Raw genomic sequence first — 282,114 nt, 5'->3', positions numbered from 1 at the left:
TAAACTCAGTAATTCTTTAAGTGACTTCAAACGCAGCGGAACAGGTTCATCTCTAATATCTCCCACAGCTTTTCAGAAGCGTGACTGACAACTAGAAGGCTAAATGCTGTAACGAAACACCAGCTGATTGAACTCTTGGTGCCATATTTAGCCACAGGAACATCTGCTGCAACACCAGCTGAGATCCTTGGGTGTATAGGTATGTAGGTGAAAAAGAAGACAGAGACAGCAGTAAAACCTAACTTGAAAGGTGATTAGTAAGAACTGAAAGAGATGGTCTTGTTTCTGTTATCCTGTAGTTTCACACATTGCATGCTGATGAAACTGTTAAACAGCAGCTCATCCTCGTTAATGTAGGAAACAAATAATAAATGAATTCTAATGAATTATCTCTGCCTGTTATTTAAGCACGTCACTTAGGATCCTCTAGTTATTGGCTTAGCGCAATCCATTGAAAGACACATCTACTTGAGTATTGCTTAATGGATTCAATCCAACATGGTGTGTATAATCCAGTCACACCTGGCACCTCAAGCTCCTGTACAGTAACTTCTTAATGTATAGGCTTCTGTTTGGATAAATAGAGTAAATCAAAGCAGAGTTGAATGGTAGTACAGCATGCAGTGTAAAATTAGGCATAGTTATTTGGCATTTTTGGAGTAAATTAAAACAACAGTAGTTGGCATTTTTGTTGCGGATGGATACTTGTTGGCATGGTGAAGTTGAGCAGTATGTATGTTTACTTGAAGAAGCAGTGGAAGAACAGAGGCAGAAACAGCAGCAGATAGTTAGGTCCTGGCAGCAGTGAGGCAAAGCTGGTCACATTGCAGTCATCACCGTAGCAGCAGTAAACTCTGACACCTGGTGCTCTGTAGCCCTGGCTGTTGGCCTGACTACAGAAAGACTTGTAGGAGCACGACTTCATCACCCCACCTGACAAAACAGACAGCAATAGAAGTCAGTTGCACTGGTGTGGCAGCTATCTAAAATGGACCAATATACATTTGATTGAACTTGCTGTTGATTCAGCCAGGCTATAAAGCTTTAGTATTTCACAATCTAGTTATTTTTTTTATTTTCCCTTTATTGTACACTAACAGTGGATAAACAGGAAAGGGAGAGAGAGATGGGTGACGACATGTAGCAAACGGCAGCAGGTCAGATTTGAACCCGCGCCACTGCAGGACTCAGCCAACATTGGGGGAGAAACCCCTCCTCCTGCCCTTTGGGCTCTGACCCACATACAGATGTGCACGAGCACCGCTGCGTCGCTGCTTCAGAGCAGAGAGGAGAAAGGGCCGCAATGTTACTTTATGTCTCATGTAAGCAAACAACCTAATATCGTACCCAATGTTTAAAACAAACATGACTATTGTTAGCAATGCGGCGACGACGTGCATTGAGCTCAAGCTCGTACACGGGAGGGGTAGAGTACACGTTGCAGGGCAAGGAGGCATTTCATTGTTTACAGCATTACAGCTGCTGCATATGACGGATCTTTTTCGCTCCTTTTTCAGAGCCCATACATTATTTATTGCTTTTGGGGTGTAAAGACCATTTTAAACAATATATAAAAAAGTGTATGTATAATAGTTACCAACCCTGCCTTTAATTTGGGAAGACATCTCCAATGTGTCATTTATAGACAGGATGATTGTCTCTCCTGTTGCACCACTTTTTGATGATATTATGTAAAATTCTAGCCTTGTGCAGGGTTATTGGTAAACTGAGTTAAATATGTGAAGAGGAATTGTCTGTGTGTCATGAACACATGGTGTCCTAATTAAGGATATTGATTAAGTAGAAGCGGCAAAGCTCTTCATTTCCTTAAAAGCCTCGGACCCCCTGCTGACTGGGATGTGTCTCCAGACAGCAGCCTGTCCTCTGTTAAACACACACGCACACATCCTCACATATAGATACAAATAGAGCTTTATTGATGGTAGAAAGAGAACTAGTAAAAGAAAGGCTACTACACTGTCACTGTTGGACTCACTGTCATGGCCCACCACCACAGCGCAGGCATCAGAGTAGCTGGGACAAGATTTGGAGCCTTGCCGGTTGCAGTCAGCGTTATTGGAGCCCATACAGGTATAACATCGCAGAGCTTTACCTAAAGGAAACAAGAGAAGAAATATGGCTACAGTGCACACTTACTAAAGCAATACAATCAAAACATCATGGCGTGTTCACAGTTTAGTGATCCAAAAAGCTTTGTTTTTTCTAAAGCATTGACTATGTCACTACTTGAAAAAGGTGTGCAAATACACATATACTTTATATAATGGAAAGTTAATGGCAGAGAAGCCATCTAGAAACATTATTAAACCAGAACAGGCTGCTCTGGAGCACATTTAAAAGGGAAATACAGCACCACATGTTTTAAATGCCAGCCCTATGTTATTCTTAGACTGACCTGGTGTTATGGGAACTGTTTATGATGCAAATGTAGGAATTTCACCCAAATATCTCAACCTAATGATTAAAAAAAATGCTTTGCGTCAGATGTATTGACTACTTTCAATGCTCAAATAGTCTACTTTAATGCTGCTAATGTTACTGCTGCTGTTTTTAGACATTGGTAAAAGGGGTCCTTAAGCTGCTCTGCTCTGGCATGGTAAAGACTGCATTACATTGTTGCCCACTCAAACTAATGCAGTCCCATTTATCATAAATTCTGATCCGTTGTTAGTTAAGCTCATGCAGTGTCTATAAGGGCCTCAACTCTGGATATGTTTACCCTTTATCAACACTGGATCTATGGGTTTGATGAGCGTGTACACACAGGCATGGTAAATTCACTTCTGGGTGACTTTGAGGTATGACGTTGTCCCACAGGCACAGTGGGAGTTAAGTGAAGATAGAGCACTCACTAATCACTTCCTTTACGCAAGTCTTCCCTAAATCAAGCAAATAATTAAACTCTGATTTAAAACCACATCTTTTTAACCTTCAGTTGAAGCTACAGGGGCCCACTTCAGCATATAAAACACTTAAATGCCCTTGTAAAGCTCTCCAGAGGAAGGAGCGCTTATTTGAGAACTAGCTGACCTTTGAAATACCACTTCAACGCTTCCTTTTGAAAACCTACATCCGTCTCCTAAATTTAGAAAAATGGCTCTTCAGAAACAGCCTTTAATGCTGCTTCCTAAGAGGATCAAATTGAGCTGGACTTATAGGAATCACTGAAAGCTTCAAACATTCTTTGTAGCAGCACATCACTTGTCTTGGCCATCAAAATAACATCATTCAACACTGGATTTATCATCCGGTTATGATGTGGACAGAAAAGTTGATCAGACACACAGTGTCGTGTCCATTCAGGTATAGACCAGAGATGTGAAATGGTAATGGTGAATAAATCAATAAGAAGAAGAGTTTAATTAGAGTAATACATGACTGAAATGTCAGATGTTCAGCCCCCTGATAAAAGCACATATTTAACAGTAAAACAATGAAATGAAACAGCAAACCAACCTTTTTTTGTATGAATTTGAGTTAGTCTTATTCTTTGCTTCTTGTGTGCCCCTCTGTATGTTGACATGACATATAAATACCCCCTGCCGTTTACAGTTGACCCCAATCTATCACCACAGCACAGCCGCTCTACACACATGCTGTAAGTATTAGCCTCCAGGCCTATTAAGAGATTAGCTGCTGGGATTGCATGCTAGTCACAGAGGAGGATGACACACTGAAGAAATGCAAAACTCAGGAGAATTACCTGAGAAATTAGAAAAGTTGACATAATATAAAGTGTCATTAGAAGGTGTGAATGTAAAAAAAAATGTTTATGCAAGGAATTTTCTGTGTCGTTATGTCCAACATGTCCTGTCCTGGTGTGTGTACGCAAAGCGTATTCGTTCAACAGGTTCCTGCCTCTTAGGAAAAGACTGACATACAGAAAAACAACAAATGCTAACTATTCCTGAAAATTCAAAAATGGCAAGAGAGAAGAGTACCTGAAGGAAGACACAGACCAAGTCCAAAGGACAGGTGGGCAGAGGGTAGAGCAGAGCAGATATCTGAAGGGGTGAAAGGATGAGGTTAAGATAGGAACTTACTGTTGGTTGCTAGCAGGACTAGGGAAAACAGGAGCAGCGGACAGTACTGGACAGCTCTCATGGTGCTTGTGGTCCTCGGTCGACCTGATCACACAATGTAAAGCAGTTTGTTTGCGCTTAAAGCCCCCTGAGCTTAATCTGAGCTATCAGATGAACTAATATCCCCTCCTGCACGGACCAGGAGATTAGCACCCCTCCACTGGGGCCCACAGCTCTGTGTTCAGTCTCAATAGCTCTTCTGCGTGGATAGGCAAAAGGATCCGTCCCGTGGCTCTCATCTCACCACGGTGCTCGAGCCACACCCATCCTCTTCCCTTTCTTGTCCCTGTCCCCAGCTGGCCCAGTCTTAACTTCACCCTGCTGCACTACGAAGCTGATCTCTGAACTTCAGCTGGCATTGAGACCCTACAGGTGTCCATTTAGTTTTGTCAGTGCCAGGTTCATTTGCCTCAGGATGCTTGATGTCCTGTGATGTACGTTTGCCTGTGTGAGATTAGTATTCAGCAACATTTTGTTGCCGTTTATGCAGACATGCCCTAATTCCATAGGGACGTAGTTGATATAAATGTGGCCATTTCTTCAGTTGGACTTTCAGAATGATTACCTCTGTATTTAGAATTACAAATAATATATTCTACATTACATTTCCACGAATTGCATTAAATCACCTCAGGTTGACTGTCATTTGTCTCAATAGCATGGCTATCCTAAATATGTTATACATGTTATTGAACATTACACAGCCCTGTCAGATGAAGTACTCTTTCAGTGACTCCCCTCGTCATGTTCTTTCAAATAGATTTTAAACTGGATGTTATTTAACACGTTTTATTATATACAAGGGGTATAGTTTTCTTTTCATACATGGTCTGGAAGTTTGCATTCATACTAATGCCACTTTGAGTGGCAGAAGCTTGATTCTCAACCATTTATGCCTTACTTTCAATAATCTCTTTTAACCTTTCTCAACTCAATCATTGCAACACTTGGTGGGAAGGCATGTCCTGTGCAGTTGGGTTAGTGTAGCTGCTAGTTCATTAGTTATTGAGGCAATAAATATGCTAAAGATCAGCCTCACAGTAATTTCTAATTCTATTTGTGTATATTTTACTATTAAACAAAATATGTGGATAAATAGGTGTATTTTACCAAATCATTATTTCTGTTATTTCTTTCAAATTATCATCTTTCCACATGCCCCTGATTGGGAATCAATGATCTAAATTAAGAGAAAAGGAAAAAATACACCCCAAAACAAAAAGTAAAAAAATAAACCTAAAAACAAACAAACAATCTATATCATTGCATCACAATGTCAAATAATCACACTTCACATCTTAATCCTGATTTATCATTGGTCATGCCAGGTCAACTCAGCTCATGAGAAAACATATCGTCAGTGAACCCAGTGTGCTGTATTGCCATCCTTTATTGCACTTTGTAAGCAGATGCTGTACAGCAGCTGTGCAGAGAAGTTATTCCTCAGTGTGACACGACCACAGCAAGACATATCCATCCAAAATGAAATCACTCCTGGTCACAACTGAATAAGGTCACAATTAGCTTCATATCAAAATAAAATCCCAAAAAATAGTCGCACAATTTTCTCGAGAAAGCTATGACAAGTATGACAAATATCTACAAGGTTACATGAGGGAAGCGGGCCGAGGATGACAGAATACCTATCAAAAATGCAGAGGAATCTTTTACATACTTGGAATTTCCTACAGTATATACAAACATACGTATAACATGACCAGTTCTCCTTTATTTCCTAACATGCAGTAAGCTACTGTGATAGTTTGTGTTCTCTTAGTGGTGTATCAACATTTTATGAATATATCCAAATCTCTGTTACTCTTTTTCGAAGTCTATCTTTTTCTCGTATCAAGAGCAGACAACAACAGGAACGGGTCTTCTCCTTCAGTGGCTGTCATGGCAACATCATTATAGATCATTTAACCCACAAACGCTGCTCTGGCTTTCTCGTTAACACACACACACACACACACACACACACACACACTAGTGATATGATACATTTTCTAAAACTTTAAAACAGACCCCCGATACAGTACAATACACATAAAAAATGTACAGAGTGATTAGGAGAAAAAGCCATTCCTGTGGATCCTGTATACACAAAGTCAATAGGTAATTTAACCCCAAGACCATTTTGGCCTTAAATGTCCATCAGTCTTTGGAAGAGGTGGTGAATATTACCGATCTGCTATATTTTCCAAGTAGTTTTCTTTTTCCACAACCGCTCCTCTTCTGTGAGATTTGGTGTGTTCGCTAACTCTTTCCCATCTTGGCAATCAGCTCATCACAGATCTTTGTCAACTCCTCGATCTCTTTGTTCTGTTAAACAATGGTTGAAATAACATTAAATACTTGTTCGCATGGATACTTTCATAGGATTTCACATCTGAATTAAAGGAATTCGGACTGACCTTTTGCTCCAAAGTGCGCTCCAGAGAGTCCACCTTCATCTGCTCCTTCCTCAGACTGGCCTGGTGGGCGGCCTGCTCCTGCATGGCCTTGGCACGCACATGAGCTATGTCTGCATTGGCCCTGGAAACACACGCGTGATACAACAATGAGAATCAAGTCACCTCTCTGTAATCCCCATAAGCCCAGAAAGCATGGTTGCAAAGCCAATACAAAATGAATCTTTAGAAATGTCATATAGATGGAATATAAATAATCTATAGGAACAGCTCATTACATTGGCCTACATCCAAACATAGTTCAGCTGGGCATTGCGTTATTGTGTAGTAAGTGCATTGTGCCGTTTTCTCTTTGAGGAAAATGCAGTCATGATGGAATAAACTGCAGAGAATGAGACTCACCTGTCAAGTTTCTCCTCTGCATGAATCTTCAGGGCTTGATAGCGCTGTTCCTCTTTACGGACCCTTGACAAATACTCCTGAGCACATTTCTTCAAAACTTCTTCATTCTGAATGGAGTAAGAAATGTTTTAAATGGTTGCACTAAGGATTGTCATGCCAAATCTTAGGTCCTTCTCAAGGCCGGTTATTTTAACTGTTTTTATTGAATTTTGCATTATAACAGCAACAATGGCAGAAATAGGACAGATAGACAATTAAAATGAACACGAAATAAAAATTGACAACTACAAACAAAACTGAAAAAAGGGGTAAAAAAAAAAGAAAAAGGAAGGGATGATGGAGGGTGTGTAGGAACCTCAATCAGTCACACTGGTAAATGGTAGGCTGTTAAAGTAATCCAGGAAGGGTTGCCATGTCATGCAGTATTTTGCACTAGAGCCCTGACTACGATATCTTAACTCCTCTTATTTTAAATATACAAGGCCGCTCATGCTGAAAACGCTCATTAGTTGTGAAATAGTCACCTTGCGGAAGCCCTCCAGGACATCTTTCATTTTCTCGTAACGTCGGAAGAGGTCAGCCAGAGACTTTTCCACGGAGTTGAGGTCGGACAAGGCCTGATCCTTCTCCATGATCAGCTGCTGGATGGTGTGGTGGGAGAGAGACTTCTCCTTCTGGTCATCCTCTGATGGACACACACACACACACACATATATACTGTAGATCAGATCATCAGTCTATGTACTGAAGAGTCTGCTCTCACTCACACTCAGACGTACAAACAAACAATTTCGACAATATATCAAAAAATGAATTTGTGGGTTTGTACGACTTAACAGCATTTTATATTACATTATATGGGTATTTCTGTAGCATGCAAACAAAAACACTTAACAATGGGACAATCAAAGAGACCTGTAAACCATAGAAACAGAGCTGGCAGCTGGTTTGCTTTGAGTGGCTTCCAGACCCTTCAGTATTTAATGACAAAGCTTACGAAGTATTTCAGCCCCCTCCCAAAACTTCCTTTTCTGTCAAAAGCTAAGATGACCAACCTGCTTAACTCACTAAGTCTGAATGAATGACTTTCGCATCCATCGACAGTACAGAAGTGCAGATGTGCGTCTTAAGGTAGACCTATATGTACATCTAAAAGGTTTCTATAATGTACTTAATATCAGCAACTGAAGAATTACATAAAGTAAATGCCAAATGATTAGTTTTATCCATTCAAAAAAAACACAGTGTCTCAACATACAGGATGAAACGCAACAAAATGGACAAACAAACGTCACTGGATGAGGTGAAGAAAGTGAGCACATCTGCTCCCCTCTCTGACGGACAGGTGGAGAGATGTAAGCTGACACAAACAAGTGAAGGACAGTTCTGCGTTACTCACCTGGCATGCCTGTCAGGGTTATCAAATAGTAAGGGGAGCAAAGATGGGAGCAGAACAGAAAAGAAGGGACTGTGTTAAGTCAAGCTGGGAGGGCAAGACACGTGAGAGAGCCGAGTGTTAGACACGAGCAGAGAAAGATTGTTGCTTTTTGTGACAGTGCTTTAATGAGAGTAAGAAATGAAATTAGACAGCGGCGAAACATCATATCTTCAGGTGGCGAAGAAGATGTAGGTGAGAGCAGGAATAATGTCAAGTGAATTTAAAATTGAACGAGCCCAGAGAAGCTGGACACGCGTGGGCAAATGGTGAGCGCCTCCCCCTCCAATGACGTCAGGATTCATTTCATATCAATCAAACATGAAAGCAAGCACGTAGCAACACTAGCTTGTGTCAGAAGATAAAAAGACTACTGAATTCTGAAATCAGTGGCAATGGAGTAGGGCACACAAATACAGTATATGTTGCTCAGTTTGCAAATAAACAAGTGCAGCCAAAAGTATTGGTAAAGGTTGGGGATCAAAAGTAATTGGGTTGAAATAAAATTCACACGTGCAGAAAAGACAGAGGGTCCAATAACCTCGGGCCAATGCTCGTGTTTTGTGAGAAACTGAATAACATTTAACTCACCTATCATCTGTGCAATGGTCCTCTCATACTCAGCAACAATCCTCCTATGAATGAGAAATTGTAGATCATCAGTGGATGGGGGTTATATCAGTATGACAATTTGTCTCCACCAATGAAAATAGAGGTTTTGTCTGTTATGCCTGTTTGTTTGTTATCAAGATGTTTAAATAAAAAAACATAGCTGTAACTGGGTGGAGATTAGTCAGACTGCTGTGGATCTGGCCCTTCTGATTTGTGCTTTCAGTCATAACTTTGATACTGCGTTTATGCTGCTGGGAATATCTGATGAGTCCAAGTTGAGTGAAAAATGTGCTATTTTGAGATATTTTCTTAGAATTTAGGTAAACGACAAACACACAGAAACTGTTACCCAGCCTACAACATAGGATAATAGAGTTAGAGAGTTTTAAAACCACCCTTAGCTTTTTATCTCTTATTTATCTGCACTGTGTCCAGTTTCCATCTGAGTGTTGTTGCTAGAAGTTTCCCCACACTCCAAGCCAAAGAGCAGCAGGGCCCAATAGGAAGCCTTGTTTTGGGAAAAGCAGGATGCAAGAGGTAAGAGGATTGATTAGCCATGCCTCCCCTTAGCCTCTTAGCCCCTCCTTATCCTGAGGCCAATCAGTCAAATGAACTAAGCTCTGTCTTATCCACACTAACTGAGCTGTGGCCAGCTGGACCCACACCTACCACCTGCTGACAGAGAACAAGGTCTCAGTACTACGTATCTCTATCTCCTTGAACCCACATTTGTTGGACATAGATTGTTCATCTGTAGACATAAATATGAGTGTAGTTAATCCCAGTTCTGAGATGTTGTCAGACAGTTGGTGGTGTTTAATCCAAATGACACCTTAAGCCCTTAACACATTTTTTTCCCATGGATAATTTACATATCTCATATCAAATGCATCTATTCTCCACCACTAACACTGATGCTGATAGTAAGACTCCGACGGACTTCTTTAACTGGCTCTCCACTCTGCAGTTAACCATGGCTTTGTTTTACACTTAAAGCGAGATTAAACCAATTGACAGGTTAAACGGTGATGGGTGGGGTCTGAAAATAAGACATTAAGCATGGTGACACCATACCATTTAACAGAAACACGGGGAGGTGTTAAATCCATGCTGTAGCGTATGGGTGGGAGGTCACTGTGATGTAAGCAATGACAACCGAAGGTGCAACTTCTTACCTCATCTCCACCACTTCCTGTCGGCTGTCTTCATACTTCCTCTGCCACTCCAACACTTCTTTCTCCTTGGTCACGATCTGAGTAGGGTGACAAAACCGTTAAGTGTGAGATGCTGAATTGAAGTATTGACAGTATATATGACTTATAGCATAAAAAGAAACGTTTTTGGGGGGCACCTCCTCTCGTGCAATGCCCAGAGAGTGGTCCAATTCTCTGGGCAGGTGGGGACTCTCCCCTTCGATGTAGCTGGTGGTGGTCCTGGCGTACAGCGAGTTCATGGACACGCCACTTTCTACTGGAGATGACACGTCTCTGTGCTGCTTCCAGGAAGCAGAGGAGAGGCGGGAGAGGAAAGGAAACATAACCAGTTACAAACCAGACTGAGCTACAGATGGGACACCCTCACCCTCGGGCCCAAACACATTCCTGAACCAAACCACAATGCAGCATCAAACTACATCAAAATGTACCACACAGCAAAATCAATATGTTAATGAGGCAGGCTGGTGATGTTCCTGAAGACTTGATCAGCTGCCACATGATTGGATGAAACAGTCTTCATTGCCACAGTATTAGCCAAGTGATTTGGCTGATGCTGCCCCCAGCTGAGCGGTCATGATCACCTGCTCATCGCAGTAGCTTGAATGTGATTGGGTCCAGACAAGGCACACAGGAAGGAGAGCAGCAGTTGATACAGCAAGGGCTGCATCATATACAGGAGAGGGAGGATAGGGTAGCGGACTGGGCAGCATGGGGAATAGATGTTAGTCTGATGTTTACGCATATTACAACATAGTGGGCTTACCTGTTGTGGCTAGAATCATACTTGTAACCTATTACAGCATTTGCCCAATTATTTTACAATTACATTACATTATGTTATATGTTACATTATGTGGTGTGAACCAGGAAATGTACAGAATGTATCATTAAAAATACTTATAATCTAGTGTTGATGTGTACTGAGAGACACTATAAACCAAAGTATATTATGCATGTGTTCATGTGACCATTGCAACCTATGACAATACTCCAACAAACGTCACATCAAAATGCAAAAACAATCCTCATTCTAGTACTATGTTGGTCCCCTCAAACTCTGCTCTGAAAGGGATTTAGTCATCCTTGGGAGAGCCAGATTTTGGGAGGATTTGATGAAATGGTGGGGGCTTACAGGGGACAAGGAGACGGAGATCCACTAATAGGCAGAAAAGAGAGTGAAGTGTTTGGTCTGGCTGGAGCAGTAATTCCATTTTTCCACTGAAGGTAAAGACCAGTCAAATTTAGGTAATCATGATGCTCTTTTGCTTTTAATCAGGTACTGATTGAGATTACCCTCCCACTTAGTGAGGTTTAAACAAAAAAAATTAAGAAAAGCAGTCCAAACCTGTCCTGTGGTGGTCTGACTCATGCCATAGTAACTTCTCTGTCTTACAGAGACAATCCCAAAAGAATCCCCATGGAAAGCCAGTAGCATAAATTGGAATGAAGTATAATAAAATGCTATGCTCAATAAATGTGTGTCCTTATGAATATATGCTTGCTGCTGCTTTAGGGGGCTAGGGGCAAACATGAGCTGGAAGCTCCTATTGACATTCAATTCAATTGTATTTTATTTACAGTGGCAAATCACAACAGGAGTTAGCTCAGGACACTTTACAGATAGAGTAGGTCTAGACCACACTATAATTTACAAAGACCCAACAATTTCCCACGAGCATGCATTCCCCCAATCCATTTTTGCCCTGAAACCAACCACCAATTATTAATTGTGCTTTGGCGGTGCATATTATCAAACACATTTGTAATGTACAAAATTACCACAAAGTAAGTGCCACACAAACAAACTGGGGCCTTTGTGGCCCCTGAGAGTCTTAGTCACCCGCTTTGCCCAGCTGGTAATTCAAAAAGCACCTTTACCAGATGATCCTGGATCACATGTCAAGTAAACTGCAAACATTTTAGTGTCTCTTTCAGGATTGCTATAGGCATAAATCACACACTGTCAACTTGAGGAAAACTACTTAATGTGGACAAAAAAGGGACAACTGAAGACACCAGTTGAAGCCACACACACTACGTCAAACACAAAAGCAACCCAGTAGTAGATGTCTAAAGACTACAAGAGAGATACTAGATGTAACTGCCAAAAACACAACTCGGACTAATTTGCTCACAGGGCAGTACAGCTGCAGCTATGGTCGGCTAAAACGTAGGGAGACCTTAAAAAAGTCTTAAGACTTCTGGGGTTTACAGGAGTTAGAGTATACAGTGCAGTCTGTAGGTATTTAGACAATTGTTTTGGCTCGGTTCTGCAGCACTAGGAGAGTAAAGTGCTGAGCTTTAATTAGATGGCATTTACATCCACATTGGGTAAACAGCATAGAAATTATAGCCCTTATTTGCTGCACTATCCAAAATTTGAGGTACTATGCATTAAATGGCTGTGATTCCTACACTCTTAAACAATGTAGATGTGAATGCCTTCATTTACCTTCAATCTCACAGTTACTTCAAATCCATAGTACTGCTGCACTGAGCTAAAAACAATGAAAAATGTGTTTAGGACCAAATACCTGGACTGCACTATAGTCGGATTAAGACAAGGACAGATCACAGGGGTATAATGTTACTCTTACTTTGAGTAAGGGTGACCCGTTGATATTCCACCGCCGAGTGCTGGGTTTCTTGAGTCGAGACTGTAAAATGTGTGGGACAACAGTATGAGACATGGAGGGAAAGAGGACCGGGAAGCACCTGCCCTGCTCCAACTCTTATGCGAGTTTTTCCACTGACAATAAAATGTAGATTCACCACTGATCATCGAGCCGAGTGAAAAATCGCACTATTCTTATATGCGATTTATTTGCTGTTTCAGCACAAGCCGTCAACCAGCAAAATTCCCAAGTTCTACCTAAAATTCCAGCCAAACTGAAGACTAATAACCTACCTGATGTACCCGTTTGTTATTTCTGTTAGTCTGGGACAAGGACCAAATCACAAAACAAGAATGGGACTGGGATTTGGGGTAATGATAGCAAAGCATCAACAAATACATCTAGGAGAGTTATATCCATGTAACTCCTCTGCTGCTGATATTAAGTCTAGTGTGATACATTCCCAGTCACATTCATGCTCATGTAAGCCCTTCATGAACAGGCAACATGCATGTTGCCCAACATGCATAATAAAGGCGAGGGACTAAGAGGGTACAGCACTCTGTCACTGAGGAGACAACCTGGAAGAGCTTGCTGCTAGTCAGGGTGGGAGCTGGACGCTTTAAGCCATGTTAGATATTTCAGATGTGGAGACTGAAGAGGACTGTGGATGTAGTGGTGCAGCCACCAATGTTGATAAGGCCATGAGTTCACAGTCACACTCAAATGGTGTGTTGGGGGGGGGGCTAGGCAAGCTGAGACACATGCACGCACACTACAGCTATTTTACACACACAAACCTGCTTTTCCAAAATCACTCATTCATGATGCATCTTTCTTCTTTCCTCGCACACACACTAGGGTGCATGACATTGACAAAATGTGATAATGCGATAATGCGATATTCATTATGAATGTTGCGATATCGATCGATTAATTTCGATATTTCTTCAACATATGGTGTCCTCGAGTGCCGAGAAAGGCGCCTTTAAATAAAATGCATTATTATCATCATCATCATCATCATTATTATTATTATTATATGTAAAATTACAAAAGTTATGGGAAAACGCATCAAAATGGATTCATAACAAATAAATCAAGGTTTATTTCAACTGACTCATATTGGACTGGTAAAACATGAATAAATAAATAAAGAGCATGTCTACAGAACAGGACATATTAGAAACAATAAAAGTAAATATAAAAAAATATTGCATACTTATTGCGACACTTTCGATATAATATTGCGCAACGGGATATCGCGATAACAATATCCAGTTGATATATCATGCACCCCTAAAACACACACACACACACACGACTCAGCGCAGTACCTGGGGGTTTACAGTGGAGAGGGAGGGGCACTGAGAGATGTTTTTGGCTACCTGCAGAGCCTCTATCCTCAGGGCAGCAAGCACCAGCTCCTCCTGGGCCGCACACATGGGGGGTGTTGGGGGATTGATGAATTTCAGGGGTGAGGGAGGGGGTTTGCGGCCCAAGGATGAGAGCGCAAAGGGAAAACATTTAGAAACTTGAGTTGAGAGCACACACTTGCTGCTGTCTACATTTCAATCAATCTACAGTATTTCACACAGTAGAAGCTACTGCAAAAACTGCAACTGAGGTGGTGGAGGAGGTGGTGAAAAATGGGAAAATGAAAAAGGCAGGATGTAGGTAACACAATAGGATTAACATAAAAACACACACAGTCACACGGGTCACAATTCGGCCACCAGAGGCAAGGCCTGTAAGGTTTATCAAGAGGGGTCATGTTTGGTCTGTCAACACACCTGTAGTTTTTGGGCGAATGCGGTGGGGTTGGTCTCAGCCAGGTCAGGCTCCAGGTACTGCAGGAGGTCGTCACACTCAGACAGCCTGTCTAAAAGGGGCATGGCCAAGACTGGAGCAGGGGCCTCCACGGGGCCCTGGCTAGGGGGCTACAGGGGTACCAGGAGGAGTAGGCAGAGGGCAGGGAGGAGGGCAGGGGTCAGCATGGCAAAGCAAGCGCTGAGTGTTTGAGTGGCTGCATTGGGAGCTGAGTCACTGAGTTTAAAGCTGGGAAGCTAGTGTGGCAGCATGTGTTATCAGTGACGGCCTACAATAAAGCATGAGCGGTGTGGCACTCTCCCCCTTGTGACTAAACAATGACATGGTGTAAATGTGACAAAATCAAAACTGACAGGTTCTCCTTACATGATGGTGACTGACAAGACACAGAAATAACAGTGATTTTTTTTCTATAACTGCTCAGTTTGAATCTTTACAAAAAGGCTTTCGGCTCACCTGCTCATCCCTCTCTGTGCTCTGTGTTCGGCTGAGTGCCTCGCTTTCTCTCTTCCTGCCCTTGTCCCCAGCAGAGCCCTCAGGACCAGGCCGAGAGCTCAGCACGGGTGTCTTTATACCTGCTGTTATCTGGGCCTCCATCTCCTCAAAGCTCCTGCACACAGTGAGAGAGTGGGACATGGCATGTAATGTACTATATATGATAGATGAGATTGTTACCGAAAAACGTTGCAGGAGCAGCTGGCCTGCATGCATTATGCAATCCAAATCATTATGGTTTATGATTAGCAAACTAGATCTACCAGTAAAGCACTACAAATTGCAATGTAATACCTACAGTGAAACACTGCAAAGTAACTACATAAATTAAAGACAAAACATATAGTAAAGTAGTAGTAGAACGTGTCGTACCCTGTGCAGGGGGAGCTGGGCTCAGATCCATGTGCACACGTATTCTTGGTTAAGTTGTCAGATACTGAGTCCAACTTCAGGTACAAAGATGGCTTCTTCACAGACAGTGGCTACAAGACACACAAAAGAAGACGAAAAATACACTTTCTAAGTCTGAATTCTAATTTCAAATAACATATAATATATAAAAAGGTACCAACATAGATTAGTTTAGTTTAGTTTATTATAGGATCCCCATTAGCTGTGCCCTTAAGCACAGCTACTCTTCTTGGGGTCCACAGCAAACATTTGATCAATTCTTAAAATAACACCAAATACTCACAGTTCACCATTCACAATTCTTTAATACTCACAGGTGAAGCGGGGCCAAGCTTCTCCATGTACTCAATTTCATAGTCTTGCACTGACACAGAAAGACAAAACAAAACTTTAGACGCAGAAGAAGAAATGGAGAGACATTTCTAGCCAGTGCTGAGCTCTGGACTGATGGGATCAGAAGGCGAGGCAGGGCTGTCTGTTCGTTATTTCATCTCTGACCCAGATGGGTTGAGCCACACAGCCTCTGGGAAGAGGAGGCTCTCTGGAGGTCAGAGTGCAATTGAGAACTGGGCCAGCAGGCTTACTTCACTGCCACAACAAAAATCAATGCTGTTGCTGGATGAATGAAGAGTAAAGTGACTGGTTACTGTACATGACAGTTAATCCAAACATAAGCTTTGAATTTTCGTTTGGGCACCGCCTGTCTGCGCTATGCTTTGATCTCTATCGGCATTTATTTGGACAAAGGTGGCTGGAGGTAGGAATCCAAGAGAGTCAGACAGCTAAAGCCTCACCTGGATGAGGAAGACTGTTCTCGTTAACAAAGGAAGTGAGGTCGCATGGCTGAGGGAAGTCTTGCTGGTCAGAGTTTAAATCTGGATCCATGTCGGGCAGGGCTGCCCACTTGTGACTGGTGGAGGAGGCCAGCTTCTCCTCGTCTGTGGCGTGGTCGTCCTGTGGGTGGAGGGAGGGAGCTTCATCTGCCGGCGTAAGATCCTGCAACACAGACGGGGTGGTAGTGACATTTAGAGAGTCAAAGGGAAGAGGGAAAAATACAGGCAGACAACAGTGAGAGAGCCAAGTGTACATAGAGATGTACAGATATGGAGAATTAGGTACGCACCTGGGAGGGGTCAGACATTGGAGATTTCTTTGGCGACCTCTTCACTCTGAAAGTATTACTGTGAAAAAGAAAAACGATCGATCATCAAGACCCAGAGTCATTCATGGCCTTCAGTACACAACTCTTATTTGGTTCCAACAGTCACTGTCACAGACCAAGTATTGTGTATTTGCTACATATCTCTGTGTATAGATTCACAAATGCTAAAATGTAAACATTTGCATAGAGCAGCATTACCATATGTGTAACAGTACCACTTACTGTAGTCTATGTGTGGCTAAAATGAACAGAACAGGGAAATGTTTGTGAAGAGGGTTGAATCTATAGTTAGTAACTGCACAGTGAAGAGCAGTTGTAAATGAATGAATAGTTTACTTTTCACACAAAACCACAAATAACACAGATCCTAGACCGGAATGTATTTGGTAATGTAGCAGGTTAGTTAGGACATTGACGCAAACATAATCTATTACTGTAAAATAACTGTAAGTGGAAGAACAGTTTTTAATTTATAGATCCCATAAAACACAGATTCTTAGAGAGTAGTAAAGAGCTTTATATATATATCTATAAAGTATAATCGTTATATAAATTTAGTATAATAATTATATAATAGCAGCATTTTCAACAATAGCCAACTATGAACACAAGAGGGAGCACAAGCACCTCCTTTGTTACACACTTTCAGATTGGACACAGTGGCATGTCAGTAAACACATCTATAACAAAGAAAGATATTATGTCAACTTCAGTAGAAAACGGAACATTATACAATACAACAGAATTTGTTCCAATATTTACAGTTTTGGAGAAAGTGCTGATAGAAAACTATTAGAATCTGTTCTAAATGTTTTAAAGAGTGAATGCTAAAGACAACTCATTAATACATTTTCATTTGTTAAGTGTGTCATTCAACAGCACCTCAATGAACACTGTTGCACTGACCTCGATTGGATGAATGTTTCAAGCACGTGCGTGAGTGTGCTCGCGCTTGGAAACTCCTTAAAATTATGTTTCGATGTACACTTTTTACAGCTATTTCAGCATTCAGCTGAATTATATTAAGATAATATATCAAGTTTGGCTATACTAATTGTACTTTGATGTTTTTCAATTGGCACATTCATAGACGGGAGTGTACCATTATAATGCAAAAGTTACCACAAAACTGAAAACAGATATGTCTTTTTAAAATGAGCCGGATGAAAAGAAAGTTGAAATAGAATTATATTTGATAGTGGGCACAAGGCATTGTTATGATTCTGTTATTAGGGAAAAGGACAACAAGGCATCATGCTGCTTTAAGAGGAACCACATGGAATGAAGGGTCAAGAAGGGATGGAGGGTTGTGTTGTCCCTGTACTTACAACAGACAACATAGAGAAGACACACCCCTGGACTTCCTGTGACATATGAGAATACACAGACACAGGTGACAGAGAGACAGACAGAAGACACTGGCATAATAGACAAGAGAACCACGTACAAACACAGACTAACCTCACCCACAGAGATGTAAACATTCCCAGACATGAATACAATGTTCTGTAAGTGAGTGTGGACTCTCCCATAAATGTACGGTCCTGTGATAATAAACTGTGAACTTACGATTTGATAGGAGTTTTCTTCTTCTTGGAAGGTTTGTTCTGATTTTGGTCCTCCAGTTCTCCAATGTTGTCAGTGTCATTTTCATTGTCATAGTCATTGGATGACAGTTCAAAGGAGGCAGAGGCCTTAGGAGGGGAGTTGGCCATCTTATTGGAGGATTTGAAAGGGTCTACACTGTCGTTAAAGTTATTGGTGTCAAAGGAATAAGACGGCCTGGATAGTTTGGGGGAGTTGGAGATGCTTTTCTTAGAAGTAAATGGATTGAAGTTCGGATCATCCCACTTGTCAGGTTCAAACTTGTAAGAGACTGCAGGAGCAGGGACTTCCTCCTCGTTGCCATTGTGGGTTGCAGGAGGATCGTTGTCCAGCTGCTCCGTCCGCGCTGGAGGGGCCTTCTTCAGCCCCAGCCTGGGTTTCCTCAGAGGCATCTTACCGGGCTTCTTGCCCACTTTCTTGGTAGGGGGAGAGGCCTGGTGTGACGCCTCACTGCCCTCTTCAGAGTAGTCAAACTCCAGCCTTACTGACTGACGCTTGGGGATGATGGGTTGCTCTTCAGGGTTGGTGATTGGCTCTTCAAGAGGAGCTGGGGCGCAAGGCTCCACAGCAGAGAAAGAGGGACTCTCTGGAGGGGTGGCAATGGGGGCACACACAGGACCTTTACGACCCAGAACAGGTGAATTGGCAATTTTACTACCTCCTGTCTTGAAAGGGTTGATGTTCTCAAAATTATCTGGATCCCATTTGTAGGAGGTACTAGGGGGAATGGGGGATTCGTCTAAGCCCGTTGGACTAACAGGGAGAGGGGTCTCTTCCTGGCACAAAGGTAAGGCAGGGATGACAGGGCTCTCGTCTTGGCTAGTATGATTGGTCTCCTCTGGCAGAGGAGGAGGAGTCTCCACACGGCTCTTCCTGGGCCTGCGGAGGGTTCCTCCAGGGCTCGGGGTTGCAGATCCCCCCTCTGCTTCCTCCTGAGGCTGGGGAGGGCTGGCAGTTTGAGGCTTTGCCCGCTTCTTGATCTCCGGGGAGCTGCTGGATGAGGCTGGCTTTGGACTGTCTGGGTTAGAATTCTGTCTGAGAAGAGGCTTCTTCTTCACAGACCCAGGACGGACTTTCTTGGGCCTGTGGAGCGTCCCTGGGGCACTCCCGGTCCCTACGCTGAAGGATTCCGAATGTGGACGGAAGCCCCCCACTGTTGATCCTTCCAACAGACCAGCGCTGTCTAGTTCTCCTCCCTGGAAGCTGAGTGAACGGGTCAGAGTGTGATTTGTTGAATCTCCAACAACCTCAATGTTGTATTGGCCACTGGCTGCAATGGGCTTGTTCTCATCAAAAACAATGGACGGGGAACGGCATGGTGCATCAGCTGAAGTCAATTCAGAGGCAGGATCACTGACAGAGGTGTCTGCTACTGCAAAAGATGGAGAGTAGAGTAGATACAATCTAAATAAAATGAAATTGGGATCATTATATATTTTAACTGGTCTGTGGGTGAGACGCAGGTGTGAACAAGGAAGCCTGCATGAAGCTAAAAGTTGCAGCTGGCTTCTGACACATCCAATTTTTGAGATGAATGGGTTATAAATAATTCAATAAGAGTCTCTCAGTTGGACAGAAAGTCGTGAAAAAGAACCACATGAGACTGAACTGATTGATCAGCTTTTCCTAGATATCCCAGAAGCCCCTGTTTTGTGCAGTAGCGATGCTTGTCTCAGCAAACAAAGCCAGATAGGGCATACGGTTTTATTCCACTAGATGGTGCAACAAGACTTTCTTACACCTGTTTTTTTTTTTTTTTATATATATTTCGGTGTAACAAGAGCACCAAACTGTATAAGAGCTACGCACATCATGGCATCATTTTCTTACTCTACCTTTTTCATCGGACGTTAGTTGCTGGGTTGGGGGATCTATGGGAGAAAATGTCTTCACTGGAGTTGTGGATTCAGGGGTCTCAAACCCTCCATCAGAGTCTGAACTCCTACAACAAAAGATGAGCATACATCAGACTGCTATCACTTGAACTGTAATGACTGTAGTGACTGTATCATGATCAGTGACGTCATGCGAGGGAGAACATAACTTATCTTCTTCATCACAAAGTTCCGATGTTAATCTTTAGTGCAATATATGGTGTGAATATTTTATAGAGATTCACTGAGGACAGTATTTTGTGTATCCAGAAGGAAGGCCAGCAAGTACTATTTCTGTTTATTCTGGGTTGTTGTTTTTTTAGACTTTTATGGCTACAAACACTGAATCTGCGGTGAGGTGACAGATAATGACACATCTGAGACACAGGATTACCCTACCTCAACACACACACATGCAACACCCACACACACACACACACACAAGACCGCCTCAAGATCTATATCACAGATATGAAATAGATAGGGAGGGACTGAGGGGAACACTGAGCTGAAAACAGAGAAATTACCAATTTTTGCATGACAATATGCTGCAAATAAAAATTACAATGTTACCATCCTAAGCAAAATCCATATTGATTGGTTTTCCTCAGGACCACACACACACACACACACACACACACACACACACACACACACACACAGAAGCTCATTAGACAACCTCACTACCACGTCCCATGCTCTGTTGATCAATGTCTAATCCGACGGTATGTAGCCTCAGCCTCCCGTCCTGTCTCACCTCTGTCTGATCGGCTTCACGGCAGCACTGATCATGTTGTCATGGCGTGAGCCCCAGGAGAGACTCCGGAGGAGCCCCAGAGCCGGATCAGAGCCCGGGCTGTCCCCGTCTCCTGCCCCTCCCAGCAGTGTGTCCCAGCCCCAGCGCGCCCACTGCAGAGGAGACAGAGCCTGCCACGTACTCACTGCCATGGCTGCTGGCGGGCTACACCTCTCCACTCCACGATGCTACTGCCTGACACACAGGTAGATACCCACCGCCTCTTTCTCAGATGAGGACTAAGACCATCGGATCCAACCTTCCCTCTGCCTTCTCTCCTTTTCTCTATAGTCTAATATCTCTTGGTTTCCAATTTACAACCTCAGTCCTTTAACGCTGCTCCTCTTTGTCATCTGTAGCCATATCTGTCTCCACTCCTCCCCAGTAGGAAATGATGCCTCCAAATCTAACGGAGACTGGCTGCAGAAGCCCACCGCCTGCATACTGTATATTCATGCACACTCTCCGTCTCTCGCTCTCCCTTAGCCTTCCTCTCTCTACTTTCCTCCCTCCCTCTACCTCTCTTGCTCCTGAACTACATTGCTACATCCACACAGAAAAAAAGGCTGCCCATTGCCCACCAGCCAAACCTGCTCTGATAAAGCTTGCTCATTACACATACAACCACTGCATCGGATATATTTGTATATTTCCTGTCCTTTGATCTCAATTATAGTGTCCTTTTCTGCCTAAATTACTGATGAAAATGTACACCTTCTTTGGTCATTCCAAAAACCCACCCAGATTGTGCTCTACAAACCCAAACAGTATAATAAAAGGAGTCTTTTACGATGAACAATATTAAACGTTAACCGTAATGAAAAATGCAATGGCTAGTGGAAACTGTGCCAAATATTTTGGACCCCCATTCCTCTTTAAGAAACACACAAATACAAGAGCATAATAACCTCAAGGCACTGCTGAAGCCATTCAGGATCCTGTAGGGGTCCTGTCACACACACACACACACACACACACACACACAAATATGGATTAAAAAAAAGCCTGTAGTATTAGAGACATGGGGGGCCTGAAAAACCATCTAGCCATCAATATGGCCAAAGCAAAAAAGAAATTCAGAGCAGAGACATAGAGGAGGCTGGTAATAAATGTATTTTGCTGTCATGGTCAATATATCCACTATCCCAGGGGTCACAATACAGCAGAGATGGAGGTTCCTCTACACAAACAATATGGCAGAGATAACATATTTCACTTGGGCTGCAATGTGCTCCACTAACAAATTGAAACAATTCATCAAGCTACACAAGCTCCAACAGGGTATTACATGATATGGGGTGCCTGTTTTTTTTATATATTAAGTCTGATACCTCCTCAGATCAAAAACCTTAAATACACCTCCATTACTTTGGAGGGTGGTGTGATGAAGAAACGAAACAGCACATGGCAAAGAACGGAGCCAGAACTGTAATCCCTATATTGGCCCAGTGTGTCCCAGCAGGATAAGATTGGTCTGCCTGGAGATCCATCTGGATCAGTTACTGTGAACCAGGATCAGCTCCAAGGACAGGACCCACTTACAGAGGGTAATATGCAAAGACCAAATAAGCATACACCAAACAAATTCATCTATGAAGACCTGTAAGAGATTTAGCTTTAGGTTTTGTTTTGATAAGCGCATACAAGCTGCTTCTTTGAGGATGGATGAAAATAAAACTGAAAACAGCAAAACAATGAGGACATTAGGACTTATTTCAGTGCTCCAGTTAAGTCCTTGCAGAGGACATTTTTCATGTGACTGCAAACACTGTGTTGCTATGGCAACAGGAGGTTGTTTCCGCCATATGTTCCACGTTGGAAGAAACAGCGTGGCTGGATGCACACAGTCCAACACGATCACACACAACTGAGGATTGCCTAACCAACGAGGTCCAGTGAATTATAGGACATGGAAGACAAGTAAAGGCACATTGCAGATTTATGAGGCGAGCAGCTGCTGCATCAGCATTGTTCTGTTCATAGCCCATGAATTGGTTTAACTAAAAAAATAATAATAAAAAAAAAAATAGCATAATTTTTTGTTTATTCTACCCTTCTCTTCTGTTAATATTGACCATCTTTATTCAAATGTAAAGAAATGGCATCTAATAGACATGAAATCATTTACTGATAGGAGTGCTGTAATTAAAAAAAGGAAAAGCAGCGTGTGGGTGAGCAGTCAGGCTATGGGGGTGAATAGAGACAAAGAGAGCGGGCGTTAATAGCAGCCTATCACAGGCGGAGACGACTGCCTGGAGACGGAAACTCTGCAGAGTGAGGCAGGAAGACGCTGCATTTCAGACGTGTCTCTCTGCTTCCAGCCACACCAACTGGGCCTGTCTAAACAGCTTTCACAGTGCTGGAGGGAGAGCCATCACCAGCCCCGGGGAAGAGAGGGAAACTGGGCCACAGTGACACATAAACCTAACACCACATGTCAGTCCTATATACAGATATAGATGTTGGCATTGCAAATGAAGCACTTTTCTGCTCTTTGCTAAAAAAAATCTAAATTTGAATGATCACAACTGATAAGGAGGCAACTGTGATTAAATGAAAGCTGATGGAAACAGAAAGAAGAACAAAGGGATGAATGGAGGCAGGCTGCTGGTCTCCAAGCAGCTGTGCGATCAGCCTCAGTGTACTAGCTGCCGCATACTCCCTCCATCGACCCTCGGCTGTCAAACACCTCCAAACCTCTATGTCTGGACTCGACTATCATCCATCGCTTTCCATTCCACTCCTCCTTCACGTTTAATACCCTTGCTTTCCCTCACCTCCAGCTCATCTACATCTCTGCAATTCATTATCCCTTTGTTATCTTCTTATTTAGCGAACCCTTCCCTCTCAGCTGTTTTGATTGTACGATAACATTAAATGTTTGTTCTGTATTGTGAAAAGAAGGAAAAGATCAAATATGCAGTTATACTATGAGTCTGTCCCTAATTATACTGTTTACAGTCTCTCCTATAGGTCAAAATAAAAAAAAACAACAGAGGGAGCTCCTGTGCTTTTATCCCCCAGATAGACAGTGTCTGGATATAAAGTATGACATCATAGGCACTGAACACCCTGAAACACCGCAACAACCTTTTTTTTCATTTTCCAAGAGCCTCTCCAGTTTCAACACAGGTGTGATGTGGTGAGCAGGGAGCAACTAATAGATGGTTTGTAATGGGAAAAGAGAACAAAGCAGCTCTTGTCTTCTGCAAAGGGTTCTTCAACTTCAGGAAATGATATCTTATGGAAAATCACTCTGTACCTTCTGCAGGTCATATAAACGGAGCAGATGTATCTCATCTCCATGCGGACTCGTGTCAACTCTCAAGTCTGGTATCCTTTTATCCAAGAAATCCACTGAGTCTCAAAACAAAGAAGCCACTGAGAAACAAAAAAGTGTCAGACTAGGATTATCTCTCTGTGTAATACCTCATCTAGCCTAATCTGAGACTTTGACTGCAAGCAGATGGCACATTAAACAACAACAGGCCAGGTCTGTGGGTCAGAGCAAATATCGCTCCATTTTGTTCATGAGATCAGATGCTGTTGTTGCAATGTTCATTCAGTAGTATCCCAACCCCCCATCAGTGCAGACAAACAAAACCGACTCATGTTATATTTCAGAATAAAATGAATAAAAATTCCCTTGAGCATTGCCATAATTTGGTCCATTACCTAACACTCAACACTTCCACATCAGAGCCCTACAGTGCTTTGATGTGTGAATGCTTTATATACTGCAAGTGCTTTTGACAGTGTTAAACAACTCATGGAGTGAGCTCGGCAAAAGCTGTATTATTAATGGTAGGGATGGTGGACACAGTGCTTATGTTCTGCCCACCTGTAGGAAAACAGCTACTAATGTAACCTTCCTGCAAGAAGAGCCTGTACTTTGTTTCAGATATTCTTATAAAAATATTCAGTCCTCTGAGGTCTGAATTTAGCAGAGCTTTGAGATGAAAAATAACGTATGTATTATGCTATAAATCATTAATTTCTCCATTACAGACAGAGCACATACACACACACACACACACACACACAATTTCTCTTATCCCTCTCCTCTGTTTCTCCCGTTTCTCCCCTGTGCAGTAATGTGTCTGATATAAATAAAACAAAGTGGAGCACACTCCACGCTCCGTCTCTCTCCCTCTCTAACTCTGTCATCCACTGATATTCCTGAGTTATCTTTTTCAACCCCCACACAGCGTGTTCTATTTCAACACTGTTACCAGCTCCTGCTCCCAGTGCAGCAGTCACGTCCTCCTTTGCACAGAACAAAACATCACCCCACCAGCCTCCCAGCGGTACCTACTGTACTCATTGCCTAATTCTGGTTCCCACAGGCTCTCCTGAAGCACTATTATGTTTCATCCCTACATACAGTACTGTAGTGGAGGCGCACTGATGTGTCTGTGCACGTGCTCCAATTCTCTCATCCTTATTTACATCACAAAAGCAAACAACAACAATGATGACATGCTCTGTTGGTTGCATTGGATTTTACACTCTGAGAAGGATTTATGGCAGTGCGCATGAAAAGACTGAGTAAGGGAAAGCTAAAATGCATCAAAAACTGAGGGTGGTAACAGAACACAACGTCTCAAAGAGATGTTTGGCTTCAGCCTGCAACAGTAAATAACACCAAAAATGGCAACACATAACCATAATATTACTCACTGGTGATTGCATTCTGCATCATAAATCACCCGGCATCCACAGTGAACATTTATGTCACATGGAGAGCCATGGTTTAAAGACATGAATAAATAAAAACAACATGGCAAAGCAGAAGCAGTTGGAGCTGCTCTCCAGACCTTCAGCTTTTAAATAAAGGGGTGTTCTTGATTTTGATCACACCTGTGAACATTTCCAGACAGAACACGTGTGTGTGTGGTCAAACTCACATGCGTTCTTGAGAGGGACAGGGTGTCTCTCCTTGCTCCAGGGACTCGTTGGCTCCCATCCTCAGCTAGCTCTGACCCCCCTGCCTGCTCCTGCTCTCCAGCCACCCTCCACATCCACCTGCTCCCCCCCCCCCACCCCTCCAAACTCCCTCTCCTTTCAGTCTGATCCTTGCAGAGGAGGCACGCAGCCTGTGTCAGAGGAGGTGAGCACCGGCTGGGCTTACTGTGCTGCAGTGCAGAGGATGAGCGCCTCCCGCTCGCATCAGGAGCAAAACAGTGGATGATTAAGGGCTCCTCACTGTGTGCACAGCATCCCCGAGCCTCTGCTGCTTACAGACTGGGAATATTCCTGTTTCTCATCTGGTGGTAAAATGATGCAACACCAAGACGAACACAATCTCCAAGAGCAAAAATGTCAACAAGAGAATATTCCAAAACAAATACGATGATATAACAATCCTGCTTTCTTGCCGTCTTGCATGAGTGTCTGAGGTGGCGCTTCTCTGTTTGGCTGCTGATATCGCTGAGCTGTGTTGCTGCTCGCGATGCCTCCTCCCCCCTCTCTCCTCCACTCTCTCCCCTGACTCCAGCCTCCTGTGCCTTTAAAAAGACAGGCAGCTTTTTCTTGTCCGCTACCGTGACTATGCAGGGGCGCTAACCCCACTGATTAACAGGCGCTTTCTCTTTCACTCTGTCCATCCCTGTCTTCCTCCCTCCCACAGCAACTGTACCTCTCGACTCTGTCTTTCTCCTGCCAGGGTCCCCCTCTCTCACTCAATGACTTGCACAAGGAAAACGTCATTTTTGTGCCTCCTTTTCACACAATGGATGTTCCCAGCACTCAGAGTCACCAACCAGAGGGATGCCTGAAGTAAACAAAAGACTAGTATGTGTGTGTAGTATTCACGTCTGACCCTATTATGTTCTCCGTACCGGCACACATTAACAAAACAGGCATTATGAGACCAAAAATTTGACCAAAATCAAACCTAAATATAATATTAACTGAAATATTATATTCAATGCTAAGAGAGGTAAGAGAAGTAACATCGACAACCCATTATCAGACTGAAAATGTTAAAGATATTTATAGAAGCTTAAATCAGAGTTCTTTGCTCAAGATGCTACATTTCTAAATGAATACAGTCTCTGTGTTTAAATCCCTGGGCAGCAGGCTGGGCTGGTGATCTAATTTACTGGCACTCTCATCAAACCTTGAATTGCATCAAAGACTGGAAGAGCAATGATGATATTCTGACTAGTCCAATTTCTTTTTTCTTTTAGACATCTGTGTGTGAGTGACAGACAAAGAGAATGTGTCCTGTGGGATGGAAATAAGAGCGGGAACAGATTTTGCAAATTTCCCATCGATTGTCAAAAAGAAATGGGAAAGAAAGGCGTTGGAAATATGAGACAAATAAATCTCTTGTACACTCATGGGAAAGTGAGGAAATGAGGGCCTTGCTACAATAGGAACTTCAGCCTGAAGCACTCGTCGTCACACAAACCTGCTGTACGCAGGTTTCAGGTGTCGTACCTCTGCCTGTGTGGACTAAAAAGACAAAATCTCCAGTTCCACGTAGAACACTAAAACCCAGTGTTCACAACCAACCTGACACCGCAGTTGAAAAGGAGAGTGTTTGCATGTAAACATGAAGTCCATTAATTTATGTTCACAAAGAATATCGATGTGATTCTAGTCACGGATGGGCCTGTGGGTCGATGTTTCACAGCCCGAGGGGACAAGTAAAAACACTGCCCACTCACAGCTCCTAACATCGACCCCTGCTAAAGCAAAACTATTGATTGCTACTGCCATCCCTACCCCCTATACCAGCACAAAGATGTATCTAGGGCAGCAAAGCATGTATGTGTGAAGTACAAGTTCATATTCTATCGAATGGCTGACATTAACCTCTTCTCTGTGTTGCTACTTTAAGAGCTTGGCCTTGCACTGCTGTTCCAAATGTAGACTAAGGAAAATTAAGAAATAAAAAATTCAACAAACTCAGGCACTGGAAGATATGGCTGTGGCAGTTTTTTCTGAAAGATTCATAACGGTGCTCAAGAGGAATCAGGGTCACTACGATCCACATACAGTAAGTGTAGCCTGCAAGAGGGTTTGAATGTAATAGTGTCTGCTTCTAAGCAGACTGTGATGGTACAGAACAATTTGTGGTTTCATAAGCGTGGCTGGAAGCTTTGAGGAAAGATTGGAAAAGCCTTATTTAGTTAATAACATGGCAGTAGAGAAAAAATAGGTAGCCTCTACTCTACTGGATTTTATTTGTTAGTAAAAATCTGAAACATTCCATGTTATATAAGAATCTTTAGAAGTACTGTAGAAGTGAAATTTGGGTTGTGGTTATGTAGCCAATTCAAGTTGAAGTGTGTACCTTCACGGGTAGAGTCTCAAAGATTGCTGCCACACAAGAAAAAGAAAAGAAAGAAAAACAAACAATGTGGACCATAATTTGGCACAGAAAAGAAAATAGAGACCCAAGATTATTCAAACAACCCTATGCAAGAAAATAATGCAACAAACCTCAGAAAAGGACCATAAAAGAAGGGACCCCCCCCCCCCCCCTTCTACAGCAAATTATAGGTGCTGTCTGAGTGGGTGATAACAAAAAAGCAGGATGCTGGTTGCTGATCTGCCCCTATGATCCTCCTGCTGAACAGCTGCTGATCGGGCTGAGTCCGAGCCTGGAGCTTTGTTTCTCATATGCCAAGAAAAGGCTGCATTGTTCCCATAAACAATCACTCGTGTCTACAAAACGTCCACACTCAAGTCTTCATCTGAGATACTTTGTCTGCATTTACAGAATATCTTCTTACAATATACTTTGAGATTCTGTGGCATTCCTTCTCTTTGTATCATTAAAGTAAATGCTAAAAGCAATCAGTGGAGTAATCAGGGCACTTAAATTGGAAACCTCAAAAAGATAACAATCAACCCATTATCTCAATCACAGACATGTGTTGTGGGCGTATAAGATAATGGGGAGTGTACATTTGTCACAAATACAAGTAAATGAGGACGTTTGGCTGTTACAATATTTTAAAATGCAGTGCTTTACATCTGTCTGTCTCTACAGCCTCAAATAGAAGAAAGAGAGTGCTATTACAATAATCACATATTAAGTAGACAGGAGGAGCTGATTGGTTTGGGGGATATTCAGAGGAATCCAGAAAAACAAAAGAACCAAGGTGCTCCTCACTTTTTAGCTGTCACGACAGAAAGCAGAAGTAAAAATGTGTAGGAGTAACGGACAGCTTCATTATTTTGAATAATTAATTAAACTAATTAATTATTTTTTATTATTACTCATGCAACTCTCAATTAATCATTCAGGAAAAAGCTCAAATTTTTTTGTTTTGACTATCACATGGTGAAGGAGTAGGCAGGTTCACTGGCAATCATTTGCCCAGCTGAAGTAAGGTGGGCGATATGACGATATACATCAGAACAAACAATATTGTATATATTGTTTTATGTAATTTCTATCGTAATGTCAAAAATACAGAGGCCGAACTGTGTTACTGCAATATTTACGTCATTCGGACGTTTTATGTTCTGATCCTTGCACATTATGTTAATTTTGCACTAAAGTTCATAATAAAATGAGAAAAAAACTCAGTACTTTTTGTGTCTTTGTCATTTATACAAGTATACAAAAATAGGCTTTACAATGTGATTATTTCATAATACACTATTTATTTATTGAATTACTAGAAAACTCTTATCGAGATATGAATGACTTATATGGAGATAGAAGATTTTGGACATATCGACCAGCCCTAAGCTAAAGTGCCTTTGGGCAAGATAAAATAATCAATGTCTAGCAGCTCCCCGGGAGTTGCTTGATATATCATAATCACTTTATTAGCAGTAGAGATTGTACATTTTAGTGCTCCTTGCATTTCATATGACCTTCATACTCAAACAAATGTACTAGAATAAAAGTATAGTTTATGGTATAGCTGCACATAGGGTGGCATCGCGTCTCTGTGTCTGCAGGCAAACAAGAAAATCTGTGATATCCAATCAGAATACTCCCTCCATGTGTTGGTACTCCTCTGTACTGGTACCTCTCAGATATCATAAATAATATAACAACACTATGCTAGCCTCGCCTTCTCACAATTCTGGTCTTCTCTGAGAAATGGAGGCATTTAGAAAGCCAAATAGAATCACGTCATAAGCAAATATGTATAATTCTACACAGAAAACAATATGTTGTCTTTTCCAATTCAACACTGACGCATACTGAGATACATGAGAGCTGGTGTGTGTCTCTGTGTTACCATTATATATAGGTGCAGCATTCAGACAGCAGAGTGCAGACACAGGCTGGCAGTACAACATGAACCCTGTGAAGGGAAAACACCCTCTGCTGGTTGTAAATGACAATTCACTGTGAAAGTGGCTGAGTCATTCCCTTATAAAAGTAAGTATGAAATCAATTGCAAAGCCAAGATGGATTGCAAAGGAATGTTAAGTATTATCAGGGGAAGCTGTGCTGTTGGCAAAATAATGAGGAGCATTTATATGTAATCAGCATCAGTGTTATGAATGAAAACCACTCTGTTTGATAGCTTTCGTGCCATGACTAGGGTGATACACAAACAGCTTTAATGGCAAGAAATCAGCCAGGTCAAATGGTTATTATAGGGCTTATTGTGAAAAGGTGTGGTGTGTACGTGCTCTACGTTGTCCTGTAATGTTTAAAAAAATCCCCATATAAACATTTCACCCTGATGCTTTTGCTATATGCTACTTAACAAGCCACAATTATACAGTATACATTTGAGTTTCCATGACCACTAAATTCATACATTAGCAAATCCTGTTTCCAATGAGTTCATGTGGTAGACATGCATAGCAATGCTAATCTGTAATTTTAGGAGATGGCAACACGGCTTGCTGAAACAGACTCTGGATTTCACTTAGAATATGGCAATATTGTTGTATGTGATGCATCTGTAAATAGTGAACATTGTATTGTACTATTTTTGTCAATTCCTTATAGTTAATCATTTATTGAAATATGCTTATTCACCTAGAAATAACTATTCCTTTAAGTTATAAAAAGGAAACAGCATGGATGACTACCTTTCCACCAGTTTCTATCGCAGCTCAGGAGCTCTGAGAATCAACATCTACAAGGTAATTCAGTGTGCCAGATGTCGATGTAATGCTGTAATTGGACCTGAACTATGGTTGAAAGGATAAGGGCATGGCTACGTCTCGTTTAGCAGGCTAAAGGGACTAGTGTCAGCACTGGACAAATCTACTGTGAGGTCTTACAAATGAAGCAATGCAGAGGCACAAAATCAAAGTGACATATTCCCGTCACATTTGTTAACACGACATGGGAAATGGGAAATGACCTAATGAACCGGTTTAGGAACAGTGACAGTCAGGCAGAGTTCATGTTCATACCTTAAAGGAGGGTGGCAGGGTGCAGAAGCAGGGCAGTGGTCCTCACCCTGGTAAGTAGGAGGTACAGGAGGGGAGGCAGGGGCTGGAGGAGGAGGGGGAGGAAAGCAGGGAGATACAGGTGGGGTTGGTAGAGCTTCAGAAGTGTGCCTCTCCGGTGGTGTGGGAGGAGGAGTGGGAAATTCAGTGGTGTCTTGGAGATGAGGTGGGAGGGCAGGCAGAAAGTGGTATTCGGAGGTAGGAGGTGGTGAAGAGGCAGGAGCACGGTCACCTCTTTCTGCCTGCTCAGCGAGGGAGGACCTGCAGGGGAGAGAGCACAAAACATCTAAAGACGGACCGAAACAAGAAGGCCAAGTACGGCGATTTGGAAAGCCATCTGAGGACACGCTCCACTTTACTCTACACAAATGAACCATGACCGAAACTTACCTCAAAGTAGAGAAAGACGGAGCACTCTGCTCTGTGTCCTCAGTCAACCCTAGTAGTGACTTGAAATATGAAATGCTCACTCTAACCATCCTAAGAACGCTTTGTCATTTAAATGAACTAAAACCGAAACTCCTCCCACCAGTCCCCTTACATGATAGCCCATGTTTCCCTTGCTTGCTCTACTTGCCCTCTGCAGTGAAGTAGCCTGCTTTAGGTTGTCTGGCTCTGTCATCATTGGCCACCTGGTGGAGTGGATTTGGCCCTGAGCCAGGCCAGTCTTATCGGGACTGGTAGGCTGTCTAATCTGACAGGCAATGCGATGGACGCCCATGCAGCTGTTCCCCACTTGGGGCATGCCTCCTGTTTAGCTCTAAAAATACCCCAGTAGCCTCTTCTGCAGACGTGAGCTTCACAATACCTCCATCAACTAAAGCACATTTACCATACTCAAGCATCAAGTCAACTGTCTGCTGAGCTGAACTTTCCAAACGTCCCTTCCAGCTCATTTCAGACTGAAACTGAGCTCTGTTATTCTCCATCTCTCTCTCTCCAGTAAAGTCAGAATTTAATAATATTTTCATGAGGGTGTGTGCTTTTCTCAAGGGCGTAGCAAGTTATAGTTTACATTAAAAGGAACACGCCGACTTATTGGGACTTTAGCTTATTCACCGTAACCCCCAGAGTTAGATAAGTCCATACATACTCTTCTCATCTCCGTGCGACGACGTGACAAAATAACGCCAACATGTTCCTATTTACATGTTGTGTAGTTTGTATATTTGTATAGTCACAGAATATAGTTCCCAGTTTGTATACGGTTAGAAGATGGCTGTGTCTCATGTGACCTTGTTATTTGTACATGCTGTGACTATACAAATCACAACATGTAAATAGGAACATGTTGGCGTTATGTTGTCACTTATTCGGAGCAGTAGGCTAGTTGGAACCGGTTACCTCCAGGATATGTGCTAGGCTACCGTGGAACCGTCGGACAGAGTTACAACACGCACGGAGATGAGAAGGGTATGGACTTGTCTAACTCTGGGGGTTACAGTGAATAAGCTAAAGTCCCGATAAGTTGGCGTGTTCCTTTAAACATAAGTCTGGTTGCTATCATGGTTGCTCTCATTCCATTATCTAAAAGTACAGAATCTTCTAATTGATGCAGGATGGTTGCATGAAGAGGAAATGTCCTACAAATCCATACATTAATTTTTATTTGGTCCCATTCTTCTCGTTACAAATCCGCAGTCGGCGACTTACACCAGCAGGCCAAAGCTATACATATGTTGGCATCTGTGGCTAACTAAGCACATGCAGCCTGGAAATAGAAACAACCAAGTCACAACACAGTCTGAGCAAACTATCATAAGACTCACTGCGGTCTCCAAAGACGAACAAAAACTGCTATGGAGCATATAGAGAAAAAAAACAAAAATCAAGCGTATAGAGAAGAGACAATTGGCCGAAAATAAGATTACCCTGGACACAAGTGTAAAGTATACTGGTTCAGTGGCTTTAAAGTGAAGATAATGGCAGCTGACCCAGTCAGGTTAACAGCTAGAGCTTTCAAACTTTTTCCAGATATGATGTCATGTGTATGAACTAGCAAATGATTTATAACCATAACAAAATGAATGCCACAAGTCACAGAGAGCACATGTGCTCTTTTTCAGCAACACACTTCTTCACGTCAGTATAGTTTTACGTTGGCATTAACACCTGGACAGCGTCCAATACAGTTTTGTACTGTTGGTAATTCAGCAGTGTGCAGGGCGTTACTCTAGAACACCTCATAAGCAATTCCAGATACAAGGCTAGTCCAAGGATACATGCCTTGACTCTCTAACCTCTTGTTTCATGACTGAGCATTAAGTAAACAAAAGTTACTTTGACCATACTGTCTTTAAGCCACACACACACACACACACACACACACACGGCAGGGTGTTTAATGATAAATAGAGAGTTGTAAATAAAACCAGCTGAAGGTAGTTAGTGCTGCAATGATGAGGACCATTTCTGTCCTACAGCCAGCCGCTAGCTCATACTGTCCTGACACACACAAACACACAGCACATTCAAGAACACATTGTATATACTGCAAACGCATACTTTACCAATTCTCTTCTTCAACAATAAAGATTAAAATTTTACTCAAAGTCAGTCACGTGTGGTTGAATGAATGGCGGATATGAGATTATCTACTTCACTTATGCCAACAAAGGCACATGAACCTACAATTGCCATGGTAACTAGTCTATTTACAGTACAGTACAATGTGGGCTATAGCACATCCCACTTCCTTTGTACTCCAAAAACATGGATGAGAAATATCCTACATACCAAGCTGAGTAGTCACAGCCATTTCCATAGTGTTGAGTAAAAATGGCTTTACAAAAGATTTTATTACATTTTATTAAAACTAGTTGTATACATTTTTTTTAAAACAACTATGGGAGACTTTTATGCCACATGTCACACAGCATACATTTCCTGCTAGGCCATTTCAAAAGTCTACCATGCCAGCAATATATTTGGAGAGCTCACAGACAGTAGCTAAACATTTGATGTACTAATACTGAGGTGTCTCGCCAACCCAGCCTCCACATCAAGTAGGCCAGGGGCGCACAACATGCTCTAACCTGTAACATTTTTTTTTTTACACCATTAATTTCGCAACTTTGCTCCTTCTTTACTGCCTTCTGTCCCTTCATCTTTCTATTTGTCCCTCCCCTCCTCCCATCTGGTGAGGTCAGCAGAGACAGAGCATAATTAGCACGTGTTACCTACAGACCATCTGTTGCATCCACCTGGAGGGACTTAAACACAAACGCCTACTGTAGACACACAAACACAGAAAGAAATAAGGTACCCACTTATTGTCAACTCACCCAGCTTTCAGCCATGGAGGAATCCATCAAACAACCTCAGAGCTAACTACAAGTAAGTGATGGAAATGACTTCTGCGGAGTGCCTGCTGAACTCACCAGAGCCAATAAGTGTATGTCCCAGTCCTTCTCTCCTCTGTCTGTGACTCTGACTGACTCTGTCATACACACTCACGCCGCAGCACATGCTCAAGTGTTTCTCGAAACTCAGGCTTTTGTTCCACTCTGTCTGGTCTGTGAAAATGACTTCAGTGGGGCTGAGTGCCTGCCCAAATTCCTCCCACTACAGGGTTCAGTTCACAAAGCTGCGCAGACTGACAGCTAGGACAGCCTCTGGGGGCGGGGGGAAACACACACACACACACACACACACACACACACACACACACACACACACACACACACACACACACACACACACACACACACACACACACACACACACACACACACACACACACACACACACACATTTCTGTCTCTGGCACACGTACACAAGTGTAACTTCATCTATTGATGAAACCTATAGTAGAAATAGCACTGTCACTCCTCCTCCCTCCGACTCTGAATAAACGTTTGTCTCCAACAGCAGTGATGGGACAAGTGTTGTGACTGACAGGCAACAAGTGCTACTCTGGCATGTGGGATGGTTCCTTTAAATGCAGCAGGAGAGAAGAGATAACTGAGGAAGCTGAGAAAAGCTTCAGTTAAGTAAAAAGAAATCAGCAGCACAGATTTAACTGAATTAGCATATCATGTGTCATTTATACAGACATTCCTTACATAATAAATAAACTGGAAAAAGACTACTTTCACAGCACATCCTTAGATGCGCAATGAACACTCTAGTGACATGTGAAGTTTTTAAGTAGAAGAATGACATACATGGAAAGTTAGTCTAGCCAGAGCTGTAAAATGCTTAAATAAATAATAAATGCCCACATGGAGGTTGAACAGAACGACTCACTGGTTTATTATGTGTATTGAACTTAGTCAGCAGATTTAACAACATAAAGGGTTCACTTCTGTTTCACCAATCCGGTACAAATCTGTGAGACTCCGTCTCATTCGTCCGATCAGACTGTTAAACCGCTGCAGACAGCAACAACCTACCAGACGCCCTCGAGGTGTCTGAAAGCCAAACAAAGCCGCCGAGGGGACTCTCCAAGCGCATGGAAATCCATTTTAAATGTGTGACAGGCAGAGCTGCTGAGCTGTGAAGCACAATTCCCCCTGAGAGCCCCCTTTTCACAAATAAATTAACTGCAATAAAATGTCTCGGACACATCACTGTAATGGAAATGTTATGATAAGTTTTAGGAAAACTATCAGGACTAAAAGGTCATATACAAATCATTCTGATGTCTGGTTTCCTGTTGGAAACCCAGTCCACCACAAAATTACTAGTCTCTATGTAAACCTGTTGTTCTTAATGGTAAAAGGCTATAATCCTGAGATTTTAGTCAATTGAGGATTATAAAGACATGTTTTTTTTTTTATCCAGACTCTGACTGAGCTCTGAAAGAAAACCGTCCCTTGGCAGCATCCTTACAGGGAAACGTTACTCCTCAAACTGGTAAAGTAGGCTTTCACTGGAATCTCCAGTGGGACAATTGTAATTGAATATTTATTAATCTTATGATGTTACGAGGGCACTCACCCGCTGTCCTGAAGCTCCTCAGCAGGGTCCTGGACTGTTTCTGTCGCTGCAGTTTCCTCAGCTGGCACTTTCAATGGCTCCTCAGCTGGGATCTCTACAGGTTTTTCCACTAGCTCCTCTGGAAGCTCACTGATCAGCTTCTTCTCTGGTTCTTCTGTTGTTGTCTTCGTTGGTTCTGGGAGCTCCACTTCATTGTTTGTTGGTTCAGGGAGCTCTTTTGTGCTTTTCGTTGGTTCCTGTAGCTCAGCTAGCCCCTTCACTATTTCTAAAGAAGTTACTGGCTCCCTTTTTGGTTCTGGGAGCTCTTCTTCTTTCTTGGTTGGTTCTAAGAGCTCTACTTTCTTTGTTTCTTCTGGGAGCTCTACTGTCTGCTGTGTTGGTTCTGGGAGCTCTACTGTCTGCTGTGTTGGCTCTGGGAGCTCTACTGTCTTTTTTAAAGGTTCAGGAAGATCCACTGGCTTCTTCACAAGATTCAGAGGTGGGATCTCTGTTGTCTTCTCTGCTGCTTGCTCCGGTGGTGGGATCTCCTCCTGTCTCAGAGGAGCAGCTATCTCCTCAGTTGGAGTAAGAAACTCTAGTTGAGGAGACTCCAGAGATGGGAGGGGTCTGGCAAAACAATGCAAGAGAAGAGAGGGTTGGGGGATTTGTTGTTTACTTTATAGCACATGCACAAGGAATGACTGACACATGACAAATGTGTGTGCTTGTGTGGTTATGGGGCACTTCCTACAAGGTGTGTGTGTGTGTGTGTGTGTGTGTGTGTGTGTGTGTGTGTGTGTGTGTGTGTGCTGTTGTTGCATTGTGTTTAGCAGTGTGAGAAAAGGCTCATTCTTGCCCTGGAGAGCAGGGACGATGTCACAGCTGATGTCATCCTTTGAATATAAAAGGCTGCATTACTTCCACAAGACTTCAACCGGCAGTCATCTGACCCAAGCTCGAGTCACAAACAAAGTGCAGCTCTGTGTTTACCTCCTCATTCATATTCATTGTCCCGCTGCTCTGTGCTATATCACTCCAAACAAGTCCTGTACATGGTGTTACTGGAATGCCAAGTTGTAAAAAAAAAAATAACTGCAGCAATCTGTGAATACTAAACAACTGATAAATAGGCTGAACATCACAGTTTTACAACAAAATAATTATTGACATTTGTCCACCTAATTAATTATCAATTATTCAGGTGTAGTTCTGATTGTTGTGGCTGGTGACACAAACTACACATATGCCTCTCTCTCTGGGTACTTGAGCAGATATATAATGCTCACATGCTACTTTGTGTAACAGATTAAGGGGAAGCCCTTTTTAGACATGTGTAGTTACATGGCATTTATTTTTCATTGACATAGTTTTATCAGCGTGAAGTCTCATGTGTACTTCTCTAATCTGGTTTCATAAAGGGATATTTTAGATTTTTTTGAAGGCATTTTTCTCATCTGAAAACACACACACACACACACACACACATTTACCTTGATGTCTCTTGTTTACTCTGAGATTGGGATGCGGCTTCTTTTAGAGCTTGTATCCAGTTTGTATCTGGTTCTCGAGCTGGAGGTCCAGGAGCCGGACTCTCTGACACATCGGCAGCCTCTGTGTTCACAGACACTTCACAGACAGGAGCTTTTTCAGGAGATATTCCTTCATGGTGGGAATCGGCAACAATGAGGTTCACCGCAGTATCGTCTTGGGGCTTTGACAAAGACACCTGATCATGTGGCTTCTCTGACTGGGTAGGGGCTGCAGGAGGGGTTGATGCAAAATGTCCCGGGCACTTTGACGAAACAACAGATGGGCCTGCGATAACATCAAGACTTGTTTTATCTTTTATATCATTGTCATTTTCTGTTGCCTTAGAAAGACCAGTTGAGCCACTGTATTTAGCACTCACGGTTGGATTTTTGACCTCCTGTTTATTCACTGCTTCATTGTTTAATGCTTTGATCTCACTTGGTCCTTTCCCCTGGCTGCTAGCTTTCTCTTCTTCCAAAGGTGCTTTATCTTCCTTTGTGATCTCCTCTACATCAGGGCCTTTTATGGATGTTTGTACTACTGGGCTGCTTTGTGTGGCAGAGGTTTTACTGAAGCTTTGTAGCTTGAGAGGCCTGCACACTGTATCCTGAATTTCACACTCCTCAGTTTGACTAACGTTGCTTTTTACAGCCGTGGCAGCACTGAAATCCTTTTCCACAGTTTCGGGGTGCCCGACCAGAGTACTGAATATCTTTGTGTGAATTTCTTCAGCCTGGTTTGCACTTGGAATAACTACTGTATGAATGCCATGACTATCTGTGCTGACCTTTGATGAAACAGAGATCTGGAAAGGTGAAGTCTCATGTTCCTGTGGTGCAGACTCAACACATACAGCAGTCTTCTTCGAGGTCTCGGGTTTTCCATGTTGGTCTTGACAGGCAGCTGATAGAATGCCTTTTTGCTGGCCTTTACCAACCAGATCACTCACAAACTCAGTGTCTGTATCTGACCCAACTACCCATAATGCAGGGCTTTCATTCTCATCTATCCCCTGTCTTGTCTCATCTACATAAGAGCCAGTTGTTACACTCCCTATTTCAGCCGAGGCATTTCTCTCAGCAGCGCTTCTACTCTTATTTAAATCACTGGCAAGGTGAAACGGCACATCAACCCCTGCTTGTGCTCCCTCTCCGTCACCCATCACTCGTTCATTGCCATCATCCCCTGTCAACTCATCGCTGCTTCCTGACTGACACAAACTCCCAACAGAGCCGTCTCCTCCCTCTGCTACCCCTTTCACACTTGGAACCAGTGCTTGGTTCTGCCTGACCTGACTGTTAGTCTTTTCTCCCCCCTCTAGACAGCCACCTGACAATTCCTGTGTGGGATGTCTGGATCCCAGACACTGTAGGTAGTACAAACACCGCTGCTGTTGCTCCTGTTGCTCCTGTTGCTGAGCAAAACAGTTGGGCTCTGGTGTGGACTGTGACTGGCCAAGAGCTGCATTCAAATCTGGTGCCGTGTCCCTGTCGGAGCTGCTTTCCAGCGTTGCTGTCAGAGTTTGGCGCAAAATCGGTTCATGAACAGTTTGAGGTTCACTAACAGAATCTACCTTAGCATTTAGCATGTCCTCAGATGACCCAGCAGGTCTGTCAGAAGATAAAGAAGTAGTCTTGGTTTGTCTTTCAGATACAATGCCACTCTTCCTTTCTACTTCCTCCTTTATATCACTTATTATTGGTGATTCAGTCTTATGCACTTTATGTTTATGATGTGGCTGCAGGTCTCCAATTTCCTCTACAGCCTCTTTATCTTGCCCGTTACTCTGTTGTGGTGCTGTGTCTGTCTTTCCTGTCTGTATCTTACTGCTGTCTGCCGTTTCCCTTTGATAAACCATTGTTGCTTCTTCAACTTTTTTCTTTTCCTCTGCAAACAGCGTGGATGTCTGAGCTCCCATTTTCTCTGTCATATTGTCTTGTTTAATTCCATCATAATCCTTAATGGATGCTTCACAAATAACAGGTTTAATGTCAACAGGGCCTGGCTCAGAGTGGGATAGAGAAATTACATTATCAGACCCACCCTTTGCCAGTACACCCACTGCACCAGGGGGATGAGGAGGAGACAGATTTTCCTCTTGTGAAAATGGAATATTTACATTGTTAATCACAGAAAACTCAAATTCAATGACAGTCTCCTTAGCGTCATTTCTATTCTCCAGTTTTGGACAAGTCTCATCTGCTTTAACGTTGACATCACCGTACTCCAGATCGTGTGCTAAAGAGATTTGTGTCATTTCCCTGCTCTTGTTGCCATCCACCTCTCCAGAGACTTTGGTGCGGTCACTATCAGCGCTGCTGTTATCGGTCTGCTCAGGAAGAGAGATATCACAGTCTGAAATTAACTCCAAGTGACTCAACATTGGACCAGGAGGCCGCAGGACAAAAGAAGAATTACCGGCAAATTGCTCAATAACAGGAATTGACTGGTCAGAGGCTGTCACTTCTGACGTCGCCGATTCATCCTTTGTCAGATTAGCAGAGCAAATGATGGGCTTCGACTCCTCACTAGCTTTCATGGGATCTGTAGTAACCAGTTCACGAGGAGATGTTTGATCTAATTGGGTGGGAGGCTGATAACTGGGGTGACTAGGCTTTGTCTGAAGAGAGGCGGTGCAGATCACAGTTTCGGCTTTTGAACTGGGGTCAAGGTCCGTAGAGAGCTGACCAACAGGTAACTCAGTGGAGACATCACTTAAAGGTTTGCAGGTAACATCGTCAGCTGGAAGCACAGAACATGAGGAGAGAGGATGTAGGCTACCTTCAGTAGCATCCCATATTAAATGGGACACCTGGGGCTGGCTAGCCTTGACTGAGCCTTTAGACGCAGCATGTAACTTATCTATCTCTTTCTCAGTTGACAAACACAGACTTACACCCTCCTTCTCCGTTTCTGCCTCTAATTGCTTCGTCACCTTTGCTGTCACCTGTTCAACTGTTGGATGATCAGCTTCAGAGACGGCACTTTCTGCGGATTGTATTACGTCACCAGTCCGATTCTTCTCGGTAGGACATGGAAGCTGTTTTGAGCAGGCCTCAGTCGCTGACTGTAAATCCACTGCGTTTGTCTTTAAGTTGTTGGTACCTGACTGATCTATGTTAATGTTCTCCTTGGTATCTTTGGTCCCCATATCTCCTTTATTCAACTGGACATCTTTCTGTGGCTTAGGAGAGTCGGCTGAGCTCCGTATTGCTAATTCATCCTTGGCAGGAGTTGCATCTGCAGGGATTTCTGGTTTCTTCAAGCTGAGAAATTCTGGGAAGGTGTAGCTGGCCTCAACCACGGCATGGTGCAAACTCTCATGTACAGTCAGTGGAGGCAAAGAGGCGCAGTCCATAGCTGGTACCGACATGTTCCTGTGATCCACAGAGGAACTGCTTTCTTGTTTCACAGTGTCCGCAAAGTGAACTCTGTTGTTGCCTCGACTTCTGTTACATACGTACACACCCACTCCAGACATAGCACCACTATTGCTCTGTGTCTGGACTTGGAACTTTGCTGCTGCACTTACGGCTGTGCTGGTTTCTGTTGTGCTACTTTCAGGCTGGACCTGTTGAATGTTACTCGCTTGTCGCTCGACTGAGATTTGTTGTGAAGTAGTCAGAGGCTGAGGTGAGATTAGAGACAGCAAGACTTGGCCGTTGTTTCTCTTTGTCTCTGTGATGGATGATTCCTTACAAATGTGTCCCAAAGACAATGCTTCTTCTGAAATTAAATTCTGTTTGAGATCAGCCCTTACCCCTCTGTTTGTATTGCTGGAGCTCTGTTCAGGGTTAGTGGGGAGAGGTGAGATGGCTGCTCCATGCTGTTCTTGGCAGGGTTGAGAAAGACGGTCCTGTTCAGTGCAGATGCTCTCAGGGATGGTAGCAATCGGCTCACTCCAGCTCTGTGACTTCAGCTGTGACTCGGCAACATCGGTGGGCGGACGTCTCTCTGTATCGGCTGATGACACCCCACTAGCAGAGCCTTCTGGCTGGCTGAATGAACTGTGCTCTGCAGCCAACCGCCCTCTCTCTCCCACCTCCCCTCCCCCTCTTCCTGCTTCCTCCAATCCCACAGCACTGTAATCCTGACAATCAGGACCAGTGAGTAGCCCAAAGGGAGAAGTATTGATATAGGCTTCTAACCGGAGTGGCTCCTTTTCTCTGTCTCCCTCTTCAGCTGGTGAGATCCCGGTGTCTGCACTGTGAACGCTTGTTTCTCCCGGTCCCTTCATTTCTGTCTCAGCCGAGTTGTGTGGCATTTTGCTGCTGCAGCTTTCCTCAGATGCAGCCTGTCCCTCTTTGGCTGAAAATGCAAGAGAGCATTTTCCCTGTGAACAGATTAATGCGAGCTGAGGAAGGCTGTCCAGGAGTCCTTCTTTCTCTTCGTCTGCAGAGCTGAGGCACTTTTCTATTCCCCCTAAATCTTTCTCTCCTACTGCTTTCTCACTCTCTGCGACTGCTACAGCAACTACTCTCTCCAATGAATCACGCCGCATGCTTTCTCCCTCTCCCTTGCTTTCTATCACTTCTGGCATCATGGGTGTTGCCAGTGGCAACGCAGCAACCACCACTAAAGGCTCTTCAAGGGCACTCTCCACGGTGCTCTCTCCCACACAAGTCCGGATGTTGGAGAGTGGGCTGTGATTCTCCTGTGTGAGTATCACTGCTTCTGAGGTAACTATAGTTAACTCCTGTGTTTGTGCATCTGATCTATTATCAGCAGAAGCAGCTGGATTGATAACTGTAGTTTGGACATGTGTCATGGTTGTATTTTGGTTGTCTGTGACACCTCCGGTTGCATGTTGCTTCGGCTGTGGGCTTTCATCCGAGCTGTGATTCATGCCACATGGGGCGTCTGTATGGTTGTGGTTATCTGACTGATGAGGCCTCTGTGAAAGAGCCTGGTTGGACGCAGGTGAACAGGCAGTAAGATGATCCTGCCTGCTATGAGAGGATGATAGTGGGGGGCTGGGGCTGGGCTTTCCCCCGGGACTCAGCTGTTGCTTGGAGGCAAACCCATTATCAGGCTGTTCCCCACAAATCACAGTCAGAGCTGCCTGTGACACAGATTCTGTATTTGCTGTTGAATCTCGGTGATTTCCGGCATTCATGAGAGACACAGCCTGTAATTCATCGTCAGGTTGTACTAATGCTTTTGCTTTCTGTCCAGTCTCTGTGTTCTTCTCTTCTATCTTTTTATTTTTCCTTTGTTTCCTTTTGTCTTTCTTCTTTGCCTTTTTGTCCTGCCCAGCCTGTTTGTCACATGGAGAACTCTGCATCTCTGACAATGCATCTTTATCCTTTAAAGGAAGATTATTGCACTCTGATGTTTCATCAACTGATTGACCTTTCTTTCCCGTTTGAACTATACAAACGGTAGTACTGGACTCATCACACTTTTCTTTCTTTATGTCTACAATCTCCGTTATTGCCACTGTGTCTTTCTCCCTAATTACTGCATTACAATCTAGAGTGCCATTTTCCTCGATGCCTGCTTTAGAATCAACATGTTCCTCTCTATAACTGTCTCTCTGCTCAGAAAACGCAACTTCTTCTTGAGTTTCCTTAAATACATCTGTTGTTGTTTCTAATTGTGTATGTGTGAGTGTTTCTTTCTGCTCATTTATCTCCGTTTCTTTTTCTGTCTTAATCTCTGGACATTTATCAAAGCTCTGTGTTGCCTTTTTTTCACTCTCCGTCCCTGCTGCACCGGCACTATTCTCAACGCCCAGTATGTAATTCCTGAAACTAAACACAACTGTATCTTTCTGACTGCTTGCTGTCTCACTGTTTCCATGTGTACCCTTGTTTCCATGGCCCCCGTTGCTATGTCCTGGCTGGACTATGATTGGAGGCAGTGACGATGACTCATTGAATTTATTAACCATCACTTCTCCAGTTTTCTTCCCTACATCATTAACCTTCCCAGGCGTGGTGCTGGGGGGGCCTGTAGGATTAAGTATGCCCAGTGAGGCCATTTGTTCTTCACATTCCTGGATGGCCTGTTTGAGTTCCCGATCTAGGAGCACAGATAGGGAAGGCGTCGAGGGTCGGACACCCGTGTCAGATGCGGCAGCGGGCCGAGGTGAAGGCTGAGCATCTGTGAGAACTGGGTTGCTGTCATGAGGCCTGAGACGAGGGTAAGGTGACACAGTTAAAAGCCTGGCAGGCAGACAGCTGGTCATTCCACAATGCCACAAAGTGCTGCTATTGGCAGAGCAGAAGCCCATGCTCAGACACTGCACTCGATAAGCACACACACACACACACAAAACTGTACTCATAATGCCTAGTCTGAGATGTACATTCTCTTACAAGAAATAATACCAGCTGTTTGTAAGCATATGGTTGTTAATAAACATGCAGGACTGTTCATACACACCAAAACATGATTTAACATTACACTAGGTAGCTACTATACAATTTTCCTAAGCCTAGCCTGATTTTATAATTGCGCCAAAAGCTTAACAATGAATTTTCATTCAATAATTGAATTGGTTAATTATGTATTGGAACATTGCCTATATTTTTAATGCTAACCTTTAAAGTATGAACCTAGTACTAGCAGCATGAATGTAACAATCCTACTAGTAGCAACTACTAAGAATTGTAGTAGCATCCATATACTGTACAATAGAAACCACTATGAAATGTCTTAGGCTGCTTATTATGTATACAAAGCAATACTGTCTATTCAATCATCCTGACCGGTGCAATGAATACTATTTCAATCAATTCAAAAACAAAAAATGTATGTAAAGTATAGTAATGAGTGATTGTAATAAACCATGTCACCAGATAAACAACCTTACATATACATGCTCATGCACCAAAAATCCTGCCTCATAATGTACTATATCAGAAGATATCAAAGCAGTGGCATTGCCCTGCAAAGCACTCCATGAAGTACACAGCTAGGTTCATAATGTGAGTGCTTGCTATAATGCCTTTAACTAACAGGCTAGCTTTGTGCCATTCAGTTGTAATTGCTGAGTCACTGCTAAACTATTAGCCAGCAGTACAGGCTAATGCTGTGGGACCCTAATCTTAATGCCTCACTGAGTGTATAGATCCACCATCATTAATTAATTATGTATTACTTGTGTCATCAGCTGGTATCTTGAAATCTGCTCATCATTTTCAGATGTAAATACATCAAGTGAGAAATATCTTCACTACGCGTCAATGCATGTGATTGGTTAATAAAGTCTCACCATACAGTCTCACCATAAAGACGCAACCTCTGCACTGACAACATGTTACTCACTCACCTCACCAACCTGCACTCAAGCCTGCATCTAATTCACTTGGCACTCCCTACTAAAGGGCGGAGCAGCAAAATAGATTAAACTGTTTGCAGCTGGAAGGTTTTGCTATGCAACAAGCTGCTGCCTGCCATATCTACAGTACCTGAGGTGGAATGGAGGTGCTTCTCGCAGTATTGCATTTTAAGATTGCGCATGTCCTCTTACTCTGCAGTGTTTGGCTTAAAAAGCAGGAACTTTATCTTCTCTATTTCTGCAGTTTGAGAATTTGATATATACAATGAAAGTTTGCACAGTACTTACTTTGGTAACACTTTACAATACGGTACACACAAATGTGAGTAGTTTACAAATACTGATAATTAATAAATCGTTAATGAGTAGTTCCTGAATAACTTTGATTTGAGGACTATAAAGTATATACTGTTTAGTTACTGGAGAACAGACAGGGATATACTGTATTGATTATTATAATTAGTTAGAGCACAAACTAGTAACAATTCATTCATTACTTATTACTTAATCATTAGTTACTCTTGTTGTGCACCCCCCAAGTGGTACATCATACGGAGTGGTTACTAAGTAGTCCCTCATTACTTCATGGTTTTCTTTTTTACTTCGTTTTTGTGTTCCCCTTAGTTTTACACATTCACATCGAGCTGGAAATTCTGGCATTTTTAGCCCATGTATAATAATGCGTTTTATTCATTGTCCCTGTCCCCCTTCTTAAATAACCCAAATTGAATTAAAACAATAATAAGTATACTACTGTAATGAGTCAGGTTGTCAGAATACATTGAAACCTCAAACAGATTAGTGCAATCAACTTCAGCTCTCAGACAAAAGCAGAATGCCAGGCAACACTTGAAACAGAACATTAAGCCAGTCTGCACATAATTCACCAAAGCATAAATAAAAACGACCACAACTCAAGCCAAGTCTGCTAAGACAGGCAACACCCAAACAGGCGATATCCATCACACTCCAATATAAGTTAGAAACATTTGAAAACCCGGTTATCTTTTTGTTCCACTCCATGCTCCCTGGTGTTACTCTTAATCATTCCTGCTGACCACACTCCCACAGCAGACTCGCTATCCCCCATCATGCTGAGTCTATGTGGTACCTTGCATCTAGGACCACCGGGGGTCGACTGACTTCCGTGTGATGCTGCGGGCCCGCCAGCAGGGGGTCCACCTGCTTACATTTCCTCTTACCTGAGCTAGTCTGAGCTCTGCTAACACAAACCCACACCACACACGCACACACACATTCACAACAAATCAATATCAGATTAACTTTCACCTTGACTGAATAATTGGTACAAATCTGTTCCCTCAAGGCCACAAATCAAGCAAAATGAATATCCAATACATTATTCTACAGTAATGCAATATAATAATACAAACATGAATGCATCTTCCAGTGAAGGCTGGTGTATCTAATCAATATATTATATTTTTTACTTGGGGAAATAACCTTGGTAATATAAACATTAAGTGATAGACTGCTCATTGGTCAAAAGTTTGATCAAAGCAAAGTTAAGACTTTTGAATTCAATAGGAGGGGGGGAATAATTAATTCATATGTATTATAAGAGTTTAGCACAAATATCAGCTTGCTTCTTTAGGACTATGCAGATGTGGTTTGACAAGAACAACTCTTCAACTGTCATCACATTGTGATTTGAATGTTGCTAAACTGTGATTGGTGCACAAATATAGAAATCACAACTGTTCTAACTGCAGTAAAAACTTGGAGGTGTATGTAGGTCCCCATTGCTTATAATAAGATGCCGATTTAGAAAATGCTTTTCTTAGGCCTTAATAAAAAACCTTATGTTACACAGTGTTTATTTGGTATTTTATGGGGCCAAGTTATTGCGCATCGAACACTGTAATTTCCCTTGTGGGATTAATAAAGTATAAATTATTATTATTATCTAACGTAGAGAATTCAAGAATAGCAACCAAAGTAGACATTCACATGATTCACATTTCCTCAGAAATGTAGCAGCCATTAAAAGCCAAGCAAGAACATGTCTATATACTCTCTGTGATATCAAGTCACAGTTTTATTATAACATTTAGATATAAACTGGTATAGTTTTTACCTCATAATTGTGTGTGTATGTATGTATGTGTGCGTGTGTGTGTGTGTGTGTGTGTGTGTGTGTGTGTGTGTGTGTGTGTGTGTGTGTGTGTGTGTTTGACCCCTCAACTTACCCCAGCGAGGACTCCCAGATGTTGAGCTCACTGCTGAAGTCTAGACTGGGCAGCAGGTCATGAGGAAACTCAAGCTCCTCCTGATCTCGAGCTGCACCTCCGCTCTCCTCTCCAGTGATGTCTGGGAGCACTGGTTGAGACAGCAGACTCTGCTGGCTGGTCGAGGCTTCAGTCCGAAGCGCTCCGTTGTCCCTCTGGGTCAAACTCTCAGCGTGAGCTTCAGCCTACGTGAGAAAGCAAAACATAATCGTAGTGAGCTACATGCTGGAGTCTCTGCTGCACTATACATGATAGTGTGTAGTTAAACAAGTGTGAGCATGTCGCGGACTAACATGGGAACACCTACAGATTCAATGCTCAAAGCCAAACATCAATAACAAGTAACTCCCCCCATGTGTTAAACTATTAAGTGTTGTTTGTGTAGAAATGCATAGGTCATGTTGACTGGAGTCTCTATCGTTGTCTCTCAACTTGCTTTTCTTATACCATTACTGAGATTAAAGGATTATTTCCATCATTCAAGCCTAGAATTTATTCCAGGCTCAGTGCAACTGCCAAATATCTGCAGCTTTGTTTACACTGAGCACACAATTACTATTCTGAAAATTAAAAAATAAATAAAAATGTATAAAAACTGTATGTTTGGTGTTTTCCACCTTAGAAACACCTCACAAGGAAGTCTGTTACGATAAAACATTTCAACCCAGCGACTAAAAATAATTGTTAAAGTCAAACCAGTTCTGCAGGACTGTGACAAGTAGACATGTGGTTTAGGCTAATCATTTAATCAGTATATCATTTAGATCAGATATCTTTAACAGTGGCCTGGGGCCCCTAGGGGTCCTCAGAGGTACTGCAGGGGGGCCACAAAATTGTTGTTTTTTCAAAGATTAAAATGTCTTAACATGATTCCAATATATTATTAGCAAATATAAATCAGCCTCTTTGTGAAAAAACAACACATTGATGATAAGCTTACTGGCCTATAGGTAAGGTAGTCACTAAGGTAGCCATCCACAGACACAGTCTACATGTGTGCCACATGTATTTTTAAAAGGTGCACTATGAGTTCCTGCATGACGTCACTTCTGTTGACGTTCCAAGTAAATACCAAACAAAACAGAGCATGCATGTATGTATGTATGTATGTATAAAGGCTTTAGGCCACCCTACACGTTATTGTCCGAGTTTAATATGCAACTTAATTTCATAAAATATGTAGTAGGGGGTCCCTGATCCGTCTCTCTCTCAGTTAAAGCTATAGTGTGTAGTTTCTGTCACCCCCATGAGGAATTCTAAGTAATGACTACAACACTGTCGGCGCGTCCACATGATACAAGCCTTACGTGATCGTGCACGCGCCCCCACCCCTCCTCGATGCAGTTGCTAGTAGCCAAGGAGGACATGGAGGGTTTTTGCGCAGGAAAGTCACCGGACGACACAATCTTCTGAACATAGCCATACTGAGAAATACAGAGAGAGTTGTGTCGAGCAGATAGTCTTAATTAGCTTTGTAGCAACTCATTTGGCAATGGCTTGAACGTAACAGACGATTATTAATATATAAAAGTTACGCACTAAAGCTTTAAGGGGTCCTTGGCTTAAAAAACGTTGAAGACCCCTGATTTAGATGACACTTTCAGTCGTTAATTCTTTCCTTTATCATGAGTAAATAATTAAAATGTAGAAAAGAATGCATTTAAAATGTGACTTAATCTGGTTAACATGGAGCACTTGGCCTTAGATGTTTTTCCTTTCTGTCTGTCCCACTGGTTGACAAACCACAGACAGAATCCAACCACAGCCACACACCACAACACTTGGCTGTGGCATCATGTTGCAGCAATATTGCCCTCACAACAAACAACACTCAACTGTGGACCCACTATGTGATGGAATTTCTCCCACATTGCCCTCATCAGTTTACAGAGGGGAAAGTTTCCATTAGTTCATCCACTCAGATATAAACTGAGGTGTACAGGTGTAAACAAATCTGCACTTGCTCAGACACATATAAACATGTGCAGATATAACGCAGCCCTTTAACATTCAGTATGTCTGGAATAGCGAGCGGTTTTTAGCAAATTAGGACTTGAGGGGATTTAACGGTGTGAGTACAGAAGAATAAAATGTGACTGTGGTAATGCTGTCCATTACTGAGATTCAGAATTGAATCTGATCATTATTTATTAACCAGTTTAGTTTGCCACCTCTGACCTCAGTGGTGACCATACTGGATGTAAATACTGGGGACAGGTTAACAAGTGAAGCTGTGTGTGTGGTGGGGAGGCTCTGAGTGACTGGCTACCTGTGTCACCACTACAAAGAGCCTCCTTTGTGTGAAACGTTCAGCACAGATGGAGGATCACAAACATGAATGTTACTCACACAAACACGAGAATAAAAACTGTTAAATCATGACTGTGCTAGGCCATTACAACTCATTTTAGAAGAATGTTGGCCAATTATAGAGCCTCTCTCTCTTCACATCTGCCTATGCAAAGTTCAAGCCATATTGGGTTATTTTTAAATGTTCTAATTTAGACTACTCCTGCCAGCAACATTTTGGTTGCAAAAAAAAAAGAACAAAAAGGAAAACATAAAACATTAAAGAACAACAGAGAGAAACTGAACCCAAAAAAGCACTGCTGCAGGTAAATGTCACTCTAAGTGCCTGTGAGCTCCATACTGCTATTATTTTCTGCATTAATGTCACATTATAGTATTTATTAAAAAAAATATTCTTCCACGTGCGTGCAGACAGAACACAGTTTTATCATGAGATGGCTGTATGTTGACGTGTCTTGGGTTTCCTGTTTCCTGCCTGAACTTTCTCACCTTTGTCATCAAGACCAGATAATGTCACAGTGGAAACAGCCTCCATTGATATCAACTCAGAACAGCTAAAACAGAACAATAAGGACCAGCACTAGGTGGCATACCCTGTCCAAGTTACCATCATTGGCCATATGAGGTGGAAAAGCACAGTCCTTGTTTCAGTTAGTTTGACCCCTATGCAGAAAGCACTGTCTGTTATTAATTAACCCGCAGGAACAAAACAGAAAGCAAGCTGAGGTTGCCTGGAAACTGCTACTTGTCCAACAGTCATTGAGTACTACTTACTGTTAATTCAATCTGGCAGTGCCCATACATGTGCTAACACAACTTTAATGCTTTACACATGCCTGTTGTAAACAGAGAGAAGGCCCTCACTTGGCCACAAACAGCAACATATTACACAGATTTAACACATCCACTCTTTCTATCAAGTTTCATCCCACCATCCCTGTGTGGCACTTACCCAGCAGTGTGCTCCACTGTGCTGAAGGTGACTGTGCAGTGCAGTGCAGCTACTCTACTACCCTTCTACATTGCTCACTGTACAGGCAGCCTCTGCAGGGCTCTGTGTTTTGAAGGGGGCAGAAGACGACACAAACATGCTGCAACACGTGCTGCTGACGCTCCCTCTCTTCTCTTGTACTGACTCAGCTAACGTCCTCCTCCTCTACAGTCCTGTCCTGTCTTCTGCTGTTGTCGCTCCACTGTTAAATTTCCATGAGCTTCCTCAGGATCTTGATGTGTGCGTGGAGTCTAGAAACACTACACTACCACGCACTGACAAACACAACGCTTGCTGCTGAGACAGACTGACTGACTTGACTGGACTGGCCACAAGGAAGTAGCCTAACGTTGCCGAGAATTCTCCTCCCCCTCTACTGTATACTCTTTCCACTCAGCTCTCTTCCTATTCCCTCCTCCTCGTCCTCCCTTCCCTCTTTTCTTCCTTCCTTCCTTCCCTATCCACCTCTGTTCCCGGCATCCTCCCCCCTTCTCTCGCTGCTGTATCTTCTGGCTGGTTGCACTAACTGACTGACAGTGCCTCTGCAGGTGAATGCTGGGAATTTAGGCCAAGGACCGGACCTGCAGTGACCCCCTGAGAGCGGATCGGGTTACACTCCAAGAAGCTTTGGTTACATGTAGGCTACATATAGGCCTACACAGAGACACACACAACATCCCCCTGCATTATAAAAGCTCCCACTTCATCCAGTTTTGACGTCTGAGTGTTGTTAAAGTGTGATATCAACATGGACGTGACAGCACCTTCTCCTTGACACTTAATTAACACATTCCCCATGGCCAATTAAACACACAGTGTTCCTCTTGAATGGCTGTTGGGTAAGAAACACTAAAACACAAACAGCTGTTTTCAGTCGGTTAGTATAAGTGTCTCCTGTGGCTGATTTTCACACGATATTAAGTCGACCACAATGTAAGTATTATCTTCTGTGTAATTTTGGGAGCAGTCTTCCTTATAAACCATCATCCGAATATACAAAACATACAACCAGGTCACAAAATCAAAAATGTGTCAAAAAAGGGTAGTAAAGAGCGATGCAGTCACAAGGAATCACAAGCCTTCGGAGTACGCATTTTTCAAAGTGGTACACATTTGACTATAATGTCAAAAGGAATAGAAAAAAGCCACATCTAATTACAGCACACCTGTATAGCCAAACAAATGTGTGGATTGAAGTGATACTGACATTTAATGTGGAACACATAAGAGGTTTATTATTTGCTTTTCATGATGAAATATATATTAAATATAGATCAACAGGCACAGTTGCACTATGTCTGTGCCCTTTTTAAGGTAAGATTAAGAACACGCTTTCTGGTTTTGAGTTTCAAATTATCAACAACAAACAGGAAAGGAAGTTTGGGTAGGCATATTATAGGGGCACTATTGAGCACTATAACATTTACTGTTAAAAGATGCACCCAGCAGTTGATATTCTCTTAGGCTTTCACCCCCACACACACAATTATTGTACCTGTAGTAGGGAGTCATTTTGATTTTCCTGAGGTGGAAACAGAACAACACTTTCTGGATCGCCCTCTTCTGGCTGTAACGGCAAATGAAATAGTTCAACAAGAGAGAAAAGCTACTGTATAGTTAAGCAGTAGTGGTAAACACTGAAAACAAATAACCATTGTTGGTTTTTTTAGGCAAAACCAACAATGTTAAGCCTCACTCTGCAATCACTTTCAATGAGGTCCAGTGCGCATGGTTTGTAGAGTCTATAGCTCATAAAACACATGTGTACGTTAATCCTATTAAAATAATCCTGAATTCCGCGGCTGAAGTCCTCCAGTCATGTGGAAATTCCTGGTTCCTGGTATAGCTTTCTTTTTACAATTACGGCAAAAATGTATTCTTAAAAGAACAATAACAATCACTCTAGTCTACATGCACATTGGAGGCATACATACTGTAATGACCTTCCAACCATCATAGGGATGATGGATTGTAAGAAAGCAAGCTTGGAAGAATCAGGGTGTGTAGCAGTAAAACCCGATCATGGCACATTTTGAGAGTCATGGCATAAAAATGTAATATTTATCTTTACCTCTGCTTTACACCACTTAACCACAAAATAGACCAAGGCATGTTCCTAAATGCTTTTTAGACAAGCCTCATTTAAGCATGGGAATGTACACAAAGCTCCATGCACATTGCATGTGTTTTACTGAAGCCAACAGTTAGTAATCATGTCAGAAAGTGTTAGTTTTGTTAGTCCTCCGTGCATGAAAGAGTTTGAGGTGTGTACAGCAGCACCGGGGCAGCAAGTAGCAATCCCAGCATTCCAATGCCAGAGAGCTTTCCCTTACCAACGCCTCAGTTGTGCTGCTCTCGTTCCCCATGGCTCAGCCAGCTGCAGGGCCACAACTGCCAAACCAACAGCCTCTCCACATCAGCTGGCTGAAAGACACCGGCACAGAAGGACCATCAGCGTACTGTTGTAACTATTCCCTGAGAGACACAGAGTGAACAGGGGATCTGTGGTCCCTCAGTAGTCACAGTCTCCTGCTCCACAGGATTAAAGGTCTCTGGTATGAGGTTGAACTAGCAGGGAGGGAGAATGGTTAAGTGTGTGTGTGTGTGTGTGTGTGTGTGTGTGTGTGTGTGTGTGTGTGTGTGTGTGTGTGTGTGTTGTTTTAGAGATTAGGGACCTTGTGATGCAAGACCTCCCTCCTAGACCAAAGTGTAGGCTTTACCTCCACCGATGTGGGCTTAAAAGCAGGAACAGCATCCTCACAGAATCTTGTAATCATACAAGTTGATTCTAGAGATTACTTTAAAGGGACATTACTGTAGATAAATTCAACTCCTGCTGCAGTAAGTTACTGTGACCAGCAGGCCCCCTCTGACCTCAAACAAATGGCCTCCTAGAATAAACAACATCTTCACATGCAGTCTGTCGCTTTTGTGCTTGTGCGTGTGACGCGACTGAGTGTAGCATACTGACACAGTGACTGAGGCTCAGTAAGGTAATCCTCATGTGGTAAATAACAGATTGTGGTGTTTCTTGGCTTCCAGCAGTGTTCAGTCTGTTAACGAACACGAGGAAGAGTTCAGGCTATTAAAATTCATCCAGGAGCATCTCCATAATCCAGTTTGTCATTGTAAGGACAACAGCTTTGAAACATGGACTGATTTTAGATCAAATACAGGTAGAATCACTTTCATAACGCTATTAAATATTCTCTGGCAATCATCTTTCTTTCTCATTTCCGTGTTGTATGACTTGCAGCCATTGGCGATTTTAGATCCTTTTTAGAGGGTCTGATCTTAGAATCACCCCTGCTTGCAGCTGAGCAGTAAACAGTCGTGCTAACAGAAATGTTGTTTGTGCATTCCTCATATGACTGCAGGGACTGTACGGTAACTCTGCTATAGTCAGAATGCACTGACCTGAATATGCAAGACTTTATAAATAGAGATCTGCGTTGTCCACTGCTGTTAGACTTTATTCCAGTCTTGTGCAGAATTTGTCATGCACACTTCATTTCCAATCCGATGACACAAGGCTGTATATTCCAGTTATGAGTATGTGAATAATTATATTCCCTGTGATTATCCCATGGTGATATTTAATATCTGGATTTCCTCTCACATCTTAGTTGTCATTTATTCTGTTGTGTGGCAACTTTACTTCCATCCCTGTCTGCTTGCTATTTGTGTGAATGGGGTGTAATTTCAGCTCATTAAGCTGTGGACTTTAGCTGGCCGCAGTGTTTCAGGGCTTTTTGGCAGTACAGAGAGCACTAGGGCAAATAATATGATTAGACTCTTGCCAGGTCTCGTCTCACCTCATCTTGGCCTGTCAATCACTTAACATGAGCCATCGTTTAAGCTCTTGAGGTTTGGATGAGCAGCATGACACCTGCAGTATGACCCCTCCACTGGCAAAAGAAACCTAGCAGGAACACAACCACCAAACTAAACAGAATGCTGTATTTCTTTTTTTCCTTTTTCTTTTTTGAAACAATCCAACATAGTATTTCTCAGGTAATACCCGTGATATGATTCAGCAAGGTAAAAAGACAATGGTGACTATACTGATGAAGTTTTGGTTTAAACCATGTTCATCCACTTGGCAAAGGCAACTATAGTAAATACATTAAAATCATCATACATCGAACAAGATGATAATAAAAGCAAAACAAAGTCACACAAATTTCAATACAAGCTTTCACAATCCCCACCCTTTACCCTGTGTTCAATTTTCATATGTTGACCCTCCTCCGTCTGAAAGACCACCATAAAATGAACACATAATCCACAATCTGTACCAATGCTGCAACTCATGAACTACTCACCACTGCAAACAAGAGACTTTTCCACACAGTGTCAAGCTTTTGACAAACCCAAATCCAATTTGTCTTTACTGTCGGACTCAAGGCCAATGTTTGTTTCTGCCCTCTCCTTTGAGGAGCCCCGGTCTTTCTGTTGCTATTTTTGTATTGCACGCTGAGTGGGAGGAGAGGACAGAGGGTGGACAGTGACAGAAGAGGGGACAGGACCGAGGGGAGGAGACCGAACTGGAGCTGGGGAAGCCATGTCTGCTTAGGATGGTAGTGTGTGTGTGTGTGTGTGTGTGTGTGTGTGTGTGTGTGTGTGTGTGTGTGTGTGGGGGAGGGGGTCACCTGCTCTGAGGCCTGGCAGTCAGCTGGAGGGGACGCTAGTTCTAAGGCAACACTGTAAACAAACAGGCATGCTACATGGACAGGAGGATGAGGTGTCAGACCTCTTGGCTCTCTGACTGATCATGTAAAAGCCTACGGATGCTGTTATAATATTCATCCCACCTGTAGCTTTCCTTTAGATCTCTCCAAATCTTTAACATTTATTCATTTTCTTAATGAAGTATGGTGATGCTTTTCCAATGCCTCCCTGCTGTCCATTTGGCAGTGATTGACATGTACGGGCAGGAGTTAAGACCTGCTCTAACAAAACAACCAATGGCAAGAATAACAAAGCAACCATGAGAGCAGGAGCCAAATGTACATATTTGAACTACAGAGGGGTTTTAAATGTATTTTAGATGCTTTTTTATCTGCCATCATCAGCTGAGTGCCCAGTCTGTGGGCACAGCAGGCATATTATCATCCCTATAAATAACACTAATTTGATCAGCTCTCTTTCTGACAGACATCACAGCACACTTTAAACACACTTCTTCCTTTGCAGGTTTATCTCAACTGTCATTCAGTCTTTCGTCTAAATGAGTCTAACACATGCACACTTTATTTTACATTATTTTGTCATCTTCCTTTACTACAATCAGCATTCCCCTCTCAGCTCCTCCCTTCCTCGCCATCTCCACAGCTCCTTTTCCCTGCTGACGTCGCCCCTCCTCCAACACTAGAGTACACCTTCTCTCTCTGCCTGAGTAAGACTCAGCTCTTGACTAGTAAAACATAACGTCTCCCCTTCCACGCTCTCTCTGCTCAGTCACACAGCCATTGATGCTACACTGCAGACAGCCTCTGCTCAGCATCCTCCCTCTCCTCTGTTTACCTGTCTGTGTGAGATTCCGATGCAGCTCCCCATCTTGTATTCCATGTCCTCCTCTGGTGAAGTGACTCTGGCACTACACGGCTTGCAGAGCACCTTTCTGCAGAACTGCATTGTTATCAGTCAGACTGAGCATTGCCAGTGCAGGCAGATCTCTGCTGGAGCTAGAGTGAGCGTGTGCACGCCTCTGTGTCTGAATGAGTGTCCCAGTGACTAATAAACGCTCCGCACTGCATTGCCCGTGGTACGCCTGTGACATATATACTCAAGCCATTGCCATATTAAACCTACATTACATCATGTATCCAACCTAGTCTAATGAGTGTGAAAAATGGAGCTTCTGTTTCCAGCTTCATACTGTATGCAGCTTAGCCTTACATCACTGCACGGGTGTGACTGAAGCACTGCTTTGGAGGGGAAAAAATGCTCAGAGAGGGAGAAAGAGATGGGAGAGGAAGAGATGGGAGGCAGCATAAATAATGCCTGTCCCTTTAAGAGACCCAGGAGATGGCAAGGACGATGGTGGTTAATCATCATGAGAACACACACGATGATCTGAATCTGATCGGTGAAATTTAGTCAGTCAAAATGGAGCAGGAGGAAGAATTACAGCAAAAACCAAGTTCCACACTCTTTTGTTCCTTATGTATTTGTACAATGAGATGTGAAACATGGATCCTGACAAGATATTTTCCCAACGTACCTCAAGTTTAACCACCTACAGTGTTTTCTTGGAAATACAAATTACACAATGACTACATAAATAAAGGTATCATTTTTGAACATTGAACATTTGAACATTTCTTGCACAATGGCACTGCACCATCCACATATAGGAAGCCTGGACAGAAAGAGCTGATTGAGGGAAAAGTAGCATACAGTAGCTAGGGTAGTTTCGCTTCAGCAGGCAAAGACACACAACCAGGTCAGAGCTAGTTTTTGTTTATTTTTATTCTCAAATTAAACATATGTTTAAAGTGACCCATTGTCACCAGTTGCATTTGTCTTTTGACTCAACTAGGCCATGGGTCATGGACTTAATATGCATGCACATGACGTTTGTTCCCCGTCTTTCAGGGAACTGCACAGCACTTTTAAAATATTTGACCTTTTAACCCAGGTTTTACCAACCCACATATCAAACCAATCAAATTACAGCATTCCCTCATAATCCATATAAATAAATTACAACAGTAGCAGATTTCTATTCGATTTCTTTTATTATTTTAACTTCTAAAAACAGTAAAAAGTAAATATAAAAACAAAATGTGCAACTGAGTACTCAGGATCTCACAGTAACTATGCTATGTGTTTACAAGAGTGGTATATACTGGAATTTGGCATTTGAAAATTTCTAACAATTTGTTTTTATTATTTAGAAAAGTTTAAAAATAAAAAAAAAAACAGCACACCTAAAAACAATGTTGGGTTTCAGCTAGCAAAAAGTAGCAGGGTCCATCACTCATTCTGTGTGTTTGGAGGCTGAATCATTGTGTCTCTGATATCGAAGGCTTCTATGAGCTCCTGGAGAAAGAAAAACAGTTGGAACAATAAACCATGATCAAAGACACAAAACAAGATTAAAGATTCTAGATTAAAGCGTGATTTATGGTTCTGCGGAGGCTCCATGCATAGCTTTCGCCGTAGCCTACGTAAGTGGCCTGAAGTTTATACTCGTGCGTTAGTGTGTGCATCGATCTCTTTAAGAGAATAGCAGGGCCGGCATGTGTGTGTGTGCGTGTGCGTGGGGAGTGTGTGGTAGAGCGAGTGAGAGAGTGACAGAGATTAGTTTCGGAGCGAGTACCGACTCTAGAGGCATAGTGGGAGAAACAAAGTGTCTCCCCTGTGCTGTCTGACCACAATGGGAAATCTGTAGCAGGAAAAGTTAACCCTCTCCTTGATTTCATGTTGTTTATGGAGAAGGAGAACCAGGAAATGAGTAGGGGGAAATGCAACGCTACCAAGCAACGGCAAGCTACGTGCGCCGCTGCGACGTGTAGTTACATTTTTCGAGAGGTGCATGTCAGGCTATGGCGTGGGGTCCCTGTCTCCACGTACCTACGTACGTAGCCACGGCGTCGATTTAAAGCGATAGTGCGTAGTTTCTGTCGTCCCCATGACGAATTCTAAGTAATGACAAAACTGTCGGCGTGTCCACATGATACAAGCCTTCCGTGATTGCGCACCGCCCCCACCGCCTTCACGCAGTTGCAAGTAGCCAAGGAGGACACGGAGGATAAAAAAAAAACATGGGACTCTTCAGAAGCGGTCATTATCTTCTATCGAGTTTCTGCGTGGGAAAGTCACCGGACGCCACAATCTTCTGAACATAGCCATACTGAGAAATACAGAGAGAGCTATATGGAGCTGATAGTCTTAATTAGCTTTGTAGCAACGATCATTAATATCAAAAAGTTACGCACTGAAGCTTTAACGCAGAAGCATAAATCACGCTTCAGTCCTCTATGTTCCGGCCAGACTTGCTAACCTTCCATATTTTTGGGCTGATAGAGACAATGCACTGTTTACGGCTGTACGATCCTCCAGCATCCACCTCTCCCTCCTCTACGGGCGCTGAGACACAAAAACACACAACACTGGTAAAATAACTGACCTAAGACATTTTCTTTATTATTGTTAAGTCTGAATAATACAACAAAATGTTACATCTTCTCACCTATGCAAGGCAATTTGTCATTATCCAAATACATCCGTGCCAACCCATCCTAAAAACACAAATAACATTGTTTATACCTGTTAACAGTCACTAGAGGACAAGCAACAAACACACAACAGCAAAGGCAGCTCACCCTGATGAGAAAAGACATGTGGAAAATGTTCTCCACTGTCCGGGAAAATGAGGTAGGGTCGATGACAAACTCATAATACGATATCGGTGATGTCGCTGCAGTAGGAACACAGACACGTGAGCAAATAATAATTACACAATGGTGAAATAGGTAATGTCCGTGAGGTCGGCTTTAAACTCACGATCATCTTGGTAATAACTCTTCAGGTATCCCAGGATCCTTTCCACCTCTTTCTCCGTCGCTTCTTGATGGGAGTCTTCCATTTTCTTCAGCTGACGGACAACATTAACATGATGCAGTAATTATCTGGGACATCAAAACCCTCTCAGACAAGATACCTTTCGAAAGATAATCGATTTTTTCGTAGGGTGATGGGAGGCTGCTAACATTTATATTTAAGGCCGTAGGGCTGCACGATATTTTGTTTCATCGTCTACATCGCGATGTGCGCATGCGCGATAGTCACATTGCAAGACGTTGCGATGTTGGCGCTACAACTTCTTTGCTGCTTGATAAAAAAGTAAACTTTAACCGTTCTTTTACATGATTGTTACCGGCCGACCCTTCTCCTTTAAGACAGGTAGCCATGTGGGCAACGTGTGTATGTGATGTAACGTTAGTCCGATGGGGTTTGTTATGGGAAGTGAGGCTCTCCGTGTGTAGAAAAGTACCGTAAGTGGAGCGGACACAGTAATGCACATCCTTTCCATGGGTAGTGAAGCTACAGTAGTTGTTTTTTTATGTCCACTGCAAAGACAAACTAAATCACCTGATTAATGCAACATAATCACGACATCTCCTGGCCATTTTTCAACGCAGAAAGCTGCTACCAGCCAGGCTAAAGCTAACATAGTTAGCCTAAAGAAACAAGGCGTCTGTCCCAAGCCAACTAACATTACGGTTCGGAGCCGCGACACCAATCTACAACAGCAGTCTGTGTATGATATAACGTCATTTACACTGATTTAAGTGTTTTTGGATACACAGTTTGCTGCTAGTGCGTGACATGCAGGCTCTGCATGCACAGCAAACCACCAATCACAATCTATGTTGATCAATTTATCAAACAACCAAAGCAGGCCCTGCTAGTCGACCATAACCTGAAATTTAGAGGAAGCAACGTGCATTCATTATTAATATCATTCACTTTAGCCTGGATTGATAGTATTATATGAATACAATGGTGTCATGTCAGTTAATCAGTGTATTTCTACCTAAATTCCACATCCAAAATCTCTTCAGAAGAGTAGTCACAGCGCTTACTTGCTTTGGTGTTTGTAAAGCATTAAAGTTCAAAAAACAATGGTTCACATTAGAAAAGTTCCTTTTTCATTTTTATTTTCTATGTAGATGCACTCCCCTACAAAATCACCCCAGTAGTCGAGAATGATTTATTATTTCCAAATAGAGCTATTTATGTCATCTTGTAAAAATGACTTTTACTGACTGTTTAATGACTGTCTTTTTTCATATCGCAATATATATTGCAGGAAAAAAAAATATCGCAATGTCAGTTTTTTCCAATATCGTGCAGCCCTAATTGAGGGTATCATGGACTATTTATTATCTGACACATTACTCACACTCGTAACTTCACATGCATGTAGATAACTGAAGCCTTGGAAGTGGAAGTTTAGGTACCTGAGTAGGCATTATCCTTTTGGCTTCCTTGCTAGGTGCCTTCCGTTGCCGTTCTATCCTTTGCTTTGGAGGAGGCGGCTCTGCATGGAATGAACCCATCCTGATGAAAAACAAAATCACAGGAATGAAAAAGTCAGACACAGATCTGTAATAGTGCTGAGGGACAGTAAAATACAAAAAAACTAGGAAAAATATGATAATGAACCTATAAATAATTAATAAACCGCGGCCCGCCACGGTAAAATTTCTGCCGCCATGGTATCAGAAATAGGGCAGACGCACAACAGGGTTTCCACTATGTACACCACGCACCGCCGCTCCTTCAGCTGTTTATGAAAAGTCATAAAGTCGTAATTACACGACTCTGCAGAGCTGTCTGCTCTACTGAACTCAAGCGAACTGTCATCCGCTCTCTCTCTCTCTCCCCTTTAGGGTGAGCAACTGGAACAGTGACATGACGTCATCACTCGCAAAGTCATGGCAACCAAATACAACAGGGCGAGTACTACTTGTCACTCAATCTTAGGCAAAGTGATAAACAGCGACGAAAGCCGCGACATGAAATCCTCACTCACGCGGGTCCCGTGAAATATGACCACTACAGTTTATTGGAAAATAGCATTGTGGACACTGAATTTGATGAATTTACTGTTTATCAGACCCCAGATGAGACAAGAAGCTAACGTTAGCGAACGCTGCGGTAACTGTTCCTCTGCCTTTGACTCCCCACTGCAGGAGACGCTGTATTCCTCCGACACGCTGTATTAACGTTACTGTTTTAAAACTGTTTTCCAGGTTAGTGGGGGTGCATACCACTCAAAACCAACATGAAAAACGTAGCTAATAACGTTCACTCTGCGTTTTGTTTTGTTGTTAAACTGTGTGTAAAATGAGTGGTGACGTTAAATCACCCTACAGTACCGTCTATTTGCTGGATGGTTTCCAGGTAACGGTCGGTAGCTAACATTAGCAGATAAGCACGTACTTTTTGAGGTAAGTTCATAATTGTATTTTGAGGTTGTACCAGAATAGGTTTACATGGTTTAATTTTCAAAAAACACCATATTTGTGTTGTATTGCACATTGCTGCAGCTCCTCTTTTCACCCTGTGTGTTGAGCTCTCTGTTTTAGCTACAGAGTGAGGCATCTCACTTCTGTTCCACCTTTGTTGGGAGTCGCACATGCGCAATACCCAGGTAAGGACTACCAGCCAGTCAGTAGCAGAGTATGAGGGCGAACCACACTAGCAGCTAGGTGAGCATTATAACGTGTGTTACAAAGTGACGCACGTTCGTCTCTGAAGTAAAGGCTGGACTGGAGCAGTTTGTGAACAGTGTTTTCTGTTGGAGATGGTAAGTCCCTTTGGGGTGGACTTTGGGCTTTTTCACTTTGTAAACCTATTGCATGCACAAAAAAGATATATGACACAAGACAGAAGTTGAATACACCTGTGCTTTTCCTACTATGACATGTCAACATGTCTGCAGTGAAAAAGGTCTATGTGTACTCCCTCCTGTGATTTCTTATTGTGGAATTCGATTAACGACAACATGTTGTTTTGTCATCATAAGCGGTTGTTCCAATAAGCAGGCAAACGCCCTGGCACCGACGACAACATGACAACGATAACATGCCGAGGCACTCACATGTAATGGAACGAGGGTGCCGTCCTGAAACAGCACTCTGCTCTCCTGGCCACTCGGTGCCAAGCATCCTGGGGCAAGTAGCCATCAACTGCACCGCCGTTCTGCTGCTCGTCCTCATCGTCTTCTAGTCGGTTGAGACCCATGAAGGACAGCTGTCAGCGAGAAGAAGAGAGATCCCCACATGACCACTGCCATGTGTGCTGCCTTGGTACTTGCATTACAAACATATTCAGTTTTTCTACATTGTTGTTACAAGTTTATCCTGGTGCTTTTTATGTCCTAGTTATGCTTTTTTTCTCCTTCCTTTTGTTAAGTCTCTTTCTGTGTTCTACAGTAAAGCACTGTGCATCAACTGTGTTGTGTTAAAAGGTAAAGCTGCGAGTGTCCTGTCTTTGTCCAAAACAGGACAGGAAATTGGCATTTAAGTGAGTTTTGTATAACAGCAGCAGCTGTCCCTAGTTAGAGTTAAGAGGTGCATAACACTGACACAAGATCTAAGACTGCAAACCATCTGCGAATGTTGTTATAACAATATAGCTGAGGCCTGTACTATAAAGCAAGATTTGGCGTTAACAAGGTAACTTCAGGTTCAACCCAGGGTTTTGTGTATCACGACGGTGGATCAGTTGTCACCGGGTTCAATCACCGTGGTAACTTATGCTGAACACCTAACCTGGTCGGAAGCAGGTTATGTTGGAGATTAGAGATCAACCGGTGTAAAAGCACCGCCTACTGCCCAATCAATACTCAATTGATAACGGCGTCACCGTTCTTAGAAGATCAGGTGGAGCTCGGTGCACACACAGACAGAGAGAGAGAGAGAGAGAGAGAGAGAGAGAGAGAGAGAGATGCGCTCAGAAAAGTTAAAACGTTTAGAGACCGACAACCCCGTTAACATTCCCTGATGGGTATCTTTATGAAATATACAGATTTTCAGCGGAGGGAATTACATATCTTTGTCAGCTTCCTGAGCCGTGTGTTGCCAATGCGACGCATCGGTTTGAATTATGTTTTCATATTTTTTTATTTGCTCTCCCGATGGCTTACCACTGCCAGGGTTGCAACTGAAATAATAGGCTACAGGAACGAAAGTTTATGGAAAGCACAAGTGTAATTACGGTCAGATTTTTGACAGCTTTCCTTTTTCGTTTTAGGAAGCAGTGACTGTATTGCGTTTTGCCTGTAAAACCGTGTCTGTGTTCTTCATATTTCTGTAGTATTATCGTTTGCTCTTCTTAAGTAAAATATGCGGCTCTGGTAGATGTTTGTGATTGGTCATGTAGAGCAAACACCGCCTCTTTTATGTGAACGCGCGCGTCACTGGATTGGGAAACCCTGGGTTGATTGAACTAGTTGTTAACCACCGTCGTGACACAGCTTATGCGGGACTGCGGTGGTTAGGTTAGGTGAAGCCGGGTAACTGAAATAAATCCAGGACATGTTGATCTTGATTCGTAGTACAGGCCTCTGGTGCATTAAATTTAGGTTGCACAGTTCAATATATTGATTTGACTGCTCTTTATTGACGTATCAGACTAATACAGGAGAAAAACCCTTCTGCCCAGTTTTAAATGAAATCATGACATGACAGCAAGTGTGATGCGCTTTTAAACCAAAGGAAGGGACATATTGTAACTGAAGTGTGAAATGCTGTAAAAAAGGAAAGTGGGCCATTTATTGGTTTACTTCATAAACCACTTCATACAAGGAACAGCACACTCGGCCACCTCACACACATTTTATGTATGCAGTTATGATGTGTATAAACAATAAACTCACTCACAAGATGCTCAGAAAAAGCAGTGGGATCGAAAGTAGTGCCCTCAGTGAACAGCTGGCTGGCTTTCTCATTTCCCAGGTCTGTGGCGACAACAAGGAGGTGGGCATCCAGAGCTGCTTCTCTCGGCTGCCGGACTGCCAGGGAACACAGTGAAAGCAAACTGACCAAAATATGTGGGGCTGCGTGAAGTCTATGATATGTGATTAAGGTATGACTTGTTACTCTGGATACTACAAATATACCATTCCACTGTATGTAAATGAGAAATTTAAAACAGGCAATTTAGAGTCACAAATTAACTAGTCTCGCTTTGCCAGACCATCGTCCACACGCTGCAGAGGAGGGTCTGGCTAGTCCACACAGGCGAAGCACTGCAACTTCTGCTACTTGGGCGGAGTGATTTGCTCGCAGCACCTGAGAAGCCCCGTGGTGAGGAGCAGAGAGTAACAACGGTGATTTTCAGGTGTTGCGCTAATCACTCTGCCCAAGTAGCAGCGCTTCGCCTTCCGAGAATATAGTTCCCAGTTTGTATACGGTTAGAAGATTGCTGTGTCTCATGTGACCTTGTTATTTGTACATACATATACACTATACAAATCACAACATGTAAATAGGAAAATGTTGGCGTTCTTTTGTCACTTATTGGGAGCAGTAGGCTAGTTGGAGCCGGTTACCTCCAGGATCTGTGCTAAGCTAGGCTAGCGGTGAGTGCGTCAGACAGAGTTACGACACGCACGGAGATGAGAAGGGTATGTATGGACTTATCTAACTCTGGGGGATACGGTGAATAAGCTAAAGTCCCAATAAGTTGGCGTGTTCCTTTAAACCAATCACAATCGTCTCACGGAGCCGCTGCAAAATAGCTTTGGGAAGGAACTTGTTTTGGTGTAACGTGTACGTTCAAAAGTTGGTTTAGTCGTGCGAGAGAAAACTCAGATTGGACAGATAGTCTAGCTAGCTGTCTGGATTTTAAAAGAGTTTAAAATTCCAACACAAAGAAAGTGGAAGGAAACGGACATTGGTGAAAAGACATGCATCTGGGGCACCGGAGCAATCCCGGAAGTGGAACATTGTGGATATAGACCCACAAAATTAACCTAACCTGCATGTGTTTGGACTATGGGATGAAACCAGAAACCCGAAACACAATCAGGCACTGGGAGAACATGCAACTTTGGATGCATATTTTTTTTAATGCAGACGCTAGTATTAAGATTTTGCTCTGCTTAAGAAAATGTATTTATTGTGTAATGCAACACTGTGGCTCCACACTTTCAGTTTGTGTCTGTGTGTCACATGTCTGTGGTTGTATCTCACACTTACCATCTTTAAAAAGTTTGACTGCCTCTTGTAAAACTTCTGTGAGCTTGTTGTTGGAGGGACTCAGCATATCTTCCCTATTCTCTAGAAGAAAAAAACACAAGGAAATACATCAAAGACGTGTCAACAACAACAAACAACAACAACGTCGGCTGACACCCCAACCTGCCTGTCCGTCTTACTTACGCGTCACTGTATTGATGAGGTCCCTGTACTTGCTCCGTATTTCTCTCCTGAGTCCCGGGTCATTGTCCTCGTCTTGCAGGTCAGGTGGGCCGATGGCCAAGCCACCGTCGTCCCCGTCACCTTGCTGTTGGGATCCTTTCCTTCGGCCAGCAGAACCATTCTGCCGGGGAGATTCCTCATCAGCACCGCCTCTGGTCCTCTTCATGTTTGACGTTAACGTTTGTCAGTCTGTGAAAGAGCTGTGTGTGTGTTGTGAGAGGGAAACACGACCAAATAAACGGAGTATGTTTCTGTTTTGGAATGCTATAGCCAATGAACTATCTTCTGAAAACAATTCTTGAAAAAAAAAAAAAAAAAAGACTATGAAGGCAATCTGATTCTGGATACGTTATCCTTATTCTGCGACGTGTAAACCAAACATAGCTGGTTTGGTGAAAGTTTAGCCAAAGACGTAAGGAAAAACAAGATAGAAATCCAATACTCTAGCTCACTTACAAGGTAGGTGGATCCGCGGCGCAAAATGTTTCAAGTGTCAGATTAAATAAAAAGTAGATTAACACAACGTGATTAATATAATGCATTCGAATTACCGGTGTCGTACCGCAGACGTGCTAAATGGGAACTAACCATAGTTTAGCTACTGCAAAACGATATAACTACTTAACACTGGCGTTACATTATATTTCTCAACGAAGCACAGCCTTGGTGTTACTGCAAATTGCATAGTAACGTTAGCTAGGTGGTAAACAACAACATACCAAAGCAGCTAAAATATACTTAAAAACCCAAACTCTGTTCGGCCATCAGTCAAACCAGAAGCAAACGTCTGCAGAACAGTGTTATGCCGAGTTTTGCCTGCCTGCCGAGAAATTCATCCGCACGGGAAAACTAGTGCATTTTAAAGCTAAATAGTTTAAAAACGATATAATCTTCTTTGTCAGCTTTAAATTCATTCAATTAATTCTTGTTTTATTAGACTCAGTAGTAACATTTCTCTGCTACCCGGGAGTTTGCATGCCTCGGCAGGCATGCAAAGCTCAGCACAACACCGGCGGCTAACGCAAACACGGAAGCACGGAGTAGTTCACAATCTCGTTTCAGTTGGTTGTGGTGGTTTAAATTCATCTTTGGTCTGAACAAACGTTAGCCGATGTTAGCTAGCTAGTAAAAACAGTTGTATTAGCATTAGCAACGTAGCTGAACGTTTAGACCTAGCTATCTCTCCTGTCTTAGCAAAGGTCACACTAAAAGTAAACTCAAAGCATGCTCTGGTTATTGTTAAACTAACGTTAGATTTATTCATTATTCTTGAGATAACATTAACATACCTGTGTAGCAAGAAGGCGCGTCAGGAGCAGTTCAGAAATGTTGACGATGATGAAGTTAGTTTCGTATTAACGTTACTTTCTTATCTGGGAGAAATGGAAACTCAAATAGAAACTCGCAAATGGAATATTCTATGCCTACTATAATATTAATAATGCAATTTTTTTTTTTTTTTTTAAAGTTACTTCTGCCTAATAAAAATACATAAAACAAAGAACATGCTTACGTCGATCATAATTATTATTATCTAATATAGAGATGGTCCAATACCATTTTTTGCTTACCGATACCGATTCTGATACCTGAATTTGCGTACCGGCCGATACCGAGTACTGATCCGATACCAGTGTGTCATATATTTTATTATGTTTTAACAACTGTATACTACTATCCCTGTATGGATGTGAAATTATTTCTATCTTTGTTCTCAGGTTAAACTCTTTGTGAAACATGAACAAACACAAACAATGAATGCCACAGAACTTTCTTTTATTATCCAGTTTGACAGTCAGTTATAACGGAAAAAGAACATAAATAAAATACTTTAACGTAGATTTTCTTTAGGGCTTTATTACGTGGCATCGGATCGGTGCATAAACTCCAGTACTTCCCGATACCGATACCAGCGTTTTAGGCAGTATCGGAGCAATCTCTAATATAATCCAACTAATAAGGCAGGAATCTCTGAGTCTGTCCAGCTAGCTAGCTGTCTTGCAAATGTCGTGACTGAAAACATGAAAGGTGTCACAGCTGTGTCAACCCCCATGCGCAAAGTAATAATAACAAAGAGGTCACTGTCTGCAGGCTGTATAAACATCTTCTTAAAATACACGTAATAGGTCCTAGTTAGTGCTTCAAAATAAAAACAAAAACAAATGTGGGGCAGACATAGCCTACCAGAGCTAAGTAATTGATTTTGATTGGCAGGCTGCCATACAGAACTGTCTATATCCTTACAATCGAATTTGCAGCTCTACTGTGGGCTAACATCCTTTCAATCATGCAAGCTTGTCGAGGTTTCAACATGGATGTATTAAGAGAATCAAATGTTCTCTCAATGTCTTGTTTATAAACGTCTGACGAATACGGAACTAACTTCAACAGCACCAGCCGTTAGGCTTTAGGGCGGCAGTCAAACAGACAGTCAAAAGACGTCAGCAGCGAGATTCATCCTTGGGTTACTCACCGGCAGATGGCGCGCTAAATAAGTAATAAGTAATTAAGTGTCTGGCGCTCGTTATTTTAACTTCATTGTTTTGTTGTCGGGGTAACCAGAAGCGTCTGGTTCTCATCCATGGTCTGGTCAAAGAATTTCTAATAGACCGGCTCTGGTCTGGTCCTGGGTCTTGGGTCGAACCAGTTTAACCTAGTATAGAGGATCTTTGTTACAGTCTGTTGACCAACACGACTTTATTTAAACGGCAAATTTTAGGTTACTGTTTTTGTTTTTCGAGATTTTGAAATTTTTATTTATTAAAACAAGTTAAAATGTGTACTTAAAAGTACAACGTTTCACGTGTTAGCCTATTGAATTGAGAACAGTTTAATTTAAAATAAAAAACTAACCCCATTAAAGTTAATTGATAGGCTATAAAAAAAACATTAGCCTATAAAAGTTGCTTAACTTTTTCCTGTTTGTCATTAGCTATGCCTATTCATTTGTATACACCTGTCATAGGCTACCCATGGATTCATACCCAGCCCTATGTTATTTTTTTTTTACTCAAATACGACATTGTAAGTGTTTCTAGTGGCAATGTGATTTCGACTAACATAGGCTACTTAAATGTTAGCTAATTAAGTCATTTGGCTGCAAGAAAAAAAGATCGAATCTAATACTTTACGTGTTCTTACAACGCTGTGTTTAAATGGTGCGTATGTTTAAATGGCGAGGGGAAACATTTCAAGCCTCTCTGTCTGTCAGTTACAGCTGAGCAGCTAATCCCTCCATGACCTATCCGTGCTGGGAAGCTGAACGAATAGCCTACGGTTCTCTTAATACATCCATGGGATGAGCACGGAAACAGAAACAGCAATTTTGAGCACCTGAAGTTAGCATTCATCCAGGTAGGCTAATTTAACTGTCGTTGTATTATGGGGGAGCCGAGGTCCACGTCTCCTGCGCCTCGTTTGGACCTGACCAACTTGAACTCGGCCGAAGCAAAGAGGAGTCGGTATGTTTTAACGAGTCCCCGCTCACTGGAGTCCTGTACACGACTCGGTGTCAAACCCGTTGCACTTCTGATTAAATCGCTAAACGAGTTGATTGCTGAGCAGCAAGACGTGCCCTTTGAGGCGATGAGAGCCATGCATGAATCCTACGAAAAGGAGAGAATGAAGCTTTTACAAATGTGCCGAGAAGAGAGGGAGAGGATTATCCGCGCGGCTGGGGACAGGTGGCCAGGCAGTAATAAAGTGTCAGGGCCTGACACCAAACTGAAAGGAACACTCCAGGGACAGACATCCAACGGAGTCCATCCCGTATGCAGATCTGTGCTTTAAAGGGAAATCTGCAAGCAGGTCCTCCTGTTCTCACAGAGACCCAGAGCAGAGCACAGTCTGCAGCTTCAGTCTGGGAGACCTCAGACACACCCCAGCTACTGAGATGAAACTGGAGAGGCTCACCAATGACATTAAAAGGGAGATGTGTGTGACAGTACCAGAGAGAGACCGCAAGATAGCAGCTCTCATGTTGGTGAAGCACCAGGAGGAGCAGGCTTCCCTGAAGCTCTGTCAGCAGGAGGAAAAGGAGCGGCAGGAGGCCCGCAGGCAGGAGGAGGCCCAGAGGGCTCAGGCAGAGAAAACGAGGAGGAAGAAGCTGATGCAGAGTATGCAACGCTGGCACGAGGAGCTGGAGGAGCGCCGGAGGCTGAGGGAGCGTCGGGAGACGGAGAAAGCGGGACAACATGAGCTGGAGGTGCTTCTGCAAGAAGACCGCTGGAGGAGGATGAAAGAGGAGGTGGAGGGACAACGCAGAGAAAAGATAGAGGCTGCACAGAAAGACGCTTGGGATCGCAAACGCTACCAGGAGAAGCTGCTGAGGGAGAAGGAGGAGATGGAGGAAAGAGAGCGAGAGAGGGAGAGACAGGTAGCAGCGGAGAAGGAGCAGAAGGCCAGGAGGAGCAAAGGGTGGCAGGAGAAAAAGGAGAGGAAGAGGCTGCAGGAGGAAAATAGTAGAGAGCTTCTACGACACATCCTGCTGAAACGCCAGGTAGAGCAACAGGTGGAGGAAGAGGGGGAACAGATGAGGAGCAAGCTGGAGAAGAAGCTGCAACACTTGTGCGAGAAACGTGCGCAGGCCGTAGAGGCCCGGCTGAGGGAGCAGAAGGAGCGGGCAGCCCACGAGGACGAGCAGATTCAGAGAGCGCAGCAGAGGGCCAAGCTGCAGAGCTTCCAGCAGCTCACACACAAAAAAATCCTGGTCCAGCTGAGCCAGCGGCGCATGGAGAGAGCCGCCCTGCACGCCTCGGCCCAGCAGAGGAACAGAGCTCAGCAGACACATCGACACAACGAACACAGGCAGCTGTGCCACCAGAGGCTGAGAGAGAGGATACAGAGAGAGGAGGAGGCGATGAGGAGGGTCAGAGAGAGCTGCATCTTCATGAAGGATTGGAGGAGGGAGAGGCTGCGGAGACAGCGGGAGCAAATACAGGAGGACGCGCACAGGCTGGCCCGGGCCTCCTTTCACATGAGGGAGAGAGTGAGACAGCAGACACACAGTCGGACCTTTGATCAGATGGCTCTGGAGGCTCAGCTGACTGCCTCCATGAGCCGCATCAAACTATGAAAGAAATGGTGAACTCTAGGGCTGGGTATTGTTCAAACAACTTGATACCGGTTCCTGAACGAGACTTTTTTGGACACCAATTTTATGAAATCCATCTTAACAAAAAGAAATGACAACATTACGGCACAAATCTTTTTTATTTATTTTTCAGCCTCTACTACGTGAGCCCTGTCTCTGTGCGTAATGTAGAGTTTTTCCTGCATACCTCTACAACATGTAACATTAGACAGCCAATCACAAGCATTATTAGATCTTGGTAGAAGAAAGCTGCATGCTTATTGGCTCACTGACACTGATGAGATTTACTCCTTATGTATTGAAATTTGGTATTGAATGACGAGGCGTTTTTCGATACTAAGGAGGCAATTTGGTCGGTGTCTAAAAAGAATCAGCTTCGGTACCCAGCCCTAGATAACTCCCATCCTGACTCCAGAAAGACATCAGCACCTCCTCTCATAGGCTTGACTACAGTTAAGGCATTCATTGACGCACTCACCCAGGGGTACTTAGACTAGGAGCTGCAGAAAAAAAGAAAGGAAAAAAAAAATCCTATCTGCAATCTAGAAATGTAGTGACGACGTCTCACCATATTGCCATGTCTCACTAGAAACATTTTTGCAATGTTTTCTATGTATAAAATAGGGCAGATTAAGCACAACTTTGAATTCAATTACAATATTAAAGCAGAACCATAGTTCCTGGACTCAAGTAGTATGACATTTGTGAATGTTGAGAATAGAAACATAACAGCTGTCACTGCTCCGGCACCTGATTTCAAATGTCCCTTCTGTTCTGGACCATAAGAAATGGAGTGTTTATAACTTCTTAGTATTTAAATGTTTTATAACATTTTAATAAATAAATCATACTTTACAGTGTAAAATGCCTTAATTACATTTTTTCCCCCATATCTGTATTCAACAATGGCATTGTTGTCTAGTTTGCAGTCGAATAAGCCATCATAACACGAGCAGACATGTTTTTATTTCACATAGACTTCTGCATACAGTATATGCTAAATAAGGAACTGAAAGAGAGATAACCCTAAATCTTAAAGTTAACTCTTAAAACATCTGAGATTGGAAGTACCCACTTTATAACCCCAGTTACGTACAATACCACCTGTTTCTGTGACTTGCCTATTATTCAACTGACGTAAAGGGCTGCTGGACGTCCTACATACGGTGGCTGATGTTCCACCTCACATCTAAGAGGGTTTCAATCAATCCATTTTTATTTGTCACATGAAATCGTCCGAGGTACAATTCCAGTGAAATCTAATCCTATCAGCTCCTTCTTAACTTTTGCACGATTCATAACAGAATGTGTGGAGAGGGGGCAGGGGGGCAGTTTGGCAGATGTACTGATAAAAACTCTCCTATTTTATTGCACATTGATAAACTGAAAATGAAAACCTGGTTCTGTTTTTGAGCTCCTGACTATACAAACAATGCATCCTAGCTCTCTTACAGTATCGGATTATTTGGTTGTTCCTGTAAATCTACTCAGTTACTGGGATTTTACCACTGAACATGTCATGTCCTCAACTTTTTAGTTTATTTGTCAGACAATGAAAGGGCATTGAGAAGGTGTATTGAATACAAACTTGGCAACAAATGGCGCTCTTCTTCATTCCTGGAATGGAAACTAGTCCACTAGCCATCAGATTCTTTATAGACACTGGAGAGCTCTTTTGATGCATAAACAATAGCTGGACTCAAAAGCAAGCTTCACTAAGACTTAACACAGCAAGGTAAAACTCTCTTTCAAGGCACATTTTGGCCATTCAGTCATTGTGCCATAAAGGTAGTGAACACTACATTATATGAGACAGACGTTTCTTTCTCAGTCATCATGCAGCCCGAGAGCCAGCACCATCGGGAGCCCGACCCCGAGGATCAGAGTGAGGCTCTCCAGGAGCCCCAGGTGGCGCTGATGGTGGGCCTCGGCTCCAGTGTGCGGCTGGAGGTCCGAGGGAGTTTGGCCCGTCCTGCTGCTGACCTCAGGAAGAACGTGCACTGTGGCCACGTAGAGGAAAGTCCCAGCTGAGAAGAGCATTCCCACACCTGTCGCACTGAGCTGGTTCTGAGATGAACTGCCAGACTGCAGACACAAACACATCAAATCAAATCATACCGAACCACTAGCTGAAACTGTATAATAAGCCACAAGATGGCTGATGTGTGCTTTCTTACAGCATGTAATATGAAGTAAGTGGGGATGGCAAGTACAGGTGCTGCAGCTGAAAAGGCCAGTAAATGCCCCTGAATGTACTTCTTTTCAAGGCCTGCATGCATCAGAAAGGAGACCAGACCAAAAGCTGCAGGTGCCTGAGAGATAAGTAAGATGGTCAGGTCTTATCATTTCTATTACAACTTGTTTGTGATTGGTACTACTGTATATTTCACTGAAATGCTCTGTCAGGGAATCTTACCTTGTGTAGGATCACAGCTAAAAATACTATCACTTGCACTGTCACTTGTCCCGTGGCTACAGCTGCTCCCACAGCGAATCCATCAGCTTTAAGCAAACAAAAGTCTTATTAATGGTCACAAATATTGACTTCTTCAGTTGTTCATTTTCTCTACAACATTAGATCAAACTAATGGATGAGTCTGGTTTTATACGTCTGTTTTTGCTGCGCTACATGCCAATTTTCCCACATTGGACAATAAAGTTGAAGCTTAAGCCTCCAGGACTCCCTATAGACTCAGAAAAAACGAGGTCATCTAAAACATAAAAGACTCAAACAGTGAAGGAATCACATGCTGAGTCACATGAGGAAATGAAAAACTCCAGTGCTGTGTGGCCTGGAACTCTGAGACATCTTGTGCCTCCTTCGGCAAACACAAGTCAATAGATACAGTACATGAAATGCTACATCAATACCTGCAGCATGAATAACCAGCCCCAAAGTGGCTGTGATGCCGACACTGTTAGGCAAACGAGTTGTTCGGCCTGAAATGAGACATTTACACATGTGGTGATAAATAAAAAGCTGTGTGTAGATTTCACATGAATGAAAATGAAAATGCCAACTTGCCACGCATGGAAAAGTAACTTCCAATCTGATCCACTACAAACATGAAGGTGAACCCGAAAGTTAAAGCCACCCCAATAAAGAACCGAGGTGGAGGGCCTCTCTCTGTGGAAGTTGCATTTCTATTGTTTTCACTGGCATTCAGACTGGATGGCACATCAGAGAATGAGGATGCTGCAGAGAGAAGATGAAGGACGGGAAGAGCTTTTGATCAAATCCACATAAAAGACGAAGCAGAGCAGCAATTAGCCTGCTCTCATCCCCATGCGCTTCATCACTCATCTCAAAGGGTTACAATCAAACACAGGTGTACATTCAGTGCGTGAGGATGGCGTGGATTAGGTGTGATCAGTTGGCAACTAGGCGTCTGCTCACCTCTCCATGACTCTTCCAGTAAGCCCACTCCTTCTGGGATGGTGATGGCCAGTGCTGTCCCACACAGGAGTCCTGCTCCCAGGATGGAGACAAACTGCAGGCTTTTCTGGGAATCAACACATGGTTCACAGCTGATCAGTAGGATGCTTCCCCACAGTGATGTATTTGACAGACATAACGAGCGATTTCTCAGATTTCCATAATAATAAGCAATTGCTGCTCATTCATAAGAGCTCCTTAAACAACATTATCTACGGTGTAAGTCATTGTAATGCAGCCGAAGGTATGCAGCCTGGCACACATAAAGAATAAACACTGCAGAATAAAATAAAGTTTGATTCAAACAATTGCGGCATCGTGACTAAATATTGAATGTTTGGAAAAGATGCTGGCTGAAGATTTGCAATCAGACACTTACCTCAGAGAGTCTGAACAACAGTGGAATGAATCCAAGTGCAAAACAACCTACAAACATCGCAACCGATATAAAAGTGACAGTCAACCCCCCGTCCATGACGACTTCTTCTTCACATTAGTGACTCAGTTGGCCGATATGCTACACTGAAAGCTGACAGATGGGTTCTCATGGTGTCGATGGATTTCATTGTTTTTGCATAATAAAAAGCATACGTGTTGCCTCTCCACGTCGTACCTCGGTCTCCCATTACACCACAGCAGCTCTTCCCTCTCAAGCAGCACCCAGTGTCGGACACTGAGAACTGCAACCCCCCGTCCCCATCAACAACACCTGTCCTCCAGTCATCTACCTCGATTCTTCAAAATATGGCCTTCAGGCATCCAACCTACAATTTAGTTGTCAGTGGTTCCCAACCTCGGGGTCGACATCCCCAGAAGGAATAGCTAGATAAATCCGAGGGGTCCTAAGATCGCAAACAACTAGAAAAAAAACATAGTTCTGCTACATTTTTAACATTACATTATTATTATTATTATTTTTACCTTTATAGCGAATTATTAGATGCTTTTACCTCTTTAGGTCTCTAAAAATACAATACAGAAAACAATCTATGGTTAAATTTATACCATTCATTCACCAATTCATGTGTTCACACTGGAGAAGTGACCAAATAGACAGATAGATGGCATGTATAAATATGGTCAATTATTGAGTGTGCCCTTTAGACACTGGTGACACACACACACACACACACACACACACACACACACACACATTTTAACCATTTATTTATGTCCACATGAAGAAAATCTTAGTACATCCATGGGACACACATATTACAGATGCATACAATACATACGCAAACTCGTGGACCAGTGGCATGCAGCAGGTCTTCACAATATCACTTAATAAGCACAATACTCAGTTCTTAAGGGTATAAATAGCAACGTCTCCGCCATTTGTGGCGGTTACAAATAATAGCAGATATGGCACAGTACTTTGCAAGTTGTTTAGCCCTCTTTGTGGCCATCCCAAGTTGTTGCAGCCCTCTTACTACCAATCTGTGTGTGTTAGGCTACAAAATATGAAAACGAGTAGTCTGCGCGCGCGCGCGCACACACACACACACACACGTTTTTTTTCTTTGTGAGGTTTGATTGGCAGTGACACTTGAAAGTCGCAGTTTGATATAAATCAAATGATGTTTCATTCTACTGTTTCAGTATGAAATTGCTTTAAGAAGTCACAAGCCAAAAAGTGAGTCTTTTTAACTTTTGCTGAACAGCAGTCACTGTGGCCACATTAGTAATTATAACGTCTTTGTTAACATTGAGTTATAAAGCAAACTGAGTAATGTCGGTTGTACAGCAACATCTATCAAAAATTGCTAACGTTATCAATCATAAGCTACTGGCCATAGTAAGTATGGCTGTAGCTACAAAATCCCTGAGTGGAGTGAATTGAACAGTAGTATGTGATATTCTTTGCGACAGCATTTCTTTGCTTTAAGTGACTATACCACGGGAAAGTTAAAAAGAAACTCTTATTGTCAACAAACTTGATTAAATACAGATTTATTGTTCAAAGAAATGGGGAAGGGGGGGTGATCGGGGTAGCACAGATATACACAGTATACATCTGTTTGTACAGACGGCCCTTTGGAAAGAATAACAACATGAGACGGTCAAATGCTGAGATCTGCTATTGTTACTCTTCCTATCTAGAAAAATGTAAAACTATAAAAGGCAAAGCACACAAAAACACATTCTAATTGTGCACAGTTCTGAGACGCAGAGACATTTTACTACCCCATTCTGAGTACATTGCAAAAACAAGCTGAGAACTTATTTTAGAAAGTGCTTGGCTGTTTAGAAAAACAATCCATTTATTTTCAACGAGTCCCACTGTCTCTGCAGATCTTACGAAGATAATCTAAAATAAAAGGATTCATCACGAGGATCCTAGACTTGGAATTGGAAAAGGCTGCCAGAAATCATTGCAACCATCAGACTGACAAATGTAGATCAAATGTAATGCCATGACATGGGACTGGAAGTTTTTATAATTTCTGGTTAGCGAGTGAACCATACTTTTGAAGCTATGTAAATACAGTGATTATATACCATTATTGTAGCCACTTTCAACTGAACAAAAGTTGTGGAATGAACCTACATTCAGTGTTTATACACTGGAGTTGTTAGACAAGATGAGATTTTTAAGTATCTTTCTCAGGGCTTGACAGTAGATGTTATTTTGACAGGACACATTCAGAGACATCTCATAGGTATAAAAATGAAGAGGTATAATAAAAAGAAAAAGAAAAATCACCTTATCATGACTAGAAGAGCACAAGACTCAATGGTGTCAAACAATTCTCTTGTTAATACCATAATAATATACCCATGGACAAATTCTGGAAAAGAGTTTAGGTTCACCATTGTCATTACACCCACAGGGGGTGTGCCCTTCTCAGCCAATCATATAAGTGAAAGTAATATTAGTGCACATTTCTCACAATGGTTCTCTGAGCAGCTGGATAATAAAAAAAATGTTTCTCCATATTATGGCCCAATAACAATAATTGGTCCATAGTGACAGACTGTAGTGGTACTTTGTCTGCAGCTCTTTGCCTTGCTTTACCAACAATCTTCTGTATGTTTAATGAGCAGCTCATAGTGTTGTCTAAGGAAGAAATGAAATGACAGAAACAAGAAGCTTTGATAAATCCTGAGTAACGTCATAACTGTGTGGGCACTTTGTTTCACATCATAATTTGTTACTTATGTGTTTTTAGTCTTCCCGATACCTGAAAAGAAGCCGCTTCATATGGCTGATCAGGAATCATAATAAACACTTAATCGGCACTACCTGCATGATGAAAATGGAGAGAACCTGGAAGAGGACTGAGTGATTAGATATAGATTAGCTCATTCGCAAAAAAATTCAGTAGCCATCTACATTGAATGCTAATTTCAAAATCTCTACATAAAGACGTAAACATATGGACAAAAAAAAAAAAAAAGATACAAATGAAAACAACAGATAGAGATAACCAGTCACAATGAGTATCGTATGGAGCTGAGCCAGAAAAACCCCAAAAGGCCTTTCTCTTCTCCATCCTCTGAGCAACACAAAAGGATCAGCAGGCTCCTGTCCTCCAGTCCTCCTGCAGCAGCCGTGCAAGGACTTCCCCCTACTGGGGGCAGCATCAGTAGCAGCAGTCCAACAGCAGTCCCAACAAAGGCTCAGAGACCGAACGCCAAAAAGATCATTATCAATGTAGTGTGCCAAGATATGAATTATCTTCTTCCACAGTTTAGGGATGTATCAAGCTCGATAGCATTTAAAAGTCAACGCCTACAAATAAATACCATGTCAAAAAGGCTATTTTACAAATCCAGAGTTTTGTAGCTGTACAGTGTCGAAGCGTCCAGGAGTGTTAGTAGCAATTCTTTTTCCTTCTTTGCGTTTTTTTGTTTAAGGCTTTCATGACATTGGAAGAACCATTTTGAGACCATCACATCTGCACGGACCGAGCCGTCTGGTGGTGTGGAAAACTCCCACCAGTTTATTCAGGGGAAGCAGTTAGTGCAGACAATTAGAGATGCTGGCAAAGGATTATAGGGAAATCCCTCCACCATTTAAACTTGAAGGCATGCTGTACTACAGTACCTTATTGAAACTCGAGCTTATAGGACAGGTTCTCTCTTTCAAGTGCAATAATGTTAAGGAAATACAGACAGAATATCACTCCCCTTATAAAACAGGAAAACTATTCTTCATTTGCGCATTAGTGTCTTTCTTTCATGGGTCCATGTGCAGTGTTTTGGGGTGTGCCTCAGCTATATCGGGGCAGAAGGATGTCGCTGCCCTTGCATTGTCAGGAGTCGATTCCCCTTTGCAGGAACACAGACAGAAGATGTGGTTTGGTGAGATCCAGTGAAAGAAATGCAGGAGTCTTTATCCAGTGAAAGAAATGCAGGAGTCTTTGAGCGACAATCCATTCGATACTTAGTAGACTGTGCTTATGTTAGTGTAAAGTCCCTCGATGGAGGTTGAGATGCTTTGGAGAACTGCTGGATCAGTTCCTAGTTTAATTCACATATTCAGTGCACTCCTCAAGTTAAACTTAGGGGATCTTTTTCTGTTCCAGACAGTATCAGTGCCGCACTTCATTATCAATGAGGCTGTCCTCACCAGACTGGAAGTCTTCATTCAGGCCATTTTCGACATTAATTATTTCCTCGTCCTGCGAGGACCCCTGGCCGTCGTCCTCGCCACTGCCTGAACCAGCCTCCTCTAAATTTGGGTCTTGAAGTACCTCAGCAATGTACATTTGCTGTAGGGGAGAAGATGAAATGAAATTGAATGTTAAAAGTCTGATACATATTACAGGTTTCAGGAGAAGTTCTCCTTCTGACAAAAGGTTGAGTCTATGGACATACGCACACTGAAAAACATAACTGAATATGTACAGATCCATTTAACTTTAAAAGGATTTTTTTTTTTAATTTTTTTTTTAACTCAAAGTTCCAAGTCCAAGGCTACGGTTGAGCAACAGATAAACTTTGCTATTGATGAAATCAACAACAAACCAAAAGCATACAATAAATGCCATTTCAGTTTATAAAAAACAAACAAGGTCCTTTTTTCATTTCAAAATATAGCTGAAGTTGGAAAAAAAAACATTGGAACCATTTGGTTTTGGTTATATCAGCAGGATAACTGTTGTATTTGTTTCCTGAGTTGTATGTCATTTCATTCATTTCATCCATTTGTATTGGATAGATCCATAAAAGGCAGCAGATTTTTTTTTTAGTTTTAATGTGTTTTGCATTTCTATATGGATGTGACTTTGTCCAGAAGTAGTGGTATCTATTTTTCCTCCTAATCATATACGATCTGGTACAACTGTTGGACTTTATCATCATGCCTTGACAAAGACCTTGTGGTCAAAACTTTGAATCAGTACTACAAGTGCGCATCACATTTTCCTTTGTTGTGGACCTTTGCCTCATGTTCAGCACCTACAAACTTTGACATTATGTCTAATCTCTTTCACCCGGTTTGACCTTGAGGCTCATACTGTTATAAAATAAACATGACTGAATACATACTGCTGCCTTGTTGGCGGAAGAAGTGCACACTGGACGCCCATTCTCCAACCCGTCCACGTCTTGGGTGTCAATCTAGGACAGAACACATGAATTTAACATAAGCAGCTGCATATAATACTGGTCTCAAATACTGGTGAATTTAGAAAACGTACCTTGTAGTTGTGAGCACTGAGATATTTAAAGTGTCCAAAGCAGACGTGAGAGAGGCAGATAATGATTGTGATGACCAAAACTATGAACGTGAACATGGATGTAGCAGCTGAAAACCCTGGGGGAGAGAACATGTAGGGACACTTGTTTATCAGGAGCATGTACTTTATAATGCTTCAGAGACTGTAAATACATATGGGCATTTGTTAGGAGATGAGTGGCCTGTAGATGGAGTCCTCATCTTACCAGAGCGAACAGTGGAGAAGAACAAAAGCCAAAAGAGACAGAGAATAGGAGCAGCCACCACTTGGTTGACCGCTCCAGAATGGATCTTTTTGTCCAGTTTGGATGGCAGATAGGCGTAGTACATGTTGTACCGGTCTGCTAGGTGCTTCAGCAGCATGTACATCAGCCCTGCACAGAGAAGGGAGACAAAACACTTAGTGGAACTAATCCAATTAGGGCTGCTGATAAGCTTCTGTATAAAGAACAGAGCAACTGAATGCTCCCTGCCCTCTGTATGTTTCTCCTGCAGTAATAATAAGCACACTATCTTGAGATGTGAAACAGCAGTAACCCCAGCAATGGTAATACATGACAGAACTCACCAAAGGGAACAATGATTGGGCAGGTGATGCTGTAGGTCATTACCACAGTGAAGACACACATTATCCAGGCATAAGCTGCCCCAAACTGGAACTCATAGGCTTGGTGCTATGAAGACACAATTACAGGATATTAAAATGAAAATCCAAAATCGTAATATCCTAATTTCAATATCTACATCACTTGAAGCCGATCAAGACAAAAAAAATAATATTTCCAATCCAGAGTTTATTATATGCTATTAATTATTAAACTAAACTAATTTATGGGTCATGGACCCATACAGTATGTCAACTTGGTAAGCAAGGGACACACTAACCTTCTTGACATTCCTCCTCTCTGCTACAGAACGAGCCAGGCAGAGGCGGATCATGTACATAAGTAGACCGGGAATCCTCAGCAGGTCCATGGCATTACCAATGAATGCTGACGCAATGACATAGTTCACAAAGAAGGCTCCATTGTCAGGAAGGAACACACACCTAAAGAGCAAAGAAAAAAGTCACTATCACTCAAAGACTGAAGTCAGACTCATATTGAAGTTTGAAAATGCATTATTCAATTATTATTATCCATAAAATAATAATTGAATCCATAAAATGATGCTACTTACTCAAATCTCACTTTAGCATCTGCCAAAAATCTTTTGTCAAAAAGCCAGCGGAAGAAAACATCCAAACTGCAAAAAAGATACAAGGAAGAGAAGGAATCCGATCAAATCTTTAGGCCGACAAAAATGAATTAATGTACAACTCTACATTTCATTGCGTATAAAAAAGCATCTTATACCTGCTGAGTCCTAGGGAGGGCAGCAACAGGACCATGAAGATCAAGAAAGTGTAGCATTTATGCATTGTGGTCCTGTTCTCTCCTGACCTGTAAGGCCAAAAGAAAAAGAAAATGGGAATAAAGACAATACGACTCTGAATATGCTCAATTATTGACTGCAGAAAGTGTAAACCATACCGGGTCCAGTGGGCTTCGAAGAAGGCAGAGTAGTAGACAATAGTAGGAAGTAAGGCGGAGAAGGACCACAGGAGGAGGGTGGGGAAGAACTGGGTGATGATTGGATTCTGGAGGACAGATCAGAGAGACATGGACATGTTGGGTCAAGAATTGAGAAGTGAATTCCTGTGCCTCTGCAAGAACATGCAGACTTGTGATGGCTTGGACTTAAACGCTCAGTACGGCAATTATGAGGATGCCCGAACTGACCGCACTCCAAAGTCATAAATGAAACCCTCACATTTAGGTACTCCACTGGTTTGGTAACATTGAACTTGTCCATTGTGGAGATGATGATGGCCGGGGTAGTGAGGAAGAAGAGGAGGAGGAAGAGGACAAGGTTGATGATCAAGCAGCGGATCCACCAAGAGAATCCTCCCACTGACAGATGCTCCCTGTGGGATGAAGGTTATGTAGCGGTTAGATTGACTCTGGGCGATGACCCGCGGTTATGGACACAGCTGGCCAGTAAACTGATACTGCAGAGTAAGAAAGTCTCTTCAAAGTAATATGAAATATGTTTTTTCAGCCCAGTTTGTGGACAGAATGTGTGCCCTGAATGTGTTCTTACCAGTAGACATTTTGGGGATCAGGAGCGTAGCTGACACTCCAGTTCTGTGTGTGGAGTTTGGCGCTGAATTGAGAGCTCTTGGGCTCCTGACGACACTGACAGCCCTGACACTTGCAAGCGTTAAAGTCTTTCAAGATTCTAAAAGAGACAGCCATCCAAACAAAGTACAGACATTGCAGTGGGTCAAGAGCTAAATCATTTGTAAAACCAATGTCACAGATAACACATTTACAAATTTCACCACATGTAAATGTACTTACATGGCAGTTATGGACTCGTTCTGGAAGGTGACAAACGCCATTCCTAAGGGCTTCCCGTTCACCTTTTCTCTCTCCTTCCTGTAGTCATCTTTCAATTGTGCCTCCAGCTTGGTATAGTAGCTTACTGCCTCTTCCTGTGAAGGACAAGGAAATCCAAGTCAGAGTCAGTGATTTTTGTTTTTAAGTCTCAGTTTAATCCTAATTGAGATTGCCGTAATAGTGACTATCACTTAATACACAAGGTCAACTGTGGGAGTAGCTCCTAATGTAGTTATATAAATATCATCAATCAATATGTCAGTAATGACTGCAACTTTGAAGTACAGCCAACAGTTTGCACAAGGAGCGTGACTTGCATGTAAAGTATGACTAATTAGACTAATGATGTAAAAAAAATATATGTTTGGTGGATTTTCTCGGAGCTGGTACACGGGTGTTACATTGCTTATACAATATTTTTCCAGCTTAGCCCCGATTCTCTACATTAATCTATAAGTGGACTTTAAAATCAGATAGATGGCTTCTTTATCTTCCCCTCAAAAATGCTATTCATATCAGCTTGCAAACACGTTTCAGGAGTGTGTTGTTTTGAGATATAGCTACAATACATCAGTCTGACCTGCTCACAGCCTTTGATGATGCAACAGCAAAGGTGTCCGCAGGGCTTTGGATTGATCATGGTGGTAATATGCTCCTTAGCCTGCAGGTCAAGGAAGAATTTCTTGCTGCGCTCGGTCTTCTTCCTGCATGCAAAGCGTCAGCTATGTCAGACTGAAGGACACCTTCACTAAATCAAGTTCATGTCCTGGAGCCAAGTTCATACTAACATGCTGTGAAAGGGCAAATACACACACTCACTCACTTATGGTTAAAACATTACGTAAACATTACCTTTCAAAGTTGAGATACATCAGCCTGGCCACATTGTAACAGATACGAGCTTCCAGTACAACGCAGGTTTCATACGCCTGCCTTTCAGGGAGGGAGAAAGTCAAAAACGGGATAAGTTTAAACATACAGCATAGGGTCGCAGGTCGGAACCGAACCCACGGTCACTGTGGCGAGGACTGAGCCTCTGTATATGGGCGCACTCTCTACCAGGTGAGCTACCCAGGAGCCCACAATCATACACATTCTTGACAACAGCAGCGTGTATTTACAGTAGATGACATAACTATCACATCACAATAACAAAGGCAAGTCACAAAAAGGGCATGAATGCAACAGCCACAATCAGTAAAAGGATTTCGTAATTTTTCTTTTTCACTGCAAGTTTCCTTTTTCTCAAGTATGAAGGCCTTTTTGATTTGATACTATTTGGCTGAGTAGGAGTTGAGCCAAACACCCCCTCCTCAGTCTTTGACTATCTTGACACATGACTTGCATGATCCTGCTCATCTGGCTTCTATTATGGACCATTACACTTATAGGCCTGTCATTGTCTGATCCCAGCCTTATGGGCCAGCACAAGACAGCTGCTTTTAACAAGGCATGGCTCTCATACACCTTAATACAGTTACTCCACAGCTCACTCCAAGTGTACCAATTTTAAAAGCAGACAGATTTTAAGAATTGTGAGACATTAACTGTGGAGCCCGGATACCAGTGATCCTGAAGAGTGCTTACTCAAAGTGTTGCTTTATCTCAGTCTCCTCTGCATATTTGGAGATTCCATTGACAAATAAAGTGCGTTTCACCTGCAGGGAAATGAAGACAGGAAAGTAATTAGCAACAGAATTCAGACCTGTGTGTGTGTGTGTGTGTGTGTACACAAGGAGTGTATGTAAACCATGCTACCCACCAGGTCATCTTCCTTGTAGTGCATCTTGGAGGTGTGCCGTCGCATGCTGTACACCGTCAGTAACAGGTAGAGAAATGCAAAGGTGGTGTGCAGCCACAGTAGTGCATTACTGAGGAAATAAAGGGCAAAAAGGTTAAGTGAAAGCATTAGAATGTAAAGACTCAAAATAAGGCTTCATAAGTACAGTGTGTGTGTATGTATGTATGTATGTATGTATGTATGTATGTATAAAGTTACGGTATAAGAATTACTCACTCTGCATCCAAATTTGCAATAGTGGTTCGCCCAAAACTATAGGCATTGTTTTCTGTAGAAAAAAGAAAAGAAAAAAGACAAGGTTGCAAAGTTTTGAAGGCGGTTTAAGTCATAAGAAAGAAAAATCACGGGGGCGGAATCAGGACGGATAAAAGGAGAAAAAGATGGAATCAAAAAAGAAAAAAAACAAACCAGCAAAGACAAATGTAATGGTGACAGGGGAGCCTCACATAGTCAAACATTGACAACTGAAAAAATTTAAAGAAATACACTTTTCTCACTTTTTTCAATTTCCTCAGATTCCCCGGTAGTAAATTCCCATTGACTCACCAAGTAGGTTTCCAGAGAAGTTAACAGGCAAGATGATGCCCACAGACAGCACGCCCACCACTACCAGCAGGCCAATGATGTGGCGCTGAAAGGACAAGTAATATACTGCATCCTCGCCACACTTCTCCCTTATCTCTTCATCCCTACACAGAGAACAGACAAATAAAGTCAACTGCTTAAGAGCAATTCAAAACAGAGAACATTTTCATATCCGGTTTATTCAGCGTTTCACCAATTTTTCTTATTTCCAATGTGCTGCGAGTAGGTTGACTCACTTGATGCGAAAGATGGCAGTTAGCCAGGAGCAAAAGCCCTAAAAAAAGAAGAGAGCAGAGAACTGAAGGTGTACCAGTTATTGCATGCAACACGCAGTATATCCTAGCTGAAAGGATACTCAATTTTGTCCTGTAAGAACAATGGCATACTTACTGTGTCTCTCTGATCAATGTCCACAGAGCTGGAAACTGAAGTGAGACGCTCATAGCGTTCTGGTGTATCTGATGTCAAGGCAGAGGCCACACTGTATGCAGAAAACACAACACATAGCATTTGCATGATGTTACACAACTACCTTACATCACCAGACCACATACCATAAGGGGGATGTTAGTTCTTTGTGTCTCATGACAGTGGGATTATCATCAGTATGGAAAAGTTGACAACACAAAACACAAGCCCTGAAATGGACTGTAGAGATTCACCCTTTTATCCTGTGCATGCTGGTCACAGGATTTGGGTTGGTTAACCAGTCAACCACAGGTATAATCTCTGCAGCCACATTTCATGCAGGATTAGGAGTCACTACTTTACACAGGTTGGGTACACCATCACTGTCAGAGGAAAGGTTGCGATAAAAAGTTAGAAGGCAAAGTTCTACAGAGAAGAACATTCACAGAGGAAACAGAAACCCAGTGATCATAAAGTGGCAGATTTATGGAATTTGTCCAGCAGAGCCACAGGTTCCGCTGGACAGAACACAGCATCAAGACTTGTTTGATATCCAGACTTGTTGACTGCACTCCCCTGGGAGGTCATGTCAATTTATACAGAACTGGGAAATATCAAGAGGACCCAGGCTCTGCTGGAATTCCAACATTGGTTCAGTGTTCATTACTACATGAAAGGATGACGTCACCCAGGACTCTAGGAGACCTCTAATGGAATGAGGAGAGAGCCTGCGGCTGAAATCCACCGTCAGTCCTCCTCCCGCACATTCCTGTGAGAAGTCAGAATGGCTCCTCTCCCCTCTATAGGACAGCATATACTGAAGCTGCACCATGTTAGGGCCTGTCTACCAACAACAACAACAGACCAAGGAAGCATTACCTTTCCCTGTAAGCATCCTGTCTGTGCAGCTCATGCGGCGCGCTCGCACAGAAGAAGCCCGTGCTTCATAAAGAGGTCAATACATAGATTAGCACACACAGATCTGATTAGGACAGTGAGAGAGGACAGGCACAACCAACAGCAGAAATACAAGAGTGACAAGAACAGTGAGAATAATTAGGCACTAGGAAACGCCTGGAGGAGGAGGGGGAAAAAACTAAACTATCTAAACCATAAAGAGTGGAAAAACAGGCTGAAACCCACGGCGGCCTGGGCAGAGTGGACAAGAGTTATGAGTTAGGTTAACTACAGAAAGGGAAAGAAGAGAAGAAAAAGGCGGTGAGTCTATGATATGGAGAGATAACATACTATTCCCGATCATCCAGGCGACTGTAACGTTGATCCATTCTTCTGGTGAAAAAAAGAAGCAAAGCCATTTAGCTTGGTGAAGAGGTAACGGCCCTGTTGGCCAGTGAGTGCTGGTTCAGAGGAAAACTGGGGAAGCATATTACAATACAGGCATACCAATGAAGGTTTCTATTCATTCTGGTATACATTTTACAGTCAAATAAATGCATTTATGGCCTATAGTATATTAACACTGTCATTCATTTTAGTTTAGCGTCACGGCTTATGTAGCTGGAGCAACAGGCACATCAACTGTAATAGTAATGTAATACCTTTTAATGATTAATCAAGCTTCCTAGTAAAGGTTACATTCACCTTTCAGATGTTACAAGAATTTAAAAGACAGACGCTGATCACAAGTCGACACAGTGTCATGAGACAACAAACTACATTTCCTGTCTGTTACAAGTGTCCCATGCGGCCACCCCCCTCCCAATCCTCCCACCATGCTGCAACCCCATTCTCTGCTCACATGCAGCTGCAAAAATAGTGAAGCTGCAACATCACACAAAAACAGCATGAGGATGTAGGTGATGGAGCACTGTGTCGTGTACTTTTCCAGGGTTCACAGTCAAAGAGGTCTGTATAGATGTCTGAGCTCCCTCTCTCCCTACTTGATCAGTCATCTTGTTTCACCTCATGGTTTAAAATGGTTTAAAAAGATTAAAAAGGAGCAGTGGAATCAGTCCTTGTTGACAGGCGCCTCTTTGGCTGCCTCCACAACGATTCGCATTATTCGATCAGTGGGCAGACATCAGTCTCAAATTATCCCAATATAACTGGCAGCATATCATCATATTATAAATACAGTCCAAGGACTGAGGATGGAGACAGTGGCTTTAGCAGCAGTCTGGCCTTCCTATCTCAAAGTGAACAAACCATGTCACAAGTGACAAATCGTGACAATGCCAGAGTGCATTACTGCCATTAGAAGGAAAAGCAGCTGACACTGACTTTCCGTCTGAAGTACTAACCTTGTGACGCCTGCTTCCGTCAGAAAACTAACTCCTCCCTCAGAACAAGAATACTAAATTCTTCAGTGTAAACTAGCATCCAGAATGAACAGCCACCAAGTGCCAAATACTGATAAAACTTGTCTCTGGCAGATGATCAATAAGGGTCACCAGACGGTAACATTTAAATGCTGACAAGGCTTTTGTCAGTATGTCCCTTTTAACCACCGTACACCTTCTGACTGCAGGCCAGTCATATCAATGCCCAACAATGGCTTTGTATCCAGCAGAGACATTAAGCAGTAGGTTTTTTGACTGCTTGGTACACTGGCTCTACAGAAAGATCTGTCTAATCCCTAGCAAGTGTTACATGCTTATTTCTCCTCAATTATCAAGATGTGGAACACTGCATTTGCCAAAATTATGTAAGAAAGGGAAGTACATTTCAAGTTAAAACCAAAAATATTAAAAACTGACTGACATTTGACTGAGGAAAAACGTACAATTAATTATTTTAGCTTTTCGTGGTTATTTAGGAAAGCACCCTTTACCAGAAAGTTAACTTTGGACAATGGCATGTACCAAATATGAACCATAAACCCCTGTGTAGTCGGCATTTGTTCGATGTATAAAGAAACGGTGATGTTAGCAAATCAAATTTCAACCATAGTTGATATATCAGTGCATGTTGGCATAGAACGCCTTGTTACTGGACCAATGTTTTCTAATTACCTGTCAGCGTCAGTCACCAGAGCGAGGCGCCCATAGTCCCATGCTACTTTTCTCAAGAAGGAGAACACAACCAGCAGCACCTAAAAGTACAAAACAAACAATGGCTGTAAACACCTCTAGTCCCTTTATTTACAATACAGAGAATACAAAAGTTACATAACTGCTTGGAGGTGTAAATCACATTCCTGGAAGTATTTTACTTCAATTCTGACAGTTGCGAAGAAAACACTGACAACAGGACTCACCAAGAAGCACATGAAGTCAAGGGCAAGGACAGTAGGCACCCCGCCGAAAGGCAGGCCCTGGAGCACTGTGCTGCTAATCCGGGCCGCGTAGCAGTAGGCCTTGGAGGTGGAATTGGGCGGCAGCGTCGTACAGCTCTCTGAATTGGGGCATCCTTGCGCCCCCCAGGTGGCCATTATTAATATCAACACTCGGTGCATTACTCACTGCAACATGTTGACAACCTGTAAAGAAGAGACAAAGGTCTTACAAAACTAAGTATGCAGATTATTACTATTGCATTCTAGCATAATTGGTCACACTGTATGTGTCTATCATGGAACCATTCTGAAGAGTAACTTCCCCAGAAATGGGGCAAAGCAGGAAATAACTGGAAAGCACACATCACATGAGACTCTACAGTAATGGTAACAAGGCAATTTAAATTTTCTGTCCTTTTCTACCGAGGCTGACATTTTTGTCTTGTCATTAGTCACACGCGGTTGCTTTTGACCACATGCACGCCAACTTAAACCCACGTTTCTAACCATTATACACTGTTCCTTATTTGTGGCCACTCTATGTGCAAATGACACATAGTAACCTTTGACTTGAATTCAAGGAAAATAACTGTAGTATTAAGTAAAAATGTATGCTCTGAGGTACAGAACAGGTGTTCAATGCCGACCACCAGTTTTCCCATCTCCATCCAGTTGACAGAAAGCAATACTGACATTCCACTGGAGACATGTTTCTAGCTGACTGGGAAATGTAAGTCCAATATTCACTTGCCTTTTACCTTATTCTGTCCCCCAACACCTGAAAAACATCTGGCTCTTTAGTTTGCAAGATGTTTAACTTTAGCAGTCACTGGTGTACTATTTGTTTTGTCTTAGGGTGCGTCCAGACCAAAGAACGCGATCCGGCGAGTTGCTGCAGGGTTGTGTGGCGGTGGGAGTGTCACTTAACTGGCCCATTTGCTTTACGCCATGTTGTTCTTTAACCCCCCAATGAAGCACAAGTAGACGTTATATTTCACAATTATTGTTTTCCTTCAGATTGTTTATAAATCCCAAGGGCTGCTGCGGGTTTTTCCGCCTCCCCCCTGCGGCCCCCACCGCAGCCTAAACGCACTACCCCCATTCAAAATAAATGAGAAGACTTGCGTTTTCGGCGGACCGCCTGACTGTATGTGAACGCAGCCTTAGGCAGGCAGCTTGTCTGAGCTTGTTTGATAGACACTGCTAAGTACAGTCATATATTGGGGTTGGATGAGAACAGTGACTCAGCCATACAGTCTGGTTGGGTTACAGGACCAAAACAATGAGCTAACATTTGAAGATAGTTGCTCAAAAGGTTGGAAACCCCCTTTCACATTACATTGGGTCATTTAACTGTCAATAGGTTAGGAGCAGGGTGCCAACCCCTGGTAAGTCAGGCTCAAGAGACGTGGCCTGTTACTTTACACATTTCCTTCCAGTCTCGGATTAATTTCAGTAAGAGACAACAAGCAGTTCACCTAACAAGCTACCTAAAGGCTGATGATGGGAAACATTGACAAAGCATGAATACTGCATGAGGCATAATAAGTCAGATGAGAAATGCATCTTGATAATATCATAATGATCCCAAAGCTAAAGCACCAGCCCCAATGATCTTGCAGTTTTTCCTCCTGACCTTAAGGATTCAGGCTGGTTGTAGAAGAATCCTAGAATAACTGTAAATCCAGATAGTCCTTTCTCCTGTCCTGGCACACAGCACCAATGAAATGTGTCACACTAGATATCCAGGCTTAAAAAGACTTCTTGGTGAGTCCTCCAAATCCTAAGGTCCACATTCATTGACTCAGACAGGGATGCTCTTGGTCAGAAAATGGATTAAATGACCATTTAAACTCACTAGCAAAGATGAGGGGAGGGGCAAAAAGTATTGCTTAGATAAAACACTAACCATCCAATCAATACCTGTAACAACATACGCTTTGGAAACAACCTATACAGTGACCCTGGACTTGCAAAACATAAGAAAGTTCCTACTTACTTGTGTGAACAGTGAAAGTCTGAGAAGAAGTGATACGAAAACGTTTTGTGTTGAGATGTTGAGACAAATAACCCAAAATCTGAAGGACCGTTGCCATCTTATAAAATGGTAACTATCCTGATCTACAGGCTATCACACTTAAAAGGAGGTTTCATATTTCACCCAATTTGAATAAACGAAGGGCTTGGAAAAAAAGCGCGTAGGTGTTCTGGCGAGTGTTGGAAAGTGTTTGCACAGTTGCACTGCGATACTTGTGCCCTTCGACCCACTATTACCAGCAGCATTCACGATGCTGCTCATCTGCCCTAACACTAACTCATTTATCCGCTCCCTGGAATGCTGTGACATCACTGAAGAGGGACGCAGCCAGAGCTCAACAATAAGCCGATAGAGACCGCAGGGTTCAAATGGACCGGGCTCAACCCAAAGAGGACACAACATACCCCCCTGTGCCTTCAACAACACTGCTGCACATCCGAGAACCATTGCCGCAGTTCAGACCATTTAACATTCAACACCTACATCTTGAAAAGGACTAAAGCACATTTCAAAATCAAGTTATTATAACACCTAAGTTATATAGGTTATTTATAGTACAGTAAGCAGGGTTTTTCCTGGCTCAAAATGGGCCTTTGGGGTAGGGGGGGGGGGACAATAAGCAGAGGGGGTTTGGGGGTCCTCCCCCAGGAAATGTTGAGCGTAAAAGACTTCAATTCCTGTCTTCTGATACATTTTTAGGCACCAATTGTAAAAATGGCTATATTTATGGCAAGGAAATCAAAAAATACGGTAACAATTCAAAATACAAAAAAAATAATGGAATATTATTATATTCAGTATTCCAGTAAGGGGGCTTCCACATCCGGGACACGGGCCCCTTGACCCCAAAGTCCAGTTGTTTGATAGTAGGCCTATGAACAGGGCGTATGTTTTTTTCCCCCAAGGAGCACGTTTTGCTCCCAAGTTGAAAAATGTAGGATTGACTTACATAGGCTACTGCTTTTACTGCTAATTTGTACAATAACACAATCATGTTATGGATACAAAACCTTATGAAGTGTAATGTTTTCTACATTATATTGATCAAAATATTATCAGTAATGTTGAGCCTACAGTGTAACGGACCACCACAGTTCATGCATACATACATACGTTTTTATAAGCTGTCGACCCGAAAAACTGAGCTTTTATGAAGACAAAAGTGGATACAGACATGAGGAATCAGCAGGGAGAATGGGGAGACAGTGGGATCCTGACACTAAACTGACGATATGTCTGACGTTACGCTTGCAGCAATAATTTCGTTACAAGTCAAATATCCAAATGTCAGTTTTAGGCTAACTATATATCTATAAGTTAAGCTAACACACGTAACGTGGACATCACATTTACAGGGGTGCTTGTTGGGATAGATCCCGTCTCTTCTGAATAGAGAAACACGATTCCAGATTAATATTTTTTTTTTGGGGGGGTGGGGGGTGACATGCAGCAAATGGCCACAGGTTGGAACCAATCCACCAGGCGATTTACCAGGGAACCCCGTAGAGCGCAACAGTCTCGCCCCTCCTCTGAGAGACCTTGGGTTCCGGAAGTAAATTTCCCATTCATTTCTCCCACTGACGTCTGGAAAAATCCGTACATAAAGAGGTTTAGACCATGCCTTTGGCTAACCAGCTACGACGTGACTCATAAGCATACAACATATAATTTCGACTGAAAAAACGAATGGAAGAAAATCCCCCAAAAAAAAAAAAATAGTTTCATTATCGAGCGAAGGAACTACTCATCCCATAAACCACCGCGCACCACTGAATAAAGGAAGCTACGTTACTTTAGCTAACAGCTAATTCGGCTAACCACTAGCTGAGACAGCATGTAATAACTTTAAAAAGACCCTCAAAATAAAACCTGAAAATAACCGTTAAACTATACAACAGCCGTTACGTCAGCTGTAGCCTGCTTTACCCAGTGTTTAGTTTGAGTTAACATTATTTTAGACTGAATCAAGCTGTCAGCTAGCGGTTAGCCAAATTAGCTGTTAGCTAAACTAATGTTAGCTTCCCGGTGGAGGCTAACGGCAGAAGCGTGGAACCGATCATGTTTCGTGCAGTGTCGTCAATCCTCGTAAAACAGGATTATCTTTTTGGGCATGCGCATGACGGATCGTGCAGGCAGCTCCCCCTCCTCCCCCTCCTCACCAGCATGAGTTCCACCAATCAGAGGCATCACTGTGGGATTGTGGGATTGTTCAGGAATGTGGGTAATGGAGTACTTATCCAAGACATCGTGAATAAAAAGACATTTATCTCAAAACAAGGTTGGTGCCACATGAACTTTTGGCATCTACGTATATGAGCATATACAATCGCTTAGTCATGTCGTAGCTGGTTTTAAGTCTACCATCGACGGTTACGGTTTTATGGCTTATACTTCAATTTGTCAATGGAGAAATTGCATTGTATTTTTACTTCCGGAACCTACGGTGGCCGACAGGGGCAAACGCCCTGCAACTTAAGAAAACGCACACAAATAGACAAAACGCAAGCAAATTAAGAAAACAACTTCATCAATTTGACAACACATGCGCAGCATTCAGCAAACGCGCTGCAAATGCACACAACACAACCAAATAGATAAACGTGCTGCAAATATGAAACGATGCAAAAAGAAAAGCACGCAAACCCAGAAAGCTGTTCCACTTAGCTGCTCCCTCTAGAGGTCTGGAGAACTTCCGTTGTGTAATCTGGATGCTGCGTTTTTTTGTTGTTTTCTGGGTTTGTGTGCTTTTCTTTTTGCATCGTTTCATATTTGCAGCGCGTTTATGTATTTGGTTGTATTGTGTGTATTTGCAGTGCGTTTATGTATTTGGTTGTATTGTGAGCATTTTTAGTGCGTTTGCTGAATGCTGCACATGTGTTGTCAAATTATGAAGTTGTTTTTCTTTTTGTATCGCTTCTTTTTTCGGGGTTTGCGTGCTTTTCTTTTGGCATCGTTTTTTTATTTGCAGTGCGTTTATGTATTTGGTTGTGTTGTGTGTATTTGCAGCGCGTTTGCTGAATGCTGCACGTGTTGTGAAATGAATGAAGTTGTTTTCTTAATTTGCTTGCGTTTTGTCCATTTGTGTGCGTTTTCTTAAGTTACAGGGCGTTTGCCCCTGTCGGCCACCGTAGGAACCCGCTTCCAGAACAAGTTAAAATTGTGCATGAGGTGGAGTTAGTCTCGAACAGCTGCGGACTTGTGTCGGTTGTGCGCATGCTCAAACAGTTCCAGGAAAGTGGCTACAATGCACTGAACATTGTGACTGACAAGCTACAAGTCTGCAGCTGCCTGTGTGCAACACGGAAAGTATGTCCTGGATGGGTAAACTGGGACTTTTGCCTACTTGTCGGTTAATGATCGGTTAACGAGGGTCGGCTATCGGTTAGGAAAAAAATAAATATCTAAATTGGCATCCCTACTCCTGAAAGTACAATTAATGCAGAACATTCCAGATTAAATAGTAAATGACATTAATAACCATAGTAGTCAGGAGAAACATTATCCCTCACATTTAACACCAAGTTGATGTTTTCCAAAATCAAATCAACTCCGCTGAGATTTGTAATCCGCTTTTAAAAATGCAAGATTACCAGTATATTAACTCTAAATTGTGAAGATTGTTAAAAACCTGTAGCTATAACCTACATATGAAGTTCGGGCAGCATGAAATCACATATTTGTCAGTGGTATGATTAAGCCCTGATTAAACAAGGGGTGCGTTTTGTGTATTTTGCAAATCCTATCTGCTATCCATTTTAATTCTATACCTTAATAAATCAAATTTTCTATGACTTTAGTGTAACCGTCAACATTGGAAACAAAAGTTTCAGACTAAAACTAATTTCGATTTTATTATAAATTTCAATACTTCTAGAACTATTTTTAACAGCACTGTGTGTGCATGACTCAGCAGCACAGAAATACTGTGCCACCTTTCCACCTGAGGCTAGTTGCTATGGTACCATCAGCCTGGCACGCATTCTCAAAATACAAATAAACAAAGGGGATGAAGGCAGTAGGGGAGAAAATCCCATGCTTGTCCATTTTAAACTCAATATAGAGTGAATCTGCTGTTTGCTCTACAGCTTAAGCAGGAAAAACAATGTGGTTTGTCTAATTGTCTGGGTTTTTTTTTTTTTTTCTAGTTAGACAAACCATATCAGAGATATGAATGCAAGCCGTTTTCCTGTTAAGTGTACCTCCCCCTTAATGCACAGAGAAATTGGCCTCTGAAACTGCACAACACTAGCCTAATGCTTTCCATCTACAATTAGCAACAGCACACAGTCATGACCTAGAGCATTTAAATATACAGTATGTGAGTCATTATTCCTTTAATCTTCATAAGTTACATATTTGAACAGCCTTTGTTCAATGCTTTAAAACAGTGGGTTATGAATTCGGATAGCAGTTGTCCAACACCGACTTGAGATCCTCCACCTTGCATTCCCAACTAAATAAAACCAAATTTAAAAGGGAGGGACACACACTAGGTGCCAACAGATTTACTGCTTTTGTTTAACTATTTTGCACTAGCCTAGCCAATAATCCAGATACTGCCCAGAAACCTTCAATGTTATGGTTATTTATGATTATGTGCCTGGTTACGGCAGACCAACCACTCCCTTAAAACAGAAAACTATCGTGTGGTCCCTGCAGGAAAGATATAAGCAACCTTTTGAAAGTTCCACTTCCACTAACAACTAAGATGTTCACTTATTGTCCAGCAAAAACAAAGACATCTCAGTGACAGATATTTACAGGTGTTGGTTGAAAACAATCCCCTCGTAAAGCGTTTGACAGAGAGCAGTGTTTCAACCAGTGTATTGCAAGCCTGGTGGCCCACCGGGCCTAAATTGCCCCCCACCAGGCCTAAGCCACTGGGATTTTTTTTTTTTTTTTAATGTTTTTTAAGACTTTTTTTTTTTTTTTTTTCTTCAAACTACAGATTTCTTTACGGCTCAGTTGAAAACTTGGACGTAGTCATATTTTTAAATCTCCAGTTAGCTTTTAGCACTGACTTAACGTAGGATAAGGTATGGAATTCTTATGGATAGCTTTCTTAAATTCTGAATTTCGCAATTCTGTCCATGATTCTGTGATCACAGAAGCTATTGGGCTCTACATTAATGCTGCCCTCAGTCTGTGACTGGCCCCAGCGGGGGCCTTGTCGAATAAAGGCCCAGACACACCGACCAGACTGCCGACCCTTGGCAGAAAAGGCAGTTGGACTGATCAGTCTCCCCGAGTTGGTCAAAAAAGTGCCTCAGAACACACCCAAGTGACGAGACGTAATACGTCTCAATAACAGCAGGCGGCGCTAATCTGTATTGTCGCCCAAAAATGAAAACCGGCAGCTGATTGGACGAACACGTCACGTGGGTCTGGTTTCTCCGGAAATTTCAAAGACAGACTGTCACGGCGGCTTGTTCAGAATACGATCTTACATTGTACTAAAATAACACCGAAACGTGTTTCTGAAAACATTTTAAGCGAGAAATAGGCCATGCAGTTGCTGAGACTGATTATTCTTTTGGAAGGCTTTTTATGTGGTTCATAGTGGGATTTGTAATATCGCGCCCCGAATAGAACGTTGAGGTTAAGACGACGTGAAAATACATTTATTAATCACATATTATTATGCTGTGTTAAAAAAAAATTCCATGACTTTTCCAAAACTTTCTGGGTCTTTTAATGTTTCCAAAACTTTTCCAGGCCTGGGATTTGCATTTTTCAAATTCCAAAACTTTTCCAGGTTTTTTCAAAACATATGAACCCTGAATGATAATGGTTATGGTCATGGTTATCCCTTTACAGGTTATGCACAAGGAGCACTTAAATGGACATTAACTGTCACGGCCAAGCTGTGAGTAGTCATCAGTCCATGATGAAGCCCATGTCAGTCAGTGTGACCCCATTTAACCTGTGGCTGTCAAGAAATTCTCTCATTGTTCAACTACTAGCACCATATAGCTAAGATGTGTTAAGAATTACTAATCTTATGCTGGTTATCTAAAAGATGTGATAGCGAACATACCAGGGACCTCCTCATGTATGTCCATTAGAATTATTTGATGCCTATTTATTCTAGTTATGTGAAGAAGAAAAAAAAAACATAAGAGAAATGTATTAGAAATATATTATGACATGTATTAAACATACTGTATGCAGATTCTAAGAGTTATAGATTTGTTATAGTGATTGTATCTACATTTGGACAGTTTTTGGCTAACATTCTGCCAAAATGTCCGTTCAACCACATATATGATTGTGTAAAATTTTCAGTTAATGTATTGGTGTAAAATCAAAGGCTAACTTCTAGCCTGTCTACCCTTTGCCCAACTCGGACACCCCTATCTCCCCCAAGCCCCCAAGAAGAGCGCCATGTGTTAAAGCCAACATGGGCTTAGCGGATAAGGGTGGTACTGCACCCCATGGCCCAGAAAGACTTGTCACATAGACTTTGCATGGCGAAAGAAACAACTATATTTCAGCGGATCATTTTTTGGGGGGTACATCAACTTACCAGCCCAAACACTTAAAAGGGTCCTTGTTTAAAACGTCACATTTTTAACATTTACTAGTAGCCAAATCCAGAATTATTAAACTAGGCATGATGAACACGCATAATGGACGCGAGCAGACTGCACTGGGCATGCTCATACGACTGTTCTCCCGAGGTCCTGTAGCTGTGATAATGGATAATGCTAACGCTAATGGTTGTAATTCACCATGTGTTCTATTAATACATCCATGGTATGTATGCTGTAAAGCCTGTAACGTGGACGAGAGATGAAGCCATTGATGTTATTAAGAGAAGCTCGGTTCACAAAACTGCAGGCTAACCGTAGGAGTTAGCACTAGCTAGTAGCTAGCTAGCTAGTAGCACGACATAATAACTACATCTCCTTCGTTGTCTAAATACATCCATCATTTATTCTAAGCATGTAAACGATCGGGAACAACGAAAACACAATGTTTAACGTTAGTGAATATTTTATACAATGAAACAGCGAGTTCATGAGTTCGCCACAGAGAGAAGCTCATGAACGAGCATGTTGCTAGGACAACTAGTGCGCATGTCCATTGTGACGTCATGGGCCAGTCAACCAAGGGGGTAAGCTTCGCTTCAGAGCTCGAACCGCCTATGGCGCCATTTGGATGCTACAAAACGATCACCCGACGTTAGCATTCCATTGACTGCCATTCATTTTGACGTCACTTTGACAGTGAATAACTTTACATCTGAAACATTTAAAGACTTTATTTGTCCATTGTTTATTTCTAAAGAAACACGACAATGTATAAAAGGCTCCATTACCTTGTACCTCACGTTACGGCTGCGGCCATGACTGACAGCTGTAGTCACGAGGACCCACAATATCTCGCAAATTCACGTAGAATAGAACCACAAAACCAACAACAGTTTGTTTCCATCCAGAGGAGTAGAGGGGAAACAACTTTGTGCTGTGTTTTCAAGGTGTAGTGCAGGGAAATATGATCCACCGTGAGCACGGTATATTATATTTTGAAAATTAACCAGATTTTTATTTTGTTTCTGTGCTCGACTTCCTGTCCCGCACTATCTGCCGTGTGCTGAATTGCTGCGGAGCTCTCCGGCGTCCGGCAAAAATAGAAGCTCTGCGTATCTGTATCCAGTTCTCTTAATACATCCATGATCTCCCCGCTGTAAAAACTCTCTGGGCTCTGCTGGTTTTTCAGGGGCATTACCGTATTATAATATCGGCCAAATTAACATCCATGTTGTCAACAGATCCAGGACCCTACTTCAGTCCTTCACAATAAAATGGCATTCTTCAACAAATCCAAATTATGCAGTAAAAGCTCAGTAAAAGCATTGTTACTGCTTTCTCTCATCAACGTCACTTTCAAATACTAATTAGACATGTAAATGTCCATGTAACTTCACACACAGATTCTTAGATGTATATAAATTAATCTTTTTGCACTTTGGTGGTGATGATCACCCATAAAAAGCACTGCAAATAGACCGAAAACTGTGTCAGAACATGTGTGTCTGGATATGGCCAATAACCTTGAACCTGTCTGAGCACTGACACAGAGACGCTAGATTAGAATGTAATCTATAAACTATTACCGATTTAAAAATGAATATATTATTCGTTGAACTATGAAGCCTTTGGAAAAAGAAAAAAAAAAAAAAGAAAAAAAAGAAAAAAAGTCATGATCATTTAAATGAATGAATCTAAAAAGTTTTCGCACAGCCCCTAGCAGAGTGCCACGGACCCATGGGGGTCCCCGGACCACACTTTGAGAATCAATGTTCTAGTTTCCTTACAGTACGTCCATGCACAAGCTATCTCACAACAGCAGAGAGCCAAGCCTTTCGAGAGTATTAGAACAATATTAAGACATCTCGCTACGATCTATTTTACCATGAGACGTAGAATATGAACGGTGACTAAACAACAAAACAAACATCTAGCTAAGTGCCTGATGACGAGGACCAGCAGGCGAACTTAATCTACGGCTCGAGTGTTGCAACCTATAAAATAATAATCAATGTCTCAGTTACCTATTTTAAAACAAAACATGCACACTCACTTTCTAACCAATTTTTGTGTTTAATAGCCCTAACTTAGATCAATTACAGAAATTAGCCCACATTACCACTGTTGCTGGAGCTCGTTAACGCTAATGTTAAACGTGTTTACTCGTTTATTGTTCTGACAGCAATTATTAAGTTTCACAGCGAAGTAGCAAACGATTAGCTGCCGCAACTGTAGGAAACAACCAAACACGTTTTGTAATACAGAGTTAATAGATAAGAAAAACAACTTACCTTGCTATGATACGCAGCAGGGTCAGAAAGTAACACAATTGGCTAATGTGAGCTAACAGTCGCTAACTTAGCCCCTCGATGTAACGTTAGCAAATAACAGGTGGAGGCTATTTAACGGCAGTCTGCTAATTTCCGGATATATATTGATTTCGTTCAATCTCCCTGGCCACAACACTAAAGCAGACCAAATGGAGTTAGTCAGTCAAACGGTCTAGCTGTTAGTAATGATAAACAAGTCTCAGCTGCTACGGTTGCCTGTCAGCCAGTTGAACAACTATCGCTAACCCAACCAGTCCAACGCTACGGGAGGAGGCGAGTCAGGTTTTCGTGACGTAAGTAGAGGTAGATCCTATAGAGACGATGATCGGTGCGTCTTCATTGTTTAGCATCTATAGTCTCGTATTTCTATGTGCTCCACAGCGCGTTTCTATGACGCACAAAAAAGTAAAAAACAAGCTAACTGGGGCCTGTAGCCGCTTTTGCGGTTTCTTCAGGTACTCTAGCGTTAGTTTATACGAGCACAAAAGGTTGAATTTAACACCATTCATCAAACCAAGGCGCATCTTCTTATTCGCAGTGAGTATTCATTAATTAAATTCTAATGCATGTTGTGTTTATCAGCTAGCTCCACTGTCGGTCGCGTGTTGTTGACGCTACGCTTTTGACATTGGCATGGAGCGTGATAGAAGGGTAACGTTAACATAAGTTATTTTAATCTTAAAAATTGACGATTTTTAATACAATAATTAATGTATGTGTGTATTCGGCGCAAAGACTCGAAACCTAAAAAGATTCTGCTTAGTTAGTAGGACTTGTTCGTCCACCATGTGATGTGATAGTCAGCTAAATGCTAGCGATATGATGAGCAAACCCTTGAGCTTATTAGCTAGTTAGCTGCTAACCATATAACTTCTCTTTCTAGCTGACACAGTATTCGCTGTAATTATGGCTTTCCCCCTGCTTTCAAAATCTCTAACTGGGCTCCTTGTAGAGTCATCGTCAATAATTCACCAGAGGACCTTTAGGTAAGAGGTTTTTCTTGTCATTTTTTTTTTTTAAAGTTCGTATTGTGACAGTGAGGATTTATTTAAGTTGTTAAATCAACTAAGATCAATTAAAACCACAGTCACTAATAGAGCAACACGCTTCATTTATTATAGTCTCCCTTTAAAATGTTGTTTGACGTTTTCCATCCACATGGTTATTAATGTCCCTTTATACCAGTGAAGTCACTGTGGATAGTTCCCTTGACTTCTTTCAGTCCTGTGGTTTCAGGGCAGAGCTGTAGCAAGGCTATTAAAAATAGTGTGGTTAGATATTAAAGCTGTGGACTGAAGCCAAATTATTTTATCACTACAACGTGTGTGTGTGTGTGTGTGTGTGTGTGTGTGTGTGTGTGTGTCTTTCTCCACCCATGGCATATAATACAATTTGATTTCCCGATTTAACCTTATTACACACGTTGTTCGCTGCTTTTAGAGCAGCATTAGCATTTGTATCCATATGACATGAGCTCCAAAAACTAATGTTCAGCTTGTGGATCAATTTTTGCTTTAAACTTTGCTCCCATAGAAAAGTTAATTTCTTGCATGACTGCTGACTTAGGGACGGCTGTAATCCTCAACCAATTTACATTTTGTCTCGTCAGTGTATCTGCTGTTGCGGCAGCCATTCAAAAGATGACAAGAGTGCGTGTAGTGGACAACAGCTCTCTTGGAAATACACCATATCACCGACCCCCAAGAGTGATCCATGTCTACACCAAGAATGGTGTAGGAAAAGTTGGTGACAAAGTGTTGCTTGCCATTAAAGGACAGAAGAAGAAAGCGCTCATCGTTGGACACAAGATGCCTGGAGAACGCATGAGTCCGCGCTTTGATTCGAACAATGTTGTTCTGATTGAGGACAATGGAAACCCTACAGGAACAAGGATTAAGGTCCCTATACCCACACATCTACGTAAAGTAGATGGAGATTACGCCAAAGTCCTAGCAATTGCTAGTTCATTTGTTTAATAACAGCATTCTGTACTGTGATTGAGATATATTGTATATCTGCTTGACTTGGGGTATATCAACATTTTGTGCTTGTATGTTCTTGTCTTCAGTAAACTTTAAAAAGTAACACATACCCAGTCACAATTGTCTCTATACAGAATCCTGTTAATGTATGTAATAGAATCAAACCTTTGTCAACATGTTTGGCATTGTACAGAGGCCTCTCTGTGCTTACAATAAATATAACTTTTAGCTTTAAGGCATAGCATAGGAGCTTCTTGGACAGTTTGAGCAGGCAAATGTGGGTCAAACTCATGTTATTATGAACACAATAAACAAAGCATGAGCCGTGAAGGAAATATTTATTGAAGGCACGACATACACATTTACAACACAAAACACGTGACGGGCATATTTTAATAGCTGTTTATAACATCATAGTGTCATGTATAAGGCATTTAGTATCGTGATCCCTGTAAATGTTACTTGAGTGGGCTGAAATACAGTATTTCTCACTAATGTGAGGAGACTTCAGCTTCCTTAAACCAAAATCTCAGTGCAAAATAAAAAATCAAGTAAAACTAACAAAGGTCAGCTGCTTAACTTCAACTAAATACAAATATTTGTGTAATAAATAAAACAGGCTAAACTTCAGTTTCAACTGCTAAAAAACACATTGACATTAGAGCAGGTCTGTACTGCCATCTACAGGTTTAAAAATGAAACTACCAAATTAACACTGAGGTGATCATCAAAATGGAAACATACGTGCAGAATGATTAAGAGAAACTATAAGACCGCTTAAAGCATTACCAGACTTCTTCAGATGTCTTCCTCTATGTTTTGTGTTTTTTAGCAAACCAGCCTTTAGTGAGATTTTGAAATAATGAGGCCAGTGAAATGATTGTTAGTATCAGTTGACATTCATACAGACAGTAAAACTAAAATGTAGAAATCAACATAAAATGCACATTACTGCGAGTGATTTTTATCATGCACAGACTCATGCTGTTTTTACAGAGATGACAGATCTATGGGGCACAGTGAATGCTTAATGTGGGTTTGCATAGTTGCTCAAATTCGACCGGGAGACACTTGGCTTGGTTGGACTTTGGTTTCCCGTTATACGCATGTTGTACTACGTTATGTACACTGAGGTGGGATGTGTTAAAGGATCAACAGGTCGCTAAAGCGGAGGGGTCTTTAGTTCTCTGGCTTCATGGCAATCTGCAGGCAAGCACTTTGCTCTACAACCTCCTCCAGTACTCTTCAACCACACATTGTCACGTAGAGCCACTAGCAAAATGAGAAATAAGGTTAGATGAACAGAAAAGATTGACAAAATGTATTGAGATGTTTTTGTTAAACAGAACTCACCTCGTTGATGTTCATCTCAGCCTCTCCTGATCCCTCCTTGTCGAACAGCTGGAAAGACCCTGGTAAAGTTTTCACAATTTGTCAATGGTGTTGTAATTCTCACTGCATTAATACGTCATAGTCTGCAAACATACAGTATACGTTTAGAACAACATCTATTAACAATAATACTCACTAAACATGGCTTCAAGCTTGACCAAGCAGCAGATAAAGTTGTCAAAGTCAATCATCTCGTTCTCTGCATACCGGGCTACCAGAATCTGGTTCAGTCTGTTATTCAGTTTAAAACCTACACAGGAAGAAAGGGTTACATTTCTCATCTGTGACTGTGTGTATAGTAAACAATTGTGGAAATGATCATCAAGAGCATTATACCTGCTGCCTCCACAGCAAGACGCATCTCATATGAGCTCATGGCCCCTGACTTGTCGAGGTCAAAATCCCTAAAAATGACCTGGGAGACGGAGACAAAGATGTAAATAGAAATACAGAGAATCTAAATGTAAAAACTGCTCCTTTGGCTTCGTCATTATTTTTATTCATTCTCACCAGCCACTTTCGGATCTTGTTCCAGAGGATCTGAAACTCCACCAGCCCTAAACGGGCACTACCATCTTTCTGGTAAACACAGCGTCAAGGGTTGGAACTACACACAAACACTAGCCTGCTAAATGCATGATTTATTGTTTGTTTCTGATAAATAAAAATAAAAAAACAATGTAATGAAGTTCCAAGATCCATTCCTGCCTGATAACTCATGAGGATACATCCATCAGGTTGACCATGGTCCTGCATGATTCCACACTGAAGCCATCAGTCTTCAGATCTTTGTCTGCAAAAAAAACCCCACTCATCTGGTCAACAAAGGCACAGTTGCACAGAGACTTGTAAGAAAGCCAATCCAGGAAATGGATGGTGTACAGTGGAATGTAATACAGTAGTGATGCATGTATTACTAATATGTACATTTTCTAGTGGCTATGAATTGTTAAAAAATAGACATAAAACTCACGGCGGGAGAGGACTCGGTTTAGAATGGTCCGAAGCTCCTGAATAGAAATCTCCATGTCCTGAAAAAAGAATTTGCAAGACTTTAATAGAAGAAGAAGAAGAACAACAACAACAACAACAACAACAGCAACAACAACAACAACTTGTCTTCACCATAACAAAGGTGATACCATTTTGGATGTTTAAAGCTTTAAAGATATTATCTAAAATACCACTAAAAATACAAATGCAACCAACGATGCTCAACAGTGAGACAGATCTGTTTTTTTTCAGAATTTACCTCTCCTGCTAGCTGGGCGAACATGGACTTAAAAGAGTCATCAATGTCGTCTTCACTTATTTCATCCTGTAGGAAACCACAAATATAGAGGCATTGGTTTATAATCAGGGTCCTAGTTATTTTTCATTCATACGGTATAGTACGTAACGTTTTCGTTTTTTTCTCGCCGATACGTACATCTTCTCCTAAATCGGCAGAGATTTCTTCATCCAGTTCTCTGCAATGGACAAAAACATTTTAGCATGGGGTTTACATTTATACACATTACAAACACATAAACGGACATTAAAATCACATGCAAAAGACACATACTCTGTTTCTGATTGTTTCTCAGTGAAGACTCTCAGGACAAAGTCAGCCTCCTTACTGGGTTCAAAGGTGGAGGGGACGACGAGGTACTCTCCAGGGGGCAGACGAAGCCGTGTGCTCACCTCTCGCAGGTTGATGAAGGTCTCAGAGCGAGCGCACGATGAATGTTTCAAAAAGAAATCTTTCTTCAAATGGACGTTCTGGCAGCCTCTGTACTAAGGGCAGTCGGAAACAATACATGGGTTGAGATGCATTTGCGTGTTTTTAGGAATTTAGGTTTTTAGGAATGTTAATTGAAATCACATATACCTTACACTACTGCCAACCATTTCACAAAGCATAACAGTTAATTTGTTTAACTTCTAACTGCATTTACTGAAAACTAACTTTCATATTGGATGGAAATTACAAATAGGTCATCCATTACAATGAACATCAAGTCTGCTTTCTTATGATTTTTTGATGATGCAGTTAAATATTGTGGATTGAATATCTCAATCAAGTTGCAAATGTGTGATTTTCATGAAATGAATGCGATGAACACGATGCGCAGAGACCAGTGGCTACTTGGGAAAATGCTTTTTAAAACTAACATGATCAGCAGTACTGTAAAATATACATCATTCATAGTAAATGGGCTAAAACCTGACAAATCACCAGTATAGTTATTATCAAAAATGCTTTGGTTAAATAAATAGTGGTAGTAAGTGATGCTCTGCCTACCTCTTCTGGAATCTGCATAAAAGAAGATAAGGGGGGGGAAACAACAATGAGCTGAGGCAAACTTTAAAAACAATAAATAATGTAATGTAACTATGAGAAGGGCAAAGGGACAATACTGATTTTGCATCTCTGTTCTCACCTCATAAAGAGCAAAGCCAATGGTGTGCATATCCTGACCATGGCGCCGATACCTGCGGCGGTCCTTCTGCATGAGAGCTACTAAAAAACTGCACGCCACCTCATCATCCTCCGGGTCATCATCCTCCTCCAGCAACGTGATCTTGTACTGGGGATTGATCCAAAACGTGTCTACACAGATGGTGAATTTGCGTCAGCCTGTTTCATAGTCTATGTCTTATCTATGTCCGTTTATAAAGGTTTCTACAGGCTTCAGCAAGTCAAATGAAAGACTTTTTTTAAGACCATTATGAATGAAATTTAAGACCTATATCACAATTCCCCGATTTCCTCAATGGCATTATAGGACTGGTGTCTAGATTGGCTGCAATATAAGTTGCATGTTGGGTTCATTTGAAGTCGTCATACAGCAAATTATATTTGGACTAGCGACAGAAAGAACTACAACACCACAGAATCTTTTTTTTTTTTTACATTCTGAAGAGCTGCGGGAACAATCAATGAGCATTAGAGGTAGTGTTACCTTTTTAATTAAGACCTAGAACACAATACTTAATACGAATTTAAAGTGCTCATATTATGCTTTTTGGATTTTCCCCTTTCCTTTATTGTGTTATATATCTTTTTTGTGCATGTTATAGGTTTACAAAGTGAAATAGCCTAAAGTCCACCCCAAAGGGACTTACCATCTCCAACAGAAAACACTGTTCACAAACTGCTCCAAACAGCTCTATTGTAGTCCAGCCTTTACTTCCGTGACGAACGTGCATCACTTTGTAACACACGTTATAATGCTCGCCTAGCTGCTAGCGTGGCTCACCCTCATACTCTGCTTCTGACTGGCTGGTAGTGCTTACCTATGTACTTCGCATGTACAAATCCCAACAAAGATGGAACAGAAGTGAGATGCCTCACTCTGTAGCTAAAACAGAGAGCTCAACACACAGGGTGAAAAGAGGAGCTGCAGCAATGTGCAGTACAACAAATATATGGTGTTTTTTGAAAATTAAACCATGAAAACCTATTCTGGTACAACCTCTAAATACAATTAGGAACCTGAGAATGAGCATAATATGAGCACTTTAAGACTTTTTAAGGTCTAAAATTTTGATTTTGAAATCTTAAGACTTTTTAAGACCCCCCAAAAACCCTTCTTTATAGACTTTGATGAATGAAAGGCATCCTGTGTGACCATACGGTTGGGACTCACTGGCATGGTTCCTGCAGCCTCCAGCGGTGCTGCCTCTCCTCCATGCACCGTAGAACTTCATGGTGTTCCAATGGCCGAGACTGTCTTCACTTAGAGCATCAGGAGTCAAGTTACAGATCTCTAGCCGAGAAAACTGCCTCTTGAATTCACTGAATGACATCCTGGAAGATTAAAATGTACTTTTTGGTCAGAAACCTAAATGCAACTTTTATTAAAGAATAGTTTGGGGAAATAATTTCATTCGCTTTCTTGCCAAGAGTGAGATGAGAACATCAACACCACTCTGCTATCAATCTTTTCATGTAACTCTCTGCAAGAAAGTGAATAAGCATAGTCCTATTTTACAAAATGTCGAACTAGTCCTTTAAAATACCTTCAGTACATACAATTGCCATACAATACTACTACTCTTACCAAAACTCCCCGTCTTCCATCTGAAGATGCAGGTCATCTCGTTCAGAAGGGTCAACCTCATCCCATTCGGGGGAACTATACACAACAAGACAAGGAGACCGGAATAAACATTCGGTAAGACACATTAACACTCATGAAGGAAGACATTAACCAAACAAAACTAGGGATGGAAACATTTTAAGTACACAGGGACATTTATTATGCTCTGGAACTCTCACTTATCACTCCAGGCACCAGTCCACTCCACCTGACCCCAAGGGTTACGTATTCGGATTAGGCGTTCCATGTTGCCGCGGAAATCAACCTACATAACACATGGAGTGATGGGAAACTTAGGTCATTAATATTATTCATAATGGTAACCAATTAAAGACAACAGAGTTATATATGGACAGACCTCCTTCAGTCCAGTGACTGAGTAGGCGTGGCCCTTCACAAGCTTCTTGAATGTAACAGCCTCCATGTCGAAGGCACTGGTGATCTGTATTAATATGAAAACACAATTACTGAGTCGGAGTAGGAATTGTCTGGCACAGAAATAAATAGAAGTGCTTTTAATTTTATTGGCTTTCTCAAAATGGCGCAACATTGATCTTGGTGGCGTGCCAGCATGGTCAGCACTTACATCGATAGAGCAACCCAGCAGAGATCCTCTCTCCAGGGCTTTGCCAATTATCCTGTGGAGATCTTTGGGAGCCTTGCGGAGCTCGTACATCTCAGACACACCACCTGTGAAGTCCTCAAAGCCTTCAGTGGTGCTCCCTCCGGACAGAGCCTCATAAGAGCCATTCAACCTGACACCACATTAGAAAAACCACACTTACCATCAACGGCAGCCCTTTAGAATGGGATTTACAACTTCCTACTAAATACACTCTGAATAATTAAACAACTGAGCCGGCTCTTTCAAACCTACTTAGCATAAGCCTTCTCCAGGAGTGCACTCCAGAATTCATTGCCCTCAGCAGAATGGACAAACATGATCTCCCCATCTTTGACAGGCAGTCTGTCATCTATCACGACATCTACCCATTCGCCGAACTGCCAGAACTGAAACACAGAGCAATAATCAATATCACCATAAAACTGAATTGCTTGCCTTACACTTTATAGGAAGTGCAAAGAGGAACTTAGGAGACCTGAAAGTGGAAGATTCCAGCATAGTCATCTTGGAAGGACTGCCCATGTGGGACAACCCGATGAAGAAGCCTCTCATTCAGGGTGAGAGAGGCGATGGCTGCCAAGAGCCAGCAGTCACCTGCACGTGAGAAGACACATTTAGCAACCTTTAAATCAAATAATGTATATTTTTTGAGGACAGATTCAACATTCAACAATAACAACAAGGGCTCACCCAGCGCTCCCTGACAGATGTCCGTTCTGGTGGCACCACCAACAATGAACTGAGGGTCATCGGTCAGTTCCTGTAGGGGAAATTAAATGTCTGAGTGAAGACATTTAAATCAATCAAAGTCTCCGAAATGAGACTCGTCGACACATTTTACAATCTGCTTTAAAAAGGCGACACATCTTTCAAACCATTGCTATTCTTTGCATCTACGCGTCAACTTCCTGTGTTTTCATGAAGCACTGTAAACAAATGTCAGAGCGAGGGAGTGGTCAGAGAATGCTATGCGATGCCAACAGCTGCAGTGGTCAGAGACGTTCCTGTCTCTACTTGTCCTATTCTGTCTGAGTTTGCAGACATGAAACACACAGTGCCACATAATATGTTTGTTTATATGGACTCTTGCCAGTCATCACCTGCAAGAGTCAAAACCACATGCTGGTTGAGAAATAATACATGAGAAGCAATCCAAAGATAGATGAGTGAGGTGTTTCCACTTAATGTCCAGCCTTAGGTCTGGAGTGTGTGTCTTAAAAATGATCTTTTCATCTGTATCTGGATGTTTAATAAGTATGTTATCTTGTGTTCTACTTAACATACAAAATATATCAGTTTTATGCATTAGTAATAACCACTCACCGTAGGCCGCTTCCACTCCACATCCCTAGTTTTGGAGGAATAGGGGGCGAGCTCCTTGAAGCCCAGGGATGGAGGCTCAGCAGGGAAACAGGGGTCTTCAAACAGGCAGCCGGACTCCAAACATTCCTGCTTCAGGGCCTCGTAGTCCTGGTTGGAGAAGTGCAAAGCCTGCTCCTTGGAGCCCATGCCTTCTGCCCTCAGCCTGTTGGCATGTATGGTTGCAGATATCCCTCCAGTTGGATACATACTGGTGTGAGATAAAAATATGGCGCTGTCTGGGTTAGCACACGCACAGTGCTGTCTATTAATAGCAGTAAGCTAATCTGCGGCACACTCCAGTCTAAGGGTTACAGCACAGTAATCAGGTGTGGGTACTTGTGTAGAAAAATAATGTTCATACTAGTGATAAAAATTGTTTCTTTTGCTGATTGGACTCAATCTGCCTTCAACTAATTAGCCGGATCCCAAATTTGACCCCATATGGAATCTACAATATGCTATACAAGTAACATAAAGCTGAATACTTTGAAAAATGACACAAACAAAATTACCACAAAAAGCAAAGGCCATTGAGGAAACTGAGATCAGGTCCTTGGTATTCTATGTACTCATTTATTGAATTTGTAGGGGGAGAGATTTTACATTCTACAATTTGATTAATTATTCTAGACTCAATATGTGTGAGGCCTACGATGTAATGAATAAATAAAGGATTCAGCATGTCGGGAAATAAAAAATAGAATTCAACTTTTCTGAGAGTGGAAGGGCTGCGTTGGTGGGACTTGCGACCTCAGTATTTCTAATGTCCTAGATACGGCTCTGCAAAAGGCAAATCCTGCAAAAAGTAATTGCCATGTAAAATCAAAGCTAATATGCTGCTATGGAAACTTCAGTTAAAAGCCAACAGAAAGTTAAGCCCAGCAGAGAAATAACAGAAAATATTAACAGAGGAATTACATTACAGAGGAATGTGAGACAAGACACCACCTTAAACACAGCAAACACAGGAATAACAAAAGAACGTAGAAATGTGATACCTTGTCTGTAGGCAGACCGAGAGGGAGAATGAGACAAAAAAAAGAGAGAGAGAAAAAGTTTAAGAAGTGGTAAAAAGAATAATTTTGATTGAACTGAGTTGCAGAAGCTTGTACAGCCCTAAGACATTAGTGTTTACCACTCAGCAGGGATCTTTTTCTCCTCTCTGAATGCACTTGCTTTTCTATGCCAGTTCCACAACTAGCAGTCAAGTCTCCAAGGAGAATATAATAGCTTTGTGAGGAAATCAGGAGTTAAAACGAACCAAATACATCAAGAAGCAGGCTTTTAGATCTGTTATACTGGTCTGCTCCACTGGAAGGGAATACTAATGAGCTCAGTTCAGTAAACAGTCCATTGAAAATAACAAGGGCTAACTTGGATGGCGCTACAGTGGTGAGAGACTAGGATATCTATGAGGAGGGGAAAATGAATGAGTTGAGTTTCTATAATGAATTAGAAGGAAAAATGGATGTGTCATTATCAAAAACAGACTGTGTTTTTGATAAAATACTACAGGTGCATTGTTTGTTTGGCCAGCCCCCTAACCCTGAGGCCCCTCATGCCCTTAGAGTCTGCAGGAATGTCCCTCTGCTCTGTAACAACTAGAGAGAGACTATGGTTGGCTACTGACCAAAAGGATATCTCTATTTTTCCCCAATGGGCAGAGAAAAGCTGATCCATGCATTCCTGTAATGACGATGTCATCCATAGGACTTTAACCTCAGCAATGCCCAAAACCAACCAACAGCATATCTGTCAAAACACTAGGGTCCCCTCTACTCTAAAAAACAAGACAGAATAATGCTGCACACATGTTGGCTGCTTTCTGATTTCATAGGCCTGTTACTATCAAGTCAGGCATGTAATGCAGGCTCAGATTGTTTACAGCACCTGTTCAGAACAAGTAGGCCTGTCTTTTTTATGTGCTCTGGCCTGCATCAGCCTGCTTCAAACATTTCTGGACAATATATTCTACAACACATCAACTACACTCATTTCACACTGGATGTCAATGCTGAATTAAATCTATGTGCCTGAATGTGACAGTTGTAACTGTGTTATGGACTATTATTAATGCTACAGCGTGCAGTATATATTAAATCAAACAAACCGCACGGTGGCCTACACTTCAATAAAACCGTGAGGCACCGTTAACCTTAAGCTGACTAAAGTAACACATTCACAGACATGGAGCAACCAAGACGATTACACTCACCGCCGCTTTTTAGGCAACTTACGGCTCCTTCAGAATGGGTCGGATAGTGATAATCGAATGAAATCTGTGAAAGGGGGGCAGTGGTTTGGTAGCCAGGAGGCCAGTAGCAGGTCCAGCCCGGTCCAGCCCTCCCCGCTGCTGCTGCACACAATGCAGGAAAGACCCGCCCCCACAAGAGGAGGGGCCGCTGCTCACTGCTCAGCAGTCCTCCAGCGCTCACACCCGGGCCAAGTGCAGCACACACTACTGCCGCTAGAGGTGCTACTGAAGATATAAAGTACATGCTATTCAGACCCAAACTTTAATGACTTTAAATAGGTAGGTCAATATTATACTACGAGGCAATGTCAGACTGAAATATATATAATATAATGGGGCTATAATAGCCCAGTGAAGCATATATTCATAGCCATATCCAATTAAATTCAGTTCAACAAATACTCATAGTGATACAAATAAACACTGTTAATCACAAAGTTAAACACTCAATATACGCTTAGAAACTGTAGGGACTGGCAATAAATACATTAATGGATAATATATTGAGTGAACTAATATCATATGCATGATGCTGTTGTAGCTATATGTTTATTTATATTTACTGTATGTATATGACATATATATGTAGATTTCCTTTGACCAAAATTTTGGTCAAAGGAAAAAACATTCAATGACATTGTTATAATAATAAATATCCTTTTTAATAATCTAGAGTTTTTAGTTTTAGTTATAATAACGATACAATTCATTCTTTTAGCCCTTATAGACTATAAGTAAAACGCATTTAGAAACAGAAGTACAGTCAGTAACAAGTGTAACAGGTAATTAATAGTTGGCACATGAACAGTATGTATTAGAAAAAATCATTGAAATAGAAACTACATAGTTGACAGGTCAATATAAAGTATGAGCACTATAAAAAATGATCATAAGCTCATTCATATATATAATTATCACTAGCTGGGTGATGTTCAAATCTCGTATAGGCTATAGTCTATGTCAATCTTAGCTCTTGCAATCGGAAACAAGTGTGTGTCACCTGAGAGATAATGTGTATTAAACAACTGTAATGTCAAAGGTCGCCCGAGAAGTAACAAATATAGCTAAAGTTACTATCGTTTGTTTGGTTATAATGCAGACAGGAGTTTGTGTCGCTTCATTTACACTGTATTCAGTAATGAATGACACTTCAGGATATTTGTTGAAATGTTGAATAGAGCAGGTGAGCTACAAAATGAGGAGCTAATAAACCCACTGTAGGCTACACTACCTACCTGACAGACAAAGTTAGCCACTAGTGGAACATTTAGCTGCTAAAAAGCCTGAGATTTCCCACAGGACCTGGTGAAACACAGCTGAAAGAAGAGTGAATATTGGACTTATATTCACCATATTGACAGAAAAAGGACTCAAAATAAATTATATTGTTCCTATGCGTGTGCCTGTTTGATGTGTAAATAGGCAACTGTTTGCTAAACAAACAGTATGTGATGCTAACAAGTTTGCAGATAATATATGTCTTATGGCTTGTTGATCTAAAGGTGGCTAAAAAAATCAATTATTGCCATTCAAGTTTATTAATAGGCCCAATTATGTTTGGTCCTCTAAAATGGGTCCAATGTGTAAAACATCCAAAAATGAAATCTAAAAGATGGCAGTCAGCTACATTTCAAATCCAATAAGTCGGTGTACAGAGCAAAACTAAATGTGATGTCACAAATGTTCAACCTTGTTTAAATATGTAGCAGCTGATTCATCTCATCTACTCAGAATAGGTAGCAAATGGAAATGTCAAATCAATGTTGCATTCAGGCTAACATTACTCACACAATGACAATTGCTAAATGCCCATTAGATGTTTGATAAAAACAACAATACATTCATAATTAATCCTTTGTAAAGCACTGTAATAATTCACTATATCAATACTAGCATTACAGTATAGCCATAGTGAAGCAGTTACTATCATATGAAGACAAATAAATTATTAAAGGACTGTTTAGAGAATGTTTGTAATTGCTTATACGACATACAACTCATTTTATACTTCCATTAGAGTGTTACTGATGTTTTAAATGCTGATCAGTCACTGACTCAGTTATTGTGCAGTATGTCAGCAGACTGCCCCAAAAGATCAATAACCAAGAAAATCAACAAGAAGAGGGGTTTTTCTGCTTGGCCTACATTTTAGAACAAAGTCAGTTGAGTTTATTTTTAGACTCAATATGTGAGGCCAACGATATAATGAATATATAAAGGATCTCGCATTTCCCCCCAGAATTTTGTTCCCGACAGTGTGGAGATGACTTTCACGACCTTTATGTTGGGAAATAAAAAATATAATTAAGCAGTTCACTGAGTAAATGAGATGTAAAAATCCAATTAACCAAACTTTGGGACCTTGTTTTAGTTCAACTTTTCTGAGAGTGATAGGGCTGCGTTGGTGGGACTTGCAACATTAGAGTATGTCCTAGATATGGCCCTGCAAAAGGCAAATCCTGCAAATAGTAATTGACATGCAAAAAAAGTTAAAGGTATAGTAAGTGATGTTAATCCAATACACATTTTGTCAAATTCAGCCCAGGCTGTGTAAATGGGAAACAAACAGAAAGGAGTGCACGAGCCACAAAACACTGTTCCAGCCAATCGGCAACAGGCGGCAACAGTTAGTAATAGGGGGGAGGAGGGAGGCAGCATGTGAATGTGCAGGCCGGCCAGCAGTTATCTGTCAGTGAATCTGGGGGGCGGGGTTTATGAAGGGGGGTTGTATTTGTTTGGCAGTTGAGTTCAAATATCAACAATCTTTGCGCAGCATCGCTTGATGTGCTGCTATGGAAACTTCAGTTAGAAGCCAACAGAAAGTTAACCCCAGCCACAGTCGTAATTTACAGGGGGGATGGTGGGGTTACAACCCCCCCAATAATCAAAACTAGCCAGTGCAAATAAAATATGAACAGAGTTAAAGCCATTACAGAGGAATGTGATACAAGACACCACCTTAAACACAGCAAAGAAAGGAATAACAAAAGAACGTAGAAATGTGATGCCATGTCTGTAGGCAGACTAAGAGGGAGAATGAGACAAAAAAAGAGAGATAATTCACTCAAGTTTAGGCAGTGGTAAAAAAAATAATTTAGATTGCACCATACTTTATACTTATACGGATTAAACAAGTTATGTCTGTTTTAGTGTGTCTCATGAAAAGAGGAGGGGTATGGCTATTATTGGCACTCATTTGTCATGTCAATGTTCACAAACAAGACTGTGTACACACAGCATTTAGTGGTGTACGACCCACCCTTCTTTCAGTTCACAACAATAAAGTTAGCGAGCTTTAAGGGCAGTGTGGATAACCTCAGAATGTTTATCTAATAGGATACTCCATATGTCCGATGGGTGTGGAAGTTTAACACTTGGAAATATGGCTCATGTGTGGTAGGCTACAGAAGCTTCTATTTCAGCTGTAAAATGAAGAAAAATCCAGATAATCTGGTGAAACCAAAGGATTTTTCTGCAGAATGCTCTTAGTTGTGTTGTTGTGTTCTGTCTGTTTCTATCATTTGAGCAGTAACACACACTATATGTGCAGCTCATCACGTTTTCATCCACACTGGATCAGAAGCTCTTCAGCAGCCACTCTGCACCCCCAGCACTGGTCTACAGTTTAGCGAGTCCTCTATAAGCATCAGCTATAGCATTTGTCTTTTCTGTTTTCCATTCTGAGGTAATCTAAAAAAGGGTGGATTCCCTACCTATTCACTGTCTTCTATGCACATCTTAATTGTGCTGTACATCTAAAGCTTACACATGAATCAACTTTTTATAAAACAAACAGTGTTGTATTCAACAACTGCTGAGAAATGTTTGACGAAGGATTAACAAGAAGGATGTAAATACAGAATAAGGATATAAGATGATACAAGAGCATAGTGCGTATGCTCCAAAGCAGACTGCACCTGGCAGACATGCCCCAGGCTCTGTGCGGCATCCCATTCTCATTCTTGCTCAATTTAACGCTTACCTTCATGCATTTAAGCTTCTCTTTCACAATGCTCAGATGTATGCACTGTATTGAATCCCTTTCAATAACTCTGTTTTTTTAGCACTTCATATTTTATAATGTTACAGAATGTCTGATTATTACACTTCAGACCTCCTCTATTTTTTTGTATGTATCTATCAGGAAGTAGGAGACAATTACAACAATACATTGCCCCCCCCCCTCACACACACACACACACACACACACACACACACACACACACACACACACACACACACACAAACAGTCACACAATCAAAAATGAGGCAATGACAGTGTTGCTTCAAGTTGCCTCTAGGCGTGTCTCTGTTTGTATTTAGGCTGTGGCCACAGCTATCTCGTTGTAGATTTGTTTAGGGTTGCTGCTGTCTGTTTTGCTCACCTCACCTGTCCATTGAAGGCTCCTCCCTATCTGTGATCCTACCCTATCCTCCTCTCACAGCTCTCTCTTTGGCAGCTATATAGGAGGCTGGGACAAAGGCAGCAGAGGTCAACCCAACTCAGCTCACAGAGAGGGAAATCACCATCCAAGGAGGTCTATATACACTTGAAAGGTGAGGATGACATCCACAGCAGATCGACTGGCCCGTCAGCAGGACAGGGAACAAGGCATTGGCACAAACGAGAAAACAGTGAAGTTCTCCCAGCAGGATTATGAGACTCTGCGCGTGCAGTGTTTGAAGAGCGGACGCCTGTTTGAGGACAACTGCTTTCCAGCTGAGCGCACATCAATAGGCTACAATGAGCTGGGACCATACTCATCTAAAACCAGGGGTGTTGTTTGGAAAAGGCCAAAGGTAGGAAGCCTCTAAGAAAAAACACACAGCAATGAAAACAAACCAAAAAAATTTTTTTCCATATGGGTATTTTTTACTTTCAACGCAGTCATCAAATTTCCTCCTATTGTCTCAGTAGTGTGATACTGGATAATCCGAGGAAAGATTTCTCAAAACTGCTCTCAAATGTTCAACTGTTTGTGATTGTTTGGTGCTCTATATAGGAGCTGTGCTCAAACCCAAAGTTCATTGATGATGGAGCCACGAGGATGGACATTTGCCAAGGAGCTCTGGGTAAGTGAGGGGAAAGAATAAGGGGATGGATGGATGGATGGATGGATGGATGGATGGATGGATGGATGGATGGATGATGTGGTGTTTTGGATTTTTGAAGGGAACCACAAACATCCCTGGTCTATACCCCTCCACCCATTCTGCCATTAAGCTTGTGGTGGTTTGTGGGCACATGCTGTTTACAGAATCTGCTGCACTATGGTGAATGCCACATATTGCTCAATCTCAGAGCATGTCTCTGATTTTACTGTGTAGGTGACTGCTGGCTTCTGGCTGCAATAGCCTCTCTGACTCTAGACCAGCAGATCCTGGCTCGCGTGGTGCCCCAGGAACAGAGTTTTACTGAAGGTTACGCCGGGATATTTCACTTCCAGGTTAGACAAATGCCCTTCTTATCTGACTTCTAACTTTTTTCCTGCCATGTCCGACCATAAAATGATGGCTCATGGTAATAGGTTAAAAAAAAAACAATGAAATAGTGTACTTTTGTGTTTGGTACTAAGTTGCCCTATATTGCTGTGCTGTGACATGCAGAGCACAGAACATATTATTCAAGGATCATACAATTGTCTTGCTCATGAGTCTTTCATCAAAGTATTTGATGTTGAGTTTACTGATGGGAATATTTTCTTCTCAGTTCTGGCAGTTTGGCGAGTGGATGGATGTGGTGATCGATGACCGTTTACCCACCAGAGATGGAAAGCTGCTGTTTGTTCACTCAGCGGAGGGCTCAGAGTTTTGGAGCGCGCTGCTGGAGAAGGCATACGCCAAGTATGGATCGTTCTTTTTTTGCTTCATCAAAACGTTAATCCAGTGAAAATGTACAGTATATAGTTGGTAAATCTGGTCACATCCCTCTGTGTCTGGCAGGTTGTATGGTAGCTATGAGGCCCTGTCAGGAGGAAACACTATTGAGGGTTTTGAGGATTTCACAGGAGGGATTGCAGAAGTATACACCTTAGACAAAGCTCCACCGAAGCTCTTCCAAATCATGCAGAAGGCCCTGAGCCGGGGTTCACTGCTTGGTTGCTCTATTGATGTAGGTCTTATTTTCATACTAATTTGCTTATTTTCATACATATTTGCATGCTTACCTGCAAGCCAACACAACCAACAGTAGTAAAGTACTCATGTCATCAGATTGAAGTGTTGTTCTTGGTGTTTTCAGATCACCAGTGTCTATGAGACAGAGGCAGTTACAGCTCTCAAACTTGTCAAGGGACATGCATACTCAGTCACTGGTGCAGAGGAGGTATATTATTATCTAAACTGTCAACATTATGTTTTTTTTTTTCAACTGCATGCAAATTACATTGTCTGCTGTTGCTCTCTCCCAGGTTCATTTCCAAGGCAAGCCGGTTCCGCTGGTTCGTATCAGGAACCCATGGGGTCAGGTGGAGTGGACTGGGCCTTGGAGTGATGGGTAAATAATTACGTTCTAGATCCATTAACCATCAGCTACCATTAGTTATTTCCAGGATTATCCTAAAAGCATGATTTTTTTTTAAATCACAATTAGGTCCAGTGAATGGAACCGTGTCAGCAAAGATGAGAAATCAAAGTTGAACCATGCGGCTGATGATGGAGAATTCTGGTAAATTTATCAGCTTTAACCTTTCATTTACATGAAATGTAATATTTTACATATTTTCACCATCACGAAAGCAACTATTTAGGCTCAGACTAGGAAAAGTGATGGACACAATGTTCTTTGTTGAGAAATGTGTTTCTCTCCTCAGGATGTCCTATTCAGACTTTATCAAGCAGTTCTCCAAGCTGGAGATCTGTAACTTGACCCCAGACACGCTCATGAGTGATGATGTGGGCTACTGGAGCCACAACCAGTATGAAGGGATGTGGAGGGTGGGCTCTACTGCAGGCGGCTGTCGCAATTTCTCAGGTAACAGAGAAACCATATGTATGTCTGAGCAAGAGGTTCTGTTACACTTCATATAAAGAATTACACTTTTGTGTGTTCCAGCCACATTCTCGTCCAACCCTCAGTTTGTGGTGCGCCTGGAGGATGTGGATGATGATCCCGTGGACGGGAAGGATGGATGTACCTTTCTGGTTGGGCTCATGCAAAAGGATGGGCGACGGCAGAAGAGGCTCGACCGAAACCTTGAGACCATTGGCTTTGCCATTTATGAGGTGCCTCAGAATAATTTGATGTTTCATTATCATGAAGTCAGAGCTCTGTATTTGACTGATTTAAAAAAAAAATACTTTTTCTGTTTGTTTGCTTTTTACAGGTCCCAGATCAGGTCTGTATTTGAACTGTTATTTCCCTTACTTTCTCTAAAATTTGAAATGCAAAATAGACATCACAAGTCTCACGAGTATTGCTTGATTGCATTGTGATTTTCTGGGTGGCTTTATGACGTTTCATTTATAAAAGGCATTTTCTCCTGTTACTCTTCAGTACAAAGGCCAAAGCAATGTTCGCCTGGGTCCAGATGTCCTGCTGCGACAGAGAGCTGTGGCCATGAGCAGCTCCTTCATCAATACACGGGAAGTGTGCGATCGCTTTAAACTTCCTCCAGGAGAATATGCCATTATTCCCTCGACCTTCCAGCCTCACAAGAATGGCAGCTTCCTTCTCAGGGTGTTCTCTGAGAAACAGGCTGTAGCCAGGTATTGTGTTACAGTAACATACAGACTGATTGACGTCTGCAGGCTAATGTAGACCTCAGAGCTTTGGCGTAATACAGCCATCTAGTGGACAAAGCTCAGAGGCCAGCTCCTTCTTTGGTTACAGAAAAGTCTTAAATTCACAGTCAAAACTTACTGTTAATGTTATTTTCTTGTACGCCAACAGAGTGTGTTCAAGCTATGCATTTCTATTTTTTTCAGTCCACTGGAGGAGCACATTGACACTCAAATAGAGGAGGTAAGAACATCCACAGAATGATATAGCTGCTCTTGCATTGGTTAGGCATTCTTTTCTTTCCACCTTAGTACTGAGATTAAATGAAATAGCATGTCACATTCAATTGGAAATGATTATTGCTTAATGTTTAACATCCTTTGTGTTAAATTTACCAATATTTAAAAAATGAATCAAATTTGAGGAGCCAGTGCTTCTTCTATTTGACATGAGTAACATACTGTCTCTGTCTCACAGGAGCAGGTATCTGAGAGAGATGTGGATCCTCATTTCAAGAAGCTCTTCAAGCAGATTGCTGGAAACGTATGTCAACATGAGAACTATTGGATAAAAGAAATGCATCAACAGCTCTAAACCTGGATTACAAATCCAGTAGTAAAACAACTTCTAATGTGCATTTTTCAAACAGGACATGGAGGTATCGGTCTTTGAACTGGTTGAAATTTTGAACAAAGTTGCCTCTCACCGTGAGTAAATTTAAACTCTTACATACATAAACATGTAGCCTTTTTTATTTTCATTGACTTACTGTAAGAGTTAGAGCAAGCTATGTTGTGTCACTTTCTTGCAGGGTCTGATATCAAGACAGATGGCTTCAGCCTTGAGACAGGTCGCCTTATTGTCAGTCTGCTAGATGTATCCTCTTTAAGAAATAAATTGTCCTCCCACAGTTGATGTTTTGAAACTCTACTTTAAAATGTTGGGATTTGGGTGAATTATAATATACTGTGTGGAATTAAGATATGTGAACAATCATCCAGGATGAGCTTTTTATAAACCTTAACATTCCTCAGAAAGATGAAAGTGACAGTTTGGGGCTGATGGAATTCCACTTGCTTTGGAGCAAAATCCAGAAATACCTGGTAAATTGTCATTTATGCAATTTGAAATAAGTAAGTGTAATGAGTGAAATGAGTTTTGGTTGTTATACCTGGCTGTATCTGTTAACACATGGGTGCCTGGGTCATATAGGCGATCTTCAAGAAATATGACACAGACAACTCTGGCACGATGAGCTCCCACGAGATGAGAGGCGCCGCCACTGAAGCAGGTAACAAACATTATCACGTGAGGAATCTCATACACTACAATGATGGCAGTCTGGCCATGAATATGCACATTATTTATCATAACCTTACTGCTTTCCTGATAAGAATCAAAATGAGCTATTTAGATATGTTGCCTGCATAGTTTAGTTATTTTTGAACAGAGTATGCCACTATAGTTAACACACATATATACCAAGTTATGAGACACATATTCAAAATATGACATGCTTGTAAAAATGAAAAAATACAGCTTTGTAAACAGTACTTTACCTAAGATGCTTATTTTTCTGGGTTGTATTTGACCACTGAGCCCCACAGGCACCTGTGTGTGTGTGTGTGTGTGTGTGTGTGTGTGTGTGTGTGTGTGTGTGTGTGTGTGTGTGTGTGTGTGTGTGTGTGTGTGTGTGTGTGTGTGTGTGTGTGTGTAGTTACTGGCAGTTACTGGCAGACTGGATAAGCCAGTTAGAGGACTCCCTCCCTGCACATAGATTTAATTCATGTATACTTACTACCACAGGAACAAAGAAGCGTGGGCGAGGCTGTGTAACTTAACTCTACCATTAGCACCCTGTTATTATCTGACACCTTTTAGGAAATTATGCTAAGTGTTGGCTATTTTTCTTCCCCAGGTTTCCAGGTCAACAGTGCTGTGCTGCAGTCTATTGTCAGCCGTTATGCCGATGCTCAGTATGCCATAGACTTTGACAGTTTTGTGGGTTGTCTCATTAAACTGGAAATGCTCTTCAGTAAGTGTCCACAAAACACAACATTATCCCTTCAGTATATCTAATATTAATTTGTAGACTCTGAGAACGGTGGCATGTTTACATTACCAGAACCTTTTTTTCTGTCTCTCTACCAGAAATGTTTAAGGCTCTGGAGAGAGCCGACACAGGAAAGATTGAGCTGGATATGCAACAGGTGTGTAAGACAATAACAAAAGCTGCTGGTTTGTTGGCACTTCTAGTTTAGACAGCTTGCTGTATAATTTTGTTTCCTCTTACAGTGGCTGTGCCTGGCGATCTACTGACTCTGGAGACAAGACAAGCGAGGGCCCTTTTCTGATACCTGCTGGAGGATTAACAATACATTTATTGAATTCACAAAAAAATCACATTTATTTTTTACAAACTAAGTAAACCCAATGACAGTTCACATGCACTCTATAAGTTCCAAATGCTTGAAAATGGCTAAAATGTGTTTGTAAATTTGAATCATATTTGCTGAACATATACATGGGGATATGTTGTATCACTCACATGTATTATTCCATTTATGAAATCTTTTTTGTGTGCAGCCGGGACAATTCTGTCTTATTAGTTGGTATTTTTGCTCTTTTAGCTGTTGCAAAACTTCTGTGAAATGAAAGAAAATAAAGAAACTAAAAAACTATGGCCTCTAGACTATCAGACTATAATTTATAAAACCTTGCACAGATCAGACACATATGGTTAAAATAGTCAGAGATGAAATAGTTTTCATTGTTTATGATTGTTGGTGAGAGATTATTGCAGTAATGCAATTGCAGTAACTATGGTGTTTAGTAGGACCAAATGAGGTATAAATATAATTGTGATTTCATTACACCAATCTAATCTTTTGTGGACCAGCACACGTTTCACATCCATCCATTTGGGCAACATCTGCACCAATCATAGCCTGGAAATCCAGACCCAAATCCGAAAGAGGGGGTCCGAAAGGGTCTGGCATTGTGTAATGAAAATGGCCCAACTCGAGGGGCGGCACCAAGCATGCATTTGAAAATCTTACTGCACGCAATTGGCTAACACTACGACCAATCACAACAATACATGGGGTGATGTATCCAGAGCCCCACATGCTTAGCTACCAGCGGAGCTAACTGGTAGATTAAACTGTTGTCATCTGTTTAGCTCGCCTCTGGCCTGCCTATATCAGATACACCGATGTGATTGGTGCAGCTCGGCTACAAGGGCATAGTTAATGAGCATCATTACTCAATGCCAGAGTGACTCGCTGAGCAAATTCAAATTGTGCTCTTGCGAGAACTCTGGATTTCCAGGGGAGGCCAATCATGGGCCATCAATCAAAGCCAGAGGCAGAGTAATGAGCCAGGTGAGCCAGAGCAACTTTGGCATGGACAATAAAGGGTGTGAAGACAGTGGAGCTGCACATACGGCACAGAGCCTGTCTAAACACACACACACACACACACACACACACACACACACACACACACACACACACACACACACACACACACACACACACACACACAGACAGAAAGTCTTAATCTTTTAAAATGTCCGGCATTGCAGCTAAACTTCAGCACAGCCGAGACAAATCGCAGAAGATTGGATTCAACTCTCAGGTGGCTAAATACCTCAACCAGGACTTTGAATTGCTGAGAAAAAGCTGTCCAGAGAGAGGACAGTTGTTTCAGGATGACTGCTTTGAGGCTCTGCCCTCATCCTTAGGCTTCAAAGAACTTGGACCAAATTCCTCCAATGTTCGGGGCATCACTTAGAAAAGACATAAGGTGGGTACAATAAGTACAAACACCAAAAGATTAAATTATTACAATATTTTCTAAAACTGGAAATCGAAGATGGAACACTTCCCTATGTGCATCGTTGACAGAATAATGTCAACTCATTTTGAATGAAGGTTTGTGCTATTGTAAATTATTGTTATATACTGTTTTCCATTAGAAAAGTCCCTCAATAGAACACACACTTAATAATTAATAGATCATTTCTGCTGTTAGGTTATGTCAGGTTGTTCCTGCTTGTCAACATACCAAATATTTAGTTTTTTTTTCTTGATCTTATCAACCAATATGCTGTTTTTTATTATGAAAATATAAAAGACCTGCAATAGATAAAGTGTGATTGCAATGCATAAAGTTGTCATTGTTCTCCTACAGTGTGTCAGGACCCAAAGAGCTACACTTTATACAGTATAAATATACAGTATAAATTCAAATTCAATTCAGATGTGAATAAAGTAACATACTTATGTATGTCCTTCATTATCATCCTCATTAGTTTGATCTCTGGAAATTATCATACCACTGAAATAAAATCCAACATAACTCCTGGTGAATGCCTGTGCACTGACATCACTCCTTCAACTCCATCAGTCTCCTCTGTCCACACCCTGTCTGGCGAATTGCACACGTGTGGATGAGACTAAGCACACAAGAGCACACTGTTTACAGCTCACAAAGAGACAATAGCCAAACTTTGCACAACAGAGGTGTGTGTGCAACACACTGCACACCTAGTGTGTTTTGTAGATGTGTCATAATGACATTAAACTAATCTGTAACTTGAAATCCTCTGGGAGTTGAATGAGATTTTACACAGGAATTCTAACACTGTTACTGTAACTTGTGTTCAGGTGACTGCTGGCTCCTGGCAGCTATCTCCTCCTTAACTCTCAAGTTTTTGTCTCATGTTGTCCCTCATGGCCAAAGCTTTGAGGAGAACTACGCTGGCATCTTTCAAGTTTTTCCTTTTCATCCCTGATTAACAGCTCGTCCAACTCAGAAGCTGTCACATTTCGCAAATGCCTACCTGGTGACAGGAGCAGAGCAGGTGAGGAAATGTTTCTGTCTGTATACCACCCAGGTACAAGTGAAGCTGCAGTGGCTACCATGTATGCTGTGTACTGAGATGTTACAATTTGGTTAACTAAGGTATGATTCAGTTGGTAGTTTTATCCCTTTTATGATATTTATAATGTTTTTTTAGGGTCTCCCTTGTGTGTCTGTTTTTTCAGAGGAGACAGGGTGCAACTAATTAGGATTAGAAACCGATGGGGTCAGGTGGAGTGGAAGGGAGCCTGGAGTAACAAGTGAGTATTGTGCACTTCTGGGGATTTTTAAGGGCAGGAAATGCAATGAATATGCTCATACTAGCCCTAAGTTGTGGTCATGCAGGCTGTAGAGATTTTGACAAGTGACACTGTTCAGCCAACACAACATTTTTTTATTCAATTTTACAGTAACTGAACCGCTCCCAACCACTTCTTATAAATGGGCTTTCCCAATTACCCCCTTGTGTGTGTGTGTGTGTGTGTGTGTGTGTGTGTGTGTGTGTGTGTGTGTGTGTGTGTGTGTGTGTTTCTGTTGTGCATGTACAGAGAGACATACACACCCAGTGAAACGGCTGATAAATCCTGTGGTAAAAAGGTGTTACACAGACTCTGTGCAAGCCTATTCTTGATGTGTAGGTGGAATGTGTGACATTCAATCAGGTGCAGGCCTGTAGTAAACTATTTCTAACCTAGAATGTATTGGCACTTTTTTCCAGGTCCTCTAAGTGGAGATATGTGAGTGACGATGTCTGAGCGAGGCTGACCAACTGTTCTGAGGATGGGGAGTTCTGGTAAACCTCGCTGAAACTACTTTTCTTTCTCTTCTGGTTTCCCAGTGATGACATACTCTTATTTTATTGATATTCCAGTGAGAGGAAAAGAGCAATTAAAGTAAAGGATCTGACAGTTTCTATTTGTTTGTTTTTTTGTTTTTCCTCTTACTGTTTTGTCCAAAGGATGTCATTTTCTGACTTCCTGCGCCAATATTATCGCCCTGAAAAAATGTCAGTCTGGGTCTTGTGTACAACTTCAATCAATGGATAATGGAGGGAATGATTCCTATAAGTTGGATTTTCCACAAACATGATAAAACCACAATCTCCCACAAATAAGAAACTGTTTATTCAATGTTCAATAAAGATATCTGTTTCATGCAGTATGTATCACTGAGAATGTTATAGTGTTCATTATATCTTTCTGCCCTGTTCATTCAGGTATTAACGGGCAAAACACTTTTTTGCTTTCTTGGTGAGAGGTACATGAGAACATTGATAACACTCTCATGTCTGTACGATAAATATGAAGATATTACCAGCAGCTAGTTAACTAAGCTTAGCATTAAGACTTAAAACAGGTACCAAAATCCACCTACCAGTACCTCTAAAGCTCACTAATTAACACGTTATATATCTCATTTGTTTATAATATACAAAAACCAAAGTGTAAAAATGACGTTGGTCAGACATCACATGTAACCATTCAGTATCTGTAATTTACCAGTAGATGTCAGAGTTCTCAAACTGCAGATTTGGGTTTGCTGCCTTGACGTCACTGACTGGGTTGTGTCCAAAGTTACAATGTGCTTGCAGCAGCATGTAGTTTTCAACTGACAGAGTAGCAGCCATTTCCTGCTATGTGTGGTTTAGGGTTGTATTTCCTCTTTTACTGCTTTGAAAAGTTGCTGCTGGCTTCCATTACCTCTGATAGGCAGGCCTTACACAGTTCTGATGATAAACCTAAAAAAAACAACAACTCTGAGGCCACTAAAAGAGCGCTTTCTGTAGCTTAACTCTATTAAACTTTTGCAAAAACAGGCTGTAAACTATTTGACTTCTCTTGGTCACAGATTCCAGTGCTTGTAATGCAAGGATTAGAAGGCAAGCTATGACATGTGCTGACATTAGGCACTCTGCTTTTTGTAACAGAAGCTAGTCCGGATGTGTTGTGGGACTCTGACTCTGTAAACCACTAATTCGCATAGAGGAAGCAAAGCCACTGTGGTGCTGAAGCAGAGTGTCTGTATCTAAACATAGTCACTGCAGAAGGGTTCATTACTAAACTATGTATTATCTAAAAAAGTATTAAGGATATTGTTATGTTGTTTGCCAACAAGCCAGTTCAGTAGTTTACACAGGAAATTACTTTTTTTTTTGGGTCATTGGTAGTTGTATTTTTCATTAAGTGCCACCAATAAAAGCGTGAATGTTACAACAGACAGCAGCATTGCATTACTAATTTTGGACTACACATTTTGCCTCACAAGATTGTGAAAACCCCTCGTGTCTGTGTGTGATTCAAAGATTTGTAAAATCTTTACTCACAAGATTTCATATGCGACTGACATGTATCCCTTTAATGTTGCAGCTGGTAAAAGTGGGGCTAATTTTAGCTGGTTAGCTGGGGAATTCCCCCAGGGGATCAATAAAGTCATATCCTAACTCATAATAATACATAATCATTTATTTGTTGATTATATTTTGTATTATTAAGCCAGATCTGCAAAGAACCTTGTAACTTAAGTTAGCAAATAAATGCAGTCAGGTAAAAGGTACAATATTTGCCTCAGAGTTGTTGTGGAGTAGAAATATAAAGCAGCAGAAAATGGAAATACTCAGTGAATTACCAGTATCTGAAAATTGTACTTAGGCACAGTTCTTCAGTAAATGAACTTAGTTACTTTCCACCACTGGAAAAGGCATGGCGTGGGAACAAAGGAAAGCGGCAGGGGGCCAAGGTTCCCCGCCCTGTGTCCTGGGCCCCTAATTCCTAGCTACACCCCTGGACTACAGAGAAGTTTTACATTTTATTATTCTATAGACAGACATGGGATTATATATTTTGAAGAGGCCCTGATTAAATGCAGTTTTTACTTGTTTTTTGTATGTCTATTTACTCTTTGAATTGATGCAGTTTTCCAGTAGCCTCACGCCAATACTGTATGCCATGTATGTTTAAGTACGCTCCATTTGTGACATATGTGACTGTGGGCCTCTGAAACAGGTCTGGCATTGGGTCTAATGTTGCATAAAAACTGCCCTGACTCATTACTCTTCACAGAACGTGACTGGAAATTTACTCTTGAAGTTCATATCGTCCAGATTGCTCCTGTCAGGTGGTATCTATGTGTAATGTTTGCTTTGTTTAGTGTAGGAGTGGATTGAAACCAATCATGTTTTTGTACATCTAAAGAATTGACTTTGACTTGATTAGAATCTGATGGTGTAACATCTTACGTTTTGCAGGTAGATGAATGAATCCTTTTCACATAATTGTGCACACATCCTATCTTTTACCTTATATGGCCACTGAACTGCATCTCAACAACAGAGGAGTTAAATATGTGAACAGCTTTGTTCTCCATATAAGGGTTATGTGCCGCTCCCACCGATGACTGGCTCAAGCTCACCTGAGGTTTTACCTAAAAAGGTAGATCTCTACCTCTACCAAACCTGGTGATGGAAAGGGTGACAAAAATGTCTGTATTGTTCCAGACAATGAAGCACATAAATCCATTGTGATTTAGGGTTAGGGTTTAGCTTTAAATGTAATGTGATTAAATGCAAATGCTGAGGTTGCATCTAAAGCTGTGTCACACCTGGGAAGAGGAGGGTGGGGCTACTTTTGGAGGTGTGCTCATTTACCCCAGCTCCTCCTCTATGAGTCAACCTGCTTTCCTTCCTTATGACACTACAGCATTTTGACTGCTGCTGCCATTTTTTCTCTGCTGCCTTCACACATCACAAGCAAAATGGTGAGTAGCTTTCACAAAGAATTTGGCTGGATTGACTTGCGCTGTGTCAGTGAACAACTGCTTCTTTGTGATTTGTGAGCCCCACAGGACATTTGATGTAGAGATGATAAAACTTTGAAGTGCCATTTCCTCATTTTAACAAAACCTTTGTAAACTCAGTGAAGCCTGGTTGTTTTTACTGGTTGTTGTTCTATCTAGAGTGTATGCTTTTCATTTGGTGTTTCTTTGAGGAAATGGTTCTTTGAGGAAATGGTTTGCTGAGTGAAAAGAGAGTTTAGTGTTTGAAAGGGCTTGCTCAAGGTGTGGTTTTGCCTCCAAAATGGAGGGAGCTTTGTTCGTGCTTCAAACTTGTTCTGAGAGAATCCCTTAGGGCGGTCTTTCTTGTACTAACTTGTTCCACAATGACTGGAATGTGACAGAGCCAAGGCCTTGAAACTTCAGAGAAGCTACACCCGTGGCATGTTACTGCTGTAAAGCTGGTAGAAAAATATGCACATTGAACTGTTTTAAACACTTCTCTCCCAAGTCTAGTTTCGCAGGACTTCCTGTTTCTTCATCTTTCAGTTCTGCTTTCTGTCTCAAAACCAAAGTACACAAAGTGAACAAAGTCTGCTCAAATATGAGCCAAGGCCCAAATCTCACCAGAGTGCTCGTCATCATGTTCTATCATTCTCCCATTTTACAAGAATTTGTACACTTAACTGGCAAATTAGACTTGGTGCTGAACTTATTAAATCCCAAGATTAAAAGAGCTGCTTCGTCACTTTTATTTGAATGCAATTCATTCATTTGCATCGACTTTTAAGACATTTTGGTTTACATTTGTCATTCAAAATACAAAATCTAATTTTTTAGTCTGTGTTGCTCTTATGATCTGTCTTTAAAGGCATTGTGTAACTTAAAATGTGTGGAACATTAGACATTTTGACAACAGGTTTCAAATGTTTTTTTTTGTACAAAATAATGACATGTAATGTTTTGTGTTTTCTCAAAACAGACGTCTGGAGTCAAAGTCGCTGACGAAGTGAAGGACATCTACAATCTTATGAAAGTAGTGAAAACTGATGCTGACGAGAAGGAACGTATAAGACTTGTGATCTTAAAAATTGATGGCGACATTCAAGTGGAGAAACTTTACCGGGCAAAAGATCTGGACGGCATTGATGATTTCTTCAAGTTCGTCATGAGTCTGCTGCCAGAAAACGAGTGCCGCTACTATCTGTATGACTGCCACTTTGTAAACCAGGAATCAAAAAAAGAGGAACTGGTCTTTATGACGTGGTAGGTCATTGTATTGGACTTAAAACATAATTACTTTTTTTTTTTTTTTTTTTTCACCTGCATCCTTAACTGACTGAAGGACTGGCAATATTGGATGCATATTGTTGTGTGTTAAAGTAAACGGCCTGTGTGGGACAATTGGATAATGATTTTTTTTATTTTCCCATCAGGTGTCCTGACAATGCACAAATCAAAGCTAGAATGACATACTCTAGCTCAAAATCGGCTCTTTCAAAAGTCTTCGTAGGTAAGTGTTATTTTTATTTATATATATATATTTATTTTTTTCACGTTCATTTTTTTTATCACATTAGATTTCCTAGGCATTAATAACAGAGTTCACGTTGAAATGGTGTTCCCTCACTATAAGTAACCCGTATGTCTTCAACAGGTATCAAGCATGACATGCAGCTTAATGACCCGGCAGAAAACAACAGGGAGTGTTTTGCTGAAAAACTTGAAAAAGGTGGAAAAAAAGTCCAATCACTTGAGGGCGTCCCTCTGAGGGGTTGAAAATGATTAATTTATTTCATGACATGCTAACATTTAAATGGATTTGAGGGGATATTAGCAAAGTTTCCAAATCGACTTTGTTTTTTGGATTGGTTCAACTAAACTTAAGGTTTGGGCTCTGGATGGGATTAGATTCCTGTAACAATTAAGTAATTGTGCTCATGTGTGTGTGCTCTACTAAACTGTCCAGTCAAACCAGTTTAGCTATGAAATCAGTCTTGTTTAGATGTAAATGTATTCATTCTTTGTCATATCCAAACATTAATGATACTATTATCTGTCACTTGACTATTGGAACATTTATCTCTCAAGTCAGTCATTTGCGGTTTCTATTTACATACTGTTTCAATCCCAGCATACTCCAATATTCCCCATTTGTCTTCCTTGTGTGTATTTTCACTGTATTCAACAATATGCTGTGAAATATACTAATTGACACCCTACTAGAGTTTACTAGGTCAAAAGGACTGGGTTTGTTTGACAATCTGTTTTTCTAGACTGTTACACTTTGAACACCTATATAGAAGAGTACAACTTTACGTTTTCTCCTAAAATGCAGTTGTTGCACTGTCTGAGTATTGTCAAATAAATGAAATGCAACCAATTGTACAAGTGTGCTGTTTAATTATAATGGGAGGTTGGGGTGTGTGCTGCGTTTCATTGACTTCTGAGGTCTAAACTGGGAATGACATCACACCCGAGTTGGCTGTGTTCCAGTCAAAAGTCAAGTCGGAAAAGCGAGTTGGGGAGAGGGGGGTTTCTAGCCAGGTTAGCAATACCAGTTAATTCAGTATTTTGCACATGCAAACACTGTAGTACCATGTCCACAGATAGGACAGTACTGTGTGTACAACTGATATGGGACAGATGTGCTAAAACAGTGTATTCCTACAGCTTTTACTACTGTTGGTGCTTATGCCGTATTGGATTGTGATGTCGGGGTTGGTGATGTTCTACGGAGTAGGAAATCCGACTTCAGGGTGGCGTTCCAGTTGACGTTTTTGGAACTTGGAAATTCCGACTTCCCCGTTCAACTGCAACTCACCAGTAACCTATACCACAAGGGTTCTCCCTCCCTTCAGGAAACCTGAGGCCTGTCAGATTTAGGAGGCAAGATTTACTGGGTTAGCCAGATGACTTTGGGCTTAACCCAAAGGTGTAGCTCGAGTTACAGCAAGCACTGTGTGATGCTGTCCATAATTTGTAACTTGTATATTGGAAATATATTCATATATGGGACTATAACACAGTTTTTAACAAACGGCTGTAGCTTTAGTTTTTTGTTGTAAATAAAAAAAGACCGGTGCACTTAATTGCATTCTTGGCAACAGTCAGATGAGAAGATTGATACCACACTCTGGAACCAGCAGCCAGTTAGCTTAGCACAAAGACTAGAAACAGCTAACCTGGCTCTGTCCAGAGCTAGCAAAATCTGGTCAACAAACCGCTCCATGAAGTTACTGGTCTAATAACCCTTCATAAAACAGCAAATTATTTAGATTTTTGTATGGATAAAAAAAAAAAAGAAGAAACCTTTTATTAGAGCTTAGATTTTGCTAGCTGTTTCCCCATGTCCAGTCTATATGCTAAGCCGGTTGCTGGGTGTAGCTTCATGTTTACCATAAAGACATGAAAGTGATATCAATCATTTCATCTTACTCTCAGAAAGGAAGCAAATAATTGATGGCCTACTTCCTAAAATGTCAAGCTTTTCCTTTCATGTTTTGTGTTGCTTGTTATAAGCAATTTTCTTCAAAAGTGAACAAATGTTAATAATGGCCACCATATTCACAGTACAATTGCTTTTATTTGATAACTATTCAGTTGTTTATATTTATGTGTAGCTTTTGTTTTGTTGGATATTCCCCACCTGGATCAACTTTTCATCTGTTCCTGTCGAATGTCCTACTGGCATTTTTGGTATACAAATGTAATCTACTGCAAGTTGGAATGTCTTTACCAGGGGCGTCGGACTGGGGGGAAAAAGGGGACTGAGTACCCAGGGCACTCATGTGAGGAGGGCCCAAAAAGATGCTAGAATGAATAGCTATGGATGTGGGGAGGGGCCCATAGAAAATGCCTTTCTACAGGGCCCAGAATTTTGTGCTACGCCCCTGGTCATTACATAAATGTAAACCATAGTAAGTCATTAGGACAACAGTGTGGACACACCACCCAACATGCCTATCTAACCAAAATCAGCCTACTTAAGTTGTCTCACACGTGGTGGTGTTTAGGCTCATTCAAGCAAAATAGGGGAAACACATTGGTATTTTTGATTTATTAAGAGTTATTAAGGAAGGTCGTTCCCGCTTTCGCACTTAATAAAGTTGTTTCAATTTCTGTTTAGTGTTGCTTGTTCTGCTCACTATCCACCCAGCCCTCGTCTCTTTCTACTTTTTTTTTTTTCTTGAGAGAGTGGTGTGGGTGTGTTAGAAGGGGCGGGATGACAGACACACAAGAGATCATGCCTGAAACAAAACCATACATGGCTGTTGTCGAAGACACCAGCAAACCAACTCCCTCTTGTAATATACTTCCTTGGGTCTGTAGGCATTGATGCAACCTGAAACTTACTGTGTGTAAAGCTTTAAGCAATGCAATGCCACATGAACAGGCTTTAAGAGCGTCATGTTTTTAAAAGATAAAAGACTGGAGCTTCTATAGTTAATTTTTAACCCCTAATGTTGCAGTATGATGGTACAGCCTACAGTCTGTGAGGATGTTGCTGATAATATTAGTAAAGCAAGACTTTTACGCAGCACAGTGATTCTCAAAGTGAGGTCCAGGGACCCCCAGGGGTCTGTGGCACTCTGCCAGGGGGTCCGGGAAAAGTTTTCAGATTTCTTTTTTTTTACAAAAAGCTTCATAGTTCAAGGAATATGAATGACTTTAAAATCTATAACAGTTCATAGATTACGTTAAATCTATAACTCTTAGAATAAAATATGCAAATATGTTTAATACTTGTTTAGTGTCTTTCTAATCATTTCATACATTTCTTGTGTTTTTCTTATAAGAAAATAGATGTGTAAAAATAAGCTACGTCAAGTTATTCCAAGGGATATACATGAGGGGGTCCCCAGTATATTCTCTAGCTTGTAACGGGTCCTTGGCTGAAAAATAATCGAAACCTCTGCTCTACACAGCAGCGCTGCAACAGGTTTTTGCCCTGGTGGGATGTTTTTTTTTAAAGCTATAAACATGACAGTGAAGTCATCCTGAGCAAACTGTGTTAAGTTTTAAGTGCCATGAGGCAGCTGTACAGTGCACATACTTGCAGATTTGCCTTTTGAGTCACACCGGATCTGAAACTATGTCAAAATATAACATACTCACAGTAGCGAACTTTAACTTTGCTTCCTGCCTGCACTTATTGAATCTTTACAGCAAATGCGACACAGACACTGAACAGGACTTATATAGAGAGCTACACTGTAGTTTATTCATTCATACAAATTCGACGTGTGTAATTGGCAGCCAGCTACAGAGGAAAGCAGGCCCTAAAGGTAATGACACATTGAACCATACAATGTTCCCATCATTCAACCACATAGAAAAGACATACAAAAGTAATTGCACTGGTTGATGTACATTTGACGTACAATCAGTTTCCCTTTTTAACACTGAACTATGGGGAAATGACTGGACTATAAGGCAGGGGGATAAATAACTTCTGACATAGCCAGAATTGTTGATGGAATGTGGGTTTCAATAATGATTGTAGCAGGATCATCTCTAATATTACTGCTCATAATATCAAACATTTGATTCCTACAGGTGCAACAAATGCAACGCAATCTACAGTACGAGAAAGACATTGTTTTGGAATGCATAACTATGGTAATCATAAGGCATATTTGGCAGTTTTTCGTAGTGTCTGCAGTGAACTTCCTTTCAGACGGACGTTCCTTCCTTTAGCTCCACGTATTCTCCCTTGAAAACAGAAATGAAGTGTCAAAATTGACAAGCGTACCAAAACAACATGAGCTTATAAGTTTGTATGTGTAGTCCTAGCATGTCAGGTGTCTCACCTTGCCCTCCAGGTGCTCCTGTAGTGTTCTCACTGTGTCTCTCTCTTTGGTCAGCTGCTCCTGAGTGGCTTTGAGAAGCTGCTGAAGCTTGGTGGCTGCCTGGCCCAGGTCTTTGGACAGCTTCTTCTCCTTCTCCAGGCGCTCCTGTTCAAGCAAATGTAGCAGATGTGAATGTTACTTCAGCACCAAGCAAAAAGGAGACTCAATATGGAGACATGGAATAAATACAGATCACATCATGTGATCATAAAATTGTGAAATAATTCAGTAACCTTTTTAAACTCAGCTTGTTATTAAATGTGACTTCTTCCGGCTTTTTCCACAATAACAGTTTATTGCAGGTCATTTAAAAAAAAAAAATATTTCCAAAGTCGGTTTTATTTTACAGTGCCATTTTCCCAATGAACTTTCAATTTTAATTTTGCCAATTTTCACCACAAAGTCTTTATCTGTTAATCATGACAAACGGGGCAGAGCCAGTTAAGTAAATGGCCGTTCATTCATTCAGACAGATGCAGCAGCCAAGTGGCGTTATGAAATATAACTGTTAAAGAAAAATGATGTGAGGTAAAAACCGATTTTGAGAAAGGACATTTAGAAATAAAAACTGCTGTATTAAATTAAATCAACCTGCAATAATAAGCAAAATAATAAGAATGAGCCGAGTTTTTTCCTTTGAAATATTGCTCAAATTCATGGTTATACTTGTATTCATATTAGTCTGTTTTTACAATGTCTTATTTACTAATGAACACTTGGGCCTCCTTAAAATGAGTGAGGGTGAGGAGAAAAAAAAAAAAGCTCTGTTCAATGACAGCGTTAGAGAGGACAACTTCAAATCAATTTTGAATCACAGCGTTAAAACTATGGAGCTGGTGAGTGTGTTCCTGTTAGGAGCAGGACTGCCCGTCTCTCTGAGATACTCTGCAGGTTATGAGATTCAGAAAAATGCAGGACAGATGAAAAAAAAAATAAAAGCAATAATCGCAGTTAAATGTTTGGATTCTGCCTGGCATTTGTGACCGCACCTTCAGCTGAGCAACGTCTTCCGTTTCAGCTTGTGGTGACTCTGCAGAAACATTCACAAGATCCAACTGAGCCTGAAGTTCTGTTATAGTCTTCTGGGCCTAGGAGGTTGACAACACACAAAAACACACTGATGTTATTCACTGAAAGTGTTTTAGTCACCCTCTGGTGTGAGGAGACTAATAAATAAAGAGTGCATCAACTACGGCTGCTACCTGCTCAAACTCTTCTGAAAGCTGCTGTCTCTGAGCCACCTCCCCGTGCAGCTGTTCAGTTGTCTGACTCAATGTGTTCTGGAACTGATGGAAGACAAAAATGCCACATACGCAATAAATACACACCCACAGACACACACACACACAAATGGCTAATGTATACGTGTGTATAAAAACAGTCTCGTCACAAAGCAGCAGCACTACACGCCCAGACAAATAAGCTGATCGACCTGTGTGAGAAGTTAGTTGCCCCTAAAGTCATACACAAACGTTCTGTTGATGTTATGAATCATACAAGCAAATATTAGATAACAAGAGGAGGAGAGACCATGCTAAAAAAAAAAAAAGGTGAGGAAAAAGCAGTGGTTAGTGTTATGTCCACTCAGACAAAGCAGACAGTGGTTAGCGGTTAGCATAAACCGCCGCTGTGTTGGAGGAGTACTGGACAGACTGGAAATACGGCACTTTGTCCGTGTCACGTGCTACTTTAGTATCTGTGCGTCGTGGCCACATCCTTGATTTAGGACATAGGTGTGACCGTGTGTGGAGCCAGATCACAAACAACATTTCTTAATAAATACAGAGTAACAAATCAACAACAAGTTTATGTTTGGATGTTCTACTAAATTAAACAAGGCTCATTAGATAAGTCATTGAAAGACAAAAACAAGATCTTAGGAGAAGTGTCCTAGTCACTGTCCAGTACTCTCTGACAGGAAGTGAAGGGTGCCCCTGTGACTTGTGCACCCTGACCTGACTGGGTTGAGCCTCAGCTGGGCCATTCGGTTCTCGCTGAGCCCGCATCGTGATCTCGCCCAGCTGCTCTCTGACCTGAAACAGGAAGCCGCCATGGGTTACATAACCTCCCAGTCCCCGTTGTGTTGCATGTCACCGACACCTTTAAAGAGGGATTTCCACAAATTCCCTGACACGTGGCATCTCATAAATAACACATCTCCCTCTCACCTCAGTCACACCGTTATATAGGACTGTGTAAATGTCTCCGTCTGCAGGATAAGAAAGCAGGTTAAGCCAGTAAAGTCACCTGTACAAGCTCCTCCTTGTGTGCCTGGGCCTCCTTCTGGGCCAAATCCAGCTGGCTCTGACACCCCGACAGCTGCAGCATCAGCTGAACACAGAGCACAGCATAGGAATGAACAGCTGTCAGACAGGTTTAATTTTAAATGCACCACAAGAGGATGATACTTTAAAATATGATAAATGTTTTTCTAAGATTTCATTAAAAAAAATAAAAATAAAAAAAAAACTCCCCCACAGTGTTATATCAAGTATGAATTGCTAATTCTTTACATTGACCACCATTTCTAAATTTCAATAATTAAACAAAACTTTTTGAATGATATTATTCAATCAATAAATAGGTAGAAAAGTGTCCTGAAGTTGTCTGAATCTGGATATTATTTGAAAACAAAAGGACTTGAGACTCTCACGGCTTGTGATGTTGAAATATTATTATAACAAAAAATACAAATGAGTTTTGAGTATGAATGTACCACCTTATGTAAAAAGAATACATTTAAAAATGCAAATAATATGCAAGTCCACCTCCTTAGTTGGGGAACTTGCACAGAAAAATACATATATTTCTTTCAGCAGCAGTGCCAGTTCCAGTGATGTTGCAGATTGAACCTGCTCATGTACCTGCTCCATCTCCTCCGAGGTCCCCTGGTTGTCTGACTGCTTCTCCAGCTGGGCTTCCAGAAGCATCATCTGCTCCTTCAACTGCAGCGGGAACCAAAATAAACTGGTTTACGTAGCAGCACACATTTCTAACCTGCTAGCTTAAATCACTTAAACTAAATCACTTAAACTGAGTGTGGAAAACACATCCTCACCTGTTCTATACTTTGGTTTTCTGCCTCCAGCTTGCTGACCTTCTCCAAAGCCTAGTTATGTGTGAGAAGGACTATTAGGAGGGTTTAAAAATACGGAAGGGGGACCCACACATGGTAAAAACAATGTCCATCCAAGTCATAGGGATTTTAAGGAGGCATTATAACTTACCACCCCCAGCTGTTCCTCTGAGTTAGCCATCTTGGACTTCCATACCAGCTCTTCTTCTTCCACACTCTTCTGCAGATCTTTCAGCATTCCTTCCTAAAGCAGAAGGGACACGAGATTAAATGAGCTGTATACATTTAGCCCATATTCACACAACTCAGTTTCCCAATCACTTACTGTTTCAGCCAGGACGGTCCTGTACTGTTCACATTCAGCCTGCAGTGTGCCGTGGCTCTCCTCAGCCTCCTTCAGTTTCTCGAGCAACTCCTGAGACAAAGAAAACGCATTCAGAACATCTTCCGCTGGGCCAATTCAAACCAGTATATGGAAAGTGTATAGACTTGTGGCTTACAGGCAACGCTGTGCTCGACTGAGACGCTTGGCTCTGCTGGCTGAGAGCCTCCTGAGCTTTCTGCGTAAATACTTGTAACCAGTTGGACTAAGTGAGGAAAAAGCAGACATGAATAATTCATGTGCACATTATTTTACAGTAGAATGACCAAAATCATCAGAACAAAAGATCATTCAGCAACTCCTCTTCTGAAATCCCCGTTTCCTACCTGCTCTGTCTCTACGGGTATCTGTGGGAAGAGTGTCTGGAGAGTTTCTTTGGCTTCAGTTTGAAAAGCTGCCAGTTCTGCCGTAACGTTCTGCTGAAACAGTGGATGACATAATCAGGAAGGTGATAAAGAGGAAAGCAGTCTCAAGTGATAAGCCACAGGTTTGTATAGAGAGCCTTACTGCATCAATGGTGGTCTTTTCTCTCACTTCTCTCAGCTCCTCTTGTAGTGATGTGACAAGGGTATCCTTCTCAGCCAGGCTAGCCAAAGAAACAAAATACTCAAAACTGAGATCTATAACAGAGCTAACCATATGTGAGACTGATCTTTTTTCATATGCCGAGACTCATTTACCTGTTCTGTAGTAGTGCCAGCTCTGTGGAATTATCGGACTGCTGAAACAGAGTGGACATGCAAATGAGTCACTGAGATAATTCTTTTGTTCTGCAGGGCAGCTCTAGCAGTAGAATCATGTTGAGAGGTACACTTACTGGTGTGTTGTTAAGTTGCACCATCTCTTCTTTGAGGTTTTTAAGTTCATCCTGAAGCGATGTGATGAGGCTGATATCCTCACTAAAAAAGGCACAGACAATTTGGATAAACTATAAATAAGCAGAGAGCACACCAAGATGTAGAAAATCCATAAGATTTGAGTCGAATACATGGATAGTAAAAAGGCATCATACCTCTTATTCCTTTGCTCCAGCTCAACAATAGTGTTCTCCTGTTAGAACAGCAGATTATTTTTTTTATTATTAGCAGTGCCACCGTACAAGTTAAGCAATTTCGCTTCAATAATCGAGAAGTAATACTATTTGGTAATAGATGTAACAGCAGATGCTTGCAACACTTACAGCAGCTTCCTGCTTCATCTGCAGTTGCTTCAGTTCCTCATTAAGCGTGTTCAACTGGTCATCTCTCTCCTGAAGGCTAAAGAGGGGGGCATAGCATTTCAATCAATACATGCAACGGCTCTGGATCTGATGTGGACACTGAAGAAAGGAGGCACAAACACTTACCTGAGCTTTAGCTGTTCCACTTCTGCAGCATTCACCTGCTAAATCAGATATAACAAACATCCTTAGGGGTGACTGTGTGTGGTCAAGCATCTGGCCATTTCAGAAAAGTCAACCTGACAAAGTATGTCCTACCTGATTGTTACCCTCCTCCTTTTTGGTCTGACTGGCCTCAAGCAGTGCGTTGATGGAGGCCACCTGCTGTACAAGCTGGCTTTTCTCTGCCTGTGTCTCCTCCAGCTGGGTAGTGAGGGCATCCGCCTGAGCAGAGCACTCACTGATTTCAGCCTCCAATCTCCCAATTCGCACCTGAAACTCTGCAGGGACAAAACACAGAACTCACAACTTATTCCATATTCTATAATATAGTCAATGGTTCCCATTTTCATTTTTTACTATCAAGATGCCATGTTAACTCCTAAGCCTTAACATCAAGCAACCATTTAGATGTCGTTTCCCCATTCTCTGACCTGAGAGTTTGCTGCTGTCCTGCTGGGCATCATCCAGAGTGGCCTGCAGGCTGTTGTTTTTACTCTGTGTTACTCTGAGCTCCTCACACACCTCCTCCAATCTCCTCTGCAATGCCTGCTCGCTATCCCCATGGCTGGCCTGACAACAACATTGATCAAGATGTGTCAAACAGCAGGGGGCAGCAAAGATACACAAAATGATCCTACGTGGCAGCATTGCTTGACAAGGCAATACAAGGGCATTTCTCTTCAAACACACTGCGACACATTCAGAGAAAAAGAATGTTCACAGAATCCACTTATTAGACAGACAATCAGAACATAACTTGGCTTGAGGATATGGAACAAGAAAATAAAAATTGACATTTTAACAGTCAAGCAATTTGTTTGGGATTTTTTTTAAAGGAAGTGTTTTGTAGGAAGTGCTTTGAACTTCTGGGAATTTGGAGATGGTTAGCCTGCACTTCTATGACAGACTCAGTTAAACCAGCCAATTGTTGATGACGACTGAATGCTGACCACAGTCCAGCAACACATTTCACAAAAGGAGCAAAACTCAAAAAAGAACCATCTTGCATTATTTGAGCATGTCTAATGTATATTGACAGCCTGAACCATTACATAACATGTTTAAAAGCCTTAAACTGTTACGAAGTATTGTTAATAAATGATTAAACTAAATGAACAATGGACTGTCAGGAAGTGCTGACTCACTTGCTTCACATAAGCCGTTATAGTTCAGACCAACAGCATTCCATCAGTGAGTGACTGCGTAGGCTGATTGCAGAGAAAGGTTTTCCCTGCAGCCCCATTATTGTATGGCTGCATTTCAGTCCAGCCCTGGGCTATGTGATTACCAGGCAGTTAAACTTCCCATAACATTAGAGGGATGGGGGATATGTAGGAATGGTCTGGGCTTGCATTTTGAAGAGACTCTGTAACTAACTGGCTGCTCAAACAAAAAAATCAGCATTAAGAAGAAAAAAAAAAAAAAAAGATGGAATACATTTGATTCCATGTGGAAACTCGATCACATCCTATATCATTTTTAATAGAGATAATGTGGTGTTCCCAAGCCGACCTGCAGCAGGGAGAGCTGCTTCTCAGTAGCGGAGACCTTGGCCTCCAGCCCTTTCCTGATGATCTCATCAGCATGCAGACTCTCTGTCTTCTCTCCAAGTTCCTTGGTTAGCTTTGTGCATTCCTGACGCAGCTTGGCCAGCTCCGCATTTTGCCTGAGAACAGAATGAAAGACAGAAGGAGAGGCACACGGAGAAAGAGTCAGGACACAAGCCTCACAAACATAAGAGCCAATCTTGGTACTCCAAACATGCTTTTGGATTTGTACACACTGTACTCAATTGTCACTTTATTTAGTATCAGTATAAAGAGGTAAAATGCATGTCAGTATGGATCACACTGCTTCTCATTTACTGTTACTGGGGAAACACTCACTTGCTCTCAGCCTGACTGGTGGCTTGGTTGAGGGCATCACGGAGAATAGAGTTCTCCTGCTGTAGACGGGCTAGCTGGGCATTGGGGCCTTTTTCCAGCTGGTCCTGCAGGCTGACAATCTGTAAAATGATTTTATTTTTTTTTTAATTTAATTTTTAATAAACCAGCCATGTTGGACTCTCGCACCTTGGACAGCTGCTTTTAATCCTTTGCAAGGCAACTCAAAAAATGAAAAACTGCATTTTCACTTCAAATTAGTAGCCAGATCACCAGAAGGACAATCTCAAATGTACTCATCTGGATTGGACATTAAGAAGTTGTAGTATTCGTGTATGAGAACTGACCTTTGCATTGAGGCCCTGGGTCTGTGCTACATGGTCCTGGTAGCTGGCCTGCATTCGTGCTTGCAGAGCAATCATTTCTTGCTCCCTCTTACTCAGCTGGGAACTCAGCCTCGTTTCCACACTGGCCACCTTGGACTTCTCAGCAGACAGCTCCTAAAAAACAGACAGCACAGTCAGAGGGCAGATTTAGATTCATTGGAATATGTCTGTGGCCAAAGAACCATTTCAGATACCCTGGCTTTTTCTGTAGTGCCAACATAATGACATTTTTATTTAACACTTGGTTTGGGACAAGGACATTTCAAAAGTTATAAATGTAAAAAATGTTTCTGTAAAATTTGGTGTGACCTTTTCATGTACTGCCACCCAAAGGCTGACATAGATAATACATGACATACTAAACATTGAAATTGAGCAAGCCCTTAATGCTTCTTAATGGATGTGGTCTGTACATTGCATTCAACTTCTTAACTTTCCTCTAGTGCCACCTTCAGGACAAAAGACAAAGAGGACTGCAATCCAAAATATCAGTACACGTTTATGTTCAGAGAATTAACCCATTCAATTTGAGTAACGTGGCTTTTTCCTTCATTGCTACATTCAGGCCAAACTACACCTTTTGCCTCATTACTAAAAAAGGATTCAAGAATAAAAATTTTCGTCCATCCAACAATTTTGTTGTCTCATAGGGCAGCCAGCAAGGCTATAGACCCTTGTACGTCTCACCTTGGTGAGTTCTCTGAGACGGTTCTTTGCTGCAGATGCATCCTCTTGTTCTAAGGCCAGCTGTTTCTCCCTCTCCTCCAGTTGTTTCTTCAGCATGGCCACTGGGTCTCCTTTCTGAGAGGCCTGAAAACGTGTAGATACACAGAAAGACAGCAAAAATAAAGTGGGTCTTCCTACAAGTCTCATATGCATTCAGTGAACTATGAAGTGCCTGTACACCCCAGCAAGATTCAGGTATCTGAATACAGGTGTCTTTTTCTTCAAAACTAATTGCAGTGTCCGTTACCATATGCCAGGTGTCCTGAATGATGCCGACTTTCTCAGACAGGATCTCGATGAGCCTATGGGCCTCTCCCTCACTGAACACCATGCTACTGATGGTGGACACCAGAGCCTTGTAGGGCAGGTAGAGAGGAGCATCAGCAGAATCCACTGCTGCCACTAAAGAGGCAAACACAAAATATGTCAATGACACACACAATATAACAACTGTGGCAAAAGATAAGGAGTTCAGGGTTATTTCAGGTTTAAAACTAAAAAGCCAACAGTTTTACAGCTCATTAGGTTGTCACAGTGAAGTCCAAATTCCCACACTGCCTCAAGAAAAGGACAAGGTTGCGACTTGTCCTTTGAGTCTGGGGCCCTGGGCAGCTGGGGATGGCAAAATGATGGGGCACTGTGGCACCAGGCAGAGACAAGCCTCAGGCAAGGGAGAACCCCACTCCCTTTTCCTACCCATTGTGATGGCACTGAGAGCCTTTGTCAGCTAACAAAACAGGGCAGTGGTGTTTGGACAAGCTGGCGTGCTCTATGCCCTCCAGAGTTGAGTGCCAGACATTACCCACTACTGCCATTGGCCCTACTTTCCATGGGTACACAGTTAGAAGTTCATCAGTACTGACAGGGTATTACTGCCTTAGATTGTGAGTGTATGTACGTGCGACTCAACTGTACTGGCATGCCCCCAATGCACCTCGAAAAACATTCAAGTCTGAATATTATCACCAGTGTTATGGCTAATGAAGTTCCTGTCTTGACAAACATTTCCACTTCCAAGGAGAAGGCTAATTTTTAACAATGATGGTTCTAGTGTAACAACAACATATTGATATACTACAGTGCAGCTTTGATTCTTGATATGCAGAGAAGGGTTTGTGGGCAAGTGTAGTTTGCAGAGACTTGCATAAGCACATGTCAAGCAAAACAGTAGTCCTTGAACAGTGCATCGATTAAACGATTACTGGTTTACCAGGAAAAGACATCTGGCAGCGGGCTTAGTCAAGACCAAAAGACATCTTGTAGAATAAAAACAACAAAAAATAGTTTAAAAAGTCCCACAAATCAGTGTATAAATAATGAAATTTGAAATAGGGACAGTTACTAAGCACCTAAAGATAGCATACAGCTGTGCTGTGATTTTGGCATAGTGGCCACACTCGAAACTGCAGGTTAGGTGATACCCTTCACAGCCTTGGTCATCACACTACAGACAGAATTCAGAGAAAATCTGTAGATTTCAACATTTTGGTTATTTGCTTTAATAATCACTTTAAAGACTATAGAACTATAAGATGAGCTATCATATTTTATTATTTCTAAAATAAGTCCCTCCCACCCTGGAAACCCTCCCCTCTGGCAGCAGCCTGCGGTCCATCAGGACCAAAACCTCACACCACAAGAACAGTTTCTTACCGACTCGGTGGGCCCGGGACCCCCACTGAGTCTCTGACAGACTCTCAATCCCCACCCTCAGTCACTACACGTTACATTAACACACATCCTGGACTATTACCCCTGACCAAAGCACATATTATATACACTGAACCTTTTCACATGCCCTGATCAATATTTTTGCACAACTTGCACTAAACCGTATAGCCCTCCTTCTTTCCCTTTCTAAAAACAGTTATAATGTACATATTTGTTACTTTGATAGTGTATTTTTTCATACTTTTTTTGTAATATATCTAATCTGTATTTAAGTTCTTGACTGTAGCAGTCTTTGCCTTATTGCTTATTCCCGCTTTAAGGATTATATTTTGGGGCTTTTCCCTTTATTCAATAATGACAGTGGATAGACAGGAAAGGGGGAGAGAAAGAGAGGGGATGACACGCAGGAAAGGGCCGCAGGTCGGATTCGAACCTGGGCCGCTGCAAAGGACTCAGCCTATATGGGGCACACGCTCTTACTGGGTGAGCTAGAGGCCGCCCTGTTTATTCCCTTTTTAAAATGTTAATGTATGCACCTAATATACAGAGGCAAAAAAAGTTTGATAATAACTATGTTTACAATTACAAAATATAAATGTATTACATCCCTGAAACATATCTGCTTACCAGACTCAGTCTTTTTCTTGGAGGCCTTCTTCTTGGGCTCCTGTACTTTTGCTGCAACAGCAGGAGCCTGCTGAGATCCCACTGGGGTCACTGCCATCACTGGCACGTCTTTAGTGACAGCTTCCAGCACTGGGGCAGTCTTGGATGGAGCTGGTGAAGACTTGGCTGGGGCTGCAGTAGACTTGGCTGGGGCTGCAGCAGATTTGGCTGGGGCTGCAGCAGATTTGGCTGGGGCTGCAGCAGACTTAGCTGATGCAGGGGCAGACTTAGCTGATGCAGGGGCGGTCTTGGGTGGGGCAGATGCAGAGGATGGAGCGGTTGCTTTAGTTGGGGCAGATACGGGGGCCTGGGTTAATGCAGGGGCTGCGGAGGACTTGACTGGTGCAGGGGCAGCCACAAGTGGGGCCGTTTGGGTAGAGGCTGGCTCCACCTTAGCCACCTTCTTCTTCTTTTTCTCTTTAGGTGAGGGTGAAGGTGAGGGATCAGAAAGAGCAGGGCTTGGTTCAGCAGCAATCTTTGGTTGGGTGACTGCTGGTGCTGGGGCTGCAGTTGGCTTAACCTCAAAAGCAGGGACAGGTTCCGGGGGAGGGGCAGGAGCAGGAGCAGCAGCTACAACTGGAGCAGCAGCAGGCTCAATGACTGCCTCAGCTTCAACTTCCTCTTGACATTTTTCAGCCTCTGGGATCTTTCCATTGGGCTTTTCTTCTTTTTTCTTGCCACGGCCCTTCTTCTCAGAGACCTTGTCCCGCTTCTTTTTGTCAGACCGAGACTGTATTTTACCCAACTCCCTGCGTTGTTTAGCCAGGGCCTCCTCATAAGAGGTCTCCTTCATGGAGAAGGAGGAGACAAGAGCAATCCCGATAGCAGAGATCACCATGAATCCACCAAATACCATTATCCCAAGGGTCTGGGGGTCATAGATATCCATTGTTGAATTTCAGTTGACCTAAAAAGAGAGTGACAGACTTGTCAATACAGTTAACAAATAAAACAATTTATTTTCCCAAAGAAACTGCTTGCTCTGGAAAACCAAAGTCCAGGGATTTCTAACGAGGGGAAAAAGAAGTCCATATACTAATTCATAGGTAAGCCAAAACTGTAACACCACCAAAAGTATTTCTTTGTACCTAGGCAAAATGAAACTGAACTGACGGTAGCTGCATTACAGAGCATTTGATGAGATATAATTCTGAATAATAGGCATATGATGTCTGGAGAACAACCTTTCCCTTCAAAGAGCTCAAGGTGTCACTGTTATCCCCTTAAACTTTTGCCTTGAGACTGGCTACTTAATGAAGACCGGCACATCTTATCAGCAAACTGTGTGACAAATAGCAGCTGCTCAGAACCCATTTGCCATACAGCCTTCCACCTTGGGCAAAACATATGTGTTCATGCAGCTCAAATTCACTCTCATAGTGTAATCTCATACACTGACTGGGTCGTTTTGAAGACCAGCACTGAGCTTTCTGAGTTAAGTACGAGCACTGAAACAAACTAAGCCAAAGTGACTACTATTAAATATCAGCACCAGGCTAAGAATGTCCTCCCCTCAAACATACAATAACAGTTGTAATTTCTGTGCACTTTACAAAATACAGTGGTCCTATATGAAAATGTAATATTACTCACAAGCAGAAAGCCCCATTATTTTGGTTGTATTATACATCCAGAAATACAGCAAAAATGTTTTTAGAAACAAAATCAGAGTAAGTGTGCAGAGTAAGTATTATAGTATAAAGATTATTTTATTTGCATATACAAACATCATTATACCTGCTGTTTCTGTAAATGTTCCTGCTATAATTCACGTTCAACCATCGACAATGAGTTATGGAAAGGTTAGTAGATCCTGTGTAGGCAAATTGCCAGAACAGCTATTACACAAACATTATACTGTATATGCTAAAATGATCAGTACTATTATGGAGTTATGTGCATGTGTGAAAGGGGCTTAAGACAAATCAACTACACTTTAAAACAACCTAAATAAGAATTTAAGGCAGAGAACAAAACACAAACCATAGAGGTGAAAAGGGTTTCAGACAAAACGTACATTAGCAGCAACTGCAAACACTTCCAGCAGTTGGCTGGTGGTTTGTGTTAATTTCCTGCCGTGTAAAAAAAGAAAGAAAAGAAAACCCAATCCCTTAAAGAATCTTTCAACTATCCCTTTAAGGCTCTTGGAGGCTATTGTCACAAACTAGAATGTTTAGCCTGCAGTGAAGGAAAGTTGGCTGAGAGTAGATCTATAGCAGCTTTAGGGACACTAAAACGCCCTCTTTGATCTATTCTTGCAGCGCAGTCATATCCATATATATATATATATATATATGTATATATATATATATATATATATATATATATATATATATATATATATAAATAAATGGATGTTATCACAACATAGAATTCATAAATGCAAAAAAGTACAATAAAGTGGAGCTTTACTGTTTTAAAACAAACCGATATTGTGACATGGTAGAGGAACACTACTGCGCTACTTTAGTACAATGGAAACAGTCCAGAGTCCCTGTTCATTGCTGGGTCTAATAGCAAGAAGCAAAAGGTAACTTTGTACTGCCTCCTTATCTTATCCATTGTCACACATCATTGCATCTCCACTCAGACTAAACTAAAACATATGACTTCAAAAAAGGGACTCAGGGTGACTTTCTGAAAATAAAAGTGCATCTCAAGGTCCATAAGTAATAGGAATAAGATGAAACTTGCTACATTGTAACAATTACATGCTACAGTATATAGCCTATAAATCTAACAAAAAATCTGGATTTCATTCATGGGCAATGGAATACCTACAGGGGGTGCATTACATACATGGATTAGTCTTCAGCTAAAATATGTAAATGCATAAATTTTTTCCCCCTTGAAGACAGTAGTTGTCTTTCATTACTTTTAGTTTCAGACATACTGTACGGATGAGAACTATTCGTGCACACTTTACACAAACGTATAGTTACACACTTAAAGGTTACTTTAGCACAAACGCATCGACTTCAAAGAACTTCCAAGATAAATAATACAAGATCATTTTAATATCAAACGAAAACTAAAATTACAATACTGAGAACACAACTAAAAGGCCTCGAAGATGTATGAAACAATAAAGACGTATTGTTATCCATTCAATCGTAAGTGACATTAAAACAAATAAAGAGTGTGTAATCCTATAATTATTTTTTATTTAAAATGCTTTCAATCATTACTTGCAATCTAGTATTGTAGCTAACACTATGAATCAATGAACTTGGCTATCGCCCTGCACATAATGGTATAAAGTGTCGGTTTACGACGGTTTAATAAAACTGTAAACAAAATAGCTAGTGAGGGTCGAAAACTAAAATTGTTTTAGATAACTTGAATCGGCTGTCTTTTTGTACTACTAGTTAGCTCAGAAGTTAGCAGTAGATAGCTTCCCAAGCTAGCTGGCTCAAATGAATTAAAAAAATTCCAAGACTCCCACATTTAACGTTACCTCGTTGGTGATGTAGCTACGTCTGCTTGCTTCAAAGTGAATGGAGAGAGAGAGAGCGAACGTAACTGTCAATTGAAGTGTTTTCTGTGCAAAGCTACCTATTTCTCCAGCTATCTAGCTAACTAGCTTTTTCCAGTGCTCTCCCCCCTCACTCAGCTGGAGAATCCGTGATCCGCTGTGAAGTCGTGGCACTTCGAGCTGGCTAGACGTGCTGGCCCCATGCCCCAGACAGCTGCCATAAATCAAGAAAGCTTCTGATTGGCTGGAATACACTCAATCCGAAAATGAGCATGTTGGGAGTTGTAGTCTTTTATATTCATGAAAAGTTTCAACAAAGGTCAACAAAGTGTTGGTTTGAAATGGAAAGTAACAAAGTACGTTTACTCAAGAATAGTGCTGAAGTAAATCTTTTTAAGTAGGCTACCGACTTTTTTTCTTTAGTATTTTAGCCATTTGAGACGTCATACTTCATACGTTTCAAAGAGAACACTGCGTTTTTTTTGTTGTTTTTTTACTCAATGTAGGCCTATACAGTTAGTAACAGAATTAGTTTTGTTTGCAAAAACAGTTTTCCCCTTTGGTTTTCCCTTGGCTGTTAAAATCATAGTACTCTGAACGGTCTGGCTGTATCATTTATGCATATGTATAAGTATCAGCTTGTTCTGTTTTTGTTCTTGTTTACACTGAGAGAAAAGCCTACATGTTTTGTTGTGGTTGCACCATTCCATCATATTAAAATATTCAACATATCTTGTGCATAAATATATATTTTTACAAATGTCCCCGAAATTCAGCCTGGCACTTTTTGTATGTTTGTAAAGTTTGGTATCTTTATACAATTTAAAATAGAGTGTTTCAACCAAACTATACTTTATCTCTGATACATAAATACCTGTACTGCTGGGACTTTTAGGCCACTAATCTCTACTACCTACTACCCTATCTACGATCCAAATCATTTGTTGAAAGCATGACTTCTACTTTTACTTTTATTTATTTATTTTTCTTCTTGATAGACCAGAGCATTAGGATCATTTCACACCTAGAAGTCTCTCAAAAAAGACAACAGGCCTCCCTGAAATGATCATTAGCCACACCTAAATGTGCGGAAAGGTTACCTTCAAATTGCAGGATAACATTGTTAGTACTAGTGACGTTCTAGTTCTGACAGTCCTTCTGGGAAGGCTTGTTTACCACACCCTACATATACATAAAATAGCACATGGAGATTATAGGTATTGTATTAATGTGATGCATCAAAACAATGTGATCATTAAATAAACACAACATTTAACATTCAAGATAATGGAACATTGCTCTGTCCACACCCCGGGTGTTGAAAACTGTTTTCATGGGCATCCTTGACACAACTTCTCTTCAAACTGCTTAATAAAACAGTTTAAGTTCATGCACTTGTTGCTCATGTCTGGTCACAGAAATTAACCAACTGTAAAGAACCTCACATTACTTCAACAACCTCAGGATACTTACTTGCATAAACTGCTGTAAAATAAAAATGATCCGTCACGCTCTAAGTATTTCTGTTGTGTGATGAAATTAAATACTTGTCTTGTTGGTCTATGCATGTACACTACGTAAATTTGTCAGAATTTGAGATTGTGTTTGTATTGTGTGCATGAAAGCAACAGACTGCCTGAGCAGGGCAGGGCACACTGACATAGAAAAGGTTTGGCCTCTGGTCCTTTGAACTTTTTAGTGTTGCGTTATTTAAGGAAGAAAATACTTGTATAGAACTCCTAAGTGCTACAAAACTCTGAGATTCTCTGAGAATCAGAAAGAATTATGTGACAGAGCTGGTTTGTCTGTCTTTACATTTACTGTATACCATGCAACTCAGGAGGAAAGATATGGAAAAAGGATTTTAAAAACCTGTACCTGTATGCAAATGTTGTTTATCAGTATTTTTTGCCCCCAACGGCTCTAGGATTAGGCACTGGTTATGGTCAGGGTTAAGGTTAGGGTTAGGGTTAGGTGCCTTGGAGGCAGCGGTCGCAGCGCTGCCTGGAAGGAGCAGTTAGGGGCAAAAAACACCATTGAGTGCAAATGTTACCTTAGGAGCACCAGGAAGAAACATCCTGTTCTCTTTCATTAAGGAAGCACAGACAGTTCAGTTTCACCAAGTCTGGCAGGTGCACTTTTTTTTAAAAGTGAGTCCCTTCAGAGGACATGGTTTCTATTTGAAGAGGCCTTCATGCTTCATGCCTCCAGTTTTGCTCCAAGGCTTCCATCTGCATTTATCATGACCTTTCAGTTGAACAGTATAGAGCTGCGGGACATGAGGCAGGTGCTTTCACACACTCAGTCAACTTCAGTAAAATGTTGGTTCTTTTTCAGTTCATGTATCCATGACCTCAGCAAGTGGTAAAAGACTCAGAAACATCTATATTTTGTGACATAACAGCATGAAACAGATTTAATCTTTTACACCAGTGCAGACAACTTTTATTTCTGCTATTAGAGCAAGAACTGGGGAAATTCTTTATCATAATACAGCAGCTATACAAAGGGAACATGAATAAGACTAAATTTAGCACTGATACTTCTGTTTCACTCTGATACACTCAGATCAGTAACTATAAAGTGATATAAGCCCTCTATACTGTAAGTATATGCCTAGCCTATGGCAACTTAAAACAGACATTTAGGTCTTGTATTACTAATTTCTCTTCATGTTCCAAAAAGAGGTCTTGTTCTTTGGATCCATCATAGCAATAATTATTTAATGACATGCTTTAAAACCCTTTTCTCTGATCCCTGTTGGCAAACTAACCTGTTTGCACTGATAATGTGTTACGAGCTCATTGGCTCTACGGTAGTGTGTGTTTTCATCCAATCAGTGAACTGACCAAAACAGGAGATGTCAATATTGACAAATCCATCATGGGCAGGTACAGTATATTCTGTTTGTGCACGACTGCACATACTAGTTACAACTTTCTTTCGCCACGTCTCTTTTAGGTGTAACCTTTCACTGCTGTATGTGAGTAATGCAAAAGCTTATTGCTTTAAAAATATATATAAGCATATAAGCATCATAGATAAAGATATTTATCTCAAAAGAGTTTCACATGGGCTGTAGTGTTACTGCAGATTATTTGTTTAGGTCATGTTGCTAAGCTCTATTAATGAAGACATGTGCATTTTGTTGGTGGCGATTCCCATGAGCGTTCTGGCATTTCCTCAAAGCTTACCTAATACACCACACAGTCCCATCACAGGATCCACTGTGGTCAATGGATTTAACACAAACATGCATACAGCTGTTTAAATTCAGGATTAGTGGAAACAGGATACAGTGGATAGATAGATACCGCCATCTAGTGGTATGATAGGCCACTCTTTAAAATTCAGATTCAGTGCATTTTCATGCAACAGAAAACGGTTTGTATTTTTGCTTTAAAATAAGTTATAAACCCTCACAACAAATACAGAATTCCACAGATCAATCATGGGAAAGTAGGATTTATTCAATGCCATTATTACAAATTTATAAAAAATGCTAATGTTCTGTAAGAAAAGCATAACGTAAAGGAATTCACACAGGTGGAATCCATTAGAAATACATTCAATTTCTTAAAAAACAACAATGCATTTTAACACTCCACTGAGCCTGGTCATGATTGTAAATTATTTTCCATATTCTTAGTGCATCTTTTAATAAACAAAATGTTTAGGGGATCTGGTAAATATATCAGGTCTGATACATAGACCATCAATTGCAAAGAGGAATTTAGGGCAAAATAAGGAAACAACAACATTGACACACTGAAAGGTGAATAGGCCGAGTTGGTTAGTGGCAAAAGCAGCTGTTGAGAACATCATACATGTAGTGCAGGGATATTGCAAATAAAAGCAAAATGCAGACAAAATGCTAGATGCTCAAATAGCTTACGGTTTGACTTATTCTCCTCACTAATCTCTTCATTAAATCTTGCGTAACTGATGTGCATCTTTGATAACTGTGGGATCTGAGGTCACTTCTTACAAAGAAAGATGTGGGGACCGATCCAACTGTCAACATCTGAGGTGAAGTGCAGCTATTTTAGAACACTATCAGATGATCTGTCTTGTCTTATAAGTCAGTCATAAGTTTTCCTTACTAAAAGGTTGGTTTGGTAGAACTCTAATGCCAGGAATGCAGAGCATGAGGATGTTTTTTTCCAGGCACAAGTTTTGCTTCTGTAAAACTGTTCCATTAGCAAAACAAAAAAGCCCCAACAGAATAAGTATTTGAATCATAAAGATTAGGTTATGAGAAAAAGAAAAAAAAACAAAAAAAGAAAAAAGGTATTTAAAGTGTACATGTGAGAAGAGCTTAGAGCCATAATTTGTTGGAGGCAAACATATGGTCATAAAGGCAAGATTTGTACTATGTGCATAATGTAAAAATTGAGAAAACAAGAAATTAGGAAAATAAAAGATAATCACCTCTATTGGTGCTGCAAATAATGGAAGACCTGAATGTTGGCAGCCTAATTCTCTGGAGGCATTCACATCGGGTTAGACTTCCATAAATAATGGAAAAGGATGGACCATGGACCAGAGGACGGGGACTCTGTAAACATGAAGACATTCTGCTTACAAGACACTTGGTCTCGTGCAGGGTTTCAAAGTGGCAGCAGACCCATGGGAGCAGAGATAGGGCTTGGATTCATGTTCATGCAAGGTCCCAGGGAAGCCAGGTTTCCATTTTTTTTCTATGACGGGTCACTTGGTGATTGTAAAACAGAAATACTTGAATACTTGTCAGATGCTCTTGAGCAGGTCAATACATCCCTGCAATAGAGTCACATTGTTCTGTTGAGACAGGAGAAAACAGTGTTAATACTCCTGAAGAATGGAGCCTGTTCTGTTCTAAGTCATGAGGACAGCCAATACCTCACCATAATAAAACATTTAAATGCACACACTTGTATCCCAGTGTTAGATTTTTGAGTATCCTATCTAATGTGTTTGCAAGTGTAGACAACATCTCTTACTTATGGAAACCTGAGCAAATAGTTATCCTAATTTTAAATAAACCAAATAAGCCTGCTGGGCGATTTTGAAAAGAAACCGGGATGCTGTGCACTCTAAACACCATCACCTTGACACAGAGAACTCCACAAAAAAGGTTCTAAAGTGCATTAACATCAAGGTGAGCAAAACAAAATCACACAGAACAGACTCACTGAAATGAGGTTAGGAGATGAGGCTGCAAAGACAGTGGTTATAAACCTGAATAATACTATAATCAGGTATAGAGGGATTTGGATAATAGGGGCAGTGAAAAGTATCAAATACATTCGTACATCTTTATTAATCTAAAAGCCCTTTATTTTGGCGATTTATAATTATGTCTCTTTGGGCATTCAAGGATAAGTTTATTCGCTCAGTATAAAGAAGTGTAAATAATGAAATGCACCAGGAAGAAACTGGAGGTGTGTTAAACTTTATTTCTAAATGATCCAATGTTTACAACTTCCAGTCACACACTGGAAGCATTATGTTGGGTCTCAAACCACACCATGTCACTTAAATGTGACTAACTGTTGACTCCAAACTAAACCACTGCTGACCAGATAGACAACAACTGCTTTTGTATTCTCAAGCATGAATGATTATATTATTTTTTGATATGTATTAAATTTGATGATGAGGATTAAGATATTACTGCTGATGATGGAGATTGCAGGTGCATGTGAGATTAATTATTGGCACTATGGTGGCGTATTCCTAAATAAGGTAAGGTAAGGTAAAGGTCATTGTCACATACATTCATAGAAATTCATTCTCTGCATTTAACCCATCCGTCAAGGGAGCAGTGGGAAGCCATTTACAGCGCCCAGGGACCAACTCCAGATCTGAGCCAGTGTCTGATCAAGGGCACTGACTGGAGAACGTAGTACATGTTTTTTTGATGGTGGGGGAAACCGGAGCACCCGGAGGAAACCCACGCAAACATACAAACTCCACACAGAAAGGCCCGGAACTACCTGGATTCGAACTTAGAACCATCTTGCTGTGAGGCCACAGTGCTAACCATTGGGCCACCATGCCGCTAAATGGATTGTTAAACTTAAATTATATAACATTATAGACACAAAGAGTATGTGCCTATAGGAATGTTATAAGTGCATTTTTCATTAGTGTAAAAATGGGTCAGCTGTATTGTGCTGCTCACCTTGGCATGTTTTATCTCCAGCTCAGCCATCTCTATGAGGTTCTTCCTGAAGGCCACAACACGCCTGCCCTTGAAACTGGTGAGTTCTATGAGGAGAACAGTGTCCAGTTAAAAAAGGTGCATCTATACACACAAAGAAACAGGTACAGAATGAGCCTGCATCTCTTCTGCAAGGATGCACACAAACCTTTCTTCCCAGACTCTGAGAGCTTGTCAAATTTCTGCAGGCACTGCTGCTGGTGCTCCTCTGCCTGGGGGATGTCCTTGCTCTTCAGACGAGCCTTATCCAAAGCCTTGTTAGAGTTCTCGTAGTCAACTAAAGCCCGGGCTCGCCTGTACAGAAGGTCCTGACATGTTCCAGATAGTTTAACATGAGAAATAAAAGAATTGGGGGGGGAAGGGAGAGAGAGAGAGAGAGAGAGACACTTCATTTGAAAAATATCGAGCAATCCATATCCAAAAATCTAATTTCATGTTTGAAAAAGACAGGATTTTAACTGAAGATATGCAGAACTGAAAATGATCGTTCCCAAGAAATACATGCACTTCTGTTGCGTTTCATACTGCTCCTCAAATGCAATTATTTCAATTTAAATAAATACTAAATTAGTCCTTATGATGAATACAATACAAATCTCTAATCCCACGTTGAATGGAAAATGGCGGCCTTGCCTTTACCCATAAATCTTCATTCAGATTTTCTTATAAAAAAGGACAATAAGGACTAATGCTGAAGCCCTGATCAGTGACAAATAGCACAGTGTTTGTTAATTCAATGGTTCTGGCTGGGTTGAATGGGTCGCATAAAGTGTTTGAAATGCAGCAACATGTGAACTTCATAAATGTTGTGAATCTGTGCATCTTGTATGAAGGCAGAAGGTAAACATGTCTCACCTTGGCGGCCTGAATGTCTCTCATGTAATATCTTAGCAGCTCTGTGAGTTTCAGCTCCTGGTCAGATGCTACTCTTCCCTCCACTTTCTGCACGGACACAAATAATATGGTAGCTACCACAATGCATGTATAAATCAGAACAAATATTTACAAAGGTGTCTCAGTTTGTTGGTGACTGAAGTTCTACTCACTCTGAGCTTCTCAAACAGGTCAGACAACTTCTCCAGATGCCTAATAAAAAAGTAAAGCCATAACATGGAAAATTCTGCAACTACGTCTTTGCTAATGTGATTTGATACAATCAGCATACAAATATGATCACAATCCAGCCTTTGAAAATCAACCATACAAGCACTGACTTGTTGAACTCACTTTTTATTTGCTGTGCTATCATCAGCAGAGAGGCTGTTCAGAGTGGCAGAGATGTGAATGTAATCATCCGCAATATCTGTAATAACAAATTAGCAATCAAAACGAAACAAATTCCAAATACAAATTCATTTATTCTACTCATCACAAACTCAACGTTAACGTGGTAATGTAAAAACCCTTGTCATACTTTTGTGTGAGCGAGTCATTTTCTCTGCTTTGGCAGTGGAATCTTTTATCTTGCTGTAGTAGTCAAGCAGGAACGTCTTCTCCTGCTCAAAAAAGTCATCCACTTCCTGGGTAGGACACAAACACACATGCAAAGGTAAGTGGGGATATGGCTACTACGACACTGTGTCTGTAATGCTGTAATGTAAGCAGATTAGGCATGAGCCTCACCTTTATTCCTGAGATAAGGACCTCATCAGCGGACTTCACCATGTTTTTAAAGAATCCACCAAACATTTCCTTGGCATTCTTTCTTCTCACGGTGAGCTAAAATGACAGGGTTTAGAAAGGGTACATGTTAAATCTATGAGAGAAAAATGCTTTATTTGTTAAAGCTTATTATATGTTGTTGTGGGAACTGAGTAGGGACTGAAGTAAGGTTTGTGATTGTACCAATAGTTCATTGTTTTTGTATCATTATGTGTCACAATATGGTCCACACATAAATGTGGCCTATGCTATTTGATCAGACTAGTACCTAGGCATATAAAGACTATAACTAAGTTCCGTTAACAAACACCACAGCCACTTACTGACAAAGACTACACATATAAGCATAACTGCTGACCACAGCAGGATGTAAGCCATGTATCACAAGTCTCCAGTAAACTGGACTTCCTCTTTTCCAACTGACAACTCGGGAAAGGAAGTCAGCATTATGGGGAACTCACATCCTGGTCATACTCTAAGAAAATCTGAAAGTTTCTGTCTTTGCTTAAATTGGGGTGAGAGGACAATCTCTGCAGGAAGACTTCATGCACTTGGACAGTTTTCTTGAACACAGCCAGGTACTCACTGAAAAGAAAACAGACACAGCAAGAAGATGTTTTTGTATAACAATGTGTCACTGACTTTTGTAAAGGTTCTTACATGACACGGTCTAAAGAATACAAAGCAATCAATGGTGTCACACTCACGCCTCCAGCTCCTGCTTCATTTTAGTGTACTCCTCCTTGGTCATAGTGGCTTCACCTTCCCCCAGTTTGTGCATCTTCTCTCTTGGGCTCTCAAAGTCAGGCTTTGGGGGCGCTGGAGGAATCTATGAAAGATAAAGCAGAAAAGAAATGACTTCAGATTCATGACAGGTTAAATAGATTAAGATTAAAGTTTTGTAAAAAAATATTTTTCAAGAGGAGGTTTGATTCTTGAATTACACATAATAACAAAAAACCTGTGGGTCTGTGTTTAAATTTCTCCTTTTTTCACCGAGTACACTTTCGCCAAAAACTAATAGTGACAGCCTCTGCCCAATTATATGAGTCATGTCTGCAAATAGTCCAACTTACTATTAGGCCAGCATAGTCCTCTGTCTCAACCAGAGTGTCATGTAGCCAGATGAAATCTTCATGTTGCCTGGGAACGGAGAAGTCTGGCTTCTGGAAAGAGCTAAGTGTGGTCTGGAAACAAACTTTGTTTAATAGCATTTTGGAAAGAACACTGTCAACATATCAGCAAATACCCTTATAGTTTAAGGTTAGGAGTAAGTTTATGCGCTGGGGTTAGGGCTGGGTATCGTCAATGATTTCCAAAGTCCTGATTCGATTACATTTACGGTTCAATTCAATATCATTTTGGTTAGGGAAATGTCAGTTATAATACCAATTTAGCTTGGATATAAAAGCGATTCTCAGAAAACTTTAAATTGTAATTGTAAATTGTACAAGCAAGAAGCAACCCTCAAATCTTTTTTTATAATGCACCAGGTTAATGTTTACATTAAGAATTGGCTCCCAAAAAGTTTGCTTAAAGTACTTTTTACTTAACAGGACTAACGTGACAGTCATAGATAAGGCATATATTGAAAGACCGATTTCGGGATTTTATTAATCAATATCAGATCGCTCAAAGATCGATATTAATTGGAGAATCGATTATTTTAACCCAGCCCTAACTGGCGTCCAAAACTTTTTTTTAATTTACCTTTGTATGGACAGTAAACTTGACTTTGTCCCTTTCACAGAGTGCATCAGGAATGTCAATGAGAAGAGAGGCATCATGGTTTAGATCCACAGACACAGAGCGCATCTAAGGAGATAGAAAACACCAAGCGTATCCAAAAAATGTAGCTGGGTGATCTTATGGGTACACACAAAAAATATCACTTGCCCTGTACAATTGCCATTTTTCTTTGTTTGTGGACATTTTCAAGAAATATCCAGCAAGTCTCTTGTCTGATCATCATTCTGGACTTTTGATTTGATTTAAAGCGCCCATATTATGCTCATTTTCAGGTTCATAATTGTATCTTAAGGTTGTACCAGAATAGGTTTACATAGTTTAATTTTCAAAAAACACCATATTTTGTTGTACTGCACAGCTCTCTCTCACTGCTGCAGATCCTCTTTTCAGCTGGTCTCTGTTTTAGTTACAGAGTGAGACCTCTTTTCTTCTGTACTATCTTTGATTGCACTCGCACATGTGCAGTAGCTCAGATGTAGATCATGTCAGCTAGCTAGCTCCATAGACAGTAAAACAAAGGCTGTTTCTACAACTTCGGTCAGTTACAAGGCAGGATTAGCTGGGAGACTTCTAAATGAGGGTGCACATGTAAGTAGTTCTTTTGGAGATTATGGTGAACTTGTGTGTGTTGTAGCAGTGCTTTACTATTGAGAACGAGGTAGCATTGTAGCGTTAGCGTTAGCAAGCTAATGGTTGCGGTTAGCCAGCTCGTTTCGGCTTGTGACGTCACAAGCCGTGCCGATTTTGAACAGCTCACCCGGAGACTGAAGGCAGGACACATTCAGAAACCGTATCTCACTCAAAACAGCATGGATGGATTTTTTTCAAAGTCTGTATGCGTGTGGAAGCACCAGAGACACAAAAGAACACCCCAAATCCCAGAAAAAGTGTTTTTTCCCTAATATGGGCACTTTAATTTATTTTGGTTTCATTTGACAGTGTTGCCTCTCTGGCACTTCTGTGGGGTACTGAGAATTAGCAATATTTAGATTTAACAATATCAGAAAAATCTTAGCTAGTAACACAGCAATACAAATCCTCAGTATCTGGAGTCGTTCCTAGCTTGGCAAATTAAAAATAGTTCAGAGGAATGTTCTGTTAGCAGCTACAATGTTGAGAGCCCAAAGCCATCACCCTCCATCTGATACCAATCCTGACTGGCTACAACTTCACTGTGAGGACAAACTTAAATTGGAAGATAGATATACCGGGGACAGTCTTAATCCACAGAGCTCATTGGTACATAAAAAACGTGCATAATGCCACTTCAAAATCATTCTTCCAAGAGTTTACAGCTTGAAATGTCTGTGTGGTGTTGGGTAAAAAGTCTGGAGGCATAGTTAGTTTTGGCTCTTACAGTAGGCACAGACTCTAGTCCTGCTTTTGCTAAAGGCCTGGTTCCATACCCTTGTTGATCGGTCATATTATGGCATGAGAGGAAACATAGTCTTTACTATTTACACTATCTTGCTGATGAACATACATTGCACTCAGTTGTCAGTTTAGGAAGTTTTGTTTTTAACCGTTTTAGAGGTGTTGATTCCACTTTGCGGTCATTTTATGGTGGCATTTGTAGTCCTACCTTATATTATTGATTAAGCTAAATGGGAGGAACAAAATGTTAGAAACTTCTCTCCATATGACACAATACAACAGCACCACAAGCTAACGTTACATCCTCCAAATTGACTATTAAGTTGAATTAACACCTTTCAAAAACAAAACCTGCTAAATGAACTCATGATCAAGTTATTAAGACACCTGTCCGAATGGCAATCGTTTTAGCTCACTACAATTCCACAGAGTTATCTATCACAGCGTGCAACTGTGCAAAACAGTCAAAACACAGTAGGAGAGATAAATGAATGCCATACAGACTAACATTATAACACTTTTACGTTAGCTACGTGTTGTAATGAACAATAAGCGTTAACCGTTGCATGTTTTAACAGTTTCAGTGCGTTAGGTATAATTAGAAAACATCACTTTCGCCCTTGCATAAATGCAGTTTGACACCAACGAACGATACCCACTTCTTGATAGCTTTATCGATAAAACGCTCGCTAGCTTTAGCCAGAGGCTAGCGTTATGCAGACAGAAAACAACACAAGTTAGCCTCGTTAACTTAACGTTAGCTACCTGAATGCTAACGATGCCAGGTCTGACTTTTGCAATTTACATTCCAAGACCCATTTAACTTACCTTTTCTTTATTACTTTCGTCTATGGTGGATGTCATGATGGGACTGAAATCGGCAGAAGGGCAAGAACAGGCCAACAACCCAAATAACAAAACTATATGCAGGAAGCTCTCCTTCTGGTTACTGGTTAGCTGTCTGAGCTGTCAAACCGTTTTTTTCTTTCCAATATCGCCCCCATCACATGCCCCATCCTGATGATGGCAGCTTAAATCCCGCCTTTAAATGAATTTAATTGGACAACGTCGAATTTACAAATGCGACGATTGGTTTGTATCCAAATCACTCATATCACGTTTATATGCATGTGGTTTCATAGAAAAGCTCTACGATAACTTATTTATACAAACAGCAATGTTACATGTAGTTATAATTACGCAACGGACCGATAAGCCGTAATAAGCGTAACAAGTGAAATAACTAGAACTAAAATGAGTACCTCCGGTTCGATAACCACACGGATGTATTTCAATGATACACTGCATATTATGGGTAATGTAGTTTCTACCGTTACAAATGCAGTCATACCCGGAACTACACTTCCTAGTTACGGAAGTCATAGAGAAACAGTTGTGTTCGTTTGGACGAGTTACTTTGGGACATGTTGGGGCAAGTACCGTCACTCAAATGAAGGCAAACATCTTAGTTGTAACGTTACTGTTAAAACACTGAAACAACTGTACGTAGGCCGTTGGTTAACAAATAAGTAATTGCCTTCTATGAGCTTGTTGTGTGAAAGTGGTCACAATGTACATTCTTAAACGCGTGGCGTGCGCTGGAGGCACCATTGTCCATCAATGCACCTCCCTCACTGTGAAGAATTTGTCTGTTTGCTATTGCCTAAGATCCCCAAAGAGACACAGCCCGTACAGCTCAGTGGACTGTGAGCGCTACTCTTCTCTTGTAAAGTCTGTAATGTCATCCAGGGTCAGTTCCCAAACCCCTGAGACCCTGCTAACAGAGGATGAGCACATCTATGGACCTGTTGTCAAAGCTCAAACTCCTTCCTCAAGACCAGAAATGAGGGAACCCAAAACCCTTCATCCCTTCTTACACTGCGAAGAGAGTATAGAAACAGAGGAGCCAGAGCCAGGACCTCCAGCCCGGATTTTGTTAAACCGTGGCCAGGGCAGATCATTCGTACCGAGTGTGACACGCATTCTTCAGCAGACGCTTTCCCAAGAGCAGATCTTCTACCTGGAGAGGTGGAAGAGGAAGATGATCGCAGAGCTTGGAGAGGAAGGCTTTAAAGAATACAGTCAGAGTAAGTTTTGTAACCTCAATTACAATTATGCTGTTAACTTGTGTGGTGTGTTAACTTAGATGCGGGGTTGTAGAAACTGGGAAGTGACCAAAAGTTGTTGAACTCAATCAGATTTATTTAGGCAAGGGAAGCTTTTCCATTCAGCTTTGGAGGACATCCTGACGTCAGGTTCAACATGGAAGAACAAAAATCCTTCGGAGACACCAGAGTATCCACCTGAGGTACAGGGATACATGGAGAGCATCTCTCACGTACTGGAGGATGTCGGTGCAGTGAGAGCTACGGAAAGCACTGTGCAACATGACACACTGAACTATCTGGGAATTGTGGATTGTGTTGCTCGCTACAGGTAAATATCCTGATATGCAGAAAAAGTAGACTCTACTTTTTCCATATTAGACTTGATATTTCTTATTACCTCCACTACACTCACAGCCCACTTTCTTGTCTGCAGGGGTGTACTATGTGTTATTGACTGGAAGACTTCAGAGAAGCCCAAACCATTCCTGAGCAACACATATGACAATCCTATTCAGGTGGCAGCCTACGCCGGGGCTTTGAACAACGATGGAAACTACAAATACCAGGTGATCTACTGAGTTATCGCTTTGATGATCTTTTAATTCTCTACTTTTCACCCAGATTGACAGAACTGTCTCTCAGCCTGAAGTCAGATTATGTAGAACTAATAGCGTTAAATACTGACAGTTAATGCTTAAAGCTGCATGTGTCAGATAAGAATGTCAGTTTAAGGGTGTTGGCTGTGAGTATAGTTGACGTAGTAAGAAATATAGATACAAAAAGAGATACTTTAGAACGTTACAAACATTTAATTTTTACTGTGTGTCTGCTACACTGTGTCACACAAAAGAACAACCTCATACCCACTGATATCTCCTCATTGCAGGTTGAAAACGGACTCATTGTAGTAGCCTACAAGGACGGCTCTCCTGCCCATGCTCATCAGTTGAGCTCAGAGCTGATGTTGGAGTACTGGAAAACTTGGTTGGTTCGTCTTGAAAAGTTCACAGAACAAAGGTAAAGCAGTAAGCATTTTTTCTATCCCTCTTGGGGGGGAAAAAAATTCAATTCAATTTCCCATTAGCTCTGACAAGATCATGGATTTTATTCAGAAATAAATGCATTAATACAGTTTGATTATGTTGATTATGATCCTTTGGGCTTTACTTGTGGTGGCAGTTTCTCATTATATTTGACGTTTTGTAGACCAAATTATTAATTGAAAAATATTCAATAATGTGCATCGGCATTACCTGAAGCTCTACCACAAGTTTAATTTGATTTACACCTAGCAGCAGCTGCTATCCGGATGATAAATAACTACTAAAAGTTTTTCTTCCTTTCATTTTAGATCCAGTCCCGCATCGAGTGTTTTTGTGGAAAAGAGATGAGATGTGTGAAGAGAGGTCTTTAAGGCCATGTAGCAGGTCATTTCAGTTTAAGGCAACTGATGCTAAACTAAAAAATATAACATGCTCCCATGCAATAGGAGGGTAAAAACATACGCCGGTTAACCTTGATTTCTGACTTGCATTTTTATATAATCATTTTACAGGGCGTCTTCTTGAGGTAAAAAATCATTGAATCCAATCCAGGCTTCCCTGTATGAGGGATCCTCAATGAAGCCCAGGCTTTTAAAGAGCCCGTAGGAGACGTCGTTCTCCTCCTCTATGAAACAGTACACTGGGTAGCCCTGAGCGTGGAGTCTCTTGGCCATGGTGCTAGCCAGGACTTTGGCGTAGCTTTTCCCTCTGTGCTCTGGCAGAGTGTACAATAAGCCCATTGCACATGACGCATATGTCAGGATCCAGGACACAGGCTTTCCTTCTGCGTCCAGCACGCAGCAGGAGGGGAAGTTTGCTATCATGTTCCGGATCATCCTGGCCGCGCCCTCGTTCTTTCCAAACTTCCACATCTGATTCACCAAGCCGACGTGTGATTCATCCAGAGAGCTAAGTGAGATCCAGGAGCTGATGCAGAACAGAGCAGATGGCTTTTCAGAGCAGATTCCTGCTTTATTGATGAACTACTAAACCTAAGATAATGATTTAGTCACACACTAGACACTAAAGATATCACTATAGCTAGGCTCTACCTGTCTATAGAGGGAAGGTTGGATACATCCTCCAGTATCATCATGTGACACACTGCCAGTTTGCTGCTGGACACGTCTTTTTCTGATGCCACTGCTTTGAATATCTCCAAGTGGCGAAGATTGATTCCTTAATATGAAGGAAAAGCCAATAAAAAATGTGTGGAACTTCATTTTGTATTTGTATTTCTCTTTACTTCTGAGAAAATGTATTATTTAACAGGATTAAAGGTAAGAAAGTAAGATTTCAACCTCGCTTTCAAAAGCACAAATGTGCAAATATAGATGTGTTTGGAAGATGTAAAACATCACAAAGTTGCTCTGATATTTTGGAAAAAGCTGTTAATAAGTATGTTTTTACATAGTCATCTTAGAACTTCTCCTTTCTTATTAACCTATACTTGTTGAGCACTTTGCTCGACGGCTCTCTGGCTGTATGATCATTTAGATGGTGTACTGGCACTACGCTACTGTTCTTTGCCCTTTTTGTGGTGTAGGAATATGACATAAAATGGTGGTATGATATGCCATAATAATGGGAGGACTCTAAACACAAAAGAAAAGATAATAAAACCCAAAGCTAAATTTATACCCTAAAGGCAGCAGTGCAAAAATCACATTAAATAGAACATCAGGTGTCTGGGTTTTGTAACCTCCTCTCCATTGTTATGTTTTGTCATTGAGTGTCGCAGGAATTATCATTTAATAGGACATTCCTAAATCAAATAAAAATACAGTTACAATACAGTACAATTTTAAGACTGTAAAGATCAGTGCATTAATGCCATGACCGTTTTTCAATAATCATATGGCCACTAGAGACAATGAAAAGAACAAAAGTGCTTACCAAGACAAAGGTATTGGGTCCAGTCAATAACAGAGGACTTCCTAATGGTTTCTTCGAGAATAGCTTCATCTTTTGCAAAAACCAGTGTGTCTTTAAAGCAATCATCCTTCTGTAGGAAAAGAGATATGTAAATATACTGTATGCAGAAATGCATGTATGTATACATACATGTATGCATATTAATACACATTATAGATACTAGATAAGTAGTTACCTGTTCGTATTGTGGTTTGCAGACAATGACATTGAATTCTGGCCATCTGTCCACTAAAACCCTCACAGAGTCTGATCTGACTCTGTTTCTGAGAACCAGAAAACCATAAACCTTAAAAATGAAATAGTTATATTGTAATCCAAAGAATGATTGGATCAGTTATTAAGGCAGTGAATATAGTAAAGAATGTTGTCAAGCAAACACAATAATGATATGTTAATATATAGCCTATTAGTCATCGGCTTTCAATAGGCTATAGATTGTATTAGAAGTTATGTTATGTAGATCTCATAACTGGACTACACTTACCTGTTGTGACCGAGGTAAATATCTTTTCAGCTGGGTCTCAGTCATTTTCAGCTGCTCTCCGGTCAGTTCCATCGTCATTTCTGGTGAAATCTTTCCAATCTGGAATATCAAGGAAACCGTACCGAAGTTGTTTGGGACATTGGGAGCACAGCGTTCCTCTGAATCAATGCAAACTGGGCAGTCGTTTTCTTTTCAGGCTGAAGTGGACTTCCGATTCGCACTTTCGACACGCGTGAGTTGTGGGGTGGGGTGGGGTGTCGCAGTGGTGTAGTCTACGTGATACGCAGGTATACGCAGTATACTCACTAACAAAGCTCCAGGATTTCCATACCCACTTAAAAATGCCCAACGACATGCAACAACATACTTTCCATTATATTTTGAGTTGTCATATGTTTTTCTTCTTCGCATCTAGGCTAAATTAAGGTAATTCCACCGTAAATTGGTGAAGAAAAGTTATCCGAATGCAGGAAATTAAGTGTGACGCTCAAAATAACCCTGGGGGAGGACACCCAGACCCCCCACTATGATATGCCCCCTCCCCCAAAGGCAGATTCTAGCCCATATGGCCAATATATTTATATACAGTACAATATCCACTACAATACATTAGACTACACCACTGGCCGGTGTCGGGGGAATCACTTCCATGTTCTCTATTGCTCAGCAGTGGTGGTGGAAGTATTGTGATTACTTAAGTAAAAAAATATACTTAAAGTACTTAATATGCAGAATTACTCCTTTAAGATTTTATATAGGCATATATATATATATATATATATATATATATGCTTTGACAGTGTTGAGTTTTAAAAAGTTAAAACAATGCTGATTTTTGATATCAATGTACTTTTATGTTTTGATGTATTCAATGTAGACCTACGCTGCAGCTGGGTAAGGAGAAAAGGATGGTATCAATACTGTTAGACCTAATTTATAGCTTTCTGTTTTATACTGATTATACTGAAGTTTCTCAAGATAAATTAGATCATGTCTGTGTCTGTCACTTAGCATACTCTTTGTCTCACGGCAGGAAGAAACCTTTTGTTTATCCGTCTTGGAGCCAACCCCATGCTGTCGTCTTTTTGTTAAATCTTCATTTGGACCCAAGCCTCTCCTTTCTCAGAAATTCAGAACGCAACAACAGTAGAAAAGGAGAACTTGGTCTCTTTGAAACATAAATAAAACAAATGTCTTTATTTTGGGGAACCGTGGTTTCTAATAATTGCATCGGTGTGTATAAAATCAGGTAGCCTCTATAGTATGGTAAATACATTGGATGTACATTATTTGATAACTGCAAACAGAGAGCAAAGCATATATTTTATATTAATGTGTTATGATAAGGTGACATTATTCGTGTCAGTAATGCCATTTTTCCTTATACCACCATTATAACCAGGTTTTGATGCAATGCTTTGGAGAGCCTATACAATTCATAAACTTTACATTTTAATCACATTCTCATAGGAAACATTGAAAGTTATTTTTATACAAACACTTGTTAGAAATGGTTACAAAATCAAAAGTTGAACTCAAACCATGCCGCCCTGTATGAGGGATCCTCAATGAAGCCTAGTTTTTTAAAGAGCGTGTAGGAGACCGTGTTCTCCTCCTCTATGAAGCAGTACACTGGGTAGCCCTCAGCATGGAGTCTCTTGGCCATGGTGCTGACCAGGACTTTGGCGTAGCCTCTCCCTCTATGCTCTGGCAGAGTGTACAATAAGCCCAAAGCACAGTAATCATACACAAGAATCCAGGACACCGGTTGGTCCTGGCCGTCAGTGATGCAGCATGACGGGAAGTTGCTGATGAGGTTTTCAATGTTTCTGTGACCCTGCTCATTCCCTCCAAACTTCCAGGTTTTGTTCACCAAGTCAACGTGGGAAAGGTTAAGAGATGAAATCCTTGATTCAAACTCACTGTGGAGAAGCAGATTGTGACAATCTGAGCGTAGAAAACAAAATTATTATTATTATTATTTGACTTTTTACAGATAAAGTACATTTTAATTATGTGACTCTACCTGCCAGCTGCTGGTGTGAGCAGATGGCTGCTGTCTGGCAGATACAGAAGATGCACCGCAGTATAGCATCTGTTGTTGACTTCTCTGCCAGAAGCCACTTCTTTGAGCATGGAGGTATGGGAAATGTCAAATCCTGTTGGACAAAAAATATTCACGTTAATACAATTCTGTTATTTTTCTTTGCAAGGGGTTACACCCAATACACAACTATGGTTAGACCAGTAGTGGAGAAAGTATTCACTTTCTTCTCTTAGTAGAAATAGCAAAACCACACTGCAAAGGTTCACATTACAAGTTAAGAAGTCTTGCATTGAAAATAGTAAAACATATACTGTATAACTAATACCTAAATGTACTCTTAAGTATCAAAAGTAAAAGTGCTCGATGCAAAAAATAGTCCAGATGAGTATCAAACTTATATAGACTGTATGTTATATAGATTATTATCATTGATTCATATGTGTGTCTGTATGTCTAACTAGCATTTCACTGTCTAAGTGGAGTTCAAGTATATTCATAATAATGCAATATATGTTATAAGCGTGACATAGGCTACTGTATGTTGTGTAAAATCGTATTATAGTAGTAACTACAGCTGTCAAATAATATAAATGTAGTGAAATAAAAGGTACAATATGTACCTCTGACTTGAAGTGGAGTAGAAGTAGTGTAGTATGTGGCATGGCCTGTAAAGAGGCCTACTCAAGTAAAGTACAATTACCTAAAACTGAAAGTACAGTGTTTAAATGTAGTGTACTTTACACCACTGGTTTACAAACTGCAACAATTAACCCGTGTTGCCTGACGGTTAATAGACACTGTCTGCAGTGATCTTACTAACCTCCAATAAGAAAGTAGGTGCTCCAGTCGATTGCATTCTCTTCGGTCAGCATTTTCCTTAAACTCGGTTCATCCATGCTGTAGTATGTCACCTTTTTCATAAACTCCAGGGCGCGCTTGTTCTGTCAAGTTAACGGTAAATTTAGTATGTATGTGACATACACAAAAACACGACGTATAGGCCTACAACATATCCAATTCTCCAATGGGATGTGAACTCACATTGGGGTCAGGTCGGCAAATGATGACTTTAAAATCAGGCCATGTATCAACGATTACCTCCAGTGTGCTTGGTTTGTTCCTGTTAATACCATATAGGAAACCGTATACCTAAAAACACGAAGAGTTTAGAGTTACAGGGACTAGAAAGACACTGCGATTGCATGCTGACGTGAGGAAGATTTCATATTTGAAGTGTGAATATTAATAGCTTGCAGCCGTCTACCTTAGAACTCTTGGGTAAGTGTTTTAGCAGAACTCCTTCAGCGATCTGCAGTTCGTCTTTGTTAAGGAACTTCATGTTTGGGAAGTGAAGCCTCTTTACCGATGCACTTTATCCTGCCTGCCGGTTTAAACTGCACTGTTCCAATAAAAAACGCTCTCCGCCTTTATTAATCACTGACAGTCGGTCACGCAGGGCACTTACTGTGTGTCTTACCGGTGTTCTGACGGTTTATGCTGCCTTGTCGAAAAATGCTACCTTAGTGTTTTTGTGTAACCCTATTTCCGTAATGGCATCTTACTTTTTAATTACAAACAGCGGTAAGTGTACTGCAAGATACTCTGTCATAATATATTTTTCAGGGTTAGCGTATTTCGATCATTTCGATAGAGCAACTCCTCTGTCAAATAATGCTACCACGCATGTGCAGAACGCTTAGTACTTAGGCTACCACATCTCGATAGGGAGCACAAATCGAGAGAACACCGGCTGAGCGTGTCTTCAAAGAGGTCTACTCAAACAGAAAAAAGACTAGGCCATATCCTGCTTTATTTGTGATCATGTAGGCTAGTGCAGTCATTATTATACTGTGCGGTTGTATTATACATCCATGGTGCTGTGGCAGTAGAGACATCTACTATTAGTTATCTAAATAAAATCTGTGAACACGTCCAAAAATGTTAAAAAAAAAATGTTTGGGGTCACTTAGAAATTTCCATTCCACTCCATTATAGACAGAATACCAGCTGAGATCAGTTTTTTAATCAGGGCAGCAGTTTTCAGATTACATTATGTGCTTACATAATTGCCAAAGGGTTACCCAATGTTTTCTCAGTTAGCCTTTTAAAATGATATCAGATTAGTAAACAGAATGTGCCTTTGGAACATTGGATGAATGGTTGCTGATAATGGGCAATGTAGATATTGCATTAAAGATCAGCCACTTCTTTCTACAACAGTCGAGAACCCTTTTGCAATTATGTAAGCACATAATGTAATCTGAAAACTGCTGCCCTGATTAAAAAAACAATGCAACTGATCTCAGCTGGTATTCTGTCTGTAATGGAATGGAAATTTCTAAGTGACCCCAAACCTTTGACCGGTAGAGTGTGTGTGTGTGTGTGTGTGTGTGTGTGTGTGTGTGTGTGTGTGTGTGTGTGTATATATATATATATATATATATATATATATGTGTGTTACTTTGTTACGGATGTCAGCTCGTATTTGTGTAGAAATCTCTGTTGGAAATTTACACTGAGGTGAAAAAAACAAAAAAGAATTTACATAATGACTATTAACGCAGGAGAAATTCACATTATCAAACCATGTTTTGAAAAAGAGAAATTCATGTTTTCAAAATACAATCAGTGCTAATTATAACTTATGAAGTTTTTGCTTCCTAAAATATACATTTCACAGCATTCATACTCTTATTGGCCAAATGTCATATGATGACAGATAGGAATGCTGATAAAACACAAAAACCTTTCTGTACTCAATAATAAAATATTAAACCTATATGTATTTACCACATGGACACATTCATTAAAGTTCACATACTATTTTAATTGTCATTTTATTTTAAAACAGTGTGTGGTTACCACACCTATTAGTTATTTGCTTGGTTTAGTTACTCCGATAAAAGTTAATACATCTTCACATTGCTTTACTCTATAGGTTAGTCTGAAACACACAGACTTTCAAAAGTTATTCAATGTAGCAGTGAAGTAGCATAGGCAGAAAATTGACTTTTGTTTCGTATACAGGAATACATACGACTCTGTATGACGGTTATTCAGCAAACAATACTAAGACTAAAGATTTCCCACGTGGTTCTCTTTCTAGCACGTCTCCTTCAGCAGATGGATCTCATTAAGCCAAGGGCGGCTCCACACTGTAAATGTGCACTGGTAAGGCTGAAGAAGAAAAAATTACACACATTATATATATAAATATATCAAAAATAAAACAGCACATAGTATTCAATGTGTGACATTATCATAGTCAAAGATCAACACAGAATCTTTTTCTGTTTTTAAGAGGGCATGATGAACTTAATGTTTTAGGATCCTGATCTGATCATTTAAAAAAGGGACTATCATTAATAGGCTACGTTTAATTATTTGTTAAATGTAATTATCTAGTGAAAAATGACTATGGTTTAACAGCTGTGCTAGCTAGTTCCTCTTGCTTCATGCTGCTCTAATTCCATCTTCCTTTAACAAACAAAGTTTGATTGTTCAAAATGGGGAAATATGTACAGTATGTGTTTCACAATGTGACAGTTGCCGTCTACTGTTGAAGAGAGAAGTATAAGTTTTCTGTATGACATTTAATAATAACTCCCAATAGCTAAATCGAATGTGGATTTCTTCTTCCAGAAGCTGAGGTTGTAGCCTCTAAATAAAAAGTCATTACCCGAGCCATTGCTGGGTCTTGGTGGATGGCGCACACTTCATTTTCACTGCCCTTTCTGCAGGGGGTCTTCGCCATTCTCACAGTTATGACGTACTTCATGCCAGCAACCACCTGCAAAAAGAAATGTGTGGGTCATGGAAATACAGATTACGATAAACTTCAAGCACTGTAGCAATCCTACAGATTTCAGGACATTTAAGCCATTACATTCCAGCCACGTTTAACTTTAAATTAACATACCTCAAATATTCATATTATTATAAAATTCTAATTTTAAATTATTATGTCACTCAAAAAGTGTGTTGGTCAAATATCAATTTAGTCCACACCAACACACAAAATGATCTGATGCAGCAGTTAGCCCTCTTTGAAGTGTCAAAAAGGGCGCAACATGATCGACAGTAAAATGACTACAAATGAACTGATCTGCAGCAAAAAAAAGGTGCTTCTTAATAAATGTGTGAAGAGAGCATGGATGTATAAGAAGGAAAAAAGACAGACTTTACAGCATGGATGTATTAAGAGAACATTTACAGCCGTTAACGCTTGACGGGACAGGATGGGATTTGATTGGATTATGGTGTTTAGCCTAGTTAAAAAGGGCCAGACAGACGTTGTTACACAATCCCGAAATTTCCGCTAAAATCCATGAACACGACACGGTGTATAAATATATACATTACTGTAGGCCTAACGTTATATGGTTATAGAGGCTTACTGGCTTAATGCGAATTTACGAGTAGAAATACAAAAATGGGTAATTAATTTACGGGCGTAAAAGGCCTAGCTACTCTGTGACGTTAACGTTACAGTTAAAGGTTGATATCACACGACGCATAAATGTAAACGGGATTATCTTGATTTCACAAGGTCTGTTAAATAAAGTTAGAGACATTCACAAGTTCAAATGACACGTCACTGACCTGTCTCTGAGCCTTGACCACTTCTGCCACTTGGCTGAGGTACAGGTCGTTGCTGCCCTGGTTGTGTTGGACGACGGCATAGTTGAGGGCATTACGCACCCCTTCGTTATTGATATCTACGTCGGAAAACCCCCCAACAAGTCCTCCTAACCCGACGGCGAAAACGGCCGCAAGAACAGGGAAGACAATCTTCCACATCATGTTTCTGTAACTCCGAATTTAATGTTACAAAACAACAACAACAACAACAACAACAACAGCTCGACTTGTCCTCCCTGTTATATAAACAAAGACGTTAAGGTTTTGGTCACGGGGAGTGGCACATCTGTCAGCCAATCAACTATCTCTGCAACTCTTTTTTTTTTTTTTTTAAACTTTATTGAAGAATGTGGACACACAGTAGGAAGGAAATCTCTGCAACTCCTATCTGATTTGGCGGAGACAGTGTCATCTTAATACAGCCTGTTAGAGATTGGCATTCTGAAAATAAATGCATTAAATTAACTGGTTTGTCTGTGTCATTACGTTTTTGTGTGTATATAATTTAAACAGTTTTTCAATGTCTATTTCTAACTGAATAATTATATTCAGATGGTACATGTTTAATAACTTGTAAGGTATAGAAGCTCTGAAAAGACATTAACGAAAAGTGTATCTTTATTATAACATTTATTCAAGCATTACTATATACTGTACACAAGTAGGCCTATATTCAACATGAAGGGCGATCAGACACAGCTGCTGATGATGGGGTTGCTTCAAGACTGCAGACAGAAGGAGAAAGTTTTAGGTTAGTCCAGTAGTTATCCAACCTGTCCTGGTAAGATTAGAATTGTATCACAAGTATATTTAAGCATACTGTAACATGAAGGTACTTCATGTAACGGTGTAGTTTCTTCATCATGGTCTTAACCGACAACTGTTGACCATTTAACACACTTACACCTACCTTTACTGTGTTAGTGGGTGTTTATCAATGGAGGTATTATGACTTTTCATATGTTGGTTGTAGCCTTTGTAGCTTATGTGTTTACAGTACTATTTAACCTTTCTCACTTGCAGTTTACTGCATATCATAATGCCTGTGGTAGCTTATTAGCTGGTAGTGTTTACCTTGTAGTTGCTGATCATATTTTGCACTGCATTTGTTTGAAAGCTAGAAGCTACTGGACAATGAGCTAATGTTACATGTATGCAGTAAACTACAAGCTAATGTAAACTGCTTCTGTAAGCTCAATATAATTAAGATTAATTAATGCAATTCTCCTTACCGGTAAGTGTTATAACTACTACAAACACTAACTCTCACGAGTTTTTAATTTATTGACATGGGATAAATAAGAGAAAACGACTATTGCTTACATTATAACCAAAGCCCGTCTACGGAAAGCCGTTCCACTCCCTATTCAGCCCCATTGTACCGAATTTGGTTGCAGTTCCACCAGAGTTCCACTGGGGGTGATCGCGGTCCAGTGCTAAATGAATGGGACTCTATGGAGCTAGACGGCTAAATGCGGCTCTTTCATTTTAAAAGGCTTTTTAGAACAAAAAAGCCACTTTAAAAAAATCTAACACCCAGCAGTGTGTATTTTCTTAGCCTCCCCTTTCGAATGCAACATTCAAATTACTAGACAAAAAAATTATATCCTGAGAAAAGTGGCTTTTGAGGGGTATAGCTCCATAGAGTCCCATTCATTCTGCACTGGCCTGTGAGCGCCCCCTATATGGAACTCTGGTGGAACTGCAACCAATTCAGAAGCCGGAAGTAACGAGAGAGTGGAACTTCTTCCCTTATTAGAAATTCTTTGTTATAGCCTATCAGTGTCGGTAACGTTACCTACCTTAGCACGTTGCGGGCAAAGTTGCCGACATAATATTCTCCTCCTGCAAGCAGACTGACGCTGATTCACCTTCTCCATCTCAACAAAACAAATTGAACAGCACAGTTCCACATCCATTTCGTCCAGTGTTTTAAAATGCAGCGCGGAAGTGAAGGCGGGGAAACATTTTCAATGACGTAAGCACGCAATGACGTGCACTTGCTAGCCTGTTCCATTGTACATGTTCTCCGAATGCTAAGGAGGAGCCTGGCCTAGCCTCTAAAGGATCCTTCCTTGGAAGGACTAGTCCTACCAAGGAAGGATCCTTGACATTGAGAAACGGCTACGTTTTTATTTTTTTTTATTTTTTTATATTAATTTATTGAGAGCATTTACAGTTACAAACAACACATACACACAACTACAAAATAAATACATAAGCAGTTAATATCCCAGGGAGTCTGCAAAGTCCATCAAGGCTAATCAACAAGCAGTCCAATTCATAGCATCACTTAACAGTTAGAGTTCCAATATCATTCAGTCACAAGATGTCACAAGTGTTGAGTATATCTGCACAGTCTTCAGAGCTTTACAGTTCTTTGAATATCTTATAGAGTCCAAGTATTCATTGACTTCATTTTCAAACACAGGAAAGAAAGGTTTAGAGGCCCTGAACTTACATTTATGGATGTGATATTTAGCGAGTAGAAATAAAAGATTAATTATGAAATATTTTCCTTCCTTATCCGTCTTAAGCTCAACCACACCAAAGAAAACATCCTTAAAACAAAAAGAGAAATCCGTAATGAAATTGGTTTGGATAAATTCAAGGACGTTTGACCAGAATATTTCTGTGTGTAGGAACATTTCCAAAATAAATGGGAAATATCTTCATCTGACGTTTTACAGAAAGAGCATTCAGATTCAATATCTGGTTTATATCGCTTAAGCACACACTTTGCTGGGTAGAATCTGTGAATTAATTTAAACGCAACTTCTCTCACTTTATTAGTAAGCATATATTTGAAAGGCAAAGACCAAACGTTTTTCCAAGGGACATTCTCTATTAAACTGTTCCAATATGGGATTATATAAGGAATAGTAACAATATCTTTTTGGTTAATGTCCTAATTGTTTTATTTTTAGTCCGACGCACCGCAGAAAAGCATAAACTCCCCACAGCAGTATCAGATAAATCCATATTGTGAGTCAGTGGCCATGGGAAATGAATGCCTCCCAGCAGCATTCTGATTCCAGAGGGAATTGCATCAAAGACAATTGCATACTCCTTAACCGAAACAGGAATTAGAAATTTCCGCAAAAAATCGGAATAACTGTACAGTCTGCCATTCATGTCAAAGAGTTGGCCAACAAGTAAAATATTATTCTTGTACCAGTTTTCAAAAAATAAAGATTTCTTTTTGAAGAGAATGTCCTTATTATGCCAAATCTAATACCGATGAGGTGAGAAGTTATGTTTAAATAAGAGCGACCAAGCCAAAAGCATGCGTTTATGAAAATTGGACAGTTTGATTGGGAGTTTGCTAATGTTATAATTGCATAATAACAGAAAATTCAGGCCACCAATTTTAGAGAAAATATAGTTAGGAATAAAATTCCATAGTGATGTTGGATTATTAAAGAACTGTCTGAGCCAGTTGATTTTGAAGGTGTTGCTTAAAGTTGTGAAGTCCAAAAAATGTAAGCCCCCACACTGATTTGTGTTCGTTATCACAGACTTTGACAAAGTGAGTTTTGTTTTTCCACACAAAATTAAACAACATATTGTCAATTATTTTCGATACCCCACAATCAACATCCAAGGAGGCTGCCAAATAAGCAAGTCTGGAAATTCCCTCCGCTTCTGTCAGTAACACTCTTCCTCTCAAGGATAAATCTCTTTGTAGCCAAGACTTTAACTTCTTTTTTGTTTTTTCAATGATAGGGCTAAAATGTAATAGACTTCTCATATTGTGGTCTTTAGTTATTATTGTTCCCAGGTATGTAACCTGATCCTTCACAGGGATATCACATATAGTTGAAACATCACATTCTTTAACTGCCATTAGTTCATATTTTCCTAAGTTTAATTTGAGACCTGAAGCTTGTGAAAATCCTCTGATCAGCTCTATCGCAGGGGGAATCTGGGAGGCATTTCTCAGGAAGATGGTTGTGTCATCAGCCAGTTGACTAAGGATGATACTTCTTTCAGCCAATGTTATCCCTTCCAAGGCACTGTTAGAGACATGTAGAGCTGAGAGTTGAGAGGCGATCAATAACAAGTATGGGGAGATTGGGCACCCTTGTTTGATTCCACGTGAAACTCTGAGTCTAGGGGAAGTACCAAATTTCAATTTTACTGCACTACTACCATTTTCATACAGGGTCCTTGACAGTTCTGCAAAAGCCATCAAATCAAGGAACAGAAAGAAGCTGTTGTCAGTGATAAGATCATTATAATCTAACAAATCCAGCACTAATCTAATGTTATTTGCAATATGTCGTTTCCTCATGAACCCAGATTGTGATTCATCTATAGTAGAGTCTAACACGTCTTTAAGTCTATTAGCGAAAAACTAGTGCAAAAATGTTGTAATCGTTATTTAAGAGAGTGATAGGACGCTAATTCTCTAGACAGTTTCTGTCCTTGTCTGGTTTCGGGATCAATGTGATAACACCCTGCGTCATAGTTGTTGGAAGAGCTTCTTTCTCTAAGCTCTCTGAGAAAACTTTTACCAGAAAGGGAGTTAGTAATTCATCAAACATTTTGTATAATTCAGCAGTTATACCATCACACCCTGGGCTCTTGTTGTTTAGATTTTTAAATCGCCTTCAAAACCTCCTCTTGGGCTATGCTATCATCACAATAGTCTCTGTCTTCTGTGGATATAATTCTACAATGGCTGATAGAGTCCATAAATGATTTAGTTGTTACCTCACAGTAATTAGATGTGTATAGATTGTTATAAAAATTATAGCAGTGGATGGCTAACTTTTCCCTCCACTTTAATTTGATCTACAGTAGCCAGGACATTTGTACTCTTTTCAAGTCTAAAGAAGTAGGCTGAGTTTTGCTCACCCTCTTCCATCCATTGTTTTCTTGACCTTATATAGGCTCCCTTAGCTTTTGATTTATAACTGTCATCCAATTTATTTTGTAATTTCGTATATATTCACATTTTTCCTCATTAGATAGAGACTCTTGTTGAGAAAGAAACGCTAGCTTCTTAATAACCTCGTCTTCAACTGCTCGTCTGTTCTTGGCCAGATCACCACCAAACCTCTTGAGAAACTTCCCCAACTCTTATTTTAGTAGCTCCCAATTTGTCCCATAAGCTTTCTGAGAGTTTGCTTTATTCCAAAAGTTTTCAATCAATTCTTTGACTCTTCGTTTGACCTGATCATATACAGTATGTGTTTCACAATGTGACAGTTGCCGTCTACTGTTGAAGAGAGAAGTACGTATAAGTTTTCTGTATGACATTTAATAATAACTCCCAATAGCTAAATCGAATGTGGATTTCTTCTTCCAGAAGCTGAGGTTGTAGCCTCTAAATAAAAAGTCATTACCCGAGCCATTGCTGGGTCTTGGTGGATGGCGCACACTTCATTTTCACTGCCCTTTCTGCAGGGGGTCTTCGCCATTCTCACAGTTATGACGTACTTCATGCCAGCAACCACCTGCAAAAAGAAATGTGTGGTTCATGGAAATACAGATTACGATAAACTTCAAGCACTGTAGCAATCCTACAGATTTCAGGACATTTAAGCCATTACATTCCAGCCACGTTTAACTTTAAATTAACATACCTCAAATATTCATATTATTATAAAATTCTAATTTTAAATTATTATGTCACTCAAAATGTGTGTTGGTCAAATATCAATGAAGTCCACACCAACACACAAAATGATCTGATGCAGCAGTTAGCCCTCTTTGAAGTGTCAAGAAGGGCGCAACATGATCGACAGTAAAATGACTACAAATGAACTGATCTGCAGCAAAAAAAGGTGCTTCTTAATAAATGTGTGAAGAGAGCATGGATGTATAAGAAGGAAAAAAGACAGACTTTACAGCATGGATGTATTAAGAGAACATTTACAGCCGTTAACGCTTGACGGGACAGGATGGGATTTGATTGGATTATGGTGTTTAGCCTAGTTAAAAAGGGCCAGACAGACGTTGTTACACAATCCCTTATATGCTTACACAGGCATGACTTAATGCGAATTTGCGAGTAGAAATACAAAAATGGGAAATTAATTTACGGGCGTAAAAGGCCTAGCTACTCTGTGACGTTAACGTTACAGTTAAAGGTTGATATCACACGACGCAAACGGGATTATCTTGATTTCACAAGGTCTGTTAAATAAAGTTAGAGACATTCACAAGTTCAAATGACACGTCACTGACCTGTCTCTGAGCCTTGACCACTTCTGCCACTTGGCTGAGGTACAGGTCGTTGCTGCCCTGGTTGTGTTGGACGACGGCATAGTTGAGGGCATTAAGCAACCCTTCGTTATTGATATCTACGTCAGAAATGTCCCCAACAAGTCCTCTTAACCCGACGCCGAAAACAGCCGAAAGAACAGGGAAGACAATCTTCCACATCATGTTTCTGTAACTCCGAATTTAATATTACAAAACAACAACAGCTCAACGTTTCCTCCCTGTTATATAAACAACATCACGGTTGTTTTGTTCACGGGAATGGCACATCTTGAAGCCAATCAACTATCTCTGCAACCCCTTCTACCTGATTTGGCAGAGACGGTGTCATCTTAATACATCCGTGTCAGAGACGGATGTCAGATCTGTGTCAGTTGGGGCGCCTCGGTAGAAATATAGAAATGTTTAATTTACAAGAGAACCTGGATAAAATACATAAGAGGAAGGCGGAAGGAGCTTTTATAAGGTCTTTGTGATGGCCACAGCCGTGGCCACACAGCCATCTTAAAGGCGGTAACCTCATACACTCACATTTGTCTTAGTTCATGCTGTTTTCCTTAAGATTGGTTTCTATACCTTTTCAGACACATTGTACATTTTGTTGTAAACATTTATTTAGTTTAACTAACGTACAGGACACTGGATTTGGTTTACATATATACTTTATTAGTTTTGGATTGTCTTTTTGCTATAACTGTTTTCTTTTGAGTTTACCAGTGTTGCAGATTCCACACCTAGAGTGAGACATGCAGGCTGCTGGGACAAAGGGGATGCGTCTGGAACAACAGCAGCTTTATAGGGGTGGTGGGCAAATTGGACTCTACCACTACTTGTTATGTCTGGGGGGGGAGCTTTTTTTTTTTTTTACAGTTTTGATTTGTATTGTATTTAGTACATTTATTCGGTTAATGTTAATTAAGATTACATTTCTTTTGGAATAAGTGTTTAGTTGTTTTTTTTTGTTGTTATTTGTAGTTTATGTATTAGTGTTATTAGTCTTCCCCTGGGTGTCAAACCTGGTCTGATCAGCCAGTATATAAGTCCCCTTTGTTTCTCTTATAGGAGGTCAGTTGTATTTTTGAGTTTGTTATGTTCAGAGCTTAAGTTCGGTCTGTTTGTTTGACCTCTTTTAAGGTCCCAAACTGTATCTCTATTTTGTTGTAATGATTTTGTGGGTAAAATAAAAACCCCTTTTTTGAAATCCTCTTGTGACTCCTCTTGCCTAACTGCTTGGTCCCTGGCAGTCTTGGAAGCAGTGGTTAAAGAAGGAGAACAGAATTCTTCATATTTTTTCAAACTGGAAAAGTACCATAAAATGTTGGCCTGGATCTTTGCTAGAAGAATAAAACAAGTGTTTAACCTTATAATTGATGAAACACAATCAGGATTTATGCCCAATATGCATATCTCCAACAACATTAGACTAGTCTTAGATCTAGTTGACTATTCATATTTAATTTCAGACGACAGCTTTGTGTTTTTCTTAGACTTTTTCAAGGCTTTTGATACCGTCGAGCATAATTTTCTCTATCATTCACTTAAGAAGTTTGGCTTTGGGGATTTCTTCTGTAATGCAGTCAAAACTCTCTACAATAATGCAAATTGCTCCCTTAAACTTAAAAACGGGTCAATAGCCGCTTTCCGACCGGAGGGATTTTTGCAGTTCCTAGAACATAACTTTTTTTTTTTTTCTCGTGTTCCGACTGGACCAATTTGGGGATTTTTAAGTTCCTCTGGCCGCAGCTCCTACTTCAGGGCAGGGTCTTTTCCCTTTTCAGCATATGAACCTAGGTCAACGAGGGTCGGATTTCACTTCTGACAATGTTTTAGGCGAGAAATTAACTGTTTAGATTTTGAATATAGGCAGTCTTGTGAAAATTTATGCCGAATTGACAATTTGCTTCAAAGTTTTTGGAGTTGAGAAGCTCCATGAAGTGAGGCGACAGCCAGCAGGCGCCTGCCCCGGCCGCTAGCTCGTCGCTCGGCCAGTCATGCTCAGACACCTCGCGGTAAGCTGGAGGTCTCTCAGACCGCTCTCGTAAATAAGAGGCTTTCATTTCGCCGTTGACGGTTCATTTGTTTAAATATCACAACACATGTCCATTTTAAGATTAACGGGAACCTGTGGTTAACTGTCTTTTCGGAGTTAAACTCCACAAGCGTGTCCTGCAGCTGGCCGGCCGTCACACACACACACACACACACACACACACACACACACACACACACACACACACACACACACACACACACACACACACACACACACGTCCACAGCGCAGCAGGCAGAGGCGGGGGAGAGAGAGATACCCGTTTCTCTTCGGGATACTTGTTTAAATTATGACAAATATGCTATATACATTAGATTTAGTATTTAGTTCATACTTTTTTTGGTGTATTTGATTTCTGATTTTAACGTATAAAGACCGTTGCCGTGCTTGCATCACTCCCTTACCCCTCCTACCAGTCCCTATGGCCTCTTGGCCAGTGAGAATGCAATTGGAAAAAACGGTTTTGGGGGAGAGTAGTTAGTAGATCTGTTTAGAAGTGGACTGTTCCTATGACTACGTTCCTGTAACTACTTGGTCGGAAAGCGGCTAATGTGACCCGAAGTCAACACAAGGGTTAACATACGCTGCACTGTCTTTATATGTAGATCAACAAATGTGTAAAACTATAGACAAAGTTCTATATGATTTTGTGTGAAAAAACCGCACTCACTATCTGAGAAAGTCTGTTTTAATGAATGAGGACAGTAAAGATGGCCTCAGTTTCCTAGACTTTACTACCTTAAATAACCCTTTCAAAATGAATTGGATTAAACGTTAGCCTACTTAAAGTGTCCAACCTCCTTGTGGAATTTTAGTCCCCATTATGTCTTTTCCTCAGTTGGTGGACTCCACTTTTTGTTGGTATGCACCTATAATATTGACAACATTCCTCTTAAACTTTCTGTATTTCATAAACAAATGCTGCTGGCTTGGTCTTTGATTTAGAAGCATAATCCATTTTCTTTTCTGTAACTCCGGATTTAATATTACAAAACAACAACAGCTCGACGTTTCCTTCCCGTTATATAAAAAACGACGTCACACTTGTTTTGTTCACGGGGAGTGGCACATCTTGCAGCCAATCAACTATCTCTGCAACCCCTTCTACCTGATTTGGCAGAGACGGTTCAGAACGTTCTCTTAATACATCTGTGTCAGAAACGGATCTGACACGAATGTCAGATCCACCTATAATATTGACAAAATTCTTCTTAAACTTTCTTCATTTCATAAACAAATGCTGCTGGCTTGGTCTTTGATTTACAAGCATAATCTCTCTCCTCATAGGTTTTTATATTTGGAACAACAGATATATTTTGTATAAAAACAAATCCATTTTCTTTCAGCAGTGGGTTCTAAGTCAATTAGTAAACCAGCTGTCATCTTTATAACGATATGTTGAGTTTATTCATCACTAAAGCATCCCTGTCTCTCCGAAGGAGTTCTCTATTGTTTTTGATGCAATACCTTCAGCTGTCGTTGCACTCTTTAAAGGTTTTAATGGAGTAAAAATCTGAAAGAAACTTTGTTTGAGACCTGTTTCTGGCTCAGGGCTAAACTCTCGCGAGAACTGGCACTTTGGATTTGGGTTTTCGCTTTGCCAGACAATCGCGGGTGTGTTCGTTTTGCACACCGCTGAATTCCGTAGTTGCCCCTTCCATTTGCAGAAATTCTTACCTTGTCTGAAGGCACACTTAACAGGAGGCAAACAAGGTATGTGGGAATGCACGGTGGTTGGAGTTGGACGTTATATTGTACACAACTTTCGAAGCGCGGTGCGGAAAATGAAACATGTTTTACCTCTGTCCTAGTGCGGGTCTGTGGGCGGCCGCTCACCTTTGGAACTGCGCAATGCAAAGACTTCAGGTTTTTAAGTAAGTAGGCTTTTACTATTGATACTCAGATTTTTATCGAGATATATTTGTACCCTAATATTAGAGCTGTATTTTACCTCCGAATGAGTTTTTCTATATTTGTTTTCACTTTGCAGGGGGACTTTCTGTAGCTTGGATGCCGTCCAACGGCAGCTCCTAATAGGCTCAGCTGTGGCAGCAGGGGGTATACTGGTGGCATACATAGTGCACAAAAGAAGACAAGTCAAAAGTATTCCTCTTGGTGAAGGATGGTGGGGAGCAGGAGAGAAGCCACTGTCAGAGGATGATACAATATATCCCTTTAAAGTGCAAACCTCAGATAAAGAGATTGAGGTCCTTTTGAGCTGTTAAACTTTCCTCACCAATTGCCAAATTTAAAGCACCAATAATGAGACCGCAACATGTTTATGTAAAGAAATCAACAGTGTTTTTATTCAACAGGACATTCATGAGCGCATTGACAGAACCCGCTTCACTGATCCTTTAGAAGATAGCTGCTTCCAGTATGGCTTCAATTCCACATATCTCAAGAAAGTGGTGTCCTATTGGAGAAATGAGTTTGACTGGAAAAAGCAAGTGGCAGTGCTTAACAAGTTTCAACACTTCAAAACTAAAATAGAAGGTACTCACAGCCTCAAGATGAATCAACAGGGTTTTCTTTTGCTTAAGAATAATCATTTAGAAATTTGGCCAATAATCAGTCAAAACACTATTTTCTTTTCACACCAATGCTTTTGCTTTAATGCAGGATTGGATGTGCACTTCATCCACGTGCGACCACCACACCGTGAGAATCAGAAGGTTCTTCCACTTATGCTCGTTCACGGCTGGCCTGGCTCCTTCTATGAGTTCTACAAGATTCTACCACTTCTTACAGAGAACCAAGATGGTGTCGTGTTTGAGGTCATATGCCCGTCTATCCCTGGCTATGGTTTCTCAGAAGCCCCTCATAAACAAGGTAGATCATTCTAAAGACATGTATGTATGTTTTACAGCTTGAGCAGCAGATGATTACAGATGTGCTTCCTGTATCTTTTCAGGATTTGACAGTCTCGCTGCTGCCCGAATTTTCCTGACACTGATGGAGCGTTTAGGATTCTCCAAGTTCTATCTGCAGGGAGGTGACTGGGGTTCTCTCATCACCACCAACATGGCACAGATGAAGCCTCAGTAAGACAGCAAAACAAGCAATCACATGCCACAAGTAATCACTGCAGTGGGATTTCCACCACCCACTTGTTTTAAAAAAAGGAGCATTGTAACATTCTTACTTAAATTGTGAAACAGTGCTTGCAGTGTGCAAATGACTAATACTACTGACACTACAAATTCCTGGATGCTGGAGCAATAAATGTGATAAAACCTCAATTTATAGCTCTAAATTGGCACTAAATACAGATTAAAATGTCCCCACCATTTTTTTAAATGGTTGCTTTTGTCCCAACACTTTTGGGTTGCCATTATGCATTTTCCCAACCTACCGTAATTATCTCCTCTGACATCATGCCTATCCCCCTATTATATTCAAAAACGTTTTTTCATCTAAGCCTCCATGTCCCCACCACCTTTCAACACAAAGTGACGCCCTTGTGTAAGAGCTACAGTATTAACCTTAGATAAAATTGACATTTATTTTGTAATCTTTTCCAGGTGTGTGAAAGGTCTCCACTTAAACATGTTTATGTCAACAAAGGGGTTCAAAGTGATGTTTTCCCTCATGATTGGTCCTTATCTGCCCTTCCTGGTGGGCTTCAGTCGGGAAGATGTTCGCCGGTTGTTCCCTTTCTTTGAGAAAAATGTCTGGGACATCCTGAGGGAAACCGGCTACATGCACATCCAAGCCACTAAACCAGACACTACAGGTGGGAACATACAAAACCAAGAAAAAGATTCTGACGATCATATTGACACCGTTGACAGGTCAAAGACGGACCATATGAAACAAGCAACTTGCTCCTAGTATTTTGTAATCTCAGTGTACTGTTATTTCAGCTCTTAATATATCTTAAATTGGGCGTACAGGCTGTGGAGTGAATGACTCTCCTGTAGGCTTGGCGGCCTACCTTCTGGAGAAGTTCTCCTCCTGGACTGATCTAAGGAACAGAGATCTGGTGGATGGTGGGCTGGAGAGGTACAAGAGGGAATTCTATTTTGCCTTTGTTATTTTTGGCAACAAAAAAAATTATATGGATTCAACAAGGTGTATGTGATTGTTGCTGTCTTCATCTGAACAGGAAATTCAGCCTGGATGACCTCTTGACAAATGTCATGATCTACTGGACCACAGGCTCCATAGTCTCCTCCATGCGCTTCTACAAAGAGAACTTTAAGAGTAATCCTGACAATAGAGTGGATGCAAAGTATGTGGCCAAATGCTTATACTGTCAAAACTATGACGACTTTTGTGTTACAGATTTGACCACCTTATTATCCTATCATGTTAGAACTCTGATTGTTTCCTCTTTTGTTTTAGGACAGGGATATTTGTGCCCACTGGACTTGCCGCCTTCCCTCGGGAGCTGATGCACTGCCCTAAGACATGGGCACAAATTAGGTATCGAAACATCTACTCCTACACTTTCATGCCTCGAGGTGGTCACTTTGCTGCCTTTGAGGAGCCCCAGCTGCTAGCCAATGATATTGTCCAGTTTGTCAAAAAAGTGGAGGAGTTCTGAACCTGTTGATGCACTCTCAGACCTATTATTGCCATTGTGTTTGATTGATCATTCCAAATGCAGATTGTTTTCACACTACAATGCATCTCATTGCTTGATTGCCTCTAAAATTGCAGCACTGTCAAAATAATTTTCAGGTTTTAATAAATGTAAACGTATATACAGATACTGGCACTCAAATGTATCCAAAGATTGAATTAAAGAAAGCAATACAATGCATTAAACCTTTCAAGTTATGCTCATTAAAAATATATTGCACTATATTACATGTGTTCTGTGTTTAAGGTCCTTAATTAGTTAAGTAAAACAAAAACATTCTTAAATATAAACAATACAAAATGTTCTCAAAAACAGAGTTCATGCCAACAAAGCCTCTTGACAACACATTCAGTATTTCAGAAGACTATTAAAAAAAGAAGGTATAAAACACCATACTGCTTGTGTTAATAAACCAACTATTTTTTTTAAGTGGCATACTTTTAATCACAAGTAGAAAACAATTAACTCATAATTCATTAAAACATGGACTGCTCAATTCGAAATTCAAGTTCAAAATTGACTTGAACCACCATTAAAATGTAATTGTAGTATACAAACTCCAATCTCACACTATGTGCTCCCCAGCGTTTTGGGTCAGTTGCCAAAGCCCTTGATAGTCATGGGCGCCTGAAACCACACATAATCCTGCCAGTCTGACCCCTGTGCCCTTTGTTCCTTACAGGGGCTGGGGTCAGTAGACAGAGCAATAATTTGGTTCTTTACACGGGTTGGCACTTTAAACTGTAGTTTAGGTCGGAACCAACCTACACCGCAATCCCTGTGCGCCAGTGCCAAGACTGTGGTGGGCATTAAGCGAACAGGTCTGCTGTCAGACAAAAGGTCAGCCACAAAAAGAGTGCGGAAGAGTTGCCTTAAGCATGAGGACACCCTTAGACATTGATCTCCACCGGCCAATACCAGAGCCTCCATGTTGATCTCATACAGCTCTTTGGGGAGGATGAGGGAGCCACCCATTAGCAGCAGCACACGAGGCACCCTGCTAAGGGAAAAAAGCACCTCCAGCTGCTGCAGCACCTCCTCTAGCTCCTGAAGGGTCTGTTGACACTTGCGCCAGTCCATGTCTGCAGACTGCACCGGCCTCCGACTGACTATGTCTTTATCCTGAAAAGCAAAAACATTCAGCATCTCAAATCCACATATCTTTATTTATGAACATTTGATGTGCACACACATTTTTCCTATTCACCTGCATGGAGGCTTGCCGTTTCTTCTGGGAGTACACCAGCTGGTCATACGTCATGGGTAGTTGCTGCCTCTGATAGAGAATGCACTTGAGGATCTCGCTGACGAAGCGGCAGCAGCCTTCCTGAGTTACAGTGCCAGGGAAAACCACGTTCACGCGGCCTTCGTCCTGCGCTCTTCTCATCACCTCAGAATTGTCGTCTGTCTTACTATGTTGTTTACAAGTCACACTGGAATCCTGCAAATTTCTCTGACCAGAAGTGTCCTCTTCTTGGGTGTTATCTGTCCAAATAAGTACCAGAACAATGTCATTAGGGTGAGCAACCGACCTGCCTTACTCAATTTTAGCTATGTGTTTATTATTTAGGCATAAGTAGCAAGTACTCTGTTATCATTGAAGGTCCTGCACTTAAGCATTCAGTTCATTTTATCTACCGTTTGATAGTTTGGGCCTAGTCATATTTTCTTTGTTTTGTAGGCAAAAAAATAAGCAACATCTGTGTAAAGTAGCTAGAGATTAAGAATAATAAATCCTGTCCACTATAGTTTCCCAGAGTGCAAGACAGCATCTTTAAATGTCTTATTTTTTTCCAAAACGCAAAGATATTCAGTTGACAGTGATAATAATAAACAGAGAGATGCTACAAATACTTACAATTAAGACACTGGAGTCAGATAATGGTTGAAGTTTTTTTGCTTTAAAAACTATTAATAGTTTCATCAAAATTGTTTACTAATCATGGCTAATTGAGTAATTGTTTCAGATGTAAACTATTGCTATTAAATAAATGTAGTGGAGAAAAAAAAACTATATACCGTATATATTATCAAAGTACCTCAAATCTGTATTTGAGTACAGTACTATAACGTATTAACGTTACTTAAGAATATTATGTTCATGTTAAATGGAGTATTTTGAGAAATAGTGTCAGCATGTTAACTGGAAACTTAGCCTACATGTACCGTTATAACAGAAGGACTCATTGAACAACAACCAGGGTGATTTGTTTTCCACTATCAAAAAGAAAATGCAGTGTTTACAATGCAACAACTAATGTTAATTGCACTCATTCTCCGGGCTGGATCTCAGAAACGTGCTAGAAATAATGGGTAACGTTAACCAAACCGGTTGTTACCTACCTTGAGTGCTGGTTGTCGAGGGCACATCGGTGTTTTCTTTGTCCGCGTTGTTCACAGAATGCTGTTTTGAACTTAGTACATGTTCAGAGGAGACTTCTTTCAATTCTACTACATTTGTCGCCTTTAAACATGTGTTTACGGCCTGTTGTGAGAGTTGTTCGGCGACTTCCGCAGACGGTCGGCATGAATTTGAGTCGTCGGGAACACTTTGTAACGTTAGGACTTTACATTTCATATTCGGTTCCTCCAGTGTGCTAACATCGTTTTCTAACGAAAACGACAGGCGCCTCGTTATCTTATTGTCTGCGTTGTTAATAATGGACGTATTTTCAGAGTTTGATGTTGGTTTAAATATATTCGAGTCTTCTGCCATAGTTTTGAATGTCCCCGCCGGGTCTCTTTTCCGCACTGCATCATGGGAAACGTGGATCAACATCAATGCTGTGTTCACGTTACATGGAAAAATGTGAAAGATAATTTTCCCTTTGAAAATTCTCGTGCTTTCGTTCGTGCCTCTGGTTCGTGCTAAGTAGCCTACATCAAAATGCGTTTATTATTGCGGGCGTTGAAGGCGTTTGGTGCATACAATAAACATATGCAAATTGAATAAACAATAGAGCAAAGTACTGCAACAGTTAAAAACATAAATAAATATGTAAAAGACACTATGACAAATATGTACAATAGCCTAACTGTTTTAAGGCGGTACGGTTTTGTGCAGGATGTGCAAAATATGAATCTGGATGTGCAAAAGTTCACAGTAGACTATATGCGCATAACGTGTGATACAGGGTTAAAGACTGAAAATACCAGTTTAATTAAATGTGTTAAGTTTGGTTGAGTCTCTTTCCATTTGTATGATTGCTATGTAAGTGGATACGATATATATCCAGTTATGTTATTAAATCATATAAACCCAGAGCTGCATAACAAAAGCGAATGACTAAAAGAAAAACGAAAAAGTTGCAACACACCCAGTGGCTAGTTTGTGTAGTGCATCGAGAAAGAGAGCACAGGCCCCAGGTGTGATAATTGGGTGTGAAATACGCAGCATGTTCACGCGGATACCTTAACTGCAGACTTCTCTTTCAAAGAAGGAGAAATAGGCTGAGAGAACTGGTCTTTTGTAAGTGTTCTGTCTGATTTTGATTAAAAATGGCTTCATTGCGAGTAGCAGTCCGAGTCCGTCCGTTGAACAAAAGGTAGGTAAAATGACTGCTTTTATTTTCTCTCGGAATGAACACTTATGCCACTCACGTGCACTTTTCAACAGAGAAAAGCAGTTATCATCAAAGCCGATAATTCACATGAAGGGGAAGTCTACATTTATTGACAAGGTATTTTATCACTAAATAACAAATACACTATGCTGCAGTTAATTAAGTTAATTTTTTTTATTAAGACTGGGATGTTCATTTTAAATTGTAGCCTTCACATATTCGAGGGGATGAGCTTAAGGACAGAAGAAAGACCTTTTCTTATGACTTCTCGTACGATTCAACTGACAGAGGAAGACCCACATTTATATCCCAGGAGAGGGTATCTGTATTATTCTGTTTACTACCTGATCTGTTTCAACATTTTACTTTTTTTTTCTTCTTTTTTGTAGAACAATTACCTGATATTTTAACTAACCCTTTCTCTGCTGCTTCAGATTTATCATGACTTGGGGTGTGATGTCCTGAAATCTGCATTTGAGGGTTTCAATGCCTGTGTGTTTGCTTATGGCCAAACGGGCTCAGGAAAATCTTACACCATGATGGGTCACACAGTAAGGCCTTCTCAGATTTCTTAGTCTTACTAAGGTTAAAGTGCCATTTTTAATTTATCTTGGCAGTAGGCTATCCTACAAACATCTGTAGGGCGTTTCCAACTTGCATCCCAAACTTTCCCTGTGAAGTAGAGCTTTAATCTTCAGGGACACTCCCAGGATGTTACAGTATTGACAATACTGTAGAGCTAACATTGCAGAGCACCCCAGCAGTGCTAACCTAGTGTAGTGTGCACAGAGCACACTAAAGAGACTCCTCCCCACATTAGAAACCGACTGATGGCAGCCTCATCAGAGTCTCTTCATTTATCTCCATGTGTCTCCCCACTAATCAGAAAATGTGATGAGGGCAGCAACCCACAGCTTTTCTCTCCTCACTTTGCACAGCAATGGAAATTTCACATTAGTGAGCTTTGTGCTTGTCTACCAGGAGACTTGTGCAAGGTCATCAGCAAAGCTGCTGTCAACATCCCAGATAATTATATATGGCTCTTAATGCTTACTATTTGTTACTTTATAATTAAAACAAGAGGGCATGCAGCTCAGATTGGAATTGCTTTTATGCTTCGGCAACTCCATGTCAGATGAGCTGTTACTTCTATTGTTTAGCTGCCTTTGCATGTGCTGAGTTGTGGTCACGACATAGTATAGACACCCACATTAAGAGAACATAGGAGTAAAATTAAATTGTCATTTAAAAGTAACCCTATGTGTAACACTATCATTTTGTATTAAGCCCTCTAAATGTGACATTTCTTTCCTTTTTTAATGCGGCAGGAAGATAAAGGTTTAATCCCACGGATCTGTGAAGGCTTGTTCTGCGAGATCTCTCGTAGAGAGAGTGATATCGTGTCATTCCGTACAGAGGTCAGGTAAGGGACCATCATACATATAGTCATGCTTCGTCTTATCTTCTTCTGCAGAGCAATCATTTAAACTTTCAAACATTGATGCAATTGTGAACGGCCAGAAAACAATGTTTCAAAAATATGCCAAAACAAGGCTTTTCATTATGTCAGAATTACACAGAACTACATTACATTTAATGAGTGTAACCAAAGGCACCGTGACCACCGTAGAAATGCCTTATTTATTTCTATGGTGAGAAAGAAGTGACACAGGGAAACAATTCTGTCAGAATTATGTGACAAAGAATGCATTTTCAGGCTAATTGGTTGTTCAGTGGTATGGTCTTAATATTAATTTAGATATGATGGTCAAGTAGGTAAAGGTGTTCATTTTACTTAGCTAGAGAAGGTCCTATAGCTTCAGAAAATTGTATGACCTAACTGTAATTGCAGTCCTTTTAAAGTCAGGAAAAAGACAACATTACTATAATCAGAAGATATCTAGTCTCATCACAATATCTGTTCCAGGATTACATGTCTCAGCACTACTCCTAAATGATTATGTTGGGAGATAAAATTGAAGATTATAAGCCCATCAAGCTACTGTGAAACCATTGTTTAGCCATTTGGTATCATGTGTGCTGCTTGAACATTATGTGGGTTTAATTCACCTCTAGAATTGGGAGTTATCTGATCTTTGATCTCTGTTGAATAGCTTGAAAATGACAGCAGGATGCTTTTGATTGACACATTTGTACTGTGTTTTTTGGTAAATATCCAGCAGAGGTGTGAGTTACACATTGCTTTCCAAACACATTTTCAGAAAGTGTGATCATCCATGAAATAAAGTATTACTATCACCTTTTCTTGCAGACAAAATGAAATCACAATGTGATTCAAATGTTTGGTTGAAGTAGACAGGATATAATAATTATTAAAAATGCTTTGATATTCCTGATAGACGCATCATAGATGTACTGACCATAGCAGCGTGTGGCTTAATTTATTAGTTCATCGGTCACAACCTAATGGGGCTCCAAATTCTCAACACATTTGGGAAGGTGCATGATTTTATGATTTTTTTTTTTTTTTTTTTTTGAGTCATTTAAAAGTTAAAGGGATGGGAATATTGGGATAGCATGTGGTCTCGCTTTGCCAGACCCTCCTACAAAGCGCTAGCATTCGGGAATGGGAGGAAAACGTGCTCTGGTTTAATGGCATTTCTTTAAACCAATCCCAATCGTCATGGGTGCTAAGCTCTGCACGGAGCCGCTGCAAAATAGTCGTGTGAGCGAGAACTCAGATTGGACAGATAGTATAGCTAGCTGTCTCCATTTACCCTGCAGAGATCTGAGGAGCAGTCAGAAATAGTCCTCATTAATCTAATCTCAAATTCCAACACAAAGAAAGCGGAATCCGGCAGAATTTCCTGCGGCACCAGAGTAATCCCGCAAGTGTAACGTCAAGGATATAGACTAGCATATGTGATTCCTGGTATGAACCGGTTTCTGTGGAAAGCCTACGTTTTTCTGTTATTAGTACAGTGCCTGTTTGGAACGGACAGATTGCTTGGCCTGTGGTATTATATACTGTGGTAAATTAATACGGAAGGACCCCAAACCACTTACATGAAACTCCACTGTATAGCTGACTTACAGTGTACTTCTACATCAGGAAGACATTTTACTAGGCTACTACATTTACCTGACAGAGAATGTTGCAGATTCAGAATTTAATCACAAAATATCACAATTAAAATCTGGAGTAATCAAACATTTGCCACATGGACTCATGGCATTGTGCTACCCATCCGGCCCGTTATGAGAGCTAATCGGCAATAAGCGGCGTTAATCAACCACCAGAACCGGACCGAGTACAGAGACGCACTCTCATACAGCCAGGCGTTAGAGTGCGGATCGGGCCGGATTTTTCTGCCCGGCCCGCGTCTGAGAGCAGTAACCGAACCCGGCCTAAGCCCGACAGGAATTAAGATGTTTATGTCCGAGCCCAACACAGTTCAAATCAAATTAATTTTTTTCTCTCTCATACTAATGACACATGTACATTGTTTGTGTGGAAAGGCCTGCTTTTATTAAGCAAGTATAGGAGGGCAGCATATGCATCAGCACACACGGGGCAACAAGCGCACGTTAAAACAGGCACGCACCTACATAATAAGCTGGTTTTAAATTTAAAATGTTCAATTATCGCGCTGATGTGACCAATCATTTCTAAATATCTGTCGGTGTGTGTATATATATATATATATATATATATATATATATATATATATATATATATATATATATATATATATATATATATATATATATATATATATATATATATATATATATATATATATATATAAATAAATAAGGTGGAAGGCAATGCAAATAAAGTTTTTGTTCAACTACATTTTAGGGTTGTCTTTTTCGTCAACAATATTGCATGTTGATATCGCCACAGTCAACATATAATGGCGGCGGTGTCGTCTCGTATTATCGTTAACGAATTTAATACTTCAGCAGAAATGTTAACTTCCAAACAGGCTAAGTGACTTGGTGGTAAACGTTGAAGTATGGATTTGATTTGTGGGGGTATTTTGCCGACGGTAATGTTATTAGTGTTATAAGTTAGCAGCATACTTAATTAACCGGACCCAGGGTGAGTCTGATTAAAACTACTGTCTTTGCCCGGTCAGCTCCGAGATATCTGCACAGCGCTGTGGAGGAAGCTCCGAAATTATGCTCTGCCTCTGTTTAGAAGTGGTGAATTTTTCCTCAACCTTTTATTGTTCGGCAGTTTAGTTTTATTCTGTGTTTTTTTTTTTTTTTTTTAATATCCAATGCTGTCAAACACTCCAAAATCCAAACCCCAAGTTCATTGGGTACCCAGGAAACGAAGTGTGATTGTGTGAAGTAGATTGGATAAACGGTTCATGAGAAATTTCAAAGACGGACCACATGCACACATACAGAGGCTTTGCAATTTATTAGATTAGATGTCCTAAGCTTGTGGTCTCCATCCCTTGCCCATGAACGAAACCTATGACTGTAGCTGCACATTCATCCCTACATTGTAAAACATACATTTTGTATTTGTAAGGAGGTGATGGTAATTGACATCACACAGTATGTAACTGGCTTAATAATCCTTCCTGTTATTGTAATAATGGCAGCTATGCCTTTAGTCATTTAGAAACCATCTAATATCGTGACTCGTTTGAGTTTTAAGTATTTTCAGACTTTCAGTGAATGGCTACATCCACAGGATATGGGCTCTACCATTCCGTCACTGTCACTCTCGTAAAGCCTAATTGCGCCTTGCCTTGCATTGTTTTTGAATCAGCAACTCAGACTAGTCCCTTTTTGCTTCCTACACACACCCAGTATTGATTGAAGTGCTCTGCCAAAACCTACTTTGCGTATGTTTGTTTATTAATTACCAGTGCAAGCAGAGCAACACATGCAGTTTGGACACATCTCGGACACATTTGCACATCTCTTGATACTAAATGGTGAATAGCAACTTGTTTTGTTCTCATTTAGTGCTGTGCCATTCACATATCAAGACTGAAACCCTTCATTAATCTGTGCCTTTGTGGCCTGGTGTGCAATCTTGGATCAAACTTAGCATTTGTTTTTCTCTCCTTGCACCAGCTATTTAGAGATCTATAATGAACGTGTGCAGGACCTTCTCAAGAAGAGAACTACACCCACAGATGGAGGCTTGAGAGTGAGAGAGCACCCCAGGGATGGACCCTATGTAGAGAGTAAGACAGGGTTTTTAATTCTCCATCCAGCGCCCATCTCAGCTTGTGTAAAATGCAGAAAATCTAATACAACTTGTGTGTAGATCTTTCCAAGCACTTGGTACACAACCACAGTGAAATGGAGGACCTGATCATTCTCGGCAATGCCAACCGCACCACAGCCAGCACATGCATGAATGACCTTAGCAGCCGCTCCCATGCCATCTTCACCATCAGCTTCACACAGGTGAGCTCCAGTGCTTAAGCGTATCCTTGCTGCTGTGTCTCATGTTGGGTAAAACATCATTTAAAAGTTTTACTGCAAACTCTTTGGGTCTAAGTAAAGGCCATCCCTCAAGAGCTCTAATTAGCCTTGTTTATCTGTTTAGTGTAATGATAATTGTCAAGATGTTTTTTTTTTTTCATTTTCAAAGGCTTTCATTTTTTCCATCTGAAGTAGCACTTTTGTCGTGATGCCGCCTAAAAGTATTCCTCTGTGATCGTGCCTCTTTGGAACTAGACAGAGATTGCTCAGTAATGTTTTTTCTTTTTCTGCCACAGGCATGGTTTGATTGGTTTGATGCAGAGTTGCCACGTGAGAAGCTGAGTAAGATCCACCTGGTGGACCTGGCAGGCAGCGAGAGAGCTGATGCCACGAACGTCACAGGCTCCAGGCTGAAGGAAGGTGCCAACATCAACAAATCCCTGGGCACCCTGGGGAGTGTGATCTCAACTCTGGGTAAATGGCAGTTACAGCATGACTGACAAAGCATGACACCACATCTTTATCTAGTATTGCGCCGTCAGCTCAATAATGGATAGAATAATGAGTTAAGTAAGTTGAATTCTATGTAAAAGCAGTCATTTTATTCACTGTGGAATCAATCCGCCCTTTTAAAAAACGAAATGCAATATAGGGGTTACCTTACTTAAGTTTTTATATTAATTTGATGGTTAGTTTAATTCCAAAAAAATGTTTTAATAATTTGAAGGAAAAGTTTACGTGATTTAAAAATGATGGCTGGAATTAAACTTGCGAGTGCAAACTACTCAATACATTTTGAGGATTAATATTGCCCACCCCCCAAATAGATCTATAGAGCTTTTGGCTAAAACATTTTTATACGTTACTACACTCCAGTTTCTCTGAGTCAGTGTTTTCTCTCTGTGTGACCTCGCAGCTGATCTTAGTGTGGGAGGACAGTCAACAAAAAAGAAGCAGATCTACATTCCTTACAGAGACTCTGTGCTGACATGGCTACTGAAAGACAGCCTGGGTGGAAACTCTGTGACTACTATGATAGCAAGTACGTACAGTAAATCAAAACTCTGACATTTCAGGCTGTTTCCAGAAAGTGTGCGTCACCCCTTTTTTTTAATTTTTATTCTTACCTTTTCTTGAAAATTATGTTAACCACATATAGGGCTGCAACTAACGACTATTTTCATTGTCGATTAATCTGATTTTATTTTCTCGATTAACTGAATAGTTGTTTGGTCTATAAAATATCAGAAAAGGTGAAAAATGTCGATCAGTGTTTTCCAAAGCCCAATATGACGTCTTCAAATGTCTTGTGTTGTCCACAACTTAAAGCTATTCAGTTTACCCTCCATAGAGGAGTAAAGAAACTAGAAAATATTCAAATTTTAAGCTGGAATTTTTTATTTTTTTGTACATTTAGTTTCATAAATAACCCAAATCGATTATCAAATGCACTCACCTAAAGGATTATTAGGAACACCTGTTAAACTTCTCGTTAATGCAATTATCTAATCGACCAATCACATGGCAGCTGCTTCAATGCATTTAGGGGTGTTGTCCAGGTCAAGACAATCTCCTGAACTCCAAACTGAATGTCAGAATGGGAAACAAAGGTGATCTAGGCAACTTTGAGCGTGGCATGGTTGTTGGTGCCAGACGGGCTGGTCTGAGTATTTCACAATCTGCTCAGTTATTGGGATTTTCACGCACAACCATTTCTAGGGTTTACAAAGAATGGTCTGAAAAGGAAAACCATCCAGTATGCGGCAGTCCTGGGGGGCGAAAATGCCTTGTTGATGCTAGAGGTCAGAGGAGAATGGGCCGAGTGATTCAAGCTGATAGAAGATCAACTTTGACTCAAATAACCACTCGTTACAACCGAGGTACGCAGTAAAGCATTTGTGAAGCCCCAACACGCACAACCTTGAGGTGGATGGGCTACACCAGCAGAAGACCCCACCGGGTACTGCTCATCTCCACTAAAAATAGGAAAATGAGCTACAATTTGCACCAGCTCACCAAAAGTCTCGATTTGTTGCGACATTCAGATGGTAGTCAGAATTTAGTGTAAACAGAATGAGAACATGGATCCGTCATGCCTTGTTACACTGGGCAGGCTGGTGGTGTAATGGTGGGGGGGGGGATGCTATCCTATCAATATGGGCCAACATTTCTAAAGAAGGCTTCCAGCACCTTGTTGAATCAATGACACAAAGAATTAAAGCAATTCTAAAAGTGAAAGGATGTCAAACATGGTATTAGTATGGTGTTCCTAATAATCCTTTAGGTGAGTGTAGTTGGCCATTGTTTTAAGTTGACAACTAAAGATTAATCTTTGCTGCTTTAACCACAAAAATACTTTTTTTTTTTTTTTGGTTATCTCACCACTTCTAATCAACTGGTGTGCTTTCCTCCATGGTGACCTCCTCATGGCAGCCGTCTCTCCTGCTGATGTGAACTACGTGGAGACTCTGAGCACGTTGCGCTTTGCCAGCCGAGCTAAAACCGTAGTGAATTCTCCCACAGTGAACGAAGACGACAGCGTGGACATGATCAGAGAGCTGCAGGCAGAGATTACCATGCTCAGAAGGCAACTACAAGAAGCCAGTCAGGTCCTGCATGTGTTCAAGCTCACATAAAAGGCCATCAAGGATACTACAATGTTTGACAGTCTTTTATTCAAAGGTTACATTGTAGGTTTGTCTTTTTACTACTACTCCAGGTTTCCCGTGGGGAGCCATTGTCCTCCGTGAAGGTAGAAGAGGCGCTGCATCAGAATGAGACAAGGGTGAGTCATCCTCTGCCAATTGGAAAATGTGGAGGAGGTTTAATGTACTCCTCTGTAAAGAAAACACCTGCTAATCCCCCCCAGGTCCCAGCACTGACCAAAGGGGTGGACCAGCAAATGGGGCGAGACTCAGTATTTCACAGGTATATCAGTGATTAATTAGGTCTTTAAATGTAGTAAAACCAGACATTACGTTCCACAAAAAATACACTATTGCACAGAGGGGTGTGTGCGTGAAATAACGCGTTCATTTCGATTTAATTAATCTGAGAAAGGAAAAAACGCGTTTAAAAAACAAAAAACAAAAAAAAACGCAGATTAATCCATTCCATATTGATGTTTGACCCGGAGCCGTTCTAGCCACCTTCAACTGTAAAATGAAGGAGGGAGACGAGAATGTTCTGCCTGGATCATTAATTGGAACGTTTACTTGTAAAAATTTCTGGCTACCGAAATCTGGTGCCACTGATATGTCTGCGCTTCTCTCTGATGCTATGAAACAGACGATACAGACAACACAAACACCGCTGCACGTGACGCTAGTTAACACTATACTCAACAGCAGCTAACGTTAGCCTACCGCTAGCTAGTAGCAGGATTAAACACGGTTAAAATGCTGACAGCTAACGCTAAACGGTGTAAAGTGCGACTGTGTTTTACTGTAGAGGATTCAACACCGGGATGTAACAATCTGCAACTGCCGTCGGAGAAACAACACAGACGGTGCGTTCAATGAAACTGGTAAACTACAGCCTCGTGGTGCATTTGAAGTTATTGTAAATGTCCTTTTCACAACTGGTGGTTTTTGTCGTTCAACAGCAATTTACTAGTGAAATAAGTTATTGTTATACATTTATTATTAAATCCTTTCATTTTGACCATATGGCCTTAGCAATAAACAAGCCGTTCTTTAATGTCACCAACTGTTAAGTACCTTTTTTTTTTTTTTACTTGATTAAAAAGTATCGGTTCAGGCACCGTTAATTATGTATGCGATTAATTTCGATTAATCAGAGTATGTAATTAGATTAAATTTTTTTAATTGTGTGTGTGGATCAACTACCATCTACAATTTATTTTAAATTACTCATATAATTGCCTTTCTTGCTTTTTTTGCTGTCCCTTTTACATGTAGGACTAAGCCCATCAGGTCATCCAGCCACCTCCACAATAATTTTAGCCATGAAGCAATAGGAGTTTGATTCACCTTATAGTTTAAACAAACTATTACTTACAAGCCAAGTGAGCGTTTGCGCAAATATCCTGGGGCCAATTTAACATTGGTTAGTTTGACTCACAATGGCCAGGTAATGTTTTCATTCTTGGACATGAGCTAGAAGATAACAAGACAGTAACTGGACATAACTGCTTTATTCCTGTGATCCTGTTTAGTGTAATTCTTTAATTTTAATCCGATAGTACTATAAAGACCTACAGCCATAACCTGTTTGGCATCTAGACATTTTTTTTTTTTTCCTTTAGTACAGAGTTGGATAGATGAGGTCAGAATAAAATGTGAGATACCCTTGTTCCCAGTCACATTCTTTGCTTTGTTTTTTCTAGACGGACACTACTAGTTTGTAAGGTGCCCTTGTTGCCTGTTTTTATTGCCTGACTTATTTTTTTATGCACCCTCGTTTTCAATTTAGCAATATGTCATAACAAATTTGCATTTCATTTTTTAAGTCCAAAATCCAAATGTATTATTTTGTGAAGAATAATGAAAACATTATGCCATTTGCCATTACGCCAAGCTTGGTACAGAAGGATATATGCAAGTAAAATAGAAGGCCATAAAAGTCTAAAGGCTTCCTCTATCAATTTTAACACTAATAATCCTCAAAGCAGCAAACTCCCAGCAGCATATTTGACAGACCTTGCAGTAAAGACATCCTCCCAGCTGGTGGCACTGCAAGTCTAGTAAACAGCTACTTCATGGAGTGGAAAGGCTGATTAGAGTAGAATCAACCTTCATTTTCCATCTATTTAGGTTTGAATTGCATCCAAAAGGGGGGGGTGTGTGTCAGTGTTTTAGGGAGTCTGAAAATGAGATGCAGACATGTCTTCTTCAACCCAATATGGTTTTTCTGAGGCTGGGACAGGGTGGCAGCATCCTTTTTATAAGCCCCCAAGCTGCAACAAAACAATGCCACTGTGTGCCAACCCAGAGTTTATGCTGAACACTTTTCCTTTGTTGAATTTGTGCCCAACCTCCCAAATAACACCAAATGTCATCTGTTTGGGACTCATCGTACTCAGCCAAGTAGCCTGTTGCATTATGCATTGAACTGTGAAGCGTCAGTCATGAAAAGTATGCGGTGACTTTTCTCTCCCATCATATTTTGTCTCCCGTCATACATACTTAGCAGCACATTCTCTATCTGATTTTGCATAGATTTAAATTGTTGATATGGCCTTTTAAAAGGTGTGTGTGTGCATCCGTCCGTCCGTCTGACTTGTAGCAGCCGCTAGTGGCACTGCACCAAAATACCAGAGTAAAGCTACACATTAAAGAAGACATTGTGTAAGGATTTTGAACACTTTACACATGAATGTGGGCCGTGTGTGTGTGTGGATAATTAACATTCTAACTCTGTATGGTGGTTAGCAGGTGACATTTAGGGGCTTCACAGCTCTTTATTTATGACAGTGTATTGGAACTCATTAGCAACTGTCACCGCTCCTAATTAAGAGGTCTTGATTATTGACATATGGCACTTTTGTTTCTGACTATCAAGCATATTAATTACAATAGTGTTGTAAATCTGTTTGCATGGTCAAGCAGTGATGTCTTCATGCTCAGATGCAACATCGCCCATCTCTACTGGCAGAGCTGAAAAATATGCCTTATTTAGAGCGGTCATGTAGAAGCACCTGTTGAGATGTATGATGCAACGTGACACCTAGATGAAAAGGCCATTTTACCGTTGACCGGCAGGCACCCTGTTGTTGCTGAAACTCTTAAGTGTTTGATGAATGACTTTATGGATTTGACATTTGTCGTCTTGTGCATTTGCATTCTGCAGATGTTAGAGCTGGTGTCTTTGCTCAGTTCAGTACAGAGAAGCACATCCAGCCAGTTTGAAGTTGGCCATTTAAAAATTCAGCACACATACTTTACAAACAAAGGCTTAATCACGTTTGTGGAATTTGTTTAAAAGTAGATTTTTCTTCTTAACAAATTACCTTGTTTTTAAATAGAATGGCTGATATAATGCAACCTCCATGTTTAAGTGTATGGTGTTGTATGCTCTCTCTCTAGCACATTGTTTTTAAATAAAGAGCGAGTCTTCTCTAACTCTTTAATTCAGTTTATGCGGTTGCTGAGAGCTAGATGAATTTTTTTTTTTTTTTTTTTTTTTTTGCTGGGACCGTAAGGAGACAAGTTGACCAAGAGCGGTGTAAACAGAATTTTGAATTCTGTATTCAAAGCAGATTTAGAATGCAAAGTTATTCATCGTCAGCTTCCTAGATTGGTTACAGGGCATGTGGGAAAGAAAGTAATTAATATGAGATGGATTCCACAGCAGCCTCACAGAGACGGCAACAGATTGAGAGAACAAAAAAGGCAGGAAGAGGGTAAAGTGAAATGTTGTTCTACTTCAGGGGGGTGTGTGTATATATACACACACACACTCTCTTGCATGCACGTGCACACAGATTTGTAGAAGCTCTACTTCACAAGTCGAGTGCTCTTCCCTAGCCAGCCTTTCGGGTCCCATGTAACGCAGTGGTGGGAGGAAACTCCATTTCAGTGAGATAAAATGAACGGCAGTGTTTCTTTGATCCTAGTGGTCTTTGTATTTCCCAAACATGCTGCAATCAGCACAAAGAAACAACTTAAGCCTTGACTGCTCTGAGCCTGGCTCTGTTTAATGTCAATTTACCTCATGCTGTCAGCAGTTATACATCATAGTTAGTCATTATTGCATTTCATGACCTTATTCATATCAGCACCTTTGATTCTTCACATGCCAGTAAAGTTTGGCTCCAAACTAGATTGACTTTTTCTTGATTACATGGCCGGATTATTATCCTTGTTTGAAACACACATGGCAAGCACATGTTATAGGTACTATTCATGCCTACAAGGACTAAAATCCCCTCTTGGGGCTGTAACAGTATAACGGTACAGTTGAATTTCACAAATTTTGCACAATATATGCTGAAATTTGAACCATTACCTGACATGAGTCGCAATAGGATACAGCATGATAATTTGACTGACTGGGAGCCCAGAACGTTTTTATCAGGTTGAATCCCTCTCTAGTTTTTAAGCACATGCAGCATGCATGGCAACATGCTGATGGCTGGAGTGCATATCAAGCTAATTACACACAACATTCAAATTACAACCAGAACAACTCTTCTCTGTGGTTGAGATTCACAAATAGCAAAGGGGCGTTTAAGAAACGACTGTTAATAAGACGCCAATTATTGTTAGTTACCATAGTGGAATACAAGCAAAAGGCTTCTTGCCATTTTGAAAACTGGCCATGTAATTGCCTTTCGCTTCACATGTTATTCATTTGAACTTTTCTAAAGAGCAGTAATCTGAGGTATAAATATGCTCTCTTTCAAGGAAATTAACCTTTTTTAATGTAACAGAGCAAATCAAATGTAGCTGTTTTTCCTCTATGGCTGGATTCAGTAAGTTACCTGCTTATCAGGAGTCAGAAAAGCATTGCTTGGCCTCGTGTGGCAGTGTTTTGAAATGCACATTAACCGAGTCGGGAACCTGAACTGTAAAGTGCTGAGAGAAATCCATTAAATTCTGCCTAACCACAGATGATGGCTTTTAATGGAAGCCCTAAATGCTGCCTGAGCCTGGCTGTTGGTCTAGGCCACAGTTAATTACAGTATGTTCACCAGCTTCCTCAATCTGAAAGTAGACTTTTTTTTTTTTTTTTTGTCATAGCACACAGGCTGACTGAGTGTGGTGAGGAGCAACTTTTTGTGTGGTGTGTGTGTGAATGCCAAAAGAAAATAAGAGGATCTCATCTGTTCCTGTTGTCTGAGGAAAGTGACAGTGCATTAATCTGCCAGGCTGCTCTTCACCTCCTAATGAAGTCTGTGAAGAATCCCTTTTAATTAAGTACAGGGGCTGAGGTCGATGCCTCTCCTTCATTAGGAAAAAAGGATTTCTCCCATCTTACAACTGCCAATGAGTGAGGTGGTGCTGGTGGTGGACATGTCTCTCACTTCACGGTCCAATCTATACGGGAAAGAGTGTGGAGGAGGTTGAAAGAGTTGGAACTAGTTTATGCAGAGTGTTGCCTCTGAATCCTCCATATGTGAGATTTTCTGCTCTGCCTCTTGGGGAGGTACTTATGATAATCCATTGCAATGTGAGGCATTAGTCCACCAGTTTAACAGAAGAATACTTCTGATAGGGCCACTCATGCTTGGGTAGAATCTGGGTTATTGAACCACAGCCATTGCCCTGGGAGGAAAAGGTTAGCAGCCTTAAACACTTTGCTCAGAGAGTTAAGTTTCTCTTTAAGTCTTAATTCAGTTTATTTTGAACCCAGCAGGTCATCCAAGGCGAAGTATTTCATTTCTTGTTGAATAATTGGCAAATTAACTGCTCACTATCTCATTCTGTCTGCAGCCTGTCTAGTCTTTTCTAAAGCTTAACTCACACCTTAAAAATGAAAAACAATTTTTTATTTTTTTTTATACAAAACTAAATGAATATCGCCCCCTTGACAGACTTGTGCTGTAAGGTGGTGTGAGTTGCGCTTTTACATTTCCTCAGCAACAATTGTTGGAGGCAGTGAAGCGGTTTATGAAGCAGATCAGAGGTTTAAGGTGTAAGTTTTTTTTTTTTTTTTAAATCACATTTTTGTAACACCATTCAATCCATATTTATCAGGGGTTTCTGGACAAGCAGAATTGATTAGAAATGAGAAATATGGACATTGAAGTGTTTTTTTACCATTTGCTTCTGAGATTTGGCATTTATGCAAACACATGCCGTGTTATTGGGGGGGTGATGAAAATGTCCCCATGAAATAATCTTATGACAAATTTTTCTACAATTAGTCACATTCCTCAACCAATAATACTATATTGAATATAAATGCTTTGTAAGCCATGGCTTGCGTTTCACTTCCTGTAATCCTATAAGGCACAGGAATTCACTTTAGTCTGACCTTCCATACAATACTGCTATCGGACACATTGTAAATGACACAGAACTAGCTGAAGTTTGTTGCCGTTGTCTAAAGTTGACATACTTTACAAGATAGGGAGTATTTTTATAGGAGCATGCAGTGTTGATGGCTATGTATCAATAAAGGCAATGGTGCATGGTCTACAACCCATCTTGTGTGCATGTGTGGGCGGTGGCACTGCGTCTGTTTCGCTCGCTGAACACAGTGTACAGTTTGACTCTCGCCACGATAATCTGAATGATTTATGGTGTCTCTTGCCGTTAGCCACTCTACAGCTTCATGGCGACGCATGGTTGGAACGCCGCTATTCTGCTTGGCCTTCAGGCAAGGAAGAGCAGTCATAAAGAATTCCGTTTTCTGCTGGTTGCCATTAAATGTCTGTCAGCATTTTAATTTTATATTGTGTGCCATTCCAGCTACAGGCTATTGAATGATATCCTCCCCCCCCCCCCTCATGGTATATTCTCTACAGGAGAAGACTGTGGTTTTGAGGAAGGAGGGGAGTGGAGTGATCCTGGACTGCCAGTTACCTCATCTGATAGCCATCGATGAAGACCTGCTCAGCACTGGAATCATCCTGTATTATTTAAAAGTGAATAGATAATTTGAACTTTGTATAATTCACACATTACTCTTTATTTGTCTCAAATCATCACCAGCCAAGGTCCAGTGCTTTTAATTGCCAAAAAGCTTGCATATTGCATCCTGACCTTTTACTCTTCACTGTAGGAGGGCAGAACCCTGATCGGGAGTGACGAAGCATCATGCAGTCAGGATATTGGTGAGTCAAGGTCACTGCACTGTATTCCCAGCTGCTGTGTCAAGCGTTAGATACAAAATAAGCCACATTTGTTTTTATCCTTTCATATTTAACTGTAGTGCTTCATGGGCCTGGGCTCCTCAGTGAACATTGTGTGCTTGAAAGCCGTGCTGGGACCGTGACTCTGATCCCTCAGGATGGTGCACTGTGTTTAATCAATGGCTCTGTGGTAACTGATCCCTGCCAGCTGACTCAGGGTAAGCATTTCTGCAAAGCTTAATATGCTCCTGATATTATTTAATGAACATTGGGTGGGATGTGGGTGAGGGAAGCAAGGCAGGTCTGTAATAATGATTTCTCTCCCAAGATTCCCAATGAGGCAATAACGCACTCATCCATTTTGAATGCAGTTATGAGATCACTGCCTTACATCTGCAAATGAAATCCACTTTATGTCCCTGGCACCCCCGCGGCAGCGCACTCAGGCCATGAGTGGATTGTGAGCGCAGCTCTCCACAGGGCAGATGCCATTTCTCTTACTAAACATTTTGAAGGGCAAGGGACCCCAGACAAAGCCCCAGGCCCTCCATTTAATTGGCAGATGGAGTTGATAGGCCCGACAGGTTTGAAGTGGGTCAGAGCATTAACCTTTCAAAGGACAGAGCCAAGCGGAGCTGAAACTCCTGCCCCCCCTGAGCAGACCCTGCTTGCCGGGGCTGGGAGCTTTCAATGCTTACTGTCTCCTCACTCACTCTGCTTTGCTTTCCAGAGATAATAACTGCACACAGAACCAGGCAGTGCAGGGCCCTGGCTATACTAGTCTTTTATAACCATTTCAATTTATCCAATATCCCCTTCAGAAACGGCTGCATCTGAAGCTATTTTCTTCAACAAATGATAGTAATTTTCCGTCCCAACAGCAGCTGGAATCCATCACAGGCTGCCCTCTCAGGTGCTTTGTCACTCGTCAGAAGTCATTAGTAGTAGCAAGATTAGTATTTGCTGTGCTGAGAGGAGGGGGGGAATGAAGAGGAGACCTCGAAAGTCTGTGGATGTGGCTGTATGAGCCTGATATACAGTATAAACCCTAATATCACTTCAATTCTACAAGACTTCTCAAGTTTCCTTGGACCATTTTCTCTGGTAAATCATTCCTCTGGTCTAGGTCACTGCCAATCACTTTGGGGATTGTGTTCTTCATGGCAATTCATTCACTTAACCTCAGCAGAGGAAAATGTTGGAGAATTTTTTGTGCCATTTATCAACTTTTCCCCAAGTTCAGTGCAGAGACGGTTCACTGCAATCCCATAATGATAGGCTGATTCCCATGGCTTTTGCTCCTTACCTTTTTTATGCATTGCAGATACTGTGCCTCACCTCCCAAAGTTTACCTGGCAGACTTTCAGCACCATTACTGTCACCTGCATCTGTCTTGGAACACATCACATCTTGTCAGTCTTTCTTACACTCTGTTGCATAATTCAGAGCTTGGTGCAGCAAATGGTAAAGTCAAAGCTGGTAAGGGAGTTGGTGATTTGCCACTTTTTTCATGCTATACCTCTTTGGTTCCCTCTAGGTGCCATCACACAGCTAGGAGGAGGAACCATATTCCGGTTTTACCACCCGAATAAGGCTGCCCAACTCGGAGAGCAACACCAGGTACAGACGATACCCAAAACCACAAGAGACGAGCCCTGTTGTGTTCTTATACTATCCTGCTATTTTTGTAAAGCTGATGGAGCCTCTTTTAGAGAAGTTCCTGCCACAACTGCATTTTCTGCTGGTAATTTTGTGAAAGCAAGTCAGCATCATGCACTTTGTTCCCATAATTACCAGCTGTAATATCTGCTTCTTCAGCAAACATTGCTCATGTTGCACTCAAATTCACACTTCACTCCACATCAAACTTCACAACAACACCACCAGTTTGTGATCCATGCAGATTCTTTCTAACCAGAATAAGAAACACTGGCCACTTTTCAGCTACTGTTTGTTTTGCTTGTTTAGCATTAAACTCTACTTTTTTGTTCTGATTAATTGGCTCACGAAGAAAGTGCCAGACCTGTACGTCATGAACAATCTCTCCACAAAATTTAATTGTTTTCAATGTTAGAGAAGCTCTCAGCTGTTCCTGAAAGGAGGCCAGGTGCGTCAGCTTTTGAAACTGGCTGCTTTTTGTCCAGCTTGCACCAGCTCCGTCTTGGCTTTCATTCACTTTCGTGTGTTTTTAAAGAAGCTTTGTGTAAATGCACACTGTCTCCGGGGCATACTGTTTCTCTCCAATCATTTGTTTTAATGTTTAAGTATTATGAAGTTTGGGTTGGGTGTAAGAATAAAAACCTGTAAGTGTTTACGTGCTGGGCAGAATTAAATAAATCACTTTCAATTTAGTTAACGATGGCTTTAAATGTTAATACTTAAGTGGTAAGTTTAAATGTTGTGATGTCACTGTGTTCTGATAGAATACTCCAGATTATCATTACATAATATTTAATATATTTTCATCTACAGAGATCTAGTCTGTTATGAACAGTGTCTATAAAAAAAAATCTTCACCCCTTTTGACGTCATGGGTTATTGTGTAACATCCAATCACATTAGGATTTTTTTACATTGATCAACAGAAAAGAATCTAACGTGAAGATGAATCTTGACACTTAAATCATTATTTGTGCAGCCATTTGTCTTTAGAAGCTAAGCAATATGAGCAGCAGAATAGAGCTTTGTGTACAGTTGAAGTGTGACAAGTGACTTTAGGTTAAATACACCAGTATGTCTGTAAGGTACAACCGCTTGTTAATTTCATAGCAAAACCTACATCATGAGGACAAAGGGACGTTCCAAACTAAATCTTGCCAAATTAACTGAAAACAAAATTAGAGAAAAGACAAGAAAAGTGCCGTTAGGTTAGTCAGTCTAAACCGGCTTACTGTAGACCAACCATCCTCAAAGTCTGTGTGAGAAGAGAACTACTGAAGCAGGTTACCGAAAGGCCTGTAGACACTGAAAAAAGGCTGATATGGTAGACAATGTGCATACAAATGCTGTTGCCTGGGTGCTTCACTACTCATAATTAGTCAGAAGGCAAATGTCCAAGGGGTTGAATACTTTTTTTTATAAACAATGAATGAGCATTGATAACTACAGGATCTGAAAAATATTGCTGTAATATTGACCCTCAATGTATTTTAAAATGAAGTTCTTGCCTAGTATCCACTGCCTGCAACTCAATTTGAGTCCCCTTTAAGTATTTCCTCCTGTGCTTTATAATATGTTGTTGTAAAATGGATTCACACAACCATTTTATAGACACAGCTGTACTTCTGGTTTTTGACAGCTTTCTGCTCTCTGCATTATTGAAAATGGCACACCATTACAGCCAAGTAAATCAGACATCTAGGTCCTGCTGTGGTTCCCAGAAGAAGTCGTTGCCTTCATTTTTTATGAATTCCAAATGAGATGGTCTCACGAGTTCCACATTCGCTCAGTCTTAAAACACAAATGGAAATGCAGTTTGTAACGGTGGTTTTTAAACAGTATATTTAAGTAATGGCAAGTTGTAACTGAATAGTTCTTAAACTGTGAAACTCCTGTAGAACCACAAGAATGGACCTGGTTGCAGCAGCTTTCACAGAATGTACAACCCTTTCATTTTAGGAATATGTGATAGTTTCATGCTGATTGCCCTCATTAAGAGGGGTTTTATTTACCAGATATTAGATTTTTGACATTTCTTCAAAGCTCTTCAATCTACCCTAATGTTTTGTGAAAAACTGTGTCAACACTGATGACCTACAGCATATACAATGATTAAACCATTGCACGATGATTAAACGATTGCACAATTGAAAATGTACCGAAAGGCAGCTGTCACTCATTTCTCACACTCGGACAGATTTACATTTCACAGTGCTGTCTCATTGTTTGTCTGCAGAGCCAGCTGCTGTCTGCCTTCAGCTTGCCCTTGACTGACATGTCCAAATCGACTGAGAATCTGTCAGAGGTGATGCAGCAAAACCCAGGGTGAGACTCATGCAGACGTGTGTTGGTGTAATGGCTCTCTCTACTTAATGTGACCCAAGCATAACTGAACCCCGTCCACCTCAATCTCCACAACGTGCCTGCTTATTGAGCAGCATTCATCGGCGCATAGACCAACTCAAAGCCATAAATCATGGCAGCATTTCTGTGATGAGAAGGGGGGGGGGGGGACATGCAAACAGCCATTGTCAGGTGCTTCATGCTGAGCCAGTGGAAATCACAGCAGGCAAGTCTTCTACAGCCCAAGGGCCTCTAGTTCGGTAGGTTGGGAACTTCCCTGTGTCCCATTTCCAAAACTACTGCAGCGCACTAAAGTTCAGCTCTCCCAAATTCCCAGTCTGATTGGAATTGACATCATTCCACTTTGCTTCACTTAGTCCACATATAGCCAAGTACAGTCTTGGGGTAGACAAGTGTCCCAGCATGTATTTAGCGGTGATTGCCACGGTTATAAGTTTTGTTCTGAAGCTGTTAGCGACTGTTGTGTCGCCAAATTAAGTTGTTTTTTCTAGAAATCACTCATTGAAATTTTCAATATGTGGTCAATACATTAAAAAAAAAAAAGACTTGAAAATGTGCTCTGTTTTTGGAGGTATCAAATCTGCTAGGTGGGCAAAATGTCTTATCCTGGGGGAAAAGTCTCATACCAGAAAGCCTTTTTAATTAACATGTATAATACATAAAATGTCCTTACCTTTGGTCTCTGTAAAAGCTTAAGTAGGCCTTTTTGATTTGAGATTATTTTGTCACACAACAGGTGTACACAGTTATGTTGAAGTGGGGACTCTGTATTGAGAGTCCTACTGTAGACACAGCTGCAACTAATACAAGCACAGTAACGTTTGACTCAGGTTAGTTCATTGAGTTGACTTTTCTGTAAAAATGTGCCATCAGGATAATTTCAAAGATATAGATAGAAATGCACGCACAGTGGCTTTAACAAACTGACCTTATGTTAGTGCTAGCTCCTCACTATTATTAACCATTTCATAGAGCCGGAGCGCATTTAAGTCCCGCCCCCACCAGGGGGGAGAAGAACTCTTCGCTCTCCATTGATGACTTGTATTGCATGAAGGTGCCTCCTTGTTAATTTCGTCTGCTAGCAAACAGTTTGCCAACAATGTAAAGAACCCATAACGTTTTTATAAGTTGCCGCCGCCCCCCAGAAATATCATTAAAACAATGCTGTGTATTGTAAATAACTTAATGTGTACTTAAAATATCTAAGTAGTAAAACAATACAAACCCAAAAAAATGCTTTTTAAGTTTAGAAACCTTTTGAGTTCCCCCTCCCTTGCCTCACAGTGGTTTGGTCCACTGCCTCCTGCACCTTAGGATCTGCACTAGACTCAGTCACATCGGGTAGTGACAGGTATGTAGTAAGTAGGCGGTTCAAGGCTATTTTATTCACATTAAACATCGGATGATTGTTCTTTTCTCAAATAGAAATGATGCTGAGTAATTAATGAATTAGTCATGACAAAATGTTCGTTAGTGTAATATAATGTAACGTTACCTAGCTTATTTAATAGCTTGTTGGATAGAAATGAACCCACTACAACTAACGTTACCACGGCGATAAGCGTGTGTTAACTGATATTAGGGTTAATATTGAAGATCTACAGTTTTGCTGAATATGAAGTTAAGTGGCTGATCAGTTAAATATATATCCTCTGTCCCAGAAGAAACCTAATATTTATGTGGAGGACGCAAGATCATTTCATAATTATAATATGACCACGTGGTGAACCTATGAACTCATATTTAGACATCTGACGTTAAAGATTTGTGGTGTTGCCCAGATAAAATGACGAGAGAAGAAAAACAGACATAAGATCCTTTTTCAGTAGGCTTACACCAAAACGCCAAGTAAGTACATTAAGTCCTCATATCAAGACAATTTTGTAACATCTTTATAAGAATGGGTGCTTATGGAAACACTGTCACTATGTCACAGGCAAAGGAGACAGAAAGAACTGAGGAACAGGGAGACCAGGGACAGTCAGGTTTAGAGTCTCAGGGAGACCAGGGACAGTCAGGTGTAGAGTCTCGGGTAAGTGTGTTGAGCTTAGTTCATATTTTTGGAGGTGTGTGGCTGTCAGGGTTAGCAGATGAGCTGTACTAGTGGCTCACTAATTTACATTATGATCAGCTAATTTAACAAGTGTACAAAAGCATTGTATTTTATATAGGGACATTTTTTCAAAATAAGTCATTGTTTTAAGGTATTTTTGTGGCTTGATTGTAAACAACTAAAAAATAAATACATGGTTTTAAAGAAGAATATTTTGGTCAATTTGGTCAGCTTTTTCATTGAATCAAGAGAAACGCTGAAAAGGATAATGGTACAGTCTCCATGCTACACTAATGATAGTATTAAGGCTTTCATCTGTGTACACATGTCCTCTACGAGTATAATTGTGGCTGTATTTGTGTCCCCTTCAAAAATTGCTCTTCAGAAATTTTGTTTATTGTCCCCCCCTACTGTTAGATCGGATTTACGCCCATGAGTTGCCGATCCGAAACTTGTAACAAAATGTTTGCTGCAAACGTAATGTCGGACATATCGTTAGTTTAGTGTCAGGATCCCACAATCTCCCCATTCTCCCTGCTGATTCCTCACGTCTGTATCCACTTTTGTCTTCATAAAAGCTGAGTTTTTCGGGTCGGCAGCTTATAAAAACTTGAGTCATGGCATATCTACCCTATTGGTAGTTAATATCACCACACAGCAGCCTTGAAGCATTTTTGCCATTTGCTAGCAGACGAAATTGACGAGGAGGCACCTTCGCTATAAGTCAACGGAGAGTTGTTTTCCCCTCCGGTGGGCGTGGCTTTCAGAGTATGACACGATGCGCTCTGTCTCTCTTAACAGCACTTTTCTTACACTACAGCCTACCAAACTCTGAGAGACATTATGTTTATGATATTTATACCCTGCCACTGCCTTGGAACTGTGTGACAGGCAATTGATCTGTCAGTGTTCATGGAATAATGCCCAAAATCCAATTCACTCGAGTGATTCACCACCTACTGAAGAAGCGAGCAATTTGAGACACAGGACTGGTCTCATGATCCATCTGATAACCCTGTTTTACAGCATGTGGCGCTGTCTGACATGTAATTTCCCTCACAGTGTAGTATCCCCAAAAAGCAGCGCTTCCACTCAGGTGATTCATACTGCTGTCAGTCCTGACACCTGTAACAGTGTTCCCAATCCACTGGTCTTACGCTGCTTGGATGTGAAAGTGTGAATATGTTTGTGTATATAGAGGATTAATTCAAAGCTTTTAGTCAACCACAGAGTGTGTGTGTGTCTCTCAGTGGTGGCGGGAAACTCGGGACAGCTTGATTGAAGTCTGGAGGTGATAATGACAGATCAACTGCAGGAATGACTGTCAGCAGAAAGCAGGTTTTTTTAATTTATTAAACAGTGTAGAAATACGGAGAGGCCAATATGGCAGTACAGCACATTGTCTAATAGACTCCCTTCACCTGGCATGCTGAACCATCATCTGTTCAAGCCCTGAAGATGGGCAGAGAGGGAAGGTCTTTTTTTTTCTTTTTTTTTTCCCTTATCTCTTAACTTAGATATGCATTCCATCCATGTTGTTCGTGCAGTATAAACTCTCTTGTAGCAAGGACAGAACTTATCTCCAAGTTTGCCTAATCATCTTGGAAATATCCCTCGGTGGTAAATAAGAGCATATCATTTGAATTCAAACGGTGGCTGTGGGTATCTGTTGAGCTCTGGGAGTCACAGGAGATATCAATGAACTGACCTGCTGTTTCTTGAGGGGTTATTCCTTTGCAACAAAAGCAACCTGCCTCATTATCGGCTACATCAGTTGGATCGCAGACTTTCCCACTTAAGAGTTAACACAGGAAGAGGCTAACTGCATTACAAATGCCAGACCTGCTCCTTAAAGCAAGGAAACACTTCACATGTTTGTATTTATTCAGATCTTTGGTTCACTGATTTGAATGCATGCGATGTCAAAGTGCATTTATGTCAGCTGAATGCAGATTTTCTTATCTAGCCTTGGCCTGAGGTGCAAAAAAATTAATTAAAATTGAGCTTTTAGTTTGGAAACATAAGATGAATACTCCTGGGAGAGACAGGAAAGGGCTATTGTCTGTTATGGCAAGTTTACATGCTTTGTATTGGTGTATAATTAATTCATGACCATCCACAAGACCCACTTCTTACATACTTGTAAAAGTTGGCCCACTTGATTCATTCTTTATTAAATGGACTGTGTAACACATGTTGAAGTGCAGCTCTTTCAAACCCAGAAAGTCTGGACTCTGAGAGCTCCCAGTGATGGAGCGGGCCAGCTGGTGTGCAACCCATGCAGCTTTTAATGGCCACCTTGGCTCTGAAAGTCCCTCATCTGACAACCCTCTCTTCCATCTCTGGCCAGGAGGCCAAGTGGCAACTTTACTATTTGCCTCCTCTGCCCACAGACAGGCTGTTACTAGGACATTGAATCTCCTGAAGTTGTTTTTTATACTGGTTAACGTCCATCACTCTCGGAGCTCCTGTGCCACTTAACACCCCCTGCCACTAGCTTTAGTGCAGCTAGAACAATCGTACCTACAAATCCATCTAGTGCAGAAGGGTGCAATTTCTTTTTTTCATTTTCGTGTCTGTACTTTAAGCTGTTCTTTTAAGTCAACATCCCAGTTTCCTCTTTCAAATATCTGGGTTGGCGTTTCATAAAACAGCCAAAAAATGAACTGGAAATGTTTGAAAATATGGTACAAGATGTGTTAAAAGGTGTGTATGAAAGGATGTAGGACTCTCCATAAAATCTGTGTGTGATTAGTGTGCGTGTATGATGTGACGACTAGGATGGATGAGAAGCTCAACCAGAAGGAGGTGGAATGGCAGCAGGTCCAAGAAAACCTGACCATATGCAACCAGGACATCAAAAGACTTTCAATGGATAACAGTGGGGCTCCCCATCAACAGAGAGCAGAAGAGAAGACAACGGGAGCAGAGATGGAAGAGACTGGCAATGGGTGAGTAAGGGGGAGGCAAACTGTGCTCTCCATGGTTATGTTAACAAATCTGGTTGTGTACCAGTTTTGTTCGCACTCATTTCACAGCAAGAACATTGTAAACCTCTGCATGTGAGCAAAGTGTGTGACAGAAAAACAATGGTTTCAATGTTGTCAACTTCTTTGACTGGGGATCCCAGGTCAGTGTTACTCCCATTTATGTGAGTAGACAAACCTCGCTGAGTACAGGACAGCCTCTGTACTGATCCTCAGGATCTGCAAAAATCCTTTAATTGTCACAAGGACCTGCACTGTGATCGCTCTTATTGATGTCAATGCTTTAGCGCGCCCGCTTTCCCCCCTCGTCAACCTGCTGCAACACACAAAGCTCAGCCAAAGCCTGTTTACTGTCACAAATCATTCTGAGCCGTAGATCTGGTTTCTGTTCCCCCCCCCTAGAGTGCAGAGTATTGTATGTAAATCCTCAAATCAACATGCACAGATTCTATTTAATTTCACAGTTAGTAGAGTGGCTCTAATCTCATCGAGCCATTTGGGCTGTTTGCTTTTCAAATCTAATGGATGTTTTTTGTAAAGGGGAGGGGCAGTCTTGTCTTTTGCCTGCAAACAGTTTGAGGTCTCCAGTGTCGCACCCCAGCAAATAATTAAATTTGCTTTTGAAAACAAAAAGCCTGGCAGCATGTATAAGCATAAAAACCCAGCTGTATTGTGCACACGCCTCCTCATATCAAACACTTTTTTTGTTTTTTGATAGAAGATGAAATCTATAATTTAATTCTTGTCACTTCACTGTCCTTTTTCAGCCAGATGGATACGCTGGCTGCAGAGACAGCAGAGTCCAAAGTGCCAAGCAGCTGTCTTACATTATCTGCCACAATAGAGACTACAGTATGTATACACCTTTTATTTGTTCTAGGGTTACAGCAAATCACACTTGATTAAATATAATAGAAATAAAGTTATCAATAAGCCATGAATAGTTTCTGCATGGAATTAAATATGACTTATGTTTCTAAGAAATATAAAGCTAAAACTGTGCAAAAAGTGATTTTTTTTTTTTTTTTTTTTTTTTTTTTGGTTTATCGAGCCACTGTTGCTGCAACTGAAGTGCTAGTCCTTTTTTGTCTTTGTGAAACAGAGCTATTGTCAATTGCTCTGTTCCCCCCCTTCCCCAGCGAAGCCCAATACAGATTTTTATGAGGCATGAAATACTTTTTCCCTTGGCTGGTTTGTTTATTATGCACATATTTTCTTTAAAAGCCCTACAGGAAAGTGTAATAGGGTTTAAATGACACTCATTTTGTGAAAGCTTATTGCAATGAGAGCACTTTTGAAGTATTTGTTTATACATGTACCTTGTTATTCTTCACTCCATTTTCCTGTGCATGTATTTATGTAGTCAAATATAATGAATACATAGATACATTTTAAAGGGGGCTGGGTGAAAGTTATTTTAGTGCCTTCCTAGCAATGACAGTACTTATTTCGTAGTCAATTGCACAGACATTTTGAATTACTGTCTAAACTCTTTGAAAATTTGATTTCCTCATTATTTCTCCTTTTTTTTTCTCTTCCACTTTACACAATATAAACTAGGCCAAACCTGGAAAATATTTTGTCCGTCACACTAGTTCTGAGTTGGATGGAGACACACTACAGGGCGGGATAAGCACCAGGGATGGCCAGGAGCAGGAGAGGCACTTGTGTCATAAATCAGCGCCATGGCTCATTTCCGAGTGGCTGTGGAGTAAAGCTCAGAGTGGCGCTGAAGTTGCAAGTTATAAGGGAGAAGAGGTTTGGTCAGGGGATGCCAGCCTCCAGCAGACAAGTGTCCTGGGCCCAGGTGATGGATGCAGCACGAAGCCAGAGGGGAATGCTAACGAGATCAAAGGCGTCGTGGCTGACTGCTGCAAGGAGAGACCTGGCTCTGGTGGGAGCTCATTAGGCAGCATGTCCCACCTGCAGAGCAGCAGAGGAACAAGCTCCACGTCTGTCCTTCCACAGACCAGCACTCATTCTCAGCTCGACAAAAGGCCTCTCGGCAGTCAGGCAGCCTGCTGTCCACCTGAAGAAACTACCTTCAAAGGCCAGTGTGGCTGTGGAGAGATGGATGGATCAGGAGGTTTGGAGGAGATCCCGGGAGTGTGTGAGACCAAGACGGCAGCAGCCATGATGCAACACTCAGGGCTGGGCTCTTTGGTCAGCAGAGCTTCTTGGATTGTCCAGGATGCAGGGCGTCTCCTTTGGAGCTCCCCCACAGTAATGCAGCAAGTCAGGGAAGAGGGACTACAGTCTATTGGGGCCCGCTGGTCCAGTCATGTTGTCTCTCTGGTCAGGGAAAGTAATGTTCTGTCTGTAGTGAGGGACAGCCAGGTCTTCTCCATGGTTAAAGGAAGCTTGGTTTTCTCTTTGCTGAAGGATAGTCACATTTTTTCCATGGTGAAAGACCTACCTCTCATACAGCACATCCAGATGGAGATAACTCAAAACTTTCAGCCTGAGGAGGCAGCTCAGATGATTCAAGGCTGCATTATTCCTGACACCACACGACTCCTAGTCCCGACACCAACACAAACCTTTTGCAGGGCAGAAGAATTGCCAGATAGTGTGCCACTAATCCCAAAAGATATGTCGACAAGGAATAAGAGTATTGGTGATCTGCGGTTACCACAAGAGCAAGACATGGCTGATATTCATGTAAAACAGGGAGACAAACTGGCTACACAGCTATTGGCAGTGAAACTCATTGGTGAGCCAGAGTTTTCCCATGCACCTGGAGACAAACTGATCGCAGAGCTCTCGCCAGTAAAACACATCGGCGAGCCAGAGGTTGCTCATGCACCTGGAGACAAAGATCAGGCATTGGAGAACTCCAGGACTGTGCAGAACAAAAACAATGTCAAAATCTTTACTCAAACATTGATAGAATTTCCTGATTCCCTTTTGAAGCTGCAAACTCTGCCATTGCCAGACATGATGGACACTTTACAGTCTATCATCTCCACCTCGGTGCTCACCTTCCAGAAGATTGTTGCGCTCTATTGGCTGAATGTTGCTAAATGCAGCCAACCTGAGCCCCGTCCTGCCCTACTGATCCTGGCGGAGACTGGCCTCTACACCCTGACCACTGACTCTGGCCTCCTGGCTGTGTTCCATCAACTCCCCTTGTTGCAGCTGAAAGAGGTGCAGATGGGCTTAGCAGGCCACAGTCTGCGTTTGATGAGCACTACAGAGGAGAGCATCCTGGGTGTCTACACCCACAGCCAGCAGCTTACCAAAGAGCTATGCTGGGCCATACTTGGTGTCACCTGCCCTGGGGACAACAGGGTCTCTCAGCACCCACTGCTCCATGGAGACTTGATGAAGTTGTCTTTAGACTGGAATACCTGTGTACCTGACCTGCTGCTGGATGCTGGTTTAAGGGTTCGCTGCCAGTTTCAGAAAAGTCTTGCTGATCTGGTTTACCTTCTTCATTGTAACTTGGATCAAAAAACAGTAACTCTGGGAGAAGTGCAGCTGCTACTATGCACAGGTGTAGGGGTGTGCATCAGCCCCAGTAGCCACACTGAGGCTCTGGCCCAGCTTTTTCTTACTGATACCCACCTTGGCCTAGTGCAGGAGGATGCTGTCTTTCACCCGACTCCACGCTCTGTCACCATAGTGCCCTGCTGTCCCCAATTCCATCACTTAACTCTCCGCCAGCGCTCAGATGTGCGCTGCGTGCTGGTGCATGATGAAGACAAGCGCGGAGTTGTCAGACTGGATGTAATCCTGGCAAATGTGGGGGGCAGGGGTCACCCTGAAAGCGTGACTAAGGCAGCTACCCCGCCTGCAAAAGCTTCAAATTCATCCCGGAATGCAGAAGTGTGGAAATTAACTTTCCGTTGCTCCTCTGAGGCCGCCTGCCTGATTAATCACTTGTCAAATGTCTGATCAAGGACTAAACAGCCAGTAATGAACAGCCCAGCTTGAAAACTCTCACTCACAGAGAGCCAAAAGTGCATCCCAACCAGACAACGCAAATTACATCTTCACTGGCAAACGACAGTGAAAACTATGACCTAGTTTGAAGTTTCCGTATTGATTTGTTTCTCTAGAAGTTTTTGTCATGTTAATAATGCATGGCTTTAGCACTTTTATCTTTAAAACCCTTGAATTTCTTTGTTCTTGCATTGTTATTGTTCTTTAATCACTAGCCACCCTAATTAAATAATTAAGGGTTGAAGGTTCAACATTGAGGAATAAAACATGTTTGTACTGGTGTCATTTGTTTCATAGGCATACTATTGTTTTTTAATATAAAGGATCTTAAAATACAAATCCCACTAAATTATGTCACTGTCATGTTTATTAAATTGTGTGTATATAAATGTATGTCAAGTTAAGGTTTTTATTTAAAAATAGATTTAATGAAATGGATGTGTGAATGTTTGTTAAAATAAAGAAGTTAAATCCACTGCTGCTCTGAAGTTGTTAACCACTTAGAATGCAGATAAGCTCTGATAGTTGAGCTTTTAACTTGGGAAAACAAAGGAATTCAGAATCTGATGCATTTCACTGCTTTGTGTAATATTTTGTCTTTCTATCATCTCCGTCAGGCTTTCTTTCTCTTCCTACCCTCCTCTCTTGTTAGCTTTGGCATAGGCTCCTTTTTTTACTTTCAGCCTCTTCCTCACTGTATCTGTATTACACTCGTATTATTGAACTCGCCACTGGATATGCACTTACATAAAGTCTTAGTATCTGAGGTCAAGGTGGACCTTCTTTGTAGATACTACCTGCACAATTGCTCATTGGGTTTATTGCTGCCAATCAAAATTAGTCTCACTCCAGGACAAGACGTGTTGATTGTATGAGAACTGCTTTAAATTTTGAAAAGGTTGATCATGCCACATCTCAGAAAGAACTTGAGTCAGATTCCCACCTCAAGAGTTGGAGCCAAAGACATTTTGCACCTCGTCATGACTGAGTGACCCCATCCAGCATGGAACATTACAGGGGCAATATAGTGCAATCAGTTCTCTTGTCTGCTACAGCATGAGGGATGGAGATTTCTCCTTGAACGAAGAAACGCATCACACCTTGTAGCAGTGAGGTTTGAGCCAGGATGAAGGCTCAGGGATGCAAAGGGTTGTTTTTCTCAAGACGGTTAATTAGCATTCAAACATCTCCTGAATATAATGCCGCCTTGTGAATAAAACACAAAAGGCAGACAAATCAAAATGAGGCTAGTTTAATATAAAATGCAGATAAAACCCTAAATTGGAAACGAAAGGTTCAGCAAGCCATCCGGTGGTTATTAGTGATTTAGAAGTATCAGTGATTGTTCTAACCATGTCATGTTAAAATGGGCAGTTGACTAACCTCTCAATAATCATTCCGCCTCCCCAGTACCATAGGTGACGCCTGCAGTATGCTGTTTTGTGAAACAATTATTTGGGAATGTAAATCGAGGGGTTGTTGGTAATCTTTAATGCTACCAGTAAATTATTTCTCAAAACTCAGAGTTTAGGAATTTATTTTTGATTTATTTTCACTGCAGATCTGCTATTCCATTAGTTCACTGGCTGGTTTGTGTCTGAAATAGGCCAAAGCTCTTCTTGGGCACAGCCTGTTTAAGAGGAAGTGCTCACTCTCAGACAGCAGCTACACATACCCACTGGCAGGCTCTGAATCTCTAATCATTACTCTGTGTGATTTCCCACTGGGTTATCCGGCCCTAATATGCACCGTCATTGACAGCACATAACAGGATAATTTGTTTACCACCTCCTTTGGAAGCATGTGAACGTGACCCAGTCAGTTCTCTTGTTGCTTAGCTGTTGATGGGCATAATATTTTTATGTCAATCCTGATCATTCTGCCTGCCCATAGCATCCACAAAAATTCAGTGATTCACTTATTTTTTCAGAGGTTTTGAAAGCTAATCCACAACCTACTGCTTAGGTGTCAATTGGTCCTGAATGAATATAGTTTTGTAATCAAACTTAAACCCACTCTCAACCCAAACATCTTAAGCCAAGAACTCATCTTTCAGAGAAGCTGGCTTCCAAATTTAACCTGGTAATGGCCTTTGAAAAAACCGATCAGGGAAAAACATGTTATAATGCTGGTGGTAAGTTTGCCCTGTATTGCAAAGACAAACTCCTGTGTGGAAAAAGGCAATGTGTGCATTGGACCAAATACTGAAATGCAAATGCTGTAATTTTAAAATGCACTTTTCAGTTTGAAAACCAACAGTTTATAACTTAATTGCACTTGAACAAACAACTTCACTCAATACTGATGCACAATGTTTTGTGGTCATCTGTAAATTCATTGTTGTACATATTCATGAAGATAAGATATCAACATATTGTTTTACATATAACACACACACACACACACACACACACACACACACACACACAGTATGTACATTTTGGAATTTTTGAATAGGTCTCTTAGAGAATCAACAGTGCACAGTAGGCGATATGGGAGGATGCTGTCCCCCTTGTCTGACTCATTGATCTTTTCTCTGACTGAGGTTTGTGCAAGTTAAAATCTATGGCCCCGACCACAGCTAGTGTCGATTCACCTGTAGGCCACGAGTGCACATTGGAAGCAGACATTTGTTTTGCTTTTTCTCTGTTGAGATGCCGGGGGACTACTGCCTCACTTCAACAAGCTAACTACTTGCAGCTTGTGCCAACATGTTTATTCTAGGCTCTGGTGCTTGTGTGTGCTTTAACAATGACGGTTAACAGCTAGCTTGAGGTGCGTGTAGCCAGATATTTCAATGTTCTTCACAGTGTTAATGAGCTTCTCTTGGTACTTTCACGCCTTCTGGTATGAAGAAAAAAAGTTAGTGACTTTTTTTTTCATTTTCAACACTGACAGTTAAGTACAGGATGCTGTATATCTTTATGGTGATTTTAGACATTTCTTCGACTTGTCATTGCAGGAAAATCATAATATTAATTATGGCGTAGTTTAATTAAATGAGCCAGTAAACACAGGTCTAGACTTGGAACATCTAAATGGAAGTAACTCGGGCTTCTGCTATAAACTTCTAAAAGTCAGTGTAGTATGTCGAAAAAAAGCCATTAACAAGTATAGTATGTCAAATAAAAGGGCCAGTCTGAACTGGGAATTAAACCTGGGTCAGACTCTGCGTTGACTACTTGCTGGTTGCCTTTTGGCAGCAGTGCTAACCACTGAGCCAGTGTGCCACAAAGGAATTTATGTAGAAAACATTATTAGCATAGTATATAAAAAAAAAGTGCTTCAAAAAAGTCATAGTATGTCGAAAAAAGACAAAGTGTAGTATGTACAAAAAAGTCATAGTATTGTATGTGGAAAGAAATGATATGAAAAGTGCCAGCCTGGACTGGGTATCAAACCCGAGTCAGAAGTATAGTATTGGTATAGTCTAGTGGTATAGTCATGGTATAGTATGTTGAAAATAGTCATAGTATAGTATGTCGAAAAAAGTGATAAAAAAGTCATAACAAAGTCATAGTATAGTATGTCGAAAAAACACATTAAAAAGTCAGTGTTGTATATCAAAAAAAGTAATGCAAGTGATAGTATAGCATTTCGAAAAAAGTGATTTAAAAAGTCATAGTATTGTATGTCGAAAAAGAATCTCATGAAAGGGCCATCCTGGACTGGGTGTCAAACCTGGGTCAGACTCTGCATTGACTACTTACCTGTTGGTGGCAGTGCTAACCACTGAGCCAGTGTGCCACTGTAGAACTTATGTAGAAAACATTAATAGATAGCATGTAAAAAATAAATTAAAAAAAGCCATTAAAAAGTCATAGTGTGGTTTGTCGAAAAAAGTGATCAAAAAGTCATAATATTGTATGTCGAAAAAAACGTCATGAAAAGGACCAGCCTGGACTGGGTATTGAACCTGGGTCAGACTCTGCATTGAATAGTTGCTGGTTGCCTGTTAGTACTGTATCAGCGCTAACCACTGAGATAGTGTGTCCCCAATGCATTCATCTTGAAAACAGTAATAGCATAGTATGACTTCAAAAGTCATAGTATGGTATGTCAAAAAAAGTGATAAAGTCATAGTATGTCAATGTCATAGTATATAATGTTTAAAAAAATAGTATATAGTACATAGTATATCTAAAAACATCATAGCATAGTGTATTGAAAAAAGTCATAACAAAGTCATAGTATAGTATGTCGAAAAAGAACATTAAAAAGTATGTCGAAAAAAGTCATGCCAGTGATAGTATAGCATGTCAAAAAAAATTATTAAAAAAATCATAGTATTGTATGTCGAAAACAAACGTCATGAAAAGAGCCAGCCTGGATTGGGTGTTGAATCTGGTTCAGACTCTGCATTGACAACTTGCTTGTTGGCAGCAGTGCTAACCACTGAGCCAGTGTGCCACCCAGGAGTTTATGTAGAAAACATTAATAGCATAGTATGTTAAAAAAAAACAAAAAACAAAAAACCCATAGAAGTCATAGTATGGTTTGTCGAAAAAAGTCTAAGTATAGCATGTTGAAAAAAGTGAACAATGACTTCATGTTCAAAACAATAATAGCATAGTATGTCAAAAAAGCCATTAAAAAGTCATAGTATGGTTTGTCGAAAAAAAGTGATAAAAAAGTCATAATATAATTTAGTATGTTGGAAAAAGTAACTAAAAATTAGTAGTCGTATAGTATATCGGAAAAAGTCATAGTATAGTATGTCAAAAAACGTGATAAAGTCATGGTATATGAAGTTACAGAAAAAAGTCATATGACCTGGAATGGGTATTGAACCTGGGTCAGACTCTGCATTGATTACTTAATGGTTGCCTGTTGGAGCAGTGCTAACCACCGAGCCACTGTGCCACCAAAGAATTGAAGAGTTGAAAACAGTCATAGCATAGTATGATAAAAAAAATCATAGTATAGTATGTTGAAAAAAGTGATAAAGTCATATGTCGAAAAAAGCCATTAAAAAGTAAAAGTGTAGTATCTCGAAAAAGTCAATGTGATAAAGTCATAGCATAGAATGTGAAAACAATCATAGTATAGTATATAAAAAAAGTCATAGTATATATATGTCAAAAAAGTGAAAAAAGTCATAGTATAGCATATCGAAAAAGTCATTGTACAGTACGTTAAATAAAGTGATAACAAAGGCATACTATATTATGTCGAAAAAAGCCATCTAAAAGTCATAGTATTGTATGTTGAATAAAAGTTATGAAAAGGGCCAGGTCGGATTGGGAATCTAACCTGGGTCAGAGTCTGCATTGCCTACTTGCCGGTGCTATTTGGAGCAGTGCTAACAACTGAGCCACTGGGCCACTAAAATAAATTATGTTGAATACAGTCATTGAGTGTTATCGGCTTTGTGGCATACTGTATTCCCTCTGAAGGTTGTTGCTGATTTTGGAGGTTTTGACTATGATGCAAGCTGAGGTCTCCAGTAGAGGATAATATTGTACAGTACATGGTGAAGTCATTATGGCTTTTGACTCATTACATTCACATTTTCTCCACATACCTCAATTACATATAAACTGCTGAGCTCCTTTGGTCTGTGCTACTGCTACACTCTGCTGCACCAATTACCATATAAAGCTTATACACCCATGTACTAATGGTTCGCTGCTTATTAAGCTACATAACAGTTCATAAAAAGATTATCTGCTCCAACCCATAGATTTGTGCAAGTAAACACTAAGTAGCCTACCTGCTGATGTGCGCTGTCATTTATCCATCTCATTTCAGTAGAAGGTGCATTCCCCTCATGGTCACAGACCCCAACATAGTAGATTCCATAATGGTTGTCGGGCTCTGCATCTAATGTGATTTTGGGGCGAAAGTTAGTATAGTTTACTAAGTTAATATAGCAAGTATAGATCCCAAGTATCAGCTCTGTACATATTCACCTTATATTCAGTTTTGGTATACATTGTTTTTATTTAAAGAAATTAACAAACTCTTCTGCATAGATATGAAACGTTTGAAGTAGTAAGTCAGAGTGCAATGTGCGTATGTGTGATGTGAAAAGTAGGTCTTCTGCATATGTTCAATAGTAGATAAAAACCAAAGTCACACCAGAACTCTCTTTTTGAAGGCTTTATGTCAAGGACACTTTTTCAAGTTCAATTCCAGCTGAGTGGAGGTCTTTTAAATGTCCAGTTTCTGAATCCCCACTGTTTTAAATTAATTTCACTCAAAAGCAGCACAACATAATTAACTTCATCGCTTTACTCGCATCTAATGAAGGCGAGTGTTTGCCAGCAATGGCAGATTTTATTCAGGCCTCTGATGGAACGTGTTGGGGATGAGTCTCAAAGGAGACAGGACACAATGGCGCCCTGAATGTCACTGGCATCTTTGAGCGGCGCTCATTTGTGAATGTCTGTCCATGAGCCAGAGAAAACTCCCTGGCCTCTAGAAGGATACGTTCGTCACACATTGTCATTTTTAAATTGGACTCCATCTCTCCCTGCCCACCCCTGCTCAGTTTTGGACCTCACATGAGCTTCATTAGCATTTGCAGGAACTGCGAGACATTTACCACCATGGATGGTGACAGATTTCACAAGCTCAATTTTACTGTTGCCCTGGGGGGTAAGAGGCAGTGCTCACCATCTGTTGATTGTGACTGTACCCGGCACTTCCATAAGAGGCTGCCTTTCTGCCATTGCTAACAGTCCAATGACAGTTCTGGTGTCTACACAACAAATACGTTAATTGAGATTGTTTTTGAAGGTGAGGTGTAGTTTGACTATAGTTTTTGTAGTATTTCTTGAGTGCATAACAAAGTTATTTCATGTCAAAAATTTACTTTGAAGCTTCTTTTTTTTAAACAATTGGTATGTGAGCAAAGACACTGGATTTCGATTTTTATGATTGGCTCCTCTGGGTGATGCGAATGAGAGTTTTGAGCTTATTACTTTAACAGAACTTTGACTTAGTTTAGTTAAGATATTCAACCATATTGCTCGTGGGTACAGGTCTGTTAAAAGAGAATTCCGGTCGATTTCAACACGTAGCTCTGTTGTTTGTAAATGTGGAGTGCTGTCAGTAGTGAGAAAAATGAAAACAATCGGTGTTGCCTACACCGTGTTATCCTCCTGCTAACGTTAGCACCCAGGAGGCTGAAACAGGGCAAGTTTTAAATGTGCTTTTAGCCTCTTAACATGTTCGAAATGTCATTACAAGTGCCTACCCATGTGAAGTGATTCCTTCCGAGTGAACACAGTGAATCTGACTGCAGCAGATGTGAAAGAAATGCATAAAATGTGTGCTAATTCAGCTCTGTTTAGTTCCAGTGTTGAGAAGGCAAGACGAGTGCTTAGGGACCGTCTACAAACTACAACACCGAAAAGACATCACTCGCTAACTGACAGCACTCTAAATTTACAAACAACAGAGCTACGTGTTGAAATCGACCGGAATTCTCCTTTAATTACCTCATTTTCTTTTTGACATAAAAAGCTAACACATGCACAGTATAACACAGTAGCAGAAAGAGATGGAACTTCTTCTACATATTCCACAAAATAAACTTATAAAGGAGTTAAATAAGACATTTTCTATAAAGAAGAACCATACAATGTTTTGGTTCACTGAATTATATTGGTTTACTACGACAGGAAATGTTTTCGACTTCTTTTTATAGGATATGACTTTTTGTGTTTGGTACCAACTGAAACATGTTAGTATTTTTAAGATGAAGATTTATTTATTTATTTATTTAAGAGAACAATGCACATTAACCAACATTTCTTTAAATGTGCCAGTGTTTTTCAACAAAGGTTTGTGGTTCTCTAAACCTCGGGCCTCTGACTGTTATTTATGGGGGTCCAGTCAAAAAGCCAGCTCATTGTAAATAGGCGAAGGGACTAGTGGATGATAAGTATGGTTGATAGATGATGTTGCTACTTGTATATGCACCTCATGTCAGCATGGTTCATTTAGAAAGACTCTGGCACACTTCTTATTTAGTAGCAGCTGGGTTTCAACTTCTCACTTCATTATGAAGCAAATGATTGTGCCACCGCTATGCTAATGATTATTCAATTGGGGCTAAAGTCAGTGGAGCACTGTTAAATTAGATTAGTAAATTGTCCATAAGAATAGTCTGAGTCGTCCTCTTTTCACTCGCTTCTTCAATTCTCCGAGGTTCCATTGTTACTCTACATCTGAGGGTGGAAGCATGAAGTTAACACAGGACTGTCTGTGTGACCAGGTGAATCTTAAGCAGGCTCACAATATGTGGTGGCTTCAAATCAAGAATGCGCTTTATTATTCCTGCTTTTGTGCCTCATGTTCAGCTGGTCCAATTCAAATTAACACAGGGAAACCGAAAGTGGCAGTGCCTCACATCATTCATGAGTGAGTCACTGATTTCATTTACACAACTGCACTGATGTGGTTCATTCTGTTAAAGTCACAAAAAGTAAACTACCTACTGTGTATAGGATGGACAAGGAACGTCAATGAGCAATCACCGCAGTGTTGTTGTATAGACTGATATTGTTCAATAATGGGATTTAAATCAGACGTTGTGTACTCAGGTATGTACCTGAGATTGATGTTCCAACTGCATACAAGAAAAAAGTATTATTTATCATTACGGGTTATCAAGTAATTAACCTCCAGCAAAATGCAACAACCCTGATAAATCTCTGCCATGGGTTATAGAGGCCAGTAATTATAACACATAACGCCATATCTTCACAATAGAGATGAGTCAGCTACTTAATTAGAGAACAACAGAAATAGAGGTAATGTATCACAATTGCAATTTACTGTAATAATAGTAGTGTGTCATTTGGCTTGACAAAAAGCCTTGTAATGCTGATGTACTGTAGCACCGTCCTCCATCGCTGAGCAGGTGAATTAGTTGGAAATATTGTACCAAAGCAAAAAACAAAACGGAATCAAATCAGAGTTACAAAGTAGCTAAAGAAAACCTGAAACTCCAAAGCCCAAAGTAATCATTCATAATTGCTATTGATCAACAACCCTATCAAAGCATTGCTGATATAGCACAATCATTTGTGCAGTAGGACTGAAAGAAATCAAACTCATTGAAGTTTATCACCTTGCAGTGCAACAAATTAGCGCTCTCAGAAACAATCCTTCGTGCTACATTTGGCTGGCACCAGCAGATGAAGTGCTGCAGTGGTGATGGTATGCTATCAGCACAGCTTTCTCCTCTGGGGCCTGACAAACACGACATTTACGGCAAGCCCTCTGACAAACAGGACAGGGCTGTTTTCCAAACCTGCTGCATTTTACTTTTATGGGAAGCGGGCGGAGCGGTGACAGGAGGAGTGAGTCCAGACTGCTGATGCTGGCGATGTTGAGCTCCATCTCCACACCTCCTCTAGGCTTCCAGCATGGTGCCATTAATCAAGCTCCAGAAGTTAAGTGTTACTGGAGGCATCGCTGTGTTATAAATTGCATGGGAAATACATAATTAGTTAGCAACACTTCTATTTTACAGTCATACCGTATTCAGTTGGGGATGCATTTTGTTCCAATTGCTTTTCTGCAAGGATAATAATCACTGCTTTGGACCAGAAGTAGTGCTGGCTCACCTGATGCAAGTGAGACCAAAAAATACTTTGAAGCCCTATGGGAGTCACTGAAAAGCAGAGAAGTAGAATAACACGTCTGATCGTTGAGCTTCTCTTTGCCCTCTCAGATGTCTTTCATGTGTGTAAATAGCTGTATAGATGTCTGTCCCTGCTCTCTTCGTCAGTGTCACAAAGCTAGCCTCAACTGAGTCCTAGCCAATAAAAGCAATTTTCTCTAGGACACACACACACACACACACACACACACACACACACACACACACACACACACACACACACACACACACACACACACACACACACACACACACACACAGGTTTCTTGATAACTTTCTGATTCCCTTTATAACTTTATAAACACCTTTGCAAAGTTTTTGTATTTCCATGCTGGTTCATAAAGTTGTGTGTTCCATATTTCATCCAAGTGCTCTGATATGCCTGTTCTGCTTTAAGCAAAAATAATGAAACAAGGAGTGAATTTGCTCATTATTCCCCGTGTCTTTGGCCCATCCTCGGCACCTTAACCCAGACGGGGACTATTTCCATGTAATTGGTGCTGGTGTTGTTCCTGTTGCCATTTAATATTTTTGATATGGCCCCGCTTTCTGAACAGAAGGAACAGGGTGCAAAGTGTCCCTCACTACAGGCGGCAAATTACTCCTCAGAACTCCACTAACACCCCTGTGCAACGCAGAGCTGCCGTAAAGACAAAACAATTTGTCCAACATGAATAGGCTCCCTAGAGACTGTCTTAAGTGTTAAATGACCTGGGTGAACCCAATACTAATCCGCGGCTGGGAGTTATTCAGGCTTGGATGGCTAACACTTATACCCTCTGCGCAGCCATTTGAAGGCTGTTTATGCAAATTCAAGGTGATCTGATTTTTCTCATGGCTTAGTTTACTGTCTCTTTCAGCCCCCTGGAGACTGCAGTCACTCCAATCACTCTCACTCCCTGCCTACACTGATATGTCAGTGTGAGTATGCATGGATATAATGTAATACTGTGTTTCACTTAATCAAACCTCTTGAGTTACAGTATAAATTATTCAGGGCTTTATTGACATTTTAAAAATCCCAATGAAAATGTCAAACTAACAGAACAAACATGACACCATTAAGCGTACAAGTCCGAAAACTATGTTACACATTCAGAGAATATGTGTCGTATTTTGTGCACACACACATAAAGTGTTGACACATTTGAGCACAGAGAAATCAAATTTGAGACCTTAAGCTAAGAAAGTATTTAAAAAAAAAAAAGGTTTGCTTACTGACTATTAAAGCTTCTTTCTGCACGGGTAAATCTGTGTAGTGCATTGTTTGTAGAGTACTATTGTTCATACAGTAGGGGGCAGCAGTGAGCCATGGGTTGTACATCAGGTTTGACTTCCTACCTTTCTCTTCTCCCTCTCTCTTTTCTCATAAACAGAATTGTGGTCTGCCCTCCAGACATCTGCTCGGTTGTAAAGGGAATGAATAAATAAAAACAAAGGCCTATGAATGGCGCTCCAAGAATTTATGTTCCATGAAAACATATATTCTGTTTCAATATTATAATCCTTATTGGTACATTTATTGTTTGTGTCAGCGTTTATGTTTAAGTACATCCGTGTTGTTGTGTTATGTCTTTGTAAAATGAAAAGGGAAGGTAACGTATAGGAGGAAAAGAGAGGCCTAAGGAGAGTTTGGCGAGTAAGGATGGAGTGAAGTTAGGAAAGAAAGTATGGCGTGACAGCCAGTCACTGTACAATACAGAGCACAGATCATTAATTAATGCTGCAGAGAGTGTGAAGAGAATCGATTCACCCACTGAGCACGACACGCACTAACACCCACCTCTAACAGGCATAGTGGGGGGTAGTTGGGGTGGTGGTGGAGGAATCCACACTCCCCTTGTCAGTTCACCTCCATTGTAATCACTTCTAATTGTTTCTAATGGCATGCAGTAAATATCTGGAGGGAATAATTCAATACACCCATACCTCCTGGTTTTTCTCATCAGGTTCCTTTCTGTCTGTCATGCTGTGGTTTTTTTGCCAATTCAGTTCCTCCCTTAGTGAGTGCTGGAAGCCTTGATTAAAGCTACATTGTGTAAGAATTTCTCCCATCTAGCGGTGAAATTATATATGACAACCAACTGAATATTACTTTCTAGCCCCCCCCCCCCATTCCGAGCGCATTTTAACTCCTATGGTGGCCGTATTATTCCAAGAAGTACGACTTCGTCCGTGAGTGTTCCTTCCAGTGTAATAATAGTTTTATGTTTTTTTGCTAACATCAGCTATCAGGTTCCCAAACATATGCAAGCTAATGTTAGTAAAGTATCAGTGCTATCGTTATTCTGTATATTGTTTCAAAATAATAGTGTAAGGCAATGTTTACAGCGTAGGAGAGAAGCAAGAGAGGTTTGTGTTTTTAATATATTTCTCTGAGCAGTATGAACAATCATGTCAATGAAACCGAAATTAGCTCTTAGTATCTCCATCGTTTACACGCAGCTGTTCTAGCCGTAGCTAGTCTGTGTTACAATTCCATTACGTGAGTTGTCTGCCAGGGAAATCACGACACATATGATTATGTTCATGTTACAAAGTAGACAATCTTTTTTCATCATTGAAGCGAGGAAAAGTATCCTAGATGTCATTCTAGCGTTATGCACAACCATGCTATAGTTAGTCAAGCAACTATAAAACTTCGAATTTACACAAGTAGGCAGAATTACCTTTTGAGAAGAAAGCAGGCAACTTCGCTTTTTAAAATCTTGCTCCTCTTTCCATCTTGGAAAAGCCACTCCAATATTAACTTTGGTCTTGTTGCTTTGCCTGTCGCGTTGTCGTTTTAATTCTCTTTTTAACTTCCTTGGCGACTCCGTTATCTTCTCCCCCTCCCTGGCATTTGTCATGGTGCCACTGAGTGTAAAAGCGCAAAATGCAGAGGTATGTCCCTCTTTGGCTAATGTAGTTTAAAGATGGAGGCGCAACATGGCGGCCGTCATTCGAGCGAGTCGCTCGCATAGACAGTATATAAACTGGACCAACAGATCCCGTTGCTCTGGACGGAGACCAGTGAAGGATATTAGAAGCACTTTTCCAGTGATGGCTGAGCGTTACTGCGCAGCCTCCAACTGAGAGTGACGACATAGATGTGACGTGTGATGATGTGTGAGCAAACTGTCTGAAAGTTGTAAGTCTTCTGGTAGCTGTGCCAAGAGAAATCTCAATCATTCCGAATATTGCAGAGACGGAGAGCATAGGTATACATAAGGAGATAACATAGGCACAGGCTAATTATTGCTAACTAAAATGCTAGTTAACATTAGTAATTACACTTAAACAGCTAATGTAAGTCAAAACTGCCTGCAATCTTCTCCTGTACTGTACGGTAATTTCTCTACTGTGCGACAGTAAGTCGCGTGGTTATGAGCCTATTTTTATAAAAACGTCTGCTACGGAGCCATAACGTGAGGTACAAGATAATGGAGCTTTTTATACATTGTCGTGTTTCTTTAGAAATAAACAATGGACAAATAGAGTCTTTAAACACTTCAGATGCAAAGTTATTCGCTGTCAAAGTGACGTCAAAATGAATGGCAGTCAATGGAATACTAACGGCAGGTGATGGCTTGATAGCATCAAAATGGCGCCATAGGAGCTACGCGTTGTTGACAGACGCTTACCCCCTTGGTCGCTCGTATGTATTCTGAATGATTCTGAATGGCAGATTCTACGCATACGAGAATACTTTGATTAGTTGGTGGAAGTAATTACACAGGAAGTAATTGCACATATTGGTGAAAGAGCAAAGAGTTTTTTTGCTAAGAATCAACTCAAAAAATTACACAATGGAGCTTTAAAGTAGTTGTTTCTTAAGTGGATTTTTTTGTTATGCTTCTGTTTTGTGTGTTCACTGAGCCTGTGTTATCAGTACACATGGAGGGGTGTGTGTGTTCCTGTCAGGGGATGACAGCTGGCCCTCTCTGCCCCCTGTCACAAAGAGGCTGTGACTGCTGGAGTGTGACCAGCCTCTTGCCCGTTTTACACCCCCCTCCTCCACCCCTACAGCCTGGCCTGCCCTGCTACTTTGCTTGTGGCCCTCTCTCTCTTTAGATCCGCACTACATATGGGTCTGGTCAGCCATGAAAACCTGCTCAGCCCAATTAGAAGCAGCCGCCAGCTGGGCTTCCCATCCATTCTTCCATCCCTCCTCTCTGGCCCAGCCACGTCCTTCTCTGGTCTCCTCCTGTGGCTTCACGCTCCAGCATCCCACAATCAGAGCCTCTCTCATGGCCATAATCACGCCAAGCTGATGAGCACACTGTCCCTGGCGCGTGGATGGAAGCAGCGATTTGTGACGCGTCTCCTGTATGCAGACCATGCATGCACATCCATGCTATTGCATCTACACATACTAAGGCAGACAGATGCATGCTGTGATGAAGGGTCCACAGTCTCCCATGCCAAATGCTGTGTTTTGTCTCTGGCCTCACCAGCTGGTTTGGACCAAATGACTGGAGAAAATAAAGCAGTGTGTTATTGAGTTCATATCTCAGTGGCTGGACTGGATGCTGGTTCTGCTCATTTCTCACCCCCTCAAAACACATTCTGGCTTTATAGAGGTAGAATGTGGCTGGAGGAATTAGGTATCATTAAAAATGTCTGAAACAATCAGGGCTTGCTAGTAACTGTGGAATAAGGGTATTCACTTTTTCAAAATGATTTCTTGTATGACTGGAATAGTTTTGCATTCTGGCTTTAAATTCATTACTTTGTATTCACTATCGCTCATGGGAATATGATATGGAAAAGTCTTTCAGTAAAAAATGACAAAGTCATTTATTGAGTTTAAAAAATTATTTTCAGCAAGGAAGGTTATTGTTGTTTTCACCCTCTAATGGCTTTTAGGTTATTTCAACTGCCTCACCTGCAGTTCAGGGACCTAAGAGAGGCATACGATGAACATAAGGTTTTGTATAATGCAAAACCAAGAATCACACGAGAATTTCTGTATCGCACGAAAAAGTACTAACTTGCTGATAAATGTCAAACCTTGCTCTCGATGTTTGACTATATGTCATTCGCGCTGAGACGAAACCAAATAATTGGCCATCAGAAAGAGAAATAGATTATGGTTGTGACATATAATTGTGACCTATAATCTTCTATCAAGGTAAAAGTAGTGTACCTTAAATTATTAAACATATGATCAGAAAGACACATCACACACAACCATTTTCATTTTTCTTGTGTCAGCATGCCTCCTGTTATGAGCAACCTCACAAAAGGTTTTGATTCACCATCGTACTTTTAGGGATTCTAAATTACATGGGCTTTGGAAGGTAACCACTCAAAATGGTTTCACTTTTCTGCCTTAGCAACCTCTCTGCTGTCTTCCCTCTTATTCCACTATGTAGCCATCAATCACTGATGTAGGCCTGATTGCACATGAAATGGCTGGATCCCATTTTGAGGTGTGACAGGGGCCTATTTTGCGCTGCTGGCAGTGATGGCTGCGTGTCAGAGCTTGTGACAGGATGCTCTCCGCGCCGTCTCCTGAGGTTTGGGAGTCTGAGGGGCCACCGGCCCCTCTTGTCCTCCTTTTGTAGAAGGTCTCCGACATGGCTTGTTTTAGGCAGAGGCAAAGGCAGTAATTGATTTCTCTCTCCTCTCTGATTCTGCCTGTGGCTCTCAGGCGCTGGCTGCATCTCTTCTGAGAAACAGATTAATAAAAAGACAGAGCGTGAAGTTTATAGCCAACAGTCACAGCGCTGACAGATGGTCAAACCTCACGTTATCAGGGCCCGATAGAAGTCCGGAATGTGGTGGTTAGCTTCTGAATTGGCTTCTGAAAGGATCGGTCATATATATTAGAGCAGGGAGTATTGAACCGTGAAGAGCTGGAGAGATGGGAGATAGTGAGGCGCGCAGACACTGAAGGTGAGAAGGACCTAAACTCACATCTGACAGGCTACATTAATAGATTGGTGAACTGATAGATGCACAGTGGAATGGCGTGATGAATAAACTGATTCAACCACAGAAATTGAATTCTCATTCCTTTTGCTACAGCCAGTGAGAAAAGTTCTTGCAATCTTCAGTGACGTGTTTGAGGTTTATCCGAGTGAATCTCGCAGGAATGAATTTTCGAGTTTACTCAGAACAACAGTATTATCACTTGCTGACTGACCCAATCTAATTATTATAAGCTCCACAAAACAGAATTGAAGTCTTTTTTTTTCACTAAGTCCCCATAATATCAAAAGAACAGAACATTCATCATAATTGTGACCTTGTATATTCCTGTCAGCAAGACTGACTTAATCAATTGCAGAAGTTGTCAGCTGTGACAGGAGGCATTTAGCCTGGAGACAAGAGGGACGGGTGGCATTGACTGTCTACAGACGCTCGAGCCTCTCTCCATTAATGCCGGTGTCTGTTCCAATCCAGACAGCTCGCCTCAGACATGCTCCAAAACTTTGTTTGCCAAGTTTGCTTAATCTCTGCTGTCTTTTTTTTCTTCACTGAGCACAGGAATAAATGAGCCAATTAACAGTGAATGAGAAAATCTCCCTGTATATTGCAGTATGAGGTGTTTAGTGAGTTGCATCTCGCAGAGAAGCTGTGGCGTTCTGTGACAGGAAAGCCTAAAGTGCGGTGTTTGGTGTCATTTTAATCATCTCTATCAGCTCGTTTGAATTGTCAGCACCTCTCTGCCGGGCTCAGGCAATTTGACAATGATGCTAAATGAATCGTATTTATTAATGGAGTTCACACAGGTATGCATCATGAAAATAAACCATCCAATGTTATGCATTCTGAACTGTTTTCTCAGGAAATAATAACTGAAAATCCAGTTTTAATGAGTTATGATTTTGAGGAATATACTGTTATATGTATTTATTCACTTTATTGATAGTGAAGGGCATAAAAAGGACAAAACAGAGGGACTGATGTCAGTCAAACAATGACTGGGAACATTGAAAATATCCCTACATGTTGTCCTTTACCCTCCCCTTGCCCTGAGATGACTAGCGTGTCTTCATCGCTGAATGATTGGTTGCGAAATGGCACATTTAAATTGCATGCTGTGTTGAAGTGATTTTCCTGCCTACCTTGATGCCTATTTTGTTATGGAAATTCATGATACATTAACATAACCAGCAGGAGTTCGGAACAGAAAATAATGAATCCTGGTGGGAAGGAGCAGCGCTCTCCACCCTTATCTGTGAATTAATAAATACACATACAACATGCACCTAAGGGTCACACCATGTACAGTCAAGCAAACAGTTACCACACTTGGCTGTTGCTTATTGTTAACTGAAGGCTTTCCTTAGGGAGAAATTAATGTTATGGCACCCATGTAATAAAGAAATGTGGTTTGCAGCCAGAGGATTCTGAAAGGAGCATGTCACCCTAAACACCTAATGGTCTGATATCCATATTCTGCCTTTCTCAACGGGCAAATCAGCATAGATAATAAGATAGTAATAAGACCACCAACCAGCAGCTATATTACCAGGTTCAGTTTAGCTCACCTGTCAAATGTTTGTAGTCCACCATCACAGCTGTGCTTGCTTTTTAAAAAAAAAATCTCATTCTGTAAAATATTTAATTAATAAATCAACTCATCATAACTTCACCTTCCTTTCGTACATTTTGTCAGCAAATGAGCTGAGCTAAATTGGACACAGTGGTTGGGATGGCTCATTCACTTTTCTCTGGTTAAACTCAATTCACCTGTATTGAATGCACTCAGGGCCTCACTTACTACAGCCTGTTGCTACGGCAACACTTCTCTGAAGCACTGGAGGACTCCAAATGCTCCTTCAGCGCTGACAGGCAAGAGGCCGAAATGCAGAAGCAATCAAGCATATCTGTTTTCTCGTGAAGATGTGATCTCATATTTGTTTGGGAAAGTAGATGTAATTCTTCACAGCATTGTCAACAATCAACAACAACAAATTACAGCAAACCTACCAATATGCCCAGTAATCTGTGTGGAATTTCAGCACATTTATCAATTAAGTTTGTGGCAACTTCTTTGGCAACAGTGACAGTTGCCAAGAAGTTGCCAGGGTTGGGTTAATCACACAGGCAGAGGCTGCTGCCAGCATTAATTTGAATAGCTCTTAAAACAGTGAGTCATTTTGTTGATTGGTGCTGTGAGTTTGCCTGTTTGCAGCGAAACGCATAATATTACCACAATAAACACACAAAATGTCAAACTGGAGATGCTATTTTCTCTCTTTTGGACAAACTAATTCAACATAGCTACTCTTCTGAGAACTGTGCATCACAGGGTTTCATAGGAATTGTTACAACAGATGAATGCAGTTTTTTTTTTACTTGTGACAGTCGAGAAACACTAAGTGGAATATACTGTAGTGTTGCCAACTTGATGGCATTACACGTCCATGATGCCTGGCCGGGGTACTTCTGGTATTGACTTGCCAAAGAAACTGAAATCTGAAAGTGCACCAAAACACATACCTGTATGTGTTGCAACTTGTAGGTGACCATGGATGACTCACATGTGTAAACATATGTTCACACTGCATTTCTCTTTATTTTTCACAGAGTCACAGACTCTGAAAAAAATACACTGTTGAGATCGGTATAGGAGTAAATTATGTTGCTGGTCCATTTGGTGGGGCTTGGTTGTTGACTGATTCTGGGAGTCCGAAAGCCAGCACAGATTTTGTAGCCCAGTTTTAAGCTGTCACTGTGAATTATGTTTCTACAGTAGGAAAAGGGCCTGCATTTATGATGTTTACTCTTCTGGAAGAAGGGTCAAACTCAGATTTAGATGTTTAGACTTGAGAGCAAAACGAACAGTTGATTGGCCAGAGATATTGGAAACCTGACGCTAGGGTCTGGCTAGTCCACACAGCATTCTGGGATGGGAGAGAAATGTGCTCTGGTTTATTGGCATTTCTTTAAACCAATCAGAATTGTCTTGGGCGGCGCTAAGCTCCCCACGGAGCTGCTGCAAAATAGCCTTGGGAAGGAACTTGTTTTGGTGGAACGTGTACGTTCAAAAGTTGTTTTAGTCATGCAACAGGAAACTGAGATTGGACAGATAGTCTAGCTAGCTGTCTCAATTTACCCTGCAGAGATCTGAGGAGCAGTTAACCCTAGTCCTCATAAATCCACCGGAGTTTAAAATTACAACACAAAGAAAGCGGAAGGTAACCCACATCCAGCCGAAAAGAGGGGCATCTGGTGGAATTTCTGGTGGCACTGGAGCAATCCTGGATGTGGAATGTCGTGGATATAGACTACACTGAACCAAGCTTGGTTTTGTTTTGAAAACAGCAGTGAAATGAACTCAAGTCTAGATGTCGCTAGTGTGAATTATCACTAAGGTGTTATTCTGAACAAGATGATGGGACAAAGAGAGAAGAGAACTGCTCTCCTCAACCCTAATTGACTGCTCAGTGATTAAAAAAGCAGAGTTTGACTTGGAATGGATAACTTTATACTTTATGTTCGAGACAGTGGTCTGATCTGTATTATAGCCACAATAATGAGAATTTTCCCTATCACCTGAATCAGCACATTATCAAGTTGATAATGTTCAACAACAGAGAGCGAGAGAGCTAGAATTAGTTGATTAATCCTCTTTCTCTTCTGTTCTCTTGTCATGAGGGGCCATCAGCATGAGACCAGCGCTTTTTTAGTCAGACAACAAATGTAATCTGCATAACCGTCTTGTGCTGGTGGAGTTTAATCGACGTATTCTCACTTGTTCAAAGCAAACTAGCAATGCTGCAACTCAATTTCCTTTCAACATTTCAGTGGCTCTCGCTGCCTTTGAAGACAGACATCCATAATGAATGGCGTCAATTTTCATCCCAATTAGAGTGTTTATCTCGGCTTAGTTCACCTATAGTGTTGCCTTTGTCTCTTGTGGGGGCGATGAATTTTCATGAAGGACAAACACTGTACTTCAGATAAAAAACAGCTTATCTAGTCCTGGGATTTAAAGCTTTAGAGCTGGAATTATTTTTTCTTTTCAATTTGTTTGTGCTGTGTTAACAGCCAGTGTGGCGCCGGGTCGGCATAGTAGTGTGGCGGGAGGGTGGAAGACAGTGGGAGGAGTTAGCAGCAGGAGAGTAGAGGGAAAGCAAAAAGCAGAGACAGAACATGGTAATGCATGTTTATTTAAGAAGAGGTCTGCAGAGCTTTCATCTGTAAAATGGAATAAACAGAGTACATCATATCAGCCCACAGCCGCTTGATAAGACCTGTCAGATAGAAACTTACAAAAACACGGCTTGGTTTATTTAAATGTGTAGATACAGTGCCTTTGAGAGGTTTTTGCAGTGCGAGTGAACAATTTCAGCCGTACAACTGCGATGTAAGCCAGAAAATCCAACACTGTTCAGTGTAAACTAGAACGGCAGGCTGTTCAGTTTGTTATTGTAGCACTGTGTTTTGTATGCAAGGGAGCCGGTGTGTGGCAGCAAGCCTGTGCGATTAAGCTGTTTCCCTTGACACTACCTACTGCTCAAGTTCAGGGAACCCTCCGCTCTGACATGCAACATTCAAATGAAGTCATTAAAATTGAAACCGTCTCCGTTCCAGGGACAATCACTCTTGACATCTGATTGGCATGCGACAAGTTAATGGAATGTAAACATGCAAAAGCGATGTGAAACTGAGAAACGTGTTGTTGATGCTTTTTTGCCATTATGTTATCAAAACCATTAATAGCTAAATATTGTTCTTTATATGGTAATGTTTAAAACACCATGTTCCTGTATTTGATTGATGCGTCTCTGGAGAAAAAGCAGGATACTTGTTGCTATTATTTTGGTGCTGGGATGAACAGGAACCTGTAGCGAATTCCTTTTCTTCATCTTGCATGTGTGGGACTGGATTTGCAGTGTCTTTGGGTGTCCTGGTAGCCTTATGAAGCTCAGCGTAAATTCTTTCAAGAAGACTTCATTAACCCAATTACTACTCTTTCTTCTTAAATCAAATCAGCTGTTTAGTTTCAGTTAAACCAATCAGACATGGCCACGATATTCAAGGGCCAATCACAGCATTACAGCTCTGCTTTAAATCTGTTCTCCCTGTGCTGTCAGCTGTCGTTTCGGGCAAAGCGCTCAACCCCCCACCTCCCCTCCACCTCCAGTCATCGTGTTTCTCCCGGCTGACCGCTCCGTTGCCTCGTCGGTCTGGTCTCCGATCTCCTTCTCCGCCGCTACCGGTGTCTAGACTCCATCGGGGGGTTATGTTCCTGTTCTCTACCCCTTTAAAAATATTATTAATTCGATGGCGTCTAATCTCCAAAAGACTTTGTACATTTTATCATGCAGTTGTACAATAAATATTTTTGCATACCTGCAACCGAAGTCTCTCCTGATTGAAATAGGTATGACACATACCACATAACCACAACTTCTCCAATTAGGTTCCAGCTGGGGATCTTTGTTGCAGGTCGTACCCCTCCTTTGCCATGGTACCTGTCCATCTCTACTTTGTAAAGCTATCAAATAAAGGCTAAAGTGCCAAAAACAAACCAGTAAAGTAGACTTAAGTGATGTCACTTGGGCAGGTTTGGTTGATGCTAAAGACTACAAGTTTTTGATTTGAGTTTACCAGACCTGTAGTCTATATCCACGACGTTCCACTTCCGGGATTGCTCTGTTGCCGCCGGAAATGACACTCTTTTTCGGAAGTCTGTTACCTTATGCTTTCTTGTTCTACCAAAATTAATTGTAATTATTGTAATTATAAATGGTTCACTGTGAAAACTCCTTGATTTGCCCTACAGCAGGCTCAGAAGTGAATGCGGGGACACATTGTTGAACCCATAATAAATCTGATTTGGGAGTGAAGACTTATCAGTCCAAGACTGTCCAATCCAGGTCATTTGCTGTTGACAGCCAGGAGATAAAAGCATTCAGTTCAGAGAGTTGAAGGATTCTAATAATTTGCCTTCTGATCCAGTTGCTGCCCACTATCATCTCAGAAGAGTTATTTTAAACATGAGTAATATTTCTAACTGGAATTGGCACTGTTGTCATCACGTTTAAATAATGATCTAAACATAACTGGCCGAAAACATTAAGCACACAGAAAACTAGTGTGATGTGCTGTGAGTGATAGAGTGGCTGTTAGTTTATGCTCACCTGAAGTCTACCTCACTCTGATGAAGTTATCTCTCATTCAGCTCATCTTCAAAGTTTACAGTAATCGTTGCCCTTATCTCTCCATCCACCATCTCATGATGCTAAGCAAGTATTTGTGTCCTTGCAGGAGTTTGGTGGTTACCAAGCAATGCTTGTAGACCTGTAAACTGTAGGCCCAGTGTGTTGCCTCAATATTTACATCAGATGTTCAATGTGTGCTCTTTTCTGGTTGTGAGGACTAAACAAATCTGCATGTTGGTGTAAACAAAGTTGTTACATGTGGTTTGTACAGTCTTTATAGTATTTGGCTTGTCCCCGGGTTTGTTTCCAGCTTTATTCTGATAGATATTTTTTTTATGTTGAAAGATGAGACAAACCTTGTGGAAACTAGTGCAGACTATTGCTTTTCAACCGTGCCACGCCAAAGTTGCCACTTTTTAAGTTCTATACATTTGCTTTAATGCCTAATTAGTAAAATAGTAGTTTTGTGATAACATGTGGTGGTCCAACTCATGAAGTGTGACTTCAGGAATTGTGAAAGATTTTTCCAGTTAAGACAGGCGATTGATAAAGAGGTTCTGCTCTGGAGAGCTGCAGAGTCTTTGATAACAAACTCCTTGTGAGGTCTCTGGCCATTAGTCACTTTCCTAGAGAGAGGGAGGGCTCTGGGGTGAGAGGGTCTGCCAGATATCTCTTCTCATTTGATACAGGAGAGAGCCTGAGGGCCACAGAGGCAGCATGCTGGAGATCACAGGACAGACTAATTGTTTCTGTCTGATCGCTCTGTTACAGTTCAACTTCACATGTATGAACTGAGGGGAAATTATCTGTACCAAAACAAAATGTTAGCTACCGTCATGACAGAAGTAAAAACAAGACACAATACAAGGTACATTAAGAGCTGAGACATGGCTTCCACCTTTATATTTTATTAGTTGTTTCTGTTATAGTTTAGCAAAGCAAACATCAAAGTATGAAGGCATCATTTCATTATTAATTTGATCTTTAGTATGGCACCACTGAAAATAATTCATGAATCATACCAACATTTAAACAAAACCAAAACCATGTTTTGAAGAGAGAAAAAAACCCAATAACAACAGGCCATTAGCCATTACATGATGTACTTAGAATTACAAATCATCTGCAAGCAATACACAACCAAAATTCATACTTGGACCACCTTCTTAGGTCTGTGTTTGTGATGTTGTAGTTTGATATGAAATAAGGCAGATTCCTTCAATACAATTATAGACAATCTGGTAAGGAGACAAGCAAAAGCGAAGACGACTCAAAGGTTAAACGTCTTGTTTATGGTGATGAAGTTCAAAGCCAATTTCTTGGATGCACTGGAAACACAAAGAAAAAGGGGCGAAAATAACTATTTAATTAGTTAAAAGACACTCATATCCTCTTAAGTGTACGTGGGCCTTGATGAACAGTTTCTTGGTAAAACGAGTAAAGCTGCAGTTACAGCAGTGGCGGAGATCAGATGTGATCAGTGATGTTCAAAGATAAAAGGCCGGGGAGTGACACACTGCCTTACAGACTGTGGTCTGAATCAAGAGTATTGGCTGATTTGACTAAACAATGGAGCTCGAGCTGCAGTAGTGTGTGAGAAGACATGGCAGGTGTCAGTGTCTTGCACTCCAAAGAGGCTTACAAATGTAGGGTGTTGTCAGGTATTCCACTGTTGAATGTCATCATGACTGTGGCGTTGTAAGAACAAAAGCATGGTTGATGTTAAGCATCAGCCAGCCTGAGGTGTCAACATGTCAGAGCTGTGGCTGTTGTCCTCTGACAGCTTCATCGTGCTCTCACAGTGGGTATAGATCAAATGCAGACTTGAACCTGGTTTATCTCATCGCACCCTGCTGGCAAAATTATGTATGACTCTAACACACAGTGAGGTATGGCTCATCTTTTCTGGTTGATATGTTCAAGTCCTATAGTAAGGTTTTGCACATACGTACATATAACATACATACTTCAGGGAATTGTAGTTTCTTAACAGAGAGGGAATAGGCTAAATAAAGTTGGGAATGTGAGCATCTTGTGAGTAACTGGGTGTCCTGGGCCAGTGTCAGAGCCCATACTGACATGAGCCCGTCTGACACCAGAGTGGTTGGCCTTCGCACAGTTTTGCTGGCTGTCAGATGAGGTTGATTGTCCTTCCCTCAGCTGGTCATTCTTTCTTCTCAACAATGTCTGAATGGAAAACAAGTTCATAGTCTGAATTTAGATTTTGCATCACTGAAATACTGGTTCATACATTAAAGGTCCAATATGTAGTATATTTACTGTAATAAATCCAAAAATGACCCCAATGTGTCATCAGATATTAAGGAAAAAAGCTAAGTTGAAATACTATCTTCTCTGACAACAATGCTAATGCCAGTATTTTCTCCTGTTGTCCTCATGTTACCGGAAGATCAGGCAAGCAGGCCACGGTTGTTTACAAGGGGACTGCCCATTTCTCCGACGCTCCATTGTTCCGACCTCTCAATAACCCGAAAAATACAGCCCACTAGTCCGACGTCCCTTTGGTGGCGAAATTACGAATCTCACTATGGCCACGCCAAAACCCGCCCCACAAAGCAGCTCGATTGGTTGGGGTTAGGCATTTGACCTCGAGTGGTTAAGGTTAGGATAGCCGATTGGTCAGGGGATAGGACCTGTACAAATGGGGTTACATTACCTTGCGTAAGCATGGACGCCTGGCCAATAAATGCTATTGAGTCTTGGCGTGGCCATAGTGGGATTCGTAATATCGCTGGTGGATGTTGGACTAGTGGGCTGTAGGACCAAAGGAAATTTTTGCCTCGGAGATATGACATGGCACCATTCACAACGTGCAGCCTGTTCACCGGCCGTAGCCGACAACAGTGAGTTATTTTAAGCCAAGAGAGGGGGGCTGTAAATTGGGAAGAGAGGACTGTGAGTTTGCAGTATGTTTAGCGATTGTTGCCGTAATTCTAAGCCAATAAAGTGTGTTCAGTCGGGTGGAGAGGACGGCAAGGTAGTGTCATTTTTAGTGGTTCTCACCGTAATTCTAAGCCGAGGAAGTGTGTCTGTCCGTCGGGTGGAGAGGACAGCGAGGTTGTTGTGTTTTTAGCGGTTCCTATCGTAATTCTAAGCCGAAAAAAAAGTGTGTCTGTCAGTTGGGTACAGAGCTCCGCGTGAGCATGGGCTTTTATGACTGTCAATACAGCCAGCATCTAACGTTAGCTACTCCGCTGGGCTGTGGAGTAATGTCTGGCTATGTGAGAAAAGCGTCTAGCAACATTGTTGTGGATGCTGCGGTCTCAGCCTGGCAACCAACGTGAACTTCGAGTCTGGGGAGGAGGGGGTGGGGGAGATGAATCTTTCCAGTATTTTGAATTTGTACTGCAGTAACTATTTTGAACACTAGCTGTCAGTATTACATATTGCACCTTTAGGTAAGCAATACTGTGTCTTTAATATTACCGTTTATTGCTGGATGTATATTTCTTTCTCTGACTTCAGCAAAGGAGAGGATTTGAGACTTCTAATAACAATATCTGGAGACTTCTATTCAAAATATAGGCTGAAATGATAATTGTACACCACAAAATGAAAAAGGTAAATGGAACTAAATGGAATCAAAATTATCAAAACAGTATTCGCAGATTCATTTTAAGTAAAGCAAAACTGCCAAATATTCCCTGGTCCCAGCTTGTCAATCATGAGGACTGGGTGCTTTTATTTGTCATATGTAATGGTAAACTGAACATCTTAAAGTTTTGGACTGTCGGTTGCACATGAGGAGCAATTCTTTTGGCTTTCTTCTGACATTTTACAAACCAAAGTAATTGATGAAATTGCAAATTAAATTATCAAAAGTAAACTGTCACTAGTTGAATCAATAATAACAATAATTGTGAGTTGCACTCCTAGGCGAAACAATAAATGAACTTGCTTTTCTCAGAGCCTCACCAGTATTAATGGCAACATGTAGAGGTTATTCTAAAGTTGGCTTTAGAGAAAGACCACGGGGGTCATTAAAATCAAAAGGCATTTGTCCCTTTGGAGGCATGAATCTGGTCGTGATATTTCGTAGTAATCTGTGTTTAGACTATATGCAATGTTGTCTTTTTTGCCTGAGGGTGGCGTTAGTTCTAGTGCAGAAGTGGAAATATTGGTGTGATGCTGGCAATAGAGGAAAGTTCAGGTGGATCGCTAAAAGCATCAGAGACTGAATATCTACAGCAACTTTCCGGAACCTCCAGTGTTTGGTTTTCTGGATATTTTGGTATGGACCAAAAAGTTGATCCTGATAGTGTCATTAAATGTTATGGGGTCACCCAAAACCACTAGGAGATATTCTCTGGGGACCAGGAATGTCTTTACCAAATTTCATTTTTTGGTCCAGAGCAAGATATCCTGCACTGGTGGATAGACTGTACCCCAGTACAAAGGTACCTCTTAGTTAACCACTAACAGTAAACAGAACTATAAAAGCCAATAAAGGACAGTGACATGCATTAATACACAAAGTTTCGCTAAAATTTTATCTGTATTGTTGCAGAAATTGTGTGTGACAGACATATGGATAATTAGACATTTGGACACTGAGGCTGATCCATTTTCTCTGTTGTAATGGAAATCTTTAGTTAATATTAAACAACCCACCGTCTTTGTTCAGAAAACAGGGCAGTCCATTCGTTATGCCCAGTTTCATATTTTGATAGAGTTCTACCAGCTCCCTTATACACCCTCCCACCCTGATTCACACGCTTGTTCGATAACAAGCTTTTTTTCTTCTCTGGCTCTTTGTCTGGCAATGTTTAAGCTCTTTCCTTTCTACACCAACCTATTTGCCTCTGCCAAGTTATTTCATATGCTGCTAGCCTTTCCTATTTATTCAACCCTGACAATCTGTTCACAACAGTTGCTTAATGATTTTTTTTCTACCTGGAAACTACGATGCCTGAATCTGAATTCCATTCTTTGGCTCAACACCTCTATAGAGCCACACACAGAACAAATGTAGACATAGATTGTCATAGCCCTCTCCACATATGTCTACATTCAAATTACATGCTGTCTTATTACCCTAAAACTCAACGGAGACCTGAGAATAACAACAGTGTGGTATCCTTATCAAATATGATTTATTGGCATGATTATTGCTCCTACAGTCTGTTAGCTGCATGTTAAAATAATATGCATTGCACACTTGATTTATTAAATGTCTGATAGTTGAGTTTGCAGGCAATTCATCACACTCAATCTCCAAAGACGTGCTGACACGTTTATACCAAAATATCCTACAGTATAGCCCCTGCAGAGAAGGAGATGGAGACAGACTGGGGGGAAAACAGAGACAAGGAGGGTGAAACTGGGTAACACTTAGCTACACAGCGCAATTTACCGGATAAAGTGAGTTTTAATTCAGCAGCTGTGGCCACTATTAAGAATACGCTTATAAATAGAGATTGTGTGCGAGATAAAAGCGAGCCAGTGAGCGAGTGTAAGTACTTCCCCAACGCCCTTACCTTTGGACTGAATGCTGTCAGTTAGAATGGAATCAGGTTCTTCTGAGCTCTCGACATGATCTTTCATCTCCTCTAGATAACAGTAAGCGAGAGAAATGAGAACAGAGAGGGGAAGAGGGGGAAATGTGAGGAGAGTCTTTGATATTCATGCAATATGTTGCCGCTCATCCTGTGCAGAAAAGCATCAATTTACCTAAACAATCTCTCTGCCCTGCCAAGCTTGTGAATCAAGCCGATGGGTTTATAGTTACAATGTAGCTAACAAGAACTTTTTTGGCATCAGAATTGAACTGGATGTGAACATCTGACTATTTAATAATAGTGTTTTTTTTGGGTTTTTTTTAAACCTGCACAAACCTTCGGATGCCGGCTGGAGCTTCTACCACTAAAATGTAATTGCATCCAACATATAATCTGAACTTTAATATGCACTGTGATATTTCATGAATGTAGGCAGGTATGTTGACAGAAATATCCACCCGTGAATAGCAGAGGCATGGAAAGCATGAGATAGAGGAAGGGATGTGGAGAGCAGGATTTCAGTGATGCGTCACAGCACCCAGGCTGGATAGTTCATGGGGATGATCTCTACTCACCTCCATTGCTGGTGCCAGCGTTGTTGATCTCAGAGACATCTGCAATGTGGAACACATACAGATATGTTACTTATCTTGAATGTCAATTCATGCATGCAGATGCAGTTGATAAAAGGCTTAAATCAATTGCTCAAGATTATTCTGCTTAAAAAAAATCCCAAAGCCAGTCCAAGAATTTCCGAACAACTTCATACTCATGGCCTCACATTTACATTAGTCGTGATGTTTAACCGTCTCTCATGCCTGGAAATTCTGTGCCTTCCTCAAGAGTTATTGTTCAACAAAGAACAAAACAAATGCGAGAAGGGAGAGACGCATGCAAAATTAATTACAGACTAGGCAGCCTGAGACACCGCCACCCCCCCCCCATCCCCCCTCCCCTCCCCTCAATCTCCCTGTTACCACTGAAGTCACACAACTCCTTCTTCGTCACTCCCTGAGCCGCTTCCCGGCTTTGCAACAACAATCATCCAAACAAAGCACACCATAAAAATAACCGCTCTCCCCAGGCAGTCCAGCGATGATGTAAACAAATACAACTGCTTACGCGAGATAGAAGAACAAGTAGCATCCAAAGTGGTTTCAGTGTTGTGTATGTTTACACTAAAAAGTCTGCGGTCAAGGTAATGTAATTCCTTATAGAAACGCTGGGTCCTTGGTTGTAATACGCTTGGATACATGTGTAAGATTGCAGAGGTTCTTAAAGCATGTGGACAGCTTGGGCATGTGCTACCTTTGCTTCACTGGCAATTTGGACGTGTAGGCTGCCAGCTATGGCGAATATACATCACACTGCTTCTTCAACATAAAACTGATCTATGAAATGAAACTGATCTATGAAATCTGTTGTAACTTTTTGGAATAAAATGTATCTTCCCTAAGACTCCACTTAGGGACTTAGGGACTCAGGACTACTGAAAAGCAGGAAGGACGAAGCAGCAACAATCATACCCTTTTTATTTATTTTAATTTTGGTTATTTACAGCTTGGATCTTATTTCCTTGGATTTAGTTCTGATCAGTAATAATATTTGTACACTTACTAAGCTAATTGCTGAGATCTGGGAACATGGCAACATCATGGCTACAAAGAAGTCAGATGGGGCAAGAAACGCTGGCTTCAATCATAGTTTAGAGATCTACCCTTCTTCCATCGGTTGTGCAATTGGTGTACAAGTTTACTGTATAATGACGGATTATTATTATCTTTGGTTTTAGCTAAAAGAAAATAAACAGTTTAGATGATCTGGTTCATCATGGTATGTTTATAACCTGTCTGAACGTTTCTCGCCCAGCTGTTGTGAAGATGTCACTGTGTCCCAGGTATCAGCAATTACTTAGAGTGGAACATTATCATAACTGATAGAAATGGCCAAAACCACGAGAATAAGAACCACATTGTCATAACCCTGAATGATCCTTTATTGTTTTCTGCTTTTTATTACAAATAAATCAAAGAAGTAGCTGTACCACCAGACTAAGATCATCACAGTAAAGGAATACAGTGACAGGGAACATGTACACACACAATGTACCACATATGTTCGAGAGCCAGGCGTGTGGCATCAATAGTGATGTAATAAATTACGCATGAACATAAAAAGATCCACTTTTCCACACGTCAATTGGGACATATGGAATGTGTCTGATGTGGTGACTCGTGTTGGAACAGAGCCTCCATCATATCTGCCTTTTATATGAGCTAGCATAGCATGCCTGTGTGCAGCAGCAGGAGCTCACTGAAGCACTGGCCTCATTCCAGATGCTCCTTTCTTTTCCTCTCTAAGGTAATAACAACCCAGTCTGGGTGCTAGGCTAGCATCCTCTGCCTCTAACTGATCAAGACAAAGCAAAAAGCTCAGAATTTCAATTAAATGGGGCCCCAGCCTCCCCTGCCTGCCTGAGGCTCGGAGGGAACAGCGTCGCGGCTATGTCTTGCTCTCTAATTTGACTCCTGTGTACTGACAGTAGAGGGGCTATCATTTAGGGAAGGATGTGAGTGCGCTGTGGTAAACACATAAACAAGATGGGGGAGAGAGAAAAACGGGCCTCTGTCAAGGTTCTGGTGAAGGAGAGGCACAGTCCACAGAGGGCTGATAGGGAAAAGAGAAAAACAAGCAAAACTGACTCCCTCAGCAGCAAATTAAACAGCTTACACCAGTGTTTCTTAAAGCTGGGACCCTAAGAGGTCTTTTACAGTGTAACCCACCCCCCATTTTGGTATGTAAATACCAAATTAGTATGTTAAAACAGTACGCATAGTAACACAATTTGTATACCGCATGGGTAATTGTGGGTGTCTAGAGAAAGAGGGCATACGATATTTGTACTTTGGCCATCTCAAACATATATATCTCCTGGATTACACTAAAACATGACATTTCTTCATGAAGATAGGCAACATCATCATGGGTGACTGGTAATGAGGGTTTAAAAGGGCATCTGATCTGCATTTTCTCACATTTGAGAGCTGTAATCAGTTCATATCTTTATTATCTGACAATTTATCATGATGTTTCAGTGAAGTTTTTGTGACACATTAATTGTGTGAAATCAAAAACATTTAAAACATTTGCCGAACTTTTACATTCTTTAACTTTTCCTGTCAATTCAGCCTTACAAAAGTTTAGTGATAACATCCCGGAGAGAAAAACCCTCAGTAGCTCAATAGGGAGGACGTGTGTGTGTGTGTGTGTGTGTGTGTGTGTGTGTGTGTGCTCACATCTGCATACATAGGAGAGGGGAGAGGAAGGAAGAGAGTTGGGCATAAGTCACCCTTGTATGCAGACAAGCAGAAAATGACATCCCCCCACCTTCCATTCATTTATTAGACACGAGGTAGTTAACGTTTTGTTGGTCAGCATTAGTGTTCTGCACCACAATATTCAACCCTGATAGGAAATGTGTTTGGACTGGACTGCAATGGCAAGTTAGATTTGAAAGCATCCTATTAATAAATGAAATACATATTTGATTCACTGTAGCCTTTGTATGAGAAGTCTTCTCAATATTTTGCATCATCCTCAAAGAGCATTTGTCACGATCAGCAGTAGCACTGCCTCCACACCAATTTTAATGTGCTTGTCATTGTAGCTCAGTCAGCCCACAGGGGAGGCAGTCTCCGAGGGTCACCCACATGGCAGCATGGGAAACCGCCTCTGCTTAATGTTCCAGACAGGAGCCTTGGGCAGAACAGGAGGTTCCTTTTGTCCCTCAGCCACAGGACACATCTCCCTGTCTTTAATTCAAATCCACTTTTCTTGAGCAGTGAAAGACTAAAAATCAATGGAGGTGTAGAAGTGTCTTTGCCCTACAGTGTCAGTTCCCCAGGAGATTTTCTTCAGTTCATTTGATCATCAAACCGTGGCATGGTGGGCTGGTCTGCTGTGTCTGAACAGGTCCAGGAGCTTTGATCCCAGCCAGCTCACACAGGTGTCCAGCCGCTCCCACTCAAACAATGGACACGACTCATGGGAGCTACTGAAAACCATTAAAACCGTTCTTTCACTTCCCAATAGGTGCTCAGTATCTTTTGCTAAACGACCACTAAAGTATGCCAAAATCAAACGCACCACAGCTGAAAACATTTACAGACTGAATCTCTTTCACTGATTGCATTAAGTATTTATACTTTGCTTGCGTTGATCTGGTACAAGTCTTTTATTTCTGTGGATTTTAAGAAGCAGGTGGAGTGTTGCTGCTTGTTGAATAGTATTTCATCTTGAGAGAATAAGATAGGAAAATACCAAGATCAACAACAGTATCTATTGAGAAGCTCTATTCCTTTCAGGAAATGAGAGAATTCATTTCAGCATGTAAACTGGGTGGTCTATGAGAGACTTGGGCCTGATCTGCATTGGACCATGTATATTAAACAAGTATCAAAGAGCCCCTCATTGAACTTTGCATGGACTAATAGCTTTGGGGCTGATGTTCCTACTGCAAAGATAATTAAAGACATCTCCCTGCTCAAGCAAAACAAGAGCAGGTGGAACTCAACAAGTGCCCAACCAAAAGAACTAATGAGCTGGTAAATGTGGAAAGCATCCCATTTTCATATGTTAATGTTTAAGTTTGTAGTGCAGGCTTGTGAAAATAGCTTAGCTGCATGAGCTGCCATTCTCAAAACAGGAAAAAGGGATTTTGTGAGGAAGGGGAGGGGGGTCAGCGTTTGATAGCTGGAGTTTTCTTTGCCATGAGATGGAACGCTGTCTGACAATCCAAGCCAATTAAAGAGCACTGAGCTGTGACCTGCAGGCTAGGGAGATGAAAACAAGCATGCTCAATAAACACTGTGACTGCCCCTCTATACTGCTATCCTCCTGAAAAGCCAAGAGTCTTCATTAATATTCCGCCTTTCTTCTCCCTAAGAAAAGGCCGAGGGGTTGTGGACACTAAGTAGCATTGTGCTCCCCTGCGGGTTTGGGTAACCTTGCAGTCGTGTCTGTGGTGGGGCGGCTCCAAGTTGGGTCAGGGTCCCCTAAACAGGCTGAAAAGGCCCAAGCTCATTACACAGGCCTGGGCCATGCTTGACAAGATGAGAAATCACAGAGTACTCCAAATGAGTGAAAGGAGAATAGGACACCATCTGCTTTGGGGTTAAGATACAACTCAGAGAAAGTGAAGATGATTAGAGGGCAGAGAGAGATGGCAAAAGAAAAAAGGGGGCACAGATGACAACAAATGTTGCAAAAAAGGATTGGAAAATGACCACTGGCAACCCGTTGATAAGACACAACAAGGGTTGAAAGAAACAGAAAAGCCAGTAAAAATCTCCCCTGGCAATGTCTCTCACTCTTGATCTCTCTTTTTAGTCTTTTTGTATTCCCCACTTTGTCCAAGTCAGTGTGAAACAGTCACAATGAAGTAAGGCGTCAGAAGTAGTCAGAAGTAGGGCTGTCAGCATTAACACGTTAATCGCGATGCGATTAAGGGCTGAGCATAACGTGTTAATTTTTTTTAATCGCATGCCGCCATTTATTAACTTATTTTACATTTCACTCAGCTTCACGTCGTGCCTAACAGGCTACTACTTTGACCCTTTGCCACACCTTTACTTATCATCAAGCTGCCATACTTCCTCGTAACACATCCTGCTGCTGCAGGCTGCAGACATGATGGAGAAAGACAGCAGAAAACACAATTCTGAATGGCGCTTTTTATTTTCCAAAACTCCTGGACAGCTCATTAGACAAGTCAAAAGCCACATGCACATTGTGTAAAGCCAAATTAAAATATCACCAAAGCACGTCAAGCTTGAGCTACCACCTACGAGCTAAGCATAGTAGTACAGTTAACGTGACTGGAGAGTGCTGCTAGTCGCCGACCTGTTGATGAAACCAAATCCAAACAAATGACTACAGCTCTTGCGAAATGGGTGGCAACTAACTGCAGACCTGTCAGCATCGTAGAAGACTCGGGTCTTAAAGACCTACTACGGTTGGCATGTTCTGACCCGTCTTAAACGTGAATTATACTAGCCGCATCCAAGTTGGCGCGTAATATCCTGCCGGCGCGCCCGATTTATGGCGCGCGAGCAGAGGTCGCGCACAGCTCATTTTTTTTCAGCGGCGCACGACAAGGCGGAAACAGGAGACCTGAACGACTTCGCCGACAACCGGATGCCAGGACTCTCAGAGTGACTGCAAGTCTCTCTTGTAAACTTACTGGGTTAAGAGGAGTTCTTTTATGGTGAACGAAAGGCTTGATCCGACGAAGTAGATCATCGAATCAAATCGAAGCATTGGCGGCAATGCTGCTGCCAGTTCTGCCAGTGTTTACTTTTTTCTTCTTCTTCTAGTCCGTAGAAAGAGCAACGTCGGTAGCCTTTGCTCATTAGCGCCACCTCTGTTCAGGAGAAGACTGCAACTAGTGTCGCGAGCACCAGCGCGGGTATAAATAGTCACGGCGATCCCATGACATCACATTTGCACGCGCCAGCTGGGCTGCGTCTAGTATATAAGAGCCTTTATACATTGCCGTCGAGGGAGACAGTAGTTTCACGCATACACAGCCTGTACGACACGGAGAAAGCAGCCCAACTGGAACTGCTGCAAAGTGCAAACGCTGTCTCATTAACCGGTGATCCAGTGAGTAATCAAAATTATTTAGAAGTTACTGCACACTATATTGACTCTGGTAAGGATAGGGATTTTTTTAGTTTTTTAGTTAGGTACTTGGAGGAACTGCGCAATAATGACAGATTCACACATTTTCCTTTTGTTTACAGTAAATAAATAATAAACAAATACAAATCTTAAAGTCAAGTTCATAAAGTAACTTTCCTTGCATTCATTTGATTCCCAATCAAGATACACTGGTAAGAATTGCTTTCCATTGTTAATATGTACTTAAAAACTGTTCTGAAATGCAAATTAATATCGCGATTAACTATAGAAATTCAGCGATTAATCGCAATTAAAAAAAATTAATCGTTTGACAGCCATAGTCAGAAGACAAGAAAGGAGATAAAAAAAGAGCAAGAACACTGAGATGAAAGGAATAAGTGATTAACTGACTAGGTGAAGAAGTAAGAGAGTGAGACAAAACAAAAATAGACATGGAAGGGAAAAAATGCAAAAGAGGCCTCCCTCTGTGTGACCTACATACCTGCTAAACCTGCTGTCAGTGGTGGCCTGCTCCTCTCTCATCACTCGCTGAATTACTTTACATAATCTTTAGACTCTCCCTGCACCGCTAGCGGGCCTGCTGCAGGAAGCTGCCCACCTCTGTCTTCAGTACCTATTGGGGTTCACTATATTAAAGCATAGACAGACAGTCTTGCATGGGACTGGTAAATCTGACAGGTGATCTGGCTAACCCCCACGAAACATTAAAATGGGACACACAACAGCGTAGGAGGGAGGTGTAGAAGCAGCCGGGCTGGATGCTTGTGTGCCCCTGAGGACAAGGCTCAGCCCAGCTGACTGATTTGCAGTTATGAAGTGATGCCTCTTCTGGGCAGCTCAAGGATTTCCGCAGGAGATCATGGATCGGACTGGTCAATATAATCAAAGTGCTCGTCTAGACTGTAGTGAAAACCAGGAGCCCTGGCAGAGCAGCTGTCTATCACTGAAAGGTCAGCAAGAGAGCAGCTTGATTGGTAAACCTCAGCAGAAGTATTGTGTCAGCGGCGTAGCAAGGGACTGATAAAGATGTAATTATAGCAAATGAAGACGTTGACTTTATTGCTGGTTGCTGTTTCTTTGCCCAATGTTGTCAAATTAACTGTTTACTGTGATGACTTATTCTTATGTATCACTTCCTAATCATATGACGTAATATACTGAACAGTATCATATCATCATTGATGAATTTGCTCACTATTTGTTTCAATTATTCGATCCAACCAACAGTACAAACATATTCTGTTGGAATATTGTCAAGGGAGCAAATTCTCACATTTGAGAAGGTGGAACCATCAAATATTTGACATTTCTCGCTTAAAAAGGCTTTAACGATTAATACTGTATTTTATCAAAATAGTTGCAAATTAATTTGGCTGCAATCAAAATTATTGACTAAATATTGCAGCTCTAATATGTTGTATTGTATCTTATTGCATCATACCCTCTCTGCATTCTGAGTGAACTTGAAGTGTGAGAAAGGGGTCAATATCTAAAAAATACTAGCGTTTTTCCAAAGGGTTAAAGACTTAAGTGGCCGGGTTAGCTCAGTTGGTAGAGCAAGCACACATATATGAAGATTTACTCCTCGACGCAGCGGCCGCGGGTTCAACTCCCGACCTGCGGCCATTTGCTGCATGTCATTCCCCCTCTCTCTCCCTTTCATATCTTCATCTGTCCCTAGAAAATAAAGGCCTAAAAATAATCTTTAAAAGACTTAAAATCCCACGTGGCATGTCTAAGTCTCGAAGACCATTCAGTATCTCACTGGGGGTTTACTCCTGTATCTAACTCAAGCAGCTCTACTGTTAAATCTCCCTCACTGCCTCTAGGAGACAGGCAACCCATACAGATATCACTCATCACTCAGTGTCTTTGTGTGTGTGTGTGTGTGTGTGTGTGTGTGTGTGTGTGATGGAGATTTAAATGTGTTTGAGACTTGTTTTTCTCAACACATTTTTTGTTTTGAGTTGACTGGATAAGACAGCTTATCAAAAAAAAGAGCTTGAAAGGAGGACAGAAAAAGTGTGTCCCTTGTAGTCTGTTAGGTGAGGCCCTCTCTCTTTGAGGTAGGCCTCTGGGCCAGAGGTAACCAACATAATAAACATTGTGCACATTCTTGGTCTATTCCCTATGTCCAGCTAAATGATCAGAGTTCCGTATTTCTCATCAATAAGACAATAAGAAATTACAAACTGATAGAGAGTGCTGTGGAATGATGGCAAAGAGCCAAATACACTCAGGGCCAGATGTACATACATTTGTGAATGTAGCGTTATCAGCGCCATGGCCAACCCGCAGAAAGCGCACGCTGTGATACTTCAGCTTACGTCGTATTTACCAAACCTGCAGTTCATCAGGTAATCAGCACCTTTCTCTGCCCACTATACCGTAAATTGCGCTGTAGCAAAGCGTTAAGTACTGGTGCTATGATACGGCTGAGTGCAGACTGCGATATTCCCACTGCTGATGCTATGACTGTTTGAAATGATCCTGATGCCAATATTTGTAATGTAGCGAGGAGTTTAACAACTGCTGGAATGGAATGTGAACACTGAGTCGGAGATTCAATGTCATCTTTGATTTCTTCCAGTAACTGTAATATTGGATGGCTGCTTAATCTGTAACGCTTAATGATTTTGTGTTCAACTGAAAAAGTGTGATCCTTGTGGCAAAAATCCTTTTAGCTTGTCTCCTTGGCCTATGTCTTTGTCTTGCTCGGATTACTGCTGCAATTTCACCAGGAGGCATATGCGAGGAAACCTGCTTGCGGCTGGTTTACACCTGCTTTTAAGAGGCGGAGAATTTTCACCGCAAAATAGAGGCACGCTTTCACTGGCGGTTTTTGTACATACCGCGGAATACATAATTGGGCGCACTTTACGCTTTCCCTCCCATCTCTTTATGGGAAACTCCTACTTTCCCCTTGACCCTCCCGTAAATGCATATGCATGACACGGAAAAGCGCAATTTGCCATTTTCAGTTCCCGCGACAGGCAGTCTGCGCTTTTACCTCAGTGTGGCCTGTTTGTACATACCTCGCCATGCTTTTACGCGCACGTTGCGAAACAAATATGCCTGAAGTGGTCGCAAAAGCGTTAGTACATCTGGCCCTCAGACTCCAAAGGGATTTTAAAAAGTGAAACTTTTTCATATTTAAATCACCAGGATTTGATATCCAGTAACCTAAAATTAATAAAGCAAGTCAAAACAAGGAGCCAAGTGGAATTCAACGATAAAAACTAATAAATAACTAATACGGATACAGATAAGACTGTGGTTGGTCTACACGGTGCTCGCACAAAATGCCTCAGCAGGGCTGTGATTGGTGTAGCTGCTATTCCTGGACTTTCACAGTCAGTGTATGAAGCTATAAAAAAGTATAGCCTAATGTCTTTAGCCAGTGGCAGCTCGCTCCCTGAGGAGCCACTCAGTGTTACAGTATACAATGTTATGCCAAAAGTTAATTGTGTGCTGACAACTCTTTCCACAGGAAAGATTGCATTGCTCTCCAGAATTAGATTTACATCACCAGGATCCCATTGTTCACAAAAGGCAAAGACAAAAGGTCACAAAACAACCAATTAAACAAAGCTTCAAATCCTTTTTTCCTAAAATGAAGGAACATAATGCAAAGCACACTTCAGCAACAACAAATTCTGAGAGGAATATACCAATTAATTCTGGAATAAATTATTGAAGCTGTTAAAAAGAAGGAAAAGCTCTCTTTTGATTTGCAATGGATTACTAAGAAATTCCACTCTTTGTACTTGATGCCTTAACACAAAAGAGTGACCACACAGGGTGACTGTGCTGTAATAGTTTTGTATGGACCTTGATATTGCAAATGGCAAGTCTGCTGGATTTCAGAAGAGCCATTTGTGTCAGCTTGTTGTTCTGTTACACTCAAGCTGTACCACAGAGGGAGTAAAATACATAGAAATCAATAACATCCCCTAAATAACATTCACAAACAAGAGAATAACACCAATTATTATAACAGTTGTTAGAAGGGGATTAGTTGCATCCCCCATTTTGATGCATTTTTTTAATATTGTTTGTGGATCTTACAAGGGAGAAAGGTGGGTGCATGTGGTTTTGGGGCTCCATATGGCACTTGCAGATGCAGCTTGGCTTACTACTCAGAGTCTCACATACAGTGAGCTGGAAGCGGTTGTGGCAAAGTCACAGCGCTAAATAAAGCACTCACCCATCTATACTTAAAACTTCCTGGCCACCATGGGACAAAAACATTTGGAGATAGAAAGTCATGAAATCTAGATAATAAAGTAACAATAAACAAGTTACAAAACTTTGATAATGAGTGTGAAGTAGAGTTTACTAGTGTTCCTGTGACAACACAACAGGTCTAAGGAGAGAAAAGGCAACAAAGAAAAATCAAAGGGAGAGATGAGCAGTGGGAATGTCAGCTCCAACAGCCTGTGGGCTGATGTAATGGTGTCTTGTCTCTGCTGTGTTGAGACTTAGATTGTTGTGATGGCCTGCTGGGTCTGTCTGTCTCCCCATCCTCTTTCTCTCTTCCTCCCCTGCAGGGTCCCTCCTGCCTGGCTTTAGTGTGCCATTACAGTCGGTCTGGTCTGCACCCAGCCACCCCCCCAAAAGAGCTCTCTGTAGCATCCTTTCATACTCAAGAAGCTGCTTTCATCCCAGTCAGCCAGAGGCCAGCTTTGTTAAAGTCTGAAAAATATATAAAACATTCAAGCTCCCTCAATTGCAAGGTTCTCTGTGCCTTCTATTCAGGCATATAATGACGAGCAGAATTGTAGGGACAGTGCAGTCTTTTGGGCACATTTAAAAAAGTCTGTTTCGATAATAGGCACATACTAAACTGAGTGGCAGTATAATAGGATGTACTATCACAACACAGTCTTGCTCACCTTATTCAGGTTTGTTTTGGTGCATTGCATGACATGCAAATGCTTTACAGGCGAAACTTGATCAAAGTGTGATTGGAAAGCAGGATGAGTTGCTGTTCACTCGGTGGCATTGAATCTGTGCAGGCATTAAATCGTACCTTTGGAGCTAAGACGATAGCTATCGACTCCTGTAGGAGAATCCGACATGCATGAAGGAAAAACAATTTCTGTTCACAACTCAGATGTATTTATTCCTAGCTTTAGGCAAAGACAGTCTTATTTTAATATAAGGATGTTCCATGAGATTACTGATGTGGGTGCCCACCCTCACAAGTCACCAGAACAAGGCTTGCTGGATAGATGTTTCAAACACAATAACAATATAGTCTCCATTTCCAAAGTATGTTATGAATATTCATGAATAAAGGCTGCTTGGATTCAGATTCAATTTGAGGAGCCTTTATAAAATCCCAAATATCAGACTGAGAATCTCATTGTCTGTGCAGGGAAATATTTAATACATATGATTCATTTTGTGGTGCCTGATTTAAAATACTAAATCTGTCCTCTACCTCTTGCATATCTCTACTCCACACAGATATTCCAGAGAGCAAAAATTCCCAGAATATAATATTTGTTACATACTGTTTTGATCATATGGGTCTTGGTTGCTTATACAAATTGCATTAAATTACGTCATTTGTAGAGCTAAGAACAACTAAACTAAATGCTTAAACAAAACTGCATATTTGTAGGAACAGGCCTGCAATGTAAACAACAGATGGCATAGTTTGGTAATATGAAGTGTTAAGACATCAGCAAATGACCTGTGTGCAGTATCCTACATCTTTATCTAATACTAAGGGAATGTGTGTAAACTGAATAGATTCTTACAATAACATTATAATGATGACGAGAGTGAAAATGAATAAAACACAAGGCTTTGTATTATTTTGTGTGACTGAGCTGGGATTGAGATGCTAAGCTGTGATAAACACTTTCATATGTGAAATATTGAGCTATATCAGAAGAGCAGGCTGTCAACAGATATTGCAGACAACTGGGTGCACGTGTATGGAAGCATTTGAATAAAAATGCAATCTCACAAAAGCATTTTCATTTCCCACTTAGGCATTAATTGGGTGAAAATTAAAATTCAATAATGTTTGCATTTTCATTTACCTTTATGCAAATTATTATATAATAATATTATTATAATTTGAAAATGAAATGTAAAATGGCTTTTGCATTTTCATTTTCAAAGACTAACCCTGCTTTATGGTTAACCATATTTAAATGTTAATTCAAATGTGAAAATGGAAAGCAAAAGCATTAAAAAGTGAAGGATATTGCGGAGCTTCTTGTGAGAGAACAATCCATCGGAGGATGCAGCAATTTTGTTTGATTGAGGTAAACTCTTGCTAATGATATAAGCAAGCTAGCTAATTAATGTTACTAAAATAAAAATAAAAACACATAGACCTAACTTTATTCAAGTGTAATAATGGATGACAGTTATCATAGTGATAAAATGGAATATTATGTGCAAAATGTTGAATAGTTTAATTTAATTTAAAATGTATTCATTTATCACAACTTATCATTCTACCATTTATATGATAAACCTGCAATCACCGGTTGTTGGGCTGACAGAATATTTTAACATATTGCCCAACCCTAATTGAAATGTAATTGCAATTCGATGCAATGCTTTTCCATTTTCCCATTTAAATATTGTCAACCATAAAGCAGTCTTTAAAAATCAATTGTCAAAAGGATTTTGCATTTTAATTTTAATATTGCCAGAGAATGCCCATGCTAGTGGTAAAAATGCTAATGAAAATTGCATTATTGAATTTTGATTGACCCACCTAAAGTATATGTAAGTGGGAAATGAAAATGCTATTGTGAGATTACATTTTCATTTAGTCGCTAAATGCTTCCATACACATGTATATAGATGTGCAGATGCAAAGGATGGTATTTGAGAATGCTGTATAATGACATGTCTGACTATAACACATCCTACAGAGTGTAAACAGTCATACAGGAGGCGTCACTGATTAACAAACAGGTCAAAGGACTAGAAGGTATCATATGTGTGCGTAGTAATCTCATATTCAGCTGTCCTCAAATTGTTTGCTTCATTCCTCATATCATTATGAGGCATTTTATTACTCCTTTCAATGAAGCAGATCTAACCTCTGGCCATGAGCAGGCAGCCTGATTACAGTTATTATTTTTAATAAAAGGTATTGGCTCGGGAATCATTTGGTTTTGTCCTGTGAATAGCTGGTTACGCGTGGCTAAGCTGGGCTGTGTTGGCCTGCATGAGATTCAATATCCAAGACAGAGTCTGCACACGGTCCAAAGCCCTGCTCCTCTATACAAAATGCAATCTGCCTGCAATCAGGAATAACACCCCTGTTTACTGCTTGACAGTGCACCACACAGTATATGGCCCATGGTAACCCTAGACAGTGACAGACACTGGCTGGCTCAGGCAAGACACAATCAACAGGCTGGAGTGAAGCTTTCCAGTGATGGAAAGCCTGTAGTGTTTGTAGGACGTATTCCAATGGCTTTCAGAGAGGATGGAGAAGGCTATCTCAGATAGATCTATCTGGAATGTTCACTCCCACCCTAAATTAATTGAATGTCATTCAAAGAGAAAGTGAAATGGAGGTGAGGGAGTGACTCAGACCTTTGTGTTAGTTGCAGTGGTGGGAGATGGGTGGCTGGAGTCCACAAATCTAACTCTTTACTTCTCCAGAGAATACCCTTAATCATTGACAATATGAGCCAGAGAAAAATGGGGATAAAGACGAACGAACATAAATGAGAGCAATGCAGAAAGAGTAGTTTGATCCAAACAAAATGGCTGGCTGAAGCGTAACAAGAGGCTAATTATATAGCAAACCTGGCTAAAACAGAGAGAGATTAGCAGTACAATTCAATTTAAAGTTAACTACTATTATTCAATATCTTTCTTATTGTCAACAAGACCAAAACCAACAATGTGTAAGTCCGTCTCTCAATACTTTCTGACTTCTCTGCCCTGTCAGTGCCACTGAGCCTCGAACCAATTTTTTTCTAGGCAAAGTAATTTCCTTAAACAGCTGGGCACTTGTTACTGGGCACAAATGTTACTCAAACAGGAGAAAATAGTGTATTTGTTGGACACTATTTTCAGCCGTGGATCAACACACATTTGATGCAAATCTTACAAAAGCTGGTTGGTGTATGTGGAATTGACTCTAAATAAACTACAGTGCTCATGTTCATGAAGGAACAGGCCACTCAGTGCAATGGTTTGACTCATTGATGCGTTACTAATAGTAAACAATGGTGTATGGCACAGAGGAATAAGCTGTATTAGGCTTTGGATACACACACACAACACTTTTAAAGCGATTTGTTGACCATAAAAAAAATATTGAACACTGCCAGCTATTCTGCCCAGAAAAGAACAATGCTTATTTCATACAGCCATTATAGTTGATGTTCATTTCTTTATCTGCCGTGATTGGCTGTCTTCAGCACCTCCATCATGGTTTCCAGAGATGTGTTATACCGCCTGAGGCCCCCTGCAATTCCTAAAACGTCACGTACAAAGTGATTTTACGTGAGTGAAGTAGATCTTAGATAGGCTGAGATTGATTCCAGGGGAAAACTAGTTTGACGAATAGCAGACAACAAAAACATCGCTGACCACAATAATTCAATACACAAGTATACAAATACACCAGACTAGACGAGAAAATCGCATTGATAGAAAGTCAGTCAGTCAGACTCTCAATCAGGTCAAATCAAATCATATCAAATCAAATCCAAGCAAATCAGATCTTACCTTCCATATCCACAGTGGACTTTGCTGTGCCGTCATCTTCTGCCTTTGCAGCAGGCTGCTCTTCCTCTGTTGGAAAAAGGAAGCAAAGCTGTGATGTTTGTCTTTGCAGACAGGTGATCATACCTACGTGTTTGCAAAAAAAGAAGCTTGACCTGCCATGTCTTCAATAAAATCAGCTTGGTTTATATGTGTACATGTAAAGTATGGTTAGTGTGAGTATGTGCTGTGGACTATGACTGTCCATTATTAGAATATTGTATGTCCAATCTGTAATACTGCACACAATCTGAGCCAATACCTCCTGACTTGGTTCTGCTCATTCTGTGCTGAGAGATGAATTTGCATAGATTCAACCACTGACTGTAAGAAATAAAAACACCCGTATTGTGTACAGTGGTGTGAAAAAGTGTTTGCCCCCTTCCTCATTTCCTGTTCCTTTGCATGTTTGTCACACTTAAGTGTTTGAACATCAAACCAATTTAAACAAATAGTCAAGGACAACACAAGTAAACACAAAATGCAATTTGTAAATGAAGGTGTTTATTATTAAAGGAGAAAAAAAATCCAAACCATCATGGCCCTGTGTGAAAAAAGTGATTGCCCCCCCCTTGTTAAAACATACTATAACTGTGGTTGTCCACACCTGAGTTCAATTTCTCTAGCCACACCCAGGCCTGATTATTGCCACACCTGTTCACAATCAAGGCATCACTTAAATAGGAGCTGCTTGACACAGTAAGGTCCACCAGAAGATCCTTAAAAGCTACACATCATGCCGAGACCCAAAGAAATTCAGGAACAATTGAGAAAGAAAGTAATTGAGATCTATCAGTCTGGAAAGGGTTATAAAGCCATTTCCAAAGCTTTGGGAATCCAGCGAACCACAGTGAGAGCCATTATCCACAAATGGCGAAGACATGGAACAGTGGTGAACCTTCCCAGGAGTGGCCGGCCGCCCAAAAATTACCCCAAGAGCGCAGCGGCGACTCATCAAGAGGTCACAAAAGACCCCACAACAACGTCCAAGAACTGCAGGCCTCACTTGCCTCAGTTAAGGTCAGCGTTCATGCCTCCACCATCAGGAAAAGACTGGGCAAAAAATGGCCTGCATGGCAGAGTTCAAGGAGAAAACCACTGCTGAGCAAAAAGAACATCAAAGCTTGTCTCAATTTCTCCAGAACACATCTTGATGATCCCCAAGACTTTTGGGACAACATTCTGTGGACCGATGAGACAAAAGTGGAACTCTTTGGAAGGTGTGTGTCCAAGTATATCTGGCGTAGAAGGAACACTGCATTTCATAAAAGAACATTATACCAACTGTAAAATATGGTGGTGGTAGTGTGATGGTCTGGGGCTGTTTTGCTGCTTCAGGACCTGGAAGACTTGCCGTGATAAAAGGAACTATGAATTCTGCTGTCTACCAAGAGATCCTGAAGGAGAATGTCCGACCATCTGTTCGTGTACTCAAGCTGAAACGAACTTGGGTTCTGCAGCAGGACAATGATCCTAAACACACCAGCAAGTCCACCACCGAATGGCTTTTGTAGCGTTCCATCTCCAAACCTTGTAATTTTAGACTGCTGGTAAACCAAAAATGTAAACATTTATATTTCCATTTTGTTATTCTGTCATTTTGTCAGCCGTTGGGGTTTCATGCATTCAACCGACTTATTCATATCTGTCTGCAGCAGTGCCCCGTGGATATTTTGCTGCATACAGTGATAAAATACAATTACTATCTGGAAATCAGACCATCCCCTGAACCTTTTTCAATTTGGTATGAATATTTGTGACTGACATCCTGTGTATGTCAATTTTTTTATGTAAAAGCATAAAAACAAATGCATGCACCCTGAAGAACACACCTTTGTCTTTATCTTCATCTTTCTCGTTGTCAATGCCTTTGTCTTTATCGCTCTCTTCGTCGTCGTCAATTCCTACATCTTCATCTTTGTCTTGGTTTTCTTTTTCATCTTTATCCTTTTCTTGATTTGGGTCCTCGTTTCCTGAATTTTCATCTAGGAGGCACACACATTGAAATATAAAAAGAAGTACATTTTAAAGGATTAATTATTAAGGCATAAGGAATCAAAGCTTTCACATTAAATCCTGTAACACATGGCAGAAAACAAGCCCATATGTCATGATTGCTGACAGAAATCTCTCAGAAACAGTTTTACACCAACAGGTTGCTCTTTTCCAGTTTGAAAGGCACAGGGGGTTGACCGGAAAGAAAGGAAAACTCAGAAACTACAAAAAAGACTTTTCTTAAGAAAAAGTGCTTGTTTTAGGCTGTATGAGCTAGTTAGTCCTTGTGCTAAAAGATGTATAGTCTTAGCAGATAAAGAACAACATTTGTGTGTAAAAACAAAAACAAAGAAAAATGTAAAAGAGCAGTGTACTAATGGTAAATAAATGTGCTAATAAAGGTCTGTGTGCAAAGGTTATATTTGATAAAGCAACCAAGACCACATTATTAAAAAACATATTGATCTGTGGTCTCTGGTTTTCACCTGCAATGCACACACACACAGACAAGAATGATGCAGCTGCTGTATTTTTGGCTGAATTAGTCTGCAGGTGTTGTTTTTAACCGTATATCTAGCTCCTACCTCTCTGTTTGTGTCTCACGAGAAAGTAATTACATGTCTCAGGTTATGGAAAGCATCCCAGGGCTGCATTTGGTATAACTCTCTCATAGAATATCTACAAAATTCATGTTCAGAGAGGCTCTATCTGTCAAATCTTTGTCAATGGGATGGGATTTGAATAAAACAAAAACAGAAGAGAGACAAGGCTCTGCGCACTGCCAGTATGCAAATGCAGAATCTTAATTATATACCAGCAACACAGAGGAGAGTTCGAGAAAGACACATGGTTCTTGCTCTAAGTTAATGGTTGCCTCTCTGTAAAACACACACACACACACACACACACACACACACACACACACACACACACACACACACGCGCACACACACACACGCACAAAATGTAAGGCTCTTACTGTCAGCACAACAAAACACATCAGAGTCTCAGGGTCTGTTCTTTGTATACTAGTTATTCCTCTGTTGCTTACGAGACTGATCAGGTCAGAGCTTTAATCAAACTTGAGCTGAAGTGAAAACCAGAGCAATGAGCTGCACGTCGGTCAGCTCGTACAATTCCCATCATAAGAGTCAGATCAATGTGCGCTCCTTCCCACTCAGTGAGTGATGTGTAGAGTAGTGGCAATAATCGACAATAACACAAAATCACACCCTGTCCATGCTGGAGCCTTGGATGTAACTGTACTATACCTAGGTTTTGACTCGCCATCTCCACATCTGTATTTCCCGCAGCAGCATCTAGAAAGAGTGGAAAACATTTGAGTTCAGTGTTAGAGCCTGGAGTTGAGTTGACTTGGCTTTGGATATCACCTCAAACTGCCTTTTCATTCCATCTCTTTGTGTAGCATTGTCTTTGTACTGCAGTATGAGAGCAATGGAACCACAAAGACATGCATAAATTAAGTGACAAAAAAGAAGGGAAAAGAATGTCACTTCTACAACCATACATAATTGAAGGATTTCTTTGTTTCAAGCTACTGTGATAATAGGACTTTTTTGCATTGGAGTGGTGGCACAGAATGGAAAGACTGAATTGGAACGAATAGAAAATTCAATTTTTGATGACAAATGACATCAAGAAGCACTGGTAGAGCCAAGGGGCTCAGAACATGTGTTAATGGTCCGTAGAGCTACATTACCATCGTCACCCTCTTCTTCATCACCTATTTCCTCTTTACCTGAAAAGGGAGGGAAAGGAATCATCAGCCAAACACAAGCATGCATGGGAATAATGCCAGCCATTCAAATTTGAAAAACAAAGCTACCAGTCATACTAATGATCACAAACTGTTCATCTCTAGGCAAAGGATACATCAACATGCACTCGCTAACAACTGCTTATTTTGTTAGAAATATAATAGGTCATTTGTTAGCTTTGCTAGTCTTTGAAATAGCCGGCTTTGGAATTCAGTTGTTATAGGCTTATAAACGTGTAACAGCAGGTACAAACCAGACTAATGGCGTCGACTCGCCTCGAGTCTACTCGCCTTTTTTGGTTTTTCCATTACGAAAAAAAGTCCCTGGTTCCTGCTAACAGGTACTTTTTTTAGTACCATCTCAGTCGAGGTTCCAAGCGAGCTGAGCCGATACCAAAAGGTGACGTGAAAGTGACAGAGGGGGGTGTCCTGAACAAACCCGCAATTTTTAAATAGTTTAGCCAGCTGTGTTTATTTTTGCTGCCTCCAGCTTCATTTGAAACAAAATGTGTCTTCTGGCTGTGGCAACAACAACACACCTTCGACGTTCTGTGTGTGTGTCGCGTTAGGTCACGGCAGTTTACTGCGGCGCCGCTATGACGACCAGCCACGCTGAGGCGGTACTAAAATCTGCAATAGTAAACGGACGCACAGTGCGGTGAGTAGAGTCAAGGCGAGTCGAGCAGGTACCATGTAATGGAAAAACGCCATAAGAGTACAGCCATGCTCTGTCAGGCTGTAATAAGGCACAGCAGTGCTTTGTGTTAAATGCTAATGTTAGCATACAACATGCATACAGTGACAATGCTAACATGTTGATGTTAATAGAGAACATTATAATGTTTACCATGTTCACCATCTTAGTTTAGTGTGATAGCATGCTAACTTTAGCTACTCTGCATTGAACACTGTGTGTGCCCAATCTGTACCAGAAACCCGATCCGTTCTACGTATGTTCGTACTGTAGACGGTTGAGGTTAGTCGTTGCCGTTGGACAGTTAGGGTCAGGATAGCCCATTGGTCAGGGGATAGGACCTGCACTGATCGGGTTTTAGGTACAAATCGGGTTCTGACAAACACAAAGTACACCTCAGGCTCATGGGAATGTCACTAGTTGTGCAGATATTTGGTCATGAACAAATTTAATTGGTATTGGCCAAATAGAATTGTAGCCATAATGACTAAAAAAACAGTATCACTATGATAGTATAGTGTAGTACAGTGAATAGTAATACTATAAAATATTATACTTAAAAGTCATCATGTTTCATCTGATCCATGAAAAAAACGTATTGGAGGGCAGGTTTTCTACACATATTACTTTACATATACACATCATTTTTGCTAATCAACCTCCAACTTTAATGACAGCATCTGCCCAACTACAGCTACCTACCCAGTGTCCAACACCATGGCAAAATGTGTCCAATGTATACACAAAAGGCAGATTTCAGTAGTGACATAAAACAACTAATCCCTGCATATCTCTTACCCCCACCCTGCTCACCCCTTTTCTCCTGCACGCACGCACACACACGCACGCACACGCAAACACGCACATGCGCAAACACGCACGCACACACACACACACACACACACACACACACACAAATGACATTTGGGACAAATTGAGTAAATGAAAGCCATGACACCAATAAGGGAACATGGTCTACAATGGCTATTGTGCAGCTTCTATAATTGCTTTTTTAACAAGCTGTAGAGAGAAACCATTTTTTCATATCTATGCAATTTTGCCCTGCACTCAGAACAATAAAAATGCCAGCCTCTATTAAATGGGGAAAAGGCCAGTTCTACCAGTGCTGCATGTTTTACTCAAGTGCCTCTGTCCATCACGCAGAATGCTGGTGACACACAGTAGATGGCAATCCTTTCTGTTAATCATAACTGGCATTTTGAGATGGAGCCACAGACAGGGGGGGGACGAAATCCTCGCTGGCCATGAGGTCACCCTAAAACCTTTCTTTTGCGTTTAAAACTTATGCATGGCTGTTGTATCCGTCTGAAGTGATCCCAAACCACAATATATCAGATATGACAAAAGGCTGAATGTAATTTCCTCCCTGTTATTTGATCATTCGTATTGGGCTTTTTAAATGAAACAGTATTCAATTTGTGATAAAGGATGCTAAGGGACACAAACAAGACAACAAAAGTTTATATGTAGGGCAGATGTGATTTATAATGGCTCCAAGTTAAGTTCAATTAGAACACTCTCTCACAATGAATAAAACCCAACCAGCTCCAGGCCGCTCACTCATGTGCTCCAAACAGAAGGTGGCAGCATTGTCACAGCTTTCCTTCCCAATACTCACTGTCTTCACTGTGAGTCAGGGGTCTAACATACTTCACATGGAAAGACTCCAGTCCACACCTCAAGACTTTTAGTGTCAATACTCCCATGAATTCCCCTTTCAGAAATAAAGTGACTAAAATGCCATTTTAGGCAGTCGCCTGCACTTGTGTTGAATGAGCGACAGCGCTGTAGTATTTTCTTGGATAAAATGTTAGTCTCACACACTTGAATGATTTAATTATGTCAACATCAGATTCAGAAGTACAGTATCACAAGTACATAAACTATTTATTTAGTTGCTGATATGCAACCATCCCTGTGTCCTACTTGCATGACCAGTGAGTAAACATCAACTACAGACGATATTTCCAAGGAAGTAAAAGCAGTATGTCATATATTTAGGAATGAATAGAAATGTGAACAAGTTAACTTGCACACACACACACCCTGGCTATGCTCTATCTTTCCCCCCCAGCCCTGGCTTCCATTAAAGCCAACTGGAGCAAAGGACAAAAAAGATTCATTCATTCAAAATTCATGAGACGTGTAAAGGAAAAAGGGCTGCGAGATGACCAACAGCTATCATTCAAAGACCTTTTGCACATGAAATGTGTGTGTGTGGCAGGCAACGTGCAAGTGTGTTTGTGAGCTATGCTTAACGGGGTGCCACGGTGTAAGAGATGGCATCCCATGGAGAGGCTAACTGTCTGTCAACACATAGCGTTATTAATCTGCAAGTCTATCCGCGCTCCGTGCCATCTCTCCCTATCTCCCCCTCTTTTCCTCGGGTGAGTTCCCAGAAAGCTCAAGCATGCCAGGCAAACAGACCCAGCCAGGCATTGATTTCTGGCTCAATGTTCACATTTTACTGTGCCCTGTGACATCCACTAATCTTACTAATACTATTCTGATATCAAATAATAGACACTGTGGGGCTGCTTGCCAACTCAGGTGTGCTGTAAAGACGCTATACTCTGCCCTGGACCTCTGTCGCCAGCATTCGCCTCTGTGTCTCACCCACCCTTTCTCTCTCTTTTTCTTTCTATAGCTCGCAGCATCTGCATGCTGTGTGCCTATGTTTCATGTGGATTACATCACAACACAGCTCATCACACACACACACACACACACACACACACACACACACACACACACACACACACACACACACACACACACACACACACACACACACACAGTTAATCTGTGACCCTTTTTTGCAAATACACTTCGGGGGGTTATTTGTAGTTGACGAGGGATTGCGTGTTGGCCTCTTTTGAAGAAGAGTTGAAATACTGTTTTGCAAATCTGAACAACTCCCACGTTGTGTTGGTCTTTAAGTAAATATAATTAGAACTTCATTTATAAAGCACTTAAATTTGAAGACTCATGAAAGTAGGAAATTCATTAGAGATTTGAGACATAAGTTGCTTAGAAAATATCACAAGGAACAAAGCGATAAAAGCAATAAAAGAGTAAATCAACACTTAGAAAATAGAATAAGATAAAAATAAATCCAAAATCATAATACATTGTAAGTATAATGTGAGATGTGTTTTGATGTTTTTTATATATATAAAAGCTGTGTGTTTGTGTCAATTATGTGCTGAAGAAGCATTTTACTTATGCAAAGTTGCAGTTATTGTGTGTGGGGCAGAGCAGCCCTATACTTACCTTCAGTCCACTAACCAGTGTATTTATCATTGAACAACAGTGGAGAAAGCCTTAATGCGTTCTCTTCATCAGTGCCATGGCTAAAAAACCCTCCTGTCTGACCCATGGACTGAGAAGAGTGAATCCCCTGAGGAGTGTGATGGGTGTGATGGATCACACTGAGGCATATTGACAGATACACTCCCCCAACTGTGCTGCTGTGTAATTTATTCTAAAAAAGTGCTCCACATATTGACTACACCAAATAGGTGACCTGCTTTGCTGGCTCTATAGACAAGATGGTAAAATATATTGTGTTTTTGTTCAAACGTACGTAGGTGTATGAGACTCGAGCATCTTATAATGTCCGTCCCACATACAGTAGCTGACAGTCGGTTTTTGCAGCTTGTATTTCCTCTGCTCTGTGCTATCTTGACATCTGAGTGTTTCTATGATTAATCCTTCCTATGTGCTACATCGAACCAGACCTAACCTTTACAGTGCAGGCAGTACAAAATCATTTCATTCCTTTCCTGTGAGAGAGGTTGTCTCAAGGACTGAGTGTTCCCATGCTAGAAAGCTGTGCCAAGGCCTTTTGTGAATGGATTAGTTACTATTAAGCTGCCGGGCCTGATAAATTAGGATTTATAAAGATTATTACAAAATACTTATGCCCTCCTAATGCTGATGATTGAATTTGTGAATCATATTGAATTACTGCTTTGGATTAGGGAAAGGTATGTTGAATAGGCAGGGAAAAATGACTTATTGTGCTTTGTTTCACAACACAGAATGTATTGATGCCCTTAAATTGTGTGCACTATCCGGTCCAGCCTCTCACGATCAGCTGAGGACCCGCTTCCCCAAAGAAAACAACCATGACTGCTATCTTCAGAAATTCCCTTCAACCTTAAGGCTTGAAGACAAATGGATGGTGTACGATTTTAATTGCCTACTAACACCCTCCAGTGTAGGAATCTAATTATCTTTGGTCCATCGTATCGGAGAAGCCTATAACTGTTTCAATATTACACACCAAAGGGGCTGAAACTGCAGAATAGCCAGATAATGGCTTCTTAAACAAGTTTGCCTCTAAGAAAACATTCTTTTAAAAAAGACCAAGCTTCATCTTGTATTCATTTCCCCAAAGAGGAACTTGGCACCAGAGAGCGAGTAACCGACCAAGAACACACTGCATTACTTCATACACACCAAACAAATTATTATGTAAACACATATCAATGTACAATGTTTCCCCTACCCGTCATGTTATTTGAAACTCAAAACTTACTCAAAAAATGCAGTAATCATTTATAAAATTAGAATACAAAACAAACACACACACACACACACACACACACAAATAGGCTTACCTCTACTGTCTTCACTCTCTTCCTTGGTTGTGGATTTCGTGGATGTGTTATCTATAAATAAACAGAAATAAATGGTGATATACAGACGAGGGAGTGACACGTCATTATCCCCCCAACACTATCAGGACGCGAAGGGCGTGACATCTTGTCAATTGGAACTGTTAGATAAGGGATGGTGTAAATAAAAGACTTTTAGCAAGCCTCACTCATCGTAGCAGTGATTATTCTAACTTGGCCATCCTGCCATGGCTGACCACGCTACAAGAGCTCTTACACTGTTTTGTTTTAAACCTGCCTGACAAAAACAAAATGACTCCTGTGGGAGAGAAAGGAAAGAATGTGAGGCTTTGAGACCAATTCCAGAGCGCAGTCTGAGATAAAAGCACCATTCCAAGGGAGAATGGCAGTTATTCGAACCTTTGAATAAGCTCCAGACTTCACTGATTCAAACTCTGGCTGATGGAGCAGAATAAAAAGCCAGTCCGTGGCACTGGTGAAGAGGCCTATCAAACAAGGCCAAACTGGACCGGGGCAGGGCTGGCATGATAATACAACATAGCTAGGAATTATAAGGGGTTATTGCAGTTGGCTTGATATGGTCTGTTGCTATGTTATTATAGAGTATGCAATGTAAAATAGCCGGTGAGGAACGCAACAGAAAATAACCTAGTCGCTCAGGCCCCATAGTACAAACTCTCGAATGCAGTTCCTCTAAGCCTTTATGAGTTGGCCATTACGTGCACATTGTTTCACTCTGGAATATCACATTTTACAGTGCACTTATAAAACAGCCCTTTTATCTTCACCCAAAATGGAATCTCATTGAAAACACAGATGCGTGTAATTGGCAAATCATGGGGGTTACTTTTAGAGGAAAAATATTTTGATAGCACCCTGGGTTCTACATCTACAGTAACCTGAAGACTTCCTTCTATAGACAGGAAAACTAACATTGCTCTCTGCTTAGTTGGTTGCACGTGCACTATGACGTCTTCGAGGGACATAGCAGTAATATCTGGCAAGCCCATGCTTTGAATCCCCATCATACTCGTAAAGAAAGCTTGCCAACGGGGGCTTTCTAAGACCTACTGTACCTTGGAGAAAATTGCTAGAGGCAGAACATTTCATAAAACATTTCATAAAAATTAAATGTTTTTGTCTACCAAAGAGAAAAATAAGGAACTGCTGCTAACCTCTATTAGTCCTGCTATTCGAACAATATAGACACTTCCATGAGGCTTTCTGTTTGAGCTATTGCGTATTCAGGACATCGGTGCACAGACAAATGTCAATAGTTTATCCCGATAAGCAGTATCTGGGAGTTTCAGGCCGTGTGCCAAGATGGTTCGGTGATAAAAGCATTATGCGCTAACAGTTGTGTTTGTGTCAGCGCCTGGTGCATTCTGTGGAGAGATGTTGCTCTTCTGTTTTTTTGTCACTCGCTTTTGGTGGTCTAAAGGCATTGTGCCTGTAAGCCGGATGAAGAGAACGGTGTTGGGAATTAGCTGTGGATATAAGCTCTTGTAATGTAATGTACCTGACATGAAGTATTTTTAACTGCGATGTGTCAGGCCTGGGATCCAACTCGTCACCAAATGAATAAACATTCAATTTCATGTGCTGCATAAAACCTAGCAAATCACTGTCACCAGTTCAAGCTACGCCACTCACTCAGCCTCTGTGTGCTTTAATGGAGGTGTTAAGGTAAAAAGGCAACCATGAAATATTCTGTCACTCACCTTCCTTCAACTGCTCCTCTGCAACCTCGGTGTCATTGTCTGGCAGGGGGGAAAAGACAGCATGTCAAACCATGCTATTTTATAATGTACGATACAGTGAGTCATCACAACATCTCCTTGATTATAATGTTAGAGCACAGTATTTTAATGCCATACTCTGTGTCTGCTTAGATCAGTCAAACTATGAAACTAAAACCTGCAGTGTTTTCTCAATATGTGATTGCAATATGATTTTTCTTTTGGTACTAAAAGCAAAACCCCATCCCATTCACATGTTCAAAAGCTGGCTGTTGAAAATCTTTCACCTCCTTCTTCCACACCATCCGCCATGCTCCGAAATCTTACAACCCTTCGCAGCCTCCCTGAATTCCCCCACCAGACGGCCTTGGATCTAGCGAGTTATTACACCAAATGACTGCGTATGTGTGTTTGGGGTGGGGTGGGGGTTCACATTCATGAGACATTCGTTTTCAATTAAACCTATACTGGTAGGCTCAGCATAAATTACACAAAACCTCTCATTTCCTCAAATTACAAGGACTGCAGGCTGGGGCGGACAACTGCGCCTTTTAATAAAAAAACTTAGATTTTCTCTTCTTTTCTCTATACGTCTATTGTGTGAGACAGACTAAGAGAACTAAAGGTATTTCTGGGTGGATGAGTTGAGTTGCACAGTGGGAGATGAGAAGGAGACGTTGGATGCTGCAGAGGGAGGAATTACCGAGGGAGAGACAGGGAGAGAGCAACTGTGAATGCCTGCTCACGGATCCCGGCTCCCATCCTACGAACACACACACTCAGATCACAGCATGCAACATTCTGTGAGTCAAGCCACTGTATACATAGTATGCGTGAGCTTGTGTGTTATTATGCACGGTTCATCTGGATGGAGTATGTCTGAGGGCAAGTGTATGATGTGACTATACTATATGACTATACGTGTGTGTAAGGCTGTGCACAAGTCTGAGCAATGATTGCACTGTGGTTAACAAGAAAAAGAAAGTGTTAGCTTTGATGAAAGGCTGTTGTCATCTGTTCTGTAGAAGTGTAACCATCAGAGCTCCCTGTGGATCCAGCGACAGACTTTTCTTTTGTATAACACTGAATAAAAGGGTACAGTGCATTAATCTAACCCTGCTTGGGGAAACAAAGGATGGCCCACTGATACAGTATAACAATAGTGCAAGAATGGAAACATGGGGTGTACCAGCTACTGCCACATGCTATAACATTATTGCCACTGCACAACACTGCTGTCAGCACAGGATATGTATGTGACTGGAATAACAATATATGACTAGGGGTAAAGACAACACAATCGAAGCTTCACGCAAGGATTCGTACTGTACTATATGGCTTTCTTGATCTTGATTAAATGAACAAACACTATTATGATATGAAACAAGATGAGAGAAACTATCAGCTGTTCAATAGTTTGACATTTTTGAGAAATATGCTAATTTCCTTTTTTTCCTGAGGGTTTGATGAGAGGATCAATGCCATTGTCATTTCTGTGTGCTAAAAATGAAACTTAGCTCACTAATTAACCTGTTATATGACCTGGTTTCTCCACTGGTTGCCTGGCAACCTCAAAGCGATGACAAAACTCCAGGAAGTCACTGTATCAGGCCAAGAAATAGTCCAGCACATAGAACCCTGTAAAACTACAACTTGTTTTTACATAACGGTTTATGTACAGATTAAACAAACAAAGTTATACAGTGTTAATTTGGTAATTACAAGTGGGTTTTTTTGGGGCATTTTGGCCTTCAATTGATAGGACAGGAGACAGGAAACGGGGGAGAGAGAGGGGGATGACGTGCAGCAAAGGGCTGCAGGTTGGAATCAAACCTTGGGCCGCTGCGTTAAAGACTGAACCTTGGTACATGGGGCGCACGCTCTACCAGGTGAGCTTCCAGGGCGCCCCCTTTATTAGTGCTTTTCTGGCATATTTCATTACTTACTTTACTTAAAGTGCTCATATAATGCTTTTTGGCTTTTGCTCTTTCCTTTAATGTGTTATATATCTTTTTGTGCATGTTATAGGTTTACAAAGTGAAAAAGCCCAAACCCTGTTCACAAACTGCTCCAAACTGCTCTATTGTAGTCCAGCCTTTACTTCCGTGACGAACGTGCGTCACTTTGTAACACGTTATAATGCTCGCCTAGCTGCTAGCATGGCACTCCCTCATGCTTTGCAACTGACAAGCTACATGCATGTGCGACTCCCAACAAAGATAGTACAGAAGTGAGATGCCTCACTCTGTAACTAAAACAGAGAGCTCAACACACATGGTGAAAAGAGCATAATATGAGCACTTTAACTTTTAAGCCATGCTAGCTGTTTCCTCAGCTAAGCTAACCGTTAAGTAGTGGAATCTATCCTCCTCACATCTCACTCTTGGAAAGACTTATTAATCTTTTCATCAAATTCTTGACAAGAAAGTGAAATAACTATTTCTCTAAGTTACCTTTTTCACTCACTTGCTGGAATGGTTAGGACAGTTGGATTTAAAGTTATGAACTGTACTACTGCCAAGCAAGTTCTAAACCTCTATATTATAATCAAAATCTACATGTTGACAAGCAGGTAGTAGGATATGTATTTCTTCTTTTGTATTTTCTACATGTCTGTGATTTATGGACAAACGTGAACATTTTCACATATGATGAGTTTAACTGAATCCTCATTATCTGCCAAAGCTGACAGAGAGACTCTGAGCCACTATGCTTTTTGACAATCACAACACTAACACACCATGGTCTCCTCATTTTCCTGCCCCGAGGAATAGCCTCGTGAAAGCAACACAGACTTAATTTTCACCCTATCACAGGGTTCCTGTAGCCCTTCATATCTTCTCTCCACATATTATGTGTGTGTGATAGAAGTGTGTGCATATCACAACTTTACTTCTTCCAAAGCAGTGAGGGTTGAGGGGAAGCTTCTATTATGGACATATGGGGGTAGGTGTGCGTGCAGTGGAGTTGGAAGTAAGGAGTGTGTATTAAGAGCCTTGTAAACAAATGTCAATTGGAAAGTCAGTGAAACAGTTTGGGAGAATGCAGCAGCCCCTGCAGATCTGTGGGCTGTGTTAATATTGTCAGCACTGTGGCTGATTGAGGAGAAGAAGAGATGGAGCCCAGCTGGTGGGCAGTCACCCGGATCATATTAGTGAAGGAGTGTACCCGGAATCAATTTCAACATGCTTTTACTCTCTACAACCACAGCTGCATGACTGCTTCCATGCTCGCAAATAATACGCGCCAAGGCAAGCATGTGGTCAATCACTATCTATGAACCAATCTGAATACTTAATAGAATCATGGCATATGATTAATTGCATTACTTAAGCTCTGTCAATTAATGGTTATACTTTTGCTAAAAATACAACCGTGGTAATTCCTTGACATTTTCTGGCTGCTGTCTAGGTGCGTGTATTCTTTCAAATGATGCAAACATGGATGTTCCTCCTAACCAGATAGCAAGATTATCATAGCACCTTTGAGATGTTTACAGTTTATGGCTTTTCAAAGTAATGAATAGGTCATTATATCACTGGTTATGAGCTCAGTTGCCGAGGTCGTTTAATGGTACTACAGAGTCAAAAGCTTTATGTATAGTTGCTTTGTGTATTAGCTTGTTTGTCTATTTGCATATTTTAGTATTTGTGTGTGAGAGGCCTCCTTTACACACAAACTGAAGTACTCCTTGAGCTGGCATACATGAAAAAGACCGTTTGTGAAAAATACATCATTACTCATCAAACACAGACTGATCTCATGAAGTGGCGTATGTATGACACGCCAATTCATATGCCATTATTGCCGTGTTATCAAGACGCATAGTCGCTTTTTAGCGTGTTTATCAACGCCGTTTGACCTCCACTGACTTACATTACCTTGCGATTGCGTGTGAATTTACGCCGTAGTGAGTAGTATGAAAGGGCGAAAATCTGCGTAGGGAGGTTGGTCGGGGTGGTGGATGGGTCAAACACAGGACTTTCACCCAGGACAGCGCGGATCGTGTCCCGCGTGTCACGTTTCCTTCGTGTTCCGCGTGAAGTTGTTGCTTTCTCTTTTACTAAAGCCAACCATGTTGTTCTTTTCCTAAACTCAACCCCATTCTTCTTTTCCTAAACCCAACCATGCCGTTGTTGTCCCGCGTCCCGTTATTGTTTTCGTCAATCCAACCGTCCCGTTCTTCTTTTCCTAAACCCAACCGGAGCTCCAAATGCAACGTCCCATTCTGGCGTATACATACACGGCGTAAACATACACGCGGTGCAAGCGTAGACATACACGCAGATAGCTCCAAATGCAACGTCCCGTTCTTCTGCGTAGACATACACACGGATAGCTCATAATGCGTACAGATAACACGCACCACTTGGCTTTAGAAAGTGGTGTATATGTTTACGCAAAGTCATGATATCACGTTGTCAAACAGCAGTTCCTCTGGTAAGTCTGTTTGAACACTGGGCACAAACTGCTGCAGTCATTTGTGCTAATGTTTCACTGTGATGTCAATGTTTGAATATTCAATACTCGACTAGGTGCAACTTCCTGTTTTAAATGTATGTGCTTGTGCGTTGTAGCTGATGTGCCTGTATTCACGGTGTGCATGAGCATTCTTGTGAGCACTATTTTTCAGTTTCCTCCTTCTGCAGAGATGTGACCATATTTTGTCTCCCTCGTAGTGGCAGCTTGTGGGAATGCACATTGTAATAAAGCAATTTCCTGTATGCAAATGTCCTGTTTACACATTCCTGCTCCAGTCATTGTCACTTGACAGATTGCTTGAATATGGGAAAAGCAGCTATACAGTGAAAAATGAGAATAGTAAGACTTCAATAAAAAAATCTATTGTGCCTGCTCTTAGCTCTAGACATGCTTAAAACTGATGTCACATGGAAGATCCTGAGTTTCACACAACCACAGATACAAATTACAGAAAGATCAAGGCCACTATTCACATAACAGCTCCAGAACGGTTTGCTGATAGAGGAGGCTGTGGAGAAACTCCTCCTTAAAATAATGAGGAAGAATGATAGAAAGTGGAGGGATGAGGTGATGGGCTAGTGGCATCTGAACAAGGAGAGGTGAAAGTGAGAATGAGTGAGGAAGAGAGAATAAGGGGTGGGGGGCTAACCTTTACAGTGCAGGGCATTACATTATTGAAAGCAAGATCATGTTCCAGGCGACAGAATAGTCTCAGGCCTCTCTGTGATGCATTCAGTGTTGCCGCAAAATCTACCTGACTGTCTGTCTCTAACAGTGAGGATGATGGGATGTTCAGAAAGCGTACGAGCACACCTGCAGAGCTAATTCACAGCCTCTGATTCACTATTGCCACTCTGCGCAGGCTAAATGCAAGTCTTTTCACACTACGGAGTTATGCATTCCCTACATGGTGCAATCATACCAATCAGCATTTCTTTCTTTCAAGCACACCAATCGACTACTGTTAAACTCATCTACGTGGTGCAGCCTGGCTGGATAAAATCTATGAATACACTCCCTTACTTAAATGTCTAGTCTACAATCACAGCACTTGTAAATATGTTATCTTTAAATCTTTCTTATGGAACATCTTAAAAGAGCTGTTGTTTTTTATAGAGAGAGGATGGTAAAATCTTTGAACAAGCACATGAGGTGAAAGACTGGAGGAGGTGTCGGCAAGCATGGTGTAAAAAAAAAAAAAAAAACCTGCCATACTTCAGACAATGACCCTGAGTGGGAATGTCACACGTAGTTAACCACTAGGGTTATAATGGAATTAATCTCTCTCTCTCACACACACACACACACACACACACACACACACACACACACACACACACACACACACACACACACACACACACACACAGATCAGTGATAAAGGTGGCTCTGAAAAAGTGGCTCCCCAGAGGTGAAAGGGCATGTGACAGGCGAGATGCTGTGATGAGGAAGAGTGCTCAGGGTGACATTGTGGTGTGTGCTGTGGTAGCCTTCTGGAACGACCCCACTCTTAATCAAAGACTGACCTCTGTTTTCCTCATTAGCAACTCATTGCATGATGGTAAACAATAGTTTTTAAATTAAATATATCTTATATATAAATATTATCTTCTAATAATGTAGCTCTCAGAACTTTTCCGATTTCCCTTTTGTGGCTTGCACAGAGCCTGTTGTTTTGTCTCCCCTATGTTCCCAGTCGTTGAGAGATATAGGGCATTTATCCACTGACAGCACTTGTAAATGGCAAGAGTGATAACTGCAGAACAACTCTAGCTCCAGATTCTCATCTCAGAGCACTAATATGATGAGACAGGTGCTAGGTGCATGGGGGCATGCATTATAATTAAGGTCTCTCCCCAGAATGTAATCTTTCAGGGTAGAGCCTGGGCGGGGAGCGGGACAGATGACGGGAGCGCAGGGGGAACAAAACACTCTACATCTGGGAGCAGCGAGATGAAGGCCTCAGAGCCAGTATTCCGTTGGGGAGGTGGTGAGGGAAAAATGAGGTAAATGGGAGGTAATGCTAGGCTGGTGAAGCCAGCCAACCTCTTTTAGCTCCCCAGCTATTAAACCCAATCCTCCGTGGAGCCCCCATCAGAGCTGGTGACTGCATCTGGCCCCCGAAAAAAAACAGATGATGGCGTGAAAGGGGGGAGGGCATTGAGAGACAGAAAAAAGAGTGGGAGTAGAAGATAATGGATGTTTGTTTATTTCACATATAGAATAAAACCAAGTAACCAAGGACGATCAGTGGCTGCTATGCATCCCTGAATTTTGTAGTTCTTGCAGAAGACATTCACTGTCGAGGACAATTTATACAGTCAATCAAATCTAGCATTAAAGTCTCATCAGAATATCAACAATTATGCTAAATATCAGCTTGCTGGTTCGCTGACAAGAAGTCTAACTATTCTAATCCTATTAAGGCAATCCTTGGAGAACCTGACACTTGTTTTACCTTGTTTAACTGTCAGCCTAAATTCTCACTGTTAATCTCCCAAATGGCCGTGCGGGTGCATAGACTTTGTTTTCATTTAAAGGTGTCACCCAAGCCTGACAGGTCCTTATACTACTGCTTCCAGGATCAACATCTCTCTTGATGCAGATGTTTTCTAGGATAAACAATGGAGCAAATGTGGCCGGGTTGGCTCAGTGGGTAGAGCAGGGGCACATATACTGAGAGGTTTATGCCTCGACGCAGAGGTCCAGGGTTAGAATCCGACCTGTGACGATTTTCTGCCTGTCTTCCCCCTCTCTCTCCCCTTTCTCACCTAGCTGTCCTGTCAAATTAAAGGCGGGAAAAGCCCAAAAAATAATCTTTAAAAAAACAACAACAAGGGAGCAAAGCTGCCTCGGTCTATACACACGGTCAATTAGGCAGGTGCTGACATCACGTATTACACAAAACCTTCAAAAGGAGGCCTTGGAAAAACACAGCATATAAATCATTCATCTATCCATGAACTAGTTCTACACAAAACAGCAATGGGTAACAGAGGAAATGTAATGATATGGGATTACTGACATGCAGTCCAGTCAATTGGAAGTTAACACACATACCTGGAAAAATGACAGACATATTCTTCTTGTAGATGGCAAAGTCGGTCTCGAGGAAGACACAGAAAATTACCCGTGTGATCTGCACAGGAAGAAAAAGAGAGAAGAGCAGTAAGTGTCATTGTTAAAACAAACATGACATAAAAACTAACTGGGCAAGTTTAGATCTGATGATAATCTGCACCAGCAGGCCATATTCATAGCCATTCAGAAATCTAATTAGTTACCCTCCTAATCAAGACCACCCAAACTAGACCCTCTGAGAGAGAACATTACAGCTCATTACAGAATAAGCATTATTGAATGGGTGCATTGTTTGAGCAGAACAATCAGTATCAGACAAAGTGCAACGACATTAAAGATGAGCAATGGAGAATACTTTCACCCAAATTGAAAATTACAAGAGAAAATGGCAAAGCATTTTATTCAGGACCATAACAACAATTACATGTTGAAATGAAAAACAACATGGAATAAGTACATTTGGTATCGAAAACTCAAACAAACAATGTCACCCTTGATGGTAAACAAAAAAGTGACTTATTTTCAACATCATCAACAAAAACAATACAGACAATGGCTTTAATATATATTTTAGTTTTTGAAGTTAGATAGCTAAAAGAAGAAGAAAAGCAAAAAACTTGAAAATGACCATTAGCAAATAATTTCTTTTTCTTACTCTAGATCTCTTGTTCAACAGCAAGTGTAACAGCAAGTCATGTCAATGACAACTTTGGAACAGTTACACTTTTTGTTTGGTTTGGTTTATTTATGGATATAGAAAGACAACAAGGGGGGAGGGTATCCAAGGGATAACATGTAAAAGCGAGAAACACTTTTTTCCAACATGGTCCCTGATGTAAGAGAACAGGACATACAACACATGCAAACACATACAGTCCTTCTGAGGTTAAAACAATAAAAAAAAAAAATAATATATATATATGTCTCCTGATACATGCTGATCACAGACAGATGCAGAGGTGACACATTCACGTTTTAACAATGTTGGAAAGAAACTGTATACAATGGCTGCTAAAACAAAGTAAAAGTCTGCTAGCTCAGTGGGTGATGTTAAACAATGCCAGTCACTCCTCTGTTTTATCACTGCCTACTGAGATTCAAAACTTTCTAATCACTCAGGATGACCTGGCTTTCTGTATTTGATCACGATGCTCCCAATATACCAACTGTGTACTGAATAATTTAAGCATTATTTGAAAGCTGAAGCTTCACACTCCGACACATTGGCATTATGTTTTTTTGTACAGATAACCAACCTTTGAACGTTACCACAAAGTTAGCTTAGGTTTGCCATTGATGCAGCACAGCAAAGGATGCCATAAAATGATGATGGAGAAACCCATTTTATTGATAACTTATTACACCTTCCACCTTCATCTACAAGGGGAACAGATTAGAAAGCAGAGAGGTTCCTTTCTGTTTCAGAACAACAAAACTCTGAACGAGCTCACTGGCTCTTAGACTCAACAAGGAGTTTATAACGACAAATTAGTACCTATTAGTTAACTTCCAGCATATTTGAGCAATTTTACTTATATTAGTAGGGTCAGTAGAAATCTGATAACCATTTTGTTTTTCACCCTTTAGGGCCAAAATCATTCAAATAATCGGGTTTAATATGAAAGGGATTTATTTTCCAGAAAGCACAAGAGGATGATGAAGTTGGAGAGCATCATGGACTCTGGTACTTACTTACTAGTCCAGACATACACCAAAAAATGATATGTAAATAATATATGCCACTTCTTCAGTCAACAATTTCACAACTCTGTGTGTTATAATTCATACTGGTTTATAAAAACTGATATAAAGCTATTCACTGGCCATCTTCACTTTCAATACTGTGATAATATGTCTAAAATGGAGACATTTACAGAGCTTTTGAAAGATTGCAGAGAAAGAGGTCACCTCTTTCACTTTCACCCTTCTTCAGTGGAGTCTTAGATGTGCAGGCATCAGTCACAGAGATACATTACACACCACAACAGCATATAATCGCTTGACTGAATAATGGCAATTTTACAAACAGCCATAATGGTAGCTTTCCGCCCCCCCCCTTCCATGCAGAATAGTGATGTTATGGGGGAATAAAGGGAGCCCACCAGCTTTAGCATCATTTCTAACCCTGCCCAACACAAGGATCTGATTCAAAGAGGCACCCTTCTGGTGCTCATACAGACATATATCTATTAATAGTTTATGATCTGCGCTTTTGAGTAAATGTTAAGAGCTGCATCCAGGATGGTAACATTTTATTTTGCCTTGTCTTGGGGGGGGGGGGCTTTGTTCATAAAATGTAGACTCACTCTCTCAACTGCGACAGAAAATGAAAGCAAGCTTTAAGTCTCCTTTGAAGTAGTGGGCTCGCTGACAAACAGATTGTGAGAAAAGTGATAATACACCAAGATAGTGCATACCACTGGGTGCTGGAAGGCCACAGGACAGCAGCTCCCCAGGAATTTCCATTACTCTTTTATGGAGCTCCATTCTGAAACTGACTGCCCACTGTGAAACAGGATGAATCATGAATTCATGCCTTTCATTGAAACACACACACACACACACACACACACACACACACACACACACACACACACACACACACACACACACACACACACACACACACACACCATTGATGGTGATTACATTTTCCTATGTTGTGTTTAATGTTAAAAGAAAAGAAGAAATATTACTCTGAGTTAACAACTCTGAGAAACAAAACCAAACGGAAAATCTTAGTTTCCATGTCATGAAGACTCTAATCTCACTCTCCCTTTCCCTCTCTGTCAATCTCTTTGTGTAGTTCTGTTAAAGCATGTCCACATTCTGCAGAAGACTTCGGAAAGTTCTTTTATTCTAAAGATCAGAAACCCATCGTAACAGTACCCCTTCTTAACAGTTTAAAATGAATCAAATACAACAGAGAAGGTGATCTATGACTTTTTCTTTATAAACGTAAATTCTAACAGTCTGTACTTTCAAAGACAGCTTGTCTCCTGCATGCACGCATACAGTACTGTATAGTCATAGACGAAGAATCTACTGTATAAGAGTAGTTGGAGAGCGTTTTCCTTAATAGTAGTCTGACCCAAAATCACATGCACCAGATGTTTTCAATCATATACACTTTAAAATACATTGTTCGTTCTTTATCACGTGGATTAGTGATGACACACAAACTCACTGTATTTCCTACCTGCTTTATATCGATAATTACACATACATAAAACGAGAAAAGATGATACACAAAATAGCATTACACTGTAAGAGTGTAATTATATTTAAATGTGAAATACATGAATTAGCATCACGACAAATACTGAGCATTAAAAATGTGCATGACGTAAATGATCACTTCAGAGTAGAACATGCTACTAAATACTGGAGAAGAGGTATTACCCAGTATTTTGGACTGAGGCTGCGAGGTGTATGTATGCTGGTGTTTGTGTGTGTTGAGCGTGCACTCTGCAGCCGCCAACATTGAAAAAAGTTAATGGAAGACTAATTAGAAAGCTGGGATCACTGCATGCAAGCCTGCTTAGTCATTACTCATCCCTGATTGGAGGGCCTTTGCCAAAGAGTGAACACAATATGATTGGGTTCCGGGGTTGCATATGGGAGGGATGGTCGCCATGACAGAAATGTGTTTTGCACAATAAGCTGCAAGACGGTGTAGTTGGCTTGACCTGTTGCTCTTTGAGACCCAGCCAACTTGGGGGAATGCTAAGAGTTCAATGGACTGGAAGGATTTTGACAGAAACAGTGTGTTTCCTCAAGAAAGGGACATCAACATGTATAGATGGCATTCTTAGATATGACTTAGTAAAGATTAAAGTAAAAATTCTTAAAAAATCTTTCCAATTAATTATTTAATGCCCAATACATCCTAGAAAACAAGTGACAACTTCAAGTTGTTGAGCGAGTTTCGATAGTGAGGCGAGAGCATACTTTATTTTCTATTACAGCATAAAGACATTAATTTATGTTGCAGACATTGTTTGTCAATACTAATGCTCTACTGTGGAATATTTAATCATGCAGGTTAAGGATCTAATTTCAATTATTTCATTTAAACCTTCTGCAGAACACTTTCATTAGGCCTAATCAATTCAAAACCATTGCCTCTTAGTTGTAATTGGGTTTGGAATATATGATAAGTAATTAAAATGATAATGCCAGGGGTGCAACCTATGACTATGTAACTAATTTTCATGTCACACAAAATGCAGAGAAACAAGATTTGGGAGTGGCTAGCTCTGTCAATTTGTGGCAGATGCATGTGCCACAGTGTTAATGAGTAGCATGAACCAATATGAAAGTGTCCTTTACCCACATTTCTTGTTTCATGACACTATATGTGATTTTTAATTTGTGTGTATCTGTGGCTCATTATTGTGGTGCAGGGCTCACCAGGTGCCCCAGACTCCTATTGGCTGGCTGACAGATGAGCTGTCATAGCTGGCCACCCATGCCCATAATTACATTGGGGGCACTGCCAGCAGAATCTGACGTGCAAGCACAACACACGCACTTTCACTACTTGTATTTCCTTCTTGATTCTGTCACAAACAATAATAGGGACAGGTTGCCCTAGCATGTCTGCTCCAGCTGGAGCCCAAACCCAGGGGAGATCTGTGTCTATGTGTCCTGTGCTGCCTTGTTACCGAGGCACAGGCTTATGCAGGATCCTGAATGGCTGGATCCAGATGGACAACAGCGAAAGGAGACTGATATACAAAATGAACACTGGCTGAAATAATTCATTCATTGGCTTTCTTTGCTTTTGACCAAGGTCGAATTGAGTAAACACCAGCATCGACTGGATGGAAAGAAACCTGGTCAGGTCACCAATCCATCACAGCGCCTGAGCATAATGAACTGTATGTATCATAAACTCTCACATACACACAGTAAATATGTATTGTGTTTAGGATTTATTCATCTCTGACATGACATATATGACATATGAGTGTTGCATGTGTGATCATACACTCATAGTACACGTAATTGTTCGAGACAGATTGAATAATTCAAGCAAATTATTCCTGAGCCAGAAATATCTCCCCATAAAACACAGCCTCCTAGCTGCATCATCAAAGCCATAATCAGCGAGTGCTCGTCTCCTTTGTTGTCAGCAGCGCTGGATTGGATAGAGGGTTCACTTTGAGGCAGGTGGACCATATCCAGGCTATTACTGATGTAATTACACACACCTGCGTCCCTCTCGCCACTAGTACACACAGCCTCTGCATCTTGGAAAAAACTCTGCTTGGGTCTGACAGGCTTCTATAGTCAGAGCTGTGTAAACACTCAAACACACACACATATTTGTAGATCCTTGGTGACCATGACAGCACAACTACCCAGGGCACGTTCTGCTCCTTAGAATCTGCTTGTCACTGTGACATCAGTTAGTGTCCACTGGCTTTACCAGCGGTAGGGATTATGCTGGTGACAGCTAAAGCAAGACACTGGCTCGGGCTACTCAGCTGAAGTTGTGAGTAGCTCCTCCATTTGACTTTGATTGACCCCGTCTGCCGAGAGAGCTGCAGCTCCACCTGCGGCAAGCTTGTGAATTATCATTTCAAAGAAGTGCCCAGAAAAGGTTATCCCTTTGAACAAAACGCCTCCATCCAAACATCAAAGGAGAAGCCTGACATTGGGCTTTGAGAAGGCATGGTTATGACCAAAGCCTGGAAGAAAGTGCTGAGCTCAAAGTCTTACTTTCCAAAGGCGGTCGACATTAACTGCTCACTATAATCACGATAAGGGCAATAAGGATAGTCAATGAAGTCAGCCTAATATTGCTAAACAGACAACAGATTTTGGTAAATGCTTATGTACACAATTATGCATGAGTGCTCAGCACAGTGCGACTAAGTAGAACTGATAACATTCTGGTAAGCTGCCTGGTTATTTCATCAGTGTAAAACATCACCATGGTGCTTCTAAGGCCGTTTATGCAGTGCAGAATATAACACATTTTGACAGGAAAATGCTGTCTTGCTAGATTCGGAAAAATCCGTAAGATAATATATCAGCAATTTGTATGTTAATTCAACAAATGCTGCGTGTGCCTCACATTTTCTTTTACACATTAGAGCTGAACAAATAGTTCCTACTACTGTGTTATTCAGGCTTCATTGCTGCATGGTACTGTAGACAAAAATGGAGTACAGCATGCTTGAGGCATCTAGCATTTTAGCTCACATTTTCAAAAATTGTTCTTTCAAAGTTAAAGAGACATCACACAGACTTTCATATGCTTTGAGCTGTTCCTGCCAGCTCCCACTGCCAGCAGCAGAAGCACTGTGCTATCTGATTTGAAAAAAAAAGAGCTAGAGACGATTTCAGCAGAAAAAA

At 41.1% G+C, this 282,114-nt stretch overlaps 21 protein-coding genes and 1 long non-coding RNA gene across 40 annotated transcripts in view; 7 read left to right on the top strand and 15 right to left on the bottom strand.

The window, feature by feature from the left end:
• Positions 1-698: 698 nt before the first annotated feature.
• ly6pge (lymphocyte antigen 6 family member pge) lies at positions 699-4,125 on the bottom strand. The gene is made up of 3 exons (XM_078273736.1): positions 4,065-4,125; positions 1,997-2,113; positions 699-933 (listed from the first exon to the last, which is right to left on the bottom strand). The coding sequence occupies exons 1-3, from the start codon at positions 4,123-4,125 to the stop codon at positions 740-742; spliced, it is 372 nt and encodes a 123-aa protein (XP_078129862.1). The 3' UTR covers positions 699-739.
• A 1,857-nt stretch (positions 4,126-5,982) lies between these two features.
• Positions 5,983-47,524, bottom strand: tacc2 (transforming, acidic coiled-coil containing protein 2). Of its 5 annotated transcripts, none has more exons than XM_078272493.1 (20): positions 47,303-47,524; positions 37,768-43,941; positions 36,299-36,904; positions 31,322-31,618; positions 20,134-20,240; positions 18,263-19,670; positions 16,655-16,712; positions 16,326-16,527; positions 15,846-15,895; positions 15,493-15,602; positions 15,082-15,235; positions 14,589-14,735; positions 12,778-12,837; positions 10,315-10,455; positions 10,139-10,215; positions 8,943-8,986; positions 7,441-7,601; positions 6,917-7,023; positions 6,518-6,638; positions 5,983-6,425 (listed from the first exon to the last, which is right to left on the bottom strand). In XM_078272493.1, exons 2-20 carry the CDS (start codon positions 43,788-43,790, stop codon positions 6,360-6,362), a joined length of 9,939 nt encoding a protein of 3,312 aa, XP_078128619.1. In that variant the 5' UTR covers positions 43,791-43,941; positions 47,303-47,524; the 3' UTR covers positions 5,983-6,359. The 5 variants fall into 5 exon arrangements, with proteins under 5 accessions (XP_078128619.1, XP_078128616.1, XP_078128617.1 ...); XM_078272490.1 differs by having other exon boundaries at positions 18,263-19,667; positions 47,303-47,387; XM_078272491.1 differs by lacking the exon at positions 12,778-12,837 and having other exon boundaries at positions 47,303-47,387.
• A 9,842-nt stretch (positions 47,525-57,366) lies between these two features.
• Positions 57,367-66,961, bottom strand: nsmce4a (NSE4A component of SMC5/6 complex). 3 transcript variants are annotated; one of them, XM_078272512.1, is made up of 11 exons: positions 66,877-66,961; positions 65,549-65,787; positions 65,366-65,446; positions 64,046-64,176; positions 62,263-62,414; positions 60,617-60,716; positions 59,157-59,247; positions 58,976-59,070; positions 58,843-58,891; positions 58,654-58,739; positions 57,367-57,689 (listed from the first exon to the last, which is right to left on the bottom strand). In XM_078272512.1, the coding sequence occupies exons 2-11, from the start codon at positions 65,751-65,753 to the stop codon at positions 57,624-57,626; spliced, it is 1,056 nt and encodes a 351-aa protein (XP_078128638.1). In that variant the 5' UTR covers positions 65,754-65,787; positions 66,877-66,961; the 3' UTR covers positions 57,367-57,623. The 3 variants fall into 3 exon arrangements, with proteins under 3 accessions (XP_078128638.1, XP_078128640.1, XP_078128639.1); XM_078272514.1 differs by lacking the exon at positions 66,877-66,961 and adding an exon at positions 66,044-66,603; XM_078272513.1 differs by lacking the exon at positions 66,877-66,961 and having other exon boundaries at positions 65,549-66,013.
• Positions 66,962-68,904: 1,943 nt separating this feature from the next.
• LOC144532025 (coiled-coil domain-containing protein 185) lies at positions 68,905-70,867 on the top strand. The gene is given in 2 exon segments (XM_078272509.1): positions 68,905-69,315; positions 69,317-70,867. Coding segments are annotated over 2 exon segments (1,692 nt in total). The 5' UTR covers positions 68,905-68,968; the 3' UTR covers positions 70,662-70,867.
• A 258-nt stretch (positions 70,868-71,125) lies between these two features.
• LOC144532029 (zinc transporter ZIP9) lies at positions 71,126-74,763 on the bottom strand. Its single transcript, XM_078272515.1, has 7 exons — positions 74,495-74,763; positions 74,077-74,182; positions 73,705-73,875; positions 73,551-73,619; positions 73,096-73,181; positions 72,857-72,991; positions 71,126-72,764 (listed from the first exon to the last, which is right to left on the bottom strand). The coding sequence occupies exons 1-7, from the start codon at positions 74,588-74,590 to the stop codon at positions 72,507-72,509; spliced, it is 921 nt and encodes a 306-aa protein (XP_078128641.1). The 5' UTR covers positions 74,591-74,763; the 3' UTR covers positions 71,126-72,506.
• Positions 74,764-77,943: 3,180 nt separating this feature from the next.
• Positions 77,944-99,442, bottom strand: LOC144532022 (mechanosensitive cation channel TMEM63B-like). 3 transcript variants are annotated; one of them, XM_078272503.1, is made up of 24 exons: positions 99,134-99,442; positions 88,254-88,475; positions 88,009-88,088; positions 86,285-86,326; positions 85,019-85,109; positions 84,865-84,902; positions 84,590-84,732; positions 84,260-84,311; positions 84,005-84,113; positions 83,830-83,900; positions 83,095-83,175; positions 82,823-82,946; positions 82,204-82,337; positions 81,944-82,081; positions 81,614-81,767; positions 81,334-81,440; positions 81,157-81,243; positions 80,981-81,046; positions 80,687-80,849; positions 80,370-80,475; positions 80,008-80,175; positions 79,764-79,879; positions 79,612-79,683; positions 77,944-78,833 (listed from the first exon to the last, which is right to left on the bottom strand). In XM_078272503.1, the coding sequence occupies exons 2-24, from the start codon at positions 88,449-88,451 to the stop codon at positions 78,654-78,656; spliced, it is 2,520 nt and encodes an 839-aa protein (XP_078128629.1). In that variant the 5' UTR covers positions 88,452-88,475; positions 99,134-99,442; the 3' UTR covers positions 77,944-78,653. The 3 variants fall into 3 exon arrangements, with proteins under 3 accessions (XP_078128629.1, XP_078128630.1, XP_078128631.1); XM_078272504.1 differs by having other exon boundaries at positions 86,285-86,323; XM_078272505.1 differs by lacking the exon at positions 86,285-86,326.
• Positions 99,443-99,546: 104 nt separating this feature from the next.
• mrpl14 (mitochondrial ribosomal protein L14) lies at positions 99,547-101,389 on the top strand. Of its 2 annotated transcripts, none has more exons than XM_078272516.1 (3): positions 99,547-99,709; positions 100,056-100,158; positions 100,782-101,389. In XM_078272516.1, the coding sequence occupies exons 2-3, from the start codon at positions 100,079-100,081 to the stop codon at positions 101,146-101,148; spliced, it is 447 nt and encodes a 148-aa protein (XP_078128642.1). In that variant the 5' UTR covers positions 99,547-99,709; positions 100,056-100,078; the 3' UTR covers positions 101,149-101,389. The 2 variants fall into 2 exon arrangements, with proteins under 2 accessions (XP_078128642.1, XP_078128643.1); XM_078272517.1 differs by lacking the exon at positions 99,547-99,709 and adding an exon at positions 99,735-99,823.
• Positions 101,390-101,475: 86 nt separating this feature from the next.
• On the bottom strand, positions 101,476-110,991 carry LOC144532024 (calpain-1 catalytic subunit-like). 2 transcript variants are annotated; one of them, XM_078272507.1, is made up of 22 exons: positions 110,834-110,991; positions 108,580-108,826; positions 107,947-108,016; positions 107,732-107,850; positions 107,509-107,642; positions 107,218-107,386; positions 106,990-107,073; positions 106,811-106,896; positions 106,593-106,667; positions 106,179-106,339; positions 104,970-105,139; positions 104,831-104,842; positions 104,111-104,322; positions 103,976-104,015; positions 103,799-103,864; positions 103,520-103,577; positions 103,275-103,339; positions 103,057-103,125; positions 102,883-102,961; positions 102,683-102,796; positions 102,508-102,566; positions 101,476-102,426 (listed from the first exon to the last, which is right to left on the bottom strand). In XM_078272507.1, exons 2-22 carry the CDS (start codon positions 108,823-108,825, stop codon positions 102,400-102,402), a joined length of 2,115 nt encoding a protein of 704 aa, XP_078128633.1. In that variant the 5' UTR covers position 108,826; positions 110,834-110,991; the 3' UTR covers positions 101,476-102,399. The 2 variants fall into 2 exon arrangements, with proteins under 2 accessions (XP_078128633.1, XP_078128632.1); XM_078272506.1 differs by having other exon boundaries at positions 106,990-107,386.
• Positions 110,992-115,318: 4,327 nt separating this feature from the next.
• LOC144532486 (calpain-2 catalytic subunit-like) lies at positions 115,319-121,273 on the top strand. 2 transcript variants are annotated; one of them, XM_078273270.1, is made up of 21 exons: positions 115,319-115,672; positions 115,876-115,945; positions 116,201-116,319; positions 116,583-116,716; positions 116,816-116,984; positions 117,114-117,197; positions 117,283-117,368; positions 117,465-117,539; positions 117,685-117,845; positions 117,927-118,096; positions 118,198-118,209; positions 118,368-118,579; positions 118,799-118,835; positions 119,070-119,135; positions 119,242-119,299; positions 119,404-119,468; positions 119,627-119,695; positions 119,805-119,883; positions 120,511-120,627; positions 120,744-120,802; positions 120,888-121,273. In XM_078273270.1, exons 1-21 carry the CDS (start codon positions 115,436-115,438, stop codon positions 120,909-120,911), a joined length of 2,103 nt encoding a protein of 700 aa, XP_078129396.1. In that variant the 5' UTR covers positions 115,319-115,435; the 3' UTR covers positions 120,912-121,273. The 2 variants fall into 2 exon arrangements, with proteins under 2 accessions (XP_078129396.1, XP_078129398.1); XM_078273272.1 differs by lacking the exon at positions 118,198-118,209.
• Positions 121,274-127,102: 5,829 nt separating this feature from the next.
• Positions 127,103-129,609, top strand: cfl1l (cofilin 1 (non-muscle), like). The gene is made up of 4 exons (XM_078273860.1): positions 127,103-127,211; positions 128,209-128,492; positions 128,663-128,739; positions 128,884-129,609. The coding sequence occupies exons 1-4, from the start codon at positions 127,209-127,211 to the stop codon at positions 129,003-129,005; spliced, it is 486 nt and encodes a 161-aa protein (XP_078129986.1). The 5' UTR covers positions 127,103-127,208; the 3' UTR covers positions 129,006-129,609.
• A 2,814-nt stretch (positions 129,610-132,423) lies between these two features.
• On the bottom strand, positions 132,424-146,909 carry rrbp1a (ribosome binding protein 1a). 6 transcript variants are annotated; one of them, XM_078273854.1, is made up of 27 exons: positions 146,707-146,909; positions 143,211-144,156; positions 141,160-141,314; positions 140,874-140,996; positions 140,148-140,300; positions 139,804-139,922; positions 139,430-139,583; positions 138,349-138,487; positions 138,014-138,195; positions 137,882-137,919; positions 137,717-137,792; positions 137,549-137,586; positions 137,354-137,435; positions 137,217-137,257; positions 137,044-137,122; positions 136,863-136,955; positions 136,655-136,741; positions 136,480-136,569; positions 136,306-136,398; positions 136,137-136,187; positions 135,943-136,023; positions 135,326-135,409; positions 135,034-135,111; positions 134,281-134,364; positions 134,068-134,166; positions 133,040-133,183; positions 132,424-132,941 (listed from the first exon to the last, which is right to left on the bottom strand). In XM_078273854.1, exons 2-27 carry the CDS (start codon positions 144,136-144,138, stop codon positions 132,903-132,905), a joined length of 3,330 nt encoding a protein of 1,109 aa, XP_078129980.1. In that variant the 5' UTR covers positions 144,139-144,156; positions 146,707-146,909; the 3' UTR covers positions 132,424-132,902. The 6 variants fall into 6 exon arrangements, with proteins under 6 accessions (XP_078129980.1, XP_078129981.1, XP_078129982.1 ...); XM_078273855.1 differs by having other exon boundaries at positions 136,863-136,952; XM_078273856.1 differs by having other exon boundaries at positions 137,217-137,254.
• Positions 146,910-150,173: 3,264 nt separating this feature from the next.
• snx5 (sorting nexin 5) lies at positions 150,174-158,711 on the bottom strand. The gene is made up of 13 exons (XM_078272354.1): positions 158,543-158,711; positions 156,302-156,406; positions 155,668-155,778; positions 155,299-155,420; positions 155,053-155,176; positions 154,553-154,648; positions 154,344-154,449; positions 154,157-154,232; positions 153,976-154,015; positions 153,785-153,871; positions 153,078-153,237; positions 152,891-152,976; positions 150,174-151,524 (listed from the first exon to the last, which is right to left on the bottom strand). The coding sequence occupies exons 1-13, from the start codon at positions 158,576-158,578 to the stop codon at positions 151,474-151,476; spliced, it is 1,200 nt and encodes a 399-aa protein (XP_078128480.1). The 5' UTR covers positions 158,579-158,711; the 3' UTR covers positions 150,174-151,473.
• A 201-nt stretch (positions 158,712-158,912) lies between these two features.
• mgme1 (mitochondrial genome maintenance exonuclease 1) lies at positions 158,913-162,087 on the top strand. Of its 2 annotated transcripts, XM_078272355.1 has the most exons (5): positions 158,919-159,801; positions 159,913-160,150; positions 160,256-160,388; positions 160,709-160,839; positions 161,174-162,087. In XM_078272355.1, the coding sequence occupies exons 1-5, from the start codon at positions 159,285-159,287 to the stop codon at positions 161,211-161,213; spliced, it is 1,059 nt and encodes a 352-aa protein (XP_078128481.1). In that variant the 5' UTR covers positions 158,919-159,284; the 3' UTR covers positions 161,214-162,087. The 2 variants fall into 2 exon arrangements, with proteins under 2 accessions (XP_078128482.1, XP_078128481.1); XM_078272356.1 differs by having other exon boundaries at positions 158,913-159,801; positions 160,709-162,087.
• Positions 160,903-163,782, bottom strand: LOC144531959 (glycine N-acyltransferase). The gene is made up of 5 exons (XM_078272357.1): positions 163,285-163,782; positions 162,976-163,086; positions 162,762-162,870; positions 161,918-162,044; positions 160,903-161,792 (listed from the first exon to the last, which is right to left on the bottom strand). Exons 1-5 carry the CDS (start codon positions 163,360-163,362, stop codon positions 161,372-161,374), a joined length of 846 nt encoding a protein of 281 aa, XP_078128483.1. The 5' UTR covers positions 163,363-163,782; the 3' UTR covers positions 160,903-161,371.
• Positions 163,783-164,714: 932 nt separating this feature from the next.
• LOC144532340 (glycine N-acyltransferase-like protein 3) lies at positions 164,715-167,061 on the bottom strand. The gene is made up of 5 exons (XM_078273042.1): positions 166,596-167,061; positions 166,373-166,480; positions 166,152-166,272; positions 165,311-165,443; positions 164,715-165,206 (listed from the first exon to the last, which is right to left on the bottom strand). Exons 1-5 carry the CDS (start codon positions 166,668-166,670, stop codon positions 164,807-164,809), a joined length of 837 nt encoding a protein of 278 aa, XP_078129168.1. The 5' UTR covers positions 166,671-167,061; the 3' UTR covers positions 164,715-164,806.
• A 1,076-nt stretch (positions 167,062-168,137) lies between these two features.
• On the bottom strand, positions 168,138-170,184 carry LOC144532341 (cystatin-C-like). The gene is made up of 3 exons (XM_078273043.1): positions 169,934-170,184; positions 169,011-169,121; positions 168,138-168,508 (listed from the first exon to the last, which is right to left on the bottom strand). The coding sequence occupies exons 1-3, from the start codon at positions 170,132-170,134 to the stop codon at positions 168,434-168,436; spliced, it is 387 nt and encodes a 128-aa protein (XP_078129169.1). The 5' UTR covers positions 170,135-170,184; the 3' UTR covers positions 168,138-168,433.
• Positions 170,185-170,568: 384 nt separating this feature from the next.
• Positions 170,569-172,021, bottom strand: LOC144532342 (uncharacterized). The gene is made up of 2 exons (XR_013503333.1): positions 171,775-172,021; positions 170,569-170,697 (listed from the first exon to the last, which is right to left on the bottom strand). It is a non-coding gene; the product is annotated as an uncharacterized LOC144532342 (long non-coding RNA).
• Positions 172,022-173,971: 1,950 nt separating this feature from the next.
• LOC144532799 (cystatin-like) lies at positions 173,972-176,368 on the bottom strand. The gene is made up of 3 exons (XM_078273735.1): positions 176,168-176,368; positions 175,324-175,434; positions 173,972-174,007 (listed from the first exon to the last, which is right to left on the bottom strand). Exons 1-3 carry the CDS (start codon positions 176,366-176,368, stop codon positions 173,972-173,974), a joined length of 348 nt encoding a protein of 115 aa, XP_078129861.1.
• A 3,508-nt stretch (positions 176,369-179,876) lies between these two features.
• ephx5 (epoxide hydrolase 5) lies at positions 179,877-183,066 on the top strand. The gene is made up of 10 exons (XM_078273273.1): positions 179,877-179,967; positions 180,066-180,128; positions 180,245-180,461; positions 180,570-180,750; positions 180,877-181,086; positions 181,169-181,298; positions 181,779-181,990; positions 182,151-182,259; positions 182,363-182,488; positions 182,602-183,066. Exons 2-10 carry the CDS (start codon positions 180,106-180,108, stop codon positions 182,801-182,803), a joined length of 1,410 nt encoding a protein of 469 aa, XP_078129399.1. The 5' UTR covers positions 179,877-179,967; positions 180,066-180,105; the 3' UTR covers positions 182,804-183,066.
• Positions 182,931-185,585, bottom strand: mad2l1bp (MAD2L1 binding protein). The gene is made up of 3 exons (XM_078273274.1): positions 185,186-185,585; positions 184,050-184,327; positions 182,931-183,964 (listed from the first exon to the last, which is right to left on the bottom strand). Exons 1-3 carry the CDS (start codon positions 185,556-185,558, stop codon positions 183,437-183,439), a joined length of 1,179 nt encoding a protein of 392 aa, XP_078129400.1. The 5' UTR covers positions 185,559-185,585; the 3' UTR covers positions 182,931-183,436.
• A 907-nt stretch (positions 185,586-186,492) lies between these two features.
• kif16bb (kinesin family member 16Bb) lies at positions 186,493-214,543 on the top strand. Its single transcript, XM_078273734.1, has 18 exons — positions 186,493-186,522; positions 186,614-186,724; positions 186,840-186,956; positions 187,734-187,828; positions 191,467-191,579; positions 191,663-191,805; positions 192,120-192,297; positions 192,740-192,865; positions 194,257-194,432; positions 194,543-194,608; positions 201,257-201,376; positions 201,514-201,565; positions 201,664-201,801; positions 203,121-203,203; positions 205,479-205,567; positions 210,440-210,610; positions 211,414-211,498; positions 212,207-214,543. Exons 1-18 carry the CDS (start codon positions 186,493-186,495, stop codon positions 214,541-214,543), a joined length of 4,230 nt encoding a protein of 1,409 aa, XP_078129860.1.
• A 22,665-nt stretch (positions 214,544-237,208) lies between these two features.
• macrod2 (mono-ADP ribosylhydrolase 2) overlaps positions 237,209-282,114 on the bottom strand; it is a 426,308-nt gene continuing 381,402 nt past the window's right edge. The window contains exons 9-18 of one of the 2 annotated variants that reach the window (XM_078272629.1): positions 275,728-275,806; positions 268,168-268,206; positions 266,429-266,479; positions 261,032-261,070; positions 260,583-260,630; positions 259,149-259,301; positions 257,281-257,346; positions 242,430-242,468; positions 241,834-241,905; positions 237,209-238,522 (exon numbers count right to left, since the gene is read on the bottom strand). In XM_078272629.1, coding sequence (XP_078128755.1) covers positions 238,500-238,522; positions 241,834-241,905; positions 242,430-242,468; positions 257,281-257,346; positions 259,149-259,301; positions 260,583-260,630; positions 261,032-261,070; positions 266,429-266,479; positions 268,168-268,206; positions 275,728-275,806 — 609 coding nt within the window. In that variant the 3' untranslated portion in view covers positions 237,209-238,499. The remainder of the gene's footprint in view (positions 238,523-241,833; positions 241,906-242,429; positions 242,469-257,280; positions 257,347-259,148; positions 259,302-260,582; positions 260,631-261,031; positions 261,071-266,428; positions 266,480-268,167; positions 268,207-275,727; positions 275,807-282,114) is intronic. The other variant, XM_078272630.1, reaches the window with a different exon arrangement.

This window comes from Sander vitreus, chromosome 17, assembly GCF_031162955.1.
Source record: "Sander vitreus isolate 19-12246 chromosome 17, sanVit1, whole genome shotgun sequence".
NCBI classification, from domain to species: Eukaryota; Metazoa; Chordata; class Actinopteri; order Perciformes; family Percidae; genus Sander; species Sander vitreus.
This window is presented reverse-complemented; position numbering and strand designations above follow the sequence as displayed.

What these genes read in the sequence shown, in the direction of transcription:
- ly6pge (XM_078273736.1), bottom strand. Translation starts at nt 4,125, where the DNA reads ATGAGAGCTGTCCAGTACTGTCCGCTGCTCCTGTTTTCCCTAGTCCTG. An exon ending in AGTCCTGCTAGCAACCAACA is followed by an intron (nt 2,114 to 4,064) that starts GTAAGTTCCTAT and finishes TGTTTCCTTTAG; the next exon opens with GTAAAGCTCTGCGATGTTAT. An exon ending in TGTGGTGGTGGGCCATGACA is followed by an intron (nt 934 to 1,996) that starts GTGAGTCCAACA and finishes CTGTTTTGTCAG; the next exon opens with GTGGGGTGATGAAGTCGTGC.
- tacc2 (XM_078272493.1), bottom strand. Translation starts at nt 43,790, where the DNA reads ATGGCCTCACTGGGCATACTTAATCCTACAGGCCCCCCCAGCACCACG. An exon ending in CATTCGCCCAAAAACTACAG is followed by an intron (nt 12,838 to 14,588) that starts GTGTGTTGACAG and finishes CACATTTTACAG; the next exon opens with TCTCGACTCAAGAAACCCAG. An exon ending in AGCGCACTTTGGAGCAAAAG is followed by an intron (nt 6,426 to 6,517) that starts GTCAGTCCGAAT and finishes ATTGTTTAACAG; the next exon opens with AACAAAGAGATCGAGGAGTT.
- mgme1 (XM_078272355.1), top strand. Translation starts at nt 159,285, where the DNA reads ATGTACATTCTTAAACGCGTGGCGTGCGCTGGAGGCACCATTGTCCAT. An exon ending in GATTGTGTTGCTCGCTACAG is followed by an intron (nt 160,151 to 160,255) that starts GTAAATATCCTG and finishes TCTTGTCTGCAG; the next exon opens with GGGTGTACTATGTGTTATTG. An exon ending in ATGGAAACTACAAATACCAG is followed by an intron (nt 160,389 to 160,708) that starts GTGATCTACTGA and finishes TCCTCATTGCAG; the next exon opens with GTTGAAAACGGACTCATTGT.
- LOC144532341 (XM_078273043.1), bottom strand. Translation starts at nt 170,134, where the DNA reads ATGATGTGGAAGATTGTCTTCCCTGTTCTTGCGGCCGTTTTCGCCGTC. An exon ending in TGGTCAAGGCTCAGAGACAG is followed by an intron (nt 169,122 to 169,933) that starts GTCAGTGACGTG and finishes TTCTTTTTGCAG; the next exon opens with GTGGTTGCTGGCATGAAGTA. An exon ending in AAGACCCAGCAATGGCTCGG is followed by an intron (nt 168,509 to 169,010) that starts GTAATGACTTTT and finishes TTTCTTCTTCAG; the next exon opens with CCTTACCAGTGCACATTTAC.
- LOC144532340 (XM_078273042.1), bottom strand. Translation starts at nt 166,670, where the DNA reads ATGAAGTTCCTTAACAAAGACGAACTGCAGATCGCTGAAGGAGTTCTG. An exon ending in ACTTACCCAAGAGTTCTAAG is followed by an intron (nt 166,481 to 166,595) that starts GTAGACGGCTGC and finishes TCGTGTTTTTAG; the next exon opens with GTATACGGTTTCCTATATGG. An exon ending in TTTGCCGACCTGACCCCAAT is followed by an intron (nt 166,273 to 166,372) that starts GTGAGTTCACAT and finishes TTAACTTGACAG; the next exon opens with AACAAGCGCGCCCTGGAGTT.
- nsmce4a (XM_078272512.1), bottom strand. Translation starts at nt 65,753, where the DNA reads ATGAAGAGGACCAGAGGCGGTGCTGATGAGGAATCTCCCCGGCAGAAT. An exon ending in GCACCCTCGTTCCATTACAT is followed by an intron (nt 60,717 to 62,262) that starts GTGAGTGCCTCG and finishes GTTTTTCATCAG; the next exon opens with GATGGGTTCATTCCATGCAG. An exon ending in TGACAAATTGCCTTGCATAG is followed by an intron (nt 58,740 to 58,842) that starts GTGAGAAGATGT and finishes TTTGTGTCTCAG; the next exon opens with CGCCCGTAGAGGAGGGAGAG.
- rrbp1a (XM_078273854.1), bottom strand. Translation starts at nt 144,138, where the DNA reads ATGGATATCTATGACCCCCAGACCCTTGGGATAATGGTATTTGGTGGA. An exon ending in AGCAGCTCTCCCTGCTGCAG is followed by an intron (nt 138,488 to 139,429) that starts GTCGGCTTGGGA and finishes TGTTGTTGTCAG; the next exon opens with GCCAGCCATGGGGATAGCGA. An exon ending in AAGACGTTGCTCAGCTGAAG is followed by an intron (nt 133,184 to 134,067) that starts GTGCGGTCACAA and finishes TTGCTTGAACAG; the next exon opens with GAGCGCCTGGAGAAGGAGAA.
- LOC144532486 (XM_078273270.1), top strand. Translation starts at nt 115,436, where the DNA reads ATGACATCCACAGCAGATCGACTGGCCCGTCAGCAGGACAGGGAACAA. An exon ending in TGCTTGGTTGCTCTATTGAT is followed by an intron (nt 116,985 to 117,113) that starts GTAGGTCTTATT and finishes TGGTGTTTTCAG; the next exon opens with ATCACCAGTGTCTATGAGAC. An exon ending in TAAACTGGAAATGCTCTTCA is followed by an intron (nt 120,628 to 120,743) that starts GTAAGTGTCCAC and finishes TCTCTCTACCAG; the next exon opens with AAATGTTTAAGGCTCTGGAG.
- kif16bb (XM_078273734.1), top strand. Translation starts at nt 186,493, where the DNA reads ATGAAGGGGAAGTCTACATTTATTGACAAG. An exon ending in AGTCTACATTTATTGACAAG is followed by an intron (nt 186,523 to 186,613) that starts GTATTTTATCAC and finishes TTTAAATTGTAG; the next exon opens with CCTTCACATATTCGAGGGGA. An exon ending in ACACCATGATGGGTCACACA is followed by an intron (nt 186,957 to 187,733) that starts GTAAGGCCTTCT and finishes TTAATGCGGCAG; the next exon opens with GAAGATAAAGGTTTAATCCC.
- snx5 (XM_078272354.1), bottom strand. Translation starts at nt 158,578, where the DNA reads ATGACATCCACCATAGACGAAAGTAATAAAGAAAAG. An exon ending in AGTTTACTGTCCATACAAAG is followed by an intron (nt 155,779 to 156,301) that starts GTAAATTAAAAA and finishes GTTTGTTTCCAG; the next exon opens with ACCACACTTAGCTCTTTCCA. An exon ending in CTCAGAGTCTGGGAAGAAAG is followed by an intron (nt 152,977 to 153,077) that starts GTTTGTGTGCAT and finishes TTCTCCTCATAG; the next exon opens with AACTCACCAGTTTCAAGGGC.
- cfl1l (XM_078273860.1), top strand. An exon ending in GAACTGGTCTTTATGACGTG is followed by an intron (nt 128,493 to 128,662) that starts GTAGGTCATTGT and finishes TTTTCCCATCAG; the next exon opens with GTGTCCTGACAATGCACAAA. An exon ending in TCTTTCAAAAGTCTTCGTAG is followed by an intron (nt 128,740 to 128,883) that starts GTAAGTGTTATT and finishes TGTCTTCAACAG; the next exon opens with GTATCAAGCATGACATGCAG.
- mrpl14 (XM_078272516.1), top strand. Translation starts at nt 100,079, where the DNA reads ATGGCTTTCCCCCTGCTTTCAAAATCTCTAACTGGGCTCCTTGTAGAG. An exon ending in ATTCACCAGAGGACCTTTAG is followed by an intron (nt 100,159 to 100,781) that starts GTAAGAGGTTTT and finishes TTGTCTCGTCAG; the next exon opens with TGTATCTGCTGTTGCGGCAG.
- LOC144531959 (XM_078272357.1), bottom strand. Translation starts at nt 163,362, where the DNA reads ATGACGATGGAACTGACCGGAGAGCAGCTGAAAATGACTGAGACCCAG. An exon ending in ATTTACCTCGGTCACAACAG is followed by an intron (nt 163,087 to 163,284) that starts GTAAGTGTAGTC and finishes TTCATTTTTAAG; the next exon opens with GTTTATGGTTTTCTGGTTCT. An exon ending in AACCTTCCCTCTATAGACAG is followed by an intron (nt 161,793 to 161,917) that starts GTAGAGCCTAGC and finishes GTTCTGCATCAG; the next exon opens with CTCCTGGATCTCACTTAGCT.
- LOC144532024 (XM_078272506.1), bottom strand. Translation starts at nt 108,825, where the DNA reads ATGTATCCAACTGGAGGGATATCTGCAACCATACATGCCAACAGGCTG. An exon ending in ATGGAAGACGGGGAGTTTTG is followed by an intron (nt 106,340 to 106,592) that starts GTAAGAGTAGTA and finishes TTAATCTTCCAG; the next exon opens with GATGTCATTCAGTGAATTCA. An exon ending in CAAGCTTGAAGCCATGTTTA is followed by an intron (nt 102,567 to 102,682) that starts GTGAGTATTATT and finishes AAACTTTACCAG; the next exon opens with GGTCTTTCCAGCTGTTCGAC.
- LOC144532022 (XM_078272503.1), bottom strand. Translation starts at nt 88,451, where the DNA reads ATGCACCGAGTGTTGATATTAATAATGGCCACCTGGGGGGCGCAAGGA. An exon ending in CGCCTGGATGATCGGGAATA is followed by an intron (nt 85,110 to 86,284) that starts GTATGTTATCTC and finishes TTCTGCATACAG; the next exon opens with TGTGGCCTCTGCCTTGACAT. An exon ending in TTCGAAGCCCACTGGACCCG is followed by an intron (nt 81,244 to 81,333) that starts GTATGGTTTACA and finishes TTGGCCTTACAG; the next exon opens with GTCAGGAGAGAACAGGACCA.
- mad2l1bp (XM_078273274.1), bottom strand. Translation starts at nt 185,558, where the DNA reads ATGGCAGAAGACTCGAATATATTTAAACCAACATCAAACTCTGAAAAT. An exon ending in CTCGACAACCAGCACTCAAG is followed by an intron (nt 184,328 to 185,185) that starts GTAGGTAACAAC and finishes TTATTTGGACAG; the next exon opens with ATAACACCCAAGAAGAGGAC. An exon ending in AACGGCAAGCCTCCATGCAG is followed by an intron (nt 183,965 to 184,049) that starts GTGAATAGGAAA and finishes TTTGCTTTTCAG; the next exon opens with GATAAAGACATAGTCAGTCG.
- ephx5 (XM_078273273.1), top strand. Translation starts at nt 180,106, where the DNA reads ATGCAAAGACTTCAGGTTTTTAA. An exon ending in ATGGCACAGATGAAGCCTCA is followed by an intron (nt 181,299 to 181,778) that starts GTAAGACAGCAA and finishes AATCTTTTCCAG; the next exon opens with GTGTGTGAAAGGTCTCCACT. An exon ending in GACAATAGAGTGGATGCAAA is followed by an intron (nt 182,489 to 182,601) that starts GTATGTGGCCAA and finishes CTTTTGTTTTAG; the next exon opens with GACAGGGATATTTGTGCCCA.
- LOC144532799 (XM_078273735.1), bottom strand. Translation starts at nt 176,368, where the DNA reads ATGATGTGGAAGATTGTCTTCCCTGTTCTTTCGGCTGTTTTCGGCGTC. An exon ending in TGGTCAAGGCTCAGAGACAG is followed by an intron (nt 175,435 to 176,167) that starts GTCAGTGACGTG and finishes TTCTTTTTGCAG; the next exon opens with GTGGTTGCTGGCATGAAGTA. An exon ending in AAGACCCAGCAATGGCTCGG is followed by an intron (nt 174,008 to 175,323) that starts GTAATGACTTTT and finishes CTCAACTCTCAG; the next exon opens with CTCTACATGTCTCTAACAGT.
- LOC144532029 (XM_078272515.1), bottom strand. Translation starts at nt 74,590, where the DNA reads ATGGACGGGGGGTTGACTGTCACTTTTATATCGGTTGCGATGTTTGTA. An exon ending in ACTGGAAGAGTCATGGAGAG is followed by an intron (nt 73,876 to 74,076) that starts GTGAGCAGACGC and finishes TTCTCTCTGCAG; the next exon opens with CATCCTCATTCTCTGATGTG. An exon ending in AAGTTACTTTTCCATGCGTG is followed by an intron (nt 73,620 to 73,704) that starts GCAAGTTGGCAT and finishes GTCTCATTTCAG; the next exon opens with GCCGAACAACTCGTTTGCCT.